The sequence below is a fragment of the Spea bombifrons genome, chromosome 3 (assembly GCF_027358695.1).
Source record: "Spea bombifrons isolate aSpeBom1 chromosome 3, aSpeBom1.2.pri, whole genome shotgun sequence".
NCBI lineage: Eukaryota > Metazoa > Chordata > Amphibia > Anura > Pelobatidae > Spea > Spea bombifrons.
Window position 1 is genome coordinate 106908788 of NC_071089.1, and position 288358 is coordinate 107197145.

General features: G+C 40.7%; 8 protein-coding genes and 7 non-coding genes across 17 annotated transcripts; 11 read left to right on the top strand and 4 right to left on the bottom strand.

Annotated features, from left to right (window-relative positions):
- Positions 1-65801: 65801 nt before the first annotated feature.
- On the bottom strand, positions 65802-141583 carry EIPR1 (EARP complex and GARP complex interacting protein 1). The gene is made up of 9 exons (XM_053459038.1): positions 141429-141583; positions 125009-125092; positions 124673-124805; positions 106114-106270; positions 84378-84477; positions 76603-76739; positions 71346-71513; positions 67692-67859; positions 65802-66103 (listed from the first exon to the last, which is right to left on the bottom strand). The coding sequence occupies exons 1-9, from the start codon at positions 141468-141470 to the stop codon at positions 65929-65931; spliced, it is 1164 nt and encodes a 387-aa protein (XP_053315013.1). The 5' UTR covers positions 141471-141583; the 3' UTR covers positions 65802-65928.
- Positions 141584-141712: 129 nt separating this feature from the next.
- On the top strand, positions 141713-190871 carry TRAPPC12 (trafficking protein particle complex subunit 12). Its single transcript, XM_053459873.1, has 12 exons — positions 141713-141816; positions 143299-144515; positions 149772-149888; positions 165034-165147; positions 165918-166056; positions 169860-169972; positions 175081-175153; positions 179804-179877; positions 185480-185578; positions 189487-189596; positions 190007-190094; positions 190498-190871. The coding sequence occupies exons 2-12, from the start codon at positions 143304-143306 to the stop codon at positions 190738-190740; spliced, it is 2382 nt and encodes a 793-aa protein (XP_053315848.1). The 5' UTR covers positions 141713-141816; positions 143299-143303; the 3' UTR covers positions 190741-190871.
- Positions 190872-193756: 2885 nt separating this feature from the next.
- ADI1 (acireductone dioxygenase 1) lies at positions 193757-199365 on the bottom strand. Its single transcript, XM_053459884.1, has 4 exons — positions 199181-199365; positions 195786-195905; positions 195138-195317; positions 193757-194531 (listed from the first exon to the last, which is right to left on the bottom strand). Exons 1-4 carry the CDS (start codon positions 199298-199300, stop codon positions 194412-194414), a joined length of 540 nt encoding a protein of 179 aa, XP_053315859.1. The 5' UTR covers positions 199301-199365; the 3' UTR covers positions 193757-194411.
- A 15206-nt stretch (positions 199366-214571) lies between these two features.
- On the bottom strand, positions 214572-219391 carry RNASEH1 (ribonuclease H1). Its single transcript, XM_053459880.1, has 7 exons — positions 219308-219391; positions 217827-217972; positions 217065-217161; positions 216780-216834; positions 216484-216568; positions 215919-216043; positions 214572-215099 (listed from the first exon to the last, which is right to left on the bottom strand). Exons 1-7 carry the CDS (start codon positions 219355-219357, stop codon positions 215022-215024), a joined length of 636 nt encoding a protein of 211 aa, XP_053315855.1. The 5' UTR covers positions 219358-219391; the 3' UTR covers positions 214572-215021.
- A 4530-nt stretch (positions 219392-223921) lies between these two features.
- On the bottom strand, positions 223922-229249 carry LOC128483626 (ribonuclease H1-like). The gene is made up of 9 exons (XM_053459877.1): positions 229167-229249; positions 228402-228597; positions 228182-228303; positions 227456-227641; positions 226705-226804; positions 226248-226302; positions 225980-226064; positions 225185-225309; positions 223922-224424 (listed from the first exon to the last, which is right to left on the bottom strand). Exons 2-9 carry the CDS (start codon positions 228533-228535, stop codon positions 224332-224334), a joined length of 900 nt encoding a protein of 299 aa, XP_053315852.1. The 5' UTR covers positions 228536-228597; positions 229167-229249; the 3' UTR covers positions 223922-224331.
- Positions 229250-241944: 12695 nt separating this feature from the next.
- Positions 241945-249037, top strand: RPS7 (ribosomal protein S7). 2 transcript variants are annotated; one of them, XM_053459881.1, is made up of 7 exons: positions 241945-242017; positions 243153-243234; positions 243967-244038; positions 244870-245013; positions 246838-246902; positions 248194-248347; positions 248925-249037. In XM_053459881.1, exons 2-7 carry the CDS (start codon positions 243160-243162, stop codon positions 249000-249002), a joined length of 588 nt encoding a protein of 195 aa, XP_053315856.1. In that variant the 5' UTR covers positions 241945-242017; positions 243153-243159; the 3' UTR covers positions 249003-249037. The 2 variants fall into 2 exon arrangements, with proteins under 2 accessions (XP_053315856.1, XP_053315858.1); XM_053459883.1 differs by having other exon boundaries at positions 241951-242017; positions 248194-248344.
- Positions 242768-242989, top strand: LOC128488277 (small nucleolar RNA SNORA73 family). Its single transcript, XR_008353701.1, has one exon. It is a non-coding gene; the product is annotated as a small nucleolar RNA SNORA73 family (small nucleolar RNA).
- On the top strand, positions 243641-243862 carry LOC128488271 (small nucleolar RNA SNORA73 family). Its single transcript, XR_008353696.1, has one exon. It is a non-coding gene; the product is annotated as a small nucleolar RNA SNORA73 family (small nucleolar RNA).
- LOC128488272 (small nucleolar RNA SNORA73 family) lies at positions 244466-244687 on the top strand. The gene has a single exon (XR_008353697.1). It is a non-coding gene; the product is annotated as a small nucleolar RNA SNORA73 family (small nucleolar RNA).
- Positions 246348-246569, top strand: LOC128488274 (small nucleolar RNA SNORA73 family). Its single transcript, XR_008353699.1, has one exon. It is a non-coding gene; the product is annotated as a small nucleolar RNA SNORA73 family (small nucleolar RNA).
- On the top strand, positions 247095-247316 carry LOC128488278 (small nucleolar RNA SNORA73 family). The gene has a single exon (XR_008353702.1). It is a non-coding gene; the product is annotated as a small nucleolar RNA SNORA73 family (small nucleolar RNA).
- LOC128488273 (small nucleolar RNA SNORA73 family) lies at positions 248522-248743 on the top strand. Its single transcript, XR_008353698.1, has one exon. It is a non-coding gene; the product is annotated as a small nucleolar RNA SNORA73 family (small nucleolar RNA).
- Positions 249038-249603: 566 nt separating the features above from the next.
- Positions 249604-249825, top strand: LOC128488270 (small nucleolar RNA SNORA73 family). The gene has a single exon (XR_008353695.1). It is a non-coding gene; the product is annotated as a small nucleolar RNA SNORA73 family (small nucleolar RNA).
- A 10233-nt stretch (positions 249826-260058) lies between these two features.
- Positions 260059-274985, top strand: COLEC11 (collectin subfamily member 11). Of its 2 annotated transcripts, none has more exons than XM_053459878.1 (8): positions 260059-260214; positions 264890-265036; positions 265810-265881; positions 268497-268568; positions 270291-270344; positions 271618-271713; positions 272936-274417; positions 274448-274985. In XM_053459878.1, the coding sequence occupies exons 2-7, from the start codon at positions 264916-264918 to the stop codon at positions 273343-273345; spliced, it is 825 nt and encodes a 274-aa protein (XP_053315853.1). In that variant the 5' UTR covers positions 260059-260214; positions 264890-264915; the 3' UTR covers positions 273346-274417; positions 274448-274985. The 2 variants fall into 2 exon arrangements, with proteins under 2 accessions (XP_053315853.1, XP_053315854.1); XM_053459879.1 differs by having other exon boundaries at positions 260066-260214; positions 272954-274417.
- Positions 274986-276942: 1957 nt separating this feature from the next.
- Positions 276943-285128, top strand: ALLC (allantoicase). The gene is made up of 12 exons (XM_053459875.1): positions 276943-276958; positions 278113-278226; positions 281114-281164; positions 281247-281334; positions 281834-281959; positions 282131-282207; positions 282604-282736; positions 283302-283457; positions 283840-283913; positions 284458-284566; positions 284658-284782; positions 284903-285128. Exons 2-12 carry the CDS (start codon positions 278134-278136, stop codon positions 285053-285055), a joined length of 1185 nt encoding a protein of 394 aa, XP_053315850.1. The 5' UTR covers positions 276943-276958; positions 278113-278133; the 3' UTR covers positions 285056-285128.
- Positions 285129-288358: the final 3230 nt, after the last annotated feature.

The window sequence follows — 288358 nt, forward strand, 5'->3', positions numbered from 1 at the left end:
ATATATATATATAGATAACACATATAGTGCATTGCATTTCTAGTATTGGTAAAAACTCTATATTTTCTACAGATGCTTCAAAGCACCAATGACATTTAGTTGCCTGTGCTCACTGACACCAATGATCATTTTACATTACTGGCATCATTGTGAGAACATTTGTGCTTATGAGTGTTGATATATAAGAATAATAATTAACATTTCATTATTCATTTTTCATATTTTTTTTCTATATTTTTTAAAATTTTCGGTGTTGCAACACAAATTGCATAATATTTTCATTGCTTGCATCATATATTCAGGCATTTATTATATTCTCTTCTGTCAAATTAAACCCACTCGACAATATCCATGGGCTATAACAAAATGCTCTCCACTATGTACCCTTACATACCCCCACTACCCATACCGTTCATCTCACATTATAAAAGCTCCATGCAGTACCACTCTGGAATGGATTGTTTTAAGCAAAGCTGGATTTGCCAAAAACCCAGCCAATCATTTCTAATATGGCTAAAGCCAACTTTCACTGTCCACACTCTTGGCACCCAAGGTTTGCTTTGATGGATCTCTCCCTCTCTTCTTGGGGAGTTAGAGGTATGGGGTAGGTATGGTAGTGTTTCTTTTTCTTTTCCTATTTTCATTCACCAGGACAGGGATGGAGCGAGGGAAGAGGTATGGCATTGGCATCCTTGCCTCTCCAAAGGGTTGTTAAACACTTCAACCACCCCAATGGGGAAGAAATTAAGCACACCAGGGGCAAAGAGGGAATCTATTGCCCAATGGTATTTTTGTCATCTTTAACCCCTCCACATCGGACTGAGCAGGGGCTGTACTCTTGTCCAACATATCTGCCCATTCTATATATCCTACTCCACATTATCTGCCATTCTTTTCCATTTAGCTTATACATAATGCATAACTGATGCTTTAAGTCCTTTTAAATCTGTAATTTTACTTACCTTGAGGTTCTTATTGGGCACTGTCTGGATTTAGTGACCGCATAATGCTTTCTAAATGCGTCACTGAATAACATTGCCTTTCAGACCCACTGTGATGGGGAGTAGGGATAAACACATTATTACAGTCAAACGATTTTGTGCATTTGTGGCAAGTAAGTAGGTCTCTATATGTGACTTTTTTTCCCAATTATATTTCAGTTCCCTAGAGGAAGCATTAATCGACACATGCTACCCTCTGTTAGGGTAAAACGTCGCTGTAATTTAGTGATCTAATGTCAGGTTGTATCAGTTTTGTTATTCCTCAAAAAGGCTTCTGCCATTCTCTTTTTTCTGCGTCTGGATAATCATACCCATAGTGAGTGAATAACACGTTTTCCTCTGCTTGGAGACAAGTTTACCAGCACAGCTGGTAGAAGGCAGTTAATTGCACTATGTGATGATTAGAACGTTAAGGTTTTCTCAGAGGGTGTAAAGGAGAATACGGATGTAGTTTAAAGGTCACAATATTTTCTAGATATGAAATGGGCTTTCATGCTAAGCTCGTAGTGCCAGGCTGCTGTCATTCGAAAACTGCTTCAAGGAAAAAGCTGCAATGCTGTTCACAAACAAATAACACTACTGCTTTTTAACTTTGAAAATCTGCTTTTCTCTGCTTTCTCATTTGTTCCTAGTAGTTTTCACTAAGGGATGCCACATAAACAAGTTGTCTTTAAAAAAGAAAAAAGCCTTTGATATCGTTTTGACCATGAGTGGTTGAAATGGAGTATGGGGAGGTTTACATTTTTCAAGTTTATTAAAAAAATGAAAACTTCTATGTAGTCTATGTATGTTTAACACCCCTTGGAAGCACCAGTCACCTCCGCAATTGGGAAGGTGAGATTTAGTTTGGGTTTTAATGGGTTTTAAGCAGAAGGTGACTGTTGAACAATAATTCGTTGGGCACCAGGAATTCTTTAAATGAGCAATAAGTTCCTTTTGAAGATGTGGTCTTCAGAATTTAGCAATAGCTGCTTATGAATATAAGGCACGGGGAACAGAGAAAGGGACCCTTAAGTATTTTCTGCTATTAAGCTATTGGTGCCTATTTTATTTTCAGTGCTACCCATATTAGATCCTGACCCCGTTCTCCTTTGAGAGCTTGCTGAATCCACCCTCTACAGAAAATACAGAATAATGCAGATGGATTCACGGAGAAAAAGAAGTGTAGAAACGTTTCTCTTTCTCTGCGGATCCATCTGCATTATTCTGGCCTGGTACAGTACTTCCGCAAAGGGATGGAGCCTCACATATGTGAGAGCATGTATGTGTTAGTGTTTGTCTGTGAGCATGTATGTGTAAGTGATGTTAGATGGAATTTGTGTTACCATGAGTGGTGTGAGAGGGAGCGTGTGTTAGTGTGAGTATGACTAAGTGTGTCTGTTAGTATGCATACATTTGTGTAAGCATGTTTACACATGTGTGCCAGTATGTTGGAATGGGACAAAGGGCGATGATGGTAGCTGTTTGGTGGGAAAGATGACATAGATGAGCTGTTTCAGGGCACTGACAAGCTTGGGGCAAAGATCATGGGCGTAGGAACCAGGGGGGGGCGGGGAGACCCCAGTAACTCATGCGGGGGGGACCGATAATGAAGAAATCCCCCCCCAGGGCCGTAGGAACCCCCCCCAATAGAAACGCCGCAAATGCGGCCCGCGAGACCTTGAGGAGCGGCCCGCGTAAGATCGGCAGCCAGGGCAACCGATCTTACGCGGTCCGCACATTGAGCCCTGCTACAACAAGAGCCCTGCTACAACAAGAGCCCTGCTACTTACATGTGGGAGGGTCTTCTGTACTGCACAGAGGAAGCGGAACCCAGCAGAGTTCACGTGACATCACGTCACATCCTGCTTAGTGAGTGAATAACACATTTTCCTCTGCTTGGAGACAAGTTTACCAGCACAGCTGGTAGAAGGCAGTTAATTGCACTATGTGATGATTAGAACGTTAAGGTTTTCTCAGAGGGTGTAAAGGAGAATACGGATGTAGTTTAAAGGTCACAATATTTTCTAGATATGAAATGGGCTTTCATGCTAAGCTCGTAGTGCCAGGCTGCTGTCATTCGAAAACTGCTTCAAGGAAAAAGCTGCAATGCTGTTCGCAAACAAATAACACTACTGCTTTTTAACTTTGAAAATCTGCTTTTCTCTGCTTTCTCATTTGTTCCTAGTAGTTTTCACTAAGGGATGCCACATAAACAAGTTGTCTTTAAAAAAGAAAAAAGCCTTTGATATCGTTTTGACCATGAGTGGTTGAAATGGAGTATGGGGAGGTTTACATTTTTCAAGTTTATTAAAAAAAATGAAAACTTCTATGTAGTCTATGTATGTTTAACACGCCTTGGAAGCACCAGTCACCTCCGCAATTGGGAAGGTGAGATTTAGTTTCTCATGGTCCAAGAAATGTTGTTTCCTTCAATGGGTTTTAAGCAGAAGGTGACTGTAGAACAATAATTCGTTGGGCACCAGGAATTCTTTAAATGAGCAATAACTTCCTTTTGAAGATGTGGTCTTCAGAATTTAGCAATAGCTGCTTATGAATATAAGGCACGGGGAACAGAGAAAGGGACCCTTAAGTATTTTCTGCTATTAAGCTATTGGTGCCTATTTTATTTTCAGTGCTACCCATATTAGATCCTGACCCCGTCCTCCTTTGAGAGCTTGCTGAATCCACCCTCTACAGAAAATACAGAATAATGCAGATGGATTCACGGAGAAAAAGAAGTGAAAAAACGTTTCTCTTTCTCTGCGGATCCATCTGCATTATTCTGGCCTGGTACAGTACTTCCGCAAAGGGATGGAGCCTCACATATGTGAGAGCATGTATGTGTTAGTGTTTGTCTGTGAGCATGTATGTGTAAGTGATGTTAGATGGAATTTGTGTTACCATGAGTGGTGTGAGAGGGAGCGTGTGTTAGTGTGAGTATGACTAAGTGTGTCTGTTAGTATGCATACATTTGTGTAAGCATGTTTACACGTGTGCCAGTATGTTGGAATGGGACAAAGGGCGATGATGGTAGCTGTTTGGTGGGAAAGATGACATAGATGAGCTGTTTCAGGGCACTGACAAGCTTGGGGCAAAGATCATGGGCGTAGGAACCAGGGGGGGGCGGGGAGACCCCAGTAACTCATGCGGGGGGGACCGATAATGAAGAAATCCCCCCCCAGGGCCGTAGGAACCCCCCCCAATAGAAACGCCGCAAATGCGGCCCGCAAGACCTTGAGGAGCGGCCCGCGTAAGATCGGCAGCCAGGGCAACCGATCTTACGCGGTCCGCACATTGAGCCCTGCTACAACAAGAGCCCTGCTACAACAAGAGCCCTGCTACTTACATGTGGGAGGGTCTTCTGTACTGCACAGAGGAAGCGGAACCCAGCAGAGTTCACGTGACATCACGTCACATCCTGCTTCCTCTGTGCAGTACCAGAGAACGCAGAGGGAGGCCGCGCCAGTACATGCTGAACAGTGTGATTGCTAACAGCTAACAGTTGCCCCCCTTGTCTATTGATGCTGCCAGCAGTATGGGGTCTGCACATCACTTACAGCCACCCTGTACCAGCATGTACTGGCTGACTTGGCATGATAGGAGTGTGATTGCTAACAGCATTTACTGGTTGGATGTGTAAGTGCTGGAACCTAGGCATGATGGGACTGTGATTGCTGTTAGCAATCACACTCCTATCATGACAAGTCAGACAGTACATGCTGAAACCTAGCTAGCTGCCAGCAATATGTGGTCTGCACATCACTTACAGCAGCCCTGTACCAGCGTGTACTGGCTGCCTGGGTATGATAGGAGTGTGATTGCTGTTAGCAATCACACTCCTATTATGCCAAGTCATATTGCTAATTTTTTTGTCCAATTGTGGTGTGTTACCTACTTTTATAAAAAATGTGAGTTTTTATTATTATTTTTAAAGGTGGGGGGTCATTTTCGGTTTTGGCTAAGTGAACCGTGAATGTTTTGGTCCAGAATTTTCATTTTGGTGCATCCCTAGAATAAATAGAACTATTTCATTTTTAATTATCCTAAGTCCTGAATTTGTAGTCACAAAACTTTCTAGGCCCAGAAATCAGTGAGAGGAAAAGTAAAGGTTTTGTGTCATTTACTTTATTTTAATCTGCATATTTTATTAAAGGCCATATTTTCTCACAGTGAAAAATGAGTGTGGTCCGCGCATGTATACAATTCTGATGAAGTGGCCCACTGCACAAAAAACTTGGACACCCCTGGGGTAGACAGCGAGAAGGGGGGTAGGAGAGGGTAGCTAGTGAGAAGGGGGGGTAGGGAGAGGGTAGCTAGTGAGAAGGGGGGTAGGGAGAGGGTAGCTGGTGAGAAGGGGAGGTAGGGAGAGGGTAGCTAGTGAGAAGGGGGTGCTAGGGAGAGGGTAGCTAGTGAGAAGGGGGCGATAGGGAGAGGGTAGATAGTGTGAGAAGGGAGGGTAGGGAGGGGGTAGATAGTGTGAGAAGGGAGGGTAGGGAGGGGGTAGATAGTGTGAGAAAGGAGGGTAGGGAGGTGGTAGATAGTAAAAAAGTGTGAGAGGGGGGAGAGGGGGTAGATAGTGTGAGAAGGGGGAGAGGGGGAAGATAGTGTGAGAGATGGGGAGAAAGTGGGGATCTGATGAGGGAAAATGCTGCCCCCCCCAGATTTTTAGGGGTTCCTACGCCCATGGCAAAGATGGCACAGGCATGCTGCTTGGGGGTTAGGACCGCCCTAATAAGCTGCTTGGGGCAAAGGTGGCGCTCACAGGCTGTTTGTGGGGCAAATGTGGGACAAGTTACATGGTGAAGTTGGGGGCAATTTTCTCTCTTGTTTTTAGTTATGTCCCTGAGGGAATCCCCAATATTTATGAGTTATTGCCTTGTTTTATAGAGAGGGCCTATGTGCTTGATTTTATATACCTGATAGCAATGGGGGTAGCTGAAACATCTAAACTGAATAATTATGATTGGTGTCCACATACTTTTGTTCATATAGTATATATCATGTGTCAGCTTCACGACATAAGCTGAGGGTTGGGGAATGTGGGCAGAGCAAAACATTCTCCTCATCCATAAATCTACTTAATGTCTCAATGAGTGCAAGTAATCATATAAAATGTACCCAGATTTTACCTAAAAATCTGGTCATAAAAGATAGATAGATAGATAGATAGATAGATATTTGGTAATAGTGTACAATAATTCAAAAGATTCGGGATATCAGCCCAATCAGCTCCCACACATTCTATCTATGGATTTTAAAAATAATAATTTTTGCAACCACTGATTGATTCCTGGAAAACTGCCACAAAACACAGACATGCTGTATTTTCTTTAAATATTCTGCACCTTATGTGCGATGCATGTAAGCAGACAAATGTATAATTGTGTAGAACACTGAGAGTATGTTTCAGTCTGTGAAGCTTTACCTCTTGACTGCTAGCAGCTGTAAATTCTAAACCCATGTACAAGAATTATTGACATGCTGCCAGATTTTTTTTTTATTCTGCTTCTTTTCAACCAAATATGCAAGTGAATAATGAAACAGTAGAAGCGTGTTAATATAATCCCTATAAATTGGATTTAAATTCCAAAATTAAAGTTCCCAAAAATGTTCCAGGCACACACTTCCTGGTTATTAGGGGCCCAGGATTCACTGTTTTGTTCCAACTTACCTTTATGGCTTGCAGTTATTCTTCTAAAATGAAAAAAGGGAAGCTGCAGCTGCCCTACTCTACTAGGGTCCGTTGGTTCTTGATGCCGATTGGCTGCTTGGAGCAGCTAATTAGTGGCAGGGAAGTGTTCCCATTGAAATGGACTCACAGTGTTCTCTAAGCCAGTGCTGGAGCTGAAGGCAGGTAAACTGGGATCCAAATAAATATTCTGCAGGACCCCTCCTAATGCATTTGCAAAAGGGGCACAAATTTAAAGGGCCACACAGCTATTATATGCATTAGCGTGTACATGATGGCTGGACTGCCCCTTAGCTGCTGTTGTTTTTCCGATCACATCATCTAAGTGTTGCTGCAATCACAGTAATAGGAGACAAGTTGATCTGCTAGTCTAGTTTGAAGAATAAATTATGCAAGGTGGGTATTTTGCACTCCATCTTTATTGAACCGATCAGGGCTTATTGGCACATTCTAGCAGTAAAAAATCAAATCTGTGTAGTGATTCCCTCACATATTTTACACCGATGTCCCTCCATACATTCGCTGCGGAGAGATCAGTTGTCTTTGTGAAAACAATCATTAGCAGCGCCTTAACGCCACCGTCTAATGCTGATGAGGTAGTGGAGATGCAGTGTGAGAAGCGCCTAGGAGCAGGTCAGCAGGAGTAGCCTAGCAGCTGCCTAGGAGCAAAAATGGCCAAGTTTAGTTTCAGCTGATTTTCAATTTTATTTACAAAATTTGCAACTTAAGCCTTCATTTCTATTCTATAGCTATTCCCTTAAAGTTGTTTTTATTAATTTGTACTGTTGCAAGCATGGAACATGTTTCCAGGGATACGCGTGTTCCACGTGGCGCAGAAAGAGCGTGCCACATGTAGCCTGCCAGCATGTAGGATGCGTATACACTCAGACACAATTCGATTTATTAATCATGGTGGAGATCTCATATGCCATTATTGATTAACTAGATTGTCTGTTTTATGTGCATCCTACATACTGCCGGGCAGCACTTTGTAGGGTCAGAGTTGGAAACGAGGGATTTCCGTTTTTCGGACATATTTAAATAGAAGTAGACTTATGATTTGTTTGATACAATATTATTGCTGTATTGGTTATTGTATTGTATCTCATCTGATATGAATAGAAACATTTGATGAAAATACATACACATGCCACAGCTTTACCTATTTTTACTTCCATAAAAAAATCAAAATGTGGTTTGTGATGATTATTCTATCACCTTTTGGACTGACAATTTGGTTGTTGGATCTTGACATATAAAACATATCGCTTAATATGTTCAATGAAAATTTACATTTATTAATTTATATAATTATAATGTAATAATATCAGTTAATTAAATAAATACAATATTAGGCGCTCTTACTCCGTACTTGGCAAACACATTTTGGTTTTGTTGTGAAATTAGATTTCTTCCTTTAAATAGGCCCTGGGATTGGCCCGATCACCTTGATGTAGCAGTGCAATGTTGAAATGGAAATAGGTAAATGTAGAACTCCAGAAAAGTTTGCGTGATTGTCTTAGACACGTACAAATTGTTAATCTGTCACTATTGCCGCTCCGTTATATACGCTCCGTTATATACGCTGCCTAAAATAATAATCTTGTGTTTTCAGCATTGCTGCCTTCAATCCAAGAACCATAATATGTTTGTATTGAGGTAAGGTAAATGAAATCATAAATTCTCGTATCATACATTATTAAAATAACCCAAGGCTAATCCAGAAATGTACTGTAAGTGTAAACAGCCTCGTATTATGTTAAGTGAATCCTAGACTTTAGATTGTGAAAGACCCGCGGAGCACTGAAACTCCTGTACAGTTTGTTTAGGGAGAAAGAAACGGATGAGCTAATATAACAATAGAGATCTAGGTTTTATTTTGGTCACTCATAAGTGGGTTGATATTCAACGGACTATAAGCATACGTAAATGAATGTATATTTTGGTATGTAGGTATCAGTTACATCCCTCAATAAGATAAAATCCCCAGAATATTTATTTTGTATAACAGTGGACCCAAGTGCTGAGTTGTTCTGTGGACATTGCTGTATCGGTCCTTAAAAAGAGAGTATTTTTTCTTCTAAAGAAGAAAGAAGATGGATTTTCTTCTTACATCATATTCATTTGCCCGTTAACAGGTTTCGCAGGCTTCTTAAGACTCTGACAACATGGTACAAATCTCTGAGCGCTTCTTAACGTGTCAACCTAATTTATCTTATGGGCATTGTACATATTTCTTGCGTTTGGCTTTTCTTAGAAGAAACCTCCTATTTAGCGTAGCACAGTAAATCAGTTATATAAAAAAAAAAACTTTCCTTGTTCCAGTATCAAGGTCTATTAAGCGACCGTCTATGACTTGGATCCGAATTGTTGGGCTTTGCGAAGAATTGGTGCATACGCTCCAGATAATTAAAAGTGTATGCATGACTACCTTTGCAAATCTCTAAAGTTTAAATTTGTGGACAAGTCTCGTGTTGTTTTCCTGTTTTCTGATGTTTTTTTAACTCTTGGTTAGGCAGTATTCTGTTGATTGGATACAGTATATCTATGCATCTAGTGAAGACTAGTTACCCTGCTAGTCTAAAATACAAATAATGTTATACAAGCATCTGGACTGGCCATCTGCCACACCGGGCAAATAACTGATGGGCTGCTGGCCAATAGCACCCCAAACATACCCCTTGCTGCTCTAGTTGCAGATTGGTCCAGAAGCATGCCGCCGACAGCTCAATACGCATGGCAGCATGCTGTAAGCCAGGCAGCCACATGTATTCAGCTGATGGACGCATGTATGTGATTTAGGGCCGCTGGCCTTCATGTGCTAGGCCTGCTTACTTAGTCCGACTCAGTCCTGCAAACTTTCAAACTTGATTTGTTTTACGTGTAAGGTTTTCTTCCCAGGGTAGTACTATTTAACCTTGTGGTCAGACAACACATTGCTTCAGGAAAATAAAACTGGTTTTATTAGTATTTAAGGTATTTATGAGTTTAACCATATACCAATGATAGAAGTACTTTTAGGGTAAAAATAAAACTTATCACCTTTTGAGCAGATGAGAACGGCTTGTAATACACTGATCCCTGAGAATAGTCGCTATGATTTTTAACTGGTCTACAAAGTCACGTTGAACTTGCCTTCACATCGGACTGTTGGATACACTAGATGGGAGAGCGTGGATGTGACAGCACTGACTTTCTGACGAGAACAGACAGGCTGCTGCACTGGTATTTTCCGAATCTGAAGACTGCTGATAAGACAGTTTTTTTACATAGAGAAGGTGAAGTCAAAGTCACCTGATAACAAAGCCATTTGTGGAGGCAATCAAAGCCAAGCAGAACACAAGTGCATCAACTGTAAATTTTCTGTGCTGAGGAATAGTTAAAAAAACTGTACATAAAGTTCCAATGCGGAAGGGATCGTACAATTGTGCCAAAATCGGTTGTGTATGTGGGTTTGTATGTTAATGTATTGCTTGCATTAAAATAGATAATAAAGGGATGAGACAATGTTCATAAAGGAAGCATGTACCAAAGGAGAAGATATTCTTGGACAAGAGGACAGTGTCTACAGTTAGAGTGTAAAGCCATTAACTGTTATTGTCAATGGGGCCCTGGGCAATCCTCTTCCTGTGCTTTCTTACCCAGCTTATCCTAAGTAACCATGTAGATGGGCTCGTGTAGACCCTTCAACATGCTCCCTCACACCTCAACATAACTGCCTTGTCATTTCATTACATCTTCTCCATCGATTCTCCTTAGGGAAGTGAAACAAAAACATGTTGGTTGTTTTCCAGTAGATGACAGACGTTAGACCCCATGGGCATGCAAGAGACAGGCTTCAAAAACCTACCTGACAGGTTAGGTTTTCCTTTTTAATTGTTCTGTCGCTCCTGGGGTGGGCGCTTAGCTTGTATGCTGTTATTTTGTATCTAAACTTTGGCTTTTCTTTCATCTTGTACTTTCGAGTTTGACCTTTGGATTGCCTGTCCACATCTCAGCAATCTCCTTGTTGGACTACATTACAGAACATAATATACTCAGACATGGTCTTCTAGTCTGCAAGTTAGAAGGGAAAGTGGTATTGTCCTCCAGAAGATGTGCATAGTGGTACCACAAAATATGGTGTAACCATTCAGGGATTTTGTAGGAACGAACTGACAGTTTAAATGCTGTATTTCTTGACTTAATTTCAGCTATAAGATAGTTTGAACAAATGAGTGTCATTTACTGTGATAGAAATGGCAGCAATTGTAATCAATATTTAATTAAACCATGAGTTCTACAGTATACCGCCGTACCAACAAGTATTAAGCATCTGAAAACAGTGATCAGTTCTTGAGAAAGTTAGTCATCTTTTATTGGAAGTTTATAATAATTATAAAAAGGTCAATGATCGAAAGGCTGGAAGCATGATTAAAGGAATTAACACGTTCAACAAAAGAGGAAAGGTTGACTTAAATCAATAGTTTTGGGAAAATCATGAGAACTATATGAAATGTATATTGAATTTCTGATTTTTGAGTCAGTCTGCTTTGCTAATTTAAATATTAATGAACATATTATACAAAATGGATGATCAAGCTGTATGGGCCATTTTAACTAGACCATACACTAGTGAACACAGCCTCCATACCATCCTTAAGATGTCATATCGCAGTGCTAAGCATACAGATCAGCAGCTGTGGTGTTAGACTTGATACACCACTACCGTTATTGTATCATTGAGGATGGAATTCTGGCTCACAGCACAACCAGAAGATCTCAACGTGGCTCCCAATCCCTAGGGTAGCTGCAAGTAGTTTGTCCGTCTGTGTTGCCTGTCTGTGTACTTTCCATTGGAGGTCATTGTTTGGTTTTTTTTAAGCAATTACTTTTCAATGTATAAAATATTTTCGTTATTTGGGGCATAAGATAAGCAATCAAAAGACAAGCAACACTGTGGGTCCTTTCCTGTCCATCTGTTGACAGCCCCCACCAAAAAAAAAAATACATTCATATAACACATTCATAGAAGAGAAACATAAAATAGCAGCATGTGTCTGATGGCTTAGTTGATTTAACGAGAATAGATTAGGTTCTCTTTTGTAATATGGTGCCTTGGTTTGTGGGGATACTGCTGCTACCACTAGTAATCGTGAACAATTTATATAGGCAATGAAACTACAAGCAAAATTGTAGGTTTGTTTTCATCCATCAGTTAACCTTCCAAAACAAGGATTTAACAACCTCCGTTAGGTCATTTTGTAATAAGCGTTCATAGTAGTAGTGCGACTTGTCTGCTAAATTGGGCACTACCACTCACACAGCACGTAGAGGCAAACGGAGCAATGAGGCAATTGTGGCTCCTTCATGATCCATCACTTGACCTTCATATAAGCTGTTTTAGCTATAAGACAACAATAAAGCACCAACTCCGCTGCTAGTCCCAGCACTACCACCAATGTCCGCTTCTTTTGTGTCAACAAGAAATGATGTGGTTCCAACTTCCAAGTACTGCTGCAGTGCTGATTCCTACAGGCAGACTCATCATAATAAGCAGGAGTTGGTTTATGTCAGATTTGTGTGGCACCATGCAGTCCTTTGATGGTTGAGTTAGACTCGCTTACACTTAAGTTGAGTCTTACAGAGAGATTTTCTACTACACAGAGCAGAACAATGAATTCTAGAAATTAAAATGAGAACATATACAGTATATGTGTGGGCTTGCAAACAATATTCGGTGTTGTTTACAGGATAATCCACATTTAGTATCCATGAAACACATTCTGGAAGTTTATTGCAGATGCAGTGTAGTATAGCTACTCAAAGAAGGTTTGCTGGTGTTAGTGATACCAAAAACTGGGTTATCAAAATTGCTCACACAATATGGCTACATTGCAGTCAATCAGTCACGCGGACATGGTACTGTACCTGTCATGCAAGGGGATGGCCAAAAATAACTGTAGCCAGATCCCGTTACACCAGAAAGATGGTATGGCAGGGGCCTTGGGCATAAATATGGAATGAAGGTATTCAGTTTGCACCCCAAATAGACAAATTCATAGATGGATAGAAAAAGGACTCCGATAGATGAACACACAGACAACATATTCATCAAGGGGGATATACACATATATAACATAAAAATAGAAGAATTTCTTACTGTTGTAAAGATGGTCCTAGTAGTTGGAGGGAGCCAAGAGCCAAATGTGGTTAACTCTGCATAGTGAGAACAAGAACCAATACATGAATATCTGATGAAAGATCCTTGGTCCTGAGAAGCTATAAAAGTCTCCTTATTTTATAGAATTTCAAGGGCAGCCAAAAATATGAGTGAATGAATTAATTTAGGAGCTATTTTAAGGGGAATCATAAGTATAATGCATAAAGATACCATTAAGTTATTTTCTGGACATATTCACACATCACATCTACAGTATATCCCATCCAATTTCCTTTTCCTTGTTTTCAGACAAATTCCCAAGCTGCATATTTGTTAACATTGTGCTGCCATTGATAACATTGTGCTGACATCTATTGGAGTCTATAGAACAGGACACGAATAATATATTTTTATTAAATAATATTTAATAAAGTATAACACTCTAATGAAAGTTGCACCAAGTAGCGTAATTATCAGATTCCAAAACATTATACAAAAGCAAAAAATAAACATGTGAACAAAGCACATTATAATAGTATCGAAATTGAGCCCCCCCCCCAAAAAAAATAACAAAAGTCAATATAATATGTAACAAATATAACTGAGTCCCCTATCTCCAGGGAGTGCTTGCTGTCTATTCAACATATTCAAAAAAGCACAAATGGGACAGACTCATCAAGATAAACTGGTCCCAAAACAGCAGCCCAACGGATATCTAACAAATATACAGCACTGTGCAAAAGATTAAGGCATGTTTAATAGTTTGCATTTTGTTAAACATAACAGAAGAAAAATCTGAATATTTGGTGTGACTACTCTTTGCCTTCAGTATTTAGGTACACTTGGACAAAGTCAGGGATTTTGGAGGCATAAAGTTAGGTGATTCGACAATTATACCATACAGGTGCTAATGATAATTAATTTAATATGTATGTTGAAACACAAACATGAACTGAAATAGAAACAGCAGTATAGAGGAAGAGCCAAACTCACTAACAAGGTGAGGTGGTTGAACAATAGCCATACACCATGGGAAGACTGAGCACAGCAACAACAAGACACAAGGTCTCTCTCAGGCAGAAGATTGACAGATGTTCTGTCCAAGCTCTTTTAAAAAATCACAAAAAACGGGCAATATTGAGAACGGAAAACAAGGTGGTCAGCCAAGGAAACTTATTGTAGCAGAGGAAAGATACATAATGCTTACTTTCCTTTGTAATAAGAAGATGTCTACTGGAAGAGCTGCAGCCAAAAAACTATACCTCCGACTTGGAAACCAAGTCAAGTGACTCAATTATTCATGAAAACACAAGGACTTGGATGCGGAGAAATGGCACCAGGATTTAAGAGTCAGCTTATTCGCCAAAGGGCTCACAAGAAGCATGGTGGTGGTTTCTTGTTTAGTGCTGTATTTTTGCAAATGGAGTTGGGAATTTGGTCAGAATTAATGGCAAGTACAAGCAGATACTTATGCATCATACAATACCACCAGTGAGGATCTTTAACGTAAACAAGAAGAAGGAGTCCGGCGAGTGATGGTATGGGCCCTGCTGAGGTCAACATCATCGAGTCTGGGATTTCATGAAGAGAGAAAAGCAACTGAGGCTGCCTAAATCCACAAAAGAACTGTAGTAAGTTTTGAACAACCTAACTGCTGAGTTTTTTTTTAAAACAAACTGTCTTCAAATGTACCTAGAAGAACTAATGCTGTTTTAAAGGCAAATAATGGATTTTTCTTGTGTTCACTCCATTTGCCTTTTTTTAATAATAAAAAATAAAATATTAACAAGTCTATTTTTGAAAGACAGCTTCTTTCACACCTGCCTAAAACTTTTGTACAGTAGTGCGTTTATTAATTAGTGAGAATAAACACCCTTTCCCAATAAATAATACAAAATACATTAACATGTAACCACATATGAGAAGCCCCAGGATAGCTGCCTTGTCTCAAAATTTTTATTGGCATTTCTAGTAAATTTAAAAAAAAAATCATATGCCATGGAGTGCTGTGTTATGTGTTGTTTTAAGGTTCTTTTCATTTGTGCTTTACTGTAACATAGCCCTGCTCTCTGACATACAAAAACATGATGAAGCAGCAACGAAGAGGATTATTATGTAACTAGTGGCCTACACTATGGATGTGACCACCAAGGTTGTTTTATACGATTCTCGATTTCAATAGAAACCTAGATTTGCATTACATCACTAAAGAGGGGCTATTGCAATGTTTTCTCCTACAATAATGGACTGTATTATTTTATGTGCACTGACCTTTTAATAAAAAGGCATTACGTAACTCCTACATGGTGTTTTAAGGCAAGGACAGCAAGACCGCCTGCATTATATATGATGCGGAAAGCATAATCACAGGTAAAGTGTTTTGTCTCCTAGCCACTAACAGCACAAACTAATGACCGTGACACTGAAATGTTGGACCGGCTGTAGACATCGGTATAAAGACATCCCACGCAAGACAGGTAAATCCCTATCACTAAAGCAAAGGCAAGGACGATATACACGTTACTTGTGTTGTTTAACAAACCTAATCACTTTATGGGTTTACAGCGTCATATGACTCTCATTACCAAATATATATATATATATATATATATATATATATATATATACCGTATTTGCACGATTATAAGACGACCCCCCCAAATCTGAATATTCATTTAGGAAAAAAAGAAAAAGCCTGAATATAAGACGACCCTATAGGAAAAAAGTTTTACCAGTAAATGTTAATTCATGTAAACTATTTTTTTTAATAAAAGCTATGATTGAGAAAAATATTTTGGTTTTATTTTCTTCTATTTTCCAACCTGCCCCCCCAGTTATGCACATCTGTCCCAGAAATGCCTTATACCCCTATATGCCACGGTGCCCCATGATATGCCTTTTAACCCTCTAAATGCCACTGTGCCCCATGATATGCCTTTTAACCCTATATGCCACTGTGCCCCATGATATGCCTTTTGACCTCCTATGTGCCACTCTGCCTCCAGAAATGCCTTATACCCCTATATGCCACTCTGGCATTAAGGGGGTTAAAAGGCATATTATGGGGCAGAGTGGCATATAGGGAGGTTTAAGGCATTTCAGGAGGCAGAGTGGCGTATAGAGTTAAAAAGGCATTCCAGAAATGCCTTATGCCCCCCATTTAACACTCCCCTGCCCCCCCCCCCAAACTTACTGGTGCTTCTGACTCCCCTGTCATGTAGCCGGGGCAGCGTGTAGAGCTCTACGTGATTCGCGATTCGACTGTCAGAGAGAATTCCCCCGGTGCGGGGAACTCTGATCTCTGACAACCGAGGAAGGTCTGCGCGATGGACGCAGACAACCCCCGCTACTAGCCACACCTCCTTCCGGCTGCAGTGTAAGTTGGCTACGCAAATCGCGTAGACATCTACACACTGCCCCGGCTACACAACAGGGACTCAGAAGCACCGGTAAGTGGGGTGGGGGGTGGGGAGACAGGAGGATCCAGGTCCCCTGCAGCTGCGGGGGATCTGGATCTTAGTCGTCTCATAGTAAGACCTATTAGAGGTCTGATTATAAGACGACCCCGATTATAAGACGAGGGGTATTTTTCAGAGCATTTGCTCTGAAAACAACCTCGTCTTATAATCGAGCAAATACGGTATATCATTACTTTAGTGAAAAGAAAGCATGATTATTATGTTGCGGTGATGTAAGAATAAGGATCAAGCACAGTCTGGAATGTGACAATTCCCAATCAAACTAAAGTGTACCATAAGCTTCTAAAATTGCCTATGCTTGAAATCTCGATATATTTATTCATTTCCACATAAAGAGTATATACACTCTGTCGGCCACTCTTTGGGCAAATCCAACAAGACCCAGAATATCCCAGATCACAGAGACCCCGGAAAAAAAAAAACATCCACCTCCTCCGTATGAGATTATTTTGAGCACAGAAAGGATTGGAGAGATGGCGGGCCACCAACACAAGATGGCACTGGCCCCCGCGAGCCCTGCTAGTTCTGGGTAGGCAGAGGATCTTGAGCGGTGCAGCAGCAATAGGCCACTTTTGCTCATTAGTGTGGACCTAAAATATTTACCAAAATTTTAGCTAACAGACTTAAATTAGTGGTACCATAGATCGTCCACGACAATCAAGTAGGTTTTGTTCCAGGACAACGCCACCAAAATGCTAAACCTGTTGTACCACGCCAATCGCTCTAAACTCACGATGATCCTGCTATCTACTGATCCTGAGAAGGCGTTTGACAGGGTGGTTTGGCTCTATTTATTCACAGTACTTAAAATCTACTGGCAGGGCAGACAGCAGGAACAAGACAGGGTCAGGTACAGGGCCAAAGCAGAGCAGTCCAAACACATTAATGCAAAGACCCTGACTGAAGGGCAGGGCAGGTTTATATTGGCCCGGTTCCACTCAGGTAATCAGACTCAGCTGTCTAGTATGGTGGAATCCTGACATTTTTATAGAAATCCAACTGCTAAAATAAAAATTAGTGGGGTACTATTGGGTCACCCTGTTGAACAGCACCAGATAGAGCTGCACCCTTTCGGCTTTTCTCTGCATTTGGCACTTGATTCTCTTTACACATTGGTGATTATGTGGTAATACCGGTTTCTGGCAAATGCATTCCATCATTGTATGCCATAAATGAACATACAGCGCTATTCCACCAACAATTTGAGGATCTCCTGTGTTCTGAGACACACAGAACCTTCACACAAATTAGATGAGGATTCTTCATATACACAAATTTACTTTTTTTTTTTACACACCACGGGTCAATATACGTTTTTAAGCTAGCCTTGGCAGGTTGATGATTGCTATGTGATTATCTACTTATTTTTTACTGGAAACCCTGTAAGTACCATCATCATTTTCTCTATGTGTGTGTGCGCTTGTGTTTTCCCTATGGTAGAAATAACATTGGCTATTGGTCTGTAGTCTTGATGATAAACAATGCAACAAAGTCCATTATATGCTCTAAAAGTATGGACTTACGTATAATTATTTTGCTGCAGATTTTGGTGAATTATGATGAGCATACTCAAGAACAAAGGTGCACTTTTCCAAAGGCCTGGAGCTTCCAATGTAGCTAAACATTTTGGATAATTGCTGAAAGACATTGAGATGCCTTCCTTGGACTACTCCAAAAGGTATTGAAAGACATGGAATTTGGCAATACCTTTGATAAGGTTCCATCCCACCAGACTAATGGTTGCGAAGAAGGCTGGGGGAGGACAAACTGACATGTAAGCGTGTGGTAAGTATAGATTTAGACTCTCTGCATCCATTTTCATTTCATTTTCCTCTGAACCTCTAACAAATTCACAGATATATTGAGGATAAATAAATATAAATGCTATCATTTAAAAAACACAATTCTGTAAGTATAAAGTAAAATACCGTATTTGCTCGATTATAAGACGAGGTTTTTTCCAGAGCAAATGCTCTGAAAAATACCCCTCGTCTTATAATCGAGGTCGTCTTCTAATCAGGCCTCATTCTGCTTCGGCCGTGCTGCTTACCGGGCTTTGATCGCGAGCAGCGTCTCTGCTATTAGCAGCAGGAAACAGGAAGCTAGCACAGTCCTCACATAACTCTACCTCCCCCCTCCTTCCTCTGGGGGCGGGGCCAGAGAAGTTGCTCGCACAGCCGGGCCCCTGCAGAAGTCTGCGTGTGGGAGATCTGCAGTTCAGGTAAGGGGGTGGGGGGTTTGAGTGTGTGTGTGTATGTGTGATTGATGGAATGAATGAGTATTTAAATGTTTGTGAATGAGTGTGTGTGTGATAGCATGGATGTGTAAGGGGGGTGGGGGTGGTAGCATGGAATAGGGAGGCTGTAATCACACTTCTAACATCCCCAGGTTCCAGCATGTACTGGCTGCCTTGGCTTGATAGGAGTGTGATTGCTGTTAGCAGTATATATATATATATATATATATATATATATATATATATATATATCCAGAAATGCATTTTAACCCCCTATATGCCACTCAGCCCCATGATATGCCTTTTAACCCCCTATATCCCAGAGTGGAAACAATACTCAATGTGCACAATATTCTTCCCAAATAGACTGTATGAACTTAGCACAGAAAGGATAGAATCAGGCTTAAAGCCCTTGTTACACCCTGGTGGTCATTTGTGAAACTGTCCTAATAATTAGGGTACATTTTTAGTGCTATTTCCCAATATTTTGTATAATAATAACAGCACTCGAACAGAAGCTACAAATATTGCCCCAAAAGACTGTATTGGCCACTGTAAAAAATGAGTGGTTGCCAGCACTTTGGCTAAAGGGGAAAAAAACTTTTTCTGAGTCTTAGGTAAAGGCATGCAAATCAAATTTAATGTGAATTTGCATGTTCTCCTCTGAAACTATCAAAATTGCACTCCTTCAATAAAATACAAAATTAACAAATAATAAATAAAATATACCTGGGGGAATATTGTTGTATATGACCCCCCCTTACTCTCTACCCATGCTGTGTAGACCTGCAAGTTGGGTTTTGTTTACATTTTGTGTACATGCACATTGGCTTTAGTGAATTTACAAGCGGGAAACTCACGTATATAGCCAGCTCTTGCTTTTTAGCGAATAGGGGCAAATTCCCATTGCAAAACCAGAATAATACTTAGTACAATATGAAGTTCATTGTGCTGACCAAGCACATGGCAAGTTCACCATTATAGCCGTCTCAGCCGTGGTGAGCTCTGTAGGGCTTTAGGCATTGATGCATATACTGTAGATATTATAAGTGGAATGTATCAGTCTAGTTCAGCGATGGCAAACCTATGACACATGTTCCATAACGCCCACGCCAAGGCATCTGTTGTGGCACACGGCCACGTTGCCGGCTGACCGGTTTTAAATCGACCCAACATAAAGTTTCACTGCTCCCTCGCAAAGCATGATGGCTGTTGATGCTGAACGCCAGGATATGATGTCATATCCATGCACTCAGCACTGAAGGCACCAAAGTAAACTATATCTGCCAAGCTGTGTGATGTATGTAAATGCATGTATGTGTGTAAGTATGTATGTGTACATGTATGTATGTGTGTATGCATGTAAGGGAGTGTGAGTATATGTTTGTGTGTGTTATATTTTTTTAGGAAGGAGAAAACAATACTGCATTACATCAGAGGTAGGTACCAATATGCAGAGTTGGCACTTTGAGGTCTGCAAGTTGCTTCCGTGCAGAAAATTGGGCACTCAGGCTCAAAAATGTTTGCTATCACTGGTCTAGTTAAATCTGAATGTATACTAGCGTTTGCTGGCTAACTCATCTTTTAGTGAGCAGTGGGAGACGTTATATTCCTATCAACTACAGCACAGTGACTAATTTGTTCAACAACGGGTGAAGTTGACTGGCTGGGAGCTATGGAAGTTATCGTCTAACAACTTTGGGGATGCAGACAGTCAGCCGGCAATGTGTTATATTACAGATAAAACACGTGTTATTAGGTTTTACAACAAATACAGAAAATTCATAGCTATATAAATAGTATTTGTGCAAAACGCATGTCACATTTTATGTTAACAATACATTTTAAACAAATTGCACAATTATCATAAATAGTTATCAATATCAACTAACCAGATAAGCAGCAACATTCAAATACCAAAAAAAACAAATGCAGAAAAAAATTTAGAAGTTTAGAGGTAGGTCGTATTAGTGATGCGGTTGTTAGGTATCCAGGAGGATAGATGTCCAGGGCAGGAGCGGTGGAGCAAGGTAAAGGTGGGACATCAAAGGGTGAGGCCTTGTAGTAGTAACAAGAGAAGTTCAGATACAGTCCAAGTGTCCATAGGCAGGCAGCAATCCAATAAACAGGTATACAATCCAGGGATCAAAGCGTAAACAGGTACACGAGCAAAATCTATATATACGGTCAAAAAGCAAATAGCACAGTGGTAGGGATACACAGTAACAGGGAAGTAGCACCAGAATATCTGAGCACTTGTAACGAGGAACCATGGGGTTTTATAGGGCTTGCTAGCGTGTCGTTCTTTGTTATGACATTAGCATTTTATTGGGTGGAAATGCATAATTCCGGTGTCTGTCTTATTAGTGCATCCAGGGGCTATATATTTAATATATATAATAAGGATGTTAATTTGGAAACCAGGGTAATTCCATCATGGGGCTGGATCCTAGGGTTTGAGTATAGCACCATTGTGTTATCCATGAAAGGCCCAATAATGACAAAACTGCCTCTAAAATTCTCTAACACACTCTATTAAAGACTTTTTCTGTGTCCAAAGCCAACAACATGAAGGTAGTTTGACGCATATTAATTTTATGAATAAGATTTAGTATTTTCCAGGTATTATCTAGGATACATCCGACTTGCCTAAACCCTTCTTCATCTAAATGGATAATACCAGGAATAATGAATTTAGGTCCTTCCACTAATATTTTGGAGTAGCTTTTTTTTTTTTTTTATCCAGAGTGATATTTTTAGAATGAGAGAAATTGAGGCTTCTAATAATTCAGTTGGTATATCTTTTCTTTAGATTTATGTGAAAATGTTCCTAACAGAAGTGGAGACATTATTGATTTGACTTTGGAGTACAAAAAAGTGGACAAAAGCCATCAGGGCCCGGAGCGTTACAGCTAGGTTTAAAACTTTGAGCTTACTATATGATATTCTCTGGAGCTTTAATTTATCTGAAAGGTGATGTATATCCTGAGAGTAAGCTCTCTCTTTATATATAGAGAGAGGGGGGGGTATAAATATATTTATATACATATAAAAAATCCAGAAGAATGTATATATTAGATAATATATGTATACATACATATATATTTATATATTCATTTAAAAAATACACATATACACACATATATATTCTATTACTCCTGTTCTGTCCTTTGCTGCAGTGCTTAAGAAGTCAGGTGTTCAGCGGATAAAAGGATCGGTTTGCTGAGACAAAAGATGATATCATGTCGAGACAAATTACAGAGGCACTGTGTTTAAATGTGCTCAAGCAATAAGCACTATACCAAAGCCATATCAGCAGGACTGCTCTGTGCCTCTTGCTTACGCCTGCTGCATGTAAAACAGAAGGTCTAACCGCAGACTGCTGCTATTCAGGTCATACAGAAGCAGCTTGCCAGCTCGCCAGTCCTCTCGCTGCTAGCCCCCCTGCAGGCCAGTCTGCTCATGCACACAATACATCTAAAAAAGAAATCATTAGAAATGACAGGTAGCCAGAAACTGGAGGGCACAAACCCATCCTGTTGTCCCAGTGGTAAAATTGTTCTTTTTTTATCTATCAGTTATTAGGGGGCATCGCGTATATAAACACATACGTATGGAAGTACATTGTCTCAGGGACATTATATGTGCATGTTTTGCTTATATATTGGTATTGTGTATGTATATCAATTGCGATGATAGATAGATAGATAGATAGATAGATAGATAGATAGATAGATAGATAGATAGATAGATAATAAGTAATATAATTGCTATTAAAAAATACACATACACACTTGTATATATATAAAGTAAACTATTACATACCACCACAGTGAAAACATATGGCATAACAATAACAGCACAGAATCACATAAGATGCTTTCAACCAGGGCTGGCCCGGGGTCCGAGGATGAAATGCTGCCCCCCACAACCAAATCCACCAAAACCCCACCCACATCCATTTGTTATATCAAGAGTCATAAACTCACTCTCTTATGCTCTCTCACACTCTCACTCATGCTTTCTCAAGCTCTCACTAGCTCTCTCACGCTCTCATTTATGCTCTGTGTGTCTTCCTACCTTCTCTGTCAAGTGCTTCGGTGTCCCTGTCTCCTCTTCCATAGCTCTGATTCTTCTCTTGCCTCTTCTTGTTCTTCTATCTTCTGTCTTCTTTTTTGTTCACTTCTCCCTGTGTCTTCTTTGTGAACCTGGCCTCCCGGATCCTATATTTTAGCCACCCCGGTAACTCACATACACACTGGCACACATTTTTACACACATGCACATACTCACATAGATCCTATATACTGTGAAAGGGAGCATGGCATGGTGGTTGATGGGGTCCATATATGGCAGAAAATAATGCAGTACAATGTGTTGTTTGATACCCCAAGGAGTTTTGTTACAGTCAGAATAAAGGAAATTCTGTAATTTAGTTTGGGCCCCTGGGGTGGAGCATTTTAGAGAGAAGGGAGGGCCAGTGCTCCACTCCATAGTTTACTTGCTGTAGGTGAGGAGTCCAGTCCAGGTGTTCTGGATACCCTAGGTAGTTAATCACCTGTTAGCAATGAGCAGCAGGAGGCTGCTACAAAATTTCCCTGTGAGGGATTCATTGGGGGAAGGACACAAGCAGTGAGTAAGACTGCATTTCTTTCCACACGAGTCTGCTGAACTATTCCTTAAGAAGAAAAAGGTCTGTGCTTCATTTTGTTTTGTTGGCAGTGGGTAAGCTGTAGTCAGTTACAAATGTTAGTTAATGCTCAGAGAGCAAGGCTTTTCTTTTGTTAGTTGTATATTGTGTTTGCCAGAACCTTTAATAAAAATGACTATAATTTCTAAAAAGATACAACATTGTGTGGTATTTCAAACCCAAAGACTGTGCTGTTATATGATCCCAGCTCACAATACTCATGTTAGCATACACTGCTTCTCACACACACACTTCCATGCACACATCCATGCCCACACACAAAGACTTACATATCCATGCTCAAACACACACATCCATACTCACACACGCACCCATGCTCACACATACACATCCATGCTCACACACCAACACTTATACATCCATGCTTACATTCCATGCTTACATACACACATACACATTAGTGTAATAGTGCTATGGAATCTGCTGGAACGCCTTAAATATATGTAATGCACGATACTATAATCCTCTTTGAAAATGCTGTGCCAAAACGAAACTTTCTTGAAATTAAGTAGATGTAGATCACACAATAGACATGAACCAGTTGATCCATCTGATCTGTCTATTTTATGTGATGTAAAGATTGAAATCGTAATCTGTCTTGGTCTGGAATTAGCCATTAGCCCAGACCTCTGATGAAGCTCTGAGGAGCGAAACATGTCAGGGGGGCTATTCGTCTGAGTTTTTAATAAGCCTGTGTCACTGGTCATAATTCAATTATTTCTGTTGTTAGGACTGCAGCCATCAACAGTATATATGATCTGATATTATTAGTGTTACACAACTGTGGGCATATGCCCTTATGTTACAGTGACGTATACCTTTCATGGTAGGACTGGTGACACTGGTGTTTTTAAAAATCTTTTTTTGGTTATACCTTTTAACAAACATATTAATAAAAGTTATGTTTTACGGCGGGGTTATAATAAGGGTATTTTTGATCCCGGGAACGGGATTGGTTTGTTTTTAGTTGTAACTTACCCTTGTCCCCGCTGGGGCATTATTTTAGAATTGGTCTGGAATTATATCCATGATAGCTTTATACCTATTGAATACATACTTAAAGTCCCTCATTGCATTAGCCTCTACAACCTCCTCTTGGAAGCTACTCCCCCCATCCACTGCCCTCTAGGTAAAGTAGAACTGCCTAACAATGGGGTATATCTGTAAGTACTGTATATTAAACTACAGGATTTGGAAATTAAGAACACTGCAGTATGTGAGATGACGCATTATAGATTCAAATACTCATCAGGCTTAGTTGATGAATCATACTTCTAAAACCCTCTGTGCAACAGTTATATTTTCGACTAGCATCAGAAAAATCGGCTTCCCTCTCTGCCTATGGGGGATACATGTCTTTTCAATGATGATGTCACAAACTATGCTGGATCTCATGTGAAGCAGTAAGGTTAAAGTAACATTTATGCTGGAAAAACTGGTAATATTATAAAATATATGTGTATAATTTTGTAATTAAAATGATACTACGTTAATAGGTAATAATAAATTGATGAATTAAGAAACTGTAAAAAAAAAGCTTACAGATAAGACTCTTACAAGCTGCCCAAAGCTAAATTAGTATTTACTTTGTCTTATGTAAACAATTGCTGTTTTTGCGTGTTTGTTACACGTTTCTTCTTCAGAATAATCATGTTTCTGTATATGACTATAACAGGTACTATAGGTATAATAACAGGCGTGAAAGTTATAATTAAGGGAAAATCTTATTAACAGATGACACTTTACGTTAATTCTGCAGAATCCTCCAAATGCATTTGCCCCTTTGCCGCCCACAGTTATTTTCTGTGAAGGAGATGTGATTGTTACTGATTGCCGGCTTTTTCCCAAGATTAGAACATTTTTCACTATTCTTAATGTTGGACAAGTACTTTAAAAGTATTTTCATGTGCATTGCTTGCTTAGGGGGCTCCCTGAGACAGTGGAGTGTCGCTTTAAGAAGCAACGGAATAAGAAGTAGATAAAATGACTTTAAAGGAGATTTAATAGCTAATTACGTGTAAACATATAAATGCCATAAATGCAGACTAACAGAGAACGTTCCATAATGGTTTTGTGGATACATGAAACAAAGAGGCTTTATAATTAGTAATATGAAAATAGTTAGGAAATTAATATCAACCAGAAATTATATTTCTAATGGTCACATGTTATGACCTTGTTGGATCCTAAAGTATTACAGAAAAAAATCTGCATATTCTTTTGGAACTCTCAGAAACAGTTCACTTACTGTAAGTGTTTGAATCTGATTACCTTCTTATGGTATAGAAAATAGCTAATGAACACAACCGTAAGAGACATAGCCTATTCATGCAATGGCTCCTTATATCCTGATGTCCTCTTGATTAGTAGGTAAATAAGAGGAAATCAGGAAGCTTCTCTGAAGCTGAGGATATGGTTGATTGGGTCTCTAGCCAGCGCTGATTAGTGGACGGGGAACAAGCAGCGTACTTAACAACTAAACTGCCCCTGTTGTGTCTCTTTTTAAGGAAGAAGCTTTGGATTTGTTACAACCACTTCTGCCATATTACTATTGAGTAGCAGCGCAGGCAGAAATTCAACGTTATCAGAATTCAGTATCACACTCGTACCTGCCATGCCAACTTACCCCAAAAATAAAATATACCCTAAGTGTCAAATGCAACTTTGTAATGAAAATGCTTTGAGACCATAAATAATGAGGTTGGTGTCTGGTAGGTGAATACAAATGCATCTTAATAAACAAAAACAATAATAAAGAAAAAAGAAAATACCAGCACTGAAAACTAAACTTACAAATACTTTAACGCATGTTGTGGCTTCTATAATGTCTTAAGTTTTGAAAAGTTATACCATTATTTAATGATTTAATGTACCATTTGCAGAGTTGGTATTTGGTCCTGGTAATTGCTCTTGTTTTATTACATTTAATTACTCATCCATAATGACATGGAATAAATAGTACAAGAATACATAGTATAAAAATAACTTGGCCAACCTCAACAATGGTGGCGTGATGCCATTCTACCCCTGTCGTCAAATGACAGGGTGGAGAAAGGCCTCAACTTCACACCTTTTGGGACAAATTTATGGAAGGTAATCTAGGGAAGTAGAGCAAACATTCTATTTGAAATATTAACATCTTGAAATATTAATATTACAGTTCATGAATAAAAAAACTCAGTGCCATTATATGTTGAATCACCTCCCAAAGAATTTCAATTCTTTCTCTTGTTTATGATCCCTTAAACTTTCTATATTTTTGTATTTAGCATTAAATTGCCACTGCAACCATTGGTAATGTTTGATTCTACTATAGTCTTTTGTAAATAATTGTTTTACATAGTGAATGTAATGTCTGCTGTATTGCTGAAAAAATTAGCCATATTGACTTTAATGAGAATTAAGGAGCTTAAATCAGAGGAAGCTTGCCAAGTGTAAATTGACAGATGAGTTGAAGAATTCAGGAAAACTTAAATCCAATCTGCCTTAAATTCTCCAGGGTGCATGTTTGGAAGGTACTGTGGTAGGTTTGGAAGAGACTGTGGTGAGTGTCCTTCCCAAACCGGCCATGTAATCACTTTTGAGAACAGCAGATAAAAGATATGTGTATAAGAATAGTAATTCATGCGGATAAACTCACCATGAGTTACTTACTTCCAATGCTCATGGATAATGTCAAGGACAATAAAAGATCAGATGAAATATGTGTTGCGTTTAATGACGGTTTAAATTCTTTAATGTATATGTGCCATATAATCTACATCCCAACAATCACAGCTTTCACCTGTTGTCCTGGGTAGGTTTGATCCTCCCTAATTGGTCCAGGGGGTTGTAAAAGCAATAGAGGAATGCGCTGTTGAGCTCAGACTTCCACTGTTGCTCCTACATTGCCACCTTCCGATACTTTGAAACTACAAGGAGGCTGTTCCTGTAAAGTGGGTCACCATGCCTTCAACCTTTCACACCAGCCCTGCCTCTCTCTGCCTCTTACCACACCCATGATTTGGAAATATTAGGGGCCAGGATATTACCTGTAACGAGAAGACAAAAATTGTTGTCTTGTATGTAATTGCTAAATTACATCCAAGACAACAATATACAAAATACAATCACTGCATAAAACAGATATTTTAAGTTTTCCATTTTTCTCAAGACTAGTAGAGAAAACATGTATTTTAATGCTTGAGCATTTGAATTCTACACCGATCCTTTCCCAGTTAATTGTTACTAAGCCACTGAACCCTGTATTAAAGCCAACATAGGTATAACACTCATACATTCTATGTACAGTACTCTATATATAGTTGGCAGATCCAGGGGCAAATCCGAGATAGACGGCGGCATGCTCTGGGAGTAGGGATAAAGAGGTAAGTCTCTTTATCTCCCTAATTTCCAGTGGGAGATGGGCTTGAGCAGGGTTTACGTAATGTCACACTGTGTGACCCCGTGAGAGTAGCTTGGCAAGTCATTGAACGAGCTGCATCAAAGACGGGCTGAGGCTTTGCAGGGTGTGTGTGTGTTAGTGTGTGTCTGAGTATGTTAGTTTGTGGGTATGTCAGTGTGTGAACGTGTGTCTTTGTCTGGGTATATTTGTATGTTTCTGTGTGGACGTATGTTATTGTGTGTGGGGGGGTGGTACTTTAGTGTGAGAACATGAATGTCTGGTTGTGTTAGTTTGAATGTCTGAGTATTATTTTGTTAATGTCTTTATTCTAGTGTCCTTGTGTGTGATTGTGTCTGGTTGTGTTAGTGTGAGCGTCTGTGTGCATTTGTGTTAACATGTGTTGCTGGATGTGTGTGTGTCTGAGTGTTGTGAGTTTCCCTCCCAAGGTCAGGCTCTGGATCCACCCCTGATTCATATTGTACATATTGTATTATGCTGGTAAGAAACAAAAAAAGAGAGAGAGTAAGTAATATTTAATTGGCTACATCAGTGCAAGTAGTATCTCTTTTGTGACCGGTATGACTGAATAGGAAACTTCTCTCACGTTTCATTAGCTAGTCTTCTCCTTGAGTCATCCTACATTAGGCTACAAAGAGTCCTGTTATTATATCATTGTCCCTCAACGTTGCCATCTTGCTGTAAAAGGGTATTGGCATCCTTTGAGTTATATGCACATATATTTAGCTATATTTTTTGTTAAACCAATGGTACTCTCATCTGGTTTCCCAATATATGGATTACAATGTTTTGTGCCCAAACATAGCAATACATAGCAATCAAACTTGTTGGAGGAATGAAAAAAAAGAAGAATGTTGCAAACATTGAAATATTGTTGTTGAAAGACCAAGTTAAAGTTTTTTTTTAATTATTATACTTTTTTAATTTATTTTGAGATGTCTAGAAATTTCTGTAATCACAGAATTGTTGGAGCCATATGTTATCTTAAAGTAAATAGACTGTACAATGCATAATAAATGTATGATGACAGATTATATTATACATCATGTTTAAAATATATTACTTGATGAAAAAAATAATTATAATTATTTACAATGATACATTGTAATTATAAGTAACAATTGTAGTGATACATTCCAGGCACTATGGATTTATGGCTTAAATGAATACTTGAATCCTTCCATAAAAACATTTAACATATACCTTTTTGTTTAAATAAAAAAAAAACTACTTAATGTATACATTCCATCATGTAGTCCTATAAGCTAATTGTCCAGGACATGAATGGCTCTGTTTAAACATTGGGTAGACAAATTGTCCATACTGTATTTGCTTTATAAATAAAGTATAATAATAATAATAATAATAATAGTAATAATGTTCATCTTTGGTCCAGGAATGGAGCCCATCCTAAAAATAAGTGTAAATTCCATAAGCAAATTTTAAAACTTCTACTTTCTGAACATTCTTAGTAATCTTTGCCATGAGATCTTGATGCCAAATGTGATGTCAGCCGGTGGCAAGTACCTCTGCCTGTTTAATGTATCCATTACGCATGGGATTTTTGTTTTGTGACACCACGACACCAGGATTTGATTGTAGTGTTGGGAAAAAAGCGAAAAAAAATGCACTATTACCTTGGAAAATCAATGCATGGGGAAAGTAGGCAGAAACTGTCACGCACAGCGTAGGATAGGGCTTGTAATCAGGTAGAACAGCGTGTGCAAGTCCCTATAGACAGATCACAAGAGTCCAGTACAGAATAGCCGATGAGCAAGCCAAGGTCAGGAAGCCAGAAATCAGGATCGTTGCAGGGTAAGCTGAGGTCAGGAAGCCAGAAGTCAGAATAGTCGTGAGGGAAGCCAGAGTCAAACGCCAGGAGAACAGGAACAAGCCGAGTCGGTAACGGGAAATCGCACAGGAACGCTTACTGAGGAGTAGACACTATACAAGATAGGTACGACCATCAGAAGGCAAAGTTGGAAGGTTTCTGAGGCTCTTTAAATAGGCAGAGGAAGTCCAGGCACCAATTAGCGTTTTCCCGCCAAATTTTCAAAGTGCTGTTACGTCACTTCCGGTCCGCGACCATTTTGGGATTGGCGAGATCTCAAATTCCTAAAAGGACCGGTAGTACCGGCTGGCGCCACTAGGTGGCGTGCAGAAGAACGCGTGCACGCGGCAGGTCCGGACCAGGTTCCAGTAGGCGGCGGCTGCCGTGTGGAGTTGCGGGGTCTTCCCCGTCCTCGCGGCGGCAGAAGCTGTCTCGCGGAGGCGGGAGGTCTTCCTCTACTCCGCGGCGGTTGCGGGTGCTGTGTCAGGGCGGGGGGTCTCCCCCTTCTCCGTGGCGGTAGAGGTTGCTGCGGCAAGGCGGGGGGGTCTCCCCCTCCTCCGTGGTGGCTGATGATCTGCGGACCCGGAGGAACCGGCAGCCAGGTACGTTACAGAAACATGCAGTTTCCTTGCAGTTACATTACGATGCATACAACATTCCTTAAAACAATGAACATATTGTACGGTCACAGGCAATCTCAATAATCAAGTAAGCGTCATAACTTTCGTAAAAACTCAGCCATGAAAACATGATTTTTTTCTGCAGGAGTTTCCATGCCCTTTTACAGATATGGCAATACATTTTGCCCAGCTCTGTTTATTTCTTTAATCATGGCTGGAGGTAGCAGACTGCCTCGTAGTCACTTTTTCCCTATGGTGTTCTCCAGTAAATGAACCCATCTAGAATTTTATTCTAGAAACTCCAGAAAGTTCCATCCTCCTGAAATATCTGTTACATCTATTCCAACTTTAACGCCTTATTTTATTAATCTAAAATCCAGTGTGCAAATGGGTTCAGAATGTTCAATGATAATAAATGCCACTTGGCATAGTTAGGCTTTTGAAATAGCAATTTTGAAACGGCACTGGAAAGGACTTTTCTGTAAAACAGAAAACAGGTTTCGTGATTGTTTTATGTTCCTATTTACAGTTACATTTAGGAAATTGTCTAAACACGGTATTCTGAGTGTTCGTAGACATGTAAGATGTTAGCATTCAATACATCACAGTGACGGTAAATTACTTCATTTCCTACCATGCAGTGATGATTATTTTGTAGATACGAGGTCACTGCTATGCCTTTTCTGGAACAACCGACACAATATATCTTTAATACATAAGAATGATTTCTCTATAGAACACAATGAAGAATTTCTTTTTTTTTTATCTGATCTTTGCTACATTCCCCAGGAATCCTATTTTCATAGAGATCTGTAGCCCTACAAACAGAATTCCTTGTATTTTTATTGAAATAAATAAAACAGTTCTACAATTAGGCATTATGCCAACAGTAGAGTCTGTAATGGAACCTTTCCTGTTTGTAGACGAAAAGATGTATGAATTGATCAATTTCTTTGTATACCCCCAGATTTGCCCAGAGGCTAAAGAAATTGCTGCTTCGCCCCCTAGAGAGTAGCCTTTAATCTCCCTGTGTGTGTCTGGAGGGGGGCTGTATTCAGCTCTATCCACTTCCTGTTAATGAGATCCACTTCCTGTCTTACATGGGTCAACATTATAAATTCTGCCCCTCTTAATTTCATCAACTCCTGGTGGGGCGACCACCGAATATTAATAAATTAATTAATTAAAGGTGCTAAATTGAACACAATATAGCATTACGACTATAATTCCCAGTATTCTTGAATGACCAAACCCTTGCCAAAAACAATTCTTTAATCATGTGAAATTACCGGTATGTGGTGTTTTTCTAAAAAAATTACATATTTCTGAACAAACAATACAACGACAGACCCGTCAATGTTTATTTGGTTAGCATACTGGAGAGTGTACTAAATGTTTTGTCCAAGTGGAACAGCACCTTTACATGATGAAGATGATCATTATTATAAAAAGAGAATGTTTTAATATTCTAGCTTATTGGAGAAATGAATATTAATGTCTACTTAACAGCGCTATGTACATTTTTATAGAAAACATTTTTTCAGCGAGGGGTCTACTGTACAAACAAGCCCATGAGTCTTCTTGAGCTGTCATTGCATGTCGAATAATATTATCTGCCTCACACATGTTTACCTCGGGGACATTTAGCTAGTCATAATTGACTTCCGAACACAAACAAACCTACAGGCAACATCTAATCCATATGGGTCCGCTTCCTCTGGGTAACAAAATAGAAGCGTGGCCAGTTAACCTCCATGAAGCAATGCAGTGTGTGACAGATCACTATGGAGATGAACATTTAAGAACATTTTTAGATGGTAAAATGATATAAAGGGAACATTTAATTATGTGTGAATCTTGCAATGACCATTTAAGCATGTACACAATAGCAGACTTGCGTTTGAATCCTCTATCGGCATCAGTTAAATGAGCACATATTGATCTGATACCGAAAGGGTTAGTCGGCGGCTACAGCTCAATCTTTTTTTACATTCCTACTAAGCACCACTAAAAAACATCATGCACGAACTGGAAATTTATAATGTCTCCATGGATCTCATTCACTACTTGAAGTTCACAATGTCCTGGAAGACAGAATTAGTACAACCATACTACTAGCCACACAAATAATAAGTCACTTCATTAGAATTTAAATGCAGTTCCCCTGAAATTTCCGTGCTGTCAGGCTGGGAAATTTCAGTTATTATGCTGTGATGAAAAGACAAAAGGGGAAAAGAAGGCATTATTTCTAAAGACATTTTCCAACATAGACCAGAGTAATGATTGCATCCTAAGTGTCTTAATTTACACAGTGACCTAAATAACTGTGACTTCCCTCACTCTGCCGAGGTTTTCTGTAAGTCACAGTAACACCCAGATCTGCAGAACAATAATTAATTATAGCAGACCATAAAATGTTAAAGGCTTGTGTTGTTTTTGCTGAATCTGTAGAAATATAGATTCATATGTCTTAGAGATAACTATGTTGTATTTTAGTAACTATTTTTTTTTACTGAATTTGACAAAGAACATCCTGTTCAATTGGCTGAAGTAATATTTCTGTCGAACAAGACTGCAGAAGACATGGGATTTGGGCACGTCAAAGATGCTGTCCTCCAGGTTTCAGCACTATACAGTAGGACTGACATCATGTGGGAAATGGACAATCGAATCTCTGTTGCCAAAGACAGCTCTCTGGAGCTCCAGATGTTGTTGAGCTGTAACAAGACCACTCTTGCTTTGGCAATCCTTGCCTTGATGTCTACATCAGTGGCACCCTGCTGGTCAAAGATACAAAGAAACATAGAATTTGACACCAGTCTGGCCATTTTTTCCGATGTAATGGTTTAAAATCCTATCAATCCTTGGTCAGGTCAGGGGTGTAACCACATTGTAAAAATTGCTCCGAGCTCCGCCAACTTTACCAAGCAACATATCCCACAGTGCCACCTTTGTTCCCAAATAGCTTGTGAGTACCACATTTGCCCCCAAGCAGCTTATCAGTGCCGCCAAACAACATGCCGGTGCCATCTTTGCATCAGCTTGTCAGTGCCATCAAATAGCTTATTTGTGCCATCTTTGCCCCCAAACACCTTGTCTGTGCCATCATTGCCCCTTGTCACCACCCCACCTTTAACATACACCATGGCACACATATGGAAACACACTTACATAACTTTACACAAGCTAACACACTTACTCATGCTCACCAACACACATGTTCACACTTGTTCTATCACACACACACATTCCGTCTCACACCAGGCATACATGCTCACATACACTTAAACATACTTACCCATGCTCCCATACCCTTAAACAGAGACGTCCATGCTCACACACTTATAAATAGACAGCCATGTTCACATACACTTATACAAAGACACCCATGCTTGTATACGGTTATTAATAGCTTTACTAAATGAGTTTATGGCGTGCATCATCTTTAATCTATCTTGCCTTCCTAATGCCTGGCAGGGCCAGGTTTTTGCTCCCCATCCCTGCTGCAACCTGTGCCATCTTTACTGATGTTGATCCTCCTGGTTGAAAGAAGTGTTATCAGCTTAGTGGCTTCCTTGTAACTTTCACCACTCAGGGTCATGCATTTTCAGTTGAAGCTCTTTATTTTTTAGGATAAAAATCTCTTATCTCTGTTGTTGTCATTTCTGCAGCAAGCTAATTTTTTTACAGGGTGGGTTTGCTAGCCCCACGCCTTACCATCCCCGAAAGACTTCATCAGTGCACAAAATATTTTTTTTTTTTATTAATCAAATGTGAGACAAGCCTCTGTGTTCTTTTTGGTCAGCAGTAGTTTTCACCTTGTAATTCTCCAAAAGTGAGACCGCAGCGTACTGCTGTGGGGCTCGCACACTGTGCAATTAAACTCTTTTCTCGTCCAAAAAGTTTTTGCAGCACCACAGCAGTAAGCTGTGTGCCTGTGTTAGGTGGATGTGTGGCAGCATGGGCAGAGGTGGCATAGGCAGGCTGATTAGTGGGTGCAGAGGTGGCACAAGCAGGCTGCTAAAGGGGCAGCTGTGGTACAGGCAGGCTGCTAAAGGGGCAGGGTTGGCACAAGTAGGCTGTTTCAGTGGCAGAGGTGGCACAGGCAGGTTACTAAAGGGGCAGAGTTGGCACAGATAGGCTGTTCTGGGGCAGAGTTGGCACAGGCAGGCTGTTTTAGGGGCAGCGGTGGCACAGGTAGGCTGTATTAAGGGCAGAGGCCTACCACGTTAATGTCTGGCTTAATGTATAGGGATGGGAGTCATAGCAACCTCTCTCTTCAGAGACAGGACTGATGGAGGTACAAAGCCTCCTGTTCAGAAGTTTCACTTCGTCTGAAAAGCTTCTGTGCCTCAAAGGTCTTTCACATATTATTATTATTATTATTTAATAAAAACAAAAATCAATGTATATACTGAACCCCTTATCAGTGTTGACTGAATGTTTCAGGAGTGGGTATGTATTACAATTGTATTTGGTTTTATTTTTTTGAGATATTTTTTAAGTACAGTAATAATAGGAAAGTAAAGTACATATATTTTGAGAGCAATACAACTATTTGGGAAGCAAAGAAAGCAAGCCAGTTCTCGAGGTGAATCCTAGACTGGCCATCCGATAAACAGGGTAAATGCTTGGTAGGCTGGTGGCCAGAGGACCCACACGCTTACATTTACTGACGCATTCTCAAGCATGTGCTATTAGCATGCCTAAACTGCTGAACATGTAATAAGATTAAAAGAAAACAGATGTCAGCTTAGGTCACTACCACAGCAGAAGCTCATTTCAGCCAATGTAGTACAACCAGTAGTCAGCAAGGACTTTTATATTTCCTGATGTTTGTTTTGACATCTATTAAGCTCTGTTTTACTGGGATCAGAAATGAGAGTACTTCTGAAGGATGAGTCCTTGGGATAGTTGTGTATTGTGTTACTGTGTGTGTTTTATTTGATTGGTATTATTCTTGGTAATTAAATATATTTGTGGATTTACAAATGCAATGCTTCAGTTTCTTTTCTATATAACTAATGATTGATATACTTCAGAAAGTGGATCTGCGCATTACATTTAAATTAGTACTAGTGCTCAACTTTAGTTTTTTTTAAGCGCATTATTAAAGCATATTTTCTGTTGGAAATGTTAGTATGTATGATACTATTGCTATTTTTCCAGTGGCTCTTTTTGCCCCTTTTTGGATTTTAAAAGTTGAAAATAAATGTGTAGATAAGAAGCCATCCCTATAGAAGTGACTGTGAATGTAGTGTCATAATAAGTCTGTATAACTCCAAATCCAGTGGCATAACATGTTGTCTCTATTGGTTTCATTAAAAGCTCCCACAGATTGTCTTTTTTTTGGTAGTGGTAAAGTTTTGTAGTAAGCTGGGTGACTTGTAATGTATGTTTAGTAGGTAGGTGTTAGGAAACTGCCAGGAAACTTAGCTGAAGTTTTCTGTGTGTCCTTACTTGCTGGTTCCTCCATGTAAAGAACCTTCTACATCTACAGTGTTGCCTGTGCAAACCAAGCTTTGGACCGAATAAGGTGGTCCGATCCTCCGTTGACATCCAACGCCCCATGTGTAAAGCTGTGTATTGCAGAAAATAAGGTCCCTTTTGGCACCATAACCTTTGGAGTGTTCTGAGTGTATTGCATACTTAATGCTTTATTTTAAAAAATGTGCAAGATGATGAGGGTCCCTCATTAAAGGTTTGGTTAACAGTTACAGTCTAGAATCGCTCTTTAGGATTTGTCAGGGTGTTGAATCACAAACCATGCATTTTTAGCCACTGTTAACAACAATTAAGTCTTAGACTGGTCATTTAATTGAGCCTAGGCTTTAGGGTTTAATGCATAGATTATTATTTAATTATAGTTTTGATTATAATTTTATAGTTTATAGGTTACTTGAACAGCCTTCGTAACTCCAAATGGAAAACAGCTAATGTTCCTGCTTGGTACCAGATTCTATGTGGTTTTCATAGTACATTAGTCATAAAAAAACATAATTAAAAGGGCTAATAACGGTTGAAAATAATGTTTAAAAAGGTAACTTTTGGAGCAGTGGGCATCGTCTAATTAGGGGATGCCAAGCAAGATATGCCTTCAGGGGAGCCTAAAGGATCCTAACTCATACTGGGTTAAACTCAGCATACATAAATCATCATTAGCTGCTATCTTAAGCCCACATACATAAATATTTAAATGGATGTCAATCTTAATAGGAAAAAAATCAATTTTAAATTATAGACTGAATTGAGAATTAAAATTATAATGGAAAAATCATAAAAACACTATAGTACCACATATTCTTCAATGTCTTCTATTCACTGCTTATCATGGTGGCTCATCTTCTGCCTTTTTGTAAACCAAGTGGAAGTTGTGTATTATTCCTTAATTGATTAGCTGGTTCCTCCTATTGTTCTGTGTTGTTTCTGAATTTCTTTACAGATTGCATAGAAGATTACATCATGCTGTACATTTTGACAGATATTCTGAGAAATGGGCCAGCCCGACTGGGATACCGTACCCACTTGATGGGGCGGGATTTTATACTGGTGTGGAGTGTTGACAAAAATGTGCTACACTTAATAAAACCCAAAGATCTTCTTTCTTGAATTGAAAACCATAATTTTATTACAAGAAATTGGGCTTTTGCAGGCTTTTTTCCATTGCAATCAATATTCCTCATTAGAATGTGTTATTTCATTTTCTTTGCTTTAAACTCATTCTGGAAAGAGTTCTGGTAGATGGACTACAGTTCGTTGTGAGGGATAAGGCAATATCTCACCCAGAGAGAAGAGGTAGGAGGCCTGCAAATGAAGCACAAAGCAGACGAAATGATGATTCTACTCTATGCAGAGAATCTACTATAAAAAGTACCAGAGCAGAACCAAAGACCATTTCCCATTTTACTGAATTAATTTTACCTGATCTCGAAGGTATTACCTTCCCACCTACTGAAGCTGTGAAATATAGCATGTGTGAAACAGAACATTCGCAAATAGAAGGTATGGTTCATCTAAAATTAAAGACAGAAGAAAGAACGAAGAAAGAAACTACAAATGATTGTAACGTAATATTAACTTTTTTTTACATAAAATTGGACTACATTTTTAATTGAAACATTGCTTGTATGACACCCACCTGACTCCTTATTGCTTGCATTCAATTAGATGTTAAAGAATGCTCTCTTTTGTAGCATGTATCATGGAAAACATGAACAGAAGCTTTGACTTCTACTATCAGGGACACCGCCGCACAGGATTAGAGTCCTGGGGCAATTTATGTACTCTATTTAGGTTACAGAATAAATGAGGCACCTGGGATTACTTCGAAATTAGCTCTGAATGTTGATTTGCACTAGATTTGTGTACAGGGATAAAAATGCCACATAAAGATTACAAAGAGTTATCTGTGTTTCGAGGGTAGAGGTTTATCAACAAATATTTTATTGCCATGCAACAATATGGTAATTATTCAAAAAACCGTAGTTGTATTCTAATGCACGTACTGAGCAAGGTCAGAGCAAGCAGGTAACCACGTTCACCCCATATCAGAAATGTAGAGTTTGAAGTCTGAGGTTGAGGTGGCATTCTAGTATAAATCCAGAATAACCCACACCGATCGCATCATGCAATAGTTCAAAAGAAACAAAAATAGGGTTTAAGAAAACAATATATGGTTTTCTTTCCGGTTGTGTTTATAAAAGTATAGTAAAATTGCCTTCATTCACCTAAAACCCATTGAAATTACAATCGCCATTCCAAGCTCAATAGTCATTTTATAGGCAGAAGCCACACACTCACGTTTTTTGGTTATTTATTTTAATTGATCTAAAGCGATCAAACGTATTAATGTTAGTCTTTTGGCTGAGTTATATAAAATAATTTTGCTAGATTTGCTAAGATTAGTTTCTTGATAATTAATGGCTAAACCATTTTTGTGATGCCAGATCTAGATGGTCTGTTTCAGATTGTGCCTATTAGTGAAACGCTGCTGAAGTGTGGTGAAGGAGCATATCCAATCGCTTGTCCATATGTTGGAATTTTTAATTTTTCACCATATCCAAATATTTTCATATCCTTTCTAAACTCTCCGTTGAATCTAAAAGCTGGTGTAAATAATTTTGGTATGGTAACTGAAAAGGTAAATTTAGGGCTGGAATAATGAGTGCATTGACATTAACATGCTTTAATAATAGTGACTTTAAAAATTGCTTTAAAAATTAAATAATAAAAAATTTAAAACCCTGGAAGTAACAGATTTCTTAAAATATGATTGCTACAGCCTCTAACTGGATGAGAGCATTTGGAGTTTAAACATAGCATTGGCATTAACCATCATGTTCCTCATATACTGTACATACACCTAGCAGAGGGTTATATGACATCATGAAATGGAGTGACCACTTACTTACTTACTTAAAGAGAGGTGAGCACTCTTCCAGGCATAACATATCCTTTATTCAGTTGTAGAATTCTGTAGACACCTTGGTGCTCTGGCGTTAGACTGGTGACCGAGTGAACATTTTATCTCAGATGATAAACCAGAACAAATATATTTGATTTTATCTATCCTCCAATTCCATCTATGGGAGGGCAGGGGCAAATCCAGAGCCTGACCTCTGTAGGGGCACTCACACTAACACACACCCAGACACTCACACACCCAGACAGTTGCACTAACACACAGTAAGCAGTAGCACACAGCAAGCACTAACACAAACAGAGACACTCACACAAACATACCCAGACACTTAGATTAACACTACTAGACACACACTTACACATACTAAACTACCCAAAAGACACATGTTCACACACTAAAATACACACAAACATACCCAGACACACTCACACTTACATACCCAGACAAGCACACTTACATACCCAGACAAGCACACGTGTTCACACACTAACATATCAGAAAACATACCCATACACACACACTTTCTGTAAAATACCCAGAAACACAGTTTCAGTAACATATCCAGACACAGACACTTATCTGGACACACAGCTTAACATATGGGGATAACTAACCTTAAATGGGTGTTTTTTTGAATGGTATTCTCTAGGTATGTGCTGAATTCTAGCTTTGTTTTGTGTACTTATTGGTCATTATTATTCTAGCAGCAACCCAGGAATGTGAATGTTTATGCCTTTTAGGTTTTGTGCTCCCCGAGTTTGTATATTTTTGTGTTACATATTTACAGGTTCTGACCAAATCTTGGAGTTGAGCGGCCCCTCCTGCCACACAGGTGCTTCATTAAAGGTGTCCAGAAAAGGTATGAAATTGCTTGAGAGTCTCTTTTGGGTTAAAATGCAGAGCAGTCCCATTGATTTGTCTCCAACTCAAAATGTGTGCCACGACGTTACTATTTGAATAAAAATGTATAGTGTCTTAACATTTTTGAAAATCTATTACAAAATGGCGTCAAGAGTATATTCACATAAATGGCATTTTTACATAAAGATTTAACAAAGGCATAAAAATTGATTTGTCTCAATGTTGAATAATGTATTCCTGAATAATATGTATTATTATAAGTGATTACAATATTTTACTACTGTTTAATAAATGATCAAATAAAGCCAGTGGGTGACGGTGGACTCAGACTTATGGACCCTATTGTACATATAAAGTGATATTCTTTTTTTTAACTGGGTTTTATTTTGTAACGGAAGTAAATGTTAATATTATATTAGAAAATGATGTATATTCTTCACATAGCAATTGTGTAATAAATTAAACAGGTTCAGTACTGTGCACTTTAAGGCTTGTATTCACACATTTTTATGTACAACGCATTTTACACAAGGCTAGGAAGATATTTATGTGTTGCTGTTAAAGTAACCTTGGATTCACTTATATAGACATTTTTACCTGTATTTCAGCAAGGTGAAAATGCTGTAAGGATAAAATCTAAAATATTTTCTATGGTCTTCCATCTAAAATTACTTTTTCAGCCTAATCCTATTTCCACAAAAGTTTCATCCTATCCACGACACTTGAGTTTGTCCTTCAAACTTTGTGGTTAATTAAAACATAAAAGTCTCTTCTTCCTCTAAGAAACATTAATAACCTATATTGTATCAAAATTGAGTAACAAAAGAGCTGATGAATATCAAAACTAAACAATATTTTTTTGTTGAAAAGTGTAATCAAAATGATGTTGCTTCTTTTCGTGCAAGAGTTTTTACTGTAAAGGGATACTTCCGCCATGCAAATGGCCCCCAGGAGATTGGTTTGGCCACATGCATTTGCAGAAGGAAATGCAAGTAGCCAATCGGCGTCAAGAATAGTCAGACTGTGGAGGAGGAAGGAACTGCAGCAGCAGAGCTGCAGCTTCTGGGTCAGGTAAGCACTGTAACCTTATTTTTTCTTCCATCTTGGAAGGATGCATTTTAAAGTACTCACAGAATAGTTAAATATGCATTCGTCTATAGTAGGGAAGCCATGGACATTAATCTGTCCCTCTAAGAATGTATTGGGTAAGTTGTGTACTGCAACTTGTGGGTTACGAGGTGGGTAGAAAGCATATGTAGGGAGCAAATAATCACATTGCCAATACTTGAAATTTTTCCTGCTGCAGCACACTTCTGAAATGGAGTAGTTTTTTTTTCTTACAGCTTTAATAATAAGGAAAGTGTATTTAAATGTATTGGTCCAAGAGAAGGAGCTTTTAATTGACCTTTTATTGGGTGAACATAAAAATAGATTTAGAGTCACATAAGCTTTTGGGACCTTAGAAGTCTCTTCTTGAAATGGCAAATTTATTGTATCTTTGTTGAGAAATGTATATTTTGCAAGGTTTCATCTGTTTTATACACTTTGCATGCTTCCTATTTTGAAATAGAAGTGTTCCAATTGTTACTGAGACAGTATGTGATTGAGATGGTGCGTGACCATTCTCTTTTAGGGTGTGAGTTACTTTCAAATCTGATCCCGTTATGTTATTATACAAACTCATAATAAGCATATTTTAATAATTATGATATTCATGGAAATATTAATAATTTGGCAGATTTATTTACTATATGTATATATTTATATTACTTATCCATTTTGTATTATATAGTGGGTCCAGCTATGGTGGTTTTTATTGGTATATACATTATTTATATGAGCCCCATAAGATCCATAATGGGCAAAAAAACTGATACCATTATTATTTTAGGACTTTTGCACTTTAATTAGGTAGTAACATCTTAATTAGGCTAATTGTTGCTGGATGATAGGCAACAAAAGGGTTAGTCTTTCCATTTATTTAAACCTGTGTGCGATATCTCTTCGTTACCCTGAAGAAGTCTGAAAAGACGCTCCGCAGGGACGCTGTAGTTTGGTCTGCTATTAGGGGTCTGTCTTCTTTGCTATGTGTGATCCCGGTAGTCGGAGCCCTCCGAAGAGATTGAATTGAGGGAATAATAATAATTGTTACCACCGTGTGGCTGGTTAAAAAATTTTTGAATCTACCATTGTTTCTGTGTCCGTGGTATTGTATTGCTTTCAGTAATTAACCCCTTCAATCCCAGGGGTTTTTGGTACCTCAAGCCCCGGAGCAATTTTGCCATTTTTGCGCTGTATCAGTTCAGCGATTATTCTCTGTGTTGATTTTTGTTCATTCTTGCAGCAGGATTTCTTTTTGTCTGCTTGGCCATTTGTTTTTAGTATTACTTATACAACTTGAAAGACATTGAGTGGAATCATCCCTTATAGTAAAACTTAACTTTAATCCTTAATATAAAAACATAAAATGAGATTGTTTTACCTCATGACACAAAATACAAAAAAGTCCAACAAAATGCACAAAATGCGTCAGAAAATCTTACTTAGGATTTTTTTTGTCCAGTGTCATACAATGTCATTTTGCTTTTTTATTTATAGGATTAAAAGTAATGTTTAACTATAATGGATGATTCCACTCACGGCTTTTCATGTGGTATAGGTAATACTAAAAACAAATGGAATAAGAAGTGGCCAAGTAGAGAAAATGAAACCCAGCTGCGGGAGTGACAATAGAACACACACTCTGTAAAGAAGAAAGTGGAAAAAAAACAAATAACCCTGCGCAGAATGACACTTGCAAAGCCATAAAAACACCTAAAAAGGCTAGAACATGCACTTACAAAAAAATATACAGCTGGAAAAAAGGTAAATATCCACGGTGTACCCCAAAAAAGCTGTAAATAAACAAAAATCAACACATAGTATGAAACTATAAAAAAAACAATAAGTGTAGTGAACGAGTAAATGGTTAAACTCATAAAATGAGCTTCATAGGTTGTTTGGAGCTGTGTATAAAAATGGTTTATGTTCATTATTACATAAATCTCATCATTTATATTGTCTCTGTTAAAAACACCATCATTTGTGTCATGGAGTCATGAGCCACAAACATCGACCACCAATAAACAGTATTCCAGCATTCTTTCTAATTGTACTTGTGGCTAATATTACAGAATTTCAATTTGATGAAAATATAAAAAAATGTAGTCTCTCCCCAATTTACTTTTACAAACAGGTAGAACAAACAGTCTCTATTGGCAGGTAGTAGTCCTCTTCGGCAGCCTGTGTCCAGTTCTCAATCTCTCTTCTCCGTACTGCATACAATATAAGGTTTGCCAATTTAGCCAAAGTATGGTTAAATACAAAGACAAATTCAATCACTATAATAATCGCTGCAAATGTGGATAGAGGTTCAGATCAAGCATTCTAGACTACAAAAGTTTATGCTAAAATTCCAGACACAACTATATACATCACATTGGCTCTAATTATCCAACAGGTCTGTTAACATCAATAAAAAACGCTCTTACATTTAAGATGAAAAGTAGACAATTTAAAGTGTTATTATGTTGAATATCGTTATTTTTTGCACTATAAATTCTTCTGCTCACGGTCTCCAAAGCTGCTCCCTTTCTTTTCAAATAATCCTCTTAATATGTTGGGAAATGAATGCAAAAATAAAGAATAATCTGCAGCAGACGTTGTTTGTTCATAGAGCAGAGCTGCCTGACCTCAGATTGACTTCACAGATACAGCCTACGGGATTCAAAAATGTTCTGGAAAACAGATGAAAATCTAGGCTATACCATGAAAAGCCATTTAGTTCCCGTGCGCATATTGCTGACAGATTTTTACATTGCCCCAAAAAAAGAGAAGCGCGAGTATTTCAAGCTCTGCTTGATACGCTCGGAACAGTGTCAGGATTTTCATCCACATGCCTTTGATAATGTAAGATGCTAAATTAAAATATCAGCCGTTGCTTACCTAGGGGACCATCAGAAATAGATTATAATTCATGTGTCAGTGTAGATTTTTGTGCCATATCAGGGTTGTTCAAATGTTAAATACTATAAGAGCGTTCTATTTATCGACTCAAATAGTCCAATTGATTGTTTTATTAGTTCACGTTAGTGCACAGAAGTGAATATCAACCAAAATCTCTTACGAAATCATTTTTCGTATGAAATGATCTTGTTTGAGGATTTTTAATCAATGAATTCACCATCTACTTATTCCTCAATAGAGAATATTTATCTAAAACATGTTTGTGGGTTATCACTACACAGGTCATAGTGGTAAAACTAGCAAGCCCCCGGTACTATGTAGTGTAGCTGCTCTACATATCACCAAACCCGTCATCTGGTGGTTACCATGACTGCTTAGGCCTATAGCATCCATACAGATAATAGTAAAATAACTTTACTCTTCCCCCAATAAGACCCCAGACACAAATATGTTGGCATGGGCTCGGGCAAAGCTTTTTTGAACACATATTCACCGCCAGGCCAACTTGAGGACATTCAGTTGCGGATACCATATAGTCCTCTTAGGCGCTGGCAAGGTGACCACAAACCGCAGCTGTGGCTAAACAGAATATTAATCCATTTTAATCACCAGAGAAATTGAGGAATAAACCACTGCCAGCTGACGACCAAGTTACCACGTCAGGGAGATATACCCATCATATTCACCAAGAGCTTCAAACCAGTTGTATTGGCCACCACTGCCTTTGTTGCGGAAATACCAATATTTGTCTTCTTAGCAATCCATTCTTCAAAGTTCCAGATCTTCTTCTCCCTGCCTGATCCTGGTTGAGAATGAATTAAGAAAGTGTCACCTCTGTTTATATACCTGGTTGATACAAAGTTGTTAACATGACCAATGAATGAGAGGGACACAAAGCATTCCTGCATAGGCCAGCTGTCAAATCCCCTTCCCCATTGGTTCAAGGGGGGGCCAGGTGAGTAGAAGAAGCCAGATCTATGTTTATAGATATCTATATATCTAGTCCTGGTGGAAGACATTTATGTAGTTTTTTATATATAAATATATCTATATATATATATATAATTTGGCAATTAAGTATCCCCAGCAAGAACTTTGCACAATAAAATATTTAATTCTAGAGAAGACTTGAGTATGTGGTACTTCACCTTTAAAACATTTTATACATATTGAAGGATACATAATTGGCATTCATGTTTTAGAATGTAGTCTGTAGTTCTTGTGGTTAGGATCCACTGGGACATTAGGATAGAAGGTAACAAGTTTGGTCTTTAGGAAACTGAATTGTGATCGAGAGATCCTTCTAAGGCTAGGAGAAAATATTGGGCCAACTGCACTTTATTTGCAATAGAAAATATAAGTTATTTTCCTGAAATGTTCGTTTCTGAGCTTCTTGTTATTTAATTAACTCCGGAACTGGGTGTTATCTGCGCATCCGTGTACTATACCAGTAAGCAAATACTGCAATACATGTCACTTTCAAAGATATTACCCTGACAATCTACGCACCATAGTGAGAAAAGATAAGATGGAGGCATTACAGTTAAATGTCAAAATTGGGAGAATACTGTAATAGCCAAAGTCAACTATGTTCACTGCTGATCTGGGGGGGGGGGTTGTTGTTGTTTTTTTTTTGTTTGTTTTTTTTTGAGACATCAAAATTTTATTTACAAATCACATTAGACAAAACGGTCTGTGATTTTTGTAGACTTATTTTAGAATTAACCATTAATAAGGTGAAAACCTTATCTTTTACTGATGTAAAGGTATTTATGTTTAGCTGTGCATTATGTTTAGCTGTGCATTTTTCAAACAATATATTCACTTTACTGCATGTTTGTCTGGAATCCCAAGAGCACATTTTTTCAGAAGTTGTAATCAAATGAGAATACCTGGTATTATCAAACCAAAAATGATTGCTCTCCTTGACTGTAGATTAAATATGGTAACCACATGCATTAGTGATGAGGTCTACACCAAGAGTCCATGGATTAATCTGGCCCATATGTTAAAAGCTCCTTCTAGAAACTTTAATGTACAACGATACTTCTTCAGAGTAAAGTATAAAAGAAAAATGGAGGATCACAGTTAAATTTAAGTTAGAAGGCATGGCAGCCATACTTACCTTGCCCAATGTGAATACTGCAAAACAGTGCTGGTGTAGGCATACATCTTGTCTGATATATCTGATGTCTGATAATCCAGTCCTTCCTGCATTAGGTCTTGTTTTAGCTCTTAGAGTTCCAGCAACTTACTAACATAGATTGCAGCGTGGCGTGATCAGCTGCTAAGCCATTCAGCAGTGTTTCTGTACTTTCCCCAGCAAAGTATCCTGTGGATAAGCACACACACACGAGCAGTGGTGTACCTAGCACATCAGACACACAGGGCTGATCATTTCTTAAAACCCACCACCTCTTGGCGGCGTTCACGCTGTAATTCCATACACTTACACGTACATACACACACTCCTTCTTTCCTTTTCCTCCCCACTAACTCTAGGTTTACCCCTGACACCATACACTGACACACACAAACGGTAACACTATATGCTCACACACACACATACTATAAGACCATATACTTATAGGCACACATTCTAACTCCATACACTTATATTCACTCACTCACTATATTAACCTCTTCCTCCCTCTCCATTCTCCTCCTCTTCTTCTTCTGCCTCTTATACCTTCTCTTCCTCCTCTCTTACACCCTCTCCTCTTCCTCTTACTTTCTCTCCCACCTTTGCTTCTTCTTCTTCACTCTCTCGGACCTTCTCCTCATCTTTGCTAACAAGGATTAGTAATTATGCCATCACAGGTGATCCCCAATTGTAAAATCAATTCCACCATAGAAATGTTAAAAATAGACATGCATAGGCACATAAATGATTTATCTTTTTTTATTTAAAAAAAAAAAAGGATTGATGAGCTTTTGTGGACTACACCATCACATGATGATGGTGAGCTATAAAGGTTATAGCCCTTGATGCACTAGAAGTTGTTGAAATGTATATTTTCTATCTGTAAAAGGCATTGCCTGAATCTGTGGGAGGGACTGGAAGTGTAATTAAACCCCTATAATCCTCTACCCCCCAAGACATTACGTCATTCTGCCAGAGATCTGTGCAAATTGGTTTAAGCGTCAATGACCACAGCTATCAGCTATCAGCATACAGAGGAAGCCATGAATCCTCTCTAACAGACACCATCGGTATTTATATTGGTTTTTGTAGGTCTGTGCTATCATGCTTCACTGTCTCCCACTACCTTCAGCCTAAATCTCATATTATTATCGGCATCTTTCTTCAATGATTGCTCCCCAGGCAGCTCTTTTCTTTAACCCTGTCCACTTCCGCCAGCTAGGCTTCTAGCTACACTCGGCAGTTCATCAATCTTTTCCTACTGGGTTCTTGAGCTATGCAGATTTATCTCCTGGTAGTTTGGGCTTCAGACCTCTATCCCAGTTGTTATTTAGCCCCTCCAGCTTTCATGACTCTCTCTGAATTTTCTTAGTTGTCAAGATGTGTTGACGCTAGGGTCCTAAAATGCCCTAAATGAAATCATTAAATAATCATGTTAAAAATATTTATTTTCTTACTCCCTTCCACCTTAGCCTGTGTGTTCATCTACAGGCATATATACTGTTGTAAATATGTTAATAGCACATTTATTTCCACAGTTCCTTACAGACCACTTATTTCCTTTCACTTTCTTCTCCAGTTTTTGCCAATTTGAAAATCTGCCCATCTTCCCTACCACATGCCAGTGACGATTATTTTCCTGTCCCAGGTCAGAGCATCTCCAAAACGGTTGCTCTTGTGGGGTATTCCTGGTCTGCAGTGGTCAGTTCCTATCTAAATTGGTCCAAGGAAGGAAAAGCGGTGAACCTGCGACAGGGTCGTGGGTGGCCAAGGCTCATGCCAATATGGCCAATACCTCCCTCTCCCTTCAAAAAGTTAAGTGAATTAAAAAAAAACATTTAAAAAAAATCATGTATACTCCTGCACACCAGCAGCCCCAAGTGTTAGGAGGCTCTATTGCTTGGGACATGTTTCCAAAAGTACTCTTTTTGTGTTTTGTATTTCTTTTTTAACGTTTAAAAGGTGTTCTTTAGGACAATATTTACCTTCCCAAAAAACAATGTTCCGTGAATGTGGCTTTCTATTTGCTGGTGGTGGGAATGATAAATGCCTGCAAGCAAGAGTCCCCGATTGGCTTACTTCTGTTTGACAAAACCACTGGGGATGGTAGTCTGGGTCTCTTGGACATCTGGAACTGCTCATTTAATCCAAATTCTAGAATAGTCCATTCTCCCAGAGAAACAGTGGACCTGCATGTAGGTCCCTAGCCATGTTTAAGCTAGGCTCCCCAAGTCATATAGGTATAGATATAGCCTGAATAGTACCCAGCAAACTATCCCATTCATTATTAGGGCATGAAATAACACGGTCCGGGGGGCCTCCCTAACCCCATTCACTTGCTCTCCTGTTTGCCCTTCAATTACGTCACTTTCAAATCCAACACTATATTGCTGCTATTAAGAACTAACCCATTCTGTGCATGGATTGCGACACCCCTCTTACACCCTGTCACACATTTATTGTTTATCAGTATTTACAGAGACAAGTAAAGAACATTATTTTATCAAACAGTGAGAGAGGGACTCTAACATTACTGTCATTCAAGGTCAATGGCAAAACATTATTTTATTGACACAGAAATTCACAATTTCAAGCAAAGTACAAGAAAGTTCATATAAGTTGTTGGCCCGTTGGTACATGGCCCCCTCAGACATTCACAGATTTGCAAGAGAGCACCAGGAGAATACCCCCACGTCTGGTGGAGCTGCCCATCAATCAGAGCATTCTGGGAAGAGATCATAAAAATGGTTAGTGCCCAGATCCAACCCCTGCTGGCATTCTACTCCTCGAACTCGCACTACTCTTCTCATAAATGTTTATAGGAAATCTATTACAAAAAATAAATGCCCCTTATATGTGGATTGGCTGCATAGAGTGGAAGATATGAGAGGAATGGAGGATCTGGCCACAGATGGTCGGAATATCTGGCTAACCTACCTAGGGAATCCTGGGCTAGGTGAGCCCTGGGAGGTGGCTACCAAACTCTCCCATTCACATATGCTGCCCTCTTCGGTATGTCTAGATCTGTCATAAATATACCTTATTTCGCTGGGTCCAGCTCCCCTATTTTCACCCTCATGTATGGTTTGGTTTATCTTCTCCTTTTATCTCCATATGGTTGGGGATCACTTGACTTGTACCCATTATTACTCTGTGTCATGCTCTGGAGTTGAGTAATCTGCATTATGTTGTATTTAAGAACATTCTGAATGTTGTATGCTGCTCAGAAATATTCTAAACAACATTATTTTGGGCAAGAGTGCCACCTGTAACATTCTAAATGATATGTTTTTATTTCTGTGTTAATATGCAAAATGTAATAAACGCAAAATATATAAAAAAAAAAAAAAAATACCAGCTGTCTGCACAGCACCTGCCACGGTGGGTGAATGGGGTGTTTGCTCATGATCTGTGCATTTTGAGCTAAGTTCACCATTTGCCCTATATTTTGCCCTCAGCTATAAAATAATGTAGTAATAACTGCATGGAACTTTTAATTAGTATTGCTTACAGATTATATATTGCTAAAATAGCCCTAAAAATAAACATTTCAAGCTGTATCCACAGTTTCCATGGAAACCAAACCAGTATATACACTTTGATAATATATAAAGATTACGTAACCCACTGACTATAGAGAAAGCTTTATATGGTCATTGGAGGGAATGAATGAATGAATAATAATTAATATTTAACATGCTTCTTTAAGCAGTCTTATTCACATCCTTTGCCACCTTTGCATGTTGCCTGTTTTCACAGGTGGTGCCCATTTAAAAATAAATGTGTATAGGGTACGATCATAACTCACATGGGACTAAATCTTACGATTTATATCGATGTTTGCCAATTAAACACAGAAATCCTGAACAATGCCTTCACTGCTTGCATTTATATGTCCACTACATCATTTATGAACAAGGGTATGCAAACAAGCATTTCAGTAAATGACCCATAGGCACCAAAGTGTGACAAGGGCAATTTATCAATCACTCTCCAAATGCTTACCATTAATGATCCACTACACACATACCCTCAATAACAAATCGGGACACGTGTGCTAGGGGAAGTGAGCGGATGCAAGGTATTGCCATTCACCTGACTTACCCAAATAGACACCTGTGTTGGCCGTTGTGAACAGCACAGACCTTCAATGATTTTTCACCTCTCTGGGCTGGCCAGGGCCGATCAAATGAATTTCCCAGCCAGCCCATGCCTCGTACCGCCTGCAAAAGTGGGACGGTGGGGCAGCTGCTAGGGACATCAGGACAGTGCCCAAAAATTCAGCAAGCAAACACCTGCCTTGGTGTGGCAACCAAAAGCACGTTAAAGAACATGAATGTGATGGAATATGGCAACAGAGAAGAGAAACAAGTTCTTGCCATGTTTAATGGAAGAAAACGGGGTCCTTTGTACCCGTCCCCTTATATTACTCCTGTATCCCATGACACTCCTTCCCAGATAGACTGGGTCTCTCCATACAGTCATGCTACGTATCACCAAAGGGCTACCTAAATACTTGAGGATCACAAGCATTGCACAAGGTGAATACAGCTCTGCGGTCTAAATAGAATAGACTGTAGTTTATTTACATTAATATGGAATATATTTCAGACTAAAAATACATTGTAAAAATTTGCAATGATTTAATAACCATGACTTGTGTAACTATCCATAGCCATCTGATGCAGCTCATTATGCCATAACTTAATTATCATTATTGATAGATAAAAACCCAGATGATTTTATCAAAATAAACCAACTCGGTAAGCAGTATTTACAATCATTTTGTTGAATAAAAAAAAGCAAACAAGACATTTTCACAGAGGTGACATAGAGCATCTGTTGAAATGAATGGCACGGTTTAGTGACAGCTGACCACGGAATATTTTAAGAAAAGTACACGTTGTAATGATATCACTGGTCAAATGTCTTACTGTTGCCATGGTTGGCAACAAATGTAACAAATGTATGGGTTAAGAAAAGGACAAATTGGTCAACGCTATTGCTAATCATCATTTGGTGCAATCATGCCTAGCCACCCCCTGTCATACGCATGTTAACATATATGTGACTAGCTGTGTTTGTGTGTATGACTGGGTATGTTAGCATGTCTGTGTGTCTGGGTATATTAGTGCAAGTGTCTCTGCTCATCTGTTAATGTGAGTGTCTGGGTGTTTTAGTGTGAGCAGTCTGAGTGTGTATGAGTGTTGGGGTGTACGTGTGAGTGTCTGGGTGTTTTAGTGTGAGCAGTGTTGGGGTGTACGTGTGAGTGTCTGGGTGTTTTAGTGTGAGCAGTCTGAGTGTGTATGAGTGTTGGGGTGTACGTGTGAGTGTCTGGGTGTTTTAGTGTGAGCAGTGTTGGGGTGTACGTGTGAGTGTCTGGGTGTTTTAGTGTGAGCAGTCTGAGTGTGTATGAGTGTTGGGGTGTATGTGTGAGTGTCTGGGTGTTTTAGTGTGAGCAGTCTGAGTGTGTATGAGTGTTGGGGTGTACGTGTTAGTGTCTGGCTCTGGATCTGCCACTGAATTAGACCCTGAGCAGTCAAGACCACAGCTTCTAAGTCTTCTTCAATAGGTTTATTTGTTAGAAAAAGTAGCATATGTAGTATCTAATTGAAAACAGATGGTATTGAGACAATGGTTGTAGGTACTGTAGGCTCTGTATTCTTGACAAGATGGAGGAGAAAGAGATCTTGCCCTTATAAGCATGAGTTTTTATACCCCTTTACATTAAGGGTTAAGGTGTAAGCTCTTACTATATATGGGCAATATGTGAATTTTAGGAATCCTATTGGCCCAGTCATATGATACACTGGCATTCCCTCTAATAGCTACGTCATGTGATGAAGAACACATGTTCTTTGTACTCTGGTTGCATTCAGGCCTAATGCGTGTGTATAGGAAAGAATAAACGCATGAGAATTATTTCTTACATACCCCTAGAATACTCTTGTGAGCCACCTCTGGAACTGACTGATGGTGAGTATACCGGGCAGGTGCTTTTGTAAGCAAATGGTGTGTTCAGGTAAAAGCTTCACCTGCAAGTTAAAGAGCCAGAGGAAAAGTGGCAGATGTATAGACAGGATTCTGCTGAATCCCTCCTTGCATTGGGATCCAAAAAGGTATGATATAGGGTGACACGTGTCTATCATACCTATTAAAGTGCATACAATGGCTGGTGTGTCCAAAGCTATTACCACACATACCAAATTCATATACACGCACCACACTCTACATAACTATATATATATATATCAGACCCATACTGGCCGTAAGTACAATTTGCAGTGCAATCTGCCCAGATCTACTGCTTCTGTCTTTTTTGTTCTTTATGTTTTAGGTTTACTTACTGATGCGCAAGGGGAAAAAATGTCAGAAAATTGAGAAATGGCTCCACATCTTCTGAAATCACAAGATTTGAGAATAACTCAATCATTTAAGCTGTCTGAGTACAACTTCAATACCACAAACTCAATCTGTCTTAGGTTAGACAAATCTATTTTTGTCATTTCTGGTTTTTGTAAAGTTACCCTTTACTTTAGAATCTTAGGTGCTTATTTAAACACTTTGCAGCATATACGCCTTTAAATACAAGTGCATGCTTTACATGTAATTTGGTTATCTATCACATATGTAGTAACAGATTTATGAAACCAAGATGCCACATCAGGATGACCATGAGAAGACCTCTGGTCTTCAGGTGGACATGTGAGGTCCCAAAAGCTAATTTTTAATGTTCCATATTGCCTTGGCCCAATATGGCTATATCCATTTCCTTACCACAATCTATATAGTTAGCTTCCCTTTTATTAAATGGACTACCCTGCTTATAATCAGAGTCTGCAAAATACCAGCTTAATTTTACAACAGATGTTTCAAATAAATTATTCAAGTGAAAACTACACCTTTTTATAATTTTTGTGAATTTTCAGCATTGTGATTAGATAGAAGACAATTAACTATGATAATCCATTTCCCCTTGTATGATTACATGATGCCAGCTGATGTATATTTTAAGATATTGAGAGGACAGGTTAACCCAATGCATTATACATTAAATAGCTTTACTATGGTAAGTCATGGAATATGATCCATGAGGTGTGAAGTCCCATGTAAATATAAAAATATTGAATTTTTGGTTCTTCCATCCTAATAGATTATTGCTTTTGTGTAAAGACAAATTACTCTCTATTGCCATGGATAAACTCAAAGCGCTGCTGGCTAATCTCACCAATTGCAATCAGAAATGCAGGACTATGGACATGGTTGGGGTCCACAACATACCAGAGAGCTTTCCGGGAGTATTTCTGGGCATGCTGTACTGGGAATAGTGCAAAATAATGAAAATATATTTTTAAGCTTTAACAAAAATCTAAAAATATGCCCCATTACTTTATCACTAGAGGTATAAAATCACACAAATATATTAAAATAAAAAAATATAGAGTACTACTTAAGTGAGTCCCTCTACTACAGCTATCTACCCTTACTCAAGATGACTTACCTTACTTGCGTGTTTCAATACCAGGGTGGTTACATTAGCATAGCAATCAACAAAGTTAGAGAAGCCCTTTAAGGATGTAAATAGCCAATTTATGTTAAAAAGGAAGCTAATTGGCTCTTGAAGCTTGGTTTTTGTTTAATTTTAAATTAAATGCAAAAAATTTAATTTTGGAAACCCTTTTCACGTTCCCTTTTTTTTTTACTTTCCAGAGTTAAGACTGCAACAACTATTAGTAGTTTATATTGTAAAGAAAGCAAAATAAATCAAGGAACATAACTGTCTTTTTAAAACCTCAACAGCTTCGTGTTACTAAATTTTTAGAAACTGGACATCAATCTTCAGGACAGTGATGCTAGAAACCTGGAAGAAAACAACACAGAAAATTCGCAAAATGAATGGCAAATCTGATTTATCTTCCCCGCTTCTCCTTTGCTGTATACACTCCCAGATACTCTAGATCCCGGCAGGCATTTGAAACGTCAAGGCAAATCCAAAACTAGCTTTATTCACAAACTCAAAGCATCTCGTGATAGAATCCATCAAGTTAAAACAGGCAACCAAAGTAACGAACATAATTCTTGTCTTAATGTCCGCTTATTTGGTTATGTGTTTCTATGCATAGGAATAGGTACGTGTGTATATATATTTTATATATCTATTTAGCCCTAACAGATGTCTTTCTGTGTATTTACATTTTAATGAAGGGAAGGTACAATAGCAGCTGGATAATAAGCTGGATAATAAGTATTTCAAAAGTCATACAAAGTATCTCGATTGGGGTACAATAGGTGTGAATACACTGGGAAAGAAGGTCCATGCTGTTTAAGTATACAAAGATATTGTATTTACGGATATCTAGAATATAATTCATACATAAGGCCAAGGATTCATTTATGTTTGGAAGCTGGATCCAAGGCTGGTCTTCGGCTTGGCTACCTCCATATTAGTGATTACAGGCAATCCTGAGGTTCTGCAAATTCCTGAGAGATTGGTGGTCTACTGATGCCGTGGCTCCACTAAGCTGGGATTTCTGAGGCTTCCAGAGATATTAAACCCTAAGAAAGTAAAGTTATAAACAATAAGGCAGACATCTTGTTTTAAACTAAACATATATTGTATCAGAGAATCCTTCATGCATTATTATAATAGCAATAACTAAACTATGCAAGAGAACAACTACAATTGTTAAGGTTGTTCACAAACTGCACTTAGACAATATTCCCCACTTCCACAGTCTGTCCTCTCAAAGCATAACCTGTTCCCAATTGCAGAGAAGCAGTCTCCAGGAGAACGGCGATGCACTGTAGGGCAGCTTGTGCCGGTGTCTCGTCCAGGTGTTGAAACTTGGATGAGGTCTCACCACTTCTTCTAACAAATGCTTCACTCAGCTGTGCTTCTCTCGCTCTGCTTTACTATTCTAATCTTTGGATACAAACATAACCTGGGCCTGTGTCAGGACGTCTGCACAGGTCACAACTTTCGCTCCTCTACCTAGTGGTGTTCCGCACCTAAGATGGATACATTGTCACATCCTTTTTCATACTCCCTCCTGATTGGCTCACACAGATGTCCACAACACGGGCTGATGGGGAGCAGGCGGTCTTGCTGTACTCAGCAAGAATAGTCCATCGCCATGGCAACTGGAGGAGTTCTAGCGACAGGATTACATGTATACGGTCCTTAGCCGGACTTGTTTAGAAGCACCTTGTTTTTAGGGGTGCCACAGGAGACAAAGGAAACTGGGCTACTTTCGATTTGCTCATTTCCCAAATATTTTATATATTTATTTTATAGATGTACCCTATAGCTAACTTAGGTAGATGCTTAGGATGCTGAACTGGTAAGGACAGCTACGGGATGTTAATTTCTAGTTTATTGAGTAAGTTCATCTAGGGCACTATAAACTTGAATGTAATGTCTGGGTGCCCATGGAGTGCCCTGATATGGGGGTCTACAGAAATTTTTCTAGTGGGGGACAAAATATTTTTAATGTAAACCCTGTCCAACGGACATGGCATCAGCACGGTAGGCCATCCTTGCCCATGATTTTCTGGGAGGTGGTTGGGGTGAGTGCTCCATTCTGCCATCTCCTGTTTCAAGATAAATGAACCAATTTGTTATTTGTCTTCATTAATGTATTCACACATTTCAATGGAAAGTGCCCTGACAGCAAAAAGGAACAGTCATAAACAAAAAAAGGCTTCATTTTTTAAAAGTTTTCTTTAATTCTTGCCTTCACTGTAGTGAAGTCCAAGCCTGATTATTATCATTGCAACAATCCAGTCAGACTATCACTAGGATTATATTTGATATAGAAGAAATTAGATAAATTATGCATCCAGCTGTTGCTTTTACTACGTTAAACGGAATGGCTCCCGACAAGGTCCTCCAGGAGACACTGCGGTCCGGGATGGAGAGAAGGACTAAGTTGGTCCTATCAGGGAACAGAGCGCTAAGAATGACTTTAATCTTGATTTAATAGTGAATGCCATATCCTGATAGAGATATCTCAATAGATCTTGATGGAGATTTTGCACACAGAAATATACCGTCTATATATATGCAATCTAGAAACCCAAAACCTATGGCCAGAGTTCTATGATCCCATAATTCTTGCAGAGAAAAGTATCTCTGATTTCTTTCACCTAGACCTTTATAATGCTTTGCTATGTCACAGCTAATTTAAGGTGTGGAGGGATTGAGTGATCTCAGAGCATGTCCTTCTGTACATTATGAAAGAAAAAACAAAGAGCAGGACTAGCCAGTCGCCAATCATGATTTAAAGCCCGTACTGGCGGGCAGAAACATTACAATATATTTCTAGGACTAGGCTTTGTCCTCCAAGGGATCAATAAGGCACTGATGTATTTTTGTGCATTCCAAGCAATGCTTTAGTATTTGCATGTAACTCAAGAATCCCGACTGTTTTCACCTTCCCCAAGGCTTAGCAAATAATGTTTCTGTTCACATCCATAAAATTGCTTCAGCTGTGCAGGGAAAGGCAAGAAATATTGGCTTTCTCATATCTTTTATCATTATAGCTATGACAAGCAGCCTTCTCTGTGATGCATTAGAAGAAGCACAGTCAATGTCTTCTCAGTAGTGATTAACGCTTAAGAAACAGTTGTACTGCTTAAGGCCTTGTTCCTACCGCATTTGGCCAGCACCTCATAGCCTTCTTATTTACCAGTGGGATACATTTAAAATAAGATAATTATATCATAGTAAATAATTGTATCATTTCAGAAACTAATACAAAATTTTGATTGTACGCCCCATAAGGTGCTAAATGTATACCAAATCAGAAAAATATTGACTCCTTCACATAGACAGTGAGGTTGTAGGAGAATAAGTTACGATGTCTGTGAACCTATTCTGCAGGGAGGATTAAACCAGTCTTGTCTAATGTATAGTTAATGTCTGATATGTTTTATAACCTTTGAACTTACCATTATACAGGGTCAGCTTAGACCTTCTTGCAGGAGAAGATCCTTCGAGTTCTTATAATGCATATGACAATGTACTGGCATAGTTACCGGACACTCCAGCTGTCATATGCACTTTAATGTATATGCTAGCTGAGCATGCCTTCTAAATCAACATTTCCCCCCAAACGCATGGAGGCATTAGTCAGAATCCCCTTTATGCATTTACACTCCTTTCTTGCCATCTCCTTGGATGGAACGAGATGCGTTTGGACTTGCATGCAGTATACCGCCAGCCAGCTCCAGTGTTCCAGGGGGTCTTATTGAACAAAAAGTGCTCCTATTGATATCAGGGGTAGTATTTTGCTGCCAGTGATTAGCGGCTTCAAGCTGCCAAAACCGGTGTCAAATGTGGATAGTAGAGGAGTCACGAACCGAGTAAACAGGTCGGGTAGGAGCCCAGTCGCAGGCAGAATACTAGGATATAGTCTGTATTGAGGAAACTGGCAGGACAAATAAGTAAAGGTAATAAGTCTCTTGGCAGGAAGCCCACTGGCAGGGCACACGGCAGGAAGCCCACTGGAGGGGCACACGGCAGGAAGCCCACTGGAGGGGCACATGGCAGGAAGCCCACTGGATGGGGCACACGGCAGGAATATCCTAGTATTCTGCCTGTGTTGTATTTCTTTGAACCTGTTTGTATCATCCCACAGTTATTATGCATCATGGGGTACAGACAGAACCCCAAGTATTCCCTGCAGGAAACCCCCGATGTCAGCGGGAATGCCCCCAACATCAACAGAAACGCCCCCGACGTCAGTGGGAACTCCCATTAACGTCAGCGGGACCGCCCACCGACGTCACGGGACCGCCTGCTGACGTCAGTGTGCAGTCATGGCCGCGTCCTGCAAGGGAAGGCTCCTGGTAGCCGGAGCTCAGAAGTTCCCAGGTATGCTCATCAGAATTACATACAATTGTCATATAAAAGCAAATTCTCCCCATTACCCCTATATGTAAATATACTGCATCAATGGAGAGTAACTAAAGAAGGTGGAGCATAAAGAACTACATCTTTTCTTGTGACAGATGACATAATTTAAAATACAATAATTGCAAAAAAATAATAAATTATAATAATATCCATCCCAAGAACCAGCAGGTAATTTTTCTCATAGACACTGAAAAATTGCTCTATATTTCTTAATTCAAATTCTGATTGTTTCGGGGTTTTTAGTGAATTGGATTATTTTTTTTTCCCTGTATCTTGTAGGAATGCCTAGAGCTAAAGTCATTTTCGAATTATATAAACTGTATTCCTTTTTAGAAATTTAAATATTTAATTCATTCCTGCCCCTAGGTTCCATTATTAAACAGAGATATAACAGGAGACTCTTAAAGGAAAATGATTACGTGTATTTGTGAATATTACAAAATGTTTTTTTCGCATAGAAGCTGCTCGAATGTAGTTACGTTTCCAGAAATATTTGGCAACGTAGCTGTGAACTGAATCTTAGATATTTACACAAGCATCAAAGCACATACTGTAAGCCCCTGAAGTGTGGGGGATACCCAGTTTGGAGCTCCATAACCAGGTTGGCAATTTGAGGCTGACACTAATAGTATGTGCCGCTAATGGCATCTGTGTCTATTAGCAGGCATCCAAAGGTCTTTCTCATCATATAACAAATACACGCTAACCGTCCTCTTCATTCCTCTCATGACTTGCATCTCTCTTATACCATCGTTCCCTCTTCTCACTCCTGTATTCAGGATTTCACCAGTGCTGAATCCCTTCAATGGAATCCCCTTCCCTGCTCCATCAGACTTTTTCTCTTGTTTTTCGAGAAGTGTACAAACCTTCCTCCTAACACTCGCAGCCATCATCATAATCAAGCCATCTGAACAACCAACAACCTCTACAACTCATCCCCATCCAAGCCATCCTCTCCTACTATTTCACTTCCCCGTCAACCACCGACTAAATTGTAAGCTCGGAGGGTCCTCTTCTCCTTTGTACCAGTTTGTTATTGTGTGACTTTAAATTATCCCACTGATCTTAACAGTGCTACGGGACCTGCTGGTACTATATACATAAATGTAATGTAACATTAATGCCTTACCTAATGTACAGAATCAGAGCCTTGCATTCATTTAGTACATTATATAACTGAATTTTATAGATTCTATTTGATATATATAGATCTACAACAGCATACATACAAAGAGCGGGCCCCCAACACAGCTTCTGGGGAGGCTTTAACATTAAAATGCTTGTTAATTAAATGTCACTACCTTTTAAAGCCATGTGACTGCTAATGATGCATATCCCTCATTGATAATGGTGGCACCAAAATACTTAAATCATTGGGTCCACGCAACCCAATGTAAGGATCATTTGATATCTCCAGTTGACTTTTCAAGGTTAACGCAGTAACTGTTTTCTAACACAGGAAGGTTAAAACATTACAAATACTTTGGTTACCAACACTTGGTTAGACCACTTTGTGCATAAGTAAACACTAACATAATTATAACAATGGCTACATGCCATAGATAATTTGCCCAAAACCTTGGATCCAATGGGGTTAAGGAGCTTTGGAGTCTTCTATTTAAAAAGCGGATCAATTAATGGATAGTAGTTTAACAATTAGTGACTAGTGCTACATTTTGCTACATGGGGCGTGGAACAAACTTTGAAACTCTAAAACACAACTTAAAAAGAAGCAGGATTTAGAGGCAGTTTTAAGATGTATTTCTATGTGAGGGCATGCAACCTCAGTCTGGTCAGTCGAGTTAACCTTTAACTCCACGTCTTAGTAAACAGACTCATTAGTGCCTCTGGGAAGCTAGGACTGAACAATGGTTATGGATTGTTCGTCTCACACTGTAACTAGTTCCAGATGATGCTAGGTATGTAACAAAGACATGGAAGGTGAAAGCAAAAAAGATAGTATAGAGACGGTCTAGAGAAGCAGAGACTTTCCCTCTTCATAGTAAAAATCATGAGATAACCTGATATCAGGCTGTGGGGTTGTAATTTTATATCGTGTAGTCACAGACTGTAAATTACCTGCTATTAGGATTATGAAAATACAGCACTGCGGGTTACCCAAGAGATAGAGGGAATGAACATCTAACTCTTCTTTGAGTCATATATTTCAATACACAGAGACATATATACTTGAATACATTATTGTTCTGTCTTACCCTGGGTATCCAACACCATAACGTATCTTGCTTCCTCATCCAATTTTTGTGTGCGGACGCTTCTCACACGCTTGAGTGGCACCCATGAGCACTAAATGCACTCATTACAGGTTCTGCAACAAAACACGGCAATACATGCATCAATGGAAGCGAACAATAAAATATGTTGTTAATGTATTATGCATATACACAACAACACACCATTCGACACACAGACGCACACAGCCGTTCAGCTCCCGACAGCTTGCTGAACCCAATGGGCATTCCTATGAAGTAGCACTAAGCAAGAGCATCAGTGCTTGGTTATTCCAGTGCCCCAGTGGTAGTTTCTGTCTATACAGTATCCTACCTATTATTTCTGGCTTGTTTACTGACGTCAATAATTGCTGCCTCCCTCGACCCATACCTGTCTAACGTTTATGACCGTGATCTGACTGTCTGACCCCTATCTTGCCTCTTCCCTGTTACCACATATCTGGCTATGGGGCCCCTGTGCTCACAATTCAGTCTGGGTTGTTATGTTCTCCATCAGACTGCACGGGTCAGCTGTGTCCTTCAAGGGGTTTTGGTTCCTGCATCGGTATCCAAATTCCCACAACACATTTAAATTGTTAAATGCACTGTACATTAAAATTAGAGCTTACTTCGCTGGTAGTATCCCTTTAAATCGGCACCGACAATTGAATATCTGAATTTATGAGACAGACTGGCAGCCTGATATAATTATCTTAATAATGAGGCTCATTTTGTCTGATCATTTAATTTGCAACCACAGGTGCATAGTACACTTTTGTAAAAATGTTGGTGGTGTATAATTTTGTTGTAAGTTTCTAGTTTTAATTGTTTTGAATGCTTAACGCAATTGTTGTATCTCATCATGACAAGCATATTAATAGAATGGACTCCAAAAACCTCCTGGCCGGTCACCATGTCATCAAGTTTGTATCTACATCAAGTCGGACTGCACAATGGAGTCATAAACAGGATCGCTCGAGTTACATTTATTAACAAACTGTCCACATAGGGTTAAACATATCTTCTCGTTATTATATTCAGGTATCACATGCTGTGATTTATCAGTAATTGAAACTAAGGGTTCCAGCTGCATTAACCTCTTAGAAACCAAGGTTGTTTTACGTGTTTTTTTACACTTAAGCACCAAAGCATTTTTAGAGCTTATATTATTTTTTTCCCACTAACTTATTTAGTTTACCCTCACAAATTATATTTTTTCAGGCCATGTAGACTTGTGCATTTTGTTTGGTGGACATTTTTAATGTTGTTTTGCATTTAGTTGTTTTTTTCACTCTCACACTTACTCTCACTCCCTCTCACACTCTCATTCACACACTCTCGCCCTCTCTCTCAGTAAGGGGAATAGGGGGAGAGGCTGTCCAGGGAGTTCCACCCTTTCGATGTATGCAGATAGAATAGCAGAGAAAGAGAGGTGCATAAACACTCTTCTTCCTTTACAAAACCATCTTCATTATTCTGGCATTTCATGTCTTTCATGAAGCACGGTAGAGGTCCCATATTTTAATGTATTTATTTATTTCTTCCCTAAAAGCACTGCTTTTAGGAGAACAGGGGGACACAGAATTTTTTGGTTTTTGGGCTACCTGGGACAAGAAATAAAACCCTGAGCACACAGATATCACATATATGTGTTATGTCAATGTTATGCAGTCACAATTATACAATCTTAAGAGCCCAAAGTGGTTTCGCCAACAGATTCCTCAGCGCTCTTACAATCAGTAGAACAATTTCACATACAAAAAGACATACAATAACAAACTGGTGCAAAGGAGAAGAGGGCCCTGCTCTTGTGAGCTTACAATCTAGTCGATGGTTGAGGGGGAAGTGATACAATAGGAGAGGACTGCTTGAATGGGGTTGTGTTGATCTGGTTCCGATTGTGTGTTGTAGCTGCTGTCTGCAGTGGTACTTGGTATGTCGTTTCCCTCCAGTTTAACTCCAATGTAACTCTTAAATATCCGCTTATGATGAGGCACACCTGATAAAGTACATGCGCAGATCACTGTACTACATTCTGCATATGCTCCATGCTTCGTTACGCAATATTCTGCATCTTTTCTACCTGAGACGTAGGTTGACAGGACTCTGGTTTCAACATTATGCATTGACAAGTATGTGTCATAGAAAGGTTGAGAAGAGCCAAGTGTATCAGATACGCCCTTTTTAAGATTCTTTAATTACATTAATTCAGATGAAAGCAAACAAAATCCAGAAAGTGGAAAAAAGGACAGTGAGAATATTCCTGTAATCACACCCTGTGGAAGTTAAAACTTGTCAAATCCAGTCCAATCCTAAAAGCCTCAGTCCTGTTGGTTACCACATCCTTAGACGGCGGATCCCAGAGCTTTACTACCCTTACTGCTAGAAGGTTTGTATAGTAGTAAGCAGTAGCTTTTCATGTCTACAAGAAGATACATAGATACCTGAAATAATGCAGGTATTTTTTGTGATGATGTCCTCTGGATGGTGAGCTTCCAAATATGACATTATATCATGATATCACAGCCCCCTGCTACTCCACAACATGTAGGAAAGCAAAAGAGTTGAAGGATACTCAAATTTAACTACCATGTTGGATGTTCTTGCGGGAAAGAGTCTCAGAAATTGGAAGAATTAAGAGTTGATGATGGCAAAATATGATATGACTACTAGCCTTTCTTTATTCCATAAAATGTAGTTTACCTTGACAACACAATTGTTTATATTTTTCAAAGGACTGATAAATCATTCGATATTATAAATAATAGAATCTGAATAATATAAATAATAAAAATATATAGCACGCATATATTTGGTTTTCACTCAGATGCCTCCCTCAGGATTCCACATTTAAGCTGTAATCACACAAATGGGATCATAAAGGAAATAAAAAAGAGCTATCCAACTGCATTAAGAAATAACCAATGGCAGAGATTAGTAATACTAATAAGCATAGTGTATACCCATAGACCATGAAATATATAAAGAATATCGATGCTATATATTCCATAGCAATTCATTAGATAAAGGTATAGAATGTGGAGTATTAGTATTTTCTACAGGAGGGTAGAATATATCCAAATAAAAAGGTTGTATTTGGGAAACATGCCGAATGATGTTAGATGTGTCTTTTTGAACACACAGACTGTGAAAGCACACAGGAATTATTTGATAAGGTTCAATTATACTTGTGATGCCTACAGTGTGTTCATCATTCAGGCAAAATGTAATAAATTAGGGATGAAATAATTTACTGAAATGGAAAAGAACAAGGCACATGTCCCTAATGGTAGCTAATATTATAGGTTCACCACCTTCAAACAAGCAGAATAAAAGAGAAATGATTCATCTGATTAAATCTATGCTTTACATGCTTTATCATCAATTAAATAAACGTTAGGGCATTTGGAGCACAGCTATGTACAGAATATCAAGGGACAGCAGCCCATTGTTCCAGGTTTTCCATTCCGGGAGAACTGCCTATATTTTGATTTAATTGTTGAAAATAAAGTAAGCCCTCTTTTTCTATTGCCTATGGCTGGCAAAGGATGCAGAGTGGGAATTGCCCCCTGCGCTGTTCTGATTTGAAGGGTTTCAGCCACTACCTGAAATATATTTGTGTGTTTTACTTGTATTTCTGCATATAGACACTGGGGGTTCAAGTGTAAGCAGGACCCCAGGCAGAATGTTCATGTCCACTGGCACCTTACTGGCTCCTTTATATAGTTACACCACTATAACAGCTGACTTGGGACTGATTTTGGTTTACATTGCGTTTGTGCACACTATTTCTGTATAGTTGTGCCTCTTCCAACTGTAAGTGTATCCAGACCTCCTAATTCCTGTTTTGTGATGATACTGCACCATTTTTGGTCTCCTTGTTTTTATAGATTTTAGAAGCCATTAAATTCTGCTGATATTCGACTGAACCTTTGATGAGCTTGCTTTATCCAACGTGTTTGTGAGTGGATCTGACTACCTTTTTTATTTTTCTATTGTGTGTACATATTGTTGTTTGTTTTTTTTCTCTCCCCATTTATATGCGCTCCATGGTTGTCATATTGTGTTGCTAAACATCTTGAGGAAGAGTGTTATTGGAAGCTGCTTTTTTTGGGGAGTATTCATTGTTATTATAATTTTTCAATATCTTTACACGTGGAATTTGGGTTGCTTTTTTTCTCTATATACACCATGAATTTCTTTACCAGTTATAATCCATTAATTCTGCATATTATCTTCATATAGATGCGACATATATTGCCTCTTTTTTTTGGAAACATTTCTTATCATTATGAACTACAGGGACCTAAACAGCTCAGGATTTTTGGATAAAGCACTTCAAGCACAGAGCTACCAAAAAAGTTGAAAATGATTATATAAAAAAAAATACTGGTCTGGCCTGGTCTGTTGAGGCCTGGTATTAGACAAACACTATAACATAAATCAGAATAGAACAATGACAGAAAATGCCGTCACAGCTTACATCTTTGTGAACAATTTCTCCTCAACTTCATGAGAACTAACCGTGTTCAGTGCAGTTGGCGTGTGAGATATGGCGTATACAGACATACAATGTCACAGTCTTTAACCCTATAGAAAAGTTAACCGAGTCTCAATGCCAGATCGTACAAAGACCTCAGAGAACTGCAAGTATCTATAAGCCATCCTTACACTGCTCTACATACACAAAAACCAGAAGGCTGTAAGGTTTGTTCTATTTAGTAAAACCGCCGTCACGTGCTTGCTTTAGAGGCATGTCTGTGAGGGACGTGCGTTGCTTTTAGGAAGCCAAGCTGGGATTTCAACAGTTTTATACCTCATGTACCAGATGGTCTGTTCTCAAATTAATTTGTTCTCAGGGTTTATTGATTTCTGCAGTCTCAAACCCATAATTTCACACTCCAGCAAGGTCATCTCTCCTACTTTTGGTTCTTGTGATAAAATGCATACTGTGTAAAATCAAACCAAATGCGCATTTCAACTAAGTAGCAATGAATATCCACTTGTAACAGATTTCCTTGGGTAAAATGAGCAGAGATATAGAGAATGGATTTTCACCTATAAAAATTTATACATCTTATCCTTTCCGTATATATTACAAGATGTCTACTAGATGGTCAAAGGGTATTGGATTGGCTGGATCTTCTGTTCATTAATGACTTGTTTTTCACTCACTAGTGGTCCGATTTAAAAGGCTACTTAGTTACATTAGTTAGAAAAAACATGTAAATCTACCAAATTCAAGCTTTCCAAGAATTCCTAAAATGCATTGATTTAGATGAAGGCACAAATAAATAACATGTTAAACGCTTGCCAAATGTCCTTGGTGACATTATGGACAGTTTAGATAACATTTAAATTACTAGGTGTCTCCCTTAATGCTTTTACCTAGAACTTTCCACAATAAGTTCAGTCTAACTTTTGTATAAGTGCTCAGGTGTAAAACTCAAGTGAAGGCAGCACATCCCCAAAAATCAAAATCCTACCTCTTATCTGTCTTCTTCTTCCTCCTTTTATGCGCAAATGATAATAAACCCAACTCTGGTTTCCCCAAATCTACCTGCTCCTGTCTTCTTATAAGAAACTACAATGTCTCCAACCTCAAACGTGTTTACTGTAGACCACTACGCATTTCCTTGTGCCTGTACTTTAGCCACATCGCCAGATTTGGAGACGGATAAGTATATGGTATCCCTCTTCCTCTGCTGCTTCCAAACAGTCATCCCTCATCATCTCTTTTGGTTGGTCTTTCACAGTGGATCATCTTCCCAACACTATATACTCACTATATATATTCAGGCCCCGTTCCTATACCACAACACCAAGCAGCTGAGCATTGAGGTGAAATATATTACCCAACATTCTAGAACATGCAATCTACTATATAAAATCATTCGACATTATAAACCCTACCATATAAAGTAATATTTTCCTACGATTTACAATACCTTTTATTTACCTAATCTTCTAACACTTCAAATGATGCTATATAAATAAATAATTGATAATTCTCTTGATCGTTATAAAGCTCATGTTTATTCCTTAAGATAAAATCCTATAATTCTGTAAAATAGCAAGACCTTGGGTAAAGAGTACCAGAAAAGAAATCAGAGCGGGTCAGACGTGGTCTTACATCAGGTCATTTAGTTTAATGGTCATAATAAACAAATATAATAACATATTTCATATTTCAAGTCTGTAGACACCAGTAAATTGTTTGGTAGAGACATCACTTTCACACAAGCAAGCACACAAATTACAACAGTATGTTATATTTGAGTGCTCTTGGAACTCTGTTAATAACAAGCCTTCCATCATAACTTAGAGAAGCAAAGAGCCAGGGGTCGGCAGAGGACCATTCCACTGCATACACACTGTCTTCGTGTTCTTCATAGGTGGCGATTATACTGTCCTGAAGAGGCTCTTTTGTTCTAAAAGAATGGGGAGGGAAAACAATTAAGTGGGGAAACAATGACATTTATTTATCAGACACTGTAATTGTTAGAAAGGAACACAAATAACAGGCGCAGTGAAAGACTTTGATAAAATGTCTAGTGGTCATAGATCATCCCAAAACCACCACCCTTGTGTCTGGATGTCAGTAATTACATTTGCTGTTGGTATAAATATGTCATGACAATGCTATCCAATGGTCTATGACAACGGTAAGTATGCTGTGCATTGCAACTAACTTTTCTTTCTTAAACAGAGCTAGTCCAGCTTGTAAGCAAGGGAGGTGTACAAGACTGAGCCAGCCACAAACAAAGAAAGAATATCTTGGATGGTCCTGTATAAAGCACATTTGGCCAGGGACGACTCTTTCTAATACATAGTGAATTCAAGGAACCCAAACATCTCCTGCAAACTCTCCTGCCAACTCACACTTTAGTGAATAAACCTAATCGCTGATTCCCAAGTATGATTATCCCCCGTAAACGCTAGTGCCTTACTACAACCCTTATGATTCAAAGCTACAATATCTCTAGGTTGGCTGGGCCTAAAGAGCTAGATAGAAAATACTACCTCAATTCCCGATCTATGATACTCCCATTATGAAATAAACAAATTCACATAATGATATGGCACAGCTCCCACCACCGTTGATCTCTGAATTCTGGTTAAATGCACGTTTAATATGGCATGAAATTGTTTCCAGTAGAAATATTTGCAACATTCAAACAAACGTTCTGAAATTTTAGAATAGTGATACACAAGCAGCAATGTGTATGATTCCAATCCTGGAGGCCTGATATGTGCCATCCCACGTAATGCCATATGCTGGCAGGTCAATTAATAAATCTCATGTTTCAGCCTAACATACACGCCTGAAATATTTAGGCTTCCCGCCCACACAGGTAATCTAAATCTGAAACTCACACCTGCCACAAGGGATGTCAGATTCCTTTCTGATTAACACGGTTTCAAAAGCAGTGTTGCCAACACAGCCAACTTGCTATATCGCTCCCATGTATAACATAGTGACCCCTGCTGTGTGTCTGCTACACAACCATAGCGACCCCTGCTGTGTGTCCGCTACACAACCCCTGCTGTGCGTCCGCTACACAACCCCTCAGTGGGTTCCATCACAGTAAGTATTATACACCAGCACGTCCTATATTAACGTATGCTGATGTGTGTCGAGGTTACAAAAAAGGTGATCTGATGCCCTCCACTGCAGTAGCAAAACATGGGCTGTATGCCCCCAAAAAGCCCTCTATACGTTAGACTGGTGGTAAGTATATCGTATATCAGGAGATATCTTGGGAACAGGAGAAATGGATATGGGAGATTCAGCAGAATTCCTTCATGCATTTGGAATGGAAACCATGTGAAAACTTAAAGAGATCATGTGGCTATCATATGCATTAAAGTGCACATGAAGACTGAAGTGTCCCTTAGTGCTGGAATGTAACATGGGATGAAAAACTGCAAATTCATAAAACGTGAGTAGAAAAAAGGGAACTATAGAGAAATGGCGAAAACAGTTTTGTGTTTTTTAAACCCAGAACATAAACATACTTCTCTTCCTGTTGGCCTTCCTCTTGATCACTCAAATCTTCATCATCGACCAGGTGCCCGAATGGTTCAGAGGAAATAGATACCATGTTGGAAAGGATAACTCTGCTGTCACTGCTTCCGGTCAGGACCAACTGGTCATGGGAATGGTTGTATCGGACACTCCACACCCTGAAATATTAGATAGAATCATTTCCATATTTATTATTCCATCATTATTGGCAATCAAAGACTTAGCAGCAAGATAATGAGCAATATGGTCAAATGTCATGGTATTAATACGAGTGATAGTAATTAAACAAGTGAATGTTTTCATGTTACAATATTAAGGATTACAGCTAAATGTGTCACCAGATTGGGCAGTCCAAGAAGGTGATAATTCATCTACCACCATGTCTCAAGACTACGGCTCTATGAACTGTGTGAGCACAGTAATACTATCTAATACCAAGAACAGATATTCCAACAATATCTTAACAAGTCACTGCATTGCTACACAAATATACAGAACCTTTCCATGGAAATTGTTAATTTCACAAATTGAACACATAAGAATGAAAGAAAAAGTTTTAGGTAGAGCAGTAATGTTATGTTGTACCTGGAGAGGTAGAAACCACCTACAGGGTTCATCCAAAACATAGTAGCCAATAAATCCTCCATTTGAGTTTAGTGAACAGGGCCTTTCTGTGCTGTATAATGGGAAAGTCTTTGAAGTACCAGGAGTATGCCAAAGAAGAGAAGAGGCTACTATCTATTATTAAAGGACAATCCCAACTGGGCTTTCCTAAAAGAAGCCCGGAGCAACCTCAGACTGGCCCTGCATAATGCATTGGTATATCAGGGAGTTGAAACATTCAAAAGACTCCTAAAATAATAAATATTCCCCTATGTATTTTTAGCATTCAAACTATGTCATTACATAAACCAACTGCTTTGCGGTCCAACGGTGTGGCTATAGCCATGTGATATCTGGGGTGCGGTCAATATATTTAACAATAATGATTATATAATAACATGTTGATAACTTATGTTATAAAGTGCAAATTCCTCCTGTTTATGTTAACTTATTACCTGCTTCAACATCGGGCATATGATTTGGGAGTGTAGTGGACTCCATGCTTTGTAATGAATTGTACACAAAGACGCTGACATTTCTCTCTAAGGGCACATGGAAGAGTTTAGCAGGATAGTGCATGCAGGCATCAAGCATGGTACAAGATGGCAGCCCCGTGTCACTTGGACTTATTTAAAATAATCATAAAGAACTAATGCCAATCTTCAAATGGTCAAGTAAACTGTATTTTCACTACAATCAGTATCTATTATAATAAAACATACATACAATACAAAGTGCTGTATGATACTGTGTACATATTACATATAGATTGCTGCGTGTTAAATTGTGACATTTCCATGGCAACCGCAGACTACATTTGACATCCATTTTAACTTTGAAAGCACAATATTTCAACTGCTCGTGTCTACGGTATGACACACTGAACTAAAGACAAAACTAGATGCGATGCTATTTTATGCTTAAAATAAACAACTTATTGTGTGAAAACGGATCCAATGATTTATAGCCAATTCAATAGGGATGCATATTGGCCAAGGGTCTCATGTGTTGCGAGGGCAATTGTGGCCCTTCAACAATTGCCATGCATTGATATGCATTAGTCTTAATTTATCAAATTGATGTTTCTCACCCCAGGACCCAATAGACTACATCTTTCTGTTAAGATTATATTTTAAACCCAACAATAAGAGTCACAGGAGAAGGTTCTGCTAGAAATTCTAAGCTCTGTATATATCTGCAGATAAGGTGAAAATCAATATGGCTGTACTGGTCCAAGCTGAGTTGGAGTCTCCAGTCCTGTAATCGGTAATGTTACCGATTATTGATCCAACACAGAAAAAGACGTAGAGTTACAAAGTCACTTTCTGTAAGATAAAAGATATGTAAGAGGTCCCAAAAGGTTATTCTTCCATCAAACTCCAACTGACAAAAGCACATAACATTAATACACAAAGACATATACAGAAACATTTATTGGTACCAAACTGTTGTGCCTTTGAGGTTGGCCTTTACTAGACTGGTAGCAAAAGCCATGGTCTAGTAGCAATGTCTCCAAATATTTTATGTTGGCACTAAGCCTTTCATGTCTTTTGTATATTGATTCCATGGCGTTGTTCCCTTCTCTCCAGCTCTTACATTTTTAAACGGTATAAATTCTTAAACTGTATTGTGCTCGTGGCAGAAACAGGACTAAGTAAAGTCCAAAAGCTGGTCACACTATGGAGTCGTGACGAGGAATTCTACGGTTCACGTCTGAAAGCTCTACTGACCTGGTTGTATATTTGGTATAACAAAAAAACTGAGGAGATCAGCTGAACTCTCCATATGTAAGAAACGACATAAAATTTAAAGTCTGAATGTGCTAAAACTGCTTCTACATATTGAATATTTTTGAAATTCAAAATTTTTGAGGACGCACTTGTCTTTTTCTTTTTTAATTAGAACACAAAACACACAAAGCAAATCTCTGAAGAGTAAAGAAATCTCTCCATATTGTGCATTACATTTTCATATGCAGTTATATGCTGAATTAAAAAACACAGTTCGTTATTTTATATATTTGATTTATTACCTTGTTTAATTCCTACACAGATCTCGAGCGCACTAATTTGGAAAGTCTATGCCAAACTGGAATAAACGGAGCAGCCTATTTTATTTTTACAGGACCGGAAAGAATATTTCCCGATTTCAATTTTCAGCTAAGACACCGAGTACTTCCATTAAGATGCCCGCTGCATTCCTACTTAGCGCACTACCTGTAACAGTCTGGTTATTTCTATATGATGTGCTTTCAGTCAGGGGAACCGCTATCGGCAATTTCCCTTTCATACGAAAAGCCTTAACTCTCTCTCTCCATAATAACAGAGAAAGGTATATCTGATTTACAGAAGAGGTATCATCAAAATGACTCTCACGCAAGATAACAGGGTGATTAATGTAAGAATTAAAAAAATACATATTTTTTTTTTTTTTTCATCTTTTAATTATTTGGCTCTCCATGTGTGGTTTGTTCCAACAAGCTGATCAGCCCAAATTTAGTTCATTTGAAACTGCTTTTTTTCGATATACTTCCTGCTACACCGATACTACCAAAGAGGTCTGACTACTTACCCTGAAAATGAATTGAAACACTGCCTTTATTTTTATAAATAGGGGACTTCAACTACCCCTATATGTGACAAAGCGTGAGTGTACAACAAGGTACCTTGAATTAATCTATAAAAAAGCTAATGCACCTTAACCTTTAATAGGAGCAAATTTATTCTCCATATTTAACGCATCTACTGAAATGTACACTGTACACAGAGAGTATACCAAGGGCCACTTCTGGTCTTAACTGTAAACCTCTCTGCCCCCCTCTGTAAAAATGGTAAGCCACATCAAGGCTGTCACACGTATGTTTAATGGACATATGAATGTATTCCTCAGAGCGACTGTGTTCTGGGTCTTTTGTTTGCTTAGACACATACATGTTCAGTTCATCTTCCTCCATCTGTTCTGAGCAGCATGATGTAAATGTAACAGCTTGCTTTGCATGCGCTCCGAATAAACACAATCAAACATAAGGCAGTGAATCCTACCAATGCGAGTGCTCCTCTAGCGTCTTCACCGGCTCGTGAACATTCCTGGTGTCCCAGAACTTCACTTTGCAGTCATCCCCGCAACTGGCCAAGTAGTACTGTTTGTTGGGGTTGAAGTCTAGGTCTCGAACCAGCTGTCCGTGAGCATTCTCGATGCAGTATATCTGCCTGGAAATGAACAGAAAGCATCATTTAGAGGGTCCTGTGCCACCTCATGCCACCTCTCTCCTTCCGCCCGCATTAACAGTAATGCACAGTAAGCAAATGCTTGTCAGAGCACAGTATTAGGACACTTGAAGAAAATGTAATATGTTGTCTTGATATTGTGTTTTTATGTATACTCTACTATTTTATCGTATGCATGTCTGCTGCCATTTTGAGATTTTTTTAACACATTAACATCCCCTCCCACATCATAGTGCAGCACTTATAACCGGTGGCACATACTAATTAGCGGAGATCTAGAAGTAGTTTTCCTAAAACATTAGACCTACTGAGTTATGGAACCGGTAACTTGGGTGCATTAAGAGCTACACAAAGAGAAGGAAATATATGCTATGTATTTTAGATACTAAAGAGGACATAATAGCAGGTGTCAGAATACCAGATGGGATATGTGGGGATGTCTCATCAGGTCATGGCGCTACTATCATATAGGAAAATTAGGAAGATATTCACATTCTGCTTCTAAACTGACATCCTAACCTCATGACTGAAGTCTAAAGAAAATCTGTTCTCATCCAGTCACGGTTGCTGGTGTTCCATCCACCTGGATGAAGAAGAAAGTATTGAACAGAGGACACAGTGTTCTAACTTCAAACCCATATCTCACAAACAATGGCGGTTATAGTGTGAGTAAATAGTGTTTTCCATTGCTATATTATTTATCACACTTGTCTATTCAGTACAGAAGATGTACAATAAACATTTTAGGCTTCTGTGTGGTATGATGATCCAGGAGAAAACCTATGGGTGACTTCTGCATGGATCCCCTTCAAAACTGCCATCAGGTTGGCACTGCTTTATATATAGCTCAACCAAAAAAAAGAAGAAAATAAGCGCTATACAGTGCAAGTGCTGCAAACCCTAACCAGAAACACAAACTAAAAAAGCAATATACAGCGAGCAATAAATAAGTGATATAACAAAACAAAAATAATATATACTTGTATTGGTAAAAAGGAGTGGTCAATGAAGAAACATGTCTTCTATAATCTGTATAATAATAATTAACAATGGATGTTCCAATTATTAATGGCATAAATATTTCTGTCAGTCTGGATATCCTCGTCCGCCTTCACTCCGACACACAGAGGAACTTCAATATTAGTGAAGCCCGGTATGCACAGGCAGCTCCACGACGCGTTTCACCTCCAATCAGGCTTTCTCAAAGTGCAGGTCGCTTTAATTTTTGTTTGGAAGATTAAACCTGATGATTTAACACCTGATGTACCTCGAGTTTTTATTTGCATCTTAAAGAAGTGAATCACCTTTTTAACCCCTTGCTGTGCCTATCATATATATATATCTCAAATGTAGTGGTTTCTTTGGGAACATCCATTAATTATTATTATACAGATCACATTATGTTATGTTGTGTATTTTATTTACATTTTATGTTACTCATTGACTATTAATGGAGGAAAATAATATAGCAACATGTCTTGGATCTGTATAAATAAATTAGCAACCAAAGGACCTGTTCAATGAAGACATGGGAATTTGGAGAGCAGACAAAACAGCTCGGTAAATTTTACTGATCAAGTTTTAGGTTGATTTTAACATATACCTTCAAAATCCACCTTATGTGCATGCTGTGGCAGCAGCCTGTTCTCTGCATGATCGTTCTTACTTACTAAGTTATCCCTCCCCTATTGCGAAGTTGGACTCATGGATTCCATTGGAGTCAACGGACTCTTCATGGACTCCAATGCATTTTATTGCACAATTACTTGCCAGTTCGGCATCACTTAAGATAAATAATTCATTATATTCTATAGCAATATGTTTAGCCACGCAGAAACAACACGGGGCATTGTAAAAGCTTTTTCAGTCTCTACAGCAACAACCTCTCAGAGTCTCTCCTTTTGAGTCACGTGACAAATGTTCCCAGAAAAATCTGAATTGCGCAGAATTTGACTTGATGAAATAATTATTTCTGAGAAGGGTTTGGGCATCCAATTGCAATAAACTGACTAACACTCACAGAACGGTCCTATAATCAACGATACGACTGCACGGAAGATGCTACATTAAACCATGGAAAACCCTTCCCTTACAGCGATTCAATGAGATGTGCAGCGTGTACACCTAAAATGGGTAAATTTTTGCCCATACAGTTAAGACCATCAAATCTTTCAGCTAACCTCCATTAAAACCGACTAAATATAACGGACGATCTACTTAAAACACAGCATTGAAACTAATCTTGGCCCTTACGCTGTACATAACCGTGAATGGGCCACGTGGTCGGAGCGATAATGGTCCATACATTTTGCTATAGAGCAGAACAAAAATTTAAAATCATGGCAAAAAAATGAATTATTCCCTGTAGATGCAATCCATTAGCATTCCAGGAACGCATTGTTAATAAATATGGAACACATTTCTCAAAGAACAAAGGTGTGCATAAAGCTACCCAAAAGAATTAAGTAAAACGCGCAATCCAAAAGGGCAATTTACCGCCACTATGTATCTGTACACGCATTAGAAGCAAGGGACATACAGAAAACGAAGAATAGAAAAGACTCCTGAATTGTGTTCGCAATGTAAGATGGCAGGTTACTCGTAGATTTTATCTCTTGGAAAAATGATAAAGTGCGATTAAAGAATATTTGCTCTTGCAATGAAATTCATTCGCTGAGATTTCATATGCTGATGGTCTTAAGTCATAAGAAATTTCACTGTGAGATGCCTTTATACCCAAGATAGTTACATCATATGTTAACATGTTAACTCTTTATGCAAGCAATGAGACCCAGAAATAGTCAATGACATCATAATGGTCAGATGATGACATGAACATACCAGGGATATATATATATATATATATATATATATATATATATATATATATATATATATATATATATATATATACACACATATATATATATATATATACACACACATATATATCTAATATGTTATCGTTTTTCCCATACAGGGATTCATCCGCCGAATGCATCTCCTGCTCAGCAATGTAGACCTCCAACCAGCGAGATTCCTGGGGGGTCTAAGAAATAATGGTGTTACCAAATTTGATCCCTCTGAATAGTATTATTAGTTCATTTAGACATTTGCACTCTCAAATAACCCAATCGATGCCAAAACAATAATTGATGGCCTTGTGTGGGATTTTTGAGATGGTCTCTATCTAGCTGCTGTAAAATGACAAAATAGTATACTTAGAATTCCAAGGATATAGCGTCCGTTCTAGATTCTGCTGGCATCTCTTCTACAATATACACAGCATTTGCTTTGGGATTACTCACACAAATGTCATTTCTTTATTCGGTCTACCAGAAGTAATAAACTAATCAATAATTGAACCTATAAATAAATACCTTGGTTTATTGAAGAAGAGAAAAAAAGGACTTTATGCTTTCCTCTCTATTTCAGTTGGCTTCTGCAGAAGCAAGGGGGGGGATATTAAAAGCCCATTTATCCATCGATAATATATAACCGATCCCTTATTATTCTATTACCTTGCTGCTTAAAACAATTGGAAAAACATCTACATCCTGACGCTGATAGATCGAAGCACAATGCAGGATTATAGGTGAAAGCAGGACATACGAAGCTGAATGTAAAATTCACCCCTCCTGTTAAGGCAACAGACGCTATAGCAGAGAGATCTGTCTTCTCAGTTTAGTGATAAATTACTGTGTGCTGAGGGGATAATCGGTATCTTAAAAAAGCTTGCACAGACCTCAGTTGTCATGGAAACGGATGTGTATAACATCACTCCATGGCTTATCAAAATCACAACTTGGACTAAAAAAAAAAAAAATGCTCTTATTAAGCACACTACGAATCTTATCTTATGATTGCGTACAAACACAATCATAATTTACAGAAATTACAGCATGTTAGGTAAAAACATGATAAAACCCATTAGGTAAAATTAAAATAGGATTAAAAATAAATAGATCACTCAGCAAGCTTCTTATGAAACTCCATTATTTTAGTAGGTATAAAAAAAAATACATTTTGATTTACTATCCTAAGACAACGTGACAAACAAGGGCTCCGTTTTGGAGAAGAGTTCTCTGTCCTCTGTGTCAGGGTTAGCGATGTGATATCTGTCGGCTGCGCAATGCCTGGTGTTGCAACTTTCAGCCCGGCTTCCTGAGGCTCCCGAGGAAGTCAAGGTGGACGCTCCGATTTTGGGTTATGGGGTATCATCCTGGTGTAGACGCAAATCCAGAGGATCCTGCAACTCCAACTGTTAACAAATGTCCTTCCACAAAAGTCGGGCGGATGGACGCCAGATTAGAACCGTTTGTCCTATCTTTCCTGATGTAGAGACTCAGACCTTAATGAACTTTATGCCTATCCCCTGCGTGTTTAAATTCCCACACTGTATTAACTTCATTTCCGCTGGCAGGCTCTCATTTCCTCTACAGTACAGCAAAACTTCCTTACATTTCACACCTTTGAAATAAATAATCTTTCTTAAAATTACAAATCACCCAACAGTCTCGTGTCATCCCCATACAAAAGTTGAAGGAACGTCCTACCCGTCTGTGATTGAACTCATAGAGCTGCATATCTGCCAGTGGAAGCACAAATGTCTTATTTCACACCAGATTTTAAACAAACTACACCGTTTCCATCTTTATTATTTTTCTATAAATTATTTTCTCCTTTTGTTTTTTGTTTTTTTTAATTTCCAAACTGAGTTCTTGCTTTTATTGGCGGCATGGTCTTCTAATTCCGATTCCAACTGGATTTCAACAGTAAAAATGGAACCAAAACGAATGGTGTCCCTTTAAAAGCAAAGGGTTTCACTCCGTTTCTTATTAAATTAAATGCTGCTCCTTGAGGCGTTATAGAAAAAGGAACAAATCAAATCAATTATTTGGAAATCAAAGTGTTAAATTAAACACATTTCCTTGAGGCACAACTGGAATAGCAAAAAATCGAATCATAAAGAAAAGGCCACGTACGATTGCAATAATTTTAAGTCTGGGGTTTTAGGCTCCTGAATGACAATTTTATGTCTCAATTATCGGGGAAGGGATGGATTTATTACCTCATACTTCTTATGTCCCAGCCTCGGATGGAGGTGTCGTTGGCTGTGGCAACCTGTGTACAGTTGTGATGAGGGCTCCATCGCCCACAGGTAAATCTCAGCTGCCCTTTGCCCTCCAAAGCCGTGGAACTCGAGAGCTGACGGGGGAAACACAAAAGGAAATGTAGCATGAGAGATAAACAGGATTCCAGGCAGAGCCATCACAGGAGCAGTAGCCATGCTTAGGTGTCCAACCATAGCAACAAGGGCTCCGGCCCTCAAACAGTTAAAAGAGCATTTTTTGTGTCGTGCTTTTTAATGAAAGATTAACTCTCAAATAACACAGATAATTAAAGAAGCAGCCATCCTTATTCATGGGTAATGACTTAGTCATATCCTGTAAAGAGACGAAGAAGAAGGTGGGCGTACTTCGAGAGCGCGCCTCGACCGCTGCTTATACGGACTGCGAAGATGGCCACGGTCACGGCAGAACGCCTAAGGGAGCTGTTCCCTCTATAATGCTGAGCTTAACATTCCATTTTATTATATATATATAAATCAAATATATACAGTGCATACATACATATCCTATTTCTTGTATTATTATTGGGCATGAAGGGAAATTATATGTCTAAGTTCGAGAAATTGCCTGTATTAATAAGTGAGCAAAATGTCGACACACAAGAAGCAGGATTTTCACTACTATCTTATAGTAGAAGCAAATGCATTATATTTCTTTTCACCGACATTGCAATCTGGATTTCTTTTGGACCCCAATAAAAGTTCTGTTTTGAGATGCGGTTTGCAGAGACTCTCAAGGAAAAGAATAAACTCAGCCAAAATAACCAAGTCCTCCCGATTGTGAACACAAATCTCACGTGGCAGATAACCCATGCATGCGCACATCATGGCAGACGCACTTGGGTAATGATTTCACAAGGATGAAATGTTCTTGAACAATTTCTGCGATCTACTAGGGACAAATATGCTTTCCTTCAAAATCCAGCACGTGTAGCAGGGCATATCAGACTTTTTTTCTTCTCCCTACCGGTACGTAGCGTTCCAGCCAAAACCTTTCTATACGGTACACTGATGATTTGCAGCCTTGCCATTAATAATACAAAGCAGCATTGCAACCTGCCATTAGGAAGAAGAATTGCCATGGCTCATCAAGTAAATTGACATAATGTGGCATTACTTTAAATGGGACTTAGCTTCCAGTGCATTCATTGTGCCTTAATGAAATGCAACTTGTATTTGACTTTACCCATCCCCTTGATTACGACATGCCTGGGTTAAAAATGTGGCCAGGGTAAGGCAGGCTGGGGCAGAATAAAGAGCTGGCAGAGAGCGTGGTGGGAGATGGCACCTAGACACAGAAAAGGTGAATGGTGCATCGCGCGGGGATCTGTAACTTGCTCATCTGGCTGCTAAACAGCTCTGGTAGCCAAACCCACGGTGATAATGCAGTGTCCTGAGTCAACTCTCAAGCAGATAGAAAAATACGGTAGTAGTAATACAAATCTATTATGATCTATCTATAAGATTATTCTCAGTAGATTGAGCGCTTCTACAGGCAGGAATCAAACAGGTTCCTTCTGCAGTGTGTTCACCGCCGAGTCGGCGCCTGCGCAGCTGGTGAAATTGTTGAAGTCAGCTCTGACCTTTAATCACCTAAAGTGGGGCGGCTGACAAGAGGAGTATGCGGCAACCCTAAGCTCCTCTGATTTAAAGATTCAAAGGTGTTACCTGAGGCTTTTTCTTGTATTTTACTTGCAATTCCACAAACAGCCACCAGCTGTTACCAGTCTACAGTAACAAGAAGTTTAGGCAGCATTAACACATTCTGGGATCCTTTCGTGCTCCTTTTACAAGCTTTTGCTCTCTTTTTTCCAAAATGCGTCTTGGACAGTGGACACTGAGTGTGTTGGCTGGCAAATATGTTTTAGGCTCATTTATCACCAGGTGCCCTGGGCTGAATGCTACCTATCTAGTGACTAGCAGGCTACAAACTAGGAGTAAAACGCGCTGCCACATTGGTTTAGGTAGTTTCATCAGAGTTTATTTCCCAACTACTGTACAATGTTAGATGATATTAAAAGGGACTCAAGTGTGGTCAATGTGGGGAAGAACAGAAGAATTTAGTGGCACAAAAAATGCTCTAACTCTTGGGCGGTAGATGGTAGGGAGATCTAGTCTAATATCATTTATGTCAAATAAATAATATGTTTGAACACAAAAGATCAGGGATTTCCCATGTAATTGTGCAAAGATTTTTTCAATTCAAAGGCAGCAATGATATGTAATATTTTAGAGTTTCTTGATCCAGGGAGTCAAGAGGGAATTTTTCCCCCTAATGGCAGAATTTGAAGTAGCTTAGTTAGGGTTTTTTCCTTCTTTTGGATCATGAGTAGGAAGGTTAGGTAGAAGGGATGAACTTGATGGACTTAGTACATAAGGTTGAAAACAGACCTATGTAACTATGTGACAGTGGGTTTGAAGAAAACAGCAAGGAAAGAGAAAGGTGGGGTAGATACAGGTAAAAGTATGATGGAAAAGAGAAAGTGTGGAATGAGTAAGATGATGTCTACACAGGAGGCCATAAATAGAAAAAAAGACGGTTGAGTGATGGTATGAAAAGGTTAAAATAGGCTGTGCTGGAGAAGGACTTGTATAAGATGTTTAAGAGAAGGTGGAAAGAGTAAGTTGGGGAGAGGAGGGATAGAAAAGAGAAGATGTATCCTCGAGAACCGCATGGATAGAGTAGGACGGGGCGAGAAAATAAGGGAATGTTTAGAGGGTACAGAAAAAACAGAATAGAGAAAAAAGGCATATTTTCATAAGAGCCAAAAAAGAAAGCATTACGCTGGATAGAACTTAAAATGTCTAAACTAATAAATAAGTAAGCTGTATATAATTTGTTCCTGCGGTCTAGTATAGGTTTTACCAAGTTCAATTGCCAACATTTCACTCTTAATGTTCTCTATTCTCACTGTTTATAACTGTTATGCACTTAAGGTTCAGGCAACCTTTAAGCTGCAAATATACCCTCACGAGGGTTCTCTTTTAATTTAATATAATGTGCTTTCTAAACAACGCTGCATGGTGTTACGCTATGCTGCAAGATCTAACAAACATCTTGAAGGCAAATTCTACACTTGGAGCATTCTTGACTATTGAACTTTCTAAGGCCTGAGGTGGGACATTATGTCATCAGATCACAGACATTGTGCAAGTATAACAAAGTAATTCACAATGGACAATATCCTGTATGGTAACAGAAATGGAAACCTAATACACAGGGATCAGTATCATGTAGCGATATAGTTGCAGCTAACCACATACCCCATGATGGTTGCAAGAGGGCAGAAGACTACTGTTGGAGTCTGATGGAGTCTGATGGAGCAGCAGAGGATGTCCGTTTCACCAAATGGAGTCCCAACCATTAAAGAACCTGTCACTGAGAATAACATGTCCCATGTTTTGGGCTTGAAAATAGATTGGAGGAAAATCAGTACAGGAGGGAAGCTTATTTCAAAGGAGGAGAAATGTTAGAACAAGAGGCCATAACCTAAAACTAGAGGGCTAAAGCTTTAGATGTCATATAAGGAAGTTTTACTTTACCAAGATGGTGATAAATAGAACAGCCTCCCATCAGAGGTTGTTGTGGCTGGTGCAGTGAGGGACTTTAAACATGCATGGGATAGACAAAGTTATTCTGAATCCAATACAAAAAGAATATGAGATGCTCACACTGCTGTTTCATAGCCTCTCCTCTCGCTTGGGAGCTAGGGTGACCACATGTCCCGGATTGTCCGGGAATTTAAGTCCCAGTTAATGCCCCAGAATTAAACCGCCGTCTTTTTTTTTTTTTGATGCGGACGAGAGGGGGCGCCAAGCAGTCGCTCATGAAGTTTTTAGCAACAGATGGCACAAGCAGTGTGTTTATGGGACAAAGACGGCATATGACAGGCTGTTTGAGACAAAGTTGACTCATACTGGGTTGTTTGGGGACAAAGATGGCAAGTCTTACGTGTGTTATCTGGGTGCTGGTCAGGTTCTATGTGGGCAGTGTGGATGCCAGGGCTGGCTTTGGGGTGTGCAAGCTGTGATCTATGCCTGTAATTTAGGGGGGGGTTTATCTATACGTTTAATGCTGAGTTTTGTGAATTCCAATTGATCTATACCTGCAAAGCTGGGTTTGTGCGTTATTCTGTTGATCCATATCTGCTATATGTTTCCATACATTTGTTATGTATACCTGCAAATACAGGGTTTGTATGTCTTATTCAGTTGATCAATACCTGCAGTGCTGTTTCCATGGGTTGTTTATTTTATCTATACCCTCAGTGCTGAGTTTACATGTGATTTCCAGCTGATCTATATCTGCAATGCTATGTTTCCATACATTATTATTGTATACCTCCAAATATAAGGTTTGTATGTCCTGTTCAGTTGATCTATACATGTAAGTGCTGTTTTATGTGTTGTTTATATGATCTATACCTATTTTTTTATATTTACAGCAGGGGCTAATAATAATAATATATATCAGCAGCAGGGGCTTATATTAATCTATATCGGCAGCAGGGTGTAATAATATATATATATATATCAGCAGCAAGGACTAATATTAGAGAAACTGCCAGTTATTTTGAAATTCATAGTCTTTACTTAAAAGAGATACCGTATTGGCTCGAATATAGGCCGCACTTTTTTCCCCCACTTTAAGTCTTTAAAGTGGGGGTGCGGCCTATATGCGGGGTCTAGCGCCCGACGGGCAGGCAGGCAGCGGGGTTAGGATACAGATCCCCCGCAGCGGTGCATGGGACCTGTATCCTACTCTCCGATACGCTCAGACAGCCTCCCCTGCCAGCAGGCCATGGGAGGTTGTCTAAGCGCATCGTCCGGACGGTCACCGGCTGCGGCGATGCGGGTAAACAGCCTCCGGGTTGTTTACCCGCATCGCCGCAGCCGGTGACTGTCCGCACGATGCGTTTTACCTCTGCCCCCAAGACTTACCGGAGCAGACTCCCGGTTGTATACGCGTATTGCATAGATGCCCCCCGCCGGCCCCGCAAGACACCCGGGAGTCTGCTCCGGTAAGTCGGGGGGGGGGCAGAGTGGCAGCATATCTCGGGGGGGAGGAGGAGGACAGTGGCAGCATATCTCGGGGGGGGCAGTGGCAGCATATCTCGTGGGGGGATACAGAGTGGCAGCATGTTTTTTTTTGGTGCTTTTTTAAAGAAAAAAACTTTTTCTTTAAAAAAGCACCAAACTTTTAGGGTGCGGCCTATATACGGGGCGGCCTATATCCGAGCCAATACGGTAAGTACATATTATGTAGTTAAAAATGCATGTATAACACACACACACACACATATCTTGTGCCATTACAGAGAAAAAAAATCTACATATTAGTCTGATCCCACCCAAAAGCACAGTCCAGAACAGAAACAAAAGGTAAATTTCCTCTGGTACCAACAACCCCAGACAGATGTTCCTGCCTTCATTGGCCTTGTCAGCGGGGATCCCTCTAGGCACAAAAGAGCAAGGAGGACTCACCTTTACACTTGGGGTGAACCCCAAGAGATCCCCAAAGGGTGAAATCCCATCCAAAAAAGAATATAAGATGCTCATCCAGAACAGACAGTTGCTTCATAGCCTGTCCTACGGTGCATCCCCGCTTGGAAGCATCTCAAATGTTAGCTCTCTGTTGCCATTACAGAGAAAGAATCTCCATCTACATATCAGTCTGGATCTAAGTAAAAGACTGATTAAGGTCCGAATCCTCCTAAATGTGCCACATGGTTATTATCTGCCGTCAAATTCTATGTTTCTATCTTAAAAAAGGCTGCTTCTAATGTCCTGCTGTGTAATGTCAAGGTTTTCTGAAGATGACAGGTCAGCTTTAAGTAATGTCCACTGCACTCAAAATGATATGCAGCTGGAGTTCATTTGACATTACCACAAATTATTACAAAAAGTAGTCATATATTCAAGTTTTAAATATGTCTACATGACACCTTTTTGTCTTTTTTTTTTTTGACGTACTGTGCTTTTTTTTTTTTTTTAACAAATCACAAGCGGGTTAGAGCAGATAATTTTATTTTCTGAAAAGGATTATGGAGTTATTAATAGGAGATTTGGTTGTAGGTCTAAACAGAAAAGGCTGTGACTATTGCTGCTGTTATTATTTACGAAAAGAAATATAAATGAACGGATTAATAACACGATTTTAACTATAGTGTGTGTAAACAGCGAGCATTAAATCACGGGTGGCCAGTGTGATGTCACACATTGATTCATTTATTTATTGATCTATAAACATTGTAGGAGACAGGACCCCTATAGACCTGGTCTATGATTGAGTTATTATTCCTTATAGTCTCTGTGGTCTTCTACAATGTTTAAGGATCAATATTGCTATTTGCACAGCATACCAAGACTCATGTGCATCTTTTACAGGAAACTGAAAGAGGGAAGCACACAACCCTTCTTTCTGCCAACAACCTGAACATGAATTCAGTTGTCGGGGCTGTCGGCCATCATGTTTATAAGCAACCTTCCATAGCTGAAAAACCCATTCAGCTTGGTCTTCAGCAATACAAACCTTGCTGTCTGCATACCCCGTGCAAGGGTTGCAGACTTAACCCACAACAGGACCCTCACGTCCTGCCTTAACCCCTTCAGTCCCAGGGGTTTTTTGGTACCGCAAAGCCCAGAGCAATTTTGCCATTTTTGCGCTATGTCGGTTCAGCAATTATTCTCTTTTTCTGTGAATAGGGGATATCCTGTCCTCCAATGACCTTCCGGGTGGCGTCAGCAGTGACGCGACCCTGAAGGGAATGCCCGATCGCGCAATCGGACAATTAAAAATGGAACAGTTTTCCAGCATTTGTGCCGGAAGATGTTACGTGAGATCGGGCAGATGAAAGCCAGCAATGCTGGCTTCTGCTGTCAGGGGGAGGCCAGGCTGTCAAACGACAGCCTGATCTCCTGCGTAGCAGCAGGGTTGTGTCCCTGCTGATGCAAGAAGGGCAGGACGTACCGGTACATCCATAGGGGATTGCTGGTGTGACGGATCGTCCTGTGCCCCAGACTGGACACATCCGCCCGTCAGCTCCTTCCCTCTCCCAGTAAGCGGACACGCTGTGGCTGTCCGAAGAAAGCAGTCACAGACCAGCACTTCCCTCAATCATGAGACAGAACTTCATGCTTTGAGGTTAAAACAGAACTCTCTTTATTACAAACACACGGAACTTATATACAATCTCCATTCACTGTGCACCGAACCCAACCCCCAACCCCATCAGCCACATCCCCTCACAAATCCCATCAGTATACAGGGGATGTATCAGGTGAGGGGATTAAGGAATACAATGGGTTTCCCCCACCTGTGTTATCCCCCCTGTAGTGCGGGTGCTGTCTGGGCAGACAGGGCTGTGCTGGCTGATTAAGAGCCCCAGCCAGATTATAGGATCGTCTCTTTGAAGGCTGGATCTGCAGCCACATTCAAACCGGGTACACATAAATATAACAATAATAATAATAACAGTGAAGATCAGACATGGTTCTTCACAGCTGGGATGCTTACTGAAGGGTTAAAGCCACCATTGTCTTTATTAAGTGACAAGATATGACATAAGAAGGACGTACTATGGAGAATAACATCCTATGACCTGGGTCAGTACATATTGTTGTTCTTGTGCAAGTGATAAATAGTATTTTAAAGCACTAGTTAAAAAATGAGTGAAACAGTTAAAAATACATAAAACATGATCATTTCTTCTTACCACTGACTTTGTTGAGCTTTCTTGTAAATCCCATATCATAAGGTAGTTGTCAGCCAGGGAAAGCAGTTTTTTTCCATCTCCCAGTGGTTCCCAGGTAACGCTACAGTATAAAAATAGATATGCAGGTTATCACATACGTCTTATTTTTTTGAATTGAATTTTTTTTTATTGATCATTGTCTGTTCATAATGCTAGGATAGTTTCGCACCAGGGCCCGGTAATTTCTAGCTAAACCTCTGGTTATAACGTGGCTTCTTTAGTAGCCAATTGTTAGACACCAGGTTTGGTAGGGGAGACCCTGGAAAGCCCTGACATAAACCAGATGCTGATCTTAATTACTGCAAATAACCTGAAATAATAAAATGTGCATTGTCCTCCAAATGAAGATGCCAACATGGCCCAAATCTACTATAGTATCACATGGGGAGCCAAAGTTTTAGTGAACAGATTCAGGTTTTGGCGTATATTGGCCTGGACCACCTGTATATCGGGTGACATGTCCAAAAGGCAGCAAAAATCAGAGGCAGGTCGCTCTGTTGGACGATTAGCCTCTCCAGTGCTTTGCTGTCCAACGGGCCATTGATCCAGCCCATTTACACTATGGAGGTGTTGTGTTCATTTGCTGTTGGCTCGCCAAAAGGTCCTGATTACGGACTAACCCCACTGGGTACACCTGGCTATTTTTGTTAGTTAAATTGGTCAATACCTAAGGTCATCACCCTTTGGTTGTCATCGCATGTTATTCCATACAAACATTTTGTGATATATGACATTATGAAAGGATTAGACCAAACAATGCATAAAGTAATACATTCTGCAGCCCTAAATTAAAGCTTCAACTAAAGGGTGCTCCGAGTCTCATGCTCTTGTATATAAAATGTGCTTTTTGGCCCTCAGGTGTTTTATTTCAATAGAAACAATACAATCCGGTTAGTCATTACAGAAGATCAGTTATATATCATAGGTATAGGACAACAGATATAGATGTCTTAGCCCAAGGGGGAATAGTGTCTTTAGTCAAAATTGTTTCCTTTCTATATGGGCCAATAAGAGGTAAGTTTCATAAGTGTTCGGGATCTCAGAGGTCTCTTCCTCAGATGGAACACTTAGATATTACTATGCCAACTTTATCTCATCTCCATTGTATTCACTGTGTGTTTCTTGTACAGTTCTGTAGAAATTGCAGGCTGTCTGAGTTCAGGAAGATAATAATGTAATGTTCACTGAAATGTTGTTAAAGTATTAGCTTTTGGCTGGGCATACAAGCTTCTGCTGTGTACTCAGCACTTGCGTAGACCGATGTGAAATGTGGCAGGCAATACTAAATAAAGAGGAACTATGTTTTAAAAAATGTATCGGGCTCAAGTTTTTCCATTATCGGCATTTGTATTTGTTCTAGCTATGTTAGCTTAGCCTAATCTACTAGACATGCATACTGATAATACTGCCTGTGCGACGCAATAGAATTGCTCAGTCTTAATTACTCGGCATGACACCATGAGTAACGACAGTCTATGGAGGAACCGACTGCCCTAAAGAATCAGCTTAGGGACAGTCACCCAAAATATCACTTGTCCGACCGTAATGGCAGCTCCCAGGTGTGCAGATACAGGAGGTTTATTGAAAGAAAAGGAGATAAAACCAGGTTTTTGTCTATGCCGATCTACATTACTCTATACAGCTCTATATATATGATACTCATGAAGAATGTTTTTTCTTTTTCATGGGATAATGCCAATGGAAGGAATCCAAGTCTAGGTGATGACAGATGGACTGAGCAGGGAAAAGAGAATTGTAAATATTAATAACCTGTTTGTTGCTTTTTTTCCTTTAACTTTTCTCTTTAAATTATACATTTATTTTCTAAGGTATGCTTTCAAACAGCGCAAAGGAGTTTGGCTCATTTACAAGGTTTATCACCCAACTGAATTAAAAGAAAAAGACAACAGTGCACTTGATCTAAATCCATAGGATGTAGTTGGCCAATAAAAAGACGACTTAATGAGAAGGTGCGTCGAGGCTTCTAATCCTTTGCTGAAGCAGGATTGTTTGTTGGCTGAGATTAAACCATTGCGGCCAACATTATATATCTTTCTTATAGTAGGGCTCGATAAAATCGCTAATAATCGATAATGAAAATCGTTGCCAACGAATTTCATCATCAATTAGTTGAATCGATTTTATCAAATATAAGATGAGGGTTTTTTCAGAGCAAATGCACTGAACAATACCCCTCGTTTTATAACCCAACCTCAAACAGAAGTCGGACTATAACACTAAAATCCAGATCCCCCGCAGCACTGCAGGGGACCCGGATCCTTCTCTCTGACAGCCGGCAGGCGTCTGTGCGATGCGTGCAGAAAACCTCCGCTACTGACCTCCACTTCCGCCGGGGCTTCTATGATGGAGCACCAGCGTGACGCGACCTTCCGGCGCTCCAACATAGAAGCCCCGGAGGAATTATCGGCCAGCGCAGCGGAGGTTGTCTGCGCGTATCGCGCAAAGTTCACCGGCTGCCAGAGCGGAGGATCTGCCGTAGCGCTGCAGGGGACATGGACCTTCCTCTCTGCCAGCCGATGGACGTCTGTGGGACACGCGCAGACCTCCTCCGCTACTGCCGGCACTTCCACTGGGGATTCTATAGCACAGGCGTCACATAACCTTTTGGTGCTCAGTCATAGAAGCTCCAGCAAAAGTGCCAGCCAGCAGCAGAGGTTTATCTACGCACATCGCGCAGACGTTCACCGGCTGCCCTTACTAGACACCAAGGAAACTGGAGCATGGGGGGTATGTCTGGGGTGGGTGGCATATCAGAGGGAACAGTGGCATATCTAGGGGTATAAGGCATATCTGGGGGCAGAATGGCCTATTTGTGGGGGGGCAGAGTGGCATATCTGCGATATAAGGCATAACAGATGGCACTATGGCATATGGGGGTATAAGGCATATCTGGGGGTATAGGGCATTTCTGGGAGGCAGTGTTGTAAGCCTGGGCTCAAATGTGCATAACTAGGAAATAAAAATAAAAATGAATCTGGAGCATGGGAGGGGCAAATCAGGGGCCACAGGGTATAAAGCACATCTGGGTGGGCAGAGGCACATCTGGGTGGGCAGAGAGGCACATCTGGGGGGTGTAAGTCATATCTGGGAGGCAGTGTGGCAAGCCTGGGCTCAAATGTGCTTAAATGGAAAATAAAAACAAGAACTGCATTATTCTCAAAGTTTTTTTATTCTGCTGTTTGTTTTTAGCATCCTGTTTGTTTATTAAATTATTTTAAATAAAAAAATTGACATTAATTTTTTTATCCGATTAATCGAAAAAATAATCGTCCAACTAATCGATTCTGAAAATAATTTTTAGTTGCAGCCCTATCTTATAGAAATACATATAATATATATATATACACACACACACACACATATACAAACATACACACACCGATCAGCCATAAAATTTTGACCACTGACAGGTGAAGTGAATAACACTGATAATCTTGCTAACACGGCATCTGTCAGCGGGGGGATATATTAGGCGACAAGTGAACATTTTGTCCTCATAGTTGATGAGTTAGAAGCAGGAAAAATGGGCAAGCGTAAGGATCTGAGCGACTTTGACAAGGGTCAAATTGTGATGACTAGACAACTGGGTCAGTGCATCTCCAAAACTGCAGCTCTTGTGGGGTGTTCAAGGTCTGCAGTGCTCAGTACCTATCAAAAGTGTTTCAAGGAAGGTAAAGCAGTGAACCGGCGATAGGGTCATGGGCGAAGGCTTACTGACGCAAGTAGAGAGCAAAGGCTGGCCCATGTGGGCAAATCCAACAGACAAGCTACTGTAGCTGAAGTTGCTAAAAAATGTATGCTGGTTCTGATAGAAATGTTTCAGAACACACAGTGCATCAAAGTTTGTTGCAGCTGGGGACCAGTCAGGGTGCCAATGCTGACCCCTATCCACTGCCGAAAGTGCCTACAATGGGCACAAGAGCATAAGAACTGGACCACGGAGCAATAGAGGAAGAAGGTAGCCTGGTCTGATGAATTACATTTGCGGACCGGACCGGTGCGGGGAACTCTGATCTCTGACAGCCGGGGAAGGTGTGCGCGATGGACGCAGACAACCCCCGCTGCTAGCTACACCTCCTTCCGGCTGCAGCGTAAGTGGTCTACGCGAATCGCGTAGACATCTACACGCTGCCCCGGCTGCACACCTGGGACTCAGAAGCACCGGTTAGTGGGGCGGGGGGGGGCAGGGGGGGGGAGACAGATCCAGGTCCCCTGCAGCTGCGGGGAATCTGGATCTTAGTCGTCTCATAGTCAGACCTATTTGAGGTCTGATTATAAGACGACCCCGATTATAAGACGATTATAAGACGAGCATATACGGTATATATATATACACACACACACACACACACACACATACATATGCATTTGTAAGGATATATATAAAAAAAGTGTGTGACTGTTCTTGATAGATGTTCATTCCTGCCAAAGGTAATAATCTATTCTGGAGAGAAACAAGGTTAATGAGAAGAGATGTGAAGAACAGCCCTGGGAAATATCACAGTGCTTTGATTGCAGAGATATGGATCGTGCTACTGGCTAGCATTAAATAGTTAAAATAAATCATATGACATTGGAAAGGTCTCTGTCTGATGTACAGACTCAGACCTTAATCAGTCCACGTCTTAGATTCATGGTTTGCTTTATGTCTACCGCATGCATGTTTAAATCCCCTCACTGTATCAGCCTCTACCACTTCTGCTGGGAAGCTGTTCCTGTACGTTAACCCTAGATGCCTTTTTTTTTTTTTTTTTTTAACATTCTAAGCATACAAAGAGATCTATACTAAAATTGATTTGTTTCAATTCTCCTGACAAAATGCTTCTTCAACGGTCATGTTTGCACACCAGGGATTTGTACCTTGTTCTGAGCTATTAACAAGTGGAATATCTGTATCTAATGCTTTGGTGCAGTCGGGTATAAAAATATATATGATTTCTGAATACAAAACGACCATGGGAAGCAGAGTCATAAAATATTCCAATGAGACGGGAGAATGCCGTGATGGAGTTGTTTAGCTGGCGGAAAGAACCACTTTGTAATAACAGAAAACCAGATGCAGTCTGAGCGTTCCTCAGCAGAAGCGTTACTTTACTACCCGAACTTGGGATTCATCTTTTATTCATTCATTCATTCATTCACTGGTTCAAGCGGATCTGTCCCCAACAAATTAGAGGTCGGCAAGGTGCACTTCCCTTAAGCCTTTTAGTGCCAGGGGTCCAGACACATTCTTCCATATGGGAGGCTGGGATACTTTTCATGGTTTGGCAAGATATTTAGGCAACAACCGTATAAACAGCTTACAACTGTTACAACCCATGCAGTCTGCTCATTTGCCCGGATATAAAGATCTCAGTCAGTCCTTGGTCTTGTCTTAGATTCAGGGTAGTCATATGTCTATCTGATGCATGTTTAAATACTCCTCATTGGCCTCTGCCAACTCTGCTGGGAGGTTGTTCCATTTACCTTCCACATCTTAGCACCTGACCCCATGGTTTTATAATATGAGCTCTTGTTCTAGTATTTCTCCTACTTCGAAATAGGAGAAATTGTTTTTCTCCTATTTAATAAAAAAAATAATATTTCAATGTTTGGTGTTATTTTTTTTTCCATAATTTGGGAAGTTTGAAAGGTGAGGGGGGCACAAGTAGCCTCAGTTACTTATCCTTGGCTATTAGGAGAGGTCAGACATTTTTTCCTGCATGCTGGTAAGCAGATCGAACAACAGATCAGCTGCCAGCTTCCTGACACTTTTACTTTTTGCACTAGTTGTCATAGTAACAAGCAGCCATATTAGTCTGCCTGATTCCTCTCATGTACTCCTCTCTGGCTTGTCACTAAAGTAAAAACAAATTTTGGGGATTAGACTGTTCCTTTTAAGATGAGTCTATAAAATGTAGTTAAACATGCAAGACTGCTCCAGTAAGCGCTCAGGAGCTGACCGGCTATCCCGGAGAAAATATATCTCAGGTCCATTTTGTCGGGCACTGAAAGGGTACATTTCATCTGCCTTGCCACCAGTGGGATACGTGTGCACCTGGAAGCAGACATTATTTATTATCATTAATGGGCACCTACCACAAAACATTACTCACACGTTGACTTTATGGTCATACCTGGGTGCTCTCCAGGTTGGTATGTGACAGGATTACCAGGCACTCGGTAGCCTTAAGGCTCCAGTGAGGGTGAGCATTGTTTGGCTTTGCAGATTCCCTGCCCACAGCTGACTAGCTCTCTTCAATCATTCTGGGGAATTAGTTTGCCCCAGGCACCGTTAGCAGGACCTCCAAGATCGGAGCCTGTCCCCTACCACCCCTGATAAAGAGCAACAGGTGAGGGAGCACTCCATTGCTGGGATGTTGTGTGTTCTCTATGGTCTGCCTTGTTTTGGAACCTTTCTCACAAACTTTTAAGATAATCTCAATTAATTTTGTTTAGGGAATACAATCCCACATCTTCGTTTTTTGGGGAATGTCCAGCTATATAGAGAATGTTTATAGGAATGGTATTGTAGACATCAAATTCCCAGCCCATGACTATGGAACAGCAATGGATTGTGACCAGGCAAGAAAGAGTGGGGACTCCAGCTGGCGTCCAGTCCTGGGCACTTCAGGTGATGTCAACAAGTCATGAACAGAAAAAAACATTCATAATTATTCACTGTAATGGTGTAACCATACTAGGGCCTCCATATACATTAGTTCACCATTATACAGGAGTATGATTAGGGTTGGCTATCTGCTGACAGATTTCATTACGTCTGAATGACCACTCATGGAACTTTGAAGAGGTGAAGCTGACATGCTCTTGATATCTTCTACGTGGTCACGGCGTGCAGATCACGTACAGGCATAGTAATAGTTACTGTAATACACATAAAATATCAGGATTACCCTCAGTACTGTATAACCGCATACTCGGAAACCAGGTTGTCAATCACAGCCCTGCTTTATGAATTCATTCAGCGCCAGGCACTACAGGGGAGAATGGTGATGAGCAGAGAAATGATTGACATTTCTGCATCGGAAACATTGCTTCTAATAACCAAATTATTCTGCTGCTTAAAATAGCGGAACTACTAACTGGTTTCTGCCTATCTATAGATTGGTCTGTCTAGAGACTTAGACAAGTCTCTCTGGAGGTAAATAGACATAGGACTCCAGTGTATGTTTTGCATACATTCATTATGACATAATTACATATATTATATTTCCATATAGCTGTTATAAAAACTATTGCAATAGGTTACAAGGCATCATACTAAATCATAACTATTAAATCCAGCCAATGTGTGCACTCATCTTTGCTGTGTGTTTTATTCTCTCTCAAAAAGGACATTTCTAAGTCACCCCAAACTTTTGAATGGTAGTGTATTGTACAATACAATATACTTTGTAAGCTCAAATTGTTATGTATTTATATATATATATATATATATATATATATATATATATATATATATATATATATATACACACACACACATACATACACACACACACACTCACACACACTCACTGGACACTTTATCAGGTATAGCTTGCTAGTACTGGGTTGGACCCCCTTTTGCCTGTGTGTGTATTATATATATATATATATATATATATATATATATATATATATATATATATATATATATATATATATAATAGATAGCAACAATAATAATACTAATTAGCCTTGTATTTGATTGTCTGGTTGACAGTGGCTCCCACCCATACGATCTCATAACATGGAACATTTCCCTTTTCCTCCCAGAATGTCGATGGACATATTTCCAGTCGCCTAGCAAGGTTTGTAGCCAGCCAGGGCAATGTGTTTGTCTGTAAAGCACTGCAGCAGGAAAGCACTCTTGTGGAAAGACGTGAGCGCCCTGGATGGCTAATTCTCTCTGACTGATTTATAATTTGCCAAAGATGATGTGACCTTTAAAACCCGCCAGGCTGTTCTCGCTGCTGCTGTTTCCCGGTGAAAATGCGGCTGCGGCTGTACACAGGATTTCCACTGAGTGCTTTTTCTCTCTAATTTATCTTCCTGTAAAGGATTTTAGTGCCTGCTGTCTCTCCCCGGCTTGCTGCGCTTAGCCCATGCGTATAACCAGAGAACACAGCTTCATCCTTCTTCTGTCTCTAACAGCATGAGCTTCACGACACTTCACAGTGAGAAAAACAGTACTGATGTAGTGTCTAATTTTACTTTGGGTACTTACAGACAGATTATAAATGTGATATTCCCCAGCCTTATATAGGTCATCGCAAACTATAGCTGCCTTCTTACGCCTGGTGGGTGAAGAAGTAGCTTTTAAAATATAAGCTAGATTTCATTACGTATGAATCAGACCCCTTTTTCATTAAGACATTGAGATTTTTATTAATATTGGGTTTTAATATCTGGAGTTTCTTGAAGCTAAGATTCTGAAAGTAGTCTTGTTCCGACCATGAAAAATAACCTCAATATTTTAGGTATTCGAGGCACCTGAACGTAATGTTTTATTACTTTAGGTTAAAAGCAGCGTACAGTAAACCTAAAGAATAATGTGTCCATTTACAGGGAGACAAACGGGGACAGGAGTATAGATGGGAAGACAGGTGTGTTGAGATGTCAAGTAGATCTTTACATCAGCATTTAATACTGAGATACTATACAGTATACAATGGCATAGAAACTTAAAAAAAAAACGCTTACAAACACAACAGGGATTATGAAGAGGAAAAAAAAGGCTCCTTGTCTGAAGCAAACATGCATTTTACATGTATTTTGCAAATGCTCTGAAAAATAATCGTCTTATATTCAAGGTCATCTTATAATCAGACCTTAAATAGAGGTCTGACTACAAGATTAAGATCCAGATCCCTCGCAGCGCTGCAGGGGACCTGGATCCTCCTCTCCGGCAGCCGATGTGCACAGACAACCTCCGCTGCTGCCGGCACTTCTGCCGGAGCTTCTATGCCGGTTCTCTGTCATAGAAGTATTTTGAAAAATGTGCTAAAACATAGCACGTTTTTGATAACAAACAATGGTTGGGACAAAAAGGAATTTCCAGAATAAGGTCAAGACTGCAATAAAATCAAGGACTTTTAGAAACGCTCTAAAACATGCCTTAGGAAATGTCCAGGAATCGAACAATGGTTGGGACAAAAGGCAAACCGGGAATATAGTGAAGACTGCTACATATTTGGGCAAGTAGACAGAAAGGAACCACAAGATAAATCCGCAACATAGGAAATTATAGGAAGTATAGAAAATACAGCTAACACCAAACGACACATAACAAAGTCATATAGTGTTAAATGAGTTAAGTGTATGTTTCACTACACAAAAGGACAACATCTCCACCAATCAAACTGAATCACTTGGCTTGGGGTTTGATTGCATTAAAACTGGTATGAGACAACAAGAGTAATAACTACCGCTCTAGAACCTGCTCTGTCAATTTCTACAAATAAAAAACAAACATTTATTTGTGTTCCTTTTTCTTCTTCTGAATCCTTCGCTTAAATCCTCTGTTTAAACCTTCACTAGTTTCACGTCCCTTCTACCAATTTTGTATCCAGATAGTATTATGATCGCCTTTTTACTTGAAATGTTGACTTCACAAAAGAAATCCTAGTTTTTTTTTTTTTTGGTTTTTTTTTTGAAAGGCGGGTCATAAAACCCGCCTTAGACCTAGTCCTATTCAAGTATCCACCCTTTGAGAGAATTGAAACACTTAGCCACGCTAAATCTAATTTATTCCCATGTTGGGTTGTAAAATGTTTCCTTAAATCTATTATCCACCTCCCTTGGAAGCCCTAGCAAATATAAAAACTTAGCATTGCAGAATGGTTTCAATACATAACTACCCATCCTACCCGATTTTCTACAGCAAGGGACCTTGCCACATCAATCACCCTATTATATCGCCATAAACAGCCATCAATTGAATTTTTTAAGTGTTAAGTCATATAGAAACTGGACACGACTGTAGAAAAATGGTTAACACACAAGCTAAAGTAAGTGCAACTGGCTTTTAAGTCCTTATTCTTATTACATACTTTGTGTTTTTCTGCAGATGCCAGAAAGTCAAGGTTTCACGGTGTCAACTGATCAGGTTATTCCATAAACACAGGGAAGAAAGGGAACAAGTGACCCCATCTGTACTTTTCTCACTAATGTGTTTTTACGCTAATGGTAGAGCTTATTTAAGAGAAACACAGAACAGATCAAATCTAGAAGAAATTACAGAAGCACAGCTAGGAGGGAAAAAGAAAGATGAGGACAATTTCTTCTTATTATATTTCTACCCAGTCCTACTTATGGAATAAAAAAAGTACACGGGCAGGCAATGTTAAAATGGCAACAGAAAGATACATCTAATTAAAAAATAATGTCCGATTATGAAGGAGTTAAACAATTAGTTTCTTGTCATGAATCTAAACCTGAAAATCCTAAACACATAGGAGAATATTTGACAGCTTGCTAGTAGTCAAAATATGGTAATTTGGATTCATAATAATAAAAAAAATGTTAAAACAGCCTCTTGTGTTTCACTAATTAACCACTAATTAATATTTTATTTATACTATTCGCAGTGGTATTTCTAACTAGAAGGGCCGTCTTTGCATTGTCTTTAAGGCACTGTGAGAATGTGGTATCATGTACAGAATTCAAAGCCTCATTATACAAGAGAGGGATGAAGGAAGAGTTCTCTAACGGAATATAATTAATATTATCAGTGAAGACCATCTTCACACGGCTTCACCATGGAAGAATAATGCAGCGTATGACATGAAGAAGGCTGCAAATAGTGGTCAAAATGTTGTCCATTATTGGTTATACGTCCCCAGATACACAGATAAAAAGTCGTAATACTCCTTATTGTTCTAAATATATCATAATTTCAGGAGAATGGAGGCAGTTGAATTTGTTGAGGTATATCAAGGGGTGTAAGAAGGTGAATTTGCATAGAAGGGAACCTCTCAGGCTTATCCCAGGTACAACTCCGGAGGGGCAAAAAGTGGGAGAACCCGTGCAGAAGACAATTGCTGCCCTAACTATGTATTGATACTAACTTGGAGCCCAAGGGAAGCAGTTCCCTGGATAAAACACGCCAAGTTTCCAGGAATGTGAATTAAAAAATGGTGGCAAAGAGGGAATTTGAGAAAGAGTAAAGAAGAAGAGGTTTAATGGAGTGGCTGGAGACTATGCCTTTGTAAAGGGTATAGTATCTAGGTGAAAAAGTGTAAACGATGGAGGACGTAAGACTATGTAGAAAAACATTTAACCAGACAATGGTGGTAGGAAAATAAGATTTTGGTGAGAAGATCGTGTATATTTATGTGTCTTATTTTAGCATGAAATTTTTTATTTATGTAATGTAAATATAATTTACTGTTTATTTAATGTTGTTTAGTGTAAAAGATCGGTGGAGCGCAGACTAATGGCCCAGACACGTTCTATGGCACGGGTCTTATTGCCACTTTAATAATCACTCAGGTGTCCTCTTAAGCCACAGTATTTATGGCAACGGATGCTGAAAGTTAAATGTCTAAGGAGGAATCACACTGCACTACAGTGTGCCCAAGGCATCCATAGAGTGAACCCGGAATCTGGATTAAGCAATCCTCACATTAACATTGTATACATTAAAACAGTTAAGCGTACAGCTACACAAAACGGCTAAACATGACAGAATTGTGTATTTTTAAAAGCACAATCACAGCAGGGTGTATTAGGGGCAGGGAACCAGGCAACAGCATTACATTTGCGCTGTTGAGTTTGGTTTTGGATGAGTAGAGGCTTTTTTCTTGAAACCCTTCCAAACAACTTGCGGTGATGTAGATGATATCATATTGTAGCTTTGAAGACTTTTTGTGGGTATGTTTTGATGAAAAGATCAAAGTGTTAAACAATAAGCCTTCTTTGCTCATATTTACCAAGGCTGCCAATATTAGTGGAGGGCAGTGTATATATGTGGGATGTATAAAAACGCTACAAGAAAACAACCTCGCAGGAACCATTTAATCACTTCTGCCTTATGTATTTGTGGCAGCTTTTACAGAACAATGCCTTTTAAGTTGAATGAAAAAGTCAGGCTATTAGCAAGTGCCCTGTCAGCTCTCATGGAGGAGATTCAAGTAACCTGTGACACTGGTGATCAGCACATTCTACCGGGACTGCCTCAGATTTGCAGGCAAAATAAGGACACACACCAGTATTCCCCGTGATACACTTTCACTCCTTTGAGCTTCAAGGTGCTCATAGATTCAATCATGATAGCAATTCCACCGAAGAAGTCATGGTTTCCCGTGAAAGGACCATGTTTAATAAAAAAAAAACAAATAGTCACATGCAAATTGGACAAATTATAAAAGGGTATATTAAGGAGTTAGATTGTTGGAATTTTACACTACAAAGAGCCAATGTTTACTGGTTTCTCCTTCAAGAAGCTCTTAGCTGGGAACGTATCCCAACCTGTTAAAATACTTTTAAGAAAACTAATTGATTTACTCAAGAATTACAGGACCAGCCAAGCTTTTCTTGTAGGAAAAGTACACTAGGCTTGACCCTTCATGATGCATAATGACGCAGGTTAGTTGAAATAGCAATGCTCCTGAAAACTCCCACTTCAATGAATAAACCTCAAAGACAGAGGAAAAGAGCTTCCAAACTTCACATGAAAGAAGGCAGACAGTCCAAGACTGTGCACCTCGCAGAGTTTGTAAAATAATGTGCTAGGAATCCAAAAGTAGCTTAGCTCGTATTCTGTATTTGCACAACTCTGTCTAGAATCATGAAGGGGCATTAGAAACTATACGCATTTTAAATTCAGAGGAGGATCATGTGACAGACAGCAGCCTATATCACCTGCATATGTATGGAGAACATGTGTAATTGATAGTTAAATCTCAGGCAAAACAATGACCTCTTTTATACCGGACTACATAAAAGCATGGCCGCCAGCAAAGCCCCCTCCATTGGGGTCCCCTCAGTCTCAGCATGCTGACTGGGATATGAAGTCAGTTTCCGGCAGCTTATACACAGGCATGAGGGAGAAGGAGAACAGACCTGTCACCAGCTGCTGGACCACAAGGGATGAGCCTCCACAAGTAGGAAAGCCAGGAGTGGGACCTAAATGTGTGAGGCTTGGAGCGAGTTTGTATATGTGAGTGGGTACATGTCTAAGTGTCAGTATATGCGAGTGTGGGCATATGGACAGTTGAGTGTTTAGAAATAACCTGGAGTTTTACTATACACAATTGAATGTAAAGTTATACCATTGTATTATACACAGGTGCGTATTATACAGTATCTCAAAGTGAGTACACCACTCACATTTTTGTAAATATTTTATTATATCTTTTCATGTGACAACACTGAAGGAATGACACTCTGCTACAATGTAAAGTAGTGAGGGTACAGCCTGTATAACTGTGTAAATTTACTGTTCCCTTAAAAATAACTCAACACACAGCCATTAATGTCTAAACCTTGGCAACAAGAGCGAGTACACTCGCTGGAAATGTCTAAATTGGGCCCAAAGTGTCAATATTTTGTGTGGCCACCATTATTTCCCAACACTGCCTTAACCATCTTGGGTATGGAGTTCACTAGAGCTTCACAGGTTGCCAGTGGTGTCCTCAGTGGTACAATAACCCACACTTCAGTGTACATTGGGTATTACAGTCATTGGGCTTGAAATTGGTTTATATATATATATATATATATATATATATATATGTAGTTAAAAAGCCTACAGTAACGGAAATGTTTTATATACTGCGGACTTTGTATCCTATTCATTTATCTGGTTTATGATTAACACCTATCCATTGTATATCATCTTCCAACTAAATTGCAAATTCCAAGTACAGCGGTCTACAAAGCTTGCAAATTGAGAACATCTCTGTGCCCTAACTAGCTGGAGATCAGAAAGTCATTATAAATGAGGGTTTGTGTTATTCTTTCAAACAAAATGCAAGCGGGGTAAAATATAATTACCTACTCTGCATGTGCAGAATAAATAAATAAGAAACTAACATTAATGTGGACTCACATTTCCTATAATAAGCAGAGGGGTTAATGTCTCATTTAATCTCTTCCCAACCGAGACGTTTACAACTTTAAATGGATATACACTCTAATACACACAAAGTATTTCCTTCTTACTGCAAATCACGACAGGAGAAGGAAACCTCTCATGAAGATAAAGGGTTAGCGCTAAAAATAAAGAGGACACAGAAACTGAAGTGTCTGAAGGTGATATAAAAAATGGAGTGGTTAAAAGTTTTGTATTTCCTTCAGGTTTTTTTTTACTGTACATGTGGGCTTAATATATTGTAAGCTAGGAAGAGGATGGCCTGCTTCTCCATCTGTATCAGTCTCAATGTGTGTTAATTTTGATGTCAAATTGTATATTGTCAGTTTTAATGTAGTTAATTGTCCCCTCTAATGTAATAGCGCTATGGAATCTGTTGGAGCTCATTCAGTCAAACTTTACAACACGGTCATACCTTGTTGGGCCAACTCTTCTTCAGAACATTGGTTCCACTTGAAAAAGACGCCTCTGAGATCTTAAAGCTTACACAACTCTAAATCTTTCTACATACTGGACCAATAAAAAGCCTCCCATTTGTGCTTCTCAGGGAGTATACAGAGGTCAAAAACCCAAAGGTCATCCCTGAAGCTAAACACAATGAAAAAGACATTTATATTACATATATTATTATTTATATGTGCCAACAGAGTCCGTAGCGCTTCACTTTCAGAGTCAGTAGGATAAACTTAAAATCACAAACAATAACAAACTGTTTACAAAAAGAGAAGAGGATCCTGTTCTTGTGAGCTTGCAATCTAGTCGAGGGGGAAACAAAACCGTAGGACTGCTTGGATGAGGATGAGTTGGTCGAGTCAGGATGAGCTGTTGAGGTTTTTGGTTGTTCAGATGGCTTAGACAGTATGCTGGCTGAGTGTTATGAGGAAAGTTTGTTCTCGAAAGAGTTGCGTTTTAAGAGAGCTTTTGAAATGTCCATACAAGATAGAAAATCTGACAAAAATCTGAAAAGGTAATTCCAGAGAAGGGGTACAGCACGGGTGAAATCCTGGAGGGAATTATGTTAGAAGAGAGACCAAGGTCATGAGAGGAATGAAAAGTGCGGTTAGGGTTGTATTTGGAAAGTAGGGTAGAAATATAAAGGGATAGTTATAGATATAAAGATAGTTGTTAAGGGCTCTGTAGGTCAGGGTCTGTGTCAGGAGGTTTGAATTTGATGGAGGGTATGGGGAGCCAGTGGAGCAATTGGCAGCAGATGAGGAACGGTGACAGAGAAAGATTAAAGATTAGGTAGTAATGTTGAGAACGTATTGGAGTGTTGAAAGGCTGAAGAGCGGGAGACCAGTTAGTAGAGAGTTGCAATAATGCAGATGGGATATTACAAGTGAAGTGACGCAGCAAATTTGGTCTGTTGGTTGGATAGTTGAGTTGTCAACAGTGATAGAGATGTCAGGAATTGTAAATAGAGCAGATGGCGGGTTAACCATAAGCTCAGTCTTGGAGATGTTGAGCTTCAGGTAATACAACGCCATCCACGATGCAACTCCAGAGAGACAGATGGCGAGGCGAGTTAGAAAAGATGGTGAAAAGTCAGGAAAGGAGATTAGGGTGTCATCTGCCATCTGCATATTGGAAACCAAAGGTTTAAGTTTTAAAGCTTTATAAGTTGTATAAGTTGTCCAACTGAAGAGGTATAGAACCCATGGGGTTCTGTAGAAACCGAGTCTGAACTTTCAGCCTCCAGGTCAGCTGTAGTATTGAGATAAAGCCAAGCTAATTCTGCAAGCATACAATTAGACAAATGGCTACCAACAACAACAAAATTTCCCTTTGTTATAGTTTCCTTACCACCGTTTACTGCCACGATTCTCACGGACATGAAAATACACAAAACAAACTTTGGTGTGATTTCTTTTCTCAGACCAGTGACTTTAAAGTAGGAAATACTAAATTATCCCAAAAACGGTTGGTACCACAGAACATCCTTAGAGTTTAGATGTAATGTATAAGAAACCCTTGGATCAGCACATGGCAAGATTGCTGTTAAGATAAATAATTAATATCTAATGAGGGAGATCAACAACTGAGTACAGACAGCTTCCTAAAGAACTACTTCCGAAACCAGTGATGTATTCAGCACCTAATGGGAAATGGGCAATAGCAGGAGTACTGCGTACGACTAATATAGGAGCAATTAGTATTCTGTTGTGTCTATTAGACACGAGTAACTTCTAATACCCATTTAAATGCTGGGCAGTTATTATTAGATCGCGCCAGACAATTACGTGTCTGCCAGACATAGCTCGGAACAGGCAGCAAAATTGCAGTAATCACACCTTTCTACGTTGGTGTGTTCAGAGTGGTGTCCACTGAATTAGGTTATGACCATAGCAGCAGTTCATATAAGCGTGAGGGCATTTGTTTGGAAGACAAAGAGAATAAGCCATGATCTATTCGCTCTATTAGAGCTTCTTGGTTGTTATATCTCCTGTGTTCTAAATTTGATAGAATAAACGTGGGAGTGTCAAAAATGTGACAACTTTAAGAGATGGTCAAATGTTCCATTACTACAAAAGTTGGATCCCTGCTTGCATTTCCATCTCTCCCTCTGGTTTGAGGTTGTCTTACTTGATGAGACATGATATTGTAACAAAACTGCGCTGTGAGACTTCACATGTTAGTTAATCTCTTAAAAGCTTATCCATAGGATTTGGAAACACTTGAGTTCTACGAGTCTGGTTGATGTACTTGTTTATTGCGAGATGGACACAAATATCTAAGTCACTCCAAGACCGAAGGCTGTGGAAAAACGGGTTTGTGTCCTGTTTATGTAGAATTCATTTATGGATACCTTTGGTCTTATCTCATAAGAGACTTATTGAGCTACTCAGCAACTCTGTTCTATCCAGAAAGATGGACACATCAAGATAGACAAATATCTTTGGTCTACTGTTTCATCTGTATCTCTAAACCAAGACAAACTGTTACAGGACAATTCTAAAGACTGTAATAAACAGACCTACATTTAAACCGATAGGATTCTCAGACCAGAAATTATGTTTTTTAGGATTTAAAAGGGAAAGCCTCACAGAAGAATGGTTTCATGCCTTGAGCATAAAATACAACGCTGTATACAGAATCTTATGTTAATGGTGGAAAAAAATGTGTTATTTCATTTTGCTCTAATAAACTGGAAGCTGCCACTGCTGTCAGTCTTGTTATATTTTGCATAATGGCTTTTCCTGCTCAAACACCACACAGATTCCATGAAATCAAAGCTAATGAAATCATGTTTATCCAATTAAATCCTTTCCTTCAGACGTTCATTATTCAAAGTGTTAGGTTGTGTGATTAAGACCGAGTCATTCTATTTTGTAAGGCAGTACGATAAGGAATCATGTTGTGTGTCTAGTAGATTAGCCCAAGATAAGCTTTAAAGAAATTGACTAAGCGGTCTGAAAACTTTCTCCCCCCCAAAAATAAAGCAGCACAATGATTTAGAAAATGTATTTTTAATCTGATACTAGACAAAAAATGGTAGTATTATTCCAAAATACTGTAGGAGATCCAAGATGTGCTTGTGCCCACCTTGTTTAGGGTGAGAAGCCTAAAAAAATCATTGTCAGGCCCCATCCAGGCCGTGGAGCTGCATATCTCTGTCCTGCTACAGTTTCCCTGTTTTGCTACAATCCATTCCTGGATTTCCTTATGCTTTGTACTGTGCTTCTGATTCCTTGATTTCAGTTCTGCTCTTTGCTTCAGCTCTGTTTCCCATCCGTTATGTTTGATTCAGTCTGCAGTCTACAGGTATGTCTCTCTGATATGTGTTTATTTTCAATGTCCAGTTTATTAGTACTTCCGTAGGCAGGGTTTAGCGTTAGGACCCACCGAATATTGGAGTACTTTGGCGTAGTGGTGGGCTAAGCATACTATTGCCATAAGATGCGACTAAATCTCCAATTGTTATCATGTAGTCTTAGGCTAGTCCTGTATTTATGTGTGTAGCCTGATCCCTGTAACCTGTATTCCTCATTCTGCAACCTGCTTTTACTCCTCTAGCTCTGTCCTGCCTTTTCTATTCTTACCTCCAGATATCTCTATATCCTGTTATCTGTACTGCATACTAGAGCCCTGCGCGGGACTACTTTTTTAATCCCGCTCCCGCCCGCTCCCGCGGATTTTAATCCCGCTCCCGCCCGCTCCTGCAATGTGGGTGTTCCGCTCCCGCCCGCTCCCACCACATTTGTGGCCAATCGTGCCCGCCCTCCTTACCGGATTTCCCGCGCAGTCCCGCGCGGCTGCCCTCGAGTTGTTCCCTCACGGCGTCTCTTCTCTTGCTCCGCCCAGGAACAAGGCGGAGTCACAGGAAGTGACGTCACATCACGTGACTCCGTTTTGTTCCTGGGCAGAGCAAGCTAGGAGATACTGTAAGGGAGCAGCAAGAAGGCAGCCTTGCGGGACTGCGCGGGATTACCGGGACCCGCAGGTACAGTGCCTGACTGCCCGCTCCCGCCCGCAGCCCCAGCAATACCGCCCGCAAGTTTTTTGGCGGGTCCCGCGGGACCCGCCTCCCAGTGCAGTCCTCTACTGCATACCTCCCGTTGCGGCCACACAACCCTGATGGCTCAACACACAGGGAAGTGTGGTTACACTGCATCTGTTTCTGTGTCTCCGCTCTTGCACCCTGACTCCTGCAATTCCATCATCGGGCACTCTGGGTCATTACAGTCGTCTGTATGGACCCAGTATGTGACAATCATCGCTACTTTAGATATAGAAACTACAGCCATTAATGAGAAGATACTTTGATGCTGCTTCCAATCTGTCAGGTTAGTTGTGTGGTTGAGATGTAAGATGGTTAGCACTGTTATCACCTTAAGGCTAGGTTTCCACTTGGGTTTTTTTTTTTTTGCAAAAACACCAAAAATAACGCCAATTCAGCCACACGGCGTTTTATTGGTGAAAAAACGCTGCGGCCAGATGTTAGCTGTTCTTCAATAGGAAATCGCACAATGCCATATCCACTTGGCTTTTTTCTGTTTGGCGTTTTTTCAGTCCTCTTTGGCGTTTTTCTGCTTTTTTGGCAATTTTTCGAAATCGTTGCATGTTGACACTCTGGCGTTTTTTGCAAGGAAATCTTGGCGTTTTTCTCCAATAGAAGTCTATGGGAGAGAAAAAACACCATGAAAACGCCATGTGGGTTTTTTGCCTTGGCGTTTTTTATGGCGTTTTTTTCCACAGTTACAATGTCCTACGAGAAATAGGTTGGAAACAAACAGTTTCACACAAAACAAAGTTCATATTTAATTTTACACCATTTGGAACAAACATGCCATTACAAACAAACATACCCAACTGGATCCTGCGTGCCAAAAGCAACAGCAAACAATTTGGACCATCATTTGGGGCCAATCTTCCTAGAGGAGCAGACATTCGGAATAAAGCATGCCTTACAAACCACAGAAAAGAGACAAAAGGGTCCGCCGGGGCGTGTTTAAGTAGAACTCTACCAAGGAAACAACATCAGGAGGGGGCAGATACTTGCCATTTATCCGAATCCCTTTTAGCTGGGTAAAAATTCTAACGTGTAAAGGCTGGAAAAACTGCCTAAGGTCAAAAAAGCTATTTCCACAGAAAGGCTAAAACGCCAGAAAAAAACCCCAGAAAAAAAACGCCAAAACGCAGGAAAATGCAGTGGCAGTTTTCTTGTCTTTTTCCTGGCGTTTTTCATTAAGAAACCTAGCCTAAGGAGCACCATCAGTTTATGGGTTGCTCATGATTTGTTTTCTGTACAGTAAATCCTGCAACCATCTTTTCAGTCTCTACACCAGCATTCAGTATAAGCGTTTGTAGGTCATTAAACTCTAGGTATCGCCACATTTGAGTTGAGTCACTTATGCTTCTCGATCCAGTTACGCAGAAACTGACCAGTCGCATTAACGGTGGATTCTAGGATTCATTTCTGTGTTGAATGACACACATTTACATTGGCCGCTCTTTTGGTGAGCGACAGAGGTAACATTTCATTGGTAGCTCTGCTAACTTAAATTGAAAACCAATAGTATGGATTTAAAATGATGTACTGTGTTGTTCGCGTGCAAGATACACATTCTTGGGAAATGCCACAAATATAAATTTGTATTTCGGTTCTGCACACATAGGCAGCAATGTGTTTACTTCTGAAATCTTGTAGTTCAGCTCCAGAACTGCTAAGCATAATGTATGCAGTGATTAGAAGCTGGCAAACAGGTGATAAGAGACTCCACAAAGATAATGAGAGGCTTCTAATCTCAGAACAACTGTCTGCTTTAGAATTTGTGGGAAAATGATTAAAGTTCAGCAAGATGGTCCAACGGTTAAAGGAACAGTCTAGCCCCCAAATCTGTTTAGTTTTTTCATGTATGCTGAAGTCTATTTTGCATGGACTCCAAAAGCATTCTACTGCATGCAAATTGAAATATACATTGTTTTGTTATTGGTGTTAGAAATTGCAACTTATATTTCAAGTATATGGTGACAAAAGTGCATGTTACTGCAAAACATCAGTGTTCATGTAACATACACGTGACTGTCTCTCCCATTCTGCTAAGCATATAATAGAATCATACTGAAGTATGCTACCACTTTCATTATAGGTAGCTTGGGGAGGAGTTAAATAAGACAAAAGTCTAACTTCTAGCTATAATAACTGAAGAGCCAACCAATTTCCATGCAGCAAAATATACTGGAGACCATGGACTTCAAAAATGCATTCTACATGAAGTTTGAGGTAGTGTGACAGGATAAACACCTAAGACTCCCTATGTCACCCTTTAATATGTGCGCCAGGTGCTACAGTGCAGGGACACAAACAATACAGTATCATTCAAATGTCTTTAATAAAAACAAGATATCATAGATATCTTCTGCCCTAGAGCCTGTCTCACACTTCAGCCCTAGAGCCTGTATCACACTTCAGCCCTAGAGCCTCTATCACACTTCAGCCCTAGCGAGAAGAGTGGGTAGGTAAGTCAGTGGTCAGTTAGCTCTGCTCTGCTTTGCCCTCTGTCTTCCGTGCTTACTTCTTCAGGATGGCAAATCGCCATACAGGGAACCCTCTTCCCTGGAAAGCTATTTTATGAGCAACTAGCTGCATGATGGTCTCCATCATAACCTGGCCAAGATCATTAATATATTCATAGTCCAAGCCTGCACTTGGGTCAAGCTGCCCAGCCTGTCACACACAACAACCAGAGCGTTCCCTCTTTTATGTGAAGTGGCTTTGTGTAAAGATGGGGCTAGCACCAGACAGACATTATTGGGAGAGAACTGGCTGGGAATTAGGCACGGAAGAAAGAAGAATCTGACCTGGAGAATCAGCTCTTCACAGGTATGCCTATTTGGTAGCCCTGACCCTGCACTTAACAGATAAGCCTCTAGACGTTCACATTCTACCTTTTTGGTTTAACATAAGAATTTGTTTATGCATTTCTAAACACATATATAAAAAGACAGCTGTATTATGTACGTAAATATATATATACAAACCCCCATTTGTCTATCTACTTTATAATAACAAAACATACCATCGGAATTGAAAATCTCACGCGCTTCCTAACTAAACCGCGTTCTGTGCGGTTGTGTATAAAATATGCAGAACCCTACCAGGCCATATTGCCATGGGCCGCGTTGTCAAGGTGACAGAGAAGCTCCAGGGATTGGGCGTTGCTTGATGAATCGTCAGGGGATTCATGGCTGCCCGACTCCAACTCCTTTGGTATCCTCCACACAGCAGCACATGTCATGACTTTACTGTCTGAAACTAAGCAACAAAGGAAAAAATAGTCAACAGATCAGTGAATGTAGAACACATCTGAAATGATGGCGCATTGGTATTTTTTATTTATATATATTTTTTTTGTTTTAAATAAGCAGCAGAATGCAGGAAGGAGATAGAAGCGAGAGTCTGAAGTTGGCAATCAGTCCTCTGCAGAACTTGTAATTAGCATATGTTTAACCCAATTTCTCCATGTTCTGAAGCCAGTGTTCATGTCTTGATGAAATTTTAATTCTTTTGGGAAGAAAAAAAAAAAAGGAAACAGAATCCCCTTAAACCATCTCTCTCTTTTTTGTTATGAAAATTTTGGAAGAAACAAATTTGCCTCGTGTCAAAGAAAACATAGTTATTAAAGAAATATGACCCTATATATATATGAAAATGGACCCCAACTCTAATTTGACTAACAGAGGCAACTCAATCCATCACACATAAAAAAACATGATATATTGTGAGCCTAAGGGCAAGGGTCTTCATTTCCTTTTTGTGTTGGTAAATTAAAGTTTATTGTTTTGTTTTTTGAACATGAGAAAAGGAAAAAAAACAAAGGAAAAGGGATACAGGAAAAGAAATCAAAGAAAGCCATCAAGTATCAGTATAAGGAAAGGAGACATACATTTCTCCATAATACCAAGAACGTGATATAAACTCATACCAATCATCCAACTGAATAAGTATCATTGATGTGTGGGGATGGGATTATGAAAAGAAGAGGAAAAAAATGAGGTGGCGAGTATTGTAATGGTGGGATCGCGGCCTACATCCAACTCCCCAATTAGGCCAAGAGCAGAAGGGTCTGTGGGCTAGACACAAGGGTCTTCATTTCCAATTGCTTTGTCTCGGTTATATTATTGAAGGGTAGATTCAGTCGTTTTCAGACTACTGCCCCCCAAAGGGTCATCGCTTGGGTAAAAGACAATGCATCCCAAGGTGCTTACAAAATTCTGTGTAAATTGGCAATATGATACAAAAAAAAAAAACAATAAGAATGTTTACTAAGAAAAGATGCAGAGGTAAACTTGTTAAACATTTTAACTTCTATAAAGAGATTTGATTGAAAGAAAAAAAAAAAGAGAGAGAGACATGTCTCTAACTGCAAAATATATTGATCATGTCAAGGTCCAAGTTTGTGATATACTTCGGCAGGTTTTCATTTATTTCATACATGGTGGCCCCAATCAATCCTACGTAAAGAGTCGTGTTTTTGAAAGACATCTAATGAGAAAGACATAGTATTTGATGGCAGATAAGAACCGTTCGGCCCATCTTGTCTGCACATTTTTCCAGAAGTAAAGTCCCAGGTCTTAATCAGCCCTTGGTCTTGTCTTAATTTTTGTATGGCTTTATGCTTATCCCATGCATGTTTAAATTCCCACGCTGTATTACCCTCTTTTACTTACGCAGGGAGGCTGTTCCGTTTATCTACCTCCTTCTTAGTAAAGTAAAACTTCCTTACATTACATCTAAACCTCTGACCCTCTAGTTTTAGATCACAACTTTTTGTTCTTTTAGAAAACTTGAAGCATTTGCACTGAAATAAAGTATACGGTCAAAGATCCTATAATCCCCACTTCAAATTTAAAAACTAGCCAATTCTAGCAGATCATTTGCAAAAATAAATAAATCAGTACAATAAACAGTGAACGACAATATAAGTAACCTTACCCTCGCTACCGTCACAGATGAACTGCAACCAAGCTCGTTCTATATGCTCGACACCCTGTCTTTTCACAGTGGGCCAAGTTTATTATTGCTGAAGTTCGAATTTTGCTACAAGCGCACATTTAAGAAGTTCTGTATGAACGGGGTTCTCATAACATTAATTGGCTTTCTATACTGTTACTGGCCTCATTGGCCATTATTGCTAATTTAACTGGTTCTATATTGCACTCTTATTTTACCTCTCACTGATTCTGTCAGCATAAAAATGAGCACAAGTCCCAACTACTAAATTAAAAGGCAGCGTTCCACCAATGGGAAAAATCAGGGCAGAGATTATATGTCCCATTGGCTGCGCATATTTCAACCTGTCAGTAAAACCTCTAGCACAGCAGTATCAGCAGGCGTCGCAACACTCGTCTGTCACCGTCAATACACCAGCAGAGCTAGCGGAGGATATCTTCACTATTGTATTTGTTGTAAAAGTCTGCCTCTAGAACAGGGCCCCCTGCAGCCAATAGGAAAAAAGCATTTGGAGATCCTAGTTCCAATTGGTGGCTCGCATTTCGGTAAGCCGGACGGCTTTCCCTTCACCTTCTCATTTAGTCGATATACTGCACCAAAATTACCGTATTTATCGGCGCGTAACACGCACTGGTGTATAACACGCACCCCCATTTTAACAAGGAAATTTGAGTAAAAAAAAATACATTTTAAATAAATGACTTGGAAGCTCTGAACTTAATGTTGGAATAATATTTATTACATTATAACATTTATTATAACATTTATACCACGTATAAGGCAAATATGAAAGAAAAAGCACCTCTTTGAACAAAAAAAATGAACAAAAAAAACCAGAATCACAGCTATCTGGAAAACCACACACACTCAGACACACACACAGTAAGACACACACACACTCAGACACACACATACAAACACACATACTCAGACACACACAAACATTAATTGTATATATTACTCCCTACCGTATATATTACTCTCCTGGGAGATCTGGTATGGGTCCTCTTTATCTTCCAGCGTTTTACTTTTTGTGCTGATGCCGGGGCTGGAGTGACTTCATCACCCGGCTCCCGGTATCAGAGAGGGCGCGCGAGAGAGCTGTGCAGGGGAAGATTGTGCAGCTCTAGGATTTATCGGCGTATAACACGCAGGTAGGGTTTCAACTTCATATTTTAGTTTAAAAAAAGTGCGTGTTATACGCCGATAAATACGGTACTCAGAAATGTAACTTTTAGTTTTTTTCTTTACAACTATTAAAAAAGCCTTTTGCTCTAATACCGGTCCTCATGGAAACCTTGACTTCTTGTTATTTAACCCATTCAATACCAAGGGTTTTAAGTACCCTAAATACCAGATTTTTGGGCCTTTTAAATAAATGTTGGTTTAATCAAGATTCTCACACACACTAGGCATCCTTTTTAGTATGGCTTTCTTTTGAAACCATAGAAACACTCAAAACATTATCATTGGGAGTGCTAATACGTAAAGAACAAAATTGTTTTTTTTTCAATTTAACTTTGGATTTATGTATATTCGCCAAGTTCCCCTGATCACAGTAATACTCTTCATTCATCCCTTACCATATAGTGTAGTTTGGTTAATGCAGTTTTGGAGGTAGAGAAGCATTGTGTTTTTGTGTTTTGATAATTTCTTTGCGCTAGGTCAAATGGATGTTGGTGTACTTTTTGAAGAAAAAAAAAAAGTTATTTTTTAATTTTACAATTAATGTATTTTAAACATTTGCACTGTTCCCAGTATAATATGGATAGATATCCTTTTGGAAATCTCTTTTGGATGTCAGTGATTTTTGTTTTCCTTTTTAACTTTATTTAGGACTTTTACCCCACTTCTTGAAAGACAGAGAAACACTGCTTCTTACTCTATTCACTCAGAACTCCCCAGCATTGATGATGATGGGAATGCACGGATCTCGCAATCAGGCATTCATGTCATAACGGTCTACCACCGCTCACACTGAGACCCATCACACTTGATCAGTGAGCAGGGAGTCACTGGTGCTGGCTATCGAGTCCAGGCCTGACGTGTTGTGAGGTGGCAGGGAGATGTCTGGCTGGATGTTTTGGATGAAGACCAAATATTCTTTAATACTTTCCTGGCACACTTTTAACTGCAAGTTCACACTGACCAGGGCATATCTGAAAGCAATGCCCCCTGGAGGCCGAGTACCAGACTGAGTCAAGTTCAACTCATGTATGCCATGAGCCACGTGATAAATAGGCTAGGCTTACAACATTAAAAGTAAAGGAAGTGTTTAACTTCTGTCACTAAGAAGGGCTACAGTGGATATAAAAAGTCTACATACCCCTGTTAAAATGCCAGGTTCTTGTGATGTGAAAGGTCCACTATAAATGTGACCTATAACGTGAACAATTCAATTGAAAAACAAACTGAAATCTTTGAGGGCAATAACAAAAGAAAACTCACAATAACCTGGTTGCATAAGTGTGCACACCCTTAAACTAATACTTTGTTGAAGCACCAAAACTAATACTTTGTTGAAAGGCAATCAGTCTTTTTGTGTAGAAGTCTATTAGCATGGCACATCTTGACGTGGCACTCTTTGCCCACTCTTCTTTGCAATAGCGCTCCAAATCTGTCAGGTTGTGAAAACATCTCCTATGCACAGCCCTCTTCAAATCACCCCACAGATGTTCAATTGGATTCAGGTCTGGGCTCTGGCTGCGCCATTCCAAAATGTTAATCTTCTCCTGGTGAAGCCATGCTTTTGTGGATTTGGATGTGTTCTTTGGGTTGTTGTGCTGAAAGGTGAACTTCCTCTTTATCTTCAGCTTCCTAACGGAGGTCTGAAGGTTTTGTGCCAAAATTGCCTGGTATTTGGAACTGTTCTTAATTCCATCCACCCCAGGCCTGACTAAGGCCCCAGTTCCAGCTGAAGAAAAACAGCCCCAAAGCATGATGCTGCCACCACCATGCTTCACTGTGGGTATGGTGTTCTGTGGGTGATGTGCAGTGTTGTTTTTGCATCAAACATACCTTTTGGAATTATGGCCAAAAAGTTCAGCTGGATGTTTTTATTTGTAAGAAAAGGCTTATGTCTTGCCACCCTACCCCATAGCCCATTCACATGAAGAATACGTGTTGTGACATGTAGCACACAGCCAGTACTTGCAAGAAATTCCTGCAGTTCCTTTAATGTTGCAGTAGGACTTTTGTAAGCCACCCCGACCAGTTTTCTTCTCGTCTTTTCATCAATTTTGGAGTGACGTCCAGTTCTTGGTAATGTCACTGTTGTGCCATATTATCTCCATTTGATGATGACTGTCTTCACCGTGTTCCATAGTATATCTAATGCTTTGGAAATTATTTCGTACCCTTCTCCTGACTGATATCTTTCAACAATGAGATCCCTCTGATGCTTTGGAAGCTTTCTGCAGACCATGGCTTTTGCTCTGAGATGCAACTAAGCAAATGTCAGGTAAATCCTATTAGAACAGCTGAACTTTATTTGTGATTAATCAGAGTCATTTTAAAGGAGGGCAGGTGTGTAATGACTATTTAACATGAGTTTGAATGTCATTGGTTAATTCTGAACACAGCCACAGCCCCAGTTATAAGAGGGGTGCACACTTTTGCAACCAGGTTATTGGGAGGTTTTATTTTATCTCCCCCCTCAAAGATTTCAGCTTGTTCTGCAATTCAATTGTTCATGTTATAGGTCACATTAAAGGTGGAAAAAGTTCTAACATTATTTATCTTTGTCTTAATCTTTAACATCACAAAAATCTGGCATTTTAACAGGGGTGTAGACTTTTTATATCCACTGTATCTGCAGACACAGAAAAGGCAGGGGGTTTTAATTTTTATTTTACATTTCAAGAAATAATTTAAAAAACGGCCAAAAACTAATAAGGAGACATCTTTATATCATGCTTATCGCTTTGTTGACAATAAACTAAACACACAATTATGCCTATAGCATTTTAAAAAGAAGTTCTGAAGAGTTCTGAAATCACGTAGAAAGAGAATGCTGCATACAAATGGTCATTCTTGGAAAATACAGGGGTGCGAGATTCAGGCACAAGCATAGGATTTGCTCTTTTGGGAAATGGTGATAAGTGTGTAGACCAGCCATCCATCAGCTACAACTGGAGAATTCAAGAATGTCCCATTACTGTGCAGAGAAGTAAATAAAGGCAACGATTAACTCTACAAACAGGTTAGATCCAGGAGCATAACATGGTCTTAGGGGACCCTTTGAAGTTGGAGAAAAAACATGGCTGCTAATGGCTTCTGGAGTTATTACCAAGCATGCACAAGGTGCTTCTTATATCACACCACTAAATTAGAGGTCTGACTACAAGACTAAGATCCAGCTCCCCCGCAGCGCTGCAGGTGACCCAGATCCTCCTCTCCCGCAGCCGGTTGCCGTCTGTGCTATGCGCACAGACAACCTCTGCTGCTGCCGACACTTCCGCTGGGGCTTCTATGATGGAATGCCGGCATCACATGACCTTCTGGGGCCAAGAAGCCAAGGAATCTGAAGCACGGAGGACAAGTCTAGGGAAGCACTGGTAAGTCGGGGGTGGGTAAGAGTGGCATAAGGGGGGTATAAGGGCTTTCTGGAGGCAGAGTGGCATACAGGGGGTTGAAAATGAATATTAGGGAGGCAGAGTGGCATATAGAGGGTTAAAAGGAATAGCAGGGAGGCAGATTGGCATATAGGGGTGTAAAAGGCTTATGTGGGAGGCAGAGTGGCATATAGGAGGGTATAAAGCATATCTGGGGGGTAGAGTGGCATATAAGGGGGTATACGGCATATCTGGGGGGCAGATATGCATAACTGGGGGACAGGTTGGCAAATATATAGAAAATAACAAAAATGCATTTTTCTCAAAGTTATTAAATATGAAAAAAATAGTTTACATGTGAATCAATATTTACTAGTAAAATGTATTTACTATAGGGTAGTCTTATAGTCAGGCTCTTTTTTCCCCTAAATTACTATTCAGATTTCGGGGGGGGGGTCATTTTATAATCAGGGTCATCTTCTAATCGAGCAAATACAGAAGTTATGCCTCTAGTTTGGGATTATGACCTCTTGTCCTAGCATCCCTCCTCCTTTTAATTAGTGCTATCAAATTCTCTGTTTTGTTTCCCAAACACAATGAAGGGAAAAGCACAAAGGAGGACACCGTGAAACTTAAATCATCTTAGGAGATGCAGAGGTGTGTGCGGAGACATTAACCCTTCATGAAATGGAAGAACCTGCAATGCGCCGAGAGGGTTAAAGATTTTGTGTCGGAAATTCTGCATAAGGAATCAGTGGGATAACAGGTCTGGATTCTGATTACAGCTGTGTGGGGACTCGTTAGCAAGCATTACAACTCACAGCTGTTCAATCATCCGCCTTTTGTTCCTTACATCTCCTCATGCTGTGTAACCCTGCGACTGCCAGAGACGCAGCTTGGCTGCATACATTTGCTGTGATTTTGAGCTCTCACAGTGTTCATAGACAGGGTTGGGGAAGAGGAGAGGAAAGGGGGGGTGCAAGGGGAAAATCCGCCAGCTAAGCAATTTCCTATCAATGCCGTCTAATCTTATCCACATTTCGCCAGTGAGGGGTTGATGACAGGGCTATGTCTCGAAAAGCAAAGTTCGGGTTTCCAGAGAGCCAAACCGTTGAATCCCAAGCTAAGGCGGAACACTTATTTTTCCTGTTATGTACCTGTAGGATTATTGTTTGAAAATCAGATAATCAGGTTAGAACGTGGAGTTCTCTAAAGTGCAACAAGAGGCATTTTCAAACCTTCCGTCCGCTGGAAAATACAAGGTCTGTAATCTGTGTTATCCTATACTGCCAGCATATATAAAGACACACATACAGTATTTAGATGTAAAGCTATGTATATGGCAGTGCAAACAATTGTAGGATTAAGTCCTGCGTGTAGCAAGCCAATGCATACCTGCTGATCGCATGAATCTACATTTCTAGCCAACACATATGCATGTATTTTGGCCACCACAGTGTATAGATCAAATTTCATCACCCAAATGTGGGCACATCGCTGCAAGGCTCACACTACACACCAGCATATCGTGTATCACCCAAGGCTTATGACAGCCCCCACAGCACAATTAATTGGCGGAGAACCCTCTAATTACACACATATACAAGTTTACAACTCTGATATCTGAAGAGTGTATTGAACTGATGGGCATAGAACCGTGAATGTGTTGTGGCCTTCAGCCTGCGACCCACTTGCTGCTGCCAGTGTTCTCATGACCGAACGTTCACATATTACAGGTTTGCCAAAACGCACTGGTCCCATTTCCTAACAATGGTTACAATGTTTTTTTTTTTTATCGGAGCCAATTTTGTAACTAACATTGTTCTCACCAATGTTTAGCAACTAGTTGTGCTCGTAGCCAAAGCAAATGTGGTCTATACTCGCTGTCCGCATTTACAGAATATTAAGTGCATCTTTAAGAAATGAGGTGCAAGAATACTGCATGCCTCTTCCATTCACTGTGTGGACACAGGATTTGAATCGAAGAAGCCAAGAACACAATGCTCTGAGCATTCGGTGTCACCTCGTCTGTGATTGTTTCGTGATCCTTTAATGCCCTCCACACCTTATTCCCTACACATGTCTAGAACTGCTAATAGAAAGTGTGTTTTTTTGTTCTAAACACAAAGAGACAGCAGATGACCGGGTATGCTCCCTTTGCAGTCTGTTCCAGATGAATGTGAAATTACGTGGTCTGGAGAACCTGTTTTACTGTAACATGTATTGAATGGTGGATGGAGCAGATATTTTCGCAGCACGATAGCTGGCTATTAAAGGCGGTTCTCGAAGCACTTGAGACAAGGTCACGGGAGAAGAGGTGATAATTTATGGTTTCCTTGCTTATCGATCCTACAGAGAAGAGCCTAAATCTAGGTGTCTTTAATCCCCGCAACGACTGTACAGCGGCTGCTTCACTGTATAAACAAAAAAGATGAAAGGATTTGGATGCTGAAACACAAAGACGAATCTCGCCAAGATATGTCTGAACTAGCTTTTTGTTTTGTGGTCGGATACGATCCCCATCCCCATCTGTAACCTTGAAACTCCACTTGCAATTCTTCCTATATCATGCTGCCTGTTGACATCTACACTGGAGCAGGAGGCAGTGGTGGCCACCCTTTGATCTGCAAGGGCAGTGAATGGCCAGTTGTCTATGGTTAATCTGTTGCCCTGGGAACGACAAGTGAAGTGTATACTTCCTGATACGGCACGGGAGGCACTTCTGCGCCATCGCCACACGGTATCGCGCTGTGCAGAGCTGAAGTGCCGGAGCGGCTATAGCTGCAGCACAGCTGGTGCCCATTAATGCTCCCTATGTGATGGGAACAAGCAGCCAGCTTTAAAAAAGCTCATTCTTTCCCATTGACAAACCAAGGGGCTTATTATTCCACCACTCCCCTCCCCGCTTGCACCCCCTCTTCCTAATGAGCAGCACGCACCACGCTTGGCGGATCGAAATAGCAAAATGCAAAAGGATTTCATGATTGCTTGATTTCTCTCATCAGCAAAACAGAACAATCACTAAAACGGCTGTGGAGAATTTATAGCAAGTGGGTGTGTATGCGGCTAGGGTTTTAATGTGGGGGGCTGCTTATTTATGCATCGCACGAATTGCCCCCTTATCTTTTCCCAGCCCTGGTCTGCCAAGAGGCTCATTACTTCTGCGTGCGTGTGTGCACGCAACTGGAGAAGGTACAGAGACACCTCTGCATGAAGTGCTGAATTATTTTTTAGCACTTCCCCCATGCTATGAAGAATAAGTATGGAACGAAAACGCCTACAGTATTCAAAAAGAGCCAGCGGACTGGAAACTGTGACATGGAAAGGAAATAACCCTTTTAGTAACCTAGAAACTAAAAGCTGAATGCAGAATGAAAATGTGCTACAGTGTTCCCTTATTGGGATAGGACTGTACGACATACCTTGCACCTTATACTGTTTAAATTACCATTCTACGCAGAAGAGCCTAAATCTAGGTGGCTTTAATCCCTGTAGAAGACTGGGTAATAATGTATGCCGACTTAGGTCACTCAATGCAGGAAATTGCTTTCTTAACCAATTCTTATTTTAAAATATTTCTTTATATACATACATATACATGGACTTCACTAATGACCAAGAGTGACACCTGACTATCACACCTATATGAGCTTGTTGGACATCCCATTAGAAAACCATTGAATACGGAGTTGTCCCCTCCCTTTGTGCCTACGATAGCCTAAACTATTTAGTGAATGGCTTTCCACAAGATTTATCAAGTGTATATATGGGATTTTTTGCCCATTCAGCCAAAAGGGCATTTGTGAGGTCAGGCACAATGTTGTTGGACGAAAACGCCTGGTTCACAATCGCCGATGCACCTTTTGGAACAGGAAAGGCCCTTCCCCAGACCAGCGTCACAAAGTGGGAAGCTTACAGTTGTCTGAAATGTCTTTGTATGTTGTAGTATTAACATTACCCTTCACTGGAACTAAGGAGCCCAGCTCAAACCCTGAAAAAGCAACCCTACACCATTATCCCTCATCCACCAAACTCCTGGCATCGGCCAAATCAAGATTTGCCCATCAGCCTTCCACATATTGAAGTGTGATTCATCACCCCAGAGAACACATTTCCACTGCTCTAGAGTCCAGTGGCGGCGTGCTTTACACTACTCCAGCTGACGTTTGACATCACATATTGTGACCTCCGGCTTGTTTACAGCTGTTCGGCCATGGAAACCCATTTCATGAAGCTCCCAACACACATTGCTTTTGTGGATGTTGCTGTAGTGTGCAATGCTGCGGAGGACAGGTGAGGTTTACATGCTGTGTGCTTCAGCACTCAGCAGTCCCGCACTGAGTGTGCGTGTGATCTATCACTTCATAGTTGAGATATTGTTATTCCTGGATGCCAACACTTCACAATAATAGCACTTACAGTGGACCGGTGCAGAAATTTCCCAAACAGACTTGTGAGAAAGCTGGCATTTTATGACAGTGCCACATTTAAATTCACCGAGCTCTTCAGCACAACCAATTCTACCGACAATGACTGTCTATGGAGATGGCTGCCTATGTGCTTGATTTATACACCTGTTAGCAATGGGAGTGGGTGAAACACCTAAAATCATTAAATAAGGAGGGATGCCCCCATACTTTTGCTGATATAGTGTAGGTCATAGATATAGGTAGCATTAGTTGAACGTGTGCCTTTAAATAAAGGATGGATGATTTATTAGTTTATCCAAAGAAGAATATAAAAAGGGATATAATTGGTTATATTGGAATTTTCCACTTTTTGAGGCACAATTGAACTCGTTTTTGCCTTCTTCTGGACCAATAGCAGGGTTGATCATGATCGACTTTTCCACCTAGATTACTACGGTTTTAGAGTTCAAAAATTTTAATAAAAAAAGAATGCTTATCAGGGGTTAGTTTAACTAAGTAAATCTAAAATTGTTGAAAATTTAAACTAAGGGTTAAGGTTACAAGTATCCAAAATCACAAGCTTATTGATCACTAGTGTCCAAAGTTTAATGAACAAATCTTATACTTGATATCGAAAACGTTGAACATATGGATAAGTAAAAGGTATCTCGTGACTTCAGAAAGCGAATGGCCAATCGCATAAAAAAAAAAAAAAAAACTTTTATCAATTTATGTTCAATGAACTTAAAAAAATACAAAGCTACATGGATTACTAACCCCGATTGCACTCTTAAAAATAAGGGTTGCCCTTTCATGAATCAATAACTGCAGATTCATTTGAGGCAACATGTTTCGGGAAAGAATTCCAAATTTTCCCAAATGAAATTCTATCATTTACATAAGTAGATAAAAATTATACTAGCGATGTTCAAAAATTTATAGTGAATGAATATCACAAAGTATCACTTGGTAACTAAAATTGCCCATAATCCTCTATTGCCGGCTACCTTTGCACAGTAGGTAGGCTTCATAATAGTGAAGGAAATAAGAAACCGCATAGAACCCTTCCCTTTGCAGTGATACCCTGTTCCATTTAAGATGTCCTTTGTTCTCAAGCCAAATTTCCTCCATTCCCGCTATTGACTTTGTAGATGAACCTTTTGTGCAGCTCATTATATCAAATGCTTTTCAGAAATCCAGTTAAATTGTGTCCGCAGGTTTCCCTTTGTCTATAGGCTCGACAATATGTTCAAAAATCTCCAGCAGATACATCACTCGTGATCTTCTTTTTTCATACGTTTAGGCTTGGTACGTTTCTGAATGTTTCAGAGATTTGTTCTCCGTCAAGATTTATCCTTCCGTCCCCACACCCTGTACTTAGCCCCGGTGTTTGGCAGTTAGACATAGAGTGTGATATTTCAAATGTCTAAAACTTCTAAAGGCACGAAATTCAATGAACCAGGATGCAATTTGATAAAAGAAGTATGTAGGAGACTTGCGGCTCACGCACTTCATTATGAGATACAAGGACCAACCCTGACAAGTTTCTCTGCAAAAAATGCTGGAATGGCCCTGCAACACACAACATTTCTTGAACCTCACTTCATGGACTTAACTGAGCATTATGTAGGAGCAGCCAAGGTCTTCTAATGGGGATGGCCATTCATTATGCGCAGTCATGCCTCCCAATTACCGTATTTGCTCGATTATAAGACGACCCTGATTATAAGACGACCCCCCAAAATCTGAATATTAACTTAGGAAAAAAAGAAAAAGCCTTAATATAAGACGACCCTAAAGGAAAAAAGTTTTACCAGTAAATGTTAATTCATGTAAACTATTTTTTTTAATAAAAGCTATGATTGAGAAAAATATTTTTTTTTGTTTTTATTTCCTTGTATTTTCCAACCTGCCCCCAGTTACGCACATCTGCCCCCAGGCTTGCCACACCAATATGGCACTGTGGCCCATGATATGCCTTTTAACCCTCTATATGCCACTGTGCCCCATGGTATGCCTTTTGACCCCCTATGTGCCACTCTGCCTCCAGAAATGCCTTATACCCCTATATGCCACTCTGGCATTTAGGGGGTTAAAAGGCATATTATGGGGCAGAGTGGCATATAGGGAGGTATAAGGCATTTCAGGAGGCAGAGTGCTCTATTAAATGCCCCCTTAACGCCACTCTGCCTCCTGAAATGCCTTATACCTCCCTATATGCCACTCTGCCCCATAATATGCCTTTTAACCCCCTAAGTGCCAGAGTGGCATATAGGGGTGTAAGGCATTCCAGAAATGCCCTACACACACACACACACACACACACACACACACACACACACACACACACACACACTTACTTACTTACCGGTGCTTCCAATTTCCTGCTGCATTGTCGGGGCAGCGGGTTGACGTCTCATTCCGCGGCAGCCGGGAGGAGGTGGAGTTGGCAGCGGGGGTTTGTATGCGTCCGTCGCAAATACCTTCCCCGGCTGTCAGCGATCAGGAACTCTGGAACTCTGATCTCTGACAGTCGGGGAAGGTATTTGCGACGGACGCATACAAACCCCCGCTGCCAACTTCACCTCCGGAAGCACCGGTAAGTGCGTGCGTGCGTGCGTGCGGGGGGGGGCGACGATAGGAGGATCCAGGTCCCCTGCAGCGGTGCGGGGGATCTGGATCTTAGTCTCCTAATCAGACCTCTATTTGAGGTCTGATTAGAAGACGACCCCGATTATAAGACGAGGGGTATTTTTCAGAGCATTTGCTCTGAAAAAAACCTCGTCTTATAATCGAGCAAATACGGTAACTTGTCCAACAGAACAAGGCATGGGTGGCCACTCTCTCCTCTACAAGAGCTGTTTTGGAATGCTTTCTGGCAGGACGACATTTCAGGTGTGTGTGGCTCGCCACATAAAATATTAAATGTGCCCCATTTATATCCCAGGAGGTAAGAAGGATCATTAAAGGATTTATTCAGATCAGGGCTGGCCCTAGAACGGGTATCCAATGTTTGACCAGATATCAACAGACATAGCCATTTGTTCCAACTTCTGGAGCAGTCTGCATTTACTCTCAAACTTGGGGTTAAATTGGAAATTTTAACCCCCCCCCCGACCATGCCTTGCATACAAGCGTTCTTAGGTCTATAACCCTTGTGGATTTAAGCTAAGATTCTAGGATTTTGCTAATTTAGGTCTGGTATAAGATCAAATCATGGAATTTACATCAACCACTGATGTAAGGCTTCCCATGTGTCCAAGTGACACATAATAAATATCAAGAGTGTAATAAAGATGTTGGTGTAAAAGAGATTGGTACACTTTGACTTACATCTTACCTTTTTGCCTTTGCTTTCATTAATAAATCGGAGTTATAGGATACTTTCTCTGTATTCTTTTTTATTAGACTTTGTCAGGACTCGGGTGATCAGGTCGGGTAGGAGCCCATGCGCAGGGGATACTTGGGGTTCAGTCTGTAACCCACGGTACATGATTATGCAGACAAAGACACCACAAGCAGAAATCCAGGTAATGCAGTGTATTTTATGTATGTAACAGGACCAGCAAATAAGGGTAATACAGTCTAAGCAAGAAACGTATGGCAAAATAAAATACCGGTAATAAGTCTTTTGGCAGGGAGCCCGCTTGGAAGGGCACGACAGACAGAGAGCCCGCTTGGAAGGGCACGACAGACAGAGAGCCCACTTGGAAGGGCACACAGCCCGCTTGGAAGGGCACGAAAGGCACACAGCCCGCTTGGAAGGGCACGAAGCAGGGAGTCCACTTGGAAGGACACAAAGCAGGGAGTCAGGGAACCAGGAACAGTACAGGTGCAGAGCCACAGCAGGAAGGTCTATAGACTTCAATACAAAGGCCCCGACTGAAGGGCAGGGCAGGTTCATAAAGACAGGGTAATTCAGGTAACAAGGTCCAGGTGGATGTATTGGCTAGGGCTCAACCCAAGTAACAAGGCACACCTAAGTTCTGAGTGCTCCAGAGTGCGGAGGGTGGCCACTAGTGGTAGCAGATGTAAAAGCCACAGGTATAAAAAAGCCATGGTTCAGGCAGCGAAAAAGTGGTTCCTGACAGACTTAAAAGAAGATTAGAAGAAGAAAATTGTAATTAACCATTAACAACTCCGGGTTACACGGGTAATATGTAGTTTTCCAATACTTCTGACAGTCAAGAAATGTATATTTGTCTGTTTTAGAAGAATCCATCAAAACTACTCGCATTGAAAAAAGGATCTGCAAAGGTGCCACGTGCACGACAGAATAGTGCCACTGATAAAACTGCCCCAATTTTGTGTTATTTGCAACAGAGGGACAGGTTTATTCTGTAATCCACTGCAGACTCGTTAAAGTGAAACCTTTTTATCTCGGTGACTTCCATAATGAAAGACCATCTCTGGGGAGCATCTCTCGCGAGAAAGGTCTGACTTTTTGTGTATTTAAATAGGTTTGCAAATCTCACTGATGAAGTTCTGCACTATGTTGGGCTGTCTCAGGAGAAACTGCGTAGGGTTGGCCTTATGAAAATATAGTAAGGGTTCCCTGATCATTTGCTCATATTCTAGGTCTCGGTGAGCATAGACTCAGCTTTTTTTCTTTCAAAAAAGAGAAACAAATATAAAAATAGGGCAAAACATAGAATAAAACACGGCACAAGAGGGCAGTAGGGAGCCGGATTGATTTCTACCCCTATGTGACACACATGCTGTGACCTATAGGCATCTGCTTGTAAATTTTTAGGTAATTTTTAAGTAAAATTGTATGTTTCGCGTGTTCATATGAACCAACGAAAACAAGGGTGACCTTCGACGAAATTTATAAAAATGAATTGCAAAAGTGACAAAAATTCTTTTGGATTCATCGCCGCGTGTAGCTGCTATTACAAGCCATTTTGGCTTGTAATGGGTCTTTTGCAAATTCAAGTTAAAGGGCAATTTGTGAGATGAACTGTTGCTTGTAGTCTTAGTTTATTTAGATCACTAGCTATAATCATTTGTTGGTATTTATTCCACCTGTTTGATTTTCTTTTTAGAAATTGCTTACACCGTTCCCGATCAAGAAGGTCAATGTTTTTTTTGTCTGTTCTAGAAGAATCCATGAAAACTACTTCCAGTCATACAAAGCAAAAAATACAATGAGAGAGCGGTTTAGGGTTTAACACGATAAGGCAGAGGCTCTTGATGGTACTTTTCAGCATCTGTAGAAATTCGGAGATCTGTATACGGCTCCAGGTTTCAGGCTTTGTCTAGGTTTCATTGTTCTAATTTTTCTAACTACTCTGTTTCAGGATGATCTACAGTCCTTTTGGCATTTCACCTTCCTTCGCTGAATAATTTATCCTAGTCAGTGGGATATTAAATCCAGCTTGCTTCATGAATACAGAGGTGAAATATTCTTTCAGGCTGTTGGCAAAATTGACCTCATCTGTCACAAAATTTCCTATGCACTTCACTAGAGCATCCCAGTTCTTGTCTGTCTGAATCGTACATGCTCATTCTTTCCTATTCAGTTATTAATTCTTGTGTGAACCAGTAACGAGCATGGTTGGAACTTGAACAGCATTATAAAGAAGGAAGTACCAGCCACGGAAAAGATACATATTAATCTGATATGTATCCTGAGTAACCTACAGGGCTGTGAAAGTCTAATTATGACCACATGCTGTCAAACTGGATGAGGTACAATTGGCAGTCAAAAGTAACAGACTTTCTTATATGACCAAACTCCAAATAAGTAAAAGCTCAAGTTGGTCAATTGTTTTCTACAAAGGGATTTTCTAAAGGAAAAAATGCTTAAAGAGGCAGTTCATTTTATTGGCAGAATTATTGTAAGCCTTTCTATAAATAGGTTAGGAAAACCACTGTAAAAATAACATTTTTTCTGTAGTTCCATTTCTTAGCCTATAACTGTCATTATCGTCATCATCAACAAACTCTGAGCTACAAAGATGGTAAATGGATCACAGTTTCTGGATAACCTAACTGAATAGTGATTTTAGCAATTACGAAAGTAATTTTGATTATGCCACCTGTGCTCAAATGGGAATATCAGATCAGTTTGTAGCCCTGGAGCTTCTTAAAACTAAGAAAATGAATGACATCAACTTCATTGTTTGTTCAAGTTCTTTAGTATCTGCTTTAATTTTTTTTTTTTTTTTTGCAAACTGCACACAAGACTCTGACATTATTGATTATTTACAACCATTCAGTTCCTCTGTAAAGCTATTACTAGGGAAGTCTATAGGTTAAAACATAATAAGCAGCAATACGGCAGCTCTCACATACAGCACAGCAGAAAATAAGTAATTCATATAAAAATCTAGTCTGTTGATGATTGGACTTTGGAGCCTCAGAATCCTTTCCATTGAGAGCAATGTTCTGCCCCCTGTGCTGCGGTACTTGGTCTACGTGTAGTCAGGTTGGCTACAGCTCAGTCATTGCCAACGTTTTCTAATTCATGCAGGACTTTAAAATGGACAGAGTAAACCACTCCGTAATGTACAAAGACCAAGTGCAGTAAAGGAGTGCTTGACCTCCAAAGGACAGAGCTTTTTTTAAAAAAAAATAAATTTGTACTCATTTAGTGTTTCATTATTTGAATCATAATTTACTATAAATGTTGTCGGGTTGTTTGGAAGAGAAAAGGCCACATGCGTAAGTCAGTTTTTTTTTTTTTTTTTTTTGTTTTTTTTTTTAACATGTGGTCATCCTGCTCCCTTGTGTTATTTGGGACATCTTTGAAGAACTCCAATTCCATTTACCCATCAAATCATATATTTTTTAAAACTATATATACAATATCAGGCAGCTGGTCATAATGTTATGGAGGATCGGTGTAATCCATGCATTTACTGACATACAGTGCTATGTGTACACGTTATATACACACTGAGTGGAGTCAATCGCTACGCAACAGGATAGAGTATCTTTACCGTGAAAGATTCCAGAATAATCAACTCCTCCAGTTTATGATTGTGATGGAACTCTTCATCACTGGGGCCACATGGTGTACTAATATGTTGTATAAGCCAGCCCCCCCCCTCCAGTTCCACCACTGCAGACATTTACCCTGGCCAAACCTTGGAACTGATTCCGTCCAGTAATAGATAGTGGAGGTTGGGACCCTATTGTATTGTTAACCCCTTTACTGACCCTGTTGTCTCTGGAAGGCAGATTAAGGGGATGGGTTGTATCCCAATATCTTGAGTTATGTTAATCTGTGCTTTGCTGGCTATATCCAGCCGTGTGTGAAAAATAAAGCAGTCTTCATTTTGTTTATACCCTACACTCAGTATCGGCTAGTGACTGGGAAACCGGGGAAAGAATTGTGTTGTCCCAGGCTAAGGGAGCACAAGTCAGCAGAGACCAAGGCCTGTACTCTCTCTTCAAATTGTGCAAGTAGATCTATCACTCTAAATAGACAGGCACTTGGTCCCAGTTCTTCTCTCACACCTGCCTTAGTGTACCTCTGATAGTGGCTGAGAGCCCTATGAGGCCTAGGGTCGCCTACCATGTGTTGGTCTCTGTTATGACCCTCCACATGGCACCACCTCCAAGGCATGCCCTTTTATTTTTAACTAAAAATTATTTAGGGAAACTGTTTCCATTCTGGCGTCCCAGGCTACAGTACCTATGTAACCAGAAACGAATTTCCATGTTTTATGAAACAATTTTTCTTTCTGATCGCTTACGGTAGACTTTTCCCCTGTAGAGACGTCGGTGTTACTCACTTTTATTGTAGCAGGTCGCAAGCACATTTCTGTCGGCCGGGTTAGCACTGATCTGCCAGATTTCCCCCGCATGGTGAAGCAGGACGTTTTTATTAATGATATTGTTCTCATCATCAAAATCTATAACGTGAATCTAGGAAGACAAAAATTATGTTTGTTTTTTTCTTTATTGTCCAAACTATATAATATATAAATAAAATGTGATTTCTAAGAGTTTTAGCATCAAGGTAGACACAGTCACATGTACATGTAACACAGATTAATAAAAAAAAGTGGAACAATGTATTAATAATGTGTACAGATTTAATTTCTAGATCACTATTGATCACCACTCACCTGGTTATCATATCTCAGAGACTGTGTCCCCACCAAAAAACGGATGGTGTCAGTTTCTGCAGTCTGAGCAGTTAGTGCACGAGCCTAGAACAAGAAAAGCATTATAAAAAGTGAACAGGGGGTTACAACGGACACAACAGTTGGCTTTCCCAAATAACACATATTTATCTATAAAATTTAATTTTTCCCTTTGTATTTTGTTTATTATTTATCCTAGACTAGAATATTGTATATTCAAAAATTTAAATCTTAATCACCATCTATACATCCATTGACTGCTATCCAAACTACAGCTATAAACACAGGTTATCAAAATGTGAAATGATTAATGCATGGGCCCTCAGCAGCTAGCCTTAGTGTCCTATTGGGCAACTGCATTCAATCGATTAGAGAAGATGAGCAGAGGTCCATCACCCCCCTTGTTGCATGCGTCTTCAAACGTGCATCATAGAATCATATTTCTTCTGTTCTTCCCCTAGTCTTTCAGAAGTATACACGCCAATCCATGCTGAACAGGTTAAATTTTCTTAGTGGAAACACAGATTGGCGCGATCCTGGTGATCTATCAACACCTATTATTGAAGACTGCAGTTGTTTCATTATCGTGTTCTAGCCCTGTATAATCAATAATGATCATTGTGCTCGACTGAACATGGGAAGTAATCACCTTCTCAATGCTGGTCTGTTCTAGATGGATAGGACATCGTGAAGCTTAAACCTACCGTCATGGGGCAAAACGGTTCACAGAGGCTGACCAGACACATTTTATAAAAAAAGCAGTCTTTCTCCATGTTTTGATCTCTGTATATTTACAAATCAAGTATCTTTAAGTCTGCTTAAAGTTATACCCACATTGTGTTAAAAATAATAATAATAATAATAATAAAGGCATTGACACATACATAAAATATTTTAACTCCTTCCACCATCAAGTTTAGCATGCAAATAACAAAATAGCACACGAAAATCAAATACATCTGCGCTGAAATTACTTTATTTTATGGGTTTATGACAAGTGGCTTGGATGCCTGGTGAAAAACAAAGGAAACGTTATTGTAAGCGTCTTCATTTTATCTAAATTTAATATTAGGAGAGGAAACAAAATGAAGAAGCTTACAATAATATCTACATTTAATATTAGCAAAGAAGCATCTTGACCTCTAAAATATAAAGCATGCTTTTTAAGATAGTAGAGCCAATTTCTTATCGAAGAAAAAAAAAAGATCTTATTTTCTCTTAATTGGCACTGTTTGTTATTCTTTATTATTAACACATATATATATTTTAGGTTTCATTTTGCTCATACGGTTAAGATGGCCTTAAAAATAAATGTAATTGTAACATAGCTATGTTAAGATAATATAATAATATTTTAAATAAAATAATGTTTGCATAGCAAGATACGGCCATAAATATCATACATATCGGAAGCATTCTCGACCACATGAATAGTTTACGTTTAATAATAATAATAATATTAAATAAAATAAAAATACATTTTGGGAAGAAAAGTGCCAGTTACATACATTTATTTAGTGATGGGCTTTAAAGGAGATACCCCAGTCGTCACATGCACTTTACGTTTTCGTGGAGTTTCTTGTGCCCCTTTCCTCGCTCCTCGGTTATTTTGCGCGGAGGAGATGTTCGGCCATGTGATATACTTCCCACTACAGAGGCGGCTCAGAGAACGCTATGCACATGCGCAGCAAGCTCTCCCACTGATTTCAATGAGAGCACTTTCCTGCCACTGATTGGTTGGCTGCAACTTCTGGGTCAGGTAAGTGTTTTAATAATATATTCTTCAAAAATGGGGAAAAAAATACTCAGAGTACTTTAGTACTTTTCTTTAATGAGTGTTGACTTTCTTTCCTGGGTGATAAAATAAAAAGTATAAATATATACGTATATGTATAGCTGCTGTAGATCTAGCCTAATAGAAAGAAAGAAGAAAGGAAAAAAAGAAAAAAAAAATACCACACATGCTTGCAGCTGATGAGCCCAAGAGACTTAAAAAACGGGAAAAAAAAAACAGAAAAAAATTGCAGACAGTCTCTCAGCACTGGTTGTCAAAGCCTCACACTCTTTTTTCACCCTCCCACTCCTCATACATCAGCCTCTGATCACGAAAACAAAAGCTGTCTGAACCCTACTGAGACACGTAAGTGGTATCAGACTTGAAGCTTTGGGAGCAGCCTGCAATCCTACAGCACAGTGTAAGGCTGTGCGTCAAATACATGACACACTAAAAGGAAAGGCTGGCGGAGTATTAACATGCAAAGCCAGCTGCCACACGCACACATACACTCACGCACACATACACGCTGCTGCAATGTGCGGACTAAAACGCTACACTGCGGACTGGAAAAATCCAGGCTCACATTTCCCTTACAACCCGCAAAAATGGCTACTAAGAAATAAAGTACACTTTACTGCGAGCCTCACCAAGCCCCAGGTCACCGCGGCGGACAGGTATAGCACCTAGGATTTCACCTGCAGAGACGCGTGATGTGGTACGGCATGACGCCGCAGCATAGGGCGGAAATGAACCGTTTGTTAGGAGTCCGTAGCCACAATGTGGCCGATTCCATTAAATGATCTGAAAGTGGTTACTGTGTCATTATTGTGTTGCAGATTTTGGCCAGCGATGGCCAACCTACTGATTCATGATGAAGAACAAAGGTACGTTCATCGGCTTTGGTAGGCAAGTAATGGATTATCGTTCCTTAATTGTAAGCGGATGGCCCAAAAGTCACATCGCAGTGAAAGGTGGGTTGTCGAGAATCAGAATTTTTTACCAATTGTGAATGTTCACCAGAAAACATTGTTCTCGGAACCCCTGGCAAGTGCTTAATTTCCATCCTTTAGTAGCGTAGGCGCTCCTGCGTTTTGTGGCTGGTTCTGAAGGGCTCTGGAGATGTGTCGAGCCCCAGTGACCTTCTCTTACAGGGTAATGCAACAGCCCATGCAGCTCACAAGGCAATGTCAAAAGTTCTATACCCATCACCCACCATCTTGATCTGAAATGGTCCCCCAAGATTGTCATCTACTCCCCAATTTAATTTTTTAATAAATTTAAGGAAGACACTTTCACACTAAAGATGATGTCATCAGTGTTGCTGACACGTTTGAAGACCAAAGCGTGGACTTCTATTCCACTGGAGCCAAGGCCTTGGAGAATCGTAAGAATGCAACACCATGAGGGGGCAGTTTGTCGAATAAAACATATTTTGTTTTGTTTTCAATAGATCGCTATTTTATATGTTAGGCTAAAAACATTTCAACAAATCCTTGTAACTGCTACTTTTTGGTTCTTAAGCTTCAAGAAAAATACAGCCATAAGGAGGGAGAAGCGTTAATAGGCGATGGGGAGAATGGAAAGCAACCTCCAGCACTATAAAGTTCTACAGACAGATGCTAGCAAAGAGGAAAGTGCTTGCCAACAAAATTATGAAAGTCAAATATATGTTTACTCTTTTATTACATAGTAAGTGTACTGTGTAGTGTTATAGCGTCCTCAGAGGTGTGATCTGACCAAGTTGAAAACACCTTAAAAAAATTAATTAAAAAAAACCCTGGAAGACTGGGCACTATGACCTTCCTTGCCGTTTTATGACCTGGCACTACAAACATAGCAAGCTAGTGTATCTCCCAAATGTAAAATGTTTGCAATTAAATTGTCAGAGAATGATACCAAAAATGTTAATTCTACTGAAAGGGTTAAGTGGTGCTCTTCAGTGCCCCCTGTGAGGCAGCAGAGATCTTCCTTGCACTGCTGCAGGAATGGCACATCTTCCCCCTATACACAGGGCAACCACTAGAGAACGCCATTGAGAAAGTTCTGCCTCTTCCAACACATAACTCTATACGTGCTTCAACTGCCCTCCACCAGGGGCTCAGGGCACATAAGGGGAGGGATTTTTGTCTCCTCGGATCTAGGGCAGCACCCTTCATAAATATAAATAAAGGCACCTTTTTAAACTCGAGTGGCAAGAGAAAACGGCAGCTTACTGGAAACCACCGTTCTAGATTATACCATGAGTTATCTTTCACAAACAGCTCCTGCTTTTCTTTAAAATACAGCGTGCATGAAGGACGGAATTTGAACATTTTATTTATTTATCAGACCATAACCTGGTGCAGAATAACCATGAACAGCCCCCCCCCAAAAAAAAGAAATTTTATGGGAATACCAACAATCTTCCTTATTATAGTTTATTTGTTGACAGTACTGAAACACTAAATTCCCGTGGCTTCCTAAGGTGAGCGCACCCTCAACATGTACTAGAAGCAGCTGGATTCAAATTCAGACACTACGGGAAACTGCTCTGCCAATGGCGCTAACGAGCACTGCCAATGGCACTGGAGGTGGGCACTAACGAGCACTGTCAATGGCGGTGGAGGGGGGGCGCAAACGAGCATTGCAAATGGAGCAGGAGGGGAGGGCGCAAACGAGCACTGCCAATGGCGCTGGAGGGGGGAAGCAAACAAGCACTGCCAATGGCGCTGGAGGGGGGGGCGCAAACGAGCACTGCCAATGGCGCTGGAGGGGGGGAGGTGCGCAAACTAGCACTACCAATGGCACTGGAGGGGGAGGCACAAACGAGCACTGCAAAATGGCGCTGGAAGGGGAGGCGCAAACGAGCACTGCCAAATGGCGCTGGAGGAGGGGGGGCTTGAGCGAGCACTCCCAGCTAATTGACAGGTATATCGACAAGCAGCGTTTTATACATGATACACTGAAATCCCAACTAAAACACTAATTTTTTTTTTTTAAAAAAACTAATCTCTGTGATATACGATAAGGATATTTTAAGGAAAACTCCTCACTTATAAGAGTACTGGGGAAGGCATTTAAGACATAAAAAAAGAACACAGAAAAAAAGAGTTCATCAGAAAATTGCTCAAGTATGAGTTATTTTTAATCGGTGACACAGACTGCACACCAAGGTATATAATTTTCTAGAAGTAGGTGTGCAATGCATTTACGTTCCTGTCTGATTAAACACCTTACAAGGCAGAAAAATGGAACAAATAGTTTACAGATTACAAAGATTGTCCGTCAACTTCGTGACTGCATAGCCCAAGTTTTCCTTTAGGATTTGTAGGATTACACATTGTATGGCTACCCCAATAGAGCATCAAAGTGATTTAATTAAACTGAAACTGAGGAACACAACACATATGTTGACTTTTTTGTATTTAGATTTATAAATTGCTACAGCAAAAGTCTACAATTTGAGCAATTTGTATAAAAACCAAAAGGATACTTAAAAATGACCCTCTTGAGCATTATTTACAAGAGAATTACTCTCTTGTAGTAACACAAAAACAGAGCCGATGATACACCTCTCCAATATTTAAACTGTTTTGAAAGATAGGATCTAGGATACAGCCAGGATACTACTTATCTAAAATCCAATCTAGTCTTCTATTAAAAAAAAAACACCGTACTAATCTCTTAAAGCGATATAATTTTGTTGACACAAATCATATGGGCTTAGGATACGGGAAAGGACAAATCCACCCAGGACTTTTTCTGAAGGGTCCACAATTGTGCCCCTGTGAACAACGCAAGGTCCACGAAGACATGGTGTGACGAGTTTGGTGTGGAGGTACTCAAGTTGCCTGCATACAGCCCTGATCTTAGCCCCACTGAAAGCCAACTTGACCAAGAAGCTAATGGTTATTTTGGCTGTACAGTAATCACCTATGAAATCACTGATGACATCGCCAACGGATTTTACTATATCCTGTTTGCTGATTTTATTTCTAGTTCTCTCCAGTGAAAGGGAGATGGTTCTCCATCTGATTCTGTCTTGAAACCCTAAGGACATCACTTGTAATGTCACTGGGGACCAGCCCAACGTCTAAAGTTCAGGCATTTAAACTAGTAAAATATACCAACATCAGCTTGAGAGATTGTTTCATTAATTGGTTAGCTCGGGAACATACACTGGAATCATACGAGACAAAGAGGAGTCCAGGCCGTTGGTAGATATGGTATCCATCTGCTAGTGCATTTAATAATGTCATGTGACATTTGTTGTAAAAGGGGTTAAAGCAGAACACAAAGTTGTGTATAAACACACTAATTATTACCCCAATGAATAGAAAGAGATAATTTGCCATGCTATCCAATCAATGGATGAAGTCATACAATTTAATCACGCACTGACCGGTTCCTCTTCTAAAACCAAGACAATCATGACCGCAGGCACTTAGCTAGAACACTTCATCAACAAGTGTTTGCACTACAGAATAGAAGAGAAACTGAACCGGTTTCCGTGTTGGGGACAGACTCGGTCACAAAACCTTTTGTAACGGTTGATTAGGTTTATGATGGATACAGAATAACAGATAAGTACCTGCAGAGATGATTTGGGTATAATTTGCATTCCACGTCGTGATTAGTATCTGCTCTGCGAAGTAACAGCACAACAACGGACATTAGTGCACGGTAGCCTCTAACCCGCGATACAGTCCTGGTGTAATTACGTGATATAAGGGCTCTCATACCCCCATTACCGAAAAATGATCCAATGCCCTCGTACTTAACGATGCCATAACTTCAAAGCTCCGTACACAAGAAACCTCAACAATGTTTGAGGATAAAGGGAAGCAAAACAAATCGGATGTTATCTGTAAAATAAATAAATAAATGTAATAAGGACAATAAAAAGTGCCGTTTCCCCATGTGTTGGGTCGATAACGCTAAGAACAGTTTGAGAAGCCAACTGTATACTTTAGTATGGTAGACAACCCATGTAAAGGGGTATTCATATAGTATTTTTTTATTTTTTTCCCTTTTTTTTTTTTGAAAGTTACAAAGTTCCATTGGGTGTTTACTGGACATCAGGGGGGAAATATTATTTAATAAAAAAATAAAATACACTGGTTATTGGTGACCCACAAGTATATAGAGAATCTCGTTAAAATATGTGCTTCATCAGGTTTTTTGAATATTTAGAAATGTCAGAGGGTCTTCAGCAGATCGGGTGTCCTCGTAAATGGCGAGCAGCACTACAACATATTGGGCCTTTTTCCCAGGATCTGGTAAAGTAGCTGGAAATGGCTGATTTTTAGTGGAATATCTTCATAGGCGTGCAGATGCTCTTTATCACACGGATCATTCATGTATTCCAATGGCATGTTGTGTTCACTTACCCAAGCTTAACCCCTTAAGGACAATAGGGGTTATTACTCGTAGTATATTGTGGGACAATGGCTATTTTAACGTTTTTCAGTGTTACTGTTTAGCTGTGATTTTCTTCTCTCTCATTTCATGCTCCCACACATATTATATATTGTTTTTTTCAGGACAAACAGGGCTTTCTTTAGATACCATTAATTTTATCATATCATCTAATTTACTATAAAAAAAATGATAAAATATGGGGATTTTTTGTTAAAAAATTACTTTTTCTCACTTTTTAAACAAAAAACTTTTACTCATCTGCAAAAACGAATGAAAAAACCTGCTAAATAGATTCTACTATTTGTCCTGAGTTTAGAAATACCCAATGTTTTTATGCTTTTTTCTGCACGTTATGGGGCAATAAGTACAGGTAGCGTTTTGCTATTTCAAAACCTTTTTTTCCAAATCTGGTAATTCTTCCCCCCATGTGCCATTTCGGGTATCTTTGAAGCCGGCCAATGCAATTTACCCCATCAAGTCATATATTTTTAAAAACTAGACACCCCAAGGTATTTCACATGCTGGTAATTTAACCCTTTCCATGCACTAATTTTACCACCAGCCTTTGTGAAACTTTATGGTAGTAAATTTTTTTGTATTTTTTTCCACACACGTTGTACTTCAGGTATAAAATTATCGCTCCTGGTGTATGTCCGTGTCAAACAACACCCCAATATGTGTTCAGTAACATCTCCTGAGCGCAGTGATACCCCACATGCATGGGTTTGTTGGGTTATTTGGGAGGTAAAAGGCCGCCTTTGTGAGGTGTGTATTTTTTGGCCATTTAGACATCTGATCCTACTGCCCCCATGTCCCATATTTGGGACACCTTTGAACCCGGCCAATTCAATTTACCCCATCAACTCATGCATTTTTTAATACGAGACACCCTATGGGCATTTGTAATGCCAATATTTTAACTCTTTCCATGCTGGAATTTTTGTAAAGATAAAGAATTTTAGGACTTGCTTATTAATTATTTTTTTTTTTTTTTTTGGTGACAGTGGGGATTTTTATATGTTACCATATTATTTTTATTTTTTTAAACATTTTTTAAAAAATTTTCTTTAAATTTTTTTTTATTTTTTTTTTTTTACTAATCACTCATTAGTGAGCTGGACTCCATTGACCTTGCATGGTTGGATGCAGTACCTGCATTCAACCTGCAGGAGGAGCTCGAGAGTTCACAAGAGGGTCTGGATAGACCCTCTGTGAACTAAGATCTATTGTTAATTCCATCCTGTGAATGACGGCAACGTCATTCATAGGATGGCACTTGTGGTTGCTCTTCGGAGCAATCACAAGGTGATCGGGGGTCGGGGGCTAGTGTTGCTGATATGCCTCGATATCGAGGCATGTCAGTAACACCATTTATGCTTAGGAAGCGATTCAGATCGCTTCCTAAGCTGTTTTAGCCGGGCGCCGCCGCGATCTTTCATGATCGGTGCGGCGGCGGCCATTTTTCTTCCGGGGAGGGCTGCCCTCCCCGGATCCACGGTCAGCCTCACTTGGGAGGCTTCCGTGGATGCTGCAAAGCCGCCGATCGCGGCGAAAACGCCGCGATCGCGGCGATGCAGCTGTTTAACGGCAGCCCGTACATGTACGGGCATTGTCGTTAACCCGTTGCACGGCAACCCCGTACATGTACGTGGATTGTCGTTAAGGGGTTAAAAGCCAATTTATCATTAGAAAAACCCTCTTAGAATTGTTACACAGCTAGAAACGCCCCCCCCCCCCGTAAAAAGGCTAAGTGACCCCAAAGCTTTGAACGGTACCGCAGGTTTCCTTTTTCATTTGTTTATCGGCACTTTGCAGCTCTATTACACACATTATTAGTGCATTTTTTATATTATTTGTCTAGCATTTTCTACTATTTTTACTTTATTGCTTGGTTATTGTGCGTTCTACCGATTTAGTGATGCACGCGCTCAAGAGCGCAAAGGAGGTTTAGACAACGCTTTAATATACATTAATCTTTTTTTTTTTTTTTTTTTTTTTAAACTTCCCTTAGGTAGAAGCTGCAGCTCTTGAGAATGCCTCCTCCACGGTCATTACAAATCCCATTAGCCTGTCCCCTTATTTCATGGAATCCTTTTTATATTCCTGACCTTTTTGCTTAAAAAAAAAAAAAAAAAAAAAAAAAAAAGTTTGCCGTAGCAGCCCCCCCTTCTAAATACCCCCTATAGAAAAAGTTGCAAAAAAACCCCGAAAGAACTGAGAAATCGCTCCCCCTATTAAGACTGTGAGGTTTGTTTAGTAATATATAATTATATATATATATATTCATAGAAAAATCATTTGAATGTGAAACTCAGCCCTCGCATTACTTTGTATAAGAAGCACGTACGGTATAATTTAAGTGGCCCTGCTTTAAACGGACGGAAAGTTTTCTACAGCTTCACTGAATAATGATGCGGGAGGCGGTCGGGGGGAGATCGGCTCATGCAATTTATTTCATCATTGGGACAATTTGGGAAGAAGAGTTTTACTGGAGTAGAGAAGAAAAAAAAAAGATGATTTAAACGTGAACATCAAAGAAACAGGCCAAGGGGACATATTGATAAAAAGGGGGGGGGACAAAAACAAAAAAGGTACAGGGAACGACTTGGCTTCTTTACAGCATCATCTCCGAAGCACATCCAAATAACGTTGTGTATCAAAGTATTTTATTACAGTCCTGGTTATGGGACGGATAGAATTACACCCTCGGAGTTATGGAATTAATCTCACAGGTAAAAAAAAAAAAAAAAAAAGAAGACACTAATAAAACACCTGAAATTATTTAGATTTCCCCCCATGAATCCAGACAGAATAATTGCTTAGAAAGCAGCCGATCCGCAATGTGATATACGGAGACCCTGAACAAGCACGTCTCGTGATCCGGAGTTAATTAGCAGCATTAAAGCGACGGGAGAGCGGCACGAGGATCGCCGTGCGAACCAGGTCTCTGCACACGGGGGTTTGAACGGACCCCTGCACCAGTTTATGCTGAGCTGTGGGGGGGGTTCTTCTTAATCTTCACATTTGAAAAAGAGACAATGAAAATCTCTGGATGACAGATAATGAAGATTAGGGCTACAACAATTAATCAATAGTTGAATCGATTTGCTCAAATATACCCCTTGTGTTATAATCCGTCCTCAAATAGAAATCGGACTATAACACTAAGATCCAGATTACTCGCAGCGCTGCAGGCACCCGGATCCTCCTCTCTGGCAGATGTCTACGCGATGCATGTAGGCAGTCTCCGCTGCTGCCCGGCACTTCCTCTGGGGCTTCTATGACGGAGCGCTGGCGTGACATGACCTTCTGTGCACTGCGGTATTTATAGAGCGAGGTCATAAGCTCTAAAGTTCTAATCATTTTTCTTTATTATGGAATTTTTTGGGGGGAGGGGCTTCTTATTAAAACAAAAAAAAACCAGTCCCAAAAATAAATAAATAATCAAACTGTCATTAAACCAAAAATCTCATGATAGGAACGAGCTCTTCCACAAGGGCTGATACGCAGCAGAATGTCTACACGTCCGGCTGAATCCCTTATATGAAGCAGCAGAATCATGCCGTGGGTCATCCGCAGCATCACGATGGCCACGGAATTCATACATTGGCTTAGAAACTCAAGGACGAGGCTAGATTTATAGCGTGCTGTGATGTGTCTGCAACATTCACAGCTTTCATGGTGTTATTTTAACACATCATCCCTGGAAGTCCTGGCGAAGAAGGCTTCGTGTTGATAAAGATCCTACCTGACATTCGAGACGTGACATTCCAACTCTTCTGTGGCCCCGTGGAAGCTGCAGACCCCCGGGGCCACATCATGTTTCGCCCTGCGGGCACAGTAGTTCGGGGCCGGCTCGCAGCGCAGGTACTCCAGATATAAAACGGGTTGTTTTACATCATGCCGTCCGCATTCAGACGCACAAGGGGGATGTTTAACAGAACGATCTGATTGCCATTTACTGCAATCAAGAAGAAAACGCTTGTAACCTTTTGAAACAAAACTGCTGTTGTCAGAATGGAGTTTTTTTGTTTTTTTTTTTATTTTTTTTATTTGGTTGTTTCACCGATAGCGATGCGGGGAGAATGTCCGGTCACGTATATTCTACTTCTCTTAGAACACGCCTTACTTTATATCACACAATTATACTGTAACGGGTTCACCAAGAGAGCTGTAGTAACTCCCAGAGATCACCCACATGTATCCTCCTGTTGTCCCCGGAATCACTTCCAGCACCAGTCAGCATGCGCACCTTGGAACCCTGCTATGTGTACCCAATAAGTAGACACAACTACCTTGAACTGAGTACAGCAGGAATGAACAGTTTATTGTTGTAAAACATAGACTCATATAGCCACAGAACTTCATTAACATAAATTAACAGATACATGCATACAGCCCAACCTTTAATCCCCTTTAGCTACTGAATCTCCCCCTGGTAGCCATCCTGTTAATGGGATTAGTTTAACAATAGAGTTCATGCCTGTTTGGCAGCCAGGCTGGAGCCATCTCTGACTACCTTGGGCCCCTGTATGACAGGTCATTCTGTCACATATACCTTCCGCTACGTGTCATTTAACCATAGCCTCATTTACCCAACTCAAAGACAGATATGGCCGTGAATCCCACCCTAACATAATGTTAACCCCTTTGTGACCAGGGGTTTTACCCCCCTTTGTCACCAGAGCTTAATTGCAATCCCTTTTCTGCCCTGGGAACTCTTTTCTTTAGTTGCTACTCGTTCAGGTATTTTCCTTTATTCAAGTGTAACTAGCGCCGTTATTGTTCATGTTTTAGCCCAGAGCCAGCACTGCTGAACGGGGAGAACCCAGGATAACAACATTAACCGTTTACTGGCAGGGAAACGTCCCTACCGCTACAAAAACCATACGACATACCATTACCACGTCTGGGCTTTGCCTGGAGATTCCAGGTGAAGCGTCTCTTCTCCGGGTCACCATGGAGAAATTCAACCACGGCCAGTTTTCCTATCCCCGTACCCGCATCCCAAAAAGGGAGGGCTACTGGTATTTGGAGCCTGGATGTCCCCATGTATGACTGTTACACCCTCAGTCATCCAGACATCATAATACATCTTATGGTTGCCAACAAGTTAAAAGTAGGCTGAGTGGTTCCTTTCACCTAGAACACAAGGCTGGGATCCAGACAGACAAGTATGAGACCAATAATAATATAGTCAGTTTGAGGCACCAGGAATTAGATACAAAACAAAACATACAGCGAATACCATTCAAAAAAACACCCATCTAAGACATTATCTGGCCATATACTGCTTACCCCACCACTACCCCAAGGTTGGCAAATCCTATCTAATTATTTATGGCTATATTACTTACCAACGAGCTGAATCAACAGGACTGTTCTGGATTTTAACCCCAGAGACTCTCAAGCAATTTAAAGCCATTTATGAAGCACCTGAGTGCCAGGAGGGGCTTCTCAACTCCAAGGTTTGCTCAGAACCTGCAAATTTGCGCAACACAAAAAAATATACAACAACAACAAGAAAAAAAAAAGGAGGAGCGCATAACCTAAAAAGGCACAGAAATTCAGATTTCTGGGTTGCTGCTACAATAATAATCACCAATAAGTACACAAAACAAAGCTAGAATTCAGGCCATACCTAGCAAATACCAAAAACACCCATCTAAGGCTGTGCATATTTGGAGCCGTAGACAGCAGGATTCCAGGCCTGTATTAGAAACGTTTCTGCCCAGCAGGATATATTTTTATAAAAATGACCGATTAAAAGAGCTGTCCGGTGTCTCTGCATCTTACAGGTAATATTAATGCGATTGCAGAAGCTGGACTTTAATGTTGTTATCAGCACATCATTGTGTGAACAGGCATTCGTTCCCCGTTTGATTATTATGTTATAGACCCCAAAGTTTGCTACTCTTTCTATTTATTTGAGTTGGGAAAAGGTACTGTCCCTCAGAGAACACAACCCAACAAAAGGGATTAATAGGGTCAGGTGTTTGAAGACTAAACTATTCAGCCTCGATTGGCCAAGGCCTGCCCAACACAAAGCCAACATTGGTCCTTGTCATCAAATTAAGAAGGTTTGCGACAGTAGTGAATCTTCCAGCAGTGGCATGCCTACCAATATCTCTCCGAGGAGTGCGTGAAACCGTACAGGAGGTCACAAATGACCATAGAGGGGAATCCAAGGATTCGTACGCCTCTTTCATCTCAACTAAGGTCAATGCTAATGACTCCACTATTACAAAGGCAGAAGATAAACATGGGAACCCTTGCAAAGGAGCAAGGTGTAAACCATGCTAAGAAACAAATGCTCATCATCTAGAGCCTGTCTGAAAGGACATGGATGCTCCTCAAGAGATCTACGAACAGATGAGACAAAGATGGGACTTTTTGGGCTATAAGGGTCCCCATTATGCATTCTCTCAGAAGAACCTCATACCTATGGTGAAGTATAGCGATGGCAGTGTCATGGTTTGGGACAAAGGAACTGTTACTTCTGCTGTTTATTACAGAACAGTACAGGGGATCCATCAGCTGAAGCTCAAGCACCATGCAGCAACATAACCAGCATCACTGAAGATTAATAAATTGAACGTTTGGGAAGTCCAGACGTAAACACTATTAGATTTTGTGCCAGGATCTGAAACGAGCGATTCATGCTTGGAGAAACTCTGGAACGTCACTGCGTTACATTCACAGAGATGGAGTGCGTCAAAACAGCCGTACAGCTGAATAAAACATCGACCAATAAGTATGCATAGCTTTGGAGAACAGATATTGCACAGGACCAGGTACTTTTTCACATGGCCACTGTGTGTTCCTAAATACATTTATTTAATAGAGCAATTTATACACACACACATATATATATATATATATATATATATAAATAATTTTATATTTTTTTTTTTCTTGTTCTTTTATTTTTGTACCACTTTTATCCAATATAAAGTGTTGGTTGAGGCTCTAATAATCTTCATTTTCCGAAAAATACATAGGATTTTTCACACAACGGTTCCTATTGAAACTATAAAATGTTCTATAGATTAGTAGACCCACATTGGATATTACCCCATGTAACAGCCAATAACGTCAAACCTTTAGTACGGACTCGTTTATGGTGCAAAACCTTCTAATAATGGTCCTTCTAATAAACTATTACTTGCCAAGAAAGTAAAGAAAATCTATATCAAGACACCTGCATTCAAGTAATGATTCCAACGGCAGTAAACTAGTGGGAAAAGGGAGAAAAAAAAAAAAGTTTTTTTTCAGAAAAACTATCATGACCAGACATCCCCAAGCTGCCTGATTGAGACTTCTGACCGTGGTTATCATTTGGCCCCAGAAATTTATACCGAACTCATCTTACACATACAAATATATAATAGTTTTTTGTTTTTTAAAAAATTTAACTATTTCTTTATTACCGTATTTGCTCGATTATAAGACGAGGTTTTTTCCAGAGCAAATGCTCTGAAGAATACCCCTCGTCTTATAATCAAGGTCGTCTTCTAATCAGACCTCATTCTGCTGGGGCCGTGCTGCTTACCGGGCTTTGGTCGCGAGCAGCGTCTCTGCTTCTAGCAGCAGGAGAACAGGAAGCTAGCAAAGTCCTCACATAACTCTACCTCCCCCCTCCTTCCTCTGGGGGCAGGGCCAGAGAAGTTGCTCGCACAGCCGGGCCCCTGCAGAAGTCTGCGAGTGGGAGATCTGCAGTTCAGGTAAGGGGGTCGGGGAGGGTTTTTGAGCATGTGTGATTAATGGAATGAATGAGTATTTAAGTGTTTGTGAATGAGTGTGTGTGTGTGTGTGATAGCATGGATGTGTAAGAGGGGTGGGGGTTGTAGCATGGCATAGGGAGGCTGTAATCACACTACTATCATCCCTAGGTTCCAGCATGTACTGGCTGCCTTGGCTTGATAGGAGTGTGATTGCTGTTATATATATATATATATATATATATATATATATATATATATATATATATATATATATATATATATATATATATATATATATATCCAGAAATGCATTTTAACCCCCTATATGCCACTCAGCCCCATGATATGCATTTTAACCCCCTTTATGCCAGAGTGGCATATAGGGGTATAAGGCATATCATGGGGCAGAGGGGCATATAGGGGGTTAAAAGGCATATCATGGGGCACAGTGGCATATAGGAGGGTATAAGACATTTCTGGAGGCAGAGTGGCATATAGAGGGTTAAAAGGCACATCATGGGGCAGAGTGGCAAGCCTGGGGGCAGATGTGCATAATTGGGGGGGCAGGTTGGCAAATAAAATATATATATTTTTCTCAATCATAGCTTTTATTAAATAAGAAAAAATAGTTTACATGAATTAATATTTACTAGTAAAACTTTTTTCCTATAGGGTAGTCTAATATTCAGGCTTTTTGTTTTTTTCCTAAATTAATATTTTGATTTTGGGGGGTTGTCTTATAATCAGGGTCGTCTTATAAATCGAGCAAATACGGTATTTTATATAACTTGGGGGAGAGAGGATGTGATAGAAACATTTAAATACATTCAATGATTTAACAAAGTGCAGGAGGAGAAACGTTAGAACAAGGAGGTCATAGTCTATAACTGGAGGTTCAGAGGTGTAGATGCAATGTAAGAACATTTTACTTTACTGAGAGGGTGGTAGATAAATGGAACAGCCTCCCAGTAGACACGGCAAAGGCACTTAAACATGGATGGGATAAGGATGACGCCATCCTGAATCTATGAAGCGACCAAAAACAGAAAAAATGAGCAGTCTAGATGGACCGAATGGTTCTTACCCGCCATCACATTGTATGTTTCTATGGGTATTCCCAAAAATACTTTTATCGTCATTATCATATTTAATAAGAATTTGGCAAAAAAAAAAAACACAATCACTTTTCCATAATGCGTGCGACACAGGAATACATCACCATTACACATTGCCTCTGTATTTTACTTACTGTCTAGTCAGCTAGAACCCCTAAGACCCAGTTCCAAACCCAGACAGTTGGCATGTATGACAGCCATTATCCAACAATCCCCTGCACAAAACGATCACTTGAGACACACCGGGAGGTAACATGGCGGCATATTATCTAGTTCTAATTTATGACTTTTCTCTTATACGTTTTTATCATTATACAAATCACATCTGCATCCGGTTAGGTGACATCACACATGATGTCACGTATCCTGATTTGGACAACACACACCTGAAATTCCAGCCCGTAGATAACTGGCGCGTCGTCTTCCATAACACCCGTTTATCAATTGCACCACCAACCTCTTCTGTTTAGCTGCACTTGCTGGCTAATTCTGGTGCATGTCAGCGCCCGTAGTTACCTGTCTTCCTGGTACGTATGATATACTTTTTAAATAAAGTTGATTGATAAAAAAAAAGATGTTTGCGCATGCGTTTCCTAAGTGAACGCTCTGCCTGAGGGATGTTAAGAAAATGGGACGCCTTTAACTCCGTCACTCAGGGAAGTCACTGCGCTTGCGTAGGGCTAAGGGATGCTTCCGGGAAACACTGCGCATGCGCAGTATATGCCGGCAGCAGCTGTCCGTGGCTTGGAGGGGTAGAAGAGCGCAGGATAGCAGGTGAGCAGCAACATCTGGTTCCGGTTGTACCTGTGCGAAAACCCACCGTTCCTTCCGTCTAGGTGCGCAGCGCCCGTAACTCAACGGCCAAACCTTGGGGCCATGTTAGTGCTACCTTCATGCAGGGCAGTGATAAGTCATGTACTGTGTAGCCATTGCCCCTTACATATCCCCTCAGTGCTGATATCCGCTAATGGCAAGTAATAAAACTGGACCCTTAAGCAGTAAAGCAGCGAATAAAGGAATGACAGACTGTCGAAGAGCTCCAGGGTATTGTTTTAAATGTGTAAGAATTCCCCACGCCATCGAGTGCACGTAATTCCACACGGCTGTGTATAAAACATCTGATCATTTAAAAAAAAATATAAGAAATATAACCTAACAAGTTAAATTAATCCACACAATTTGATTTATTTGTCTCCCCAACATGCCTTGTAATTATAATGCACCACATCACGTAATCCCACTGACATCCCACTAAATGCTTTCTACCCTTGTTTTGGATTAAAAACAATCATTTAAACCACTCTTAGAAGAACATATTTCACAATCTCCTCAGGAGCGTCCTACCGGTTGTGAGACATAGTGTTTGAGCAGTGAGGATACGGGATACCGGTTGTCAGACACGGTGTTTGAGCAGTGAGGATACCGGTTGTCAGACATGGTGTTTGAGCAGTGAGGATACGGGATACCGGTTGTCAGACACGGTGTTTGAGCAGTGAGGATACCAGTTGTCAGACATGGTTTTGGAGCAGTGAGGATACCGGTTGTCAGACACGGTGTTTGAGTGGTGAGGATACCGGTTGTCAGACACGGTGTTGAAGCAGCGTGGATACCGGTTGTCAGACACGGTGTTGAAGCAGCGTGGATACCGGTAGTCAGACACGGCGTTGGAGCAGTGTGAATATCGGTTTTCAGACACGGTATTGGAGCAGTGAGGATACCGGTTGTCAGACACGGTGTTGAAGCAGCGTGGATACCGGTTGTCAGACACGGCGTTGGAGCGGTGTGGATATCGGTTTTCAGACACGGTATTGGAGCAGTGAGGATACCGGTTGTCAGACACAGCGCCTGTTAAATCCAAACTGTGTGAGTGAGGAACCCATCACGTGTTGCATCCGATTACCAGCAGTAATGCCCTCGTTCTGGATGTCCGTCACTAGATTATGGCGCTTAGGTGCTCTTTTATATTTGGGAAATAAAGTCTTTATAAAACACAGGTTTTTTTCTAAAGAGTTAAGTAAAAAAAAAAGGATCAGAAGTCTGTGTTTACATTTTGAGATACATAAACATACCGAATATAATATTTTGAAATGATGACTTTGTAAATGTCCTGATCAGGGCCCTTGGCTACTGTTGCCTTACACCATGTAAAAAAAAGTGATTATTTTCAACATTAAAAAATAGATAAAATTGTTAAGTTTTGACATTTTTTTAAAAAAGTGGTTGTAATTCCATTGGTGTTTTTTTTTTATCGCGCAGGAGCAATGGAGAACACGGATACCGGTAATGATGAGGAAGTTCAAACCAATCTGGTTGGTACAAACGAAGGTGATTCTGCTGCGATTACTGGGCTGAACCAAGACCCAGCTCAAGATGAACAGGAGGAAATACTCTTTAACGAAGAAACCATTGACCTTGACGCGGATACGTTTGGGTCTGAAGAAAACGTCACCCTCTCCGAAGATTCTGGAAACCTGCTGGATAAGCTGAACGAGCAAATGATGGAAAGCGTTATCATTTCCGATTCTCCCAACGTTAGTGAAGATGATGCAGGAGATCTGGGTTGCCTGCAGGATATTGTTGATGAAATTGAAAGCAACGATGCTGCAGGACAAGATGCAGATAAGCCATTCAATATAAGTTCTAATGTAGAGAGCAGCTCCGAGCACGATGTCACCCCCGAAAGGTCTACTTCCGAGGAACTGCCCGCTGGGAATACTCTTCCCAGTATTCCCAGTACTCCTGACGGAACGGATCCAGAACCTGACAAAATTAAGACAAATAAACCAACAGCCAGCAGCCCTCATGAGGAAGAATTAGTTACTCCACCTAGTAAACCGCCCCGAGCAGATGAGAGCATCCCTGTTTGTACAATATTTAGTAAAATGGATACACAACAACCTTTTCTATTCAGTGATGGTTTTGAACCTCAAATGGTCAAATCACCTAGTTTTGGGACTGAAATTAAAAGTGTTGTGAAGACTGGTGCTCAGGTGGTTCAGCCCAGTCCAAGTCTAAGCAACTTTTTCTCCGAGAACGTCATCACCCATTCGCCGGCCTCCGAGTTCTTTGATTCCTTCACAACGCCTTCCTCGTTTATCTCCGTCAGCAATCCGAACGCAGCTCCAGAACGTAGCCCCGCATCGGGTACCTCACAAACAGTAGCTCCCCATGACCCATCTCCTGTACCATTCTTTGTGGGGGACAAGACGCTTGACTCTAGTGGGTCACCAACTTCTGCAGAGATACCCCAATCTCCCAAACCGTTCTCTCAGATTCACAGCGTGTTTGCCGGGAGCGATGACCCTTTTGCCACAGCCCTAAACATGAGTGAAATGGACAGGAGGAATGATGCATGGCTGCCTTCAGAAGACACCAGAAACATTCTCATTTCTGTAGCCACACAGCAGTATAGCACAGTGTTTATTGAAAAGGAAAAGCTCACCATGCCTGGTTTAAAGTTTGACAATATTCAGGTAAGGGGGATCGGTTATTGTGTGAAACACATATTTTGGGGGGCCTACAAAGAAAAACACGTAAATCTGCATAGCCTTTCGTGACTTCTTTCAGGTCCTTCTGAAGAAGAGACCTCAGAGGTCCTGAAAGCTTATCAGCTTTACATATTTTCCTGTGCTGGCAAAATAAGGTGTCATCGTTGACTAAAGACTTTAAAATCATAAAAATGAAATATTTTGAGTATTTAGAATATATGAAGAACCTATGAAGACAAACTATTTTACCCCTTCAATCCTCATTCGAATCTAGATAAAATGTAAAGCGTTTAATGCCATTATGTTGGTTTAGGATGTCATGTCCGTTTTACACCATCTGTATATTGCGTAATTCAGTAGGTCGCTGAATAAACTATATATTATAGTGGACCGGCCAAGCTATTCTGCAGCAGAAGCTCTCTGAGGTTGAACCTTCATAATGTATTCTATTGTCAAGGAGTTGAGACCTCAACTTTCACCCCTTCAGTCCCATATGGACGTACCGGTACGTCCTGACCTTCTTGCAGCGGCAGGGACACATCGTTTGATGCTGTGTGCAGGGGCAGGCCTGGAAAGTCCTGCCGTGAATTTCAGCTGGAGCACTTTCCTGCCACTGATTCATTGCTTCAAGCAGCCAATCAGTGGCACAAATAGCCTAACCATGGTGGAGGAGGGAAGCTTCTTCTGTGTCAAATAAGCTTTATTATTTTTGTTCTTTGTTTTTTCCTTTGAAAGAAAGCCTATTAAAGTACTCACAGGGTACTCTAAATTCTGCTATAGTGGGTGTATCTGAGCCACCATACTGTCCCTTTAAAAATTCTCATTGAACTGCAGTAAAGAAGATCATTCTGAATGGCCCTATGGGTCCTAAGTTTGGGCTCCTACTGCATTCTCCCCCAGTGGCCGTCTGGCATTGTTCACGGTAGCCATTAACACTGAACATGCCAGATTGTTGAGAATGTTATTTGTGGCTAGCCTGTACTAGACAGCTTAAGAGTGAATTATTACATCAGACAGACTGCTGCAGGGAACCCTGTGACATCTTACTGCACATAATGGATTGTTTTAAGCTTGAAAAGGATGATTTCTGCTCACCCCTACCTTACATTGACTAATTAATGGCTATATAAAAAATATATTTTTTCGGGAGATTGGGCTAAGCAAATTGATTTTCAATTAGGGTTTTTGTCCATAAAAGATTTGAAGAGCTGAATTATATTCTGTACACTAAATACTAGAGCTGAAACAACGAATCGATAAAATCGATAATAATCGATAACGGAAATCATCGATAACGATTTCCGTTATCGATTAATCGAGTGATCGATTCGTCGTTGGAGCACTAGGCTCCTTTTACTTACCTCCGCCAGCGTTCCCCGCTTCTGCTCCACGCTCTGCAGTCTCCGCCTTCTAGCTACGTGACGGATGTGACGCGCTTCAATCGAGTTCAATAAAGTTTTAAAAGTTTGAAGTGGAACGAGTCCGTAGCGGAGGTAAGTATTCTTTATGTCTATGTGCGAATCGCTCTGTGCGAGTGGCTCCATTCGCACAGAGCGAATCGCTCTGTGCGAGTGGCTCCATTCGCACAGAGCGAATCGCTCTGTGCGAGTGGCTCCATTCGCACAGAGCGAATCGCTCTGTGCGAGTGGCTCCATTCGCACAGAGCGAATCGCTCTGTGCGAGTGGCTCCATTCGCACAGAGCGAATCGCTCTGTGCGAGTGGCTCCATTCGCACAGAGCGAATCGCTCTGTGCGAGTGGCTCCATTCGCACAGAGCGAATCGCTCTGTGCGAGTGGCTCCATTCGCACAGAGCGATTCGCTCTGTGCGAGTGGCTCCATTCGCACAGAGCGATTCGCTCTGTGCGAGTGGCTCCATTCGCACAGAGCGATTCGCTCTGTGCGAGTGGCTCCATTCGCACAGAGCGATTCGCGGGGGTGGGGGTCCACGGCGGGGTGGGGGTCCACGGCGGGGTGGGGGTGGGGTTTCAGGGCAGGGTGTGAGTGTGGGTGCAGGGGAGAGTGGGGGTGCAGGGCAGAGTGGGGGTGGGGGGGGCAGGCCAGGGTAGGAGACTGGGTGCAGGGCAGAGTGGGGGTGGGGATGCAGGGCAGGAGACTGGGTGCAGGGCAGAGTGGGGGTGGGGATGCAGGGTGTGAGTGTGGGTGCAGGGCAGAGTGGGGGTGGGGGGGTTAGGGCAGAGTGGGGGTGGGGGGGTTAGGGCAGAGTGGGAGACTGGGTGCAGGGCAGAGTGGGAGACTGGGTGCAGGGCAGAGTGGGGGTGGGGGGGCAGGGCAGAGTGGGGGTGGGGATGCAGGGCAGGGTGTGGGTGCAGGGCAGAGTGGGTGCAGGGCAGAATGTGGGGGCAGGGCTGGGTGCAGGGCAGAGTTGGAGACTGGGTGCAGGGGCACAGTGCAAAGTGCTGGGTGCAAAGTGCCAGGGCTGGGTGCAAAGTGCCGGGTGCAAAGTGCCAGGGCTGGGGCAAAGTGCTGACTGCAAAGTGCTGGGTGCAAAGTGCCAGGGCTGGGTGCAAAGTGCTGGGTGCTGGGTGCAAAGTGCTGGGTGCAAAGTGCCAGGGCTGGGGCAAAGTGCTGGGTGCAAAGTGCTGGGTGCAAAGTGCCAGGGCTGGGGCACAGTGTTGGGTGCAAAGTGCTGAGTGCTGGGTGCAAAGTGCCAGGGCTGGGTGCAAAGTGCTGGGTGCAAAGTGCAAGGGCTGGGTGCAAAGTGCTGGGTGCAAAGTGCATAAATATTGTGTGGGTTCTTGTACTTTGAAAATATTGTTTTTTATTACATCATAACAAAATAAGAATGTTAATGTAAATTTTAAGTTGTTTTTTAACATCCAGTTCATTAAATTATTTTAAATAAACGAAAAATTTGCATATTGTTTTTTTTTATCCGATTAATCGATTAATCGAAAAAATAATCGGCCGATTAATCGATTATTAAAATAATCGTTAGTTGCAGCCCTACTAAATACTAAGCCTAGATTCTAAGTACATGTCTGCTTCTACTGGCTGCTATGCTGCTGTGCAAAAGTTTCTTTGTTGGGAAATTCATTGGTTTAGCAGCTCATAGACCCTGGGGCTAAAAATGTAAATACTTATCGCTGAAATTTATATACAGAGGTCGACAAATTTGGTTTGGATCATGTTTTTATTTTCATATATCACCGAACCTGGGGTTTGTCAGACTTAGCCATACAGACGCATTTACACACTCTAACCCTATACAGTAACAGACACACTAACGCGCTACAGCAACACACGCGTTGGCATTTATTTACATGAGCACAGAATGTTAACACCATTTACTTACGCGTACACTCTAACACTATATGCCGACATACACACTCATGCTAATGTTCTACTGGAACATAAACACCACCGTATTCGGAAGCACCAAACTCTTATATACACACTATGCATATATAAAAATACTATGGACACATACACTGAATCTGGCGCTACAATACAGAAGACAAACTCACTGTGGCACTGTACATTTACACACATGCACACTGACTCTAGCATTATACATATAGCACACATACACACTGATACAGTATACCCAGACATAGAGTCCAGCGCTACACCTATGCACAGTGGCCTCAGCGCTACACATACCATTTCTATATGTGTGTGTATATATTTATATAAGACCCATTCGGCCCATCTAGTCTGCTCAATTTTCCTGACTCGGACCTTTTATCAGTCCTTGTTGGTCTCGTTTTAGATTCAGGATAGCCGTCACTGTATTGGCCTCTACCGCTTCCCATGAGAGGCTGTTACAACTTATCTACTACTCTCTCAGTAACACAAAAATGATTTACATTGCAGCTACATTTTATTACCTAAACACTACTACTCCTTTACACCAGGCCTGGACACAAATTTATATTTCTGAATTTTAAAAAAAAATCTTAATATTTTGGCAGGAATTCTTGTATTCAAAACATATTGTGTATGTGACTGGCAGCAGCCCATAATGCTCTATAACAGATTCTTTGCACAGCCACGTTGGTCTTTTGATATTTCCGTCCCATTAATTACAGATATAAATATTGTTAATAGGAAACTGTTCATCGAACCCCCTTTTTTGCTGGTAAGTAGGCTGGCTCGTTGTACGGATGAGCTATAGAGAGCCTGATGAGCCACGATATATATTTTTGATGATAGTGGGGAAGTCCCAATGAAAATGGAACATTTTTGTGTACAGGGCTCTAGAATTTAGCAGCGAGGGAAAACTTGTTTTATTTCATTTTTTCCCAATAAATACCTGCAGACCTGAAAGCTGCCATTGTCGTCATCGGTCAAGGGATATTTTGGATGACTTTGCTCAAATACTTGTCTGATTCTTTATAGCAATGCTAATGAAGTCATGCTTGTATGTGAAACCTTTCCTCCATTCATCAGAGTCCTGCTGGGTTATTCAGACTGAGCCATTCTGTTGTTAACTAAAAGGATAAATATATTCTGGGTAGAGTATACGGATGGACTGCTAAAATTGTGAATGGGTTGCTGGGTATAAATTATGGGGAACAACTAAGGATCTCCATATGTATACCATACAGGAGATATGATAGAAACATTTAAATACTTAATAGCTTTAAACAAAGTACAGGAGGGAAGCTTATTTCAATGCAGGAGAAAAGATAGAACAAGAGTCCATAGTCTAAAGCTGCAGGGACAGAGGCTTACAAGTTATGTCCGGAAGTTTTACTTTGCTGAGAGGGTGGTAAATAAGTGGAACCGCCTCACAGCAGAATCGGTAGAGGCTAAAACACTGTTCACTGATGCATGGGGTAGGCATAAAGCCTGAATCTAAGTCGAGACCAAGGACTGATTTAAGGTCCAAGTCTTTACTCAGGAAAAATAGGCTAGATGGACCAAATGGTTAATCAAAATCTGTTTTTAGGTGTTTTTTTTTTTTTTTTTTTTTTTTTTTAAGAAAAGCACAATATTAAAATACAAAAAAAAACATAAGACTGACCTACGCATTTAACAACCACAAGATAAAAGTATCTACAGATGTAAAGAGTCAGAAATAAAGCAGTGACACATTAGGTGGTTTTATTTTTTGATTATATATAAAATCACAATTTATTTGCGCTTCACTGCTTTGAATATCCTCCATTACTTCTGTACTGATGTGTTTATCTGGAAGGGCTTCCTATAGATTATTTTCTTTTCTTTGTAGTTGTTTAAAAAAAGTCATCTGTAGTTTTTTTTTCTTCTATTTCCAGGGGGATGCGGTTCGAGATCTAATGCTTCGTTTCTTGGGAGAGCAGGCAGCAATGAAGAGACAAGTCCTAACAGCCAACTCGGTAGAGCAAACCTTTGTGGGATTGAAGCAGCTCATTGTAAGTATCATTGCTGGCATCGTGTTTGCAGATGACCCAGCCCACCCCTTGCACCCCCAACTCTTTAGCCTTTTCGGCTGTCGCTGCACCCACACGGTATCCTGCACAAAGTGGGATCGCTTTCCTGCTGATTCCATTGCTGGCTTATTTAAGCAGCTAGCAATGGAACAAAAATGGGACAACGGGTGGGCAGAGTGTAAATTTTGAAGTATGAATATTAACCCATTAACAGTCTTAGGGTGTATTATTAAGTCATATGCAGAATGATCTAGGTGGCCGTTAGGACGTAATAATACGTCCTAAGTTTTATGCACTGTCAGGGACCATACCAGTACATGGGAGATCAGGCTGACCGATCCAGTGTAATGGCGGACTCCAAGGCGGATTCCATTCAAACTCAGCCAGTGTGTCCGTGTGGTATGCTCACCACCAGCTAGCTCAAGTGCGACTATGTTAATTGGGAATTAGTATGGCGCCATCAGATTCCACAGCGATGTACAAAGGCTAGAGAGGATGTGACAATTAGTATATAACATAACAAGAAAACATGCAAAAACAAGTGACGAGGGCTCAAATGAGCTTACAATCTAGAAGGAATGATGTGTGTCCAATCATATATATTTATCATTCATTGGATAATAAGCACTGGCAGTAATGTGCTAGGTGTTTATAAATATAAACATGATCCCTGGCTGAAATTACCGATATAAATATTTTCAAATCATCCTTTCTGTATGCCAGCAAGAGCAGCCACTCTAATGACTTGTCACAAAACTTGCGTGATTATTCCTCCCCAGTAAGTTATTCCTCCCTTTTGTTCACTGTGTCACAAGAAGTAATGAGGAGACTGAGGGCAGAGGAGTAATTAGACAGCTTTTATCCCATGCAAAGAATCAACGCCTTGATGAGTGCCGAGTCCTTAACTTTCAAACCCAAAAATCCCCGGGCGAGAGGTTGTTAATATGATGCGTTTAATGATGCTGAACGTGGCGCAGGTCGCAGGTACATCTTAAACTTCAGACGCCATCTCTTAACGTGAATTGTTTGTATGTGTTTGTGTGCTTCTGTTGTCGCACGCTTCCCGAAATCGGGGGGAAAAAAGTTAATGACCGGAAACCAGATGCAGTGATATAAATATAAGACTGGCTTCTTAATCATACGGGGAAATCATCATAGAAAATAAGCATTACTTTTTGTCATTTAAAGCTAGCGCTGCAACAACTAATCGATAAAATCGATAATGAAAATCGTTGCCAATAAATTTCATTATCGATTAGTTGAATCGATTTTATTGAATATAAGATGAGGGTTTTTCAGAGCAAATGCACTGAAAATACCGTCCTCAAATGGGGTGGGTGGTATATAGGGGGTTATAAGGCATATAGGGGGTTATAAGGCATATCAGGGGGGCACAGTGGCATATGGGGGGAATAAGACATATCTGGGGGGACAGAGGGGCATATCAGGGGGTATAAGGCATATAGGGGGTATAAGGCATATCTGGGGAGGGCAGAGTGGCATATCCGGGTATAAGGCATACTGGGGTATGGCATATCAGGGGGTATAAGGCATAATGGGGTATGGCATATCAGGGGGCACAGTGGCATATCAGGGGGGGTGTAAGGCATACTGGAGTATATAAGGCATATGTGGAGAGGTCAGAGTGGCATATCTGGGGGTATAAGGCATATGTGGGAGGCAGTGTGGCAAGCCTGGGCTTAAATGTGCATAACTGGGGGGTAGGTTGGGAAATAAAAACAAGAAATCCATTTTTCTTAGTTTTTTTATTGTGCTGTTTGTTTTTAACAACTGTTTGTAAATGTATTTAAAATAATTTAATGGGGGCGTGTCCGGCCGCCGAGGAAGATGGCTGCTTGACTTGCCTGCTCTGCCGCCGCTCGCACTCTGTTTGCCCTTCGTCCCTCCTGCTGCAGCATGGGTCGCTCCAAACGGTCGGCCACGGACCCCTCTACCCCGGGGGACCGCCCGCGTTCCTCTGCTGCTTCCCTCCGGGAATATTTCCGGACCCCCGCGGACCTGGCCTCCCAGGCCCCTGGAGACCGTGAGGCCTGCTCTCCGGCGAGTTCTTCCTCCGTGGAGGAGCCCGCCTCGGCGGCGCACTTACCTTCCACGTCTCATCCCCCGGAGGTGCTTCAACTCTTCTCCTCTGCGCCGTGGAAATCGGACTTTTCGCTGCTCATCACGGAGATCAAACAAGTGATCCGCGATGAGGTCTCTGCACTTCGCGCGGATTTATCCACGTTGGAGTCACGTGTCCTGACCCTTGAAGAATCGGCAGTTCAGCAGCAGCATACCAACACACGAGCACAGCTGGTGAGTGATCATCACACTCATTGCCTACAGGACCTCCGTCGCCGGGTGGAGGATCTGGATAATAGGGGCCGCCGGCAGAATATTCGTCTCCGCGGGATCCCTGAATCTGATGGCCCGGAAGATGTGCTGGCTCTCCTGACCGGGATCTTTAATGGTCTCTTGGGCCGACCTGCGGACTCCCCTGTGCCCATAGACAGAGCGCACCGTGCTCTTCGACTGAGGGGGAACCCGGGATCTCCCCCTAGAGACATCATTTGTCATCTCACAGACTTTCGCGTTAAGGAAGCGATTATGGCCCGGGCGAGGGAAGTTGGCACATGGCCGCTTAATGGTCACCAGGTTTCGCTCTTCCATGACCTCTCTGACCTGACACTGCAAGCTCGGCGTGCCCTGCGTCCTCTCACAGCGGAATTGCAGCGGCTCCGCATTCCCTATCGCTGGGGGCACCCCTTTGCGTTGCACATACGCTATGACAACCGGTCCCTCACGCTCAAGTCTTTCCAAGACGTCCGAAACGTGGTACATCATTTAGGTCTCTCTGACGTCCACATTGCGGACTGGACCTCCATGGAAGCGGTCTCCGGTCCGAGTCGAGATCCACTATCCTCTCCTCCTCCTCGGCGGCGTCATCGACTTGCACCTGAGAGACGAACCTCTCCGAGTAGACGGGCACTACCTCCTTCCACCATCCTGGCTTCCCGCCGCATAGGTCCCATTGAGGAATAGGTGGTTGTGAGTATGGCTCCCTGCTGATGCCACCGCCTGTCGTCTCATTTTCCTATGCACACACACCAACATCAATTATCTTAATATTATTCATATATATATTTTTATTTTTTTTTTATTTTTTTTTTTTTTTTTTTATGCACGCAATGTGCGCACCGGTCGCTAGCTGTGACCCTTGCAACTGCCCCAGTGCCATGGACTCCAGTCTGGCCTTGCTATGTACTTCTTCTCGCCCGTAGCCATACATTCACTGGGCATGTCTCTATATATCTGTTTGAGTTTTTTTTTTTTTTTTTTTTTTTCCTCCCACACTGTGCACGCCCGGCTCCTGACTACATCCTGGTACGGTGGACTTGAGTATGGACTTCCTGTTGTTCTCTTTGCCACCAGCATTGTATTCTGTTGTTCTGTTATTATATTTGCAGTTTCTCTGTATGTTTATCTGTCTGCACGCTGTTCACCAGATATGGCCCTCGGCGCTGTCCCGATGCCATGGTCTCCGGTGTGGCCTTGCTATGCAGTCTGTTTTGCCACCGGTGTTGCATCTTGTTCATAGGTTATTGTGCTGGGGACGCCGCCCCTGTCTTCGTGCTGTTTCTTCTCACCGTGGTCATACATTCACAGTGTATATCTCTTTATGTTTGTGGTTGGGGTTTTATATATTTCTATATCCCTTCCCCCCCCCTTTTTTTTTTTTTTTTTTTTTTTTTTTTTTTTTTTTTTTTTTGTATATGTACACACTATGCACACTGGTCATTGGACGTGGCCCTCGGCGTCGTGCTGGTCCTCGGCCTTCTGTTTTGCCACCGGTGTTCCATTTTGTCACTCTGTGATTGCACTGGGGGTGCCCCCCCCTGTCTCCATGCTACTTCTCTCACGTAGCCATGCATACATTGTGATTATCTGTCTATATATATTTGTGGGGTTTTTTTTTTTTTTTTTTTTTTTTATGTACACACTATGCACACTGTCATTGGACGTGGCCCTCGGCGTTGTGCTGGTCCTCGGCCTTCTGTTTTGCCACCGGTGTTCCATTTTGTCACTCTGTGATTGTACTGGGGGTGTCCCCCCTGTCTCCATGCTACTTCTCTCACGTAGCCATGCATACAATGTGTTTATCTGTCTTTATATATATATGTTTTTTTTTTTTTGTTTTTTCCTTGGTGTATCTCCATGTACTTGGATTGCCCGTGTGGGCGGTTCTCTCTTCCCGGCTTCTGATATGTTTTCCGATTGTGCTGTTTCATTGTATGTACCTTTTCGTGCGCTTTCCTGTTTCCATACATTATGCTGTTCTGTTTTTCCTCCTGCTGCATTATGTGTTTCTTTCATGGTTGCGAGCGGCGGCTCGCGTTTGGTTTTGTTACCTGGTTGTTCAGCCTTCCCTTCCTCTTGGGTAGGTCCTCCCCCCGCACAGTGACGCCCTCGTGACACCGGGTTACGTTCTCCTGGTGGGCGTGCTTCGTGCCTTCCCTATTTCGTGAGCACTTTGCTCTTCTCTCCACCTCTTCCCTTCTTCTCCCTCCTTTTGTTGGTGTCACCCTTTCCTCTCCCCTCTCTCCCCCCCCTCTCCTTTTTTTTTTTTTTTTTTTTTTTTTTTTTCTTTTGTTTTCTCTTTCTTTTCTTTTTTTTTTTTTTTTTTTTTTTTTGAGCGACTGTGTACGTCCGCCATGTCTACGCTCAACTTGCTCTCCCTCAACGCTCGCGGCTTGAACATCCCTGAAAAACGTACGTCTCTGCTGCGTGATCTGAGACGCGGGCGAATTGATATCGCCTTTGTGCAAGAGACGCACTTCCTGGGGACCCGTGCCCCCAAATTGTCAAACGGCTCCTACCCTACCGGGTTTTTTAGCAATAATATGACGGCTAAGTCTAAAGGGGTGGCCATGCTCTTCTCCCGCCGGGTCCCTTTCCAGTTGGTTGATACTTGTACTGACCCCGAGGGGCGGTTCCTCTTGGTGAAGGGGAAGATCCTACAGCAGCTATACACCTTCGTCAATGTCTATTTGCCTAATCGGGGACAACATGTCTCCTTGCGTGCCATTCTCCGAGAGCTCTCGAGCTTTCAGGAGGGGATTTTAGTGCTGGGGGGGGATTTTAATGTGGCCTTGCACCCTACTCTTGACACCTCGGTGGGCACTACGTGTACGCCCAGACATGTGTTGGGTAAGATCTCTAGCCTCCTGTCTGACCATAAACTGGTTGACTGCTGGAGGGCCTTACACCCCGCTGATAAGGACTTTACCTTCTATTCTGCGCCGCATAACTCCTACTCCCGTATTGATTATTTTTTCCTCCCCTGTCGCCACGCCTCCCTCTTGTGCGGCTCTTCTATAGGGGTTACCACCTGGTCGGATCATGCTCCGATTTTCCTGTCTCTGGCCTCCCCTCTTGCCCGACCCTCTGAACGCTCCTGGCGTCTTAACGAATCGCTCCTCTCCGAGCCTGAGATCGCGACGGAAGCTTCTGAGCTTCTTAAATGTTATTTTGCTGAAAACTCCCTTTCGGAGACTCCCGGGCTCACTGTATGGGAGGCCCATAAATGTGTGATCAGGGGTCACTTCATTAGCGTCTGTTCACGCCGAAAGCGTCTGGAGTTAGAGAGGGTCGAGGAGCTTTACTCCCAAATAGCTAGGGCTGAACAGGCTCATAAGGCCTCCATGTCGGGAAGTGACTTGCAGCTCTTATTGACTCTTAGGGGTGACCTCGCTTCAATTCTCAATCGTCGGATGCATGGGTCCTTCCTGCGCAGGAGGGCGTTGTTCTATGAACATGGCGACAAGACGGGCAAATACTTGGCTAGAGCTCTCCGCGCTGTTCGTAAGCCTACGTTTATCTCTAGGGTTCGTTCCCCTGCTGGGCAGGCCCGGTCCCTCCCCTCAGACGTCTCTGCCTGCTTTAAGAATTATTACGAACAGCTTTATAACCTTCGATGCGGTGCTCCCTGCCCGGCACCTCCTAGTGAGATTGGAGAGATCCGGTCTTACTTGGAGAGGACCATTCGCCGGAAAATCACTGCGACTGAAGCAGCCTCCCTTGATTCTCCGCTTACCTTACTGGAATTTATGCAGGCCCTCAAGTCCTCACCGCCGGGAAAATGCCCCGGTCCTGACGGGCTCCCACTGAAGTACTATTCGGTGTTTCGGGAACTTTTGGGTCCCTACTTTGTGGACGCTTTCAATTCCATCTTAGACGGTGGCCGGATACATGACCACACGCTGCTGGCCTCGATCTCGCTGATCCCCAAGGACGGGAAAGACCCTGAGCAGTGCGGTAGCTACCGCCCTATCTCCCTTCTCAATGTGGATCTGAAGATGTTTGCCAAAATCCTGGCCAACCGCATCAAGCCTTGGATGTCAACTCTGATCCATCCTGACCAGACGGGGTTTGTCCCCGGTCGTGAGGCTCGGGATAGCACTATTCGGGCTGTGTCTCTGATGCATTACGCGAAAATTTCCCGCACCCCGACCATTCTGCTGTCCACGGACGCCGAAAAGGCCTTTGACAGAGTAGATTGGACCTTTATGCTATCCACCTTGACGCATATGGGCTTTGGCCCTGGTTTACTCACCTGGATCCGCTCTCTGTATTCCACCCCCATGGCCCGGGTCCGTGTTAATGGCTTCCACTCCGACCCCTTTCTCATTCGGAACGGAACACGTCAGGGCTGTCCGCTGTCCCCCTTGCTGTTTGTGCTCTCCCTGGAGCCGCTCCTCCAGGCCGTGCGGATGAACCCGGACATCAGTGGTCTCCAGGTTGGAGACGTCCGGCATAAGGTTTTAGGCTACGCAGACGACCTCTTGTTTGCTGTCACCCACCCCAGGGTATCTCTCCCGAACATCCTCCGGGAATTTTCCCTATATGGCGCCCTCTCGAACTTCAAAATTAACGCCTCCAAGTCTGAAATCCTCAATGTGACTTTACCCTGTAGTGAAGCTACTTCTCTCAAGTCTTCCTTTTCTTTTGCCTGGTGCTGCCCTAGACTTAAATATTTAGGGATCTGGCTCTCTCCCGATTTTTCGCAGCTGTTTCATTTTAATTTTTCGCCTCTGCTGTCTAAGCTGCAGGCGGACCTTTTGTCGTGGCGGAAGTTAATGATTTCCTGGGTGGGCAGGATTAATGTTATTAAGATGTCTATCATGCCCCGTGTCTTATACCTATTTCAGACTCTTCCCATATCCATTCCTCCCTCTTTCTTTTCATCTTTGCGGGCTATCCTTTCCCGATTCGTCTGGGGTTGCCGAGCACCGCGCATCCGCTTTGCGACGCTGACTCTCCCCAAGGCCAAGGGCGGCCTAGCGCTGCCTTGCCCCCGCTCTTATTATAGAGCATGCCATCTACTTCGAGTCCTGGAATGGGCTCATCGGCCTCACCATAAGCTGTGGGTGGGGGTCGAGTCTGCTCTGTTGGGTCTGCCTATTGGGGTCTTGCCCTGGTTGTCGATTTCGACGGCTAGGGGCTTGGCTGCTCCGCATCCCTTCATTCGTGCGACTCTTGACGCCTGGCTGTCGGTTGTTCGGAAGACCCGGTTGTCCACTATCCCTTCCCCCTTGACCTCCGTCGGGGACAATCCTGATTTTCCTCCTGGTCTGAGTGCCGCCCCTTTTTGTACCTCTCCCGCGGTCCGGACCACGACTATCCGCTCCTATGTCTCCTCGGCGGGTCTCCGTTCCCTGGCCCAACTTTCGCCTAACTCTCTCCCCACCCTCTTGGATACCTTCCAATATGGCCAGTTGCGCAGCTTTTATCGTTCGCTGCCCCAGAAGCATAACTTGTCGCGCGACCTTACGGCGTTTGAGTGCCTTTGCGACGCGCCTTCCCTGCCGACTCATGGCATCTCCCGTCTCTACGGACTTCTCATTGAGGCCCTCAACCCTTCGCCCCCAGGCTTTATGGGGAGATGGGAGTCCGAGCTGCAGGTCACTTTCACGAAGGAGCAATGGGACAAGATCTGTCTCTTTAATCGCCACTGCTCTCGGAGCGCTAGGGATCAGGAGATGTCCTATAAACTTTTGGCTCACTGGTATCGCCCCCCCGCCGTCATTTCTATGTATCGGGCAGATGTTCCTAACACGTGCTGGAGATGTGGGGCCACCCCGGGCTCCCTGCTCCACTTGTGGTGGCACTGCCCTTCCATCGCCTCTTATTGGAAAGCTATTCATTCCCAATTGCACCATTTTACTGATGAGATCCTCCCCTTCACCCCGGAATTCTTCCTACTCCATCACACATCCCACTCCATTAAGTGGTTTCGAAAGTCGGTGCTCCGTCATCTCCTGGTGGCGGCCAAAGCTCTGATCCCCCTACATTGGGGTGACCCGGCCCCCCCCACTCTTAAGGAGTGGATCCTTAGAGTTGAACAGATTCGTGTGCTGGACGAATTATGCCTCTCGGCTGACAAGGGAACTGACCGGTACTTATCTACGTGGTTCTATTGGCTTTCCTATGTGCAGGGCCCTCTTGTCCGCCCGCTGCTTGATTGAATTTCCTTTTGAATTTTTTTTTTTTTTTTTTTTTTTTTTTTTTTTTCTTCTCTTCTTCTCTTTCTTTCCTTCTAACCCTCATTTGCTCGCCTCCCTCCCGTCCTCCTGAGTCGCCCCTCCTTCCCCCTTCTGCCCTTACCTCCTTTCCACAGCCTGTGTCTCCTGTGCCCTGATGAGCTCCTCACCTCAGGTTCTGCATGGTCGGGCCGGGCCCTTGTCGGGCTGTGCTCCCGTCACACAATTTTTTTGTACGACGTTGCTATGTTATTATCTGTTATTTGTCCTCCCCCCCCTCTTTCCGAATCTGAAAATACTATTGAAGTCTGATTTACCCTACAAACGCAACATATACCTTGGATGAATCAGGCTGTGGACTTTTATTTAGTTTTACATCACATACAACTCACTTTCAATCATAATTTGGAATTTTATACATGATACATATCTAAACAGGATGCTCCGGCGCTTGGCACAAGCCCCAGACCACATCTTGCCCACCACATCATCTCGCTGACCGCCCTCTAAGCCATCTGGCATACCTCAAATATCAGTTCGCGCCAACCGCCTCAAATGGTTCTAAAGATAAAAGGAAAAGAAACAAACTAAAAGGAAACATTTGAGGCCCCTTCCCACAAAGCCACGGCCTGTTTCACCATACATTGTATGTTAACGTTAAAAATATTGCAACCATTCTCCGTATTTCTGTCTATCGGACATATGCCTGGTCCCGTGGTTCGTTTCTATATCACGTGTGTCATTACATGGGTTGCTCTCTTTCGTCGTTGCTCCCTTTATTGTTACCATTGCCTTTTGTTTCTTCTTTGCGCAATGATGTTTTGGGAGTTGCTGATGTACTTCACTGCACTGTTCCTTGATTCCCATCCCTCCCTTTTTTCCTTTCTGTATCCCTCCCCAAAACGTTTGGAAAAACAATAAAATTTGATTTACCCTAAAATAATTTAATAAACATTTATTTTTTATGCGATTAATTGATAAAATAATCAGCCGACTAATCGATAATGAAAATAGTCGTTAGTTGCAGCCCTATTTAAAACCCACCAGCGCGTCAACTCGTTGTAGCGTTAGTTCCACTTCTATCAGGCTGATCTAGAGCACCGAGCAACCAGTGCCCCCCTAACCCTCGCTCCCCCCCGGCGGGGCGAGTGAAATATTAAGCGTGCGGCTTTGAGTCGTGAGCGCGGCCGGGTATACCGTGACCTGCTTTTCATGTTTACCGTGTCACTGCGAGGCAGACCACTGTGGATAAGCAGCGTCCGTTTATTACTCTCATGCCCTATATTTGATATATCGTGTGCACAGAACCCATGCTGCTTTGTAATCATTCATAACACAGAAGACTTTTGCAGGGAGGATTTTGAAATAACATTATTATTTCTTGGAGCCCGTTGCTCTCTTTATATATTTTCCTTTTATTACAATGCAGGTATTTAAGATCCAATCATCCAAATAAATACCGCGTAATAAATGTGATCGTGTGTGTATGTATGTATGTATGTATGTGTATCTAACAAAACACCTAGTAGTTATATAGCGCCTTTCTCCCAGCAGGACTGGAAGCGCCTTTTAGCGCACGCTCTTGGAATTAACCGGACCGGCGGCTGACTATGGTCTGCAGTCGGGGGCATTTACCATCTGAGCTATCTCACTAGCATATATACATTATATAATATATGGTTAGAATCGTCCGCTGAGTGACAATTCTAATAGCTTTCTTTTTTTAATGTGTGTTATTGTAATTGTTTTATATAGCGCCATCAGACTCCGCTGCGCTGTTATTTTGTGCGCTGTCAATTTTAATGTTAGTTTTTTCTCTACTGCCTATTGTAACAGGGCTACGTATGTAGTAATCATTTATTTTATTTTTTTTAAATGTGTTTTGCCACTCTTGGTTATATTTTTCACCCAGATAACGATTACCCAATAATTTACATATATATTTCTGCTATCCCTTGTAATAAATATTATTGTTTTTATAGATATGCAATCCATTTTTGTTTTAAAACTACAATTTTTATTAAAAAAAAATGATAAATCATGTGTGTGGCCAAGTGTGGTGTGTATGGATGAGTGTATTTTTGTGTGACACATATTGCACCTCCCCTCTCTCTCACCTTTTGTTGATTTGAGACACCAGGATCCCTGCCTTAACACCCACCCCATCCTCTGCTTGGCATATAAATGAGAGAGTATTAGCATACCTGGGTACTATCTGGGTTTGACCCGCCCATTTCCCCTTTAAATGGGGGTGTTTCCCATGACCTCAGCAGGACCGCCCAGTGACATCAGCGGGATGTCCTGGCCATGTCTTGGAAGGGTATGCTTTTGGTAGCCTAGAGCCCGGAAGTTCCAAGTAATCAATATTGGAGTTTAAAACAAACAAAAAAAGTACTGATTATAAGACGACCCCCCAAAATCTGATTATTAATTTAAGAAAAAAAAGAAAGCCTGAATATAAGACGACCCTATAGGTAAATGTTAATTCATGTAACCAATTTTTTTTAATAAAAGCTATGATTGAGAAAAATATTTTTTTTGTTTTTATTTCCTTTTATTTTCCAACCTGCCCCCCAGTTATGCACATCTGCCCCCAGAAGTGCCTTATACCCCTTATATGCCACTCTGCCTGCCTGATATGCCTTTTAACCCTCTATATGCCATTGTGCCCCATGATTTGCCTTTTAACCCCCTATGTGCCACTCTGCCTCCAGAAATGCCTTATACCCCTATATGCCACTCTGGCATTTAGGGGGTTAAAAGGCATATTATGGGGCAGTGGCATATAGGGAGGTATAAGGCATTTCAGGAGGCAGAATGGCGTATAGAGGGTTAAAAGGTATTTCTGGAGGCAGACAACCTCCGCTGCTAACGGCACCTCCTTCTGGCTTCAGCGGAAGTTGCCTACGCGAATCACGTAGACGTCTACACACTGCCCCGACAACACACTGGGGAGTCGGAAGTACCAGCAGCGGAGGTTACCAGACAGGAGGGTCCAGGTCCCCTGCAGGTCAGACCTCTATTTGAGACGACCCTGATTATAAGAAGAGATGTATTTTATTTTTTTTTTTTTAGAGCATTTGCTCTGAAAAAAGCCTTGTCTTATAATCGAGCAAATACGGTAATTAAAATCCAAGCCCTCCATTTGGCATGGAAACTGTTGAGGATGAAATCTTTTGCGAAGCATTATGTATTACTGTATTGGTAAATATGTTTCTTGTGCATCATCCCATATATTGACAGTGAAGGCAGGTGTGTAGGTTCATGAGATACTGTCGCTGATAGGTGGCACCTCAGCTCCGTACGGTTTACTTTTTATATATTTGTGTTTATTTTTACGAATGATAAGGTGCAAGCCAAGCTCGGGGATTAATGTTTCATACTGTAGGTCGGAAGACGTCTCTGAAGATTTCAGACACCTAATGTCACTCCAGATCATGTGTTAATCACCCAGAAAAGTATTCGTCAAGGACAACAAGACCAATTAATGTGTCTGAGACACGCAGGAGACACCTTGCAGAAAAGCTTTTACTGATCTAATGTATAATCTCCCTGCGCTCGTTTCCGTGGCAAAGGCGGTCCCCAGCAAGGGTTAATAAATGCGTTTTCCAAAGCTGTGCCGGTGTGTTACAGCAATGTAATTTATGATGAGAAAGAATGTCATAGCTAGTGGAGGAGGACATTTTAATCACTTTAATGGTGTCACACGTAGAGTTAATGGCCCCCTTTGAGTCTTTGTTTCAGGGGAGGAAAAGGCCTGTTTGCACTATTAGCAGTGTCTCCGCTAGATTCCCACCTGTAGTCAAATGAAAAGCTTTTTACATGTAATGCCATGTTTTTACATATTTTTTTCAGGAAAGAGCTGTTTGTCTCTTCGTATCCTGACATTGATTGCCTTTTTCCTTTGTCCTACTCCCTGTTTTTGCAGATGTAGAGTGTTACAGGTTCCCGACGTGTTCCTCACCGCTCTCCTGTTATGACCTTTTAGAGCTTTCGTTCTGTGCATAGATTTACGAGGCTGGCTCTTTCTGGAGCCGTGTTCAGGAGGGTATAACACACCATCTTTTAGGAGCTGGAATCCATTGCTTATCCAGCATTCTCTTAAGTATTCACTCATTTTTCACTAGCACCTGGATTTAGGCTAGAAAGCCACGTCACTGTAACTGTAATACAGTCCGGGGCACCTCTAGGTCTTCCTACTCCCTACAGGGCAGAGACCTCCTTTCCTACCTTCTGTACCCCGGATCAAAGTATCTGTATGGGAGAAGCACACAAGTTTTGTATGTCCACGCTTGGCATTGTAATTGTAAAATTAAGAAAGTCAATGTGCAGTTTTGGGACAGCAAAAGGGGTGAAGGACCGGCCATGGCCATGTTGTAGAACTCTCTGGGTTGAGTAATATGCAGATTTTACTTTAGAATCGTTTTATTTGGGGTTTTCTTTTTACTTCTCTGTTAATAATAACTTTAATTTATGAAGAGTATGGAGTGGTTAACAAGAACATAACGGGGGGGGGGGGGGGCGACGCGACACTTATACGTTTAGATACAAGAGTTGAAGACCCTGCCCATGAGTCCCTAAAACATGGGTACTTTGGACTTAAACTGGTCAGCAGGCATTTTTGTTTGGCTAAAGTAGCGAGTAAAATATGAGCCCGGAGTAAACTGAGCGTGTGCACTCAATAGCGTGCCGAAGTGTCGATCTTGCCCATAACATGAGATTAGTTAGTCCGTTCTTGTTAAGATCTACAATATTCTGAGAGTTGGGGTCCTTCTCCTTCTACAATTTCACTATTTCCTTGTATCTGAAACAAAGCAGGAAGAATGAGAACTTGATATGACCTCATTGTGTCTGTTTTGAAATCTGTTCTTTGCACCTTTACTTTAGCGCTTCAGTTGACAGAACAGAATCCCCATTTGAAATAAGAATGTCCCGAAGGAAGTGTGGAATATTTAAATTTCTGTGAAATAAACAGTAGCCCAATATTTCGTCTTACTTCATTTGCAGGGAAAATGCTGTTGTAGATATTGAAAGCTTTTCACGATATGAAGTGTCGGTAACAGTGGTCTTGGCATGAGATGAGCCCGGTCATGAGGCAGCATGCCGCTTATGATCTGGGCTGGCCCATGTTCGGAGACCCAGGTACCAGTCCACAGCCTTACACTCGTGTTAAGGCCCAATGATGGAGTGGTTGGAAGAGCCTAAGCCGGAGCTAGTTAAATGATAACCTTTTCTAGTTGTGATAAACTGCCATGTGGAATTCTAATGCTTATATTATGGAGAAAAGGTGACATCTTTTGCTGGACCAACAAACAAAAAGAATTTACAAGAGCCTTCAGAACCTCATTGCTTCACCAAATTCTCCCTCTATGGGGATTGTTTCATTTAGTGTAGTTGATAACACAACACAAATACTAGTTGGGATTAGTAGTCTTAATGTTCTGCTCTCCCCTCTGGTATACAAAATGGCAGAAAAAAACCTACAGTGAGCAGTTTAGCAAATCGCATACAGGTCAGTTCTGGGAATCCCAAATATAAACCGTGATGATATAATAAAGAAATAACAGCTAAAAGGCTTTACATGCCAGTCTCCAGGGTTTTGTATGAGAAAGATAACAATAAGCATCAGATCTATAAATACGTTTATAAAAAGAAATAACACACACAACAAACATTGTGTTGCTGCCATAGATAGGAAATGCGACTATATGATATAATATATATATGTGTGTGTGTTTGTGAAACTGCTTTGTTATACTTGTCTAATATGAAATCCTTCCATTCTGAATAATGAGTCCTCTCTGTAGTGTCAGTACGAGGCCATCATGATTTAATGTCGCTTATAACTGCTTTCGATGTAAACGTTTCCCAGGGCAGCATGGATTAGACCGGCTGGTAGAAGACCGCGTCCCTTGGCTTTCTGCACACACTCTAATGGGTTCAGGCAGACACCTTATACGCCTCTAGAACATAAACCTGTCCTTCATGCTTGTTTAGTGTTTCCCACAAGCCGTATAGCTGTGTTGGAATTTTGCAAATGAAATCAAACCTTCCACTGGATAATTTTGAACTTGGGATTGGGTGTTATAAGGTTACGGAGTTATTTATTAGCTTGCATCAACTATTTGGTGCACTCAGTGCATGCTGTACGACAAACTCGCCTCGATGAGATGAACAGATTCACAAAGGGCTCTACCAGCACTCCTTGAAGCTCCAACAGATCTGATTATTTGACAGTAAAGGGTTAATATTCTTCTAACGCATACAAACAACAACAAAAATCCTGAAATCTAAGAGTATGTGTGCTGAATAAGATATAAGCCATTAACATCGGGGGAAATTGATTTTGTTGTGCTTGTAACACTGCTGGTGTCTTCAGACAGGCGTACGCTGAGCCCCATGCATGGCTTCACTTACTGCCTAATTATACGTATGGCTTTGACAAATGACATGCCTGCCATTTGTGGCCATCTTTACTGACCTTGTCATCATTACTGATGACTAGATAGAGGTGCTTCAAGCAAATTAACCAGCCGAGTGTTTTTATTGCGATCATTTGTTTACCTTCCCGGCTTTTCTTCCAACAGAGCAGCAAGAACTGGAGGGCGGCAGTTGACCTGAGTGGGAGGCTCTTGACCGCCCATGGACAAGGGTATGGCAAGAGTGGTCAACCAACAAACCACAGCACAGATTCTCTGCAGGTGGGACGCGTCGTCTTGTATTGTCCCAAACCTTAACCTGGATAATAATGTTAGCTGTATGGAGAATTTTTTCGGAATGTTCTGCCCACTAAATAAACTTGTATAACGGTGTAAGCAATGTATTCATTAGAAACTCAGCATGTGTGTAAAAAAGGAGAGAAGTCATATTAATGTCCTGTTCTCAAGCTCTGCGTGATTATCCACCTATTAGGTTATTTCTGCCCCATTAAGTTTCTGATTGTTATTGATTGGTTCAGGCGGTTGCAACTAAGTTGAAATGTATAAAGGAATGGATAGCACGCATAAAGTAGGGTAAAAAAATAAATAAACAATACTTTCTCTCTAATTCTTCAAATATAAATTTCTCGGGGGGGGGAAACACAGAACAATAAAATAGCAGTGGATGAAAATGAGAGAGTCTCTTATCATACCCGGAGCAGGCGCTGCTCTAACATGCAGGCACAGAATAACCCTCGAGGGTATGGCTGGAGGTGCCTTGTGATCCATCTGATTCAGAACCGATAACAGTACAGTGAAGAAGTGCCTTAGTGAAAGATATCCATTCTTACATGGAGGTTCCAGGTCTGGAGTTAGAGTTGTGGTAAGTCCAAGCCATTCAGATCGCGGCAGCACTACATCGATCTTCCGAATCGCTTGGACTTTCAAATACTGGTATATTCGGAGGAGATTGTATAAAATGCATGGTTTCTATTGAAAGTAGGTGATCCTGGTAATATGGCTTCTAATGCTGCTGTATGCGTTTTTCTCAGCTGTGGTTCGTGAGGCTGTCATTACTGGTGAAACTGGGACTCTTCCAGAATGCGGAAATGGAATTTGAGCCATTTAGAAAGCTCGATCAGCCCGACCTGTACTACGAATATTACCCTCACGTATATCCTGGACGCAGAGGTAAGAAACTCTGTTTGTTTACATTTTCATCTCTGTTGGGCGTTCAAAGCTTCTCGCTTTAATTTTCATGCCAGTGTGTTTCATTTTGAGCCCAGCGTTATTCCGCACATCCTCATGTCACTCGTAGGCACGTGTTTTACGGATTTATTTTTACAGGTTTTACTTTGTTTCAAGAAATATCCTTAATTTTTTTTGTCTTGCCTTTGGTGTCCCAAGGAGCCTCCTAAAGAAGCAATGCGTATGCAAGTACGGGCAAAGGGTCAAAAGCATATGGAGGATACTGCATACATTTAAAGCACCTGTCAGCTACCGTGTGCATTAAAGTGCATATGATGGCTGGCGTGTCCTTTAAATGCATATATATATATATATATAATGCTGTGGTTACCCAAGAGGTCTTCCAGCTTTTCTGGTACTAAAATTCTCATGATCCTCATCCAGTAAGCTGTCCAGCCAGAATGTAAATGTGGATCATAGGGGCCCATGCAGGCAGCCTATTTTTTTTTATTTTATACACACTATAATGTCCCAACATAGATCCCAAACGGATGCTTGTGTTTGGAAATAATAGCTTTGATTCAGTTAACCTTCTGAGCCACTGTCTCTTGTGCAAAACATTTCTTACTTACAGCTCATGGTTTTGACACTTTATAATTAATTTTTATATTATGGAAGTGTTTACATTGGCCATAGCCTTCATTCCTTCATTTTAATAATGGTAAAAATGGAAAATATATTAATCAAAGCTCTAATACCTAAAATTATGTTGTAAACATTTTGTCTGTAAGCACCAGTTTAGATACCAATTTCCATACAATTTTGTCTTTAAATTTAGTAAATTTGGCCATTGGGACTTACATAGATCTATTCACACTACGATCCCAGAATCCCTATGTATTTTATGGCCTTTACACATGAGAAATGACTTTAGATCCCTTTTTGAGAAGTTACATTTTCCTCCCTCGGTATGTCTCCCTTACCACCATTTAAACTGCTGCTATTAAACGTATATATTTCCCCTCTATGGAGGACCTCGGGTACCGGTAGCTTGGCTTTTTAATGCTATCTTTATGAGGTTTCATTTTTATTTTCTCACCCCAGGGTGTACATTGTAAGCTCCTAAGCTGCCCCATCTCCTCCTACCATCTGTTCCATGTCTATATTTTTTCTAGAGACACACATATCCCTATATATATATATATATATATATATATATATATATATATGTATGTATACATTTCAAACCCCTTTTATTCATATCTCTGAACACAGGTTGCGATGCATCCATAATAAGTGGTGCCTCTCCCTGTTGCACTAATACTACCCGATTTAAGCTATCTATTCTGCTAATGCCCTTATGGGAGTAATTGCCTTTTAGTTTTATTCATTTACCTCTCCCCATCTCTTATAATTGCTTCCCCAGCATTTCCCTGACCGCCTCCCTACACTGAAGGAATCATTTGTGTCTCTGCACTTTCCTTTCACGTCTGTTCTCTTTTCTCATTCTCCTTCCTGACAGTTCAGACGTACCGTATCTGTGTCATGTGATAAAGTAGCAATGTCAGATCATTCCTCCGTTCACGTCAACGTCTGTTGTGCCGTGAATGTTCAGGGTACTTTTTGATATGGTATAAAGGGATGTGACGTGTTATACCTGATTTATATTTATAGCCGTCACACATTCAATACCTAAACTAAGAAAACGGTGAAGAAGGGAGTGGTGTGTGTGTGTTCATTCAAGCACAGCTAACCCTCAGAAAAAAAAGCACATAATAGTACATTATTTATGTATAGAGCACCGGCAGATCCATAACAATGAAGGGAGAATAGGAAATTACTAATAACATTAAAATTAGTAATATGAATGTCACAAAAGACCTGCCTTTTCGGAGTTTGAGGAGGAATGAGACAGACAGTTGAGTGTTATTGTGAAGGTCACGCAGAGATCTTGAAGGTGGTAGTAAGTATAGATTGGATACTTCTCTGAATTCATTGGGTGTTTAAAGTTCAAATAAGAATGGGAGAGTCTGACAGAATTAGGCAAGGAATGGTGGAGAATATGTGCCAAACGTCTGAAACCCTGGAGAAGTGAGGGCGGAGGAATGAATGGTTAAAGGGACAAGCAGAGCAAAAAGATGGTTAGGAGGAGGGTATTATAGGGGGTACTGTGTTGGTAAAGGTTCTGGTATTTAAGTAATGCCGCAGAAGGCGATAATTAGGTTGAGAGATATTTTGCAGGTCAAAGATGACAGGGTTTGTTTAGTGACTAGACGCTAAGAGAAAACTCATCACTCACCGTCCAGGGATCCCCGATCCTTGGACATAATATAGATCCTTAAACCCTGAAACGTCACTTTTTTCAGTAATTTGTAATAGCAGCTCTCAAGATTGTTAATTAATTTTAAGCATCTTTTGATAAATGTAAGTTTGGAGACTCCCTCATACCAATCTGTGGCTGGCTGCCCCTATAACCGTGCTCCCGGCTGCAGTATTATATGGGTAAAGAAGCCGAGACTGGATCCAGGTGCTGGGGTAGTCTGTGCAGTGTGTAGGTACCGGGAATCTGACTATTTCATCTAGGAAAACCACATTAAAATAACATGATCTACGTAAAAAGTCTGTTTACCCAATGCAATATTCTCTCCACTTCCTCAATTGCACAATTTTATTTTTCATTATTATTACCTTCATCTGAAGATCTGCTTTGCTTTCACTGCAATTAAACCCTTTATTCAAAACGTAGCAACGCGATACACTCCGTATGCCGTTAATGTATATGTATGTGTCGTAAATGCTGTATATAGAGCCTCTGCTGCCAAGGGCAAGCACATCGAGAAGGGGGCTACTGCCCATAAACGTTTCTGCTATTCTGTGTTATAAGGACACTAAAGCTTAGCGACACGAGTGCACCTTATAGCTGGTGCGCGTACTATAGTTACATACATTGCATTAAATATTTTACATTTTCTGGTATGTATTTTCCACATTCCTGCTACATTCATTTTTTTTCCCCTTACATTGATGCAAAACGGCCCCACGTCCCAAGTGAGCGTCTCGGATGAAGCTGTCATTATGAATGTGGCAGTCGTATTCCTGGAAGCTCTAATTAGAATGCACACAGCCTAGGTGGTTGCGGGACTGCGGGCCGCCCTTAGGTCAGGTCTGCCTCTTCAATTTTGCCAGGAAATCCCTCGTGTTTGGCAATATTTATCATAACGGCGTCCGCTTTGTTATTCTGCGCGTTGTGCGCCTCGCTCTGCTCGCTCGGACCTCCATTGTCCCGTCTCTGTCTGGGAAAAAAAAATAAATCCTTTATTCTTAAAGACAGTCTTGATGAATAAATCACCTGCCCTTTTTACTTGTAATCGAAGTAACCACCCAGGAATTAGTCCTATCCGAATCACCATAAAATTAAGAAATAATACATCCTTCATGCGGCTCGGCGGAACCGTACGTGCCGAGAGACTGTTAATGCAATTGTAATTCTTAAGTTCCATCTGAAACCCCCAGATAAATGTTCTATGCTAATAATGCCGCTATTCTGCATAAATAAGCGCATTCGTTTATTACACATAAATGCTGTTTGCTGGGAAAACTTTTAATAATATTAAATATTGTAAAATAATCTGATCCTTTTTTTGTTTAAATAAATGGGTGCCCCTTTTTGTCTTATGCTTTGACATGGGACATGCTAGCAAAATTAGTTTAAGAAGTACTTTTTTTTTTTTCTGGGTGTTTCCAATATTTTAGCAACTTGAAAATGAATGTGTAATTTAAATGTAATTTTTTAATTTTATTTTTAGGTTCAATGGTTCCATTTTCCATGAGGGTTTTGCACGCCGAGCTCCACCAATACCTCGGGAATCCTCAGGAGTCTTTAGACAGACTGCACCATATGAAAATGATTTGCCAACAGGTATTTAAAATACTCGTAGGAAGATCTCATGTGGCAGTCACTGGCGCTTTTAAGATGGCCGCCACTTGTTTATTTGACTGGCGTATGAAAAAGTTTGCAAGTTTCTCTTTTCTCATGATAAAAGTACAGATTGTATTTTTTTTAATTGGTATTTTGTTTCGTGTGCCTTTGTCTGATTCAATTTAACAAGGTTTATGTACAGCGTGACTGTGGAGGTGAGAGACACGTTGTGCCGGCAGAATCAGGGATGTTGGTCAGGCATTGTCTTTGCCGATGCTGGACTGTTATAATGGAGACTAATTAACATTTGGGGAATCATGGTGAAGGCGTGGAATGGTCACTGTGTCTGCAGGAGGTTTAGTTTTACTTGACTTCTACCCAACGTGGAACGTTGTTGCCATCTGGGACATTGTTCCGGTGGGCGTCAGGACCGACACCTTCTGGAATGGAATGCCTGATCACGGAATCGCGGTTTCTTATGACAGGTTACTGGTGCCATCGCACACGATTGGGGGAGAGTCCTTAGACAACCTGATCTCCTGGGTAGCAACCGGGAGATGTCCAACAAAATTAGGATGTACTAATATGTCCTAAGTCCTAATGGGTTTCTTGGCTCAGGTTTTACAGACGTACTGGCATGTTCTAAGGGACCTGAAAGGGTTAAGCGGATTTTTTGGTTTTTCTTTATTTCCAATTTGTTTTTTTACTTATTGAGAGGACTTTTTGCAAAGAAAATATAGTAATATACCTATTATATACAGATGTCATTACCACATAAACATGTATGTAAAACAATCGAAACATTATTATAGTGATAATGTTTGGGGTTTTAAAAGTATCTGTAAAAGTTAATAGTCGTATCAAGGGGATCTGGACAATTTTTACAGGTAGTTTGGGTTAAATGAACCTAATTGTTCAATTACTTTGACCTGGATTGCCTGCATATGGAGGGTTGCTTTGATCTGCTTAGAATAATGAAAATGGCATCCTTTTGTAAGCAAGGTACATTCACTAATTGTGTACATTAGCTCGGGAGCCGTACATTATACATTTTTCACATTTATTTTGAGCAGTTCATTGACTGGCCCTATGTCTTTTACGGGGGTAGAGCATCTAGAATAGAAAAATATCAGAAAGTAGGACAGAGGGATTAAGTTCCAAATGAAGGACACTGGAGGAGTGAAAAGTGGTGTTACATGAACGACACACAGCATGGTCCACGGCCAGTGGCGTCGCTAAGGGGGGGCAAGGGGGGGCAATTGCCCCCCCTAGGTTATTCCTTGCCCCCCCTGTTGCCCCCCCGCCGAATTTGTAACCCCTTGACTGCTAACGACGGCATGGTGCCGTCGCTAGCAGTCCCAGTCAGGTGCTAACGACGGCACCATGCCGTCACTAGCACTATCTTACCTTGATGGAGGTCTGTGGACCTCCATCACCACCTACCCCGGCGATCTGCCCCTCAAACTGAAGGGCATCACCGGAGCCACCCGATCTGCCCGGTGACGTCTCGCGCAATGACGCGATGACGTCACCGCGCAACTTTATTAACAACTGACAATTGTCAGTTAAAGAGGTATGGGGGCATGCTGCTTAGATGCCTGTATCTCAGGCATCTAAGCAGCTACATACCCCCAACATATACCGTTGGAAAGGTAATCGCCTCGCCTTTCCAACGGTATATAGATTGTAATAAAAAATATTAAGTTAAAAAAATAAAAATTTAAAAATATGATTTGGGGGTCTCTAAAGGCAGATAAAAAAGATCAAAATTGCCTAGAGACCCCCAAATTAAATTATTTAAACAAAGTAGTTTAACTTTAAAAAAAAAAAAAAAAAGTTTAAGTATTCTAGCTAAATGATCACTGTGGTAGCCAATGTTACCACAGCGATCATATAGCTATAAAAAGTCACATTCCCTTTTTAAAAATGGCCGATACTAATTTTTAATCCTATGATCCCTTTGATCATGGGGTTAAATTTAGCCAACGGCAGAGGGAGGCAATTTTTGAAATCCTGATGAACTGCAAATATTATTAAAATCAGCCATTTAGCCTGTGCGGTACGTGAGTAACCATATCATCCCTGGAGCGCCTTGCATTTTTACTGCAAAACTTATTTTTGCTGTAAAAGTGATTTTTTTTCTCCCTTTTCCATCATTTCTTTGGGATTGTAAGGGGAAAGAATGGTGTGTGCGTCTGTGAGTGAATGTATTTAAAGTATGGTGTGTGCTTCTGCGAGTGAATGGAGATATGAAAGGCGTGTGAATGGTCAGTAATTAGGGTTGAAGCCTTGACGTGGCATTACTGCTCACGTAGGAAGTTAAATTATGGCACAAAAAGTACACATTTGCAAAAACGACATCCCTTGGCGCATCAAATGAGGGGCTGTATGTGTTTCTAGTACAAACCTGGAGTGCGCAAGACATAAATGAACATGTAACTATGGATAGAAAAAACATATTTTCTAGCCAAAGCGACATATTCCATCATTATTTGTGCACTCAACTTTTGTCCTAGAAATACATGTAGCCCCTCATTTGAAGCTCCAAGGGGTGTAGTTTCTTAAAATGGATGAATTGTCTGAATGAGGGAGAGCATGAGTTAATATGTGGATGAATTGTCTGAATGAGGGAGAGCATGAGTTAATATGTGGATGAATTGTCTGAATGAGGGAGAGCATGAGTTAATATGTGGATGAATTGTCTGAATGAGGAAGAGCATGTGTTAATATGTGGATGATTTGTCTGAATGAGGGAGAGCATGAGTTAATGTGATTGTGCGTATCATAGATGTATAATTGTGGAAGGGCAAAGATGGCACTAGCAGGATGTTTGAGCCTTGGGGACCAAGATGGCACAGGCAGGGTGTATATGGGACAAAGATGGCAAATCGTATGTGTGTTATCTGGGTGTGCAACCTGTGATCTATCCCTGTAATTTAGGGGGTTTTAAATATACCATTAATGCCGTGTTTTTATGTGAATTCCAATTGATCTATACCTGCAAAGCTGGGTTTCTGTGTTATTCTGTAGATCCATATCTGCTATGCTATGTTTCCATACATTATTTATGTATACCTGCAAATACAGGGCTTGTATGTCTTGTTCAGTTGATTAATACCTGCAATGCTGTTTCCATGTATTTATTTGATCTATACCTGCGATGCTACGTTTCATATATTATTATTGTATACCTGCAAATACAGGATTTGTATGTCTGATTCTGTTTATTTGATATATACCTTCAGTGCTGAGATCACAAGTGAATTTCAATTGATCTATACATGCAAAGCTGGGTTTGTGTGTTAATGTGTTGATCTATACCTGCTATCAGCAGCAGGGTCTAATATTTATATATATATCGGCAGCAGGGACTAATATTAATATATATCGGCAACTGGGGCTAATATTAATATATTTGGGCAGCAGGGCTAATATATATATATATATCAGCAGCAGGATCTAATATTAGGCCCTTAAATCATTTAGTGCAAAAGTTAAGGTATTGTGGTGTTTAAAGGATTTCAAGGATTAGTCTTACTAAATTGTGGCTTCAGGCTTCCCATGTTGAATGATCAAGTATTTTATTGTCCAATAACAAAAGTATCATTCCATAGCACATTACTTTTGGCAATATATATATATATATATATATATATATATATATATATATATATATATATATATATATATATATATATGTGTGTGTGTGTGTGTTTTCAGTGGTATGATTTAATGGTGGAAATTATTAATGCCCCCCCCAGTTTGACTGTGGTATCTTGTGTGCCCCCCCTATATATTGTTTCTAGAGTCGCCACTGTCCACGGCTACTTGTACTTGGGTTCTCATCATCCATGATCAGTCTTTAAAGCCAGGTTAGAGGATGCGCTGAAGCAACAGAAACCTGTTACTGATATACTTTGGCCACCATAATTGCTGCTTTTTGTCATACCTATTCGGTAGTGGATCAAACACTAATAAACCAGGGAGTGTGAGATGAGGAAAGGGGGCGATCTAGTACTGGGGGGAATACAAGCTGGATTTGGGGGTCTAGAACAGGGCAGGAGTAATTGTTCATTACCATTCATTCTATGAGCCTTTGATTTGGCGAGTACAGGAAGCATTTTTGTTATTAGGATGTACAAAGAGTGACATCACCTATTTTTAGGTGATGTCACTCTTTGGGGCTTGTATTTTGTGGAACAATATTAACCATATTGTATCAAATTAACATCATGTTTAAAAATATGTTTAAAGGAAAACTGTCATGAAACAAAGTGATAAAAAAGTTCCATTGGGAAATTCTTTCTGGTGTTTAACCTTTCTCTGGGTCTTCAAATGAATTGTGTATAATACCATGTCCCTTGGGGTCCTCCGTGCAAAGTAAAAGCTGGAAGAAAAAAAAATGCCTTTGTTTTTATATCTGAAATTATAACAACATTTTAATGACATTTTTATTAATAGATATATTTTTTGTGTGACATTTTTCCATTAAAAGCATGTATTTTATTTTTAACAGTCAATGGCTACATTTTAGAATAATTGTATTTTTATTTGTTTCCGTTTTCTTTATAGATTTTTGGCTTTTTCATCCAGCTAAATAGCTAGAAGGGGATTATTTGTGTTTTAAGGTCAATGGGTGGAAATTAGATAGATAGATATATATAACACCTACCCACCATTCAAAAGTTTGGGGTCACACAGAAATGTCCTTGTTTTTTATCCATTACATTTTTTATGGAATATCTTCCCTTTATCACTCCCATCACTCTTGTGTTCCAATGGCGCGTTGTGTTCACTGATCCAAGTTTAAAAGGATAATTGATCATTAGAAAACCCTTTTGCCATTTTCCATGAAAAACAGCTAATGATGAATGTGTTCTGAGGTGTTGGTGTTAGGACTGTATGAAATATTCTATACTCTGCCCTTTACAGTCTGATGTGCAGTGGATGCATCTACCTACTTTATGCAATAATTCCCAACCCCACAGGTGGAAATCCTATATGAGACTCGGCTATATGGGATACCTTTCCACGGTTAATAGACAGTCGATTGCTTCTTCACAAATTACATTCCATGTAGTGATTGTTTTAAAATGCGATTATTTCAGATATTAGACAATTTGGAGAAGGGCCTGGCAGAAGATGGAAGCATGATCACCATGAGTCAGAGTAACCAGAACGGTAAGGGTATTTTTTTCTTCTTTTGGGTTTACATGTAGGTCCATTTGTCATCAAAACATACTTGTTAAGAATCCAACTTTTTTACCCCAGGTTAGACTTTATTATAAGTGCATGTTGTCCACTCATATAGCACTATGGCGTTTTTCCTAAATGAATCTGCCAGTCCATTATCTTGCTACTTTTTGGTAAATACCAAAATGTCACACGGTGTTCATTATTTAGAATTATAGACTGCCATGCCAATTGCTTGCCTACTATTTTAGGTATAACATGAGATGTCTGCAAGGACAGAGTGGGGTTGGGGTCCACCTATGTACAGCTATTGTTGGGGCTCTTCAGTGCAGGAACATATATTTCTCCAACGATGGCAGTAAGCCACGGATTCAAACCATAAATAGCAAGGAGTCAATCATAATAATGTATCAAATTAGCACTGGGAGCGATTTAAATGCATCTTAAAGGGACCCTCCAGCCAGTAAATTCTCTTTAATGCATATGATAACTGTGTGGTTCTTTTACATTTCCGTGGTGTCCCCCCTCGTATATGTATGAGGGTGTTCTGCAGAATCCATGCATTTGCCCATCCGTCGCCCTTGCCCCAAGGCTATTTTCCATGTGAGAGGCGTGTTCAGCGTAACACATCTCCCTGCGCATGATATACAGCTCCAGCACCAGTTTAGTGAACCCCCTCGCGCATGCGTGGAAATCACTCACAAAGATTCACTATGCTTACAGTGAACACAAAGTGACAGGTGTGTGAGCGCATGTGTCTGTTTCCTTTTACTCCAGATCTCATGAAAGTTACTGTGTTTACTCCCAGCCTGATATATCACCAGAAGCTAATAATTAACCATTTAGAACTTTCTGTGCATATATGGCAGGCTGAAATGGTAAAAATGAACTGTTTAGAACATTATTTGCTAATAGGTTAGTGTAAGCGTGTTAGACTGATGGCCTGCTGAGACCGTGCAAGGGGCATGACATAGATCGTAGAGAGAACCACAATAACAGTCTGACCCATAGAGAGTCACAAAATAGATTGGAAGTCATTTTGGAAGACTTGTGGATTCAGAAAATGAGTTCTGGGTCAGCCAAGTATTGAAGGTCAATAAATTATCTAGGAAAGTGTTCCCCTTGTAAACCAGAGGCTCAGCATAGCTTCAAAATTGAAATCTGCTCTGTGTATATCTCTCATGTTTGGCTATAAATTATAGAACATCCTTCCATTCGAGGTCCGGTTTGGCCCGCTGTCACTTAAATCATTCCACTAAACTCATCCCTTAAGGACATAGTAAAGCTAAATGCCAGGACTCGCTGCTTCCAAATATCTCAATCTAATTGGTAAAATTGGATATGTGTTTCAGGGAAAGTTGCCTAAAACATATTTTAATTTAGATATGATTTATTGAATGAAACATAATCATCAGAGACTGGATTGGGTTTAAATCGCACATAGGCGCAAAGCATACCAAAGGGAGTGTGTGTCTGTGGGCTTGCTCTAAAAAGTTACATATTTGGCTTTTGTAGATTTTAGAAGCTCAATTTCAATCAAAAGCATGGAATTTTTCCCAGTATGCATTACAGCGCTGCAGAATCTGATGGCGCGATATAAAACAATGATAATATGAACGCTAAGTAAACGTCTTAGAATACTACAGAGGGACCTTTAGTTATAAAATTCAGCCGCGTATGTGGACAGCCCCTTTAATGGAATTATTTGCTGAGAAGATCTTCACGTTATAACATGTTACACTGTTCTGTTGTAGACCAAATACTGTTTCAAAAGCCACAGTTTGAAAATATGTAACGTTTCTTGTCAAAGAATCTGTACAGTCTGCCAAATAAGACTACTAGGAGCCAGGATCTTTACCAGCAACCTTAAGACAAACGTTCCTTTACAGCAGGATCATTTACTCTAAACAGAAGAATAAAACTCCATAGTTTCTCACTTTATTAGTACAACTGAGGTACTTGTTAAAAAAAATATATATATATATGTATCATAAAGCAGCTTGGATTGGGAGGAATAAGGAAGCCAAAGGAACCACCTAAACATTCCAGTCAGTCTGGCTTTTATTTCCTTTATTATTCATTTTTTTATATTTAATGCAGCGGTTCAATATCAAAAGGTTGACCCCTGTTCTGGCGCAGACTTTAATGGAGACTGAATTAGAGTAATTCTACCTTGGCATCTCTTTAACGGCAGTTTTTTTGTGATATTAACATTCTGTATTTACAATAGATGGAGGATTTTAACCTCTCGTCTGCCATCACAAAAAGGAGAAGGTTTCTGTTAGGTTTTTTTTTTCCTCATCCATAGCATGGAACGGCCACGACCGAAAGGCTGCTACAAGGAACAAAGCCCTTTGATACGGGTCAATTAACATGGCCGTGAAACTATGTGCCGCACAGCAGGTCTGCTAAATAATACATGCTTTAGAGCAAGCAGAAATTGAAGTGAAAAAGGCAAACCGGTAGAGGTATTATTTCATAACCTGCAATAACAAAGTGACATCATTAACTGCTCCTCACTGAAAACAATTGAAATCCTAGGCATGTGCCTGACAAAGGGGCGAAGAAGACTTCCAGAAGCATTGATGTTTTTTTTAATCTGTGGAGAAAGAGCAAATAACCTGGAAATGTCCAATATGCAGTGCAAGCGCTTTCACAGCCGTCAGCTCCGAGCCAGCCAAGTGTGCTGTGATGTGTCTGAAAGCCTTTGGCCTCAGCTGCCCCCTCCTTCCAAATGACCTTCCATCACAGCGTCTCCCACAAAATGTCCCCGTCTCCACTGAAGGCTCTCCGCCACTTGAAGGATGCTCTTAATTAGGTCTGTAGCAGCCTCTGCTGCGCAGGAATGCTGAATCCTGTCCGCTCGTCTCTCATTCCTTCAGCCTTCGAGCAGCCGGAGTCATCTCCTTTCTGGGGTCTTCTGTGCTTTATTTTTTACTCTTGTGATAAAAGGCTGCTACAAGAGCACGTAGGATATACGTTACAAAATAACTATTTGGCGTGTGCAGATTCACGTGCTTTGGGTATATTTTGGCTAATATGAGAATTCTCCTATTATAGCAGATTACGCGTGAATGTAGGTCGCTACAAATGTAGGATGAAGATTTTTAGGATTTTAGGATATTGCTAATAAATGGGTTGAAATACCATGTTATCATGTGACTATTGTAATAACAACTTTAATTCCTAACATTTCCCATTATTAACCCTCTTTCACCAGGAAATAATCAAGAATCCAGTCCCGGGGTATTTATTTCAGAGCCGTGTCTCAGCAGCTCTATCATTAGAGGCGTAGAGCGGAGGTTATGAGGTTATACTCGAGGCAGTGGGGTGTTGTTTAGTTGAGGTAGATCAGATAAACTTTTAAATGCGATGTGATGTGTTGCAAGAGTTGTGAATGAACATTTCATTTATTGAAGATAAAGAAATCATTACAACCTATATCTCCCATGTGAAAAAGTAATTACCCCCCCCCAAACCTAATAACTGGTTGTGCCACCCTTGGCTGCAACAACTGCAATCAAACCTTTGCCACAACTAGCAGTGAGTCTCTTACATCGCTGTAGAGGAACAATGGAAGTCTCTCTTTGGCAGAATTGTGTTAATTCATCCGCATTGGAGGGTTACCGAGCATGAGCTTCATTTTAAGGTCCTGCTGCAGCTTCTCAATCAAATTCAGAGTCAGGACTTTGACTTGGCCCTCTCCAAATGTGTGTTTTGCAGAAATGACACAAAAACACACTTACCTGAGATAGAAACTGCAGCCTTGCAGCTGCTGTCTTCCTCGGTAATGATACTTGTCACTGATTGGCTGCTTCAGGCATCCAATCAATCTATAGCAGGAAAACTCTCACATAGCAAACGTACCGGAGCTGACTGGCGGAGAGTATATAATGTGCACAGTGATGTGTCTGGCCAAACTTGCCTCCTGCACAGAAAATAGCTGGTGGGGGCAGAAGGGGCAAATACAGATACGGGGGGTCTACAGAATCACCGTGAAAATGTAAAGGGACCATGCAGCTATCATATGCATTAAATATGTGGGGTCTTACAACTGGAAGGAAAATGGATGGATTAGATGGACAAAATTAATTTGTGTGTAGAGAACGCACATCACGCTCAGCCAGCCTGGGGAGTTTGTGTGTAGCAGCGGAGGAGCGTGCACCTTGCCCTTTATTTGGCCCAGTCTAATGGGGTTCTCCGGCATTGTGGGTTAGCCGAGCGGTGGTCCCAGCAGCCCTGAGAAGATTAGCGAGGCTCTTTGATCGTGCGCGCTGACAGCTGCTTAGCTCTGTGCAGGCTGCCTGCTAGAGAACAATAGGGAGATGCCGCTAAGCTGAGTGGCTTCTCTTGTGTTTCGTGCTGCCAGAAGCTGACAGCTATACGGCTCAGACGCCCCCATCTTTGTCTGCGCCCGACATTACAATAAATCACGCACAGCAGTGAAATGTCCCGTTTTAGTGTTTGTTTCCATCATAATGTGAAAACGGAACATCTTCCGATGTGCGCATGCTTCGAAACCCCAGCCGTGCTAACAAGGGGGATGTTTGAAATCAGAATTCCTAGGTCCAGTGATTGATGGCTAGAAAGACCCTCTAATTTATTTGTGCACATTCACGTACTGATCTTATTTTGCAGCCTCTGTTCAGCTGTGGAGGTCACGTCTGGGCCGGGTGATGTACTCCATGGCAAACTGTCTGCTAATGATGAAGGTACGTGGGCGGCGGCAAGCTGCAGAGCTTACCGTATATACAGCAGTAGAATGCCAATAGGAACGCGACGTTCTAGAATGCTGCCTGGCGCTACACGCTCGGAATACAGACAAAGCATGGATAGCACCAAGGTTGTCTGCGGTCCTTCCGTCTCGTTCTAAAGAAATATTCAGATTCTAAATATAAATAAGATGCTGTTCTGTGCAGTTGGTGGCCCCTTTCTCCAGGGAAGGCTACGGAATGCATCGCTTTATTCGCATATTGGTAACATTTATGAAAAATTATGTGTTTTATATGTGGCTTCCCTTCTTCTTACTGCTCCCTCTATTTTTATATATATGTGTGAGAAAGCGGGTGCTGCGAGAAGGAAACGCTTCCGGCCATCGCTTTATTTGTAGGAGTAATATTTTCATTTTGGGTCCGTATGAGGTTTCAAAGTGATTGGTTTTCCCCATTTATCATATGTGCAGAAAAGGGAAAGATTGCAAAGATACAAGAGAATGGATAACATACAGTCGAGTGTGGGGCGCACACACACACACACACACACAGCTGAGCAGCCAGCATCTGTTAAGCTGGGCTAGTGCTTGCTGGCACACTGACATCCAGCAGTGCTCAAGGAGGCTGGAATATTGATGGGTACCATTGCTGAATTTTATATCTTTAATTTTGCCCTACATGCTTAGCTTTAGCTGGCTATTTACTAATATGACGTTGTCTGTAACTCTCTGGGCAGTATCCCTCAGGCACTTGGATTCTCATTGGCCGTTTAAAATTATTTTCTGTATCTTTTTGTTGTGCACTAAAGTCCATTTTGCACGGTCTGCAATCTATTTTACTGCAGGCGCCGCGCTCTTCCTACGCAGGCGCCGCGCTCTTCCTACGCAGGCGCCGCGCTCTTCCTACGCAGGCGCCGCGCTCTTCCTACGCAGGCGCCGCGCTCTTCCTACGCAGGCGCCGCGCTCTTCCTACGCAGGCGCCGCGCTCTTCCTACGCAGGCGCCGCGCTCTTCCTACGCAGGCGCCACGCTCTTCCTACGCAGGCGCCGCGCTCTTCCTACGCAGGCGTTATTTCTTACTATCTTTTCCATTAAATACGTTTCTTCTCCTATGATGTTAGCCTCTCCTCCAGATCAGGTTCTGTTTTCACGGTGCGTATTTTTTACACGCTCCTGCATGCTAACCAGCGATCATAATGCTGAACACAGATACTGCCGCAGTATGTACATCTAGGTATCTGACACGTCACGCGGGAACCCTCGTTTCCTAATTTGTGTGGACATTTTAATATATATGGCTACTAACCCACAGTATTAAAGTTCTGCTGTCCCCGCGAGAAGTTTGGAGATATCTTTATATTTACCGGTAATTTCTGCAGATGGGACCTGCGCTCTGTTTCTGAGTCAGGCACCACAAGTGGGACATTGATACTAATAAAAGTGAATGTTATGTGCCGTCGCTGATGGATCCGAGTCCCAGCTGTGCTGCCTTCCTGCTATTATTGCTAGTTATCATGGGCTGCAGAGAAATGACAATCACAGCTAAACCTTGGGGGCACTACGACACCTATCTACAGTGGGGTTAATTGACCATAGCTATTCATGAGCTGGCCCTGTTGGCTGATTAAACTATACATTATCAGGGCCAGCCACACTGTCACTACTGCAGAAACCCACTGGGACTGGACCTTCATAATGTATGGTAAAGTCAAGGAACTAAAGCCACATCTCTCCTGCAAACTCTCCATTTAGTTAATAAACCCCTAGAGATCACACTGTGTTACTTTTAAGCAAATTGCAACACATGGTTCAGTCTTTAACGGTCAGATAGTATTAAATGGACATCAGAACATAATGTAATATACACACACAACCACATACATACATACATACGCACACGTGAGCCAAAAAACAGCTTAAACAGTATTAAGATTTATTATAAGGCTTTCTATGTAAATATTGCTTATGTCCTGCGATGTATCGTTGTTAGTAAGCCTAAAACGGCTGCGGGTTTTTTTCCGTTCTTGCTTTGTTTATTACAGTATTCTAGCAGGAATTGAACCTGGTATAGTGAGATAGCAAGGTGTGTGTAATTGGCATTGTGTACTAACAAACTGAAGCAAGTGCCTTTGCATAGCGATCTCTTGTTCGCACGACAAAAGTACTTGTGAATCGGTGCACTTTGTTGCCATCTAGAGGCAGGTTATGATATTGCAGCTCACGATGCCCTGATCTATAAAGATGCCTTTGGGATTATTTTCATGGCTAAATCATTTCTTATTTGTGTTTTCAAGCAGACATATAGGTCAGGCTGGGGAAGGTACAGCACAGGTTACAACGTAACTTAAACTGAACATGCCAGGTACAGTGACGATATACAATATTCTCAGCTATTTACGCCAGGAGCCCAATATAGTATTATATGCCATGTGTTAAAGAAAACCCCGCCTAATCCCCCTCTTCCAACAACATGAGGACCCCCCTGTCCAGCCACGAACTCCAAAAAGTAAAACCGGTAGAGGAACAACTCAGGCATCCGCTCAACCTTCCCCAAGGGGTTATTTTTAAATCCATTTGTTAGTATAGAGCCCTGCATGGGACTGTTATCTTAATCCCGCTCCCGCTGAATTTCTGACCATTACCGCCCCCTCCCGCAACACTCCAGCAAACAACATTCCCAAACATACATTCCCTCATTCATATACTCATTAATTCCCTCATTCACAGATACTCATTCATTCCCTCAATCACGCATACTCGTTCATACAAACTCCCCCACCCCCTTACATGAACTGCAGATTTCCTGCGCATTCCCTCAAGCTCGCACACAGCATCTCTTCTCCTGTCCCGCCGGAAACGGAACAAAGTTGTGTGACATGAGGTAAATGCATGTGACTCCCCTGGGTTCCTGGGCGGAACAAGAGAAAAGACGCTGTGTGGGTGTGCCGGGATTACCGGGACCTGGAAGTACATTGTCTGACCGACCGCAACACCTGAAAAACCGCCCACACCCGCAAATGTCCTCTACTTTAGTACTGAACTCAAATACATGCATTAATTACATATTTCAAGGCTGTACTAAAAAATAGATTAATTTTCACAATTCAAGGGATGCCTCCTGGCATAACCGTATGTACGTGGGCGGACAGGGAATTCTTAAGCTTATTTTTTATACAGGTTACACATATCTAGTTTCTAATATTAGTTTTGTGTTTTGATGGTTACTCCCCTGGAATATCTCTTCGAAATGGACAAAGGTAGATATCAGTTTTTAGTAATTCTCTTTAGGTGCCTCTAGATTGTAAATCTTTACCTAATGTTTCAGTTCATCTGTCTAGTTTTGTCAGACAACTCGAGTATTCATACTATAAGAAGCGCTGTAGAAATGAAAAAATACACTATCCCACTAAACTATTTGCTGAACTTAACACGCCGAAGAGGAAAGAAAACAGAAATTTGGGGTACATGCAAATATCTGAGCATCAGTCAGTAACATGTTTCTGTTCTGCGGGAATGCTTCTGTTTTTTAAATATTCTTAGGATGTCTTGCATACACGGAGTGATTAAGAGCTACCTGCAGAATTTCAGTCCTATTAAAGTCTAGGGACTGTGAAGGCCATTCGTTTAAACTTTGGATTATTAAAGTGATTAATGGTTAATGATGAGATATGTATGTTTTGGAACCTCGCTTCAGCACTGGCCGTAGGACATTGGCTTCCACCGTTGGTTGCCGGTTATAATAATCATTCTTCCTCCTTCCTACACAATACGTGCCACTGGCTGCCACGCCGTAGGATAACGGAGGAACCTACGATTGTTTGAATGGAAGCAGAACCTCCTGAATGCTTCCAAGCGTTGGAGGATTTATTAAGGTATGGATTTGTCATTGCCCAACACAGATTAAGGTCTAATCCCTGCACAAAGACCAGTGGATCGGCTGGAAAGCAGCGCAGATTTTGGCACGCGCCACGTATTTTGCTTTAGTTTTTCAGTTATGTTAATTCAGCAAGAAATAGTAAGTCCAAGTTTCAGTTTGTTGCAGAGTTTTTCTTAACTTCATTTCACTTGGAAAACAAAACCTGTGATTTGGCCATAGGTGCCCACAATTGTGTACGTATGTGTAAGTGTATGTATATGTTTGTATGTGTATATTTAGAGCAGGGCTCTCTCCACCTAATGTATCGGTTTGTCTTAGTCCGTCAATTCTCATCTTGTCATACCCCTTGAATACCGTATTTGCCGTATTTGCTCGATTATAATACCCCTCGTCTTATAATCGGGGTCATCTTATAATCAGATCTCAAATAGGTCTGACTATGAGACGACTAAGATCCAGATCCCCCGCAGGATCCTCCTGTCTATGGCACATAGGGGGTCAAAAGGCATATCATGGGGCACAGTGGCATATAGGGGGTATAAGGCATTTCTGGGGCAGATGTGCATAACTGGGGGGGCAGGTTGGAAAATAGAAGGAAATAAAACCAAAATATTTTTCTCAATCATAGCTTTTATTAAAAAAAAAAAAAATAGTTTACATGAATTAACATTTACTGGTAAAACTTTTTTCCTATAGGGTCGTCTTATATTCAGGCTTTTTCTTTTTTTCCTAAATTAATATTCAGATTTGGGGGGTCGTCTTATAATCAGGGTCGTCTTATAATCGAGCAAATATGGTATATGTGTTGTATTAAGCGCTGTGTAAACTGTTGGCGCTATATAAATAAAAGATAATAATAACGTGTGTGTGTGTGTGTGTTACAAATCCACCGCTAGTGTATACCGTGGGAGCAGCAATCGTATCTCCCCGTTATCTTATCTGGATCATCATTCCTCCGTATTGTGATAAAGTTGAGCGGTTCAGGCAGCGTTTGTAAGGCTAGACGAGGAGAAGGTGTGAGGACAGGATAATCATTAGAAAATGCTTTATTGAGGAAAACGTTTCAATGAAATATCTCCAAGCTGCTTTACTGATTGGCAACCAGACTCAAACTATGGGTGATTTTATTAAACCAGTTTAGTTATTCAGAAAGCGATGCCAGCGACTATTCCCGTTTCTTGCGTATCTGTGAGTTTTCCCCAATTCAGTAAAAAAAAATGGTCTTTATACCTTTAAAGCAGCGTTGCTGCAGCGTGCACCAGGGGGACAATCATTTTAACATAACGTTCTTAGCATCTGATTATTCCACCCCATTAAGTTTTTCTTCCTGCTCTGTATCTTTCTATTTGTATGTTTTTCCCCTTTGGTGAGAGGTGATAGATTCTGGCAACCCTTTTTGTAGAGCTGGAGAAGAGAAATATGTTCAGATAAATAGGGGGGGCTCTAATTAAAAGACTTCCTTAAACAAAGACCTTCGTTAGATTCCTGAAGGTAAATTTCTGGATTCTGTTCGGATTTGCAGAGTAAATTTAAGTCCCGGTATTTCTTCTTCTTCTCCATTTGCATTTCTAAATACGTTGGCCTCCTAAGCTCCCTCCAGCACAGAAATTCGTTAATTCCGTGACAGCAGAACCTAAATAATTTAAGTCGGATTACGAATTGCAAGTAAAGCAAAAAGTCTTAATATATAGTTTTTTCTTCTTTTCTATTTTTCTTTTTCTCTCCAGGACTACGTTCTGGCTGTGGACACGTATCACACGGTCATAAAGTATTACCCAGAGCAGGAGCCTCAACTGCTGAGTGGCGTTGGGAGGATTTTTCTTCAGGTAATTGCGCTGCAGACAGCCGAACCAATATGTTTTCTTTGATTAGTTATGTGGTCATTAAAGGAAATGAAATATTGAAGAAGGCAAAACCCAACAGGGACCTCATTTGTTCTGGTCTCAGCCTTCTAAATTGGACATTAGGATTATTAGGTAATGATTAGTAGATGCAGAAGCTTGCCGAAAAGTGATGTGGTGATGCCAAGATCCGTACAGGTGCACTTTATAAGACAATGAACCATCCCAGCGGAGACCTGAAATATTTGTAAGGCTCAGCTCTTACAGAAATAAATTAACCCCCTAATGCGTCAGGCACAGAGCAGAAACTCTCTCGGTGGAAAAGATGCCAGGGATTCACAGAACCAACACTTATCTCCTGTGAACACCAATAAAAAAATAGTAAACCTGAAAACAACTCACATGTATTTCACGTATGTCCTGAAAATGTTTTTTTAAATGATTATTTATTGATTTATACAGCACCATCATATACTGCAGTGCTGTACAATGTGCGAATAGCAAAATAATAATGACATCATACCCCCAAAAATGTAAGGTGTCCACTGTCCCTAATAGTTATGGCTAGGGAATGGGTACTAACAAACCCTGGAGGGGCCTGGCTGGACCAGGCAGAATCAGAGCTTCATGAGTTGGCTGTGGGGAAATGCAGATGTTGTTTTGACACCGGAACTTAATTGTATTGTGACCCAAGTATAAAACAATGTAATCTTCCAAATCACCGCCAACCCGCTCCAGCACTGGCTCATGCCAGAGACCCGGGGGACTCCCAGAAAAGCTTAAAAAGTTGCCTTCTGGTACATTAATATTGTTAACACCAAGGCATTAAATACTATGTTGATAAGCGTTTGTTTCAGTGACAAAAATACATTAAAGCTGGCTTATCAGCTAGAAAAAGTGTATACACATTGTTCCATAGCGGATCAGATATCCAGAATGATTCATGTTAGCCTTTCAGGAACCGAACTTTAAAATATTGTATTACCGGTATCACATTAAAAACCAGTTACACAATGTTGTTTATTTTAAAGCAATTCTAGTTTCCAGTTCTATTGTCTAATCTACCAGAAAAACACACTTCATAGCCCGGTCACACCCAAAGGGGACTATATCTACACTCACTGGCCACTTTATTAGGTACCCCTGTTCAATTGCTTGCTAACACAAAAAGCTAATCAGCCAATCACATGGCAGCAACTCAATGCATTTAGGCATGTAGACATGGTCAAGACAACTTGCCGAAGATCAAACCAAGCATCAGAATGGGGAAGAAAGGGGATTTAAGTGACTTTGAACGTGGCATGGTTGTTGGTGCCAGACGGGCTGGTCTGAGTATTTCAGAAACTGCTGATCTACTGGGATGTCAGAGAATGGGCAGACTGGTTCGAGTTGACAGTAACTAAAATAACCAAGGTATTCACAATACCATCTCTGAACACACAACACATTGAAGCAGATGGGCTACAGCTGCAGAAGACCCCACCGGGTGCCACTCCTGTCAGCTAAGAACAGGAAACTGAGGCTACAATTAGCACAGGCTCACCAAAATTGGACAATGGAAGACTGAAACAACGTTGCCTGGTCTGCTGAGTCTCGATTCCAGTTGCGACATTCAGATGACACGGTCAAACTTTGGTATTACCAACATGAAAGCATGGATCCATCCTGCTTTGTATCAACAGTTCAGGCTGGTGATGGTGCAATGGTGTGGTGGATATTTTCTTGGCACACCTTAGGCACCTTAGTACCAATTGAACATCGTTTAAAGGCAGCCTGCCTGAGTATTGTTGCTGACCATGTCCATCCCTTTATGACCACAGTGTACCCATCTTCTGATGGCTACTTCCAGCAGGATAATGCACCATGTCACAAAGCTCACATCATCTCAACCTGGTTTCTTGACCATGACAATGAGTTCACTGAACTCCAATGACCTCCACAGTCACCAGATCTCAATCCATTATAGCACCTTTGGGATGTGGTGGAACGGGAGACTCACATCATGGATGCAGCTGCCAAATCTGCAGCAGATGGACAAATCTGTCCATATAGACCAAAATCTCCGAGGAGTGTTTCCAGCACCTGGCAGAAAGTATGCCCGAAGAATGAAGGCAAAGGGGGGTCTGATCCGGTACTAGCAAGGTGTACCTAATAAAGTGGTGTGTGTGTGTATATATATATATATATATATATATATATATATATAGCTGCCACACACATCTTAACCTCTTAATGATGGGCTCAAAATGCATTGTTTTCAATGGGTTTAGTGACTGCCCATTGTCCTTAAGGGGTTAATCATGCCTGTTCCGTGAAATGTGGCTTTAGTGTCTTTGAACCAATGACAAGTTGAGTTAATAAGTCTAATAGGACCCTAGCAGGCTGCTTATTACCTCATTAATCTTTGGTGTTCTTGTGTGAACCACCCCTGCTCCCTTCTGATTCCTTCTGAAACCTAATATTGGTTTAAAACTTTCTGATATCTTTTGTATTGCTGTAAAGTGTGGGCAGCACAGGAGAAATTTAACCCTTTCCATGACCTTGACTACCACAAGATTTTACTGTAAGCGAGCTAAATATTAAGCAGCCTGCATTTGGAATGATCCATGCCATAGGTGTAAAAACTTTCTGATCGTTTTCCCCGAGAAACAGAGGAAATTTACAAGTATATAATTTGTATGCGAGTTCAGTATTGAAAATGATCTTCTGTAATCATAGAATTATAGCTCAAGTGGGACCTGAAGAGAGAGTAAAATCTGAAGGCCTCGTGCAGCTTGTGATACAAACGGTGCATGTTAGGAATGGGATTTATCAGAAATGTTTGTTAGGAAGGTATGGGGGACCTAGGCCGCGTCTTCATTATATAGCCATTTAAAGAATCACTCTAAAGTGGAATCTGTACACACATTCTTATTCTGATAAGTATTTAGATAAAAGGCGCATTATTCCTTATTACCCAGGTATGTTTTCTGTTTGCTACCTAGGGGGAAAAAAGCATATGGGCCCAAACGTACGTATGAGTGCACCTCTCCTCACAAAGACAACGGATGCCTTTTAAAAGAGATTTTACTTTTATTTTGCAATTTGTGAATTTAACAATCTCCATTGGAATTTCCATTTAAAAAGTTTGATGGAGGACGGGTAATGGTTTGGGGCTGTTTTGGGGGTTTGCACCCCTTAATTCCAGTGAAGAACCATATGATTCCAACCTTGTGACACCAATTTGGGGAAGACTCTTACTGTACCAGCATGACTGTGTCCCCGTGAACAAAACAAAGTCCATGAAGACAATGGCGTTTGACCTTAACCCCACTGAACACCTTTGGGATGAACTGGAATGTAGATTACGAGCCAGACTTTCTTCAGCATCGGTGCCTGACCTCACAAATCCTTTTTTTCTTCGCCTGAAGTGGAAAACAAGTCCCCACAGGCACATTCCAAAATCTTGTGGAAAACCTTCCCAGAGATTGTTGTAGCTGCAAAGGCCAACTCCATGTTAATGCCGGTGGTTTTTGGAATGGGATGTCCAACAAGCTTTATATAGTTGTGATGGTTAGGTGTCCGCATACTTTTGGTCATAGTCTAGGTAGGATTTAATTGAATTGCATTCAAAGCAAATGCTATTCACTAAGCTGCTGTTCCGTTACTGTAAGTTCACACAAAGTGAAAAGGTGCTATTAAAGAGGACATCTGGTTAGGGCTTTTTTTTTGGGGGGGGGGGTAGTTGTAGCTTCCAGGTGGGAAATATTCTGTATTATAAGAATGGGCTGAATATTTAAATTTTTGACTAGGTTTACATTTAAAAATTCACATATAACAACCTTTATGTGTTTAACAGAATTTAGAAAATCCTTACGTTTTGTGTGTTCTTTTTTTTTATTATTTTCATGCAGATTGGAGACATAAAGACTGCAGAAAAATATTTCCAAGATGCAGAAAAAGCGATTGATGATTTGGGAACACAGAACGAACCTCCTAACAAAATGTTGCTTTTGATGAACAGGTATGTACTGTTTTGGCGGCATTCTCCAACATGCGGGACCAGGCATGGAGACCAATCAGCAGCCTCAGTAACATGAAAATAATAAAATAATAATGTTAAATAATAATAAAAGTAAAAAAAAAAAAGTCTGCCTACAGGTTGCCAGCTGATCTATGGTTAGAAAACACTGTCTGTTCATGCAGGGGATCAGACACTATGATGTAGCCAGAATCCATCCCATCTACCACCGTTATAAAGTTTATTGAGCTATTGAAGCCACCTATAGCTTGTGTGTGTATATGTGTATGTATGTATGTGTGTATATATATATATATATATATATATATAGAACTTCCAACATCAGTTTGGTGATTGGCATGCTTTATTTTATAAGTGATAATTGACTTTATTAAAATGTGTTTGTATTTTAGGGCTTTTCTTCATCTTGGCCAAAATAATTTTGCAGAAGCTCACAAGTCCTTTACAGAAGTCTTGGCTATAGATCCCACAAATGCCGTGGTAAGAATATCCAGACTTAATTATTTTTTTTTTATTATTATTCTTAAGTAATAGGGATTTTTAATGATACGTCTACATTAACATTGTATGGAAAAGGCTTGAGGTTCAACAGAAATTCCGATTTATTTATTGGCGTAGGTTAGTTCTATTAGTTCTAACTTTTTGCTCTTTGTATCTCTGAATAAAGGGACCGTTTGTAAATGTTATAAATTATCACCTTATGGCAAGTGTTTGTAGTTGCCGAGGAAACCGCTGTTTTATGTAATGATAAAGGTTCTTTGAGGACCAGGTATATTCATTTTGTTAATGTTGATGATTTGCTACGTTAAGCACCTTAATGAAAGGATATTGACTTTTAATTCTCTTTATTGTGCCATGTGATGCCAAAACTGTTATTTTCTAGGCGAATAACAATGCTGCAGTTTGCCTGCTTTATTTGGGCAAATTAAAGGATTCCCTTCGACATTTGGAAGGATTGGTTCAGCAGGATCCCAAACACTATCTCCACGAGAGCGTTCTTTTCAACTTGACAACTATGTATGAGCTGGAGTCATCTCGGAGTATGCAGAAGAAACAAGCTCTGCTGGAGGCAGTAGCTGTCAAAGAAGGTGACAGCTTTAACACTCAGTGTCTGAAGCTGGTATAATTCTCTTACTGCTAATTTCTCTGCTAGTGACAGACTCTAAAAACTCTGTATATATTTAAGCTTTAGATGTAAATGCTCTTTGGAGATTCCATCAGATTTTGGTCAGTCAATAAACACATATCCTTCGAAAACCTTTCCTTGTCAATGTAGACCATGTAGGTCTAACTCGGTCATTAATAAGCCACCATTTACTGGACATTCAAGAAGAGCCAAGAAGAGAGCACTAGCTCTTGAGCTATCCAAGCATCGGTCCTCATCGTCCTCATTTGCTAATGGCAGTTTCCTGTATGGAGTCAAAGTATAATAGAATTATATAGTATATTTGAGTTCAAGTCACTAAGCCTAATTTTGAGCTTAAAGGTTGGGTGTCATGAAATCTGCGAAACATTGTACCATGTTGGTCAAGGCCCTCTGTTTTATGAGTTTCTCCTGGACCAGTTCTGGGTTGGCCTTGGACAGGTCATATTATGCATATTATGTAGAATATTCTTTCCCTTTGAGAAGTAGAATTAACACAAAAATATATTTGACCCTCTACTGCAGGACTACATCTCCCATACTCCTCAGCCAGCCCCTTAGCTGAAGGAGCATTATGGGAGATGTAGTCCTGCAGCAGCTGGAGGGCCGCAGTTTGAGGACCCCTCCTCTACTGGTTCACATAAGATCTTTTATGGAAACGGATTAACTGTTTCTACCACCAATTGTTATTGTTATGATTTACATAAACCAGTTATCTCTAAAATTATACTGGTTGAAAAAGAAACAAGGTGTAGGTGGTTTTAATTCAGCGACCTTTAAGTATCTTTCTCTGTCTTGGATGTTGTATTTGGGATCTTTTTACGCAAAAAGCGAAATCCTGTATGAAAAGTTGCACAATATATTTTTTTCCGTTTTTTTAATTCATCAAGATTAAGTACAGAGTCAAGAGAAGCCGTGTTTGTGAACTAAAGATAGTAGAAACCCAACTGGAACAGCGATGAGTTTATTTAGGAGACTAGTGACTCGCGATTCCAGAAACGCAGTAAGATGAACACATTAGCTTATTGGCTTCATATCAAAAAACCCACAACGTAAAACACCGAATTAAATATATTCCAAGTACACACAACCAAGATCCGCACTGTACTTCTTGTTACAAAGTACACAATGGCTACAAAACACCGGCCTCCGATTTATTCGACTCATTTATCCGACAACCATTCACGGCACGAAGGCGTCTGGTTTATTACTGAGCAGCAGCAGTTAAACCCGATAGGTCAGCAGATTAACATTGATTTCACATAATTTTACAAGACAGCATAGAATTAGTGCCAATGACACAGTCTGCTTTTACCCAGCTCCCCATCTTGATAACCTCCCTTAGTATCTTAGGCCCGCCATGTTGTATTTGGGGTCTTGTATTAGGTTCTAACCTTGCCGTTTAACAGTAAACTGATTCTATTATGAGCTTGAATGCCGTAACTGGAAGCAGGAACAATTATTGCAAGCGGTGTCAAAGGCGCGGATATATCCATACATAGGTTTTTGGAACTCTATCACAGAAGTTAACCCCCGCCGGAGTGAGAGTATTCCTCTGACGCTAGAATTTGGATTCATGATCTTGTATACTAGGCGGTTGTAGATATCCATAAAGACTTGTATAAACTCTGATTGTAGAGAAGTGATCACCAGCTCTAGAGCTCGGTAAGTGCTTTCTCTCTGGAAGTTCTTGCAAATACCCAGGTTGCTGACACGGATTCACCTTGCCTACATATAACCCGCTGCACGTGTGAGAATACGGACTTTATATGCAGTCTGCTCTTCCATTGTTAATGTGGTCAGCTTCAATATATATGATGGAATGGAAATAACCAGTCCACAAGCTTAGAGTACCTACAGTGTTCCTTCTGAGACCATCAGTCCAGCGTGGAAACAGCAGACGACTCTTTACTGGACTTTCACTGCCTGCAGCTTCTATAGCAACCGTAGCCTTTTATTTTTTGAAGAGCCATTTCTTTTAATGGAGTTTCCATAACCCTCTATATCCAGCAGATACAAATGGATCGATAAGCATGAACTCACAAAACCAGATCAAAAGACATATGTAATGATCTTGAAAGTGACCGGTGCATGTTATCAGAGTAGTAAGCAAGGGTTAATTTATTAATGGATGCAAATTAATTTACTATAGAATGCGGCCATAAAATAAAACATTTATTTCGTAGAAGCAGCAGAAATTTACCATTGTTTCTGGACCAAAACTTTGCTTTTGATTTGTTTTCTGCATACACTGCATCCGCAGAGCAGGCTGCCGTTCCGTGATACACGGTGCCGTCATTACTCTCTGCCATGAAGCTCCAAAGGAGGGAGCCTTGCCTAATCACACCCTTCTTCATGCTGTCATTAGTAAACAGGAGGCTGTGCGGCTACGCGTTATAAATGGATTTGTAGAGTAAAGCACAAGGTAATTTGATCACGTGACCCACATTATTTTCCAAAAGCCCTTAAGAAATATCCCCGTGTACGGTATGGGAGTTTGATCACATTTTCGGAAGACGGGTTCCTTACAGAACATTTGCAGCAATCACATACAATGCCGCATCGGGACAACCTCCAGTCTCTTACATATTGTACCATCGGGCCGTGCCAGCTGTTCCTGTACACAGAAGACAAATACCTGAGCTGCATGGCTTGTCCCAGTTCTGCAGAGCGAACACAAATAGTTTTGTGTTTCACAAAGCACCACGTTCTCTATTTTTATTATTCACATAGCCTGTTACCAATGGTAGTCCTAGCGGTCTGGTACAGGGAGCTGACACTCTACTGAATGTCCTTACACCAATGCACATTCCTATTAACAAATGTTGGGCGAATGGTTGGGCGAAAACTGTTTTATGTCTGAAGTGGAAGTTCGCTTGAGTGGTGTACTTTATGCATTATGAAGGGCTAACAGTGGAAAGTTTCTTCCATAATAAGTGAGCTGGCCCCAAATAATGCATAGCTCAGTAAGTGAGATGACCAAAAAAAATCTCATAGATTGAACTATACACCAGGCCAGCTCATACCTTCTCCTCCTGGAAGCTGACACTTTAGGTATAGTGGATCCAGTGAGCAACTATTATATAGCACCATCATAGTCTGTAGCGCTGTACAACAGGTAGACACAACATAACAATTTGACTTACAGAAACAGGCAAGGAGGGCTCTGCTCAAACGAGCTTCAAATCTAGAGCCTACATCTGGAGAAGGCCTTGAATGTCCATCTTTCCCGTTACTTGTTTTATTCTTAAAGAAAATAACTGTTTTCAGATTAGGATTCTGTCTTTTTGGGAATCCTACTCTAATCTGTCAGTTTACAAAAACTCCAGTATACGTGGTCATGATAGCATTTAGAACATAAAAAAATCATCATCTCATCATCCTCAATAAAGCATTTCTATCCATTAGATGAGATGTAAACGCACTTGAATCATTTAAGTTACCCAGGCACTTGATTAGAGAAATCTTCGTCCAACTGTCTGGAACATCCTATCACATCTCTATTGACCCGAAGCTATTGGATTGTTTGTGATATATCTCAGCCTTAGTGTTAACAAGATGCAAGTTATCTCTTAAACAATTTCCTTGAGCTAAATTATTGTATCTAAACAACTGTTATGTAATTAAAAATATATATTTTTTGAAGATAAAAATTATGCTTTTTGTTCCAAAAACTGAAGATATTTTGTTCGAGCATCAAAGTTTTCAGCAGGCCGATTGTACGGCGTCCAAATGGGCTCTCCAACAAACAGCCTCATGGCTTTCACGTAATTCTAGGAGAAGACAGAAGAAGGGACAGTGAATTAAACAAGGCAGCTGGCACTGTACTGGTGAACCTCATTCTACATATATGTCACAGAACAGTTTATAACTTATAGAATCAGGTATATTTACATATATTTGTACCACATACATGTTTTCCCAGACTTGCCATCCTAACAAAGCCTTTTGTCCCTTAACATCTCCGTTAGAATGTTTCACCCGGAAAGTACGAGGCCGTTGAGGGTTTTTGTGTGGCCTTCAGCCCGCCTGAAAAGTTTAGATTGTATTTATGACATCACTGGTTTAACAGGATGTTCAGTCACAGCCAACAACATAAACAAAAAAGAACTTTGTACTCTTCAGGGCAATATCTGATCAGTAATCCTAATATTCAAGTGGAAATGAAACCGCTCATTTTGTGTCACTCTCCTTAATGATCAAAGCTCTGCCAAGTATTTACGCGAGAAAAGTTACAAACTGGATTAAGCCTGTCTCTTCCCGGACCCGGTGACGATGCACGTACACATTGTTTTCTGCATGAAGATTAGAACATAACCGGAAATGTAGGGTTCCACTTCCCAATATATCTATATTCATTTTGTATTTTCAATACTGACGTTTTCATCCAGCGTGAATCGATGGTAGATGCCGGCTGGGAGCGTGATCATGTCTCCTTTCTGCATGAAGATCCGGATCCAGCGCTCCTCCTTGTCCCGCACATCAAAATATCCGCTTCCCTCCAGAATGTAGCGGATTTCGTCATCTAAATGGAGGTGTTCCTCATAAAAGATTTTCAGCTGTATGAACAAAGGTTTCATTTGATTTATTGTATGTACCAAATCGCTTTTAGTATAAATCTTGATACTGTATTTATTAAAAGCTAATTCTCATTGGTAAAGTTTGGGTGTGCAGGAAAGCACAGTAAGCAGTATAAAGCTCTCCTAAAGAATTATGTAAAAATGTTTAAAAAATGGCAGACAAAAAGGGGTGAATATATATATATATATATATATATATATATATATAGTTAGTTCTGTGGGGAAACCCAAGTCTTCTGGCTTGTCTGGTGGATGTAGATGACCTTTTAATAAACACACACACACACACACACACTGCCAGACTGGCTTCTAAACGTATACGCCGGGCTCTTTAATTCTTTATAAGCATGTCTAGACCTGGTCATCATTTCCCATTGCAGATGCCATATTTCGCACTGTTGCACCTGCATATTAGACCTCGAGTCGCTATAAAATACAACAAAGTACCTTCTGCTCGTAATTTGGCAGCGTGTCTTTATGTATGGTTATTATATCCATCCAAGTATAATTATTTTCTTTGCGAATCTTGGCCAGTTCCGGATCGCTCTCATAATTATCTGCATCCAACTGCAAATTGAAAAAAAAAAAAAATAAATGAACATATGTATAGCTGTGAAAGCGCGGTACGTCCAAGTATCCATATATTAACATATGCTTATAGAAGAACAAAATATTACATTTTCGGATTTCTACAATTTCACAAAATATATTAAAACTAAGAAATGTGCAATAATCCATATGGTTACTTTAAATTTAAAAAAAATTCAATCGATCCACTTGTGATATCACCCCACAAGAAGCAAATGAACTCTTCCAAACTGCATACATGCCGGGCTTTCTGTATGTTCCTGCCTGCAAACAGGTGAGCTAATACATTATAATCCATGTTTTCCTGGGTTTCGTATAATACGTATAAAATCGTATCTGAAATCCCTGATAAAATCCCGAAGCGTATAATAGTCAACAACTCTACCAAAAATAAAATACAGGGCCTACGATAACCCCACAAACATAAAGGTCTCCGTCCCCGTTATTTACCTCAACAGAAGAACAGTACAGGACGAGTCCATGACTGATCCCTGCCGTTACCCACAGGGCATAAAAAAACCCACATTGAAAAGATTCCCAATCGTTCCTCAAAAATGGGACCCAATGGATCGCCGAGCTATTATTCACCCTGTCCTTACAACCAAAAAAAATCATCCAGCCCATATTTAAAAGCCATCTATTGAATCTGGCAGCACAATGTTTACGGCTAGTGAATTCCGCATCTTTACTGGTCTTACTTTAAGCAAAAATTATTTTCGAGTCTGAATGGATGATATCTCGTTCTTTGCCCACTCCTGTTAATGAACAGGTCATCAGAGAGCGGCTGGTGTTGCGTATGTATCTGCATAATGACATCATATCCCCCACTAAGACGCCTTTCTTTATAACCGAGGTGTTCCGTTCCTCTTACAAAACCCTCCACTTTAAAAAGCTGTAGAAAATACATTTTCTGAATATATATCAGGAAAAAGAAAAGGAGCTGCAATTAGAATGAAACGTTTTAATAAAAATTCAAGAATTTCCCTTTCACAGGATTCTCATTATTCCTCCCCGCGCTGTTAAGATGCCGTCTCGCCCTCCGGCACAAACCGTTATTCTTAGCACAAGACGGACATTTTGTTTTGAAGGAAAGGGAAAGGAAAACACAAGAAAAGCAGAAAAACGCAGGAATGAAAAATGAGATCTTTGTCTAAAATCATATTAGATGTGGGTGTCCCCGTCGGCCTTGGGACCGAGCGCACATTGTACGGGAACAGAGCGCTGACTGAACGTCAGCAGTAAATGATGTTGGTGCCAAAATGCCAGGTAACTCGGAACCTCGGCTAATGAGCCATCGACGGGAAACTCATTTATTATATTTAGCCTTTCACAGTCAATTACTTGCCAACCCCAAGCAAAATAAAGAAGGTCGTTTAAATTAAGTAGACTCTCCAAACGAGATTTGTACTTCCCCCCCGAAAGCAGAAGTCATAATTGGTCTGCTCCATCTATATTCAGCTTTATCGTAATGTAATTATATCAATCCAGTGAATAAGATATGCAGGGCCCGGGCCCCCGAGTGAACTACTAACTGCCAGGATGCCTTGTCAGCTTATTGGCCGAGTAGATAATATGAATGATCAGCAGGCATTCTCGCTTGGGATCATGTTGTCCATAAATACATTTACCTTGGGTGCTAAGCCTTAGCGATGCTCCCGACACCCCCTCGCTGTAGAGTGCCAGGATATGACATCATATTTCAGTACTCTGACACGCCAGAGTCTTTAAAGCAGTCTATGGAGAATGTATCGGCTCAGTTGGGGGGGGGGGGGTCAGAGTTCCCCTTGTACCTGGCCCTTTGAGCAGCAGCGCACCAGGGTGTGATCTTCCAAGGGGGTGATATGCGCCCCAGTTTTGCTTTGGGGGTCTGCCACCCCCTGCAGCCAACACTAGAAGACGTTGCTGCTTATATGCCAGCCGGTGCACTTAGCCGATGCCCGTGACCTCAAAGAGTTTAAGCAGAAGCATTACCATCATAGCTTCTAGAATCGCTTCATTCATTCACCTTTTCTAACTCATAGCTTTTGGTTTTTAATCATCGTTTTTAATGTTTTTGAAAACATCCAAGGAGACACTCCAGCTATCACAAGCATCCTAATGCACAATATTATTGTGTGTCCCCTAAACATCTTCAGACAGCCCCCCTTGAAGCGGTGGCGGTGTGAAAACATCCAGGTCAAAGTACAGACCCAAAGCCCACTAAGACCCGGCGGGTCTGCGGGAATCGTTTGGGGTGTAAGGGGGGGAGGGAGATTACTTTCTCATACAAGGGCTTTGGGGGCTGCATACATTTTAGAACCATCAACAGTGTGTTTCTTCACTAAACGTAATGTAAGGAAGTTTTATTTTACTGAGAGGGCGGTAGATAAATGGAATAGCCCCCCAGCAGAAGTGGTAGAGGCTAATACAGAGAGGGGATAGGCAGAAAACTATAAATCAAAGCCGAGACCAATGACTGATTAAGAGTCTCCACACCAGAGAGAGCGCTGGTTATCTGCCAACATTCTGCATTTTATCGGGTTTTGGGATTACGCCAGTTCACTCCATTATTCTTGATTTTGGCAGCCAGCGGACGAGGATCCCCCATGTGGTTTCATCATGAGCAGCGCTACGGAATACGATGGCGCTACATACAAACAATCCGTGTCCCGCGGTATATGAGCAGAATTCCTCCTCCCTAAATGGTAGATCCCGTTACAAACGTTCGAAACATGCATCAGCACGTCTTTGCCTATACATGTGCATGACACACAACACGTCACATGTCGCAGAACGCGTCACATGTCCCAGAACGCCTCACATGTCCCAAAACACGTCACAGAACAAGTCACAGAGCGCACATTACAGAACACACGTCACTAAACAAGTCGCAGAACACGTGTGTTAGCGTTATCAGTATGTTAATGTTTGGATCATGTGTAGAGCACCGTTGTTTTCTGTTATTAATAATACTGTAGTCCTCGTGTTACTGACACTCGGCACTGTGTAATCTTGTATTTCCCGTCACAGCCGCCCCGAGTCTCCAGTCACAGATAAGCTGCTATTTCGTGGAGATTGGAACTAATTTTACATTAAACTGCCGCTCTGTTACATTCATTACACGCGTGTACCTGTGCTGCAGGGGTACATGCGTGTCGCTGTCAGTGTGCTGCAGGTGTACACGCGTGTCTCTGTCAGTGTACATGCATTCTCCGAGGCTCAGGCACTAGAGCACACAGAGGGTGCCCCGGAGCCCAGCCAGTCCGGTCACTCACTTTGTATGAGTGCACTCCGAGCTCACTCAGCTGCTGCACTGTGACGGGCTGATCAGGATCCAGCCGGTGAGGCCGCCTCTGGTCCTCCGCGGAGTCGTCCATATACCAGGCCTGCACCATGTCCACGGATACCGAGCTCGTTAGTGTACAACACAGGGGGTTGGCGCGGACACAGCTGCCTAGTGCTGCGCAGAACAGCGGGACACGCCCACCATACGTCATCCATAATATACCGCAGAGCTCTATACACTGAGCGGCTCTCACATGTGTCGCCATACTGGACGAAACGCGGCCATTTTCTGGGCTAGACTCTACTACCAGGAGGATAGACGTTAAAGCCAGCAGCGCCGTACACGCAGTTATTTCTTGCACTTAAAGATTCTTTCTGATTTTTTTTTTTTACTTTTTGGTTATTTATTCTCAAAATTTTTGTCACAAAAACTGCACAACCTGAAAAGCGGCACTGGAGTCTCTGAACCAAACCCAAGTATAACGATCTGTCACTCCTGCAGTGTACAGTCGCCAGCTGTATACCTGCAGCCATGCGCTGCATCACTAAAAATGCCGCTGCGTGTACACCATGTGACCATACCTGGGAACTCCCCAGGTTTGACCCAGAGATCGCCAGGTGAAGCACAGCTTCTCCGAGTCAATACCCAAATCCTCCGGGTCGCAGGAGCGGGGTCTTGACACGCCCAGCTCCCCGCCCATTTCCCCTTTAAGTGGGGGTGTTTCCCGCTGACGTCAGTGTGCAGTCCTGGCTGCGTCCTTCAAGGGAAAGCTCCGGGTAGCTGGAGCCCAGAAGCTCCCAGGTATGCACGTGACGGCTGCTGGCCTTAAAGTGCTAGGGCCACTTAGTCATCCCCAGTCCTGTTTGACTCCCACATGGACATGGACTTATTCACTCCGGCTACCCGGAGCCTTCCCTTGCGGGACGCGGCCAGGACTGCCCACTAACGTCAGCAAGCGGTCCCGTGACGCCGGTGGGCGTTCCCGTTGATGTCGGGGGCATTCCTGCTGTAAAACACCCCCATTTAAAGGGCAAATAGGCAGGGAGTGGGGTGGGTCAAGACCCCACTCCCGCAACCCGGAGGATTTGGGTGTTGACCTGGAGACGAAGAGCTTCACCCAGAGATCTCTGGGTCAAACCAGGAGAGTTCCCAGGTATGCACATGGACTAAAAAAAATATATATTTATATATATATATATATATATATAAAATCTACCCACCCTTGGGCTGTGGGAGGAAAGCTCTACAACTTGTTTATCGATCACTTTTTCTGGTTTGTATAACTACCTTCTTGTTTATCTAATAGAAAAGACTCTTTTACACTGGGAACAGCCCCGTGGTGATATAACATGTGAGAACGAGCAAACCTCCCTATGATCTACAAATCCTGGCCTTTGAAGCCAAACAAAGTAAAGTAAATAGTAAATCACCACAACTCTAGAGAAACTTACGATTTAGAATGCTAGTAACTCTGTATATGTATGGTAGGGGACTCATTTTCTTATTTCACCAAATAAGAACTAAAGTAAAATCTGAAATTGGAAAGACGAGGCAAGTTGGCATTAGAATTTAGGCAGGTTTGTAGAAGCAGGCAACAGTAGTATTCATAACCAGGAACTTTTGGGCTCTGACTACCCGGAGCCTACCCTTGCGGGACACGGCCAGGGCTACCCTTCAGTGGGCGGTCCTGACGACATTGGTGGGTGTTCCTGCTGATGTCGTGGGACATCCCCCATTTAAGAGGGAAATGGGCGGAGAGTGGGACGTGTCAGGACCCTGTGACCCGGAGGATTCTGGTGTCGACCCAGAGGAGCAGCACTTCTCTCAGAGTCTCCGGGCCAAGCCCATAGAGTTCCCAGGTATGGTAGTGTTGGGAAGGTTCACTTCACAATGTAGAACGCCTCCTGTCTTCAGTAAAAACTTTGCTTTATGTCACTGCGATAAAAAAAATCACCAATTATCACATTTTCATTGGAAGCTAGCCATGTCTGTCCAATGCGGCCCATGTAAGAAGCTTAGAAAGGGTCTATCCTTAATCAGGGTCTCGTTCAGCTGGTATTTAACCAGCAAATTTAAGGTGTGTCCGTTAAGAAGAAAATACTGGCAGTAGTTTTTACAGGAACCACCTTATGAAATGCCAAACCAATTCCTCATCCTGTCAGAGTTGGCATTGTAGAGAATCTCTATGGCCAAGACACACAGTAAAATCATACTAGGAAAAAAACATGAACGTCACAAATGGAGGTACACATTTAGAGAGTGCCGCTTCCTCTTCCAACCACTGCGTATCTTCAAAGAAATACTACCATAGCAGAAGCTAATTAATACCAATACAATAAGTATCGTTAGTAGTTTTATCTTTGAAATGGGTTTGTAGGATATGTCTTGGGGACTCCATGTTTAAATAAAAGTGGTATTTCTTTAGTAATATTTTTTTTACATTATTTGGTATTTCCTTTTGCTTTCTACTGAGTGATTGGTAATGTAGTTCTACTGAAAAGATGAAGACTCCCGCAGTGTGCCAGCAGCATGGCAGACAAGGTAAGAGAAAGCACCGCTGGGCAACGTTGCACAGCAGGGACAACGAGAACTGGATCTGCAGATTACTCATTTGATTTAGGCTTAGTGCTACGTTCTCCTTTATATTAGGGTACACTCCAGCACTTTACTGCATATAGTAACAGAGTCATTTAGGTTGAAAAAGTCTATAAAGCCAAACAAGGCTATTGGTCCAGAAGAAGTAAAAAAAACCCACATTGAGAGATTTCTAATTGTAATTCAAAAAAAGGGGGAAAATCCTTCTTGACTATAAAATGGCATCTGATTTCTCACTGGATGAACAAACTATAACTACTGCCCTTATAGTGAGTTATATCCCTGTATCTTCTTGGATATAAAAAAAAACCATCAAAGCATCACATTTTTCAACATCTTTATTGTTCTTACTGTAAATAACCCTTTTTCTTGCTTTCTTCAAGGCTGAATGGAACATCTTGTTCTTTCAGGCCAGATTAATGAACAGGTCATCAGAGAGCGTCTGCTATTGTCCCCATAAGTAGTCCCCATAAGTAGTCCAAGTTCAGTACTGGACTTTTTAAGACCAGGTGCCGACATCTGCACTGCATATTCATGATTGGGTCTCATTAAAATTATATTTTCTGTTCCTATCGTAGACAAAAAGAGCAAAATATGCAAATTATTTTCCATTACAATATAAAGTTGATATTACAAAGAGTGTAATTTTGATTCTCGCACACGTGACCTTCTAGTCCAACTTTCTTTTAGCGTTTCATTCCCTTTACAGATACCAAACAATACGAAGGAGGCGTCTTGGCAAATTCGATCTATGTGGGAAAGCCTGAATATCCATGACATCGCATTTAACAGATTAAAAGAAAACCCATTAACTTCACACTTAACAAAGGGTATAGCCAAATCCAACCGACCCTTCCCCTTCCTTTCCTGAGCATCTATTGTCGTCCAGTTGAGTTACTATAGTCCGTGTGAAGTATACGTAATATTATGTTATTGCACATTATATTTTTTGCCACTAGCCCTGATACGAGTGGGGCAGTCTTGGCCAGGAGTTATGTAGCGCTTACCTAATTCACAGCGATCAGGCCTTAAACATAATATGATGCCAATGCGTAACATGAACGTTGTGATACCATGAAGAAACCTAGAGGAATGTGCAAGAAACCCTTCTTTGCTGAGCTCAAGAAAAGAGGGGTCCTTTTTGTATAAGCTCCAGCTCTGCCCAAACTCCTTAATCTGGCCTTGCCTGAACACAGGGACATCTGGTCATCCTGATAAAGTGGCGTGTGTTAAATAATCTATTACCGAGAATTAACTCAGCCCTCCAAAACATAATCCATCTCCAAAGTGTAAGGAATACCGCATCTGTGTTAATACATTTATCTAGCATGAGTTATGGGTTTTTTGAATACAGACTATATAAATTTAATATATTAAGAGACAATGCTTTTGGAGGCTGTATTTTACGATTACATAGTAATTGTCGGCCTACCTGTCATTCATTTATTCAAACACAGATTCACTAATGGTTTTAACATAATTATCGATGGATATAATTTGCCTAATACTTCTCTGTCAGGGAAAAAGTATGTCAATTAGACTGGAAACTGAAAATGAGCACTTATTTTACATTTAGTGAGAATTATTTTTTTTTCTAGAAGAAATGGAAATAATGTAGATGATATGGCTTTCTAAAATTTAAGTCTCTGTCTTCTTAACATACATGCACAGGCATTGGACTCCATTAAGCCCAGTATGATAGACAGACTCACTAGGATCACATTAACCCTTTAAGGGTAGAGATGTTTCTTTTTTGTGGCAATGGCTATTTAAACATTTTTGTGGTGTTGCTGTTTAGCTGTAATTTCCTTTTCTCTCATTTACTATACCCACATGTGTTGGGTTTTTTTCAGGACAAGAAGGGCTTTCTTAAATACCATTATTTGCTGATCATCCCTTGGGACTTGTGGGCTCCAGCTACCCAGAGCCTACACTGCTGATGTCAATGGACAGTCCTGGTTATGACGGTGGGCCTTCCTGCTGACATTGCGGGCATTCCCTCTGACTTTAGTGGGCGCTCCCGCTGACATTGGGCATGTAGTGGGGCACGTCAGGACCCTGCTCCTGCAGCCTGGAAGATTCAGGTGTCTACCTGGAGAAGTAGAGTATTCTGGAGTGCCCAGGTGAAACGCTGAGAGTTCCCAGGTTTGCATATCATGTGATTTACTATAAAAAATAATAAAATATAGTGAAACATTGAAAAAATAATAATTCTAATATTTGCCCTGGGTTTATAAATACTAGACTTGTGCATTTAGATTTGTACAAATTGCAAATGTAATGAAATTTGCTGATTTCGTCAATTCCTACAAATCTCTGAAAACAACTCCAGACCCCCCCCCCCACGAAACGGACAAAAATTAGGCGAAAGAGCTAAAAATTTTGATCCCAAATTCGCTGGCTCTTTCACTCCTACTATCGCACACGCTCTGAATGTCTCCCTACCTTTAACAGGGCGACATTCAGACGTCTGCACGACCCCAGTGGTGCTCGTCCGGCCCCTGACCAGTGAAATCTGCAATAGAGGTAGGGGGTGCGGGGGAGTGAATGGGTGAATGAATGAAAAAGTAAGTGTTATGGGGCAGAAATGGGACAGGCAGGCTGTTTAGGGTTTGCAGAGGTGGCACAGGCAGGCTTTTAAAGGGGCAGAGGTAGCACTAGCAGATTGTTTAGAGGCGGAGGTGGCACAGGCAGGCTATTAAGGGGCAGTGGTGGCACAGGTAGGCTGCTCCAGGGACCAAGGTGCCACAGGCAAGCTGTTTCAGGGCCAGCTGTGGCACAGGTTGTTTTATGGGGCAGAGACCTTCCATGTCAATGTCTGGCTTAGTGTATAGTGATAGAGGTTATGCTGTACCATATCTGTTCAGTAAATGTTATTTATTTAAACTAATTTAGTGTATTTATAAGTTAATCTTTTTTTAAGATTTCTAGTTGTTTACAGTTGACATACAGTTTACACATTTGCCAACATTATTTTTTTGTGTGTAGGGGAGGAGGTTCCACATACAGGATCCGCTCCTGTAGAATAGAATGGCTTATGTCTTAATGCCAAACAATACCAGGGAAAGGAAGACAATTACTAAACCTCTGGTAGAGGTAGACTACAAATTATTGTTTTGGAACAGGACAGGGGGTGGGTTCCCGTCCAAGCAAGTGCAGAATGAATTTAGATTAGGATGACCACATTTTATTTCTGCTATTCAGGGACACACTATGACGCGCATGAGATTACACACTCGGGCAATCCGGGACATGTGGTCACTCTAATTTAAATAGGGGAGATAATATATTGGATCAAGTTGTGAGCATCACCAAACATCCCAGTACCATGAGATGTAGGTCTTGGAAAATTCTCTAGCCTACATCACACCTAGTACTGTCAACTAAAAAAATGATCCCAGTACAAACAAGGCACCCATTGAGGGCATTTTCTGCCCTGGCTGAGGCAAGGTGGGTGTTGCAGAACAAACATTGTATTGGCTGTTACTAGGGATATGGATCCAGACTGTATCTTCTGTGATCTTGCTGTGATCTCACTTTTATGGCATCTTTTTTTCTGGCTACAAAGCCTCAGAGGTCCTTTAGGCATTTTATCCGTAACTTAGCATTTCTTACTTTACCAGACTTCATAACAAAACCGAGGAGGCGGGGAGGGGAAGTTGACCTTTCAAAGACTAATAGGAAAATAATGCTTTCATTGATTTACACTTTGTAATGTCAAGAAAGAACTCTGAGAAGTGGTTAAAGCTATTGTTGACTGCATTATCCCCATTACTGGTTATTTCAGCAATTCAGCAACATTAATGCTTTGTCTTTTGAGTGACAGGATTAGCAGTAGACTCGATAACAAGCTGTAGGGCAGCCTTGATCTCTCTGTGGATATTCAGTGAGTTTGATAAGCTACAGAATTTCTGATTATCAAGCAGGTTGCATTGTTAGGTGAGCCTGAGTGAACTACATGATAAATATTTAATTAATAATCACCCCTATTGAATACCTCCTTAAAAACAAAAAAATGTCAATCACGCAAGTACAGAATTCATGTTTTCCATACTGAATGGACTCTGGAACCTGGGAGGTGCTCTTCTCCATCCCCTAATGCTGCAGAGAACGGACGAGGTGCACCCGGTAGCTAGGCCTGGACTGGCCATCTGGCAAAACTAGGGAAATGCCAGCTAAGTCTCTGGCAAATGGGGCCAAATACTCATCTTTACCGCCACCTGTGCAGCAGATCCAGTCCTTCAGTGTACAGCCACTGGCTGGGTACATGAGGCCACGTGCTGCTAGAGTGGAAGAACATAGCGTGTGACCTCATGTAACCAGCCAGATGTACATCATTTAATGGCTGCTTGCCTTAAAGTGCTAGGGCCACCTTTCATCCCCAGTCCAGCCCTATAACATGACATCTAAAGTGGATTGCATAAGGAGACGAGGGGACAGAACAATGCTTAGAACCATCAAAATCTGCGTAATTTATTTACATGTATACTTTTCAAACATTTTATTAAGTTAACTGTGTGGCAGTATTGGAAATATAAATGCTGATTTATTAAAGGAGCAGTCATACCCAATAACGTATACACTTTCCCCTTTAATTATATTTAGTTCCCTCTTAGCCTCCCCATCTTCTGCAGTGTTTCTGTACAAATTGCTTTTCAGACATTTGGCTTTGCACAGCTAACACCGATGGCGCCGTAGCTGGTTCTGCAGACTTCTATGCCATCAGCAATGACAGGCGCTACAGGGTTCATTCCGGATCCCTTCCACTAGAGGAGAATGCAGTGACCACATAGTGAATGTTAATAGTGAATGGTAAACAAGATGCTTGTCTCCGCAAGGGAGGCATCATGGAGTTACATACATGGTTAGAAAAACACTGATGCCCAGATAGAAGATCCTAATGTGATTCCTCCCTGAACATAATGGGTTATGGGGCTCAAAGGAGCCTGAAGAGGTAAATATCCTGTGCAGTGCTTCCCAATCCAGATAATAGAGCATCAGGAGCTGCAGAGACAGGAAGAGCCTTGCTAGTGTTCCTCTATGTTAAATTGCTTTGTTCGTGACATTATCTCGCCTCTGGGTCTTCTCAGTCCACAACTTCCACTGTAACAGAGGCTCGCTGTGTTCTCACGCTTTATCACCACATTGCTGCTGGCCTTGAGAACACAGTAAGAGTATCTATTTTATTTGTGTTAAGAACCGTATCTATTCTTCCACTCACAGGGACAGAATCATAGGATCTCTAAAGTATTTTTTTTTAATATAAAATAGCTGGAATTACAAACCTGCTGCATGTGGCTGACTGAAATCATGTACGTCTAGCTCCATCTTGTGACGCTCAACATTTCTACCAGCAAAAAAAGGAGTACTTCTAAAGGAACACTGCTGTGCCCCTATGCAGCTCCACCAAGGGAACATTTTTTCTTCAAAAGCATATTCAGCATTATAGAACTTGATTCAAGTTAGTCTGATTTGCATGTTATATATTGTCCTCATAATATCTGAAGCTAAATAGCAATCACTTCTACTATATGTTGCAAGTAATGTGGCAAGAACCATTCAGAATCCCAGATCTGTTGATGTGCAACCTCTCATGATCATGATAAATATACCAGATAGCCGGGTCAACTGGATAAACCACCAAAATGAATCAAGGAAGTAAAATATGTTATGGGAGCTGAAGAAAATGAGGTCACTCAAGACAAGTTGATTGGCTTTCCAAGAAGGCAACAATCTCATGCTCCATTAGTTAAAGTATCCAGATTAGAGTTTTTAGAACACGTTCACTGTTGATGGAAAGATAAAAAGCTGGGTAGTGTCCCAGGACGGATGTGGCCGTTGCCCACTCAGAAAGGCATACTGTGGTGGCTATTGTCTATGGGTTATCCATTTCTGCAGCAGCTGTAGCAAGACGTTACCGTTTATCAATTGTGCAGCTAGAAGAGACCAATTATTGCAGACTATAATCAATGTCTGTATGGCATCCAACTATGTGGGACACGTCCATTGAGTCTATTCCTCTGGCCGCCAGAAACATAGTATTGACTACTCTAGACAAAGAGCTATATGGTTAAAGCATTGGTCAGCAGATTCAACATAGATTAGCCTCTGCAGCATGCTGTTTAAATGCTCCCCCATTGTTTTACAGCTTGGTACACCGTTGAGGGTGTTGGACAATGATAGGGTGTTGCCAAAATGTAAAAACAGATGTAGTCACTTTTTAAAATTCCTCTAGAAGAGCAGGGGATGCGAGACCTTGTATTGTCCCCAAGGAGAAGGCAAGTACTTCTGACACCATATTACCTCAGCATTGTTAATGAGACAGATTGTCCCAGTTCTATCAGAAACGGAAAATAATCACATCAGATTATTGGGATCCTCAATGTTTTTCAGATTTAGAAAAAGCATGCCTTTTATGAGCTTCCTACTTTCAAGTCTGAAATTGGTTTCAGGCCAAGTAGCCCTAGCTCAGGCGGTTGGAGAATTGTATCTCAAAGAGTCGTAGTCGAACCAGTGCCCCTTTTTAAAAATGGGATTAAGTATCGATTTTCTGGTACCCAAGCTAGTCAACAAGTTAATACCTCAATCTGGGAAATTAGATGGTATTCCTACATTTAAAGGACACTTATTTGCACGGACGAAAAGTGCATAGGTGGCTCCTAAAACTGCCCTATAAGGCTAGGTTTCCATTTGTTTTTTTTTTGCTAAAAACACCCATAAAAACGCCAATAGCGCCACCTGGCGTTTTTTTAGTGGAAAAACGCAGCAGCCAGATGTTAGCTGTTCTTCAATAGGAAATCGCAAAATGCCATTTCCACTTGGCGTTTTTCTGTCTGGCGTTTTTTCAGTCCTCTTTGGCATTTTTCAGCTTTTTTTGGGCTCTGTGGCAGTTTTTCAAAATCGCAGCATGTTGACACTCTGGCGTTTTTTGCAAGAAATCATGGCGTTTTTTCTCCAATAGAAGTCTATGGGAGAGAAAAAACGCCATGAAAAAGCCATGTGGGTTTATTGCCTTGGCGTTTTTTATGGCGTTTTTTCCACAGTTACAATGCAGAGGATGGACCCAGTATCTGTGTGTCCTACGAGAAATAGGCTGAAAACAAACAGTTTCACACAAAACAAAGTCCTGGACTGGTTCATATTGAATTTTACACCATTTGGAACAAACATGCCATTACAAACAAACATACCCGACGCATCAACTGGATCCTGCGTGCCAAAAGCAACAGCAAACAATTTGCACCATCATTTGGGGCCAATCTTCCCAGAGGAGCAGACATTCGAAATAAAGCATGCCTTACAAACCACAGAAAAGAGACAAAAGGGTCTACCAAGTAAATGACATCAGGAGAGGGCATTTGCCATTTATCCTAATCCCTTTTAGCTGGGTGAAACTTCTAACTTGTAAAGGCTGGAAAAACTGCCTAAGGTCAAAAAAAGCAATTTCCACAGAAAGGCTAAAACGCCAGAAAAAACTCCAGAAAAAACGCCAAAACGCAGGAGAATGCAGTGGCAGTTTTCTTGGCGTTTTTCCTGGCGTTTTTCATCAAGAAAAAAACGCAGGACAAAAACCCAAGTGGAAACCTAGCCTAAGACAAAGGAATGAGTCATTTTTTTTATTCAGGACTCTTCTCTTTGGGCTTTCATCAACAAAGTTTTTACAAAGTTGTGGCTAACGTTAACCTTTGGTCTCTATAGTTGAGTTTTTAGTCTTCAGACAGACATGCTTTCCTCGACACTTGGATGTCAGTATCAACTTGGATGCCACTGATGACAATGTCCTAAGATCTTCAGAGAAGGAGTCAGAAGGTTCCCTAGTTTTGAAAGATGACTTGGCTCCTAGAACCCATTTGGGTTGGAGGCTGTTTTACTGCTTTGACCTTACTCTGTAGTATGTGATCTCCTTACAACCAGCAGTTTTTTTCTCACATGGTTAAGATCAGACAGCACAGGCTTGTGAAAGCGGCTTATTGAAGGTGCAGAATATCACTAGGACTGAGACTTTATAATCTAAAGGGAAGTCAGTGAGATTAAACTGCAATTCTCTTGCTAACCCTGAGGTCAGTTCTGATGCCTTATTTCAGTTTCAGATTAGTGCATACATGTTATTGTTTGAATGCTAAAAGGTGTCAAAGTACATATCGGGTGATATCAGTGGATTTTAGGAAGTCTGAGAATCTATTTCTAAACTTTGCTAAGCAGAACAACCAAAAAGAATCCCCTTTGTTAATTACAAACTGGTCTATACTGTTTGAAAAGACATCTGGTGCAAGGTTCTGTAAACTGTGATGAAGACCTAACCAACCCAAGAGCTGAGCTTGTTAAATCCCCATTGAGGCTGCCACATGGACAAAAAGTTAGCTATTTGGCCTTAGATCCTAAAACAGGTCTTAACCTCTAAATATTTTTGTGAGTTTGGCTCATTACTACACAAGGTATGTGGAGTGGCCTTTTTGATGGCTTTGGGGATGCATCTTTTCTTTAATTGGGCATTGGTCCTGTAATTGGAATAACAAGTATATTCTTATTACAGCTGTTGCACGGATTAACCCCTTAATGACAAAGCCCATACAAAATGCATTGTTTTATATGGGTTTAGGAACCGCCCATTGTCCTTAAGGGGTTAATGGAAATCATTTTCTTGTCTAAAGCTGCCTCCAAACAAATCACACACGTCATGTTCAATACAAGGCATAGCTCTAAACGGTTAAAACGGTAACAGTTTTATCCAGGTGGGGCAGGAAATAATAAAATCTTGGGACCCTCGCCCCACCAGGAAATGACAAGGAAAAGAAATACTCAAGTGAGATTTTTTTTGTTTCAATGTCATTCTCAGTAGCATAAAGAGGAGGCATAACAATGTGCCAGGGGGGACCTCTTCTGCCGAACAAAGTCTTCGCCAGGGCAATGTTAAGACAGTAGTGCCTCATGACTCTACCAAACTGCTGCTTTATTAAACATCTGCTGCCTCTGCCCAAGACAGCCCTTGTAGAACGCACACACAGCCCAGAGGGAGCTTCCTCTCAAGCCGCAGTGTACACTTCCTTAATTGTAGACACAATCCAACACACAATGGTGGTTTTGGAATGATCAAATGGTCCCTCTCGAGAGTCAATTTAGTCTGGATAGCCTTATCGAGCTTGCAGCTCTGGATACCAAAGCCACTTGGGCCAATCAGGACCTGTTTAGGGGCCAAGAACATACCAGGCACGCTATCAGATAATGTCCCTTTGTCATGATTAACTCATATAATGTAGTGGATGCATGGAAGGGTAACCCAGCAGAGGTGGTTAGTTTCTTTGTTTAAGCATTCAATGAGTTAATCTGAGGTTGATTTGTGAATGCCCTCTGTATCTGTTCTAGCTAGAGGTGTCATCTTCCCAAAGGACCCCTGTGGTGATTCATGGCCTAACTGATAAGGATCCTTAGTTATAGGAATTCCATTCCTATCTTAAGTGGGGGGGGGGGGTTCCATCACCTTTACCCCACCATAACTTATTGGGACATCAAAGATGGGACCCGATTCTTGGGGATGGTGTCATATAATCAGTCATGTGGTCAGAGGGGCGTTTGCTTGCAAAAGTCTGATTTAGGGACAATGCAGCGACCTCAAAGCAGAACTCCATGATATACTCTGATCGGAACAACATCATAAGAAACCATCTGGACTTAAGGAGTTCCCACAGGCCTACTTATTGGAGAAACTCGTGAGTGAGGGTCCTGTGTTTAAGTCCCTTTGTTTTTAAGAACTGTTTGCCGTTTTATTTTTATTTTGTATGTCTTGTTTTTTGTAATTCTGGCACTGTGTAATCTTTGTCTTTTTGTTATTAAAATATTCAAAATCTAGGTCTGTCTTTGGGCTCTAGTATCGATATCCACAAACCCTAAGAGAGGATAACACGTTACCATATTGTTATTAAGTTCTACAGGATATATACCGTATTGGCTCGAATATAGGCCGCACTTTTTTCCCCCACTTTAAGTTTTTAAAGTGGGGGTGCGGCCTATATTCGGGCTCTAGCGCCCGACGCCCGGGACATGCAGTCCCGGGCGCCGGGCAGGCAGCGGGGTTAAGATACAGATCCCCCGCAGCGGTGCAGGGGACCTGCATCCTTCTCCCCGATACGCTCAGACAGCCTCCCCTGCCAGCACTTCCCACGGGGGGGGGGGTGCCGGCACGGGAGGTTATCTAAGCGTTTTACCTCTGCCCACCCCCGACTTACCGGAGCAGACTCCCGGGTGTCTTGCGGGGCCGGCGGGAGACATTTACGCAATACGCGCATGCAACTTCCGGTACCGGAAATTGCATACGCGTATTGCGTAGATGTCCCTCGCCGGCCCCGCAAGACACCCGGGAGTCTGCTCCGGTAAGTCGAGGAGGGGGGGGCAGAGGAGGACAGCGGCAGCGGATCGCGGGGAGGGAGGACAGCGGCAGCGGATCGCGGGGAGGGAGGACAGCGGCAGCGGATCGCGGGGAGGGAGGACAGCGGCAGCGGATCGCGGTGAGGGAGGACAGCGGCAGCGGATCTCGGGGAGGGAGGACAGCGGCAGCGTATCGCGGGGAGGGAGGACAGCGGCAGCGTATCGCGGGGAGGGAGGACAGCGGCAGCGTATCTCGGGGGGGGGAGACAGAGTGGCAGCATGTTTTTTTTGGTGCTTTTTTAAAGAAAAAAAACTTTTTCTTTAAAAAAGCACCAAACTTTTAGGGTGCGGCCTATATACGGGGGCGGCCTATATCCGAGCCAATACGGTATATGTTGTTTGCCCGGGGTGGGTTGATATATATATATATATATAGAGATAAAGGTTCTAATTCGGATTTCTCACGAATCCAGTATCAAAATCATGAGTGGTGGCAGACTACCTGGGGGGATACAGGCAGGATTTGGAGGTTAATTTGGTGTAATTTATGCCTTGTTAAGGGGTCAAGTTAGTAAATCCAGAGGCCTGGTGCTATTAACCCCTTCATGCCCACGCCCTCCACACAGTCACGGCTTGGCAAGTAGTCCTGACCGTGACACCCTTGCAGACCAATTGTGTACCTGGTATATCTTAGTTATAAAAAAGGCCCCGATGTCACATCATGGCGATCGAGGGGTCTCTGCTGCTGTCTGCACAGGGGTCCAAGCACTCCGGCAACAGCAAGTGATCCCTTGCCGCCCTTCCGATCACTCCTACAGGTGATTATTACTTAAACTTATTATTGATCGGTCTCACCGATGTCATTTGCTTACACTTGTCACTTACAAGTCCTGATAGTAATTACATTTTTTAATTTTACAATATATATATTTCATTTTTAACCCAATAAAATACATAATGAGACCACCGATTGGCCCTTTAGGTCACTTATTGATTGGTCCCAATAGTCAGTGACCTAATGTGATCATCATGCCTATCACTAACAGGATACAATAACTAACCCAACCCGGACATCTTACCTGTCAGGGTTCCACTCTGCAACCCTGTATTTCATATCATACCCTTGTCATGCTTCCTTGCAACCTCTAGAGGCCACTCTCCTTTATGAGGAATCAGGAATCATCCCACCTGAATAGCTGCAGATACTTACTAGGGAGTTACCCTTACTATAAGTAGCTGTTCAGCACCTCAGCCGTGGCCTTTGCATTGTGGTGTTAGCAGCCTGTTGCTGCAGCTCTGTACCTGGTCCGGAATCGTTCCTAGCATCTTGATCTTCGGCTTGTGACCTGGCTTCATTGTGACCGCCCTCCTACCGTGTGCCCTGCCAGAGGGTCTCTAGTTCCACGCCTGTCCAGCAAGACTTTCAGTCCACGTGTTACGGTTAACTGTATCCTATTTGTGCTTTATTCTACTGTATATACTAGTCCTGTTCCTGCCAGCTTTCAATATAATCTGTTCTTTCATACCAGCCTGGTGTGCGACTGTTCTCTCTTGCCTGCACTTACCTGTCTGTCAATATGCATCCTGGAGTACGGAGCCTCAGCTATCCCCTGCAATTGGGCCCCTACCCGACCTGTTGACCCGAGCCCTGACATTCCCATACCCAATGCTTTCACGAACCACTAACAGGACCATCGCTACCCCTTACGCTATGCCCTACGTATATTCACTAAGTTGTTAGGTCAGTTTTTTGCATGCCAGTTGGTTCAGGGGAATATAAAGTTTGATGTTTCACACCATAAGGTGTAGCGTCTTTATTCAACTGTAAACCAAGCATTCATGTGCAGCCTCCATCCAAAAATGTGCCCAACCTGTGAAAAAGTAGAGAAAAAAAACACAAATTCTGTGTTCCCGTTGGATTTGTGTGTGCAGTGGGCCACCTAGAAAAGTAAGTGGAAGATGGCATTGTCATGCTGTGATCCCTGAGGAAACCGCTACGAGAGCAACACTGGAATCCTGGAAACATATAAGTCCACCAGAATCACACTGCAGGCAACCTGCCCAAGGATCTCACCCTCAGCACCTACTAGCTGTCTGATCCTCCTCAGGACCCAACCAGGGCTACTCACTAGGCCTCCCCAGAGCGGAGTATAGAGCCAGGACGCCAGAGCTCTTGAAAAAAAAAACAAAAAAAAAAAACAGAAGATATCTTCACCTACTACCCAGGATCAGGCAGGAAAAATCAGAGGGTAGAAGGGTTTTACAATTTCCTGCCCTACCTGGATACAGAGCTGATTTCTCCTCTTCATGCTGCCGGGAATGACAAAAAAAACCACAAAAAAGTCAGGTGCAAGTTGGTCTTAATATCTCTAGATGTTAGGGTATCTTTACAGGCCAAGAACAATTAAACATCCTAAGAAAACTTGCTTGGAAAACACTTTATTTAAGTATACATATACTTAGTACTGTGGTTTTAACATTTTTATCCAAGTATTTTTATTATTTTTTTTAATACGGAACTTTTGTGAAAACTTTGTAAAACAGATAACAGACAATGCTAGGGTTCTGCTTTGTTAAGAAGTTTGTTCGCAGCAACAAAAATGAGCATTATACAAGATATTCAGCAATGGCTATAATCATTGGAGCGCTCAGAATGCCTATTTCACTACTGTAGCTACAGCTGTGATTTATAAGAACACAAAGCGGTACTGTGTAATGGCAGCAGATTACTAGTTTTAACATGGCTATCTTAAATCGCTTCCCTCTTTGCACCCCAAAAACAACTAGCCATTAGCATCAGGCAATACAGTGGTTTCTGCAGAACCCCTAAAATCCCCCAAACGGGTGAATAAAACATTTGAAACGGCAGGACTTTATTTTCTTGCTCCATTTCTTGCCAGCTGGTCGGCCATTTCATTCCCTCCGTTACCACGATGACCCGGGACGTAAGTCTGTATCAAAGGAAAGTTATTATCAGTTTAGTTGTAAGTTCAGCCAGACTAGTGCACGTTAACGCACGCAGCACAGAATCACGGCTATCATTCATCACAATTCCCCAAACCGGAAGAAGCCTCTGTTCTGAAAAGTATCTGCAACATGCACAACAATATACCGGATTTGCCCGATTATAAGCAAATGCTCTGAAAAATACCCCTTCGTCTTATAATCGATGTCGAGTGGCATAAAGGGGGGTATAAGGCATATCATGGGGCAGAGTGGCAAACCTGGGGGCAGATGTGCATAACTGGAGGGGGGCAGGTTGGCAAATAAAAGGAAATACAAACAAAAAAATATTTCTCAATCATAGCTTTTATTAAATATGAAAAAAGTTTACATGAATTAATATTTACTAGTAAAACTTTTTTCCTATAGGGTCGTCTTATAATCAGGCTTTTTCTTTTTTTCCTAAATTAATATTCAGATTTTGGCGGGTTGTCTTATAATGGTTCTTAATTATGGTTCCAGAGTACTGTGTCAGGTGTGAGGCCGTCCCCTGCAATGGGTACCGCCGGTAAGATGTGTGCAAATACTATCTTCATAGCGTTCCATGCCACCAAGATTTGTTTAAGGCGTTAAGTTATGAAGGCAGCTATGTAAGGGATACCTGACGTAACAAGGACAAGGCTCTTTGTAAGAGAACCAAAACAATACAATGAAGTACAGGTATCTTGTCACCTGTAATTGTCAGGAATGTATCCTATCATGGATAGTATAATGTAGCATGTACCGTGTGTATCTGCATGTGTGATGCCAGTAAGGCTAAGGCTCACCCATGTAACATCCATGCCCTGGCAGAGATTGTCCAGCTTTTGGAAGTCTTGCTTGTTAACGACGTCGTGACCAGCGGAAGTTTTCCAACCATTCTGTTTCCACGATGGGACCCATTTTGTCGCGCCTGTATAACACACAACGCAACACAAATCACTTTGGGGATGATAGATCTCATTAACCGTTGCATATAGGTTTATACATGCGCGCACATACAAGCCCTCTTCCGTTTGACTAGCCCAAAAAATCCAGACTTTTTAGGATTTCTTTATGCAAGTCTTTTTAAGTTGTGCCAAACTGTTTATTTCTTAACACTTTTATGGACATACATATAAAACAGGTAAAGGTACAGAAATCGGATATTAGAAACGAGTCAGTGTTTGTTTGTTTATAAATTATTATCCATGCTAGGTGATATTGTTACATACCCAAAAAACACATTTATTGTAGAACATAATACCGTATCATCTTGGCTTACTTATCTCTAAACAAAACGAAGTTAAGATTCCATGATGCGAAGACAGAATTTATAGGACTAACCACTGTCTGAGGGTAACCAGGACTTACCGTTAATGGTAAACTTGCTGTCAGTGTGAATATTAATCGCCCTCATATTATGCTCCCTGGCTTGTTCCAGCGCTCTACTGGCCGCCTGAAAATTATGGGGAAAAACAACAAAAAAATGATGTGAGGCTCCATGGAGAAACATGAAAGCAGTCATCCAGGACTATTCGGCATCCGCCTAGTTTTGGGGGGACAACTACATGACTGCAAGTCTGGAACTAGTCCCTTATTCAACAGAACAGATAATAAAGGAGCTTATTAACCGACTATGAAAAGTATTAGAAGAAATTATACACTACCTCGATTTCAGCTCTTTGATTAGTCTGTCTGCCTTCAAGTCGTTCTGACACGTTCCTGCGGTGTTAAATAAAATCATTTTTACAGACAGGGGCGGAAAAGTACAAATCCCCACAACTTTCCAGCTGTGACTGTGCCCTAACCCTGTATTTTCAATATATCATACATATCCACATGCATTTCCCAAGTGAACCTCCTATGACAGGTCAGTAAGATTCCCCGTACGGGGGTAGTTGGTCTTCTGATAGTGATCGGTGTTATAAGGCAAGTTTGCCTCCGTCACTCACAGTGAATGATTAGGACCCCAGTAAACTCCAATCCCACCGCGCGCTCCGTGCTGCCCGTTTCTGGAGCAGCAGCCGTCCGTGTAAACCGCTTGTTGCTCTGCAAGCAAAAAGGAAGAAATGCTTTACATCCCATTTCACGTAACAGTCCATTGTCAGGGACGGCTTGTCTGTCACCAGAAGTCGCTATCGACAGAGTAACTTTACACACGTTTATTAACTATGGATCATGTATGAAACAAGGGGACCCCACCAAACGAACGCCAAGTGTTACTACGATAAGGTTAGAGGTGCAACGCAATCTTTACACGGTTAATGCTATTAGTGGACTGGAAGGAAAGCATCATATTACAATTCCGTGGTGATCAATACTGAAGCTGTAACTTAGACTTCGGAAGTGATGAGCTTCTGCACAGGCAGAATTCAGCTCTTATAGGGGTTCAGCTGAGGAGCCCTAGCCAATGCATGCTTTAGTTCAGTTCCTTTCTAACACTTCTGCTGGGAGGCTGTTCCACTTATCTACCAATTTCTCTGCAAAGTTCACTTTATCAAATGGGCTATATTCACTAAATGATAAGATGGCAGAAGAGTTGCACTTTTAACCTTTCCATTTCACTACAGATTATGGACGAACCCTGTCGCAGCATGACTGATAATTAAATCAGTAAGACTAAACTATACTACATACGGGGTCCTCCTCGGACGTTCATGTGGGAGAAATTATATAATGTAATAATATAACACTGTGGCGCATGTCGTGCAAACCTGTTCTCTGGCCGTACGGATGGTAACTAGAAGACGAAGAGCTGGAAGCATCATCGCTCTCCACGAAGTTCCTGGCTTCATGGCTGGATGGGAACTTCTTGTATCTCGCAGAAGGAAAGCGATCCACCTGAGCTTTGCATTCTTCCCTGTTGTGATCCGGTATGAAGAGGAACATTGGTGTATTAACAACTCCCACAAACCTCAGCCTTGTGGTCTGATACTGACAGCTGCTACTCCCCTTGCTTTCATCTGGAGTGTAAGCTTGGCCCTCCTCATCTGTTTCTGTAAGTCTCATTGTTATGTTATATACATGTTATGTCTTGTCTACCCTTTGTACAGCGCTACAGAATTTGGTGGCACTACATAAACAATAAATAATCATTTGGAGCATTACAGCGCATGTGCAGGAGCTACACATGAGCCGCTTGCAATACAGACTGTCAGGGGAGGAAGAAACGGACACAGAAGTCTACTTTTCTCACTCGCATACGTTAAGATAACATGGATCGTGCTTCACGGTCACAGAGGGGCACCGACTGGTTTATTCATTCTGACACCTCGTCTCTCAGGCCAGGCATTCGAGGGTTTGCTGAGCAGATCCCACTTACCTGGAGTCCTATATATAAATATATATACCCCCCCGGGAACCTGCGTGAAGCATACACATCCAGCCCCCCCCAACCTGCGTGATGCATACACATCAATCATCTTGTGGACAGAGGCCAACATTTCCACGCACCAGTCTGTGATTATGTCACTTTGCGCGTACATCGCGCAGGCAGCATGCGCGGCGCTTATATGGATCTACATGATCGGCAGGTTTACACTCGATGCCTCTGCCGTTATATATGTATTTATGTATAGCGCCCCCATATTATGTAATGCTATACAGATTATACAGGACACCATGCGGGTGCAGCACATGAGGTAAAAGATTGTGCCCCATCCATGCAGAACATTCCCCGGGCCCCGTTCACACATATATCTATATAGTTATGTGAATGTAGAACGTACCCGATTATTTCTATATGGTATTCATGCTCATCTATATGTTCATCTCAGAGTAAACAGCATTAACCGCGTCATTACGGATAAGAGACCTTATAAACAGGACGGTGTAGCACAACTCCCATCACTCTGATCTTTTACAGATGCTGGGAGTTGCTGTCATTTTAGGGTAATAATCATCGCCTGTATTGAATCGAATACTGAAGGAACAAAAACCAGTTATATAGAACCAGTCTAATTGACGTCATTAAGATGACTAGAAACCTTATAAATGCGATGAGGGGAATATCAGCCACAACCTAATGGGGTAATTCCTTATAATAATATCTAATAATATCTAATTCTGTACCCGGGGTAACAGCGTGATAATCCAATAACAAATATAGTAAGTGCGACAGAGCACGTCTCAAATAAAATTACATAGCGCGTTGTGGTGATGTAACTATGGCGGCGGATGGTTCCGCGCCCCTCACCAGCTATCGTACACTCCGGGCCGACGGCCCCTGCGCACCGCATACGGCATCTTCTCTCAGGGTAGCGGCTAGTTTCTGCGCAGGCTGGGTGGCAGGCTGGGTGGCTGGCTGGGTGGCTGGCTGGGTGGCTGGCTGGCTAGACGGCAACAATAGCTCTCGCTCCGCAGCAGAGAAACTGGCTGATCACGCGTCCATCGCCAATATATATCACCAGGGGGAGGAGCCATAGGAAAGCGGGAAAGCAGATGTGCTTGGGATAGAACGAAGTGATCCGCCCTAGCAGTGTTTGTGCTGGCGCTAGTAGTTTTTTTATGATACCGCTTTATGTATATACACAGATTAATATACGGTAACATGTGTAAATCATACAACTCTGTACTATAAAGCTATAGACTGTATAATACTGACATATGTATGAAGATATATAAGCAGGGTGATCTTGTACCTGTATTTTGCTTTATATAAATAAAGTCACTGAGTGTGTTGGAATATATATATATATAAATATATATGTAGCTGTATTAGTCCAGTGGTGTCAATATCAAATAACAGATGGAATAAGTATCTTGTGATATTACCTTTTTTTATTGGACTAACAGAATTTGGGAATTACAAGCTTTCGGGAGCTCTTCTCCCTTTCTCAAGTCTAAAAAATTTCTGAGCAAAACGACACATAGAATTCAATGCTGTGTGGTGGGGGGAAGGGGGCTTACTGCCCAGATCTGATAAGGGGGAGTGAGATGTTCAAAAGTATGTGTCCCTCCAGAGGGTCATAAATGTTCTGAATAGGGAATTTTGAGGGGGGATTTAGCACTGCTGAAGACAAGCTGACACAGAAGAAAAATTAAGATGCTAGTGCTCACATACAGGGAATAGGAATGCAGTGATGAATATAGGGATGCGAATGTATATGTATACATATGTTACCATATATACAGGAGAATATATAGCAGGTGGGGGGTTATGTAAAACCTGTGTAGTGGGACAGGAAACCCAAATCGGCATTGAGTCCTCTATTCTTGCTGTTGAAAAGTTGAATCGTTCCGACTTCAGAAGTTCTTCTTGGGTGTTACTGAAGTCCCCTTTCAGTATCTTGATTTTTAGGTCCTTGATTGAATGGTCGTGTTGGTGTTTTGGATGCTTTCCAATAAAGCCTTTCTTCAATTGTTGAACTGCTCCAAATTATGTTAATATAAATGTACGTGCACGGAGAGAGAAATAAGACACACGACACACTCTGGGTCAGGTCCGAAATCACTCTGCTTTATTATGTTTATGTTATAGGTTATATAGTGTCCGGAAAGAGGGACGTCAGACTACGTAAATCACATTAATTGGTTAATCTTAACACCATGCGGAAATAGGCAGAAAACCGTTACAAGCAGATGTTAGGCAATTTCCTGTAACTAGCCACGAGATGCTATATCTTTGCGGTTAGTAAAACATAGATGAATTATCTGTTAACTGATATTGAACTTACTAATATACTGTTACTTGCGTCTCCCGCATTTCTGCGTGAGGTGTGACCCTTTATACTGGTCAAAGCCAGCTTATATTCATTAAAGCCATAAGCGTTTCTTGCTGATATATGTATATTTTTGGGTTCCATAACATTGGGTGAAATGGTGTCCCACAGGGGTGCAATGGGAATTTTCCTTGTGGTGTTTAATGGAATGTCTGTGCATTTTCATTCTGCCATTTAATTGCTGGCTGGTTTCTCCAGTGTAGTATCCTAGGTCACATTTAGTGCATTGTATCATATACATACATACTACATTGCTAGATGTGCAGGTGCACGATCCTTTAACCCCTTCAGTCCCAGGGGTTTTTGGTACCTCAAGTCCCGGAGCAATTTTGCCATTTTTGTGGTATGTCGGTTCAGCAATTATTCTCTTTTTCTGTGAATAGCGTACCCATGTAAACTATATATTGTTGTTTCAAGATAGAGATAGAGCTTTCTTTTGATAGATGATTAGCTGGAAATTTAGGATGAGAAATTTAGTAAAAACTAGCAAAAATTAGAAAAAGAAACACCTAATTTTTTTTATAAATTTTCCCTCTGAATCCTCACAAAATTAGGTGATGGAAAATGCCCTCCAAGTTTATCAATTCAGGTGTCCTGATTTCAGAAATACCTAATTTATATAGATTTTCCATACTTTCCCGGCACTTATAGGGAACATACTATAAGGTGTACATTATTCGTAGAATTTTTATGCTTATGGCTTAACGGGTTTGGGGGTTGTGAACGGGGGCAGGAGGGTTATACTGTTCAGATGTTGTGTTAGGGCAATGAGATGTAAGGTTTTTTTTATCTTTTTTTATTATTTTTATCTTTTTTATATATTTTTTTAATTTTTTTATTTTATTTTATTTTTTATATTTTTTTTAAATAAACATGTTATTAATGCCAGGGATGACATCGCTTAGCTCACTTTATTGTTTTTTTATTTTAGCGATTTATTTATTTTTACATCACTAATTTTTCTTCGTTTTGTGTTTCACCATGGGAAAAGAGTGAGAAACATGGTTTCTCACTCTCCTCCCCGCGATCCCCCTGCACCGATCACACTGTGATCTCTATGCAAGTCCCCACAGACAAATATTATTTGTTTCTTTTATGTATATCCCGGATTCTGATCGTTTTTAACCCCAAAGGGGTAAGCTATATCTCCTTTGTTGCTTATTTGCTTCACTCACTGGGGTGGGTTACACCACCTCTATTCTCTTTTCCATTATTATTTTTGTGTGGGACAGCGGGATTCTGCATTTTTACTCTGTAGACATAGAGGCATCTCTGCTGTAACATTTCACACCTTGCAGAGGGCCCTGGTTGGAGTCCCAGCTTCAAATGACAAATTTATCATATAAGACTTTTTGGCACCACATGCCTATACAATCGAATTAACCCCTCTCATGCTGAAATTGGCCATACCATCTCTACCAGGTAGCAAGTCCATGCATGCATTTTACAAGTTGGCGGGACAGCGGCCTCCATGGATTGGACTTGTTTGTCCAGCACATCCCACAGATGAGATCTGGGGAATTTGGAGGCCAAGTGAACACCTTTAACTCGTCGTCGTGTTATGAAGAGAGAGACTAAAAAAGTTATATACACTGGAAAAACGGCGCTTTAGAGGGGATATGATAACATCATATAAATATATGCAGGGCCAATATAAAGAGCTCTTCAGTGACCTGTTCTTTAACAGAAATGTACAAAGAACAAGAGGTCACCCTCTGAGACTGGAAGAGCAGAGATTTCATAGACAAAGGAAGGGATTCTTTACAGTAAGGATAATAAAGGTGTGGAATTCACTGCCTAGGGAGGTGGTATTATCCAATACATTAGATACCTTAAAAACGGGTCTATATATTTTTTAGAAAGGCATGACATACAGGGATATAAATAGAATTAATATTTCAGAGCTTCTTGATCCAAGGAGAAATCCTATTGCCTTTTGGATCCAAGAAGGAATTTTTTCCCCTGATGGCAGAATTTGAAGTAGCTTAATTAGGGCTTTTTGCCTTCTTTTGGATCAAGAGTAGGAAGGTTTTCAACCTTATGTACTATCTAACTGTGTTCCTCAAACCATTCCTGAACCATTTCTGCTTTGTGGCAGGGCGCATTATATTGCTGAAAGAGGCCAATGTCATCAGGGAATATCACAGCAATGCTTAGATAGGTGCTACTAATCTTGAAAATAGCCTTAAATAACAGAATTAAAGTTTTACGTTTATCATAGCTTTAAATAACTAAACCTGTATGTTTTTGAATATCATATTTGTGTGCGATGTTGTATTTGTAAACTCATACTGTCCTGTCTTCAATGTTGCTGGCAGACTTGTTTTTTTTTTTTTTTTTTTTAAATATAGGCATCAAGTCTCTCTTTTAAGCATTTGTGCAACCCCTGCCCTGGAGCACTGCCAGACCTTCTGAATATGGGAAGCTTCCATGCAGTGAAGTGCTCTGAGTACCGTCACCCCTTCTACCCAGTCACAACCAGTCTGTGTCATCAATGAAAGTGGCAGAACCAGATGACTTTGCTTGTTCCAAAGAGTGTAGAATAAAATTTTTTTGCTGCCTACTGTTCCCCAGCGCCAAGCTGGTCCAGTCTCACCCCCACGTGTGTGTTATGGTTCCAATTTTAACAAAAACATTTACAAGAAAAAAAATATAATACATAATTTAATTTTGAAGGCACCAGAAATGTTCAGAGAATTCCTGTTGAAATGCAAACTCCAGTGAAATTCCTTTTCTTTACACAAAGCGTCACAATATGCTACCCGTACATAACGCTAGCTGCACTGTCTAGCACGCTAACCAAATAAACATCTGTAATTTTATTCTTTCCTCTAAACATTTATTCATGTAAAAATCACAACATAAACTACTGAAGCTTTTACTGGTTCGGTGGAACCAACTCATCAGTGGCTGCTTTTTACGTAAAATGGCAATTCCAAGCATGGGCGTCACATGTTGAAACATGAATTTTTGGGTGGAAAGCCCGATTTGTAATTTTAACCTTCCTGTAACATTTACATGTGCTGTAGCTTTGCCCTAAATTTGCACTAAGAACAAAGATACATCAAAATACACATTTTTCTGTTATTATATGTTCTGATTAAATGGTTTGTTGCAAACCCATCACAAAATAATCAGGTTCTTAGGTCTCTTTGTAAACCCAAATGATCAATTCCCATATGGGGAAAAAAACAAGACTATTTAGTAAATAGATCCATGATCTATTTTACTAAACAATCATCCACGGTTATGAAACATCACGGAAAAAAACAAACCCTTTTATCATTAAGATTTTTCTTTTCCTAAAGCATATACCGACCATTGTAGAGCTTTCTTTGTTTGAATACTCAGACAGGCTTCTTTTACAGTTGTTTGAAGGTATATTATATATAGCAAATTTAAAACAAGCAGATACAATAAACCAGGGTAAGTATTGGGTTGAAAATGTTCAGCCAATGCTTTGTATGGTTCAGAATGTCTTGAGGGGCTTCTTAAGAAGCTATTCAATGATGGGCGACTTCTGAGCACCTTCTCTAGCAAGTCTGTCGGCAGCTTCATTTCCTTGAAATCCAGCGTGGCCAGGTATATGCATCTAAAACAGGAGAACAAATTAGATGAATTACTGTGCTGCTGGATAATACCAGGGACGTCTTCCAAAGGCCCATTTTAACACCTGGAGATAAAGCAAATGAGTCAGACACTGAAAAAAAAGTATCGATTGTTTTTAGTAATAGAAGTATTTTTGGTTATTCAGATTTATATCTTTAATCACAGAACACACTGCCAATAGCACTTTGTTTAAATCTTCCCGATCCCGTTGATAAAGCTAAAACAGGAATCCACCTATCTGCCCAAGTAGGAAGCAACATTTCTCATGCTAGATGTGCAACGTCTCTTAGCACTAAAGATGGTTAACAACCCCACAGTTGCTCCGTCAAGCTATTATCGCAAGTTTTATGGCAGACAACTGGATTAACGCCTGGTGCAGCAGCAAGACAATGGCCCTGGTGCATAGCAGGATGGGAAATTAAATTTGTAATATGCTAAAGTGAAAACAATATAATAAATGTCATTAATCATAGATAGATAAATATGGAAACCACAAAAACGGCTAACAATTTAAGGTATTATTTTATATAGCTCCTTCATATTCCACAGCACTGTACAATGGGTAGACAGGACATAAGTAATGCATAACATAACAATTTGACCGCCCTGCTCAGAGGTGAACAGATGTTTAAATACTGGGTACCTGCAACCTTTGGGTGAATGGGATTGTGAATTTTTGATCGTTACAGCAGAGTGTTGTGTATATACACGCATGTGAACACACAGATTTATCACATGCTCACCCATTTAATATCCATGCCTTCTCTTAGTCTGTCAAGCCTTTCAAAGTCTTCCCTGTTTATAACATTTTGGCCTGTGCTCAGCTTCCATCCATTGGTCTTCCACGAATGGATCCATTTAGTGATCCCTAAATAAAAAAGTTTCATCAAATAAAATGTACCTATGATACAGCATGTACTATATTTTAAATTAACCAACATAATGGAATGCAAGGACAGAGCTGAGATTTTGGGATCACTGTAGCTGAATAAATCACAGTTAATGGGTGAAAAGAACAATTGCTGCCAATTTTAATTAGCATCACATTCAATCCACTATATGCCCTTTAACACCTATGACAGGTGCGCGGTCCTAGATTTCTCGCTGCTGATCGCTTAAGCTAAATGCCAAATGCCACCTTAAGTAATCAGTCACAAGACATTTCAGATCATGGAGGCAGAAAGAACATTTTGTAGCCTGGCTATAATTTCTGGATCTGGTAAGCGTTTTCTTTTTGATTTGTCCCGTTTCGGTAGAATGCATGTTTAAGTTCTCGCAGAGGGTTGGAGTTACTCACAGTGCTTTTATTTGTGTAGTAGAGGTGACCGGGCAGGCTTAAATTAAGTAACTACTCACAATGCTCTAGCACTCTATAGATTAACAAAACATAATATGGTTTTCTGGATCTTAATGTGCAGAAGACATCATCACAGCAAGTAAGGAACAGAAGGTCCACACAATGATTACCAACAAGAGGACTGACCTGATAGCATTTTTTTTATAAATAAAAACGCATGAAGATAAAAGGCAGCTCTTACCATTTATAGTAAACATACTGTCTGTATAAAGAACAAGTTTTGTGATATTTTGGGCTTTTGCTTGTTCTATCGCTTTGCAAGCCGCCTGGAAAACAAAAGGAAATGGCAATCCATATATCTGATATTTTATTTCATGTTTGGTTTGCAAGCTGCCTGGAGAACAAAAGGAAAGGGTAATCCATATATCCGATATTTTATTTCATGTTTCATGTCTAACGCCGGGCATCTCAATAGCCCCTGTTCAGCATCAGAAGAAACTCAAAGATACCTGTATTTCAGCTCTTTGGTTTGTCTGCCTCCCTTCAAGCCTTTCGGACACATTTCTGTTAAACAGAGAAAGTAATTAGCAGCTCTCAACACTGCTGCATTGTTTGCAGAATAGTTCTGACCAAAATGCTGCCATAAACAAAGCAGATGATAGAAGCCCATCAAAAATCCAAGGGAAAAAGGCCAACGCAATATATATTACACAGTTTAGAACTAGCCCAGGGGTTTTTGATTTGTGTAGTACACGTAACACACAAGAGCAGGACTTCTTGTCTATAAATTTGGTTTTTTTTTTTTTTGCACATTTATTAAAGTTCAGAGAACACATGCTGTTAATCTGATTTTTTTTTTAACCCCACACAAGATAGAAGTTATGATGAATAAACACATTCCAAAAGTACTTGTGACTCAAAGGGTAACTGCAGATTTTGACAGTCCGTGTTAATTACAAGACTTACAGCGCGTGGTTTGGTCCCCAGTAGACACCAATGCCAGCCCTTGCTCTTAATCGTCCATTCCGGGAACAGCAGCCATCAGTGTACACAACAGTGGAGTCCCCTGCGGGGAAATACAGAAGGATGCAAAGAAAACAGGGTTTAATCGGTTTATTAATGAGGAGAAAAACACAGCCTGACAAGACTAATGACTAAGATCCAGTGTTAAAACAGTGGCAACAGGACAAACAAAAATTAAATCTAAGACAATATGAGACTTTATGTAAAATGTGCCATGGTGGCATTTGTGCCACATTTTGCTCACGGGTATAAGAACTCCATGTCTCATTCATACAAACGCAAAAAGTTTTTTTTCAGCTCAGATTGATTTCCTAATTTTGCCCCATTTTGGGAAGGAAGCACTTCTTAGTGTTAAAAAAAAAAAAAACAACTTTCAAGTCTTATCTCAGACAAACAGTGGGCGGTCTTCATGCTAGAAGCATCTAAAGAAAGGGACCTTATGATCAACTTAGATGTTTGGTTCAACCTGTCACCAAAAAACCATTTACGAGACCGCAAAAATAGTTGTCACATTTCACTAGCAGTACACACATACAGCCAACAATACAATAGGTGATTAAACACCATGGAGGCATCTAAAACATGCAATCTGGATATCCACATGCCACAGTCTATATGAAATCTTAACTGATAACAAAAATACAAAAGGCACTACAGAGGGATCGCCCTCTGGGTAAGTGAAAGTGTCACTTACCCATGCAGTTAAAAGCTGTGTTGTCCAACGATGGCAAGGAGCAAATATCAATGAGTTTGGCGCGTTTGGCTGGTTGCGCCGGTCCTGAGGAGCTTTGAGGAGGATAAAGAGCTCTCTTTGCACGGTATGATGGCTTTGCTTGATATTTTGATGGCTTAGGTGGAGAGCTCTGCGTTGCACTTACATCTAGAATGAAGAAAAATATCAAATATATGCTCTATATTAACTTCACACATTTGGGCGTTGTGCCAGCAGTATGTCAGACACCAGGGAGGGATCAATGTGCTGGGCCAGACTTGCCCAAAACATCAGGAAAATGCGCAAGGATACACATAATAAGCAGAATCCTTTACAAGTGGAGTTTGTAAACACCATCTCACACAGCTACTGCATAGTAACAGCTATCATTAAAAGATATAAGAGCAGACCAATCAGGAATTTATAAGCTTACATTTGCATTGACCCCAACCTGCCAACTGTGCATATTGCCAGTTCCCAAAGGAAGATTCCTGACACAAAATATTCACCCATTTTTACCAGATGGGGTGATATTTATGTAGCTTTACAGGCTACCTAACCGCATTCACAAGTAAAACTTTAGTGTTGCCTCATGATATCCTTATTTGTTTTGTATACATACTTTACTTTAAAACTTCTTATCAAATAATGTTACACTATCCCAAGGACCCAGGGGAGGGGAAAATCATGGATTAGATACTGCCTTACCTTGTGCGCTCTGCGACGGACCTTCCTGGGTGTCCCTCACAAATTCCCAGGCTTCATTCTCTGTAGCAAATTTTTTGTATCTGGCCAAAGGGAAGCGATCTACTTGCGCCTTACATTCATCCCTGAAGTAGCCAAAATACAAAATGTTATCCTAGCCATCTTTTAATGGAAAAAATGAAAGGAGCAGAATACATGAGTTGTTTCTTGGTGTAGTTTTTACCATGTGTTGTAGACACCAGGATTGCGCCCTCTTCTCACAGCATAAAACATTTTGGAGAGGGAATTATGCACGTCGCCCACAGCTGTACACAGGAAACGGGCACAAGAGAAGGCAGCCGTAGGAATCTTGAACATATCCCATATGCAGAAGCAGACGGCGCCGGCCAGACTAACGCGCTCACCAGATACAGGACATCCTGCAAAACACAAGAGTTAATACAGGGTAATCAGCTGTTCAGCAATCCAAGCGTCTGCAGAGACACACAAATAACACACCTGCGTAGATAGGACTACATCACCTCAAGCAATTATACATCGTACGGGGCCAGCCTAGCCCTTCTTGCTGTTGAAACCGGCTCGTGTTGGTCTTTCTTGATGAAATTGAAAGCACAATGTAAGCGCCGGTCACCGTTTCTATTTAACGCATACCGGGTGGGTCACTGAAAACACCAAATGGAAACAAAGGTCATAAATAAAAGATGTAATAATCTGGCAGCCCAGAAATGTTGATGACATTAATGTTAACACGCTTTTCATGGCGCGGCCTGTGGTGTGTTCGGACCTCATCACAAGCCCAGTACTGCTGAACGCCCTATAACATTATGCCAAAGGCAAACCTGGCTAGCAAGAGTCACATTGACTAGTCCACCCCCCATCCGTGTGTGACAAGGATATTACTCCACGCTTTTTGCCTCTTTACTAGGCGGGGGGGGGTATACACAATCACACAGTAAATGCGATTAATAATCTATAACCGTTAAATTACCCGCAAACCGGACAGTAATGTGTCACACCGCACATCCCCTCTAAGCATGAAAACGAAACTAACCCAGCCTACGACACTTTCTATTGGCTGCGACTAGCGCCAGCACTACACGATTGGACAATACACGTTTCTAATCCCTGCAATCAGGAGGCGGGCTACGGCGCGGGGAGAGGGACAGAACGCCTGCTTACACTTGCGGTTTACGGCTTCGCTACTTACAGGTCCGGGTTGGTGACGGTCAGAAACCGCTTGTGTTTGTGGATAAAGCTGTAGCCTCAGAAGCGTATGATATGTTTCTGCCGCCATTCCACACGATGTGACGCAGCTCAGATTACGTTTACATTACAATTATTAGAGGAGCTTTAGTCTGAAGTGAAACGGGCTGTTTCTGCTCAAGGACCGCTGAGAAAAAACAAGAGTTTGCCGGGAAAGAGCGATTCTTTCCGTGTGAAACGGTCTCCTTAAAACGCTTTATACTACTATATAAAAAACGGCTTGGAGCAGCGGAGGCTTCCAGTTGTTGTACTATGACTCTCATCACTCTCACACACTTGGTGGCTTCTAGTTACTGCTGTATTTGTGCTAATTCTGACAGGACTTAACCCCTTAAAGGCAAAGTCTTTTACATTGTCACTTTTGTAGTTCTCTATGCTACATAAATAAGTTCTTATAGACTAAAATTAAGCAAGCAATAAATAAATATTTTAAAGCCCACTTTATATACAATTGGCTTTTCTCTGATTGGTTCAGGCAACTTCAGGACTTTTTTTCTTTGTTAATCCAGAATTTCGCTCTTTTACATGCAGTTTATCGAACGAAATAACATATTTCCAGGATGTAGAAGATGCGCCAACTGGATTGGATGAAACATTTTGGGAAAAAATATTGAGTTAAATCAAGAACAGAAAATGCATTACATACAATGCAAACAGCTTAAAGTGACACTCCAGCCATCACAGACACTTTTGTGCATATGATGGCTGCGGGGTCACTTTAAAGGGTCATGTCTGTGGCCTTACCCCAAGTGGAGTCTTCATAAATATGACCATAACATATTTAATTTGAACCCCTCATATCCTGCTGTTACCCCTGTTTTCCACCTGGTATGTCTTTATCCTGCATGTTTCCACACCCTGCTGCTCTCAAAGGGTTACATTTGGTGCCCTCTAGTCTAGCTTAATTGCATTTGTTAGCCAAGGTGTAAAACATCTGCCTCCTGCATGCATTACCTTATCTGACCACTTGTGAGGCTGCGCTATAAATTTCCAGGCCTCACTTGGAAACATAGCTGCTGTGGCCTTACCCCCCTCCCTCCATAAATGTGCAGTTAGGAGCTAAATTAGAGGGAAACAACGTACCACTGCAGAAAGCAGGATTTTACCCACGGCGCACCCCTCCTGTGGAATTCCCGTCCCCGTTCTGTTCAGACTTTGTGCCTCATACGCAACTTTCAAAACCTCTCTGAAAACCCACCTGTTCAGGGAAGCGTACAACATTCCTTCCCAGTACTCCCAACCATCATCCTAATCGAGAAATCTGAATAATGAACAGCTTCAACACATCATCGGAACCAGATCAACTCATCCCCATCCAAGCAGTCCTCTCCTATTGTTTCACTTCCCTCTCAACCACCGACTAGATTGTAAACTCGCAAGACTGTAAACTCCTTTCCACCAGTTTGTTATTGTATGTGTTTGTATTCTACTGACTGTAACAGCGCTGCGGAATCTGCTGGCGCTTTATAAATAAATGTAACGTTGCCCCCCTCGGTAAATCCCTACAGGAGATCTGTTGGGCCGAGCACATCTCGCATACACACCGTCAGCTCCAGTGCTGCAGATAGAAGTCTGTTCAGACCACCTGTGCTTGTGAGTGAAAAGTGTTGTAATTAATTCAATGGGAGCTAATTTTATCCGCTAATGAACGCCGCTGCCAGACTCGCCTTCCTCAACCATCGCTTTCCTGTCAGTCTGTTCACTGGCTGCTGTGCGCTTCAGGATTCATTTGAAAACCTCATCGTAGCAGTTCCCTCCTTACATCTCCTCACTCATCTCTAGATACATTCCTACCCAGTCTCTCCGCTCATCCGATGATCTCCGTCTGAACTCTCCTCTGATTTCTAGCTCTCATTATTATTATCTTTTATTTATATAGCACCAACGATTTACGCAGCGCTCAATACAATACATATATTCAAGGGGTATGACAAGATGAGAATTGACAGACTAAGACACCAATACATTAGGTAGAGAGAGACCTGCTCGCAAGCTTACAGTCCTCATGCTCACTTAAAATATTTTTCAAAGGCTGCCTATTAGTTAATTTTTTTTTATCAAATTATGCAGCGCTGCACAATTTATGTTATAACACATCACAAATATACATCAGGAGAAGAAAACATGTGGGCTGTCATCTAGCCTTATGGTACTTTTATACAAAGTTCCAGTCAGGAATGGTGGGCATTTAGGGGCCCGGCTCGAGAGCTTAAAGTCTAAAGGAATAATCCAAGTAATTGAATGAAAGAAGGGGTAAAAAGAGAGGGTAGTGTTCCTCTTGTAGCAGTAATTAGGGCTTAGTGGTTTCAGTATGGAAGAGAGGATATGTAAATGAACAGAGGGATGGGGTTAGTGCTTGGCTTGAGATGGGAGTAAGACGACTGTTTGTTATGGTGCAGGAAAGCTACAAGAGGAGAAAGAGAGTGACAATTAAGAGAGATACAGTTTAAAGTTAAAAAGGGGAACGTTATGGCTGTAGGAGGCCAGAGATGGGGAGGATAATGTGCAAAATGGTAAATATCAAAGTTTAGCCAAAAACATGTCCCCCAAACTTATATATATTACATATTTGGTACATATACAGGAAAACATGCATAATTAATTTAATTATACAAAATATTAATATTAAGAAACTTGGCATAGTGTTCCAATGAGCTTTAATTCCTTTTCCATCTAGACAGATCTTGGGGCTTGAGATGGTTGTAACCAGGCAGGAAAGATCATAAATTGGTTTGAGAAGAGGCCCTTCCTCTCTGTGAGTCAAATTGTTATATATTACTTGTTATGTCCCGTCTACCTATTGTACCGTGCTGCAGAATATGACGGTGCTATATAAAACAATAAATAATATCACGTGCAGGGAGATGTGTGTGACTGAAGATGTCTCCTGCATGGCATTTAGCTGGGGGGTGTAAATACATGTGGCGATCATGCAGTATTTAAAGGGAACATGCACCATTATAGTGCATATGATGGCTGGAGTATCCCTTTAATAATAAGCCTTCGTCTAACATATACTTTGCCTCAGCAAATACTGGGTTTCTTTGCCTTAACTGCATTCAAGTCTGTGTTCAATGATCCGGTAAATGACACACATATCAAATTCCAATGTTACATTACATCCTGGCTGTAGTCATTCTCTCAGCAAAGTGCAAGAGGATAAATCAAATACTTGACTGGTGTCTGATCACTGCAGGGAGGGTATGAATCTTTATTAAACCAGGGCAGACTAGCCATACATTTAAACAACTTGTGAGATTACACAGTCGCTGGAATCAATGCTGTTTAACAGCAGTCTGTAGCACGCATTTCACTAGGCATACGATAAATATATTACTGGATAAATAATAATTCTCTGCATGACTGCTCATAGAATGGAACAATGAATCTAAGCTACAATTTCAGAAAAGACGAGGAGATCTATATGATAATATACGTACATATTCTATTGTATATGAAATGCTCAAATTTAAACAAATCGTAGCACTGGGACAGAGACACAGAGCTCTTAAAATCAAATTATTTTTCATTTGATTTGCTTATGTTGTTAGATCTTTAATTTTTAGGATAACCAAAACAATTTTTCTAAAACCAAAGAAAAAAAATTCACAGGTTCCATCTATATTGCGAATCTATTACTTGCGAGAGTAGGTTTCTTTAATCAACCTAAAATAAAATAATATGCTGTATCACGTGTGTGTGAGTAAAATTAAAACAGTGAAAAAAAGTGAAAAATAATATACTTCCCAAATGACCGCAGCAACCCAAAAAGCACTCTTCCTTAGGGTGCAAATATGAAGATATACAGATGATTGGGGCGCAGGTACATATAGGGAAGAAAAAACAAATATATATAGTGTAAATCGTATATACACTGGAAAGAACACTGGAACAGAATGCTTCAGGCCTCTCAAGTGTAGTAAACAATGAAATCTTTAATTGGATCTTCATATAAGATCTAGAAAATAAAACTGAACATAGTGCAGTATCTCAATAAACGCAAAAATACTTCTTTAAATTGCACTCACAGTTCATCCATGCACGGAGTGCATTTAAAAGCAAATGAAGTCCACCAAGAGGGGGGGGAAGGGGAGTCCCGTATGGTGTTTTCTTCTTGAATAAAATAATAAATGATAAATCAGCTATGGTCCTTCTGACGCGTTTCGCCGTGTGGCTTCCTCAAGAGAAGGATTTTCTGTTCGGTTATCGGTATCGTCGTTTCTTTTATCTGTAGGTTCCGTCGCTTTTTCTGACGTGCCGTCTGACGTTATCAGTATGGAGACAATCAGGCTCATTCGGCTTATTTAGGCTTTTTCCGTCAGTTGTCCATAACGAAAACCGACCATCCGAACAAGACGTGTATACCGGACTTGCCGTGATCTGCTGTGCTGATTTACTCAGCGTAAGTCAGTCAAGGAAAGAAAAAGAAAGCTGTCTTATATCGTTTTGATTTTTTGCGATGCCGAAAAATTAAAAGACTACCTTGTTGACTTAAATTCGTCGAAAAATACACAAATACAAGTCTTACGATATATTTTTCGACGAATTTAAGTCAACAAGGTAGTCTTTTAATTTTTCGGCATCGCAACAAATCAAAACGATATAAGACAGCTATCTTTTTCTTTCCTTGACTGACTTACGCTGAGTAAATCAGCACAGCAGATCACGGCAAGTCCGGTATACACGTCTTGTTCGGATGGTCGGTTTTCGTTAAGGACAACTGACGGAAAAAGCCGAAATAAGCCGAATGCGCCTGATTGTCTCCATACTGATAACGTCAGACGGCACGTCAGAAAAAGCGACGGAACCTACAGATAAAAGAAACGACGATACCGATAACCGAACAGAAAATCCTTCTCTTGAGGAAGCCACACGGCGAAACGCGTCAGAAGGACCATAGCTGATTTATCATTTATTATTTTATTCAAGGAAAAAACACCATACGGGACTCCCCCCCCCCTCTTGGTGGACTTCATTTGCTTTTAAATGCACTCCGTGCATGGATGAACTGTGAGTGCAATTTAAAGAAGTATTTTTGCGTTTATTGAGATACTGCACTATGTTCAGTTTTATTTTCTAGATCTTATATGAAGATCCAATTAAAGATTTCATTGTTTACTACACTTGAGAGGCCTGAAGCATTCTGTTCGTTTGTGAGTGCATTCATATTTCCATACACTTTCCAGTGTATATACGATTTACACTATATATATTTGTTTTTTCTTCCCTATATGTACCTGCGCCCCAATCATCTGTATATCTTCTTTAATCAACCTGATCATTTACTCTACAATGTACCGTAAAATCTTAGGTATAATACGCATCTGTGTATAAAACGCAGGCAAACTTTACACTGAGTGCTGTAGAAACTGTACTTGTGTATAATACGCACCCACCTGATAAGGTCACTGATCAACATGCGCTATATGGACAAAACTATTGGGACCGAAAAGGGACTTGTATAACATTGCATTCTAAATACCTAGACATTAATATGTAGTTGGTCCCCCCTTTGCAGCTATAACAGCTGACGCTCTTCTGGGAAGGCTTTCTACAAGATTTCTATGGAAACTTTTGCCCATTCATCCAGAAGAGGTCACATATACCATATTTGCTCAAATATAAGAAAACCGCCAATAAGGTTGTCTTATAATTGGACCTCAAATAGAGGTCTGACTATAAGACTAAGATCCAGATCCCTGCAGCGCTGCAGGGGACCTGAATCCTCCTCTCTGGCAGCCGGTGAATGTCTGTGTGATGCACGCAGAAAACCCCCAGTTCTGCCGTGACTTCTATGACGGAGTGCCGGCATGACATGACACAGAGGTTCACCGGCTGCCCCTACTAGACAAGTCTGGGGATGCATTGATAAGTCTGGGGGAGGCAGAGTGGCATATAGGCGGGTATAATGCATATTGGGGTTAGAGTGGCATATAGGGGTATAAGGCATATCAGGCAGGCAGAGTGGTATATCGAAGTATAAGGCATTTCTTGGGGTCAGAGTGGCATACAAGGGGTATAAGGCATATCTGGGGGGTAGAGTGGCAAGCCTGGGGGCAGATGTGCATAACTGTGGGCAGATTGGCAAATAAAAGGAAATAAAAATGCATTTTTCTCAATCATAGTTTTTATTAAATATGAAAAAGTAGTTTACGTTTTGGGGGTCATCGTATAATCGAGCAAATACTGCACTTGCTTCCATGCAGAACATTTAAGATCTTGGAAGGGGATACATTGTGTGTGTTATACCCAATATTTTATGGTATGTGCTTTATACCTCTTCTCAATATCAGCAACTACCATATATTGTGGTATGTTGATACTCATATTCCTATTGAATTATACCTTGATGATAGTAACTTCATCAAAGTATTGTAGTCATACCCAGGAACTATTGGTTTTACTCCAATAACAGGGTAAGTATGCTTCGGGTTGCAAAGTCTGGAGCTAATCACTTCAGCACCAGCATCAAACTCGAAATTCGAAGGATCTGGAGTGACTCCGTATTGAGGAATGGTCTCAGATCCCTTGCCATGTATTCTCCAACCTCATCGGGCATTATAGGAAAAGACTCAGAGCTTGGCAAAGGGAGGTAGCACAAAGTATTGACTAGAAGGTTTTTTTTTAATTTTAGATCAACCTCTGTTGTTTTTGCAATTGTTTGATATCCATGAAAGCTAAGTATTTTTGCGTATCGCTTCAAAAAAATATCAAAAGGTTAAACAAGAAAGAACATTTTTTCACAGCCTTCTTTGCTCATATTTACAAAGGTGCCAATATTTCTGGAGGGCACTGTACTTATTAGTTATTCATCTAGTCCACACCAGACTTTACAGAATATGACATGTTGGTGAGTAAACACAAACGCTAACACACATCCCCAAATGAGACGGCATTGGATTGTCCAACAGGAGCAAAGGATGGTATTTCCCTGTGATGGACTACAAGTCACTTGAATTGGAGGCTCAGAAATAGAAAGTTCACCACTGCCCACCATACTAAAACACGATTTGTGATGTCATAGGTTTAGTTGGCCATTTATAAATTATTCTGTCCTTCCACTACAAATATTTGAGGGGTTTTGTTAAAAAAAAAAAAAAACACAGATTAACTGTGGCATCACATTCATATGTATAAAGGCTGGATTCATACATGTCATTGTCTTGCAAAGCATTAACCCCTAGAGTGCCAGTTATGTAAGAGATACACAGCTGGCAAAGAAGATTGCCAGCTATAGATCTCCTATGTGGCAGCACTTTATGTGGGTAGGAGATCCTGTTGACATCGCGGGGCACATGCTATTGTTAATGGGGAAGTGAGTGGGGAGTGAGGCGTGCCGCGCGCTTCACCCGGAAACAAAAGAGAGTTCCCAGGTATGCCAATGTGCCAATTCTCTAAGAGTAAATTACAGCGGGAAAAATTAGATTGTTGTGGTAGACTTTGGGACAATACAGCTAAAGAAAAAGTAGGGACAATAGGCTAGGACAAAACCCTCTCCCACTCTAAACCCCTTTCATCCGTTAAAATAAATGAGACATTTTATTAACAATAAAACAGACAGATGAGCTTTTGTGGACTACAACACCCAATACCTTCAGCCAGACTGATAACAAAGGTACACAAGGGCTGCCATACTTGTGGACATGGGTATTTTGTACCTATATTTAGTTTTTTTTACCACTATTAGTAATTAACGTGTTATACGTTGGTTGCATAGACAATCTATATTTGTGTCCGATTACACCTTCTAGATAAACTAACTAGGGCTGTGTAAATTGTTGCCACATTAATAAATATATATATATATATATATATATATATATATATATTGACATAATAACAGGATTCTCATCACTTTTAGCATTTGGTTTGGATTCTTGAAGGAAATGCTAGGGAAAAAGTACATTTTGGGATTTTTGGGAGGAGTTTATCACTGTATATAGTTACGTGACAAGCTTAAACTGTCCTGAAAAAACAGGTTCCCCTAAATAAAGTGTAAACTATGCTAAGGTTATCGAGTAAATGTAACTATAGCAAAAATGGGCCGGCCTCCCACAGGGAAAAAACTGTGCTGACCCCTGGTGTCACAGTCAGGACTACTTGCCAAGCCGTGACGGTGTGGAGGGAGTGGGCATGAAGGGGTTAATAGCGCCAGGCCTCTGGGTTTACTAACTTCACCCCTTAACAAGGCATCAGTTATACCAAATTAACCCCCAAATCCTGCCTGTATCCCCCCAGGTAGTCTGCCACCACTAATGATTTTGATACCGGATTCGTGAGAAATCCGCATTAGAACATTTATCTCTATATATATATCAACCCGCCCCGGGCAAACAACATATATATATCCTGTAGAACTTAATAACAATATGGTAACGTGTTATCCTCTCTTAGGGTTTGTGGATATCGATACTAGAGCCCAAAGACAGACTTGGATTATGAATATTTTAATAACAAAAAGACAATTATTACACAGTGCCACAATTACAAAAAACAAGTCATACAAAAAAAAAAAAGGGCAAACAGTTCTTAAAAAAATGGGACTTAAACACAGGACCCTCACTCACGAGTTTCTTCAATAAGGCGGACTGTGGGAACTCCTTTAGTCCAGATGGTTTCTTATGATGTTGTTCCAATCAGATTATATCTTGGAGTTCTGCTTTGAGGTGGCTGCATTGCCCCTAAATCAGACTCTTTTTCAAGAAAACACCCCTCTGGCCACATGACCAATTATATGACACCTTTTCCAAGAATTGGTTCCCATCTTTGATCTGCCAATAAGTTATGGTGGGGTAAAGGTGATGGAAAACCCCTCCACTTAAGATAGGAATGGAATTCCTATAACTAAGGATCCTTATCAGTTAGGCCATGAATCACCACCAGGGTCCTCTGGGAAGATGACACCTCTTGCCAGAACAGATACAGAGGCCATGCACAAATAAACACATTTAAATCAACAACAGATTAGCCCATTGAATGCTAACACAAATGAATAAACCACCTCTGATGGATTATCCTTCCATGCATCCACTACATAATATGAGTTTATATTATATAAGCTTTCATGGGTAACACTTTTATACCTAAACCCTCATAACCACTGGTGTAACTACAGGAGTCACAGAGATTGCAGCTGTAACGGGGCCCGTGCCTCTAGGGGACCCGGTGCGACCCCTTCTTCCTGTTTTATCATATGTCTTCAAAATTTAGTCCAGGTCGGAAGGGTCCTTTCTAAACTATTTTGAACCAGCACTGGGAGACAGGAACTGAAAGAGAGAAAGCTGCAGGGGCGGGAAAAGGTAACATATGTATATGTGTTTGTATATATGTATGTGAGCATGAATGTATTGTGTGTGTGTGTGTGTGTGTATGAATGTGTAACTGTGTGTGTGAGCATGGATGTATAATTGTTTGTGTGAGCATGAATGTGTAATTGTGTGTGAGCACAAGTGTATAATTATGTGAATAAATATGCAATTCTCTGTGTGAGCATGGATGTATAATTGTGTGCATGACTGCATAATTGTGTGTGAGCATGGATGTGTAATTGTGTGTGTGAGCATGGATGTGTAATTGTGTGTGTGAGCATGGATGTGTAATTGTGTGTGTGTGCATGGATGTATAATTGTGGGTGTGAACAAGGATGTGTAAGTGGAGTGAGATGAAGTGTGTGTTAGTAGTGAGCATGAGTGCATGTAATTTGTGAAAGTGTGTTTACAAATGTTAGAAGGGTGGGCAAGACCAGTTGTGTTGGGGCAATGGTGGCACAGACTAGCTGCTGACGTCTTCTCAATCATGTATCTAGAGCAGGCATGTCCAAAGTCCGGCCCGCGGGCCAATTGCGGCCCGCGTTCCGGACTGATGCGGCCCCCAAGTGAGCCACGGGACTTGGCGTCATCAGCCGGCGCAGGGAGAAGGAAAGCGCGAGATCTGGGCTTTCCTTCTCCCTGCGCCGGCACACACAGCCACACAGCGGTGGGCGCGGCTTCAGTGTTGTGCGCCGGGATCTGACAACAAACCCCGGCGCACAACAGCTGTTGCCGCGCAGATCGCAAGGGAGCAGTATCGGAGGTATTTACCGGACATCCGGCTTAAAATCACTTAAGGGAGCCGGATGTCCGGTAAAGACCTCCGATACTGCTCCCTTGCGATCCGCGCGGCAACAGCTGTTGTGCGCCGGGGTTTGTTGTCAGATCCCGGTGCACAACACTGAAGCCGCGCCCACCGCTGTCCGTGCCCTCTGAACCCCGTGCCCTCGGAAGAAGACAGAAGAACTGAAGAAGAAGAGGAGCGAAGAGCAGGAAAAGGAGCTGTAAGGAGAAAAGAGGAAAGGTAGGAAAGCATACAGTGAGAGTGGATTGGTGTATGTGTGTGGATTGGTGTATATGTGTGGATTGGTGTATATGTGTGGATTAGTGTATATGTGTGGATTGGTATGTGTGTGGATTGGTAGATGTGGATTGGTATATATGTGTGGATTGGTATATATGTGTGGATTAGTGTATATGTGTGGATTGGTATGTGTGTGGATTGGTATGTGTGTGGATTGGTATGTGTGTGGATTGGTATGTGTGTGTGGATTGGTGTGTGTGTGTGGATTGGTGTGTGTGTGTGGATTGGTATGTGTGGATTGGTATGTGTGGATTGGTATGTGTGGATTGGTGTATGTGTGTGGATTGGTGTATGTGTGTGGATTGGTGTATGTGTGTGGATTGGTATATGTGTGGATTGGTGTGTGTGTGGATTGGTATGCGTGTGGATTGGTATGCGTGTGGATTGGTATGTGTGTGGATTGGTGTATGTGTGTGGATTGGTGTATGTGTGGGGATTGGTGTATGTGTGGGGATTGGTGTATGTGTGGGGATTGGTGTATGTGTGGGGATTGGTGTATGTGTGGGGATTGGTGTATGTGTGGGGATTGGTGTGTGTGTGTGGATTGGTATGTGTGTGTGGATTGGTATGCGTGTGGATTTGTATGCGTGTGGATTGGTATGCGTGTGGATTGGTATGCGTGTGGATTGGTATGCGTGTGGATTGGTATATGTGTGTGGATTGGTGTGTGTGTGGATTGGTGTGTGTGTGTGGATTGGTGTGTGTGTGTGTGGATTGGTATATGTGTGTGTGGATTGGTGTATGTGTGTGTGGATTGGTATGTGTGTGTGGATTGGTATGTGTGTGTGGATTGGTATATGTGTGGATTGGTATGCGTGTGGATTGGTATGCGTGTGGATTGGTATGCGTGTGGATTGGTAAATGTGTGAGAGTGATGGGTGTTATGCTGTACCATTTCCAATGTATTTTTCATTATATAATTATGCTCTAAAGTACATCATAACTCCCATCACTCTATACTGTTCCATACAGTGGCAGAGCTGGGAGACAGAGGCCTTGCACCCCCACCGCAGGACTCCTGAAAGGTAAGTGAACTTCAAAGAGGGAGAGGGTAGATAGTTAGGAGGGGTAGATAGGGAGAAGGGAGTGAGAAGGGGTAGATAGGGCAGAAGGGAGCGAGAAGGGGTAGATAAGGCAATCATACTCCTATCATGCCAAGTCTGCGACTGCCTCCTGGAATCTGGGTATGCCTGGGCATGATAGGAATGTGATTGCTGTTAACAATTATATATATATATATATATATATATATATATATATATATATATATTGTTATTTAATTGTTTTGTCCTATTTTGGTGTGTTACTTACTTTAAATAAAAGTGTTAGATTTTTTTTATGGTGTGTGTGGGGGGTCATATTCAGTTTCGGCCAGGTAGTTTTAAAGTGTGTGTGGGGGGGTGCCACATACAGGATCCGCCCCGGGTGCCAAATACTCTAGGTACGCCCCTGCCCTCCCCTACACAATTTCTTCATCAGATGCCCTTGTGGCTGTGTGTGCCGGCGCAGGGAGAAGGAAAGCCCAAATCTTGCGATCTCGGACGTCGCTAGATTTGGGCTTTCCTTCTCCCTGCGCCGGCACACACAGCCACAAGGGCATCTGATGAAGAAATTGTAGGCAGTGGCGGAACTACCGGGGTCGCGACTGCGACCGGGCCCTGGAGTTCTGCCAGTCAGTGGGGCCCAAGGGGTGCCGAGCGGTTGCTGAAAAAGGAGAGTGAGAAAGGGATAGATGTGGTATGCCGTTTTCAATAAACTTTGCATAAAATAGTTAATTTGCATTTCATTTTAATGGTTCAGAAAATGTCAGGCAAAATGGTCGGCCCTCGCACATGTTCACTTCATCAAATCTGGCACTCTTCGAAAAAAGTTTGGACATGCCTGATCTAGAGTAACCAGCTTTCTTCCGGCCACTCGCTCCCGCGAGACTTTAAGCCGGTCTGATTTTTGCGTTAATTTCTGTCAGGATCGCGCTTCTCATTCATTACCACGATTGCCAACACTTCCGCCCTTACTTGTTTCGGCGTTTAACTAGCACAGCTCCCGTGACGCACGTACGTTGGAAGCGTGCAAAATGATTGAAAGAGGGTGGCCGAATTACCCGTCGTCCTTTGCGTTCCACCGAGATCTGGGCCGCTCTCGCGGGATCTCGCCCTCTTCCTAGGCCGTCACTGAGAGAGGACGGTGAGTTCAGCTGAGCGTCTGCTGTTAATGTCTTCTTTTACCTACCATTCCTCTCACTCGGGGACCGAAATGACTTCGTGTTTGGGCAGCTCAGGGGCTCCCCTTGGCAGACGAACCGATATGTCGGCGCCGGGTGCTTCCCCCGTGGAGGATGGAGACTGATGGCGATAGGTTTCAGTCTAGTGGCCGGCGAGTAATGGTGGTTGTGGGGGGGAAATGCGGGGAGTTCTGGGAGATGCAGGCCGGTGCTCAGCACGTGTGATCCGGTTTGGCAGCCCGCCTGTGTTTTACTGTGTATGGTCTCCATTATCATTAGTTATATATATTATATATATATATATCTATCTGTAATGCCCTGCTTCCTGCACATACCTAGACCTGCCTGTATTAGTGTGCGTGTGTAATATATATAAAATAGTGTGCGTCTGTCATATATATATATATATATATATATATATATATATATATATCTATATAAAATAGTGTGCGTGTGTCATATATATATATATATATATATATATTAGTGTGCGTGTGTAATATATTTAAATTAGTGTGCGTGTGTAATATATTTTTTTTGTATATGTATACTGAGTTTTAACATGTGAGTAGTGGCTGCACTGCCTTGGTTTTGGGTAATGCTGGTCTCCATGTTCTGTTAGATTAATGTGTTTAAGTCTGTATATATTTTGATATATTATGTTAAACACAGGGTTTGGTTAAAATACTCCTTGCCTTTATAAGTATCTGAAACCAATGTGGATATCCTGTGAGGTTGCTCTCATAGGCTCTGTCCTGGTGGCGTACGGGAGCGCAGCGTTGTATGGCGCAGTGACGTATATTCCCCTTCCACGACATTGGAGAGCAAGCGCGTCCCCGGGCCTTGGTCTGGTGTGGACGGCGTCCTGTATATTCCTACAACTTCCCAGAGCCTTCGGGCTGTGATTGGGGAGACAAACCATGCAGGATACATTGATAGAATAGAAATGCTTGGAGTGTGTTGAGTGGGTCGGTACATATTGAGAAATAGGTAATCGGTGTCGCTTATTGCATGGATGAGCGCCTGGCCAGGCTGTGCTTCTGATAGACAGTTTAAAAGATTGGGCTAACTATCTGAATTTGCTCTTAATTCTTGCAGAAAGGCCATGTTCAGTACAAGCGCCAAAATCGTGAAGCCTAATGGCGAAAAGCCCGACGAGTTTGAGTCGGGTATCTCCCAGGTAAGTGAGCGATGATTTGGCATGGCCAAGAGAGCACACATGTACACAGCACACGTGAACTTTAATTTCCTCTGGCATTATAGCCTAAAGGCACATTTGTGTAAGAATTTTATTTAGACTTCTCACATTTTCCCTATAGATCACATAAACTCATAGTTTCACATGTTGTACTGGTTTATTTCTGACCTTCTGTAGCACTACTGCTGTTAATCTGTGTTTTAAGTAGTGGCTCTAGTTACTGTGCACAATAAACTGCATAGTGTATAGGTCAATAATGGCCTTGGGTTCTATGGCACTTTCCTTTGCTATGAAGAACATGCATAATATAACTTACTACAGGAAATTGTTAGACTTCTGGGAAACGCATTAAAATATAGCAAATGGGTACATTTAGGTGCTGGCTTACCCAACATGGGCATCCCATGAGGTTGCTCTCATGGGCTCTGTCCTGGTGGCGTACGGGAGCGCAGCGTCGTATGGCGCGGTGACGTATAGTCCCCTTCCACAATGTTGGAGAGCAAGCGCGTCCCCGGGCCTTGGTCTGGTGTGGACGGCGTCCTGTATATTCCTACAACTTCCCAGAGCCTCCGGGCCATGACTGGGGAGACAAACCATGCAGGATACATCTTCAATTTGCAGGCTGCAATGATTCCTCAATACAGTTTGCCAGTAAACAGCGATTACAAAACTGAGCGCTGGCACACTATTTTTCATTCTGCTTTAATTTTATAGGCTCTCTTGGAGCTGGAGATGAACTCTGACCTTAAAGCTCAACTGAGAGAGCTGAACATCACAGCAGCAAAGGTATGTTAAAGAGAATTTGGTAAAACATCTGTAGCTCGTACTGTAATTTTTTTTTGAGCTCTAATTGGTTTAGGGATATTTAGTTTAAAAGGGTTTAAAAGCTTACATATGTAAGCTTAGATCAATGGCTAAATGTGGGAAAACTAGCATATTTTTGAATTACCAGCCTTGCTGTTGCCTCCCCTTCCTTAACTCACTTACATAGTAGCCTTAACCATTAAAGCTGGGGCAATAACTAAATGTGGGGAAATTACTTCTAAAACATCAATATTGTGTGGTCTGTAACCCTAGTACATAGGTTTAAATTGGTCATATGGCAACAGCTAATCTTTTATAATTTAATGTGGCAATAGAGCATCTGGTACATGAAGTGTGCATACATAGGTCTGGAAATGGTCAGTGGCATTTCTTATTATGCTGGCATTACCCAACGTGGATATCCCGTGAGGTTGCTCTCATGGGCTCTGTCCTGGTGGCGTACGGGAGCGCAGCGTCGTATGGCGCGGTGACGTATAGTCCCCTTCCACAACGTTGGAGAGCAAGCGCGTCCCCGGGCCTTGGTCTGGTGCGGACGGTGTCCTGTATATTCCTACAACTTCCCAGAGCCTCCGGGCTGTGACTGGGGAGACAAACCATGCAGGATATATATTTTAAGGCTAAGTTCCTGATATGCCAAAGTGAGCGTAATGAACTGTCAATGAGTTATAGAGCCAGGCTAAGGATATTGGGGATCTTGTCACTTTTGAAAAAGCTTTTGCTGCTATTGCAAGGGGGGAAAAAAGTACAGTTCATGTATGTCTTCTAATTCGTGAAGCGCTCTTCTCCCAACAGGAAATTGAAGTTGGTGGTGGAAGAAAAGCTATCATCATCTTCGTTCCTGTTCCCCAACTGAGATCTTTCCAGAAGATTCAAGTGAGGCTGGTTCGTGAGCTTGAGAAGAAGTTTAGCGGCAAACACGTGGTCTTCATTGCTCAGGTGAATCAAAGTGTTGATTGTTGAGCAGTCCTGGAGGGTATGGTTGTCTTCTGTAAATGTTGTTAGTGACTAGTTTTTAATGTACCAATCTTATGGGCTCTTTTATAATCTTGTATGTAATGGAATCTGTAAATCGACTTTAGATGAGAACCATTTGGCCGACCACCAAGTCAGCCAGTTTTTCCTCCTGTAGAGACTAGGATCTTGATTAGTCCTTGGTCTTGTGTTGGACATAAAGCTTTACCAAAAACAAAAGGGTTATGTCACTTCGCTCATAAGATATATAAGGCTTCTAGGCATACTGAACATACTTGAGCATAACATATAAATGAACATTACCCTTAATAGCCCAGCAGGAAAAACTGTCTAGACCAAACTATATGGATTAAAAAAAAATGGAAAGCATGAGCCCTGCCAATGTAAGACCACAGTACACTCCCCATCATATGAACATACAACATATTCTGACAGATCACTGTGTAGACACTTAAAATACAAGTGCCTTTAAAATAGGAGGGTAAAATACAAAAACACCTCAAGCATTACGACCTGTCTGCACCTGGAAAAAGCATCTGAAGCAGCAATGAACAAAGCAAATAAGAATGCATGACTGTAGCTTCAATCCAGCAACAGCGCTCTGTCCTAGGCATACAGTTGCTGCTTCAGCTAAATCCAAATTAAAGCTCCTCATACAAACAGAAGTCTTGCAATTGAATGCTAAATCCTGGTCATCCTTAATGACTTCATAGCCTTTGCCAATAGCGGTAACTGATATATTGTATCAAGCGCATACATGTTTGTCTCATTGGGTTGCTGCATTAATAACTTGTGTACAGCTGGCAAAGGCATGGTCTGTATGGAAGCCCTCTTCCAAACGCCTGTATTCACTCAATATCTTCCTCTAGGGTCCTTAAAATGAAACGCCACTCCTTGATAAAGTGTAGGAACTGGCTTTGCTCATAGAAATCAGCAACATGTTATGGAAACTAGTGCCAGTGCATGTTTCACTTAGGCTTCTTTGCTTAAAACAATGCTGAATCTATCCCATGTATGTTTAAATTCCCTTACTGTATTGGCCTTTAACCTCTGATGGGAAGCTGTTCCACTTACCAACCACCCTTTCTGTAAAGTAAAAAAAATACCTGCTTTATATCTCCAGCTCACTGTGTTCCAGTTAATAGGGACATGCAGCTATTACATGCATTATGTGCTTGATGGCTTAATTATCCCTTTAACATTTAAAACCGTTAAACATAAGTTGTAATAGGCTATGTTCAAATTATTTTATGTAAAGTTCATAGAACTTATTTACTGAAATGTTATGAGTTATTGAACCAACGTGGATATCCTGTGAGGTTGCTCTCATGGGCTCTGTCCTGGTGGCGTACGGGAGCGCAGCGTCGTATGGCGCTGTGACGTATATTCCCTTTCCACAACGTTGGAGAGCAAGCGTGTCCCCGGGCCTTGGTCTGGTGTGGACGGCGTCCTGTATATTCCTACAACTTCCCAGAGCCTCCGGGCCGTGATTGGGGAGACAAACCATGCAGGATACAGAAAACTTAAAATGTTGATGCTATTTTTAATTGAGCAGTTATTGAAGAAAAATTGTCTAAATACTTAAGGGCAAATATTCCGTTTTCAAAATGAAATGCTTCTCGTTTTATACAGCTTTTTGCCACTTGGTCTATAAGTGACAAATAACATATATTCTGACAGTTATGATGCTGGAACGTCTTGTGGTGTACAAGTTTTTTTTTTTTTTTTTTTTTTTTTTTGCTGTTGAAGTGTTTGAATACGAGTTACTTACTGTCCTTATCCCAATAGAGAAGGATTCTGCCCAAGCCAACAAGAAAAAGCCGCACGAAAAACAAGCAGAAACGTCCCAGAAGGTGGGTAACGACACATTCTCCCATTATAATAAACTTGTCGTATAAGTGTGTATCGGCACAAATGTACGCAGTGTGTTAACTAGGAAACCTAAGGAAAATAACCAAGTCCGTACATCTTTGGTGCCAAAATACCGCTAAAATATACAAACACCAGTAATGGTCAATGTTTTCCCAAATGCATGTTTATTATAACCAACGTGGATATCCCGTGAGGTTGCTCTCATGGGCTCTGTCCTGGTGGCGTACGGGAGCGCAGCGTCGTATGGCGCGGTGACGTATGGTCCCCTTCCACAACGTTGGAGAGCAAGCGCGTTCCCGGGCCTTGGTCTGGTGTGGACGGCGTCCTGTATATTCCTACAACTTCCCAGAGCCTCCGGGCTGTGACTGGGGAGACAAACCATGCAGGATACAGCACAACTAGTTCATGTATATTGCCCTTTCCTTAAACACAATCTGCAAAGTGCTATAAATCTCTTCCATACCCTAGTGACTTATCTTGGCAGATGTGGGAAATATCATTGAGTTTCTGTATGTAAAATCACACCTGGTGCACGGGTTGCAAACGATAAGACATGAAAACCGACTGGTGGTGTTAATCGGTGATCTGTGTTGTGCGGCTGGTTTGGTTTTATTAACTTTCTATTTTTGCTTTTATTTGAAATTTGTGCTGGGATAGCAGACTTCATTTTTAGTTATGGGTTGTCAAGTTGTTTAATTCTGTGCTTAACTTCATAATTGATAGCCAATAGGCTACATTGATTCTATAAAACTTTTAAATATTTATTTTGTGTAAATTTGCCATATCTGTTTTGTACACTTTCTCTTTATACTGGGTCCCCTTAATTACTTTGCACACCCAATGCCTTCATACCAGTTACCTGGACATTGTCCCATCCTTCACAATTTTTTTCCCCCCTTCTGAACATGCCCATTTAACACAAAAGGCAAGATTCTTTGTTAATACAGCTAGCGTATCATGTGCCAGCGCTGGGCCTTGTTTCTTTAATTGACACTAATGTGCTAAAACCATTCCTCTGTGTAATGCAAAGTTCATTTAATTAGATTAATGAATGCCACTGTTATGCAGGACCAGGCATGCCCTGCTTTCTTGTATAGGTCAAGCTACATGGTATATAGTGAAGCTGGTGAGCTAAAGTGTTCTACTCGCATTTAGGGAGATGACCTTTTAGACCTGTACATCGAATGCAGGCAGGAGTTATTGGACTGTTTAAAATTTATTTTTCTTGTGGAGTAAGGCTGTGATGTCTTCTGACTTGTGCGTTGTTTTTAGCCGTACCCTTACTGCAGTGCATGATGCTATCTTGGAAGACTTGGTCTTCCCAAGTGAAATCGTGGGCAAGAGAATCCGTGTAAAATTGGACGGCAGCCGGCTTATCAAGGTCCATTTGGACAAAGCACAACAGAACAATGTTGAACACAAGGTAGTAGTCTTAATTCAGATTGTCTCAACCAACAAAATTAATGCTAAAAAGTGAATGGCAAAATAAACTAAGCAAGCTTTGTTTGTAATCTTAATGGCCGTATAGTCTACTAATGAAACCTTTTTAATGCCAGTTGCTTTAAATGTTACCATTACTCACCCTTGGTTATCTCTTTATCCAACGTGGATATCCCGTGAGGTTGCTCTCATGGGCTCTGTCCTGGTGGCGTACGGGAGCGCAGCGTCGTATGGCGCAGTGACGTATAGTCCCTTTCCACAATGTTGGAGAGCAAGCGCGTCCCCGGGCCTTGGTCTGGTGTGGACGGCGTCCTGTATATTCCTACAACTTCCCAGAGCCTCCGGGCCATGATTGGGGAGACAAACCATGCAGGATACAACAAACTTGTTATGTTTATGACTGGAAACGTCATCCAGTCATTCAGAAATGATATGGATGACAGGATTCATGTAAAATAAAATGTAACGTATAACACTATTTACACTTTTCCAGCAAAAAATGCCATTGACTTGCTGTAAGTATGTAATTGAATTAAGTTCTGAGTATTTTTCCCTCCTTTTAGGTGGAGACATTTTCTGGTGTCTACAAGAAACTCACAGGCAAAGATGTGGTTTTCGAATTCCCAGAGTTCCAGCTGTAAAGTGCAACTGAAATAATAAAAAATATTCCTTGTTACGGGTCTGTTTTTATTTTCTTCTAACCCTCCATCTAAACCATACTGAGCTTTAAGGTATTAACGTTAGATGATGTTTTATGTATTGGCAATAGGTTATTTCTATCCCATTGGGTTTTTGTGGTGCAAGAAAAGGTCTCTGGGTAACCATGCAGGGTCAAATAAAGCCCCGTATTTTTAACCCATTACTTGGCAGAGTAACCGGGTAGTCTTGTGTTGCTTTATGTTTAGTGCAGCTGTATTGGGATACATCCTACTGTAAAGTAAAAAAAATCCCAAAGAACAATAATAGTTTCACTGTTGTGTCAAGTTTAGTGCAAATGTGCTTTTTAATCATCTTTTTGAAGCTAAGCTTTAAACAATGCACATTTAATATAGGTGTGTAGTCTTCCAATTGAATAAGAATGCAATTTGGGGTGCTGTAATGTTTTGCTCACTTTAATAATTCAGATTGCGTCATTTTACGATAGTATGAAGGTGTCAAGGCTAGAGTTTCCCTCCAAAGACCAGGGAGGGAAATGTCAACGTTTGAGGATTGTTGTTGGAGGAAAGGAAAGCATTATTCAAACCAACGTGGATATCCCGTGAGGTTGCTCTCATGGGCTCTGTCCTGGTGGCGTACGGGAGCGCAGCGTCTTATGGCGCGGTGACGTATAGTCCCCTTCCACAACGTTGGAGAGCAAGTGTGTCCCCGGGCCTTGGTCTGGTGTGGACGGCGTCCTGTATATTCCTACAACTTCCCAGAGCCTCCGGGCTGTGACTGGGGAGAAAAACCATGCAGGATACATGTTTCTTCACATTGAGTTTCAACTAAAGATCAATGGACGAGTGAGATGTGACTGCTGTCTGCAGGAGGGATTCATCAAGTTATTTCCAAGAATCTGCATGCTCTATTTACATGTTTAATGAATTAGTTTTTGCCTTTTTTGTCACAGATGCCAGGTAAGCTGTTGACTAAACTGCACAGCAGAGATAATTGCTTCCCTGAAAGTTTGCTATGGGCTATACTATTGCAGGAGTCCTGTCTTTTTAGTAAATAGATCTGTGTAGTGTACTTGAGAATGAAATAGAACTTCTGAGAGGTTACATGGGAAGTGCCATAAAATAACATTTGCAAATTAACATTGGCAACAACTTTTATTTCCTTTTGGGCTAATAAACGTTTATCTGGAGACCTATCCGTTGTGACATTTTTATCTGGTTTAACGCCACATTTTGTGCTGATTGTTTATGGCAGTGTTGGATGGTTGGAACTGAGCTATTTATCACAAGGCAATGTGGGAACTAGGACATGTGAAATCACTAATATGATGCTGTTTTAAAACCACCACTTAGGGACCCAAGAGTGTTTAGTACTTCTGCATTTTTTTAAAGCATAATATCCCCCTTGCACAAGTTTTTTCTTTTTCTTTCAAGGTTATTTTTATGTAGATATGCATCTTGGCTATAATTAAAAATATTTATTGAAATATGCAGGTTTTTATGCATTTTGTAAGATTACAAAACTAGCTAGTGCAATAAAATACATAGAATTTGGCTCATGCACATCCGCTTATTTATTTTTAAATCGGCATTAAGAATTTTTCTTTAACTCCTGCTTCAACCCCAAAGTGTAATATTAAAAAAAAAATAAAAAAAAAAATAGGCAGGTATAGAAAGACTGATTGCTCTATAACAAGGTGATCAAGTAATAGAAAATGCAATTAAAAAAAATAAATATTCACTATAGCATGACCACAGATGTAGAGGTTACTGCCAAAGGCCATGTGCGGGTAGTTGGTTCCCTGACAATCGCATTCATGAGAGCGGCCCCTTTTAGCTGCTGCTAGCCTGCCTTGGGTTGCGGTGACTGCAATTGGCAGCATTTGGTGACTGTAGCAGAAGATGTAGTATGTTCTCGGTTTTTAATGGAGTTTATTACAACCTGTCATTAAAGGGATAAAAAAAAAGGAAAGCAAGAGTCTTCCTGGACATTCGTTTTTAACTTATCGTAATAAGTCATTTTGGAGGGAGTTTCCTTTTTAAAACAATTGGAGAATTACAGTCATAGTCCTGTAGATGGCAACAAAGGAGCTTCAAGTGCCCACTACTGTTAGGTTAGTCATAGACCAGTGATGGGCAACCTTTTTGGCGTGGTGTGTCAAAAATCGGCAAAAAATCGAGCATAACTCGCGTGGTGTGTCACTTCGACAAAAAACATAATTTTGCGCAATTTATAGTTTAAACTACAAAAATGTATAATTGCAATATATAATTGTATTTAATAAACCAAAAACAAATTATTTAACATACCTGCTTAGTAACTACTTACCTTTCAGGAGTCCTGCGGTGGGGGTGCAAGGCCTCTGTCTCCCAGCTCTGCCACTGTATGGAACAGTATAGAGTGATGGGAGTTATGATGTACTTTAGAGCATAATTATATAATGAAAAATACATTGGAAATGGTACAGCATAACACCCATCACTCTCACACACTTGCCAATCCACACACATATATACCAATCCACACATATATACCAATCCACACGTATACACCAATCCACTAATCCACACGTATACCAATCCACACCTATACCAATCCACACCTATACCAATCCACACACATATACCAATCCACACACATATACCAATCCACACGCATACCAATCCACACGCATACCAATCCACACACATATACCAATCCACACATATACACCAATCCACACATATATACCAATCCACACACATACCAATCCACACATATATACCAATCCACAAACACATACCAATCCACAAACACATACCAATCCACACATATACACCAATCCACACATATACACCAATCCACACATATATACCAATCCACACATATATACCAATCCACACGCATACCAATCCACAAACACATACCAATCCACACACATATACCAATCCACGCGTATACCAATCCACACATATACACCAATCCACACATATATACCAATCCACAAACACATACCAATCCACACACATACCAATCCACACACATACACACCAATCCACACATACATACCAATCCACACGCATACCAATCCACAAACACATACCAATCCACAAACACATACCAATCCACACATATATACCAATCCACACGTATATACTAATCCACACACATACCAATCCACACATATATACCAATCCACACACATACACCAATCCACACACATACACCAATCCACACACATACACCAATCCACACATACACCAATCCACACACACATACACCAATCCACACACACATACACCAATCCACACACACATACACCAATCCACACACACACATACCAATCCACACACACATACCAATCCACACACACATACCAATCCACACACACATACCAATCCACACACATACACCAATCCACATGCATACACCAATCCACTCTCACTGTATGCTTTCTTACCTTTCCTCTTTTCTCCTTACAGCTCCTTTTCCTGCTCTTCGCTCCTCTTCTTCTTCAGTTCTTCTTCCGAGGGCACGGGGTTCAGAGGGCACGGACAGCGGTGGGCGCGGCTTCAGTGTTGTGCGCCGGGATCTAACAACAAACCCCGGCGCACAACAGCTGTTGCCGCGCGGATCGCAAGGGAGCGGTATCGGAGGTCTTTAACCCCTTGACTGCTAACGACGGCATGGTGCCGTCGCTAGCAGTCCCAGTCAGGTGCTAACGACGGCACCATGCCGTCGCTAGCACTCTCCTACCTTGATGGGGGTCTGTGGACCCCCATCACCACCTACCCCGGCGATCTGCCCCTCATTTTGAAGGGCATCACTGGGACCACCCGATCCGGCCGGTGACGTCGCGCGTAATGACGCGATGACGTCACCGCGCAACTTTATTGAAAACTGACAATTGTCAGTTTTCACGGTATGGGGGCATGCTGCTTAGATGCCTGTATCTCAGGCATCTGAGCAGCTACAGACCCCCAACATATACCGTTGGAAAGGTAATCGCCTCACCTTTCCAACGGTATAATGCCTGTAAAAAAGAATAAAAAATATTATGTTAAAAAAATAAAAATGTACAAAAAAAGTAAAAAAAAATGATTTGGGGGTCTCTAAAGGCAGATAAATAAAGATCAAAATTGCCTAGAGACCCCCAAATTAAATTAACTAAACATAAACTGGTTTAACTTTAAAAAAAAAAAAAAGTTTAAGTATTCTAGTTAAATGATCACTGTGGTAGCCAATGTTACCACAGTGATCATACAGCTATAAAAAGTCACATTCCCTTTTTAAAAATGGCCGATACTAAATTTTAACCCCATGATCCCTTTGATCTTGGGGTTAAATTTAGCCAATGGTAGAGGAAGGCAATTTTTGAAATCCAGATGAACTGCAAAAATCAGCCGTATAGCCTGTAGTACGTAAGTTAACCATGTCATCCCTGGAGCCCCTTGCATTTTTACTGCAAAACTTATTTTTGCTGTAAAAGTGATTTTTTTTCTCCCTTTACGATCATCTCTTTGGGATTGTTAGGGGAAAGAATGGTGTGTGTGGTTTTGCGAGTGAATGTATGGAAAGTATGGTGTGTGCTTCTGTGAGTGAATGGAGATATGAAAGGCGTGTGAATGATTAGTAATTAGGGTTGAATCCTTGACGTGGCATTACTGCTCACGTAAGAAGCTAAATTATGGCACAAAAAGTACATATTTTCAAAAACCACACCCCTCGGCGCATCAAATGAGGGGCTGCGTGTGTTTCTAGGACAAACCTGGAGTGCGCAAGACACAAATGAACATGTCGCTATGGTTAGAAAAAACATATTTTCTAGCCAAAGCGACATATTCCATCATTATCTGTGAACTTAACTTTTGTCCTAGAAATACATGTAACCCCTCATTTGAAGCTCCAAGGGGTGTAGTTTCTTGCAATGTGTACTTTATGTACCCTAATTTAACTTCCCAGATGTCTAGACCACCTTAACTTCAGATATGGCAGATTGGAGAATCTTGTTAAAAAATTGTCTTAAAACATTTAGGGGTGATGCCTGCATTTAGACAGCTCTAGACAGCTGGGAAGTTAAATTCTGGTACATAAAGTATATATTTTCAGAAACTACACCCCTTGGCGCATCAAATGAGGGGCTGCATGTGTTTCTAGGACAAACCTGGAGTGCGGAAGACATAAATGAACTTGTCGCTTTTAATTTTATTTATTTTTTATTTTTATTTGTGTGATATTCACTTATTTGTTGTGCAAGTCAGATTTGTGATACAAATACAAATAAGACCTCATTTGCTGCGGCTGGAGGTGTAGTTTCTAAAAATATATAGTTTTGTTGGCATATTTTAACATCCCGGGCAGCTAGAGCTGTTTAATTGATGCAGCCATGCATTAAATTTAAAGATGAATTTTGTGATAGTCTAATAAATTTAACTTTTAGCAATAAAATATGAGAAAAACACAGTCTACTGTTCTCAATGTCTGTTTATTTTAGACCGGTTACCTACTACAAATATTTAGCAACACAGGTTTTGATATTAGAGTTTAGAAAAATAACATTACAAACTAGTTTTTATTGAGTTGGAAGTGAAAAATTACACTTTTTTCCCATTTTTGGTTGTATTTTGCAAACCTAATGAGACATACACATATAAAAATGGTATATTTGGAATCTGCTGGGTGTGCTGAAAAAAACAATATTTGGTTTGTATAGTTTATTCCCAAGAAATTTACTTGAAACACGTTTAAACGTGAGATGCACCAAAATGCCGAAAACTAGCTTAGCACCAGGGTGTGAAATGGCTTAGCAGCCAAGGGGTTAACAGACCTCCGGCTCCCTTGAGTGATTTTAAGCCGGGTTCAAGGGAGATCCTTGAACCGGCTTAAAATCACTCAAGGGAGCCGGTGGTCTGTTAAAGACCTCCGATACCGCTCCCTTGCGAGCCTGCTCCTCCACCGCCCCGCCCCCCGCTAGTTACGCTAACGCACGTCCCGCCCCCCCCCCTTTTTGCGGGGGGTGACACGCGCAGGATTTCCTGCGATTCATCCTCGGCTCCTGCACGGCCGCCGAGGATGAAAGAATCTGTGCTGGAGGAACGGGTCCTCCAGCACAGATTCTTTCATCCTCGGCGGCCGTGCAGGAGCCGAGGATGAATCGCAGGAAATCCTGCGCGTGTCACCCCAAATGGCTACGCGTGTCACCACTGACACGCGTGTCATAGGTTCGCCATCACTGTCATAGACCATATTACAACCTTTTATTAAGTGCTGTACACTTCAAATAACGTGCTTAACCCATACTTAACAAACATACATTAACACGTAGTGACTCATCAAATGTTGGAACCCTGCCTGTAAGCTTTTCATCTTATGCTTTTACACAAAGTTCCTGGCAAGAATAGTGGGCTAGAGAGGTCCCTGCTCCTGAGCTTACAATCTAACCCCTTCAGTACAGTTGATGTGCCTGGCACGTCATGGGGTTAAATGGCTGTAGAAAGCAATCCATTATTGCTTTCCTTGCTCAGCTGATGTTGCTGCGATGCTTTAACATTGAGGCTTCGAGGAAATGCTTAAAAAAAAAAAAAAACGCAGGGGCCCCCTACCATTGTTCTTAGGAGCGGTCTTATTCACCATAATGAAAGGCTATATAACTTAAATTATAGACTGAATAGGATATGGAGGCAGAATTTTCAACATGTCAAATTTCCAAGGTCAAAAACTGAATTGCACATGCCCCAAATGGCTAGCCCCCCTCCAACAACCCAGCCCACCCAGGCATGGAGGGTATCACTGTACTCAGGAGATGTTGCTGAACACATAATGTTGTGTAACACTGCCATATAATGAGTGTATGGAAAGAGTTGATATACTAGCATTTGAAATACCCCTGGGTGGTCTAGTTTGATGGGGGTAAATTACACTGACTGGCTTCAAATATGTCCCAAATTGCACATGGGGGCAGAATAACCAGTTTTGAAAAAATGGTTTTGAAATAGCAATATGCTACTTATACTTGTTGCCCCCATAACTTGCAAAAAATATGAAAGTGTATAGATACAGCCAATCATGTGATATATTCGTGTCTAGTTAGCTTTGGCTCAGTGAATATTGTGGAAGGGGATCTGCTCAGACCCCTGTGCGGTAATGCAGAAAAAGCTCCTGTTAAATTTAATGGGAGCTCTTTCTTGTCACTGATTTGGTGCTTAATCGCTCTCACGCTCTCTCATACTAGTCACTGGAAGTTCAGCATGGCACCTCATGGCAATGAACCCTCTGAGGATCTGAAAAAAAGAATTGTTGCTCTACATAAAGATGGCCTAGGCCAGGGGTAGGCAAACTTTGGCACTCCAGGTGTTGTGAACTGCATTTCCCTTGATGCTTTGCCAGCATTATGACTAAGAGCATTATGGGAGATGCAGTCCACAACATCAGGAGTGCTGAAGTTTGCCTACCCCTGGCCTAGGCTATAAGAAGATTGCCAAGACCCTGAAACTGAGCTGCAGCACGCTGGGCAAGACCATACAGCAGTTTCACAGGACAGGTTCCACTCAGAACAGGCCTCGCCATGGTCAACCAAAGAAGTTGAGTGCATGTGCCCAGCGTCATATGCAGAGGTTGCCTTTGGGAAATAGACATATGAGTGCTACCAGCATTGCTGCAGAGGTTGAAGGGGTGGGGGTCAGCCTGTCAGTGCTTAGCCCATACGCCGCCCACTGCATTAAGGCTAGGTTTCCACTTGGGTTTTTGTCCTGTGTTATTTTCTTGAGTTTTTTCTGGCGTTTAAGCCTTTCTGTGGAAATTGCTTTTTTGACCTTAGGCGGTTTTCCCAGCCTTTACACGTTAGAATTGTCACCCAGCTAAAAGGGATTAGGATAAATGGCAAGTATCTGCCCCTTCCTGATGTCATTTCCTTGGTAGAGTTCTACTTAAACACGCCCCGGCGGACCCTTTTGTCTCTTTTCTGTGGTTTGTAAGGCATGCTTTATTCTGAATGTCTGCTCTTCTAGGAAGATTGGCCCCAAATGATGGTGCAAATTGTTTGCTGTTGCTCTTGGCACGCAGGATCCAGTTGGGTATGTTTGTTTGTAATGGCATGTTTGTTCCAAATGGTGTAAAATTCAATATGAACTTTGTTTTGTGTGAAACTGTTTGTTTCCAGTCTATTTCTCGTAGGACACACAGATACTGGGTCCATCCTCTGCATTGTAACTGTGGAAAAAAAACGCCAAGGCAAAACCCACATGGCTTTTTCATGGTGTTTTTTCTGTCCCATAGACTTCTATTGGAGAAAAACGCCAAGATTTCCTTGCAAAAAACGCCAGAGTGTCAACATGCTGCGATTTTGAAAAACTGTCACAGAGCCCAAAAAGCAGAAAAACGCAAAAGAGGACTGAAAAAACACCAAACAGAAAAACGCCAAGTGGATATGGCATTGTGCGATTTCCTATTGAAGAACAGCTAACATCTGGCCGCAGCGTTTTTTCACCAAAAAAACCCAAGTGGAAACCTAGCCTAAATCGGTCCCTTCTAAAGATGATGCACAAGAAAGCATGCAGTTTGCTGAAGACAAGCAGACTAAGGACATGAATTACTGGAACCATGTCCTGTGGTCCGATGAGACCAAGATAAACTTATTTGGTTCAGATGGTGTCAAGCATGTGTGGTGGCAACCAGGTGAGGACTACAAAGACAAGTGTGTCTTGCCTAAAGGCAAGCATGGTGGTGGGAGTGTCATGGTCTGGGCCTGCATGAGCACTGCCGGCACTGGGGAGCTACAGTTCATTGAGGGAACCATGAATGCCAACATGTACTGGGACATATTGAAGCAGAGCATGATCCCCTCTCTTCGGAGACTGGGGCGCAGGGCAGTATTCCGTAAATGATAACGACCCCAAACACACCTCCAAGACGACCACTGCCTTGCTAAATCAGCTGCGGGTAAAGGTGATGGACTGGCCAAGCATGTCTCCAGACCTAAACCCTATTGAGCATCTGTGAGGCATCCTCAAACGGAAGGAGGGGGAGTGCAAGGTCTCTAACATCCACCAGCTCGGTGATTATTATTATCTTTTATTGATATAGCGTCAGCAATCTACGCAGCTCTTAATAAAATACATATTCAAGGGGTCTGACAAGACGAGAATTGGCAGACCAAGACAAACCAATACATTAGGTGGAGAGCGCCATGCTGGCAAGCTTACAATCTTGAGGGAATGGGGTGACAAACATAAGGCACAGAGAAAGGGTCAGAGGTAGTGTGGGGGTTGTATCAATGACAATGAAGTTCTAGTAGCTAAGATGGTATGCTTCTCTGAAGAAGTGAGCTTTGAGATGTCGTCATGGAGGAGAGGAAGAGGACACCAGTGGCCACCTGTGAAGCTCTGGTGAACTCCATGCCTAAGAGGGTTAAGGCAGTGCTGGAAAATAATGATGGCCACACAAAATATTGACGATTTGGGCCCAATTTGGACATTTCCACCAAGGTTTAGACATAAATGTTTGTTGAGTTATATTGGAGGGGACAGCAAATTTACACTGTTATACAGGCTGTACCTTCACTACTTTTCATGCTAGCACAGTGTCATTTCCTCTGGATTGTCATATGAAAAGATAAAATATTTACGCAAATGTGAGGGGTGTACTCACTTTTGTGAGATATTATAAGTAGCTCCCCAACTTATTTGATCCAACTAGGAAAGAAGAGAGAGAGGGATAATTGATAGAAAATCACACCCTCATTATAAACTAGTGTTTATAAGCAAATATACACAAAGTAAAAAAATATATATACTATTTGTTGAGAACATTTATAAAAACATTGTGCATTCTGCGGCATATTCAGACCCCTTTATGCAAAAATACATATTGCAACACTGAACCATCTAAAAATTGTAATCAAATAATTTATGAACATGCAAATAAATAAATAAATACATTTAATATTTCAGTTAGAAACCAGTTATACTATTATACAAAAAAAGCACACCCAATTCTGAATTTAATCCCTAGTTTGGAGCTCAGATATCCATTTGGCCAAGGCAAATACCCTGGGTTGGCCACTTCTTACTGATTCAAATGAGACGTGGGGCCATTAAATCCATTGGTAACATTTCCAAGTTTTAAAACTAGAAATGTGCAGTTGTGCCTGTTCTAATTTAGACCATATAACATCCCAAAAGCTTGACATTTTGATTAAAAACAAAGTTTCTTTTCTGTACTTACAAGCAACCAACTGCAATAATGTGGATTTTTTTTTCATATTTTACCTACTTTTTGTTATTTTTTTCATACTAAATTCTAGTGTATATAAATGGCTTCAGAAAACCAGTTTTCTCCTGAAAACAGTATATTGCTTGTGTGGGTGCAATAAATAAGAGCCGGGAATTACAGTTAATAAAAGGCAAAAAAAAAATTGCCAGGAATAATGTTGCTAGTACAGCATTTAGACGTGTGAAATTCAGCAGAGTGAGTGGAAATCCAATTCTTTTTCTGGACCGCAATCATATTGTTGTAAAAAAAATAACGCAGGCAAGTTCCATAAGCTTTAAACAAATACTTCTGTATATTTCATAGAAACATAGAATTGAGGGCAGATAAGAACCATCCAGCCCATCTAGTCTGCTGGTTCTTCCTGATGACCTTAATCAGACTATGGTCTCAAGGCTCTACCACTGCTGGGAGGCTGTTCCATTTATGTACTACCCTCTCAGTGAAGTAAAACATGACATCTAAACCACGGATCCTCTAGTTTTAGATTACAACCTCTAACATTTCTCTTTCTTTGAAATAAACTTCCCTCAATGCATTGAAATGCATGTAACCCTCTCCAACATGTTTCCCCTTTATAGATGAGCATCATGTTGAGGCAGGTCTTCTGCTCTAAATGTTAATCCTGACCAGAACCAGCCTGACCGTCTACATTATTTGTATTTTTTGGACTAAAAAACTCAGAAAAATAGGACATACCCCCAAAGCATCTGTGCGTCACGTGGCGTTTCCAGCTTTCCCACACTTAGTCCCTAATTATCCCGCGGAGCAGCTGAAAAGTTTCAAGCAGGAAGCTGTTTACAGATAACACTCCGGTCTATTTGAGTTTGGAAGCTGAAGGTATCTTTTTCAATTAAGATCTGTCAGACTTCTGTAAACAGCAGAAATGAGATTGGCGTGTACTGCAAACCACAAGTCACATCGAGCTCCACATCTCTTGGGAAGCGTAAGGTAAGAGATCCGTCCCGCGTAGTCCACTATTCATGAGTTTAGAATTCTATCCAGTGTGAAATTTGAGTCTTTCTTGCTGGGCATTAAACCACAGACTTGGTCACAGACAGGTTTTGAGAATCTTTTTTTTTCTGGGCTGTTTTCCTCTCTTATTTCAATGTGCGTAAGGTCATCAAATATTTGGAGGCTGTATCTGCCTGTTGTACAGAGCTGCAGACTGTGTTGGTGCTTTTAAGTAGCCTACATTATTAAAAAAAAAATGTAGTTACATTTCAAGTATGGAAAATACAATTTACATATATATATATATATATATATATATATATATATAAATATAACACATTTTTTACAGGAACCTTAGAGCCTAAGAGGAGAGAAGCACATCTCTGACATTTACAGAGTTAAGATAACGTGTAGGTTCCCTACATCCCTTCAAGACTTTACTATGGAATGTATAAAACTCTGCATTTCAAAGGGTTAACTTTAAGAACATCACGTATAACTGCAATATATTGATAACCGTGAAGATCCCTATATCCTCTAACACTGCTATACTTCTATTCTATAATATAGAATAGAATAATATATAATATATAATATAATGTCGTAATGAGATGGCCTTATAAGCCCGAGGTAACCTGGTCCGTTGCCAAAAATTCGGCAAAAATCCCCTTAAAGGTATCTGGGATATTAACTGAAAGAAAACGTAGATAGTCAAGTTATACATCTGCATTAAAAGAGGACTTGAATATCACTTCAATACTTTGTCAGCGTATTGATTATTATTTAAAATAATTATGTATTAGTTTATTGTTATGTAAAGTTCATATTTACTTACTGGTGAGGCACGGTGTTCAAAAGAAATGCTGATTCCACAATAAAGCCCTCCAGATTTCATGTTCTTCATGGGCAAGGTTACGTGGGCACCCTACAGAGGGCAGAGACGCTCGTATTTCCAAAGCTCAAAGCGTTAGAGTTTTCCACAGTAAGAAAAGGTAGTGGTGGCAACACCCTACCGACGAAGAAGGTGGCATCGTGGAAATGTTTTTTCTTTCTAATACTGTCCTCCACCAGTAAGGTGAGTATGCACTGGATTTATAACCATATAGAGAAATTCTGTATCTCCTAATTCTTGTCTAGAAAAATAATATGTATATCATATACCACTTCTACGCTGCCTGTGTCCATGCATTGTTTGGGGGAGATGTTTCAAAACAGTGTCAGGTTAATAATGTAGCCATCATGTGTACTCCAAGCTGAAGCTAAACAGCACGGACAGACTGCTATTAACCCCCCCCCCCCGGACATTTCCAGCATTGGCTTGTGCCGGCCTAGGCTTTCCTCTTCTAATTGGGATACGGTTGGGGCATGTGTGTGTTTTTTGGTCAGATAACTCTGTTGTTCTGTTGGTACGTTGTGTTTAGGTGTAGAAACTCAGCTGGACACCTTATATGATCTGAGTAAACGGTCCACAATTCAAATGTGTCCTACTTTAGATCCAGTCTATGGCTGGTCCCAAGGCCACTTACTCACCCAACTCAGTCAAAGAGTGCTTTCCGCAACATCTGTTTCTGTGGTCGCATAACCTGTACGATCTCTCCCCTGAATGTTATGGAGCGTTATGTTGCTTTATGAAAGAGACTAATAATTATTTAATGATGTTCGACGTGTGCTCGTCCCTGCATACCGAGAACCATGTTATTGCACATAAAATGTTACCGCTTAAGGAGCACAAAAGGGGTTAAGGTTAAGGTGTGAAGACGGCCTTTCGGTTGGATTGTCGATGTTGCCAGTAATCACAGAACTGAGACATTAGAGGTCTGTTTCATGCCCTGGAACACAGGACTCGGCTCAATAGCCTTTTTTATGTCGCGGTAAATATAGAACATGGCCTGGTACATAGCGCATGGTCAAGTGCAAACAATAAATCTATGGCTACACACATTTGCCAAATAAAATAGAACTCCTCTACGTTAGGTTTTAAATATACCTTGCTGTAAGATGAGATCCGTATCAGGATCCGGCAGAGCTGGTATTATCTAATCAAAAGTTATCCCCCCCCCCGTCCTTACAAAGGCTGCCCGAACCAGCCAACCATAATTAGTAACTTAAAAAAAGGTAACAGATAAGTGAATGAGGTGATCATTAATACATACTTATTGCTTATCTGAATCTGTAAACATTAGATGTATTCCACTGTAAAATATGGGATCATATGACAGAACCCATGTGAGGTTCCTAATCCATGAAGTATACAGTAAGCCTGGATGAATCGTCCGGCTGTTATCTGCAGTAATACGGTACAATTCATTGTCCTACTTCTAAAAACGATATAAGTTCTTATTAGAAACATAGCATTTGATGACAGATAAGGACCATTCGGTCCGTCTACTGTGCCTAAATGAGTCGTTGGTCTCGTTTTAGATTCAGGATGGCTTTATGCCTATCCCATGAATGTTTAGATTCCCTCACCGTATTCGCTTCTCCCACTTCTGCTGTGAGGCTGTTCCGTTTATTTTCCACCCAAAATACCCAAGAACCTGTTAGTTAAGACAGATATACAGAAGCTTTCAGTATATATCCTGTAATGCCAGGGCACCTAAGCACAATATACATAAAAAAGTAACACTTTATTTGATTTTTGCATGCTTTTGGAAGAAAAAAAACCAACTTTATTACTTTCTCAAATACAGTTTTAAGCACACATACATTCAAATTCAAAGAGATACATTCACGCGTCGTTATGCATGCTTGTGAAATTTCCTGCCTGGACGCCATTAGATTAAGTCTTCTCTTATTTGAAAAATATTTTGGGAATCTCGTCTGAAATCTTTGTCTGATGTCTCTCCAGTTCTTACAGTCAGAAGCCGCTTGTTTGCTTTGACCCTTGTGTTGCACTTGGACTGCACCCTAAACAGAGTACCTAGTAGAAATTCCAAAGAACTATTTCCGATCCTTTGACTCTCTCTCTTTGACATTTTCAAATGAAGAGTAAAGGGGGGGTAAAAGGAAAACAAGTCAGCCAGTTGAAGCCTCGGAGGCCAGATTTCAATTGAATAATCAAGTCAAATTTTATCCTAAGTTAAAACATCTGGGCAGACACCAAAACATCCTGGAATTCTGGCTCCGAGAGTATTCATTCATTCATTTATCTGGGTGTTTTTTTTGGTTTTGTCTACCTTCCGTCTTTGGAGCTGCAAAGATAACAGGTGATCAGAATCCTACTTATTTACCAAAACTTATAGAAAAAGCAGAAACTGGAAAATGATTAACAGGTAAAGGCGACCGTTTATCACCCAAAAAAACTAAATAAAGAATGAATTATACATAAAGGATAAAACAATCTATATGAGGCAATATACATTTCATTTTAAATGTGAGTATATAAAACCTAAATCAATCATGTCTTACATAGATGTACATCAAAGACATAAGCAGGTCCCTGTGGATTATTCACTAAAGGCAGCGTTGCCAAACGAGTTTGCAGGAGAGTCTGCTTTCAACTCCCACACTCCACTATTCATTATGAAGGGCTAACGCTGGCAAGATATTCCAGCAGGAAGGCTGAACTGGCCCTGCATAATGCACAATTTAATGGGTAAGGAGACATTGGAGAAATTGTACTTGTTTAATTCTCCATTATACAGGGCCAGTCATGCTCTTTCTGTAGCACAAACTTCAGAACCACAACTTTCGTGTAAACTCACCTGTCAACTCTCCATTTAGTGAACATACTTCATTAAGTGTCAAAGAAAACATAAAAAAACCCACCATGTAAAACAAGAAACCAGGACCTGAGGTACAACTCAATGCCTTGACTAGAGCACCTTTATCAAGCGAGTATCCCAAAATAGTATTTAACACAATCCTCAACGATGCGCATAACTGTTTGCAAGTAACTTTTTTGATTCCTTAGTAGAGTTGGAGTATGTTACCTATCTCCAAAAATGGGCAGGAAATAGTAGTTTCCACCCTAGGAAAACATTGATACTGCTTGTAAACATTTCAGTGTGACCTTGGTGCTTATTTCTGGCCACTTTTTATATATATTAAAATTTTTATATTTTTTATATGTACAGAGAAACTTTCATCAATTTTTGCTTAACTATAAGTTTACCGAAGCTGATGTGTGTGCAGAAAAAACCTGAGTAACAATTCTCCGATAAGACTTTGCATTAGAAAGAACCATCTCGACAAAATGATAGTGACTTAGCTATTACTACAAAGATATGCATGGCGGACCATTACCATTTACATCAGACATCCATGCTAACACACAAACACTTACACATACACATCTATGCTAACACACAAACACATACATGCCCATGCTAACACACAAACACTTACGCATACACATCAATGCTCGCACACACAAACTATCCACTCCTAAGTGGAAGTAGAATGTTTCGTTTGGTATCCCAAAACAGCCCAGCTACCTCAAATGCAATGTCTGACAATCTCTAAGGCCTCATTTGGTTTCCTCTAAGAATAAACATTGTGAGTGTTATATGAAAGAATTTGCTCTTAACACTTTATTTTACAAATAACTATATATATATCATTTTTATGAGTCGATCGTGATGTGTCCAGGAAATACACACATCTAATGAATGCTGACAATCTGCTGGAAATGTCTTGATTCCGCTTTGTGTTTATACATTCTTTCATTCAGGAGTCAATGACTTGCTGGCCCTCATTATGAAGCAAGATCTGGTTTTCTCCGTCACTCTGGTCTTCCTGACATTGTTGGCATCTGGATATTCTCAACATATAACGGAGGAGGCTTGTTCTGTGCAGATACTTGTGCCTGGTCTGAAAGGTAAAGCTGTAGTTTGCCTGTAATCTTTTCCACCAATGTATCTTCCACTGTTAGTGTGATACCTGGGCTTAACACCCCATACATGTTGATTGTGCTGTTGGATTAAAAATGGTCATTTTAATTAATGCCTTTTATCTGTGAATGCAAGAAGTCTTACAATATACCCTGTAATCGAATCTACAAAAATATGCCGTGTCAGATAAAAGTCTTGGGTGTCAACTTCTGATGTACATATAAAAATGGTCTATTTCCCACTAATAATTGCTCTTCTTACCCAGAGACATGTGTGCTTTACTCTACGCTTCTAAGAAGAGCTACTTGACATGAATAATAACTGTCAAAAAGGTTACTTTTAAGATTGTTTGAATTGTCATATATATATAGTCAGCATGCATTACACTTCTAATGTTAGAACTAATGTTAATGCTGACCACCACACACCTGATGAGTTGACACTGGCTAATCTTATCTAACGTGAGTGTGAATTTCAAGGGTTCCATACGAGTTGAATGTCGAATCGCATGTCCTCGTCTTAAACTTGCAAAACCAAAAAATAACCATATAAGTACAATTTAACATATGACAAAAAAAGAGAAATAAGGCTATTTATATTCCTTCTGCTACTGTCAAGATGTTTGGCTCAAACCAGAAATGTTTCATTCATGCCACATAACACCTGCACACAAATAAGGAAAAACTTAAAGCTTATTGTAGATCGACCAGAGCTGAGTTACACGGTAGACTCATAACCTGTAGCAATATTGCTCTTTTAGGTGATGATGGTGAGAAAGGAGAAAAGGGTGCCCCGGGAAGACCAGGAAGAGTTGGCCCACCTGGTGAAAAAGGTAAGTGCTGTAAATATCACTATAGATTTTTATAATTGGCGTGATTTGAAACCCCTTGAGCTGTTCAATTTCCCTAACTATAAAATTCAAAACATTTTTGGTAGAATGAACGTGTCCATTTTATACTAAAAATAAATTTTATACATTTAAACATGCTACGCTTTTTCCCCAATTAATAAATACAAGGCAACATCCACAATACAACTTGGTATTGAGTAATTTTATATTTTATTCGTTAAATATGTTACTCTGAGGGTGCAGTAATAGTAGCTGGGTTTCCCCTCCAAGCCACACTTTATTTTCAGGCTTTGTCCATGATATTACTCTAACCTCACAGTTGTCTAGGGAAAGGAGTCACTTTGAAAGGCCTGGAAATTATTATTTTTGGAAAATCCATATCTGGGAACCAGAAGGTGAGGAGTTTTAACCAAAAAATAAGGATAGAAGCTGTAAAACCCTGGATCCCTGGTCCACATCAGTTTGCTTACCAAGAGCACCCCTGTTGTTTTTATTTTGATTACTATTAGAACTCCTTTTTGTATTAGTAAGGTTAATTAACAATTTCAATTGGACCTTAATTATGACCAATCCTGTCTGATATAAGAGCCAATTAAGGCCAATTAAGCTATGCTTTCCCTTCTGACACTATAAGGATTAACAATTAAAATTCTATGAATTAGAATGAGCTTGAAATAAATGATGCCCACAAGGTTTAGCGCAAGTTCCCATAATTACAGATAACACTGAATCAAAATTCATGTTCACCTATAATGTGCACCAAGGTTCGAGCCTGTACCGTATGTTTAGATTAATGCAAGACAGAAACTTTACTGCTTCACCTATGACGCACGTGTCTCTGTAATTGTAGAAACGCAGAAGTATTTTATGAACTGAACTGATTCCATGCAATGAATATTTTTTTCCGACATCTATAAACAGCGACATTTCATACATCAAATTAACAAGAAAAGTCATTCTTGCACCTGGCCAGCCATTATATCTTTATAGTCTGTCAGTATGACATATGCGACAATGTGTGTGGAAACTTTATTTGAAAAAAAAAAAAAAATGAAAATTACCTACAATTTATTGTGAATCTTGGTAAGCACAGGGAGACATAAATACACAGACAACTAGCATCACATAGTGTAGAAAATATATAATAAGTAAGTGATGCAGGTGATTTGCACAAAAAAGTGCAGCAAACACAATAGTGATCTTTGAAAATGAGCAAAATAAGTGAATAAAACATGTGTTGCGCAGAAAAAAAAGTAAATTAGTGTATTTAACTTGTGTGATTATTCCAAAGCTAACAAAGTGATATATATATATATATATATATATATATATATATATATATACTGTTAGTCTGTGTGTTTGTGTGTGTGTATACTGTATATGTATAGTATGTATAGTGTATATGTATAGTCAGTGTGTATTTTAATATATGTTTTTGGATAGTGTGTGCATTCGTATAAGTGTGTGGTGTAAGCGAGTGTGAGCGTATGGTGTTGTGTATTTTACCATATGACATTAGCATCTGTATGTCATCATATAGACTTAGCATGCACGTACGTGAGTGTATGGTGTTAGTGTGTCTACAAGGTGATGGATGGAACATGGGCAGAGCAATATATGGGTCAGTGGGATGAATATGGAGGACCAGGCTATAAGCCTGTACTGGGCCCCAAGATTTCTGATGGCGATCCTGGCCGTGAGACATTAGCTCCCAACAAAGGTGTTCTGGATTGGACACCTGAAGTCTTGAGGGTTATGGAAACAGGAACATGGAAGCAAACGTGGTTTGGTTACATATTCTTGAAAAAACTGCCAAGATTACCCTACCTAAAAATATAAGCTGTGCAAAATCAGTGATAATTGGTGTTACGGAGCTGGATAGTCCGACCAACTACCTCCGCTGACTTGTGCTCCCTTGGCCTGGAACAACACACTCTTTCCCTGGTTTCCCAGTCACTAGCCAAGACACAGTGTAGGGTATAACCAAACGAATACTGCTTTATTTTTCACGCACATGGCTGGATATAGCCAGCAAAGCATACATTAACATAAATCAAGATATTTGGATACAAACCGCCCCCTTAATCTGCCTCCCAGAGACAACAGGGTCAGTAAAGGGATTAACAATACAATGAGGTCCTCGCCTCCACTATCTATGACTGGCCGGAATCAGTTCCAAGGTTTGGCCGGGGTAAATGTCTGTAGTGATGGAACTAGGGGGGGCGGGGACTGACTTATACAACATAGTAGTGCGCCATGGGGTGGGTGTGCTAGAGATAACCCCCTCAGCAAGTGATGAGATGATATACTTCTGGGGGTAGACATAGAAATCTTTACAAAGCCAGGGCTCATAGTCAATGGGGAGGAGGCTGGCTGTCAGGCCTCTCCAGTGGCCCCAGTGATGGAGGGTTCTGTCACATTTGGATAAACTAAGAATGTAGTGGTTTTGATATAGTAAGTCAATGTGTCCTGTTATTCAGAGTAGCTGCACCTTGATGAGCTACGTAGAGTGATGTGAGAAACTACCATTTCCAGCAATATGTATTGCCCAAATCTTATGTTGTATATTGTGTATTATAAATTGATTTTTTTAACAGGAGAAATGGGTGATAAAGGAATGAAGGGAAGCATGGGCCGCCATGGGAAAATTGGCCCTATTGGCTCCAAAGGTATGTCCAGATGAATCAGGAGTGAGAATTCTTATTTATTGATATATATAGCGCTATTATTTTCCTGTTTAATCGGTAAAGAGAATGTAAAAATTAGGGTATCATATAACAATTTGGATTTCCAGAAACAAACCATAAGAAGGGCCCTGTTCAAACGAGGTAACATCTAGAAGGTGGTGGGAATATATTAAACAAGAGGTGAAAGTACAAATGTTTGCGTTGGACCAGCCACACAACTGTATCTCAGTGTCAACATTGTTTAAATAAATATGTACAGAGTGACTGAAGAGTAAAATGGTATGGTGGGAGGCATTTCACAGCAGGACTGAAGCTAGGAAAGATTAAGGCAGTGGTAAGTGGGAGGAGGGGAGTTAACTTGTATGTGAGCATGAGAGTTGTAGACTAGAGCTTGGAGGGAAACTTGGAGTGTTGGATGGGAGATAAGAAGTTATGTTTTAGAGAGATTGAGCTTTAGGGATCATGCAGACTTCCAATTTGAATAAAGGCAAGGCAGTAAGCAGCACATTCAAAGACAGAAGGAGATAGATCAGGGGAAGAATGGTAGAGCTGAGTGTTATCAGTGTACAGGTGGTACTGTAAGCCAAGGAATGAAATATGCCAAGTGATAGGTGTAAGGTGAAAAGAGAAGGGGTCCTAGAACTGACCCTATGGGTATACCAACTTTGAAGGGAAGTAGAAAAGGTGAGTTAATGGAAAAAGTGACACTGAAAGTGTGACCATAGAGGTAGGATGTGAACCGTATCGTGGAGATCAAGATTGTGAAGGCTTCAAAGAAGAAGTGGATGGTCCACAGCGTCAAAGGTGGCAGAAAGGTAGAGAAGGATTAGCAAAGTAGTGTGTAGTAGTGAACTTTGTATTTAGCAATGAGTAAATTGCTGCTCATTTTAGTAAACTCAGTCTAAGTAGAATGTTGAATATAGATTGAACATCAGGTAGGGAGTTTAATTCAAGGTAGTTAGGGGGGATACGGACAGGTTGTTCAAGAAGCTTAGAGGTGAAAGGAAAGAAGGAGAGTACTGACAGAGTCTGCAAGATCAGAGGCAGTAAGATTAGAGTGGGTGGTGACATTTGTGGATATAAGATATGGGTGAGATGTTTAGGGTTGTAAGAAGATGAGAGCATGATTGCTTGGCAAAGGATGGGGCTGAGTAATAGAAGCATTCAATTAGTTTATAGTGCACAAAGTCTGATGCAGATCATCTAACTACTTTCAGCAGTTCATGAGCAATGTTGAGGATGCTATTGTGTGGCCCTTTGAGCGTGAGAGCTTATGCAAAGATGGAGACATAGTTATGTTCAGACAGGAGATGTTCCAGAGGTAGAGAGGAAATGTTGTAGTAGGTCGAGAATTGCTGGAGATTGAAGGTCTAGTATGGTTGGATGAAGTTTGGGGAATGGGAAGAAGAATTACCACTATGACACCAGGTTCAATGCATCTCTGGCACCTGTCTAGAACCAGCCTTCATACTAATTGAGCAGCTATTTAGGAATATTCCTAAAATACAGAACATTTTAAGCAGACTTTTCCACAAAAAAACAAGCATCGTATTTCAGCAAAAGTATATATACTCTAAGCATTATGGATAACCCACCAACCAGGAGCTTTAAAATGTTGGTTTTTTGAGAAAATAGCCACAAGGAAAAAAATAATAATGAAAAGTACTAAATTGAAAGCTATTAACAATATTGTTTCTTTTTCAGGTGAAAAGGGAGATGTTGGTGAAATGGGTCCACCTGGGCCAAATGGAGATCCAGGTATATATTATTGCTAAACCTAGTGAATTAAAGACAAACATAAAACTTTTTTTTTCTCAAACTGTATCAAAGCACGAATTATTATATGATGTTTGCATAATCAAAGATAATACAGATATAATTAAATAAATGTTGTATTGAGTAGCAATGCCTTTCACACTATTCCTATAAGCATTATTATTTTTCTAAAGACCTGTGGGTCATCATTGCAGAAAGTTGCAATATTTTAGTTACATTTCAAACTCCACACTTTCCCTGGAGACCTTAACTGAGGGTCTGAGGGTCAGACTTTCTGTTGTTTACAACAAGTCAATATGATAAGAACTTAGTGTTCTTGTCTACTGGATTAAGGTACAAACATTGTATTATGTCAAAAGTCATTGTTGAAACAAAAAACAAGATATTTTCAATGTTTCTTAGTGATACTAGTATTAAAAAAACAAACTCTAGTGCTTTTTTTTAAAAAAACAAAAAAATAAACACTTTTCAGTGCCAACTATATATGTGATATATGGTTTGCCAAGTTATACATAGATGCAAACTGTTTCATATGATAAATCTAACTGTATCAAAACTATGAAGGTTGGCCCAGCTTACCATGGGAACAAAAATATGTTCCAACCCTCGGCACTCGAAGGGTAAGAGAATTCCAACATTTTCTACAATATATAATCAGAAATAAAGCTTTAGTACCCACAAGTTGTGACGTATCTCAGCCCCTTGCATCCAGTGCACTGCACTCTACGGGCACACTGCAGCTAGGCACGGCCCTCCTTAGTGTATATGAGGCACTTCCAAAGACTATCCCCAATGAGCCCATGGAGCGGTGACATGCTCAGGGAGCCAGGTTGCCCAATATGGTGATTTACCCCAGTTATGCAGGAGAGGGGCTGCTGGTCACCTGGAGCTGCCACCCTAGGTCTACTGCCAGTAGGCTTAAGCCAGGGCATGCAGGCTATATTCTCGTTGCTGCTCATCACAGTTTATATGTTTGATACATGCACAATGGAACTTGTCTTGATAGATTTTATCAATTTAAAGGGATAATTCAAATTAAAATCACTAGGTGGTGATATAACAGCATCAGATTTTCACATATGCTATTATGAAACAACACAAATACATTCCATAAACCTGTTATGAAATTATAGAACTGTGTTGCATTGGCAAATGCAATTTGGTAGCTGTTTAATTCAATCCCTAGTAACCCAACCCTCCCAAACAATTGTCACAACTGGAACGGGTCATAATTATTTGGCCGTTGATTCTTCAGGCATCCCCTGTGAGTGTGGACATCTTAGAAAAGCTGTTGGCGAGATGGATATCCAAGTGGCCCAACTGACAACAGAACTGAAATTTATAAAAAATGGTATGTATTTTCTGCTTAGTTTCTAGTTTCTACATTTATAATGTAGCCCATAATCTTGCTTATTGGTTGTATAGACATCTTTTGTGCACTGCAGAAGTAAAAGAAAGGATCAAAAGTATGTGGACACCCCTCCTAACTAATGAGTTTAGGTATTTCAGCCACCACCATTACAAACAGATTTTAAAATCAAGCACATAGGCAGCCATCTTCATAGACAGCCACTGGCAGTAACAGAAAAGATCAGTGACTTTAAATGTGGCACTGTTATAAGATGCCACATACTCCCAGAGTATCCCATTTGGAGCTTCATGAACTGGGATTCCATGGTCAAGCAGCTGCACACAAACCCAAGCACTGGCTGTAATGGTGTAAAGCAGACCGCCACTGGACTCTGGAGTAATGAATAATGATTCACTACCCGGAAGTCTGATGGATAAATCTGGGTTTGGTAGACGCCAAGAGAATGCAACCCGCCAGAATGTATAGTGCCTGCCATAAACATTGGTGAAGTAGGAATAATGGTCTGGGGACGCTTTTTCAGAGTTTGAGCTAGATCCCTTAGTTCCGGTGAAGGGTAATGTTAATGCTACAGCATACAAAGAGATTTTAGACAATTGTATGCTTCCAACTTTGTAGCACCAGTTAGGGGAAGGCCCTTTTCTATTCCATCATAACTGTGTCCATGAGCACAAACAACGTCCATAAAGACATGGTTTGACAAGCTTGGTGTAGAATTGCAGTTGCCTGCACAGAGCCACAACCTCATCAAACACCTTTGGGATGAAATGAAACTCTGATTGTGATCCAGGCCTTCTCATTCTCACATATACTCTTTTGAATGAATGGGCAAAAATTCCACTCAAAAATCTTGTGGAAAGTCTTCCCAGAATATATTAATGCCGGCGGTTTTGGAATGGGATGGCCAAAAGTTTATATTGGTGTGATGGTCAGATGTCCACATACTTTTGGTTATATAATGTGTATATATGTGTATATATTATATGTATATACAGTATGTTTTGTTATTCTTGATTATACATAAAATCTTTTTTTAGTTATTATTTTCTGGCCAATGTCTTTAGTAAACAAAACCATCACAAACACAAAATAAACCTAATTTTTTTTTTGCAATATTTGGCATTTCTCGTCTTCTCCTCTGCTATTAAACTGTTGTAATGTGCAAAAAAGGCTTGTTATGGAAATACGAGTGCTCACTTTTCAGCACTGCCCTCCCCCGCAGTTGTTGCCGGAGTGCGTGAGACAGATAATAAGATCTACCTACTTGTGAAGGAAGAAAAGAAGTACATTGATGCCCAAGCTTACTGCCAAGGCAGAGGCGGGACACTCAGCATGCCAAAAGACGAGTCTACCAACAGCCTGATTGCCTCATACATTAACCAAGCTGGCCTCAACAGAGTCTTCATTGGGATCAATGACTTGGAAAAGGAAGGCCATTTTGTATATTCTGACCGATCCCCGTTGCAGACCTTCAACAAATGGCGCCAGGGAGAACCTAACAATGCATACGATGAAGAGGACTGTGCTGAAATGGTTTCCTCTGGAGGATGGAACGATGTTCCTTGCCTCATTACAATGTATTTTATTTGTGAGTTTGATAAAGAAAGCTTGTAATTTTGCTTCTTTTAAAGCAATCCTGTATTCCAAAAACACTTTATGTTGACCAGTATAGCAGAAAAATGTCTATGCACTGAGTTGATATTTTAAAACATTTTTTTAATTATTATTATTTTCTAAAACCAACGTGCCTTTTAACTCGTATGTTAATCTGAAATACCTCCCCTTCACTGGTTATAAAGGATTCGAAGACATTAGGGAACAGCCAATCAAAGGAAAGATGTTGTTGCCAAGACTAATCTTAGGTATGAATGTTTTCTTGTTTTTGCACATTTTAAAGGAACAGCCGCATCATTTAAAAAAAAAAAAAAACATTAATGGCCACATAAACTATGCCTCATTCAATTTAATGGCATGTTAGCATGCCGTCATACCTGGGAACACTCAGGGGTTTTGCCCCAATCTTAGGATCTCAGGGGGGAGGGGCAGATTCTCAGGGAGCTGACGTCTTCCCATTCCAATTGGTGCTTTTGCTGCCAGTGTTAAAGTTGATATCCCTTCTTGAATGCAGGTGACTCAATTAAATGTATAAAAGTTTCCATTAGAAATTGCATTAGAGTCATTTGCTTAACATATTTGGTGAGTAACTACACAGAAGCTTCACAATATACTTTTAAAGGGTTAATATTTCAAGAGTCTCTGGGTCAGCTCATTAGGAAAGTTCCCAGGTATGATTACCAGGCAATGTACCCCGATGTGCCATGGTCAGTGATTCGGCCATGACTGCTTCTATAATTTAAGGTTATTTTCTGTTAAATTATATACAATCCACAGTAATGCAGGTACTTATTGAGCTCTAAGACAGAGAAGAAGAAGTATATTACTACACATAAATTATTGCGCGATAAACAATTTAACATGTTGGAGCGATGCAAGTTATTGTGGGGTTAAAAGGACAATGTATCTTGTATATGGACATTCAGCAATATAGCAGAACAAACAAAGAAACAATACAATAGTGTAATATTATCACAGCTAAATATTATTGGTTGTGCTTAATCTATGCACGCACATACTCCTCAAAGATGTTTTGCCCATTAAAGCTTCGACCAGGCGATATCTATCTAGTGTTGTAATCTTTCTGATATTGACAAGACAGAAAGGAAGTTTCTGTTCATGAAGCTATGTGTCTGGAGAGACCCTCTTGAGAACTTGTTTATTTTTTTAAAGGACGCCATCTTGTGAGAGGCAAAATCTCTTGCAGCGGCGCTTGTGACCGCTCTCGACAGCGAGGCATTCAGCGACACCTCCTAAGGTCTTTTAAATCAAGCGTCCACCATCATACAGTAATGCAATGGCATGCCAGGCACGTCATTGGTCGTTAACTGACTGTTTTTGCATGACATGCCTGGTGGTAAAGGGGTTCAAGTGTTTTCTGTAAATTATAAGCCATCTATGAATATACAAAGCTTTCTTTTCAAGGTTACAAACCCCTCTCTTATCTCACAAGCAAACAAAAGTGGTATGTAGATTTATTTCTGTCCAGTTACGAGTTTCAAGTCATGTTTGTTTTTGATGTAACTGTATGTCTGATTATTTGTTTTTCATATTCGTCCTTTTTATTTAGTTCTACTGTGTTGGTGTAAATGTCTGTGTTGGAACTTGATATGTGCATTAAACATCTGTGAGAAAAGAAACTCAGCCTTCTCATTGGGACTAAGGGCGGCATACATAGTTTGTTGATGAAGGAAATGTTGACAATGCGTGTGTCCTTCATTAACATTTTTATCTCATAATAGGATTGCAGATCGTTTGGAATTCTTATATGACTCTGAGTGATGAGTACAGAATGCTGATAGCACTAATTGGCAAATCCGTGCGTTCTTATCCAGATAAACAATACATAAACAAGAACATAAACAAGACCTCATAGTGCTCAATAGGTTAAAAACCAATTATCTTTGTTTCTTTATTAAGCACTGGTAAATTTCTAACATTAAATTAGGTTTCAAGACTAAAACGGGATTCATCTATGGAGAAATATATACTTTTATAAACCTGTATAGGATCACTTAAATATTTATATGCATTTCATGTCCGCGCACTAAGTGCCAGTTTGATTCTCTTGATTCCAGATATGCCTTCATTTATATGCCATTTCCCAATTCACGCGTTCTTCCTTCTCGTTCTGTGCCTCATGTAGACGTTCTACTGGAGGGCGTTGAGCCCATGCAAGTGGGGGCTACCTGGCTGTCTGAGGCGGAGAGAGTGTACCAAAGGAGGGAGGGCCTATGTCTATACTATGTGGCCAGAGTGAGCATTTGCTACATTCCTTCCTAACTTGCCAGGGATAAACTCTAGGCGGGCTCTGATTATGGTTGTTCTCTCTTGGGTGGCCGCCAAAGTGGTCATAGACTCAGGTGCTTCTAATGCCTTTATTGACACCTCCTTTGTGACCAACCAGGAAATGCCCTTGGCCGTCCAGGCCATTGATGGTAGATCTCTGCTGCCTTTGCTCATTACTAAGGAGACAGTTCCTCTCTCCATGTCCATCGGAGCTCTCCATCAGGAGAAGATTCAGTTCCAGATGATCTCATCTCTTCACCTACCTGTGGTATTTATCCTATAAAAACATAATCCTACCTGTGACTGGTGGCAATCTGAGGTGCTAAACTGGTCACCTGCTTGCCAAAAGGACTATGCTGACGTCTTTGACAAAGTTTGACAAAGTCTTTGACAAAGTACCTCCGCATAGGCCCTATGATTGTGCCATAGAGCATTTGACCAACTGGAAATCTGATATAGTGAATTAACACTAGAACAATTAATTACAGGCAGATTTCTTTCAAAGTTATCTCTGATGTGTACATGAGTACATTCCTTAATGGACTTGTCAAAAGAAATGTATGGTAACATGAAATGTGTGGATTTGTGATAAAGGTGCATACTTTCACCCTCAGCTGTATTCTGAGCAAAGCTGAGAACATCTATAGCTTTTTTAAGTTCTTCAAGATTACCTACACAGTATAGAAGAAATATAAAACCTTGGTAGTTGAATGGGTTGTACTGAAGCGCTCAGTGACTTTAAACTTGGCACTGTCATAAGATGTCACCTTTTGTGAAATTTCTGCCCTGCTAGATCTGCCCTGGTCTACTGTAATTAGTGTCAAATGTAAGTGTATCTGAGTAACAGCTCAGCCACAAAGATGTGCAAATTTATAATGTATCTCACTTAGAAGGAACTCCAAATTTGAGAAAATCAACTAGAATGAACCATTCCATTTGATGACACCCATTGTTGGTGTATTATTGCAAAGTTAACTATTTAAGCTATTGCAGAAATTAATAAAAAAAAATCTGAGCTACTTACTATGTTTTAGGATAGTAAGTAGAGTGCTGTATCTTTAACAAAAAGAGCAAGAAAAATCAATTTACAAAGTAATTGATTTACTGGCTGGTTATGAAATACACTTAACTTGTTTTTATTTAACCATACTGATAAAATCCATGCCAAAACCCCGGACTTTCACTGAAGAGAGAACGCTACATAACTAACAACTTATGAGCCTGGACGCAGATACACTTTATGGAAAGAAGGCCATAAAAATCAACATAAGAGATTGAAGGTCATATATTTTTTTTATTAGTTCGAAGAGGGAATATCCTAAAGGTAAGAAAAATATTTTTGATTTTTAGCTCTGTCTTTAACAGCATTCTGGATTAAAGTAAAATTAACAGATTTTGATGCTAACACTCATAACCAGAAACATTCTAAATGAGCTGACAATGAGAATCTTAAATTAAAACTGCAAAAGAATTAGATATAATAATTATATATATCTTCTAACTGGGAAATAATTGAGAACCAACCCAGGGCTTTGAGATAAAACAATTACACAATGTGAACTTCAAACAGAAAACAAAACTGGTTTATTTATTAAACCATGAAATGTAGGGGAGTTAAAATTACATAGAATACAGTATTTTGCTTTATCTCATCTTATTACACTTGTGGAAAATATAAATACAGTCATGTGAAAAAAGAAAGTACATCCTCTTTGAATTCTATGGTTTTAGATATCAGGATATAATAGCCATGATCTGTTTCTACACATTAGATACTCAGTTTTTCAAACATAGCTTCTCCATTCTGGCCTTATTTTTGTTGAATAAATCGTGACACGGTGTAATATTGAATGTATTGTTCATCTGAGGTTGTATTTGCCTAATGTTTAGACCTGCTAAGGAAAAGATGATTGTTATGTCCTGATATGTAAAACCATTGAATTCAAACTGTATATCAAGCCAAACCGTATGGAATAACTCCTTACAGGCAGTAGGCCACTGTTTGGTCACGAAATTAAAATGGAGCAGATAATTTACACACAGCAGTTCTCAAAACCTTTTCTCCTAGACAAGTGCTGCTTAGCCAGATTTAAATACAGATACAAATACATACACAGTAAACACTCCCTACTTATTCATTCTTTAAGACATATTAACACACATTTTCTTGAATTCCATTTATGAAATGAGAATTTTCAGAGTATTGGTAGAAATGGTATAATCATTGAACTTCCTAGGTCAGAAGTTAACAGAAGGTAAGGTACTATACCGTTTTTTTGTGGATATTTATGTAAATTATTACTGTTTCAGGAGATAATGAAGTAAAAGGGAATTTAATTAAAAGTGGAGGCTTGGCTAAAAAAAAACTATTAACGTATTCCAGGGATTCAAATACCAAAATCTTCTTTGTTTATTGCATTATTTATAGTTTATGAAGTGGAACACTTTTGTAATGTTTTCATTCATTTAATAAAACAGCGGGGTTTGTGACACACAAAGATGATGGATTCTTCTACAAAAGATAAAGAATTTCAGCCTCCACCTGATTTTGTGCAGATGAACAATCTTGCTGGTGAGAATGTCGGTGGAAAGGTAACAACCAGCTAAAAGAACGTGATTTTAAATGTAATACAATGACAGACCATCAATGTTAGTGCAATAGAATAGCAGTGACTTTTCAAACAATGTGGCTTGTGACACCTTACACTCTGGTACGATCTACAGCTCAGATCTTATTTTGTGATTTGTCCCCTCAGAGATTTATATCAATGTATTAGATGTTTTTGAGAACTGTCGCCATGGTTTTTGTGAGTTATGCTGGCTGAGGCCTATGGTGAACTTTCATTCCTGGTGGACATGCTTTACTTAAAGTATTGGATGTTCATGCTGAGTCTCAGCCAGTATGATTGAGAATGTTGTAATGTTTTAGATTGTGTACCGGACTGTGCTGCAGTCTAGATTAGACTTGGGCGATGGCAGAAGGTTTGTGTCCGTTTCTGGTTTCCATGGAAACAAGAAATTTGTTTTTCATTTCTTTAGTCCAATGTTGCATTCGTTTGTCTGCTATTCAGGTGAATGGTAAAATTCGGCATGGAAACGCATTCGTACAAAAATGAATGCGCAAGTCTAGTGTAGATGTGGAGTCATAGTGTGATATTGGTTACAGGGGATGTGGGGTGGTGGGATCCTGCTATGAGTGTAACTCTGAGGATAGAAATGTTGAATATAAGCCGGCATAACACTTACTAACTTACTAACTAGTGATAACACCTAAATTTGACAGTTTGACAATAACATTAACACGTTAAGACATACTAGTACAGATAGAGAGCCCTGCTCTTGAGAGCTTACAATCTATTAGGAGGCTGAGGGTTAGTGAGAAGATGGATAGCTTGGGTGAGAATGATTTGATCCTAGAGAGGGTGATGTGGAGAAGTCAGCGGCTTTCTTAGGTGGGAAGGAAGACTTCTTCAGGATATAGAATGTGTGTTATAGGAGCGAATATACATAGCATGGGTGACAGTTGGATTGGTTTGCAAAATTTAACCCAAGTTGGCATCATTTTGTTGTCAAGGTCTTTGCAAGAAAGCATGTAAACCCTGATTGTGACTTATTTTACTTTTTAAGGAATTATTGGTATTTAGAAATATTGCAAGAGGACAATTTTCTCAGCTCAGCGATCCCAGCTCAGTGATCCCAGAGAGCAAACAAGATATTTGTTTAGTTGAACATTAACAATTTTGAAATGCAGCTTGTTCAATGTTGGTTGACCTTTACTTAAATTAATACTTTAAATGGATGGGCAAAATCCCCCAGGTATCAGAATCAGTGGAATATTATTTAGTATGGTAATTTAATATAAATTAGTAAATGAAATCGGTAAAGCAGTTAAAATTAATCCAAAAGTACAGTTAATTATTAATGAATATGCTGAAAGAATATCAGTAGATGTATATTTGATCCCCTGGATACAACTGTTATCGTAGAAATCTGCTAGGTCTGGAAGACCAACCATTTCATGTATCAATGTTTCTCTAACTGGCCATTGAGTGCCATGATTTGGCTGGTGAAGTTGTGCGTTTAACTAAGGCTAAATTTCATGCCCTTGTAAATTGAGATCGAGAGCAGCTATTATGGGCGAGATTTAATGGTGGTGAAAAAAAGGATGATTTGCAATTCAACTACCGGTCTAAAGTCCGGTTTGTTTGTGCTAAATTGGGACTTGGGTTCTATCAAAAGCTACATAGAGATAACTTGATACAATCTGACCTCATTGATTCAATCGACATGCAATTTTAGCACGTCTTAAATTGGTCATGATTGAACCTTGCTATTGTCGATGAATGTCACTGTTCATTCGACTTGTGCATTCGCCTTTGTGCAAACTTTATTTTGAACTAAATTTGCCTGTTTCGTATGCTCGTACGAATCAACGAAAACGAGGGCGATCTCCGACGAAACTAAAAAACATACTGCAAAGCTTCTGAAAATTTGGCATAATTCGCCCATTCCTTACCACATTTAGCTGCCATTACAAGTTGTTTTGGTGCTCATTGATGAGGTAAAGTGTGAGGGACTGTATGTGTAGGATGGTAAATATTAATGACTGATAGGTAGAAGTAGCCAAAAATGGGGATAATGCCATTGATGGTTATGGCTGTGATTGATGGGTCCAACAGACAGTGGGCCTTACTTTACTCTAGCCAAACCTGTAATTTGTGGACAAGTTCTTACTATCATCTCATCTATTATTCTTCATTGATAAATACATATTGGTGACAATATAATATGTATATAATATTGGGGAAATTCAGTCCTGCTCCACGGGGATGCATGTTCCTATCATCTGCCATTATTTGCCTGCCCAGGCCCAGTGCCCTACTACTAGTCCTTGATCGTCCTTACTGTGGGGGAACCTTTTTTTAAACAGGCCACTGTGGTTTTAGACTTTGTGTTTTTGGCCACCGTGGTTCCCAGTATGATACAAGGAGGCCCATTTGTCTTTAATGGAAATGTTTGTGTCTATAGTACTGAGGTATTTAGCAGGAGGAGTTTTGTGTCAGTTTTATGATAGCTATTTATTGATTACATTTGGCACAGAGTAGGAACGTGGTCCTTGGAGCACAGTATACTTGTAAAGTGGTCCCCAGCCGCATAGAATAAAAGCCACCATTAAACAATCACTCGTGTCTTATAAACTTGTGTTTACTATGCCAACCTTTATGTACAATATATTAGATGTCAGCCAGATGCCTCTCAACATGTTCTACGATTTAAAGTGCTGCATGCTTGGAGATGATGTGCCGTTTCCTCTCTTCTTTATGCCTTCCATGATGTTATCAGAGTTTCCATTGTAAATATATCACAATCTCTTACATGCCATACATATTTTCAGGAAACAAAACTGAAATTAAAACCATTGGCCATAACCTTTGTATACATTTCCAAAAAATAAAAATGTACATTTTTATGACTGCAGGTGCTATTTGCAACAGACGACTGGTTTGCCCCTGCGGAAAATCTTTTAGAAGTGAGTAACACCAAGAATTCTTGTCTGTAGGAATAAGTACTAATGCCGCATTCTGCTCCATGTACATATTTATACTTTTCAGAAATCTGATCCAGAGTTCAAAGCAGGTCTGTTTACGGGGTTTGGAAAATGGATGGATGGTTGGGAAACAAGAAGAAAGAGAATCCCAGGTGAAGAGAGACACTTTTTAATTAACTAAGAGACAAATATTTGCAACATAATGCTAAGGCAGGGCTGGACTAACACATATACTATAAGATCTTCCTCCATTGTTAAGTTTACATTGAGTTTAATAGGGCTTATTCACCGAAGGGTGAATTGGTTGGGGAGGTTTTGTCTTTCCTTATGAAGTTTATGCTTTATGAAGAGCCAGCACAATTCATAAGGAGGCTTTCAAGAACCTTGCTTGGACCATGTATGTATATATTTATAATGTATATGCATTATACAGGTCCATCAACAAATACATTCTCATTGGGGCTGATCCTTTATAATGCATTGTAAAGTCTTTAAGTTGAGCCTTTTCTGCCATGTGCAATCTCCCACTTTACTGAACAAAACACATTTCAAATTATGTCAGGCATGTGTAGAAGCATTGGCCTTGTTTGAAACCGAGCCTTGACTGCCTACTTTTTTGTGAGCTTTAAATCATATGTTCCTTTCATCCAGGACATGACTGGTGTATAATTCAGTTGGGTATACCCGGGGTTATTCACGGACTTGGTGTGGATACCCTTTTCTTTACCGGAAACCACGCTCCCCGAATTTCTGTCCAAGCAGCTTGCTTAAAACCAGGTGACCTGTTTTGACATGTATAAATTGCAGACCTTCTACATGATCTATGTAATGTGTACTTACTTCATACATCTACTACACTTGGGTACAGTCAGAAGATTTTGTGAAACTATTTACCGCTGAACCGTTTTCTTTTTACTTGAATACAACAAGTTTTTGTCCCTTATATAGAAAAGATAACATTGCCTCCAAGGATGAACAAAACTGGAACTGCTGCGACAGTTGAAGAATTTAATGCTGCCGAAAAGGTACAGCATCTTTGTAAATATAGCCAGAACAAGTATAAAGCAGCACGTATAAACAAGTTAAAAATGGAATGTATACAAATATATTGTAGGCGATTGTTGAAAAGAAGGAATTTAAGTTTCAATAAATATCTCACAAACAGAATATCTATTTTATCATTCCATTACCAAGAGCATAAGTGTCCCACGCTAGTAAGATCCAGGTCCGTAGTCCTTCACTGCAATGCACATTATATATAGATATATAGATATATAGATATATGGATTTATGGATATATAGATATATAGATATATGGATTTATGGATATATGGATAAATAGATAGATGGATGGGTTGTAGCATCTACTGCCAAGACCAAATAATATAGTAATTTATATCTTTTCTATAATTCTGTATTAGCTTAATTCAGAAAAGTGGGATTACCTGCTTAAAATGACGGAGCTCAGGCCAGGGTACGCGGAATCAAATCACAACTACTTTCATGTCACTTCCAGAGAGAGGTGGACTCATATCCGGCTTAATATGTACCCAGGTAATCATAATTACACTGTGTTCCGTTCATTGTTATTGACTTACCTTAACACATCGGGTCATGTTTAATAGGGCAAACACAAAGTCAGTTTAAAGAAAATGCTACATTTGGAGCACCCATAACACTGTGATAATTCCAGAACATTCCCTATAATTTCTACCGTGTTGTGGTCTCTATAACTATGGGGCTTTTTCCTGTTTACTGTCCATATGCATATAAGTAGTCATTCATAATATTTGTAACACTGATCAAATAAAATGGCAATAATGCGGCGTACATGTATGTAATTTAATTGTTTATTCCATTGGGGCAACTAACTTTGTAGAACCTATGCCAATTCATTAACCCGGAGCAGACACATACCTGCTAAATTGTGCTAACATGAATGAGAATGTTGGCATTGTAATTTTGTTTTATAGATTTTTTTTAATTTCAGGAAGTTAGATTTTTCCAATGTTTCCTAAAACTCATTTAGAAGTAAAACATGTGACCCGCACATTATAATGTAAGCTGGCTTGGTACCGTGTCACAGGCAGCTAATGTGTTTGTGTTCATTTTGGTTCAGATGGAGGAATAGCCCGCTTTAAAGTGTATGGGACTGGACAAAGAGAATGGTCCTCATGTGGTCCCAATGAATTAGAAGACTTACTGTCGATGGCCAATGGAGGTGTCTGCCTCGGTTACAGTGATGCACATTTTGGACATCCCAGGAATCTCATCGGTACAACGAGAGAACATCTTAAACCTTTGTTAACCTGCAAAACTATACATTTTATTTTTATTAAACTCCACCTTCTGAATGAATGATAAAAAAACAGCATTCACATTATTGTTAATCATATCAATTAAAAGTTACCAAATCTTAATTCTCAGTACTTAGTAACATGCAGATACATTTACACAGATAAATGTTTGAATGAGAGGAAACAAACTAGAAAATGAAAGAGAAGTCAATGCCAAGTGCAAGCAGAGATTGTGATTATTATTGTGAGTCTGTTTTATTTGGTATCCGGCCAACTTTAACTTTTTATAAGAAACGCTGGAGTGTTTTTTTATTTTTACTTTTTTGTTATGAGTTTGAAAGTTCTGATTGACTTTTGTAGGTTTGGGAAGAGCTGAGGACATGGGGGATGGCTGGGAGACGGCAAGACGGCTTGACAGGCCACCCATCTTAAAGGTGAACCTTCAAGCTTGCAACTGTACTAATATATAAAGTGTCTTTTCTCAGTTATTGCCAACATTAGGTCTATGTACTGCATGCCGCTAGTCAACCAGGGATACAATGTATTAAATTCATTTGTTTGAGTATATGATCAGAGCTGGATTTATAACCACATACAGCATGAATTTACTTAGAATGTTATGTACAACATGCATGTGTGGGATAGAATGGATGTGAATCTGTCTCTATAGTTCCCCATTGTCAGAAAAGACAATCTCTTAAAAGATAGAGAGTTTTGACAGAGTTAAGGTAGACATTTAGCATTTAGAAGAACGTCTTTTACATTTACAACGTCTAGTCTCCAGCTTTCTTGCAGCTCCTCTAGTTTACGTTCTAGTGTTCAAGGTACTTTGGAGCTCACTTGATGTTGGAACCTCTTCTGTTGTTTGGAGAACGCCTACCGCTTATGTTCTCCATAACACATTATCAGTAAAGCAGAAAAAAAGTGCTGTGACTATACGTTCACTTAAGTAACAAAATGATGTCTATTTTCTCTCAGGCTGACAGTAAAGGAATCCTCCAAGTTCCTGGGAGTGAATGGACAATATTCAGACTTGGCCATCCAGGGTTAATCACACATATAGAAATAGATACCAATCACTTCAAAGGTAACGACATAGATAATGCATGTTTTGTATAGGATGTCTTTCCTTTTCCGTTGTGTTTTATTCATTTTATCAATATTTGATATTACAACAGGTAATGCCCCAAACTCTTGCAGAATCGATGCTTGTATATTGCAGCCAAAAGAGGAACGTGAGATCAATAACAAGTGGGCTGCTCAACAAGGACTTAAATGGAAACCTCTTCTCCCGCTCACCCAGGTATGAATACGGTTTCTTTTATACATAAAACAAAACCATGTGTATCTGTAGTGTATATTACATACTGTACTCCAAGTTGCATCCAGATAACATAGTAAGTACCTTATTTTTTTCTTTCAGATGCATCCTCACAGGAGACATTTTTTTGATGCCACTTTATTGACACTACAAGAGGTTATAACCCATGTGAAGATTACAATTGCTCCAGATGGCGGCGTGAGCAGAATTCGACTTTGGGGTTTTCCTCGACCTCTACCTAAAAGCATTGTGTGAAAAGCAGTCCTTTAGTGGAATGTCACGGAGATCTGTTTCTGTGTTTGTAATAAACTAGATCAGTCCACACATACTTCAGGGTAACTTGTCCGAGTTCTTTCATCTTCTACTTACAATCCGTATTTAGAGCCAATTCCTGCATTTATCATCCAGTGAGTAGGAAACCTCAGCTAATGATAAACTACAGATCCTATGATTCTATGGCAAGTAAGTTTATAAAGTCATTCATCAGCAGGGCCCTGTTTACCTGTTGTGCATTGCTGGCAAGTATTTATAAAGCAATAATTAATGATATAGTGGCATAGAAAGGTGGTGCATAGTGGTCAGCATTCTGTAGTTGTGTGGTGTCCCTGTACAGGTGCTCAAAATTGAAAAAACAATAGGTAAAAGTGTACATGCGCTACAACACTCTGTGGGAATCCCACTCTCCCAAACTTCAACAAGATAAAAAACAGGTATTGGTGGTGCAACCCACCAACAGTGAGCGGAGCGACAGAAGTAAATATAAACGTAACTCACTCTCACACCAATGGGTTATATAGAATAAATGACATGAAAAAAAAAATAATAATAATAATAATAGTGCACTCTGTATGATAAAATATAGCAAAAATATTTTTAAAAATGTATAAAAGGCTGACTCAAATCATCAACGCCTGGTGCGATTAGGGATCACACACCCAACTGTATTTGAATGGATACAAATGGATAAAATCACATAGAGCAGTATTGCAACACATCCAAAATGGACCAGAAACAGGTGGCTACAGTTAGCTTCTCACCTTGCCTAGGGCCTGTAACCTGGCTCCAGGGATAAAGAACACTGTACTGGCTTAGGGCAGTACTCCCCCTTTAAGGTGAAGGACAGCAGAGTGGATCCAGCAGAGTGTATGGAATGTATGTATATAAATATAATATAAAAAGTGATGTAAAATGTAGAATAAATACTTTATTACATAAATAACAACACTATCATAAAATATACTCTATTTAAGTGTCTCTGTGAATCCTCTGATACACGTTTCGCCCGTGGGCTTCCTCAAGTCGGTTTGATGATTTGAGTCAGTCTTTGTCTGACTCATCAGACTCATGAGTTTTTTATACATTTCTTAAAATATTTTTGCTATATTTTATCATACAGAGTGCACTATTATTATTATTATTATTTTTTTTTCATGTCATTTTTTCTATATAACCCTTTGGTGTGAGGGTGAGTTACGTTTATATTTACTTCTGTAGCTCCGCTCACTGTTGGTGGGTTGCACCACCAATACCTGTCCTGTACAGGTGCTCCACTACCTCCTGTTGCGTTACTTCTACGGGGGAGGGCCTGTAACTTATGACCTGGAGGGCAGGTAAAGCCAAGTGGCCCCATTGGCTGGTTGGGTCCTGGGCTCATGCCCTGCTTTATAGATGTAGCTTAGAACTTTACAAAATTATTTTTACATAGAATTCTTTATTCTTGTATATGGATTCTTTTTTGGCTGTAGGTAGATAACCATTCATAACATATTTACTCTAATAGAACAAATTAAAAATATTTAAGCAGCTGAGAGAGCAGCATGTACTGCCAAATACAGGTGTCTGAACACTTCTCCAAGTTAAACACAACTCAAACACACATCCAGAAACAGAGAAGCCTGCTGCAGGGAATTTATACTGAAGTTATGTTAATTTAGAAAACTTATTTTGAAGTTATTAAACTTATTTGAAATTTCAAGACGTCTTGAAGGATATGTAAAAAAATCAGCAAGGGCAAGTCTTAGCTCCAGGCATCCCTGGCAGTTTCTGGGGTCTTCTGAAAAAAGTGGGCACCAGGCAGTGTCATATCCTTCCTAGGATGATGGGTCCGAACTGGTGGCAGCCCATGGGTCACTTTACTTGGTACAGATCGCACCGATCTCGGGTGCTATTCTTTCCTACTCAGATATTCCTCTTTACCAAGAAATCAGAATGTTGGTTGGGTACAAGCAAATCACAGTGTTCCACAGCCCCAAGAGTCGCAATAATGTTTAGATATAAGTCAAAGAAGAAAATGTTTATAAATTAAACTGTGTAAACACTAAATAGTTCTGTAAATGCATAATGCTATCCAAAATGGTAGACTAATGTATTATGAAGGGCCAGTCTCTGTAAGCTTCCCTTGCAAGAAGGTATGCTTGGCATTACTCAAGACCAGCTCAGCCATTTTTGCAGTAGGAGGTCACTGGGGTAGGCCTTTCTTAACGCTTAGTAAAAACACTTTTGAGATGTTTAACTCTCGCTCATGTGACAACTACCTTTTCTACTGTCCTCCTCACGGTTCCAGGTGAAGGTTTCAGGACATGACATTGCACCATTCATTATTATTTTCTTGCAATTACAGGTGAGGTTTGTTGGGTTTTGGCTCTGTTTCCTTTACTTAATAACAAGTACATTTACTGTGTATATAATACAATTTCTATAAATCCCTTCTGGAGTGAAACAACACAGAAAGTATGATAAAAAAATTCTCCATTCAATAGGACCATTCCATTAGCTGTTATGGTGGCAAGTCCATTTTTTTTAAACAATTATTTGCATGTAACGAGTGTAAGCTCGTTTGACCAGGGCATACGTCAAATTATTATGTTATATATTAGTTGTTATGTCCTGTCTACCCATTGTACAGTGCTATGGAATATGGTGGTGCTAAATAAAACAATAAATCCCCAGTGATTTTAACCTGTGTATTTTAAGGTAGATTTTCTTTGACAAACACTAGGTGGCGCCAAATACTAATCTACTTAAGGCATCTATAGGCTACAATTACTTTGGTTTTGGTTTATGAGTTTGATTACATAATCCTTCTGCTGGTAATGTTGCTATCAGTTCTTGTCTCTCCAAGGTACTCGGTTTAAAGGCTTTTTCAGTCTGATTGTATGGTCTGTAAGTTTTACATTTTCTGTCGCCCTAGCGTAATATCTCTGCCCACCGATAAGTTTAAACTTTGGTGCACAGGCATATTCTGGCCTAGGACTGCTAGGGCAGATGTTCCCAGATACCTCGGATATTTAATAGGCAGGGCACCAGGTTATGATGTCAAATCCCAGTGCTAAGCAATAAGAGCAGTGCCTCGATGATGCCATAGATTGGGCTGAACTTTCCACAAGGCAAACTTACCTTGTGTCTAGATCAGAGAATGTCCCACCCAGATGTCTGCTTTGATGAATATTGCTTTGATTCCCCTAATTTGCATAAAACTACATAGGTATATTTTTGGAAGTAGCATTTTCAGAAATCTGTGGTCCTGCTTGTGTTGGCTTAACGTTTTTGCCAGTAAAA

Excerpts from the sequence above, each read along its gene's own strand:
- EIPR1 (XM_053459038.1), bottom strand. The coding sequence starts at position 141,470 with ATGGAAGACGACGCGCCAGTTATCTACGGGCTGGAATTTCAG. Across the intron at positions 125,093-141,428 it reads TCTACGGGCTGGAATTTCAG|GCTCGTGCACTAACTGCTCA; the intron begins GTGTGTGTTGTC and ends TTCTTGTTCTAG. Across the intron at positions 84,478-106,113 it reads GCCCATGGCAATATGGCCTG|CGTTACCTGGGAACCACTGG; the intron begins GTAGGGTTCTGC and ends TTTATACTGTAG.
- TRAPPC12 (XM_053459873.1), top strand. The coding sequence starts at position 143,304 with ATGGAGAACACGGATACCGGTAATGATGAGGAAGTTCAAACCAATCTG. Across the intron at positions 165,148-165,917 it reads ACAGCACAGATTCTCTGCAG|CTGTGGTTCGTGAGGCTGTC; the intron begins GTGGGACGCGTC and ends CGTTTTTCTCAG. Across the intron at positions 166,057-169,859 it reads CGTATATCCTGGACGCAGAG|GTTCAATGGTTCCATTTTCC; the intron begins GTAAGAAACTCT and ends TTTTATTTTTAG.
- ADI1 (XM_053459884.1), bottom strand. The coding sequence starts at position 199,300 with ATGGTGCAGGCCTGGTATATGGACGACTCCGCGGAGGACCAGAGGCGG. Across the intron at positions 195,906-199,180 it reads TCGGAGTGCACTCATACAAA|TTGGATGCAGATAATTATGA; the intron begins GTGAGTGACCGG and ends TTCAATTTGCAG. Across the intron at positions 194,532-195,137 it reads GATTCACGCTGGATGAAAAC|AATTACGTGAAAGCCATGAG; the intron begins GTCAGTATTGAA and ends GTCTTCTCCTAG.
- RNASEH1 (XM_053459880.1), bottom strand. The coding sequence starts at position 219,357 with ATGCCGTATGCGGTGCGCAGGGGCCGTCGGCCCGGAGTGTACGATAGC. Across the intron at positions 217,162-217,826 it reads TCCGTACGGCCAGAGAACAG|AGCAACAAGCGGTTTACACG; the intron begins GTTTGCACGACA and ends TTTTGCTTGCAG. Across the intron at positions 215,100-215,918 it reads AGGGCATGGATGTTACATGG|ACTTACGTCCCGGGTCATCG; the intron begins GTGAGCCTTAGC and ends CCTTTGATACAG.
- LOC128483626 (XM_053459877.1), bottom strand. The coding sequence starts at position 228,535 with ATGTTCAAGATTCCTACGGCTGCCTTCTCTTGTGCCCGTTTCCTGTGT. Across the intron at positions 227,642-228,181 it reads TCCGTCGCAGAGCGCACAAG|ATGTAAGTGCAACGCAGAGC; the intron begins GTAAGGCAGTAT and ends TCTTCATTCTAG. Across the intron at positions 224,425-225,184 it reads AAGGCATGGATATTAAATGG|ATGCATATACCTGGCCACGC; the intron begins GTGAGCATGTGA and ends CTCCTGTTTTAG.
- RPS7 (XM_053459881.1), top strand. The coding sequence starts at position 243,160 with ATGTTCAGTACAAGCGCCAAAATCGTGAAGCCTAATGGCGAAAAGCCC. Across the intron at positions 244,039-244,869 it reads TGAACATCACAGCAGCAAAG|GAAATTGAAGTTGGTGGTGG; the intron begins GTATGTTAAAGA and ends TTCTCCCAACAG. Across the intron at positions 245,014-246,837 it reads ACGTGGTCTTCATTGCTCAG|AGAAGGATTCTGCCCAAGCC; the intron begins GTGAATCAAAGT and ends TTATCCCAATAG.
- COLEC11 (XM_053459878.1), top strand. The coding sequence starts at position 264,916 with ATGAAGCAAGATCTGGTTTTCTCCGTCACTCTGGTCTTCCTGACATTG. Across the intron at positions 268,569-270,290 it reads TGGCCCTATTGGCTCCAAAG|GTGAAAAGGGAGATGTTGGT; the intron begins GTATGTCCAGAT and ends TTTCTTTTTCAG. Across the intron at positions 270,345-271,617 it reads TGGGCCAAATGGAGATCCAG|GCATCCCCTGTGAGTGTGGA; the intron begins GTATATATTATT and ends TTGATTCTTCAG.
- ALLC (XM_053459875.1), top strand. The coding sequence starts at position 278,134 with ATGATGGATTCTTCTACAAAAGATAAAGAATTTCAGCCTCCACCTGAT. Across the intron at positions 281,335-281,833 it reads AAGAAGAAAGAGAATCCCAG|GACATGACTGGTGTATAATT; the intron begins GTGAAGAGAGAC and ends CCTTTCATCCAG. Across the intron at positions 283,458-283,839 it reads ACATCCCAGGAATCTCATCG|GTTTGGGAAGAGCTGAGGAC; the intron begins GTACAACGAGAG and ends TGACTTTTGTAG.